Source organism: Podarcis muralis, chromosome 3, assembly GCF_964188315.1.
Source record: "Podarcis muralis chromosome 3, rPodMur119.hap1.1, whole genome shotgun sequence".
NCBI lineage: Eukaryota > Metazoa > Chordata > Lepidosauria > Squamata > Lacertidae > Podarcis > Podarcis muralis.
In genome coordinates, this window is record NC_135657.1 from 92,627,231 (window position 1) to 92,863,452 (window position 236,222).

Sequence of the window (236,222 nt, forward strand, 5' to 3'; positions counted from 1 at the left end):
ACAGAAGCAAAACCTTGCAATCCTCTTTTCACAGCTCGCCCAGAGAAAGAGAGGGGAGCAGGAATGCACAAGCCTAGACTGGCCTAGCTTCATTCATGTCATGATAAATTATAATTTATAGTTACGCCCAGATGCATCCCAAGAGTCACTGAAAGGAATGCCTTAAAGGAGTGATACCAGGATTCACTTGGCATCCCAAAGATCAGAAGGGAGCAACCCGATGGAAGCAGATTCCCTCTGGTTTCATTAGCTGATTCCTCAAGACCCGTAAAGACTACTTGAGTGATAGCCAACTAAGTCATACACAGAGTACACTTATTGACATCAATGGGCTTAAGTTTAATCTTTTGGTTTCAGCAGATCTTTTCCAAGGGTGACTAACATTGGTTATCACTACTTGTTCTGAAAGCTGGCTTCTTTTCAAAATCCCATTCCCTGACTGGATGACTACTGGTGTAGAAGGCAGTATCTCAATTTCCTGTCTTTAACCTCGCCATTTGCAAGAAGTACTGTTTCTTTTCGAAGACAAACAGCATTTCAGCCTTACAAGCATTCTTTTTGTATGTTATGCGCAATGATGTTTTGCTCATATATTGCTCCAAATTTTCTATCCAGACCGTCACAGTCAGTTCGAAACTGAAGGAAAACCTTCCCCTGAAATGTATACAGTGGCACCTTGGTTCTCAAACTTAATCCGTTCTGGGAGTCCATTCGACTCCCGAAACCATTCGAAAACCAAGATGTGGCTTACGATTGGCTGCAGGAGCTTCCTGCACTCAATTGGTAGCCGCAGAAGTCATGTCAGACATTCGGCTTCCGAAAAACGTTCGCAAACTGGAACACTTACTTCCGGGTTTGCGATGTTCAGGAGCCAATTTGTTCGACAACCAAGCCGTTCGGGAACCAAGGTACCACTGTATAGCCGGTGTTTTCTTTGGATGTCAGCAGTGTCATTAATTCTAGAAATGAAGCTATAGGAAGACCCTACAACAAGACTTCAGAGGAGTAGGCTTGATGAACCAAAGCTTATTGAATCAATGTTTTAAATTTTGTTCTTTTGTAGAAAACTATGGATTTGAAAATATTGCAACATCTGATGTCATTGGTCTATTATGTTTTTCCTTAAGTTTCTTGGGAGGTGATTTTGGTCTTTTCTAGGAAATCTATCGGTGTTCTCTTGCTACCTTCAACATCTTCTTTTTGTCACCCTGAGGACTGAGTTTCTTCTTACGCATAAACCATGTTACATACAAGCATGGCTGCATTTCAAAGCCATCCTATCAAAGAACAAGGCCTCCTCCTTCACAGTCTCTCCTGTATGGTGAGATTTCAACAGCCGTTTTTGCAGTTCTTCCATTGCTTCTGCGATGTCAAAAGCAGAGTTGTTTTCTTAGTGGCAGCAATTTGTGCAGATGGCGTGATGGATGAGAAGACCACACAACGGGATAATGTCAAACTGATATGAATATAAATATTGTGTAAACATATTGCATAAGAAAGCAATTGGTTGTTCCTAGCACACTTCCAAATGGAGGCCCTCTCACATTTCTCTGGGTATTCCTCCCACCCAGGAAAGCTGGAGGTGGGAAGAGAAAACAGATGTTAACTACAGATCAGAAAAGGTTTTCGAACTCTGACAATGTGAGTCTGGATCAGGAAGCTCCTGTGTATGATAGATCCCAGCCTCAAGTTTCAATCTGGACATTAAAATAAATTAATTAAAAAGCACTGCTGTAAGCTGAGGAAGACCTCTCTGCAGTACTGGGATATGGCCTCATTCAGAAAAGCAAAACGTCTTGCTGAACAATTTACTGGCTGTTATCCAAATCCTAAAAGAAGAAAAAGAAGAAAGAGACCATCACTCAAAAACATCATCATGACTAAAGTGGTTTGCAATAAATTTCCCTGCAGGCAAGCAAAACATAGCTTATTGTTCCTTAAGAACTACCTTAAGTTCCTTAAGGACTACCTTAGCTGGCCACAAAATTCAAGGTGCATGAAAAGTAATCTGCATTTGAGACATGAGGGTGGAGAGAGGTGAGCACATTTGCCTCCATGTCCCCACCCATTTAAAGTTGGCAAATTGTTAGAGAAGGAAGGAAGAAATCCAAGGAAATCAACCTGTAGGAATCCTGCTCACCATAACAACCTGGAAAACAGATGTTTTCCAGTGCAGGCTTGGTGCATAACAGAACATACCATTAACATTCAACTGCAGAAGCAATTTGGGCAGAAGATAATCACAGCAACAAGTTAAGGCAATTCCAGGGGAGGATTACTGCCATCAGACCAAGGAGAATGTCAAAGCATTCATAAGAGATGCAAAGACTCCTAAGAGATGCATCACTAATCTTGAGTCACTGTGGGTGTTTTATTCTAGGGATTAAGGTAGGATTTCAAAACCCCTTTCCCCCTGTCTTCTGCATTAGTCATCACCCTCCTGCTCCTTGAAGGAACTCTGCCCCTTCTCCCGGGCCTACTTACATCTGTATACTTGGGACTCCCTCTCAGAACACCGAAATCTCTTGTTCCTTTCAAATCTGGCACTATTTTCCGGTGGGATTCAAATTTAGGCTGCTCAGTTGAAGCTGATTGGGAGCTCTTGTGCAACAAATCCTAATCCCCGCAAAGAACTGACTTTTTGCAAGAAGGAAAGTGATTGGGGAATGGACAGCAAAACGTGGCGATAACAAGCAAATTGAGATGCGTGCTTAATACTACTGTCTAACAAACCAGGCTGCATGCTCGTTAAACAGGCTTTCTGTAAGTAACCTGAAACAAAGTTGGGGGGAGAGAACCTGTGGCCCTCCAGATGTTGTTGCACCCCACTGACATCATTCCTTACCACTGGCCATGCTAACTGGGGCTGGTGGGATCTACAGTTGATAACAACACACAGGCCTAAGCACACATCTTTGGCCTAAGCACACAAAACTCAATTTGCTCATGCTAATCCCTTGTCACCCTTGCCTCCCTGAATCTCCCCCTCCCTCAGTTATTGTCCACTCACCAACTCCCACACAATTTCAATTTAGATCGTACATGGTTTGGGGCAGAAATCTGGCTTTTGTTTATATATTGCTGTAAACACCCTATGTACATTGATAAAAGAGAAATAAGCTACCATCACAGGCACATTGAAACTTGTAACTTTTGCTCTTGGCACCCGTCTGTCTCATGAGACAATAGAGTGCACCTCGGGGGGTGAAGTCAAACCACTGTATTTAGCAGCAGCAAAGTGGCCTCCCCAGGGCGCAAGCCTGGACTGTATGTATGGAGGTCCTAGGCCATCTAGACAATAAGACCCCTCCTCAGCCTCACTGATGTGGTCTAAAGGAAAACAGAGCAATACCTTTGGCACCAGCTTGGCTGAAGGAGTTGCCAGAAAGAGGCATGCAAGGTGCCATCCAACCGCCTTAGGGTCTCCACTCTGGATTTGTGTAGGGTTTATGCTATAGCCTTTTCTTCTCCTAAAGAAAGGCAGCAGATGTTTAGAATCAGTTTTTCTTTTTCTAGATTGACTACCTTCCCAGGCTGACGAGCCCAATATGCTCCTCACTTCCCTCTAGCATCTGCAAAAACTGCCTTCTTGACTGTTGGATTAGCTCTTGGCTCAATCTGCTGGAGCCTGTCTTTGCATGCAGGGGACTTTCCTATTTCACATAGGGTTTGAGACCCATTGGCTACGCTCACCTAGTTTAGCCAGCCATTTTAAGTCATCCCTGGGGTGTGGCTGTTGTTGCATGCTGGCAGCCTCCAGGGGGCGCAGGTGAGACTGAGTGAGGAGTGGGGACCAAAGGTGGACAACCCCATCCCTTTTAACGCTATAAATATAAATCCCCCCCTTTTACTTTTAGCATTCCAGAAGCTGCTAGAGCAACTGCAGCCCAGGTTTTACTTGGGGTTCTTCTGCTTCTCCCTGGGTGGGTGTCTTCATTCACATATTATATGCTAGGAATGTGCAACCTATGTACCTGTATGCACAAATAAATAAGCTGTACATTTATAGTTGTTCACATGTAGTCTTCAACAAGCGTTTTAATAAGTTTAATAACTTCCCACTCCTGCTCTCCCAAAGCTGTTTTCAAAGCTATGTATTCAAAGAAGGGGGAAAGGTGCGGTTTTTATGATGAGCTAGCTGATACATTCCTGCCAAATGTCTTGCTGTAAAACAACAAAGCTTAGCAAGTGAAAGCAGATTGTTTTTATTATCCAAGTGAGCTTATCTATGCAACGGTTTTATTGATCTATTATCCCACCCTTCCTTCAAGGAGCACGGCAGGGTGGGGCTGGAGTTCATGGGGCTGCCCCCCATTTTATCACCACAACTGGTATGCTAGGCTGAGACACAGTGCCTTGCCCCCAAGTCATCCTGCAAACTTAATATCCGAGGAATAATTTGAAACCCAGTAATTTATTCATTTATTTCATTGATACTCCACCTTTCCTCCACGCAGCACATTTCTTGGCTTAGAGTTTGGAAAGAAATTGCCTTCATCCTCTCTGTTTGTTTCTAAGCAGATCTCACATATAGTTGTGGTGGGTTTTTTTTTTTTTTCTTTCTTCCATTTTACACCAGCCCCAGGTGCCAAAGAGCTGCTGCTGTTTACTCAACCATGTTCTCAGCTCCCAGCTACTGACCTCCTCCAACGACTTTCTCCCACTATTGCTGGAATCCTTTGCTTGTTGCCTGTTATTGTCTCTTACACCAGGAGACCTCAGGCCTCAAATGCAGCCCTCCAAGGCTATCTGTCAAGCACTCAGGACTCTCCCTAGCCCAGGGGTCTGCAACCTTTAAGACAAAAAGAGCCACTTGGACCCGTTTCCGAAGAAAAACAAAACTGGGAGCCGCAAAACTCGTCATTATAAAAATAACTTTTTTGTCACTTTTTTATTATTTCTTTGTTTGACCCCTCAGAATTACTCCTCCTCATAGAAATAAACGTTAAATTAACAAGTTATCTTTTTGTGTGTGTGTTCTTCACTCCCCTTTCAACGCAGTGACCAGCGTACATGCCCCTTACAATGTAGCAGGCGGGCGGGAAGGTGACGTCGGGACGGTGCGTGACTAACGAACACACCACCCCCATGCAACGTCACAGCCAGTACAGCGCCTGCCACAGTGGGGAGTGTCGGGGTGCACAATGCGCCTCCTCCCCTCACTAGTATCTGCCCCGGAGCCGCGGCAAAGATGTAAAAGAGCCACATGCGGCTCCGGAGCCGCGGGTTGCAGACCCCTGCCCTAGCCAAACCCTCTCTCACCTTAGGACATGCTCCTAACCAGTGCTTCTTCACAAGTGTTTTCCCTCCCCTGGCTGAAATGTGTATTTGAACCCTGATAATGCCTGGAAAGGTGTGTGAGTGTGTTTAGAAACTAGCCTGATGGACTGAGGTAAAATGTACCGGTATGTTCATTGCTTGGCCCACTTTCCCCTCAGGCCCTGCCCACCACTGCCATGCGCCCCCCCCCCCAAAAAAAAAGGGAGTCTGGCCCTTGGGGTGAAAATGCCCCTCCCCCACTCTATAGTGTCAGATGCTTCGACCTCTCATCACCTCTTGCACTTCTTGAGCAACAGCTCAGTCCGTAGAGGCATGAGACACTTACTTTCAGGGTCATGGGTTTGAACCCTACGTTGGGCAAAAAGATTCCTGCAGGACAGGGGGTTGGACTAGATGACCCTCGTGGTCCCTTCCAATTCTAACAGCAGAAGTGTGTCCACAAAGTGCTGCAGAGAAGGGGAAGTCACCCAAATCTGCTGCTGGCAGCAAACATGACATTGTGAAAACTTGAACATCCTCAGGAGAGGGCAGGCTCCTCAAAAGGGTACCTCTGTCACCAACCTTGATAAATTCTTAGGCTTTAAAATATTTCTGCCTTAAACCGTTTGCCCTTTCAGTGACACATCGACCATCACGGGGCAGTAGGAAAAGGCAAAAGCCTTTCGGCAGGAATAAAGGTTGTCTTGTTGCATAAAATATAGAACAAAGGCCTGTGAGATAACCCACACAATCAGCTGCAATAACTGTGAATCATTGTTTCTGTGGGAAATAGTGGCAGAGGAGACTGCAGTGTGTAGGAAACGCATTAGCTGTGTTACATCATCCCATTAGAATGAATACAGATAAAGTAATATACCAGCCCGGCATGCTGCACATATAAGGGCATCCGAAGCCCTGTGAGTAACAAGGGAGTGCTTGTAACCTGAGATGCTGTCAGGGCTGAGGTCTGTGCAAAGTTATAACATCTCTTCGAGGAAAAGGTGGGATTCGCTTCTAGATTAAAGTGAGCAAAGCGTTGCTTTGAATCAAAGTGTGAAAATATGCTTTGACAAATGTCAAAAGGCAACCTAGGGAAGATTCTGTTGCCACTCACATCAATGTTAAAAACCATTATCGATCTCAATAGGAGCTTGTACTAGATCTGGCTTTGCTTCCTTAAGGTGCCAGGAAGATCTTTTCTTGTTCTAAAGTGTACATCAGTTGTTTCGGGCTCATAAATGACACCTGGAAAAGTACTGGACATTCCTTTTGCTGGGATTTCTGACAGACCTGTATGTGTGCTAGCTCAGCATAGAATAGGGAGGGATAGAGTTGTAACATCAAGGACAGTCACCTCATTTCCAAATTGGGTGCGAGCTCCTTTGTTGAGATATTATCATGGACATTTGGGAGTGGTGTCTTGGGAATTACAGGCAGAATGTGCCTGTACTTGTCTCAATTTCTGTGGCCTCAGGAGTGAGAGGAAGCCCTATCGGAACAGGTGGCAAACCTATGCTGATGGTGCCATAGTTAGATATGTAATACTGTAAGTTAAGTTGAGCCAGAAGTTTTAATAGTTCTTAAACACACAATATGACCCTGTGATGTGTCACCACTATTAAATGGAAATACTTTTGAAGTAGTATCTTGGAATTCAATATGGCAGCAGCAACCCTTATCCTTCACTAAGGGTAACACATGTACCTCAACAGGAATCTCCTTTACCTAATGCCACAGTCTTGATCCGTACTGGGTCCCTACATGGGCGCTAGTTGTAGAAACTTTAAATGAATGTATACATCTCCTTCACAGTGCTTCGTCTGGCCCTAAGAGCAACAGCACAAAAGTTTTTTCCACTCCCTCAGCAATTCTCGCACTGAAAGTTGCGATGGATTGGGAAAAGCGGCGCCAGTTCCACCTCATGGGTCTGAAACTTAAAACCAATGAAGGTGTTGGGGTGCAGGCACTCTCGCCATAGCATGTCCTCCTCAGATGGGCATGATGAAATATGTTCTCACAAACAGGTGGGAAGGGGCCACAAGCAATGTATATTTAGAATCCCCTCCATGGGACTGCAAATAATTAGTGGCACTTTTGATCCATAGACCAAGTCAAAAAATCTAGGAGTTCCAGTTGCCATAGAGAACATTGAAGTTTGCTCCCAAGTAATTGGATAGGTAGTCATTCTCAGAAGGTGCAAGATCCTGCAACATTCACAATGAGTTTGTTCTGCCTCCATCCCTCCCTAGTGTGACTTGCAGGTGAACTACAGTACATAATTTCATTATTCCATTCTCTGTTCTCTGCCAAAACCCATGCTTTGTGAAGACCAACCTAACATAAAAGGGGGAAATGACTGATTTAATGGTGCCTGATTTCCCCACTCCAAAAAACCCCTGCTACTTGACAGAGTATAGTTCCAAAATATACAGATCTTTTCCTTGCAGCTAAAAGCAAGCTGACTTTTCATGATTGAAATTTTGTCATAGCTCTCAGAGATGAATGCTCAGTCAACTGAGCACAGCTCATTCTGTCTTGCTGCTATCAAGCTACTTTGAAAAGAGGCGAGTGGGACTCACACTCATATTTAAATGTGAAAAAATCAGCTGAGTAAAAGCTGTTGCCATCTTAGCCACATCTTTTATTTTGTGCCATCAACCAAAGAACAGACTATTTGCAATGGAACCTCTGCATTTCACTACTCATAGCAATGCCTAGTAGTACAGTGGTACCTCGGGTTACATATGCTTCAGGTTACATACGCTTCAGGTTACAGACTCTGCTAACCCAGAAATATTACCTCGGGTTAAGAACTTTGCTTCAGGATGAGAACAGAAATCGTGCTCCGGCGGCGCGGCAGCAGCGGGAAGCCCCATTAGCTAAAGTGGTGCTTCAGGTTAAGAACAGTTTCAGGTTAAGAACAGACCTCCGGAACGAATTAAGTACTTAACCCAAGGTACCACTGTAATTGTTAACCCTTTGGCTGTCTTTAGACATCCGCTCCTCCTGAATTGAAAAGTCAACAAGATTCTCCCTCTTGTTCCTGTTGGTACCTTTCTGATCTGCAGAATACACACAAGTGGAGCTTCTAATAATTGTGTTTTTAAACAACTCCCAAGTATTTTGGAGTGATTTGAACCCACGTGACTTTGGCTTTCAATTTCATTTTTTACCAGTTCCATCATTTGGGGAAACTTTCCCTTTTTACATGTATATTTAACAGCTCTATGGTCACTACACTCCCAGCTCATTCAACAACACATCTTGCACCAGATCCTAGGTGCAGCTCAAGATTTAGACCAGGGTCACCACCCCTCTAGTTGTTTCTGTGACCAACTATTCTAAAGCAGAATCATTTAGGATATCAAGAAATTTTACCTCTTTGTTGGGACTGTAACACATATGAAGCCAGTTTATTTGAAGGTAGCGGATGTTACCCATTACTATGACATTTCCTCTTTTAGGTGCTTCATTGATTTCGTTCTTCACCTCAAGATCTCACTGAGTATATTGATCAGGGGGACAGTAGCGCATCCTCTGTACTCAATTCCTTTTGGGACCTGGTTTCACCACCCATGAATCTGTGGAGAAGTCCACCCAATTTTTTTTAAGCTTGCTGGATTCAGTGCCCCCTCTGACATACAAAGCAACACCACCTCCCCAATGTTCTACCCTGTCCTTCCTGCAGAGTTTGGAAACCAGGGCAACGCCACTGAAAAATCCCTCTCCCTTGTGCCTTCTTCTTCTGATCATGAAGGCAATTGGGGGAAGGGCTTCAGTAGCAGATCTGAAGACCTGGGCAGGTTGTGTCAAGCTATTCCTTGAGAGGACCTTACTTTTTGGTGCTGAAAGCCAGTCTGAGGAAGAAGGACTGTGGCTCAGTGGAAACACCATCACAGATGGTCTCAGTTTCAATCCCTAACAGCTCCAAGCTGGGCTGGGAATGTCCCTGTCTGTCTTGGTTTACAGCAGCTTCCTATATTCCCTGTTTGCCCTCTGTTATTGACAGCCTTGTCTCCTGTCAATAATTAGCTGAAAGGCTCGTTCACCTTGAGACTCTTTAGCTTTCTTGGCAGGCACACTTCCTGTTTCTTCCTCTGCTGCACAAATTATAGCTGCTTTTGGGTCGGCAAATCAGGAAGTCTGACGAGTGCTATTTTTGCACACTTCAGTTCCTTGTTTCCGTTCTCCAGAGACTCTTAGCAGTGCCTCTTCCCATGGCGATGGCAGATTCATTGGTACTGTCTGCTGCTGCTGAACTGTAGCTCCAAGTCTGACCAGCAAGAGAACAATGAGCATTAGGCCTGTAGGCAACAAAATCCACTACACTGCAGCAAGTGCTGAGAATTACTGCATATTATCAACTGGAAGAGTGGGGATGGGGGAGAACTGGCCAGAGTAATCATATTGTGCTGCTACTAAGGGGTGTGCAAGGGAGGGGGGAAACAAAGTTTTGTTATTCCATTCATTTCAAAACTTCTTTAATTTTGCTATTCATTCATTAAAACCACATTCCTTTCATTATCGTTTTTATGGCATTGCATACAGACCATACATTTAAAGCACATATCTGCCTCCATTTAACAATAGCCCAGTACTACAAACAACGTATAGAAATCCCCATTGAAATCTGGTTAAATAATATTTGGAATGTAGCTCTATCGGAACACCTTACAGTGGTACCTTGGGTTAAGAACATAATTCGTTCTGGAGGTCCGTTCTTAACCTGAAACTGTTCTTAACCTGAAGCACCACTTTAGCTAATGGGGCTTGCCGTTGGCGCCGCAATTTCTGTTCTCATCCTGAAGCAAAGTTCTTAACCCGAGGTACTATTTCTGGGTTAGCGGAGTCTGTAGCATCTGTAACCTGAAGCGTCTGTAACCCAAGATACCACTGTCGTTGTTAAGGGTGCTGGGAACTGTAACTCTGAGATGGATATACTACAGTTCCTAGGATTGTTTAGGTGAAGCCATGTGCTTTACTGTATGTGGCGCATGCAGCCTGAACTACAAAGTACCTTGTTCAAAGCTTCCTCAACCACAATTCTGGGGGTGCCATAGGCAAACCCCTGGAATCTCACAGTGCTCAGAGATTGGGGTGCAGTGTAACAGTATCTATAGCATCATTGTGTTGTTGCTTTTAAAGCCTAGAGATAACAATTTCCCCAGGATTTGAAACATAAGAACATCTACCAATTGCACTATAAAACTAACTGTACCAGCTGGCAGGCCCTGTTAAATCCTGCAAGTGTTTATTATCAAAACTACTATACAAAGTACTCTCTGACAAGACTGTGGAGAGCAGAAGTTTATCTCCCCTTCAACCCCCAATGGAAACCTCCCAAGAGATACTGAATTACAATTCCATGCAATGCTGTATGTTTCATCCTTTTTAAATTAGCATGTAACAATATTAATCAAATGCAGAGAGCAAAGATGCACTTGTAGCATTAAAGCGAATCAATACTTTTGTCATCTCATTCATCATTTACAAGCTATAGCAACCCATTATACTTACCCAGGGCTACTTAGGGAGTTTATTGCTAATGTTAGATTTGACCCTAAATCCATAAGGCCCAAGTCCAACATAATGACTACTAAATTGCCATGAAACAGAGAGCTACTGCAATGCTATTCCTGCACATCCTTTTTGGTTTTATTGCAAAACCCACCTTAAAAAAGAAACGAGAGAGACCTCCTTGGCCACATACTGCTTCATACAAGGGACTGTGATTCCTGGACGATGTGCTACTTTGTGAAATTACTCCTTCCAGAATGACACTTTCTCCCTCCCATCTCTGCACCAGTATTTTCTTTAGGTAAATGAATGTTGAAAGCGCATGTCTCCTTATCAAAGCACATAAACGCTTATTTGCAAGTTTAACATTACTTACCAATGAAGATGGGACGCGGGTGGCGCTGTGGTCTAAACCACAGAGCCTAGGGCTTGCCGATCAGAAGGTCGGCGGTTCGAATCCCCACGACAGGGTGAGCTTCTGTTGCTCGGTCCCTGCTCCTGCCAACCTAGCAGTTCGAAAGCACATCAAAGTGCAAGTAGATAAATAGGTACCGCTCTGGCGGGAAGGTCAACGGCGTTTCCGTGCACTGCTCTGGTTTGCCAGAAGCGGCTTAGTCATGCTGACCACATGACCCGGAAGCTGTACGCCAGCTCCCTTGGCCAGTAAAGCGAGATGAGCACCGCAACCCCAGAGTCGGCCACGACTGGATCTAATGGTCAGGGGTCCCTTTACCTTTACCAGTGAAGATGGGTAAAAACTCCCCTCCACCCTGCACACAAACTGACAACTGATTGATTTGAAACTATATTTAAAATGACAGCACTACAGCCGACAAATATCCAACTTAGTCTGTCATCTATTTCTGCTAGTTTAGTAGATGCTGGGCAACACTGTCTATAAAGTGTACTAATGGCTATTTGGCACTAGCATGAGTCTGCTGAATTTTCATATCCGGATACTATTTTGACATGCTGCCAATATTTCCCCATGGAAAACAATTATGAGCTGTATTAGCATGGGACTTCATGGGACTATATAAAGCAATCTTCTCAGTACAAAAGGCTTCCTCTCTGTCAAAGTTTAACAGTTAAATACTTAAGCAGTTAAGAGTTTCTTTTTGAAATGTGGCAAAATGCCTAATATTTTCTATTTTAAGCAATCTATATATAATACAGTGACTCCCAAGGGCATTTGGTGATTGTGAATGAACAGCTGGCCAAAAAAACTTCAAAACACCATCCATATATACTTAATCTGCTCCCCTTTTTTTACAATACTAAGTTCAGTGCTAGTATTAACTCCTTACTGTTGAGAGTGTTTCCCAGACCAAGGCTGTGTACACACTGTAACTTTAAAGAACAGTTGAAGCACATTCCCCCCATCTCAAAGAATTCTGGGCACTGTAGTTTGTTAAGTGTTGCTGGCAATTGTAACTCTGTAGGGGGCAAACTACAGTGCCCAGAATACTTTGAGGGAAAGATTGTGCTTTTGATGAGCTTTCAAGTTACGGTGTGTACACAGCCCAAGAAACACACCATTTACTGGGGCACTATTTAGGAAAGGAAAGCGCTAACAGTTCCCATTTAGAAATGCCCTGGATTCAGGAATGACCTACACTGCAGCCAAGAAGTTTATTTACTCTGGTTGCCCCCAAAAGCAGCAGTAGTTCCAAAATGCTTTAATAAACCCAAGCATCTTTGAGAATCTATTCTGCTGCTTTGTCACAGAGGGATATAGTTCGATGCTGTGTGCCCTGTCATCTTACTGTACTATAACTGGATGCTGAGTTACACCATTATCCTCTGCTCTGTTGTGGTCATGGTGAGAGATTGTTGGGGGGGAAGCACTTTAAAATACTCCCCTTCATTGAAATCAATGGGGCAAAAATTGCTTACATCAAGTTTGGGACTTTTTAAGAAGTTGCACAGTTACAAATGGTCGCATTTGGAGGCCAAGTTTGACAGATGGACGGAGCCACCCACCTGAAGTCACAATTATGTCAAGGGGTTTTTTTTGCCCATAGGGATCCTCAAAAGCCCTATTTAAAGTGTTATCTTGCCCAGCACTTTTCACAGGACTTTATGGGCTCTGCCAACTATTGCTTCCTGCAAAGACCTCCATTGGCTCAGCCAGGCTTTTACCTGCTCCACACCTGATGTTGTGTGGTGGCTTGGCTGAAATGGCCTGGCAGGCCTAATTAGGTCTGTGAGCTGGAATATTCTGTACCCATGGTCTACAATGACTGGCAATGGCTCTCCAGGGTCTCTCCCAACCATACCTATCAATGGCTACTAGCTATGATAGCTATGTCCTAGCCCCATTTTTTGAGGCAGGATCCTTCTCAATACCAGCAGCTGGAAATCTTACATAGGGGAGAATGCTCTTGCGCTCAAGGTCCTGCTTGTGAGTTCCCCGCAGGCACCTGGTTGGGTGCTGTGAGAACAGCATGCTGGACTAGATTGGGCCATTGGCCTGACCCACAGCACTCTTCTTGCCTGGAACCACTTGCATGCAAGATGCATGCTCCACCCATGGGTCTTCTCATGTGCAAGTGCATTGCCTGACAGGTTGCTTCTGAAGGAGCATCTTCCAAGTGCCCATTTTTTAAAAACCGCCACGGGTAATTTTGCTCTGGGGTTGACAGTCCCTGCCACGTGGCCTGGACCATGAGTTCTTCAGCTTGCTGTGTGGAACCTCCCAACCGATTTCACTTTCAACCTGATCTTGAAAAAGGCTACAATCTCAGGAAGGAGCAGCAGATGTCCAAGCAGGTCTAAACGGGGCTTTCCTCCTCCAACAGCATCCTTTTATTTTACAACTGGACGTTTGCATGGCAGCACCGCTGCTGAAAAAGGAGGTCGGCGGAACCAGTAGCACGTCCCGCTCTGCACCACCGAAGCGCCTCTGCAGCCCTTATCTCACAGGCCCGCACTGCAAACCCCATGATACCCTTTACAGATGGGTAGCCGTGTTGGTCTGCCATAGTCAAAACAAAAAAAATTCCTTCCAGTAGCACCTTAAAGACCAACTAAGTTAGTTCTTGGTATGAGCTTTCGTGTGCATGCACACTTCTTCAGATACCTGGTATCTGAAGAAGTGTGCATGCACACGAAAGCTCATACCAAGAACTAACTTAGTTGGTCTTTAAGGTGCTACTGGAAGGAATTTTTTTTGTTTTGCCCATGATACCCTGACATTCTCCTTTCCTGCGATTGCAGCAGGACCAGAAACCCGCAGCCTTGCTCTCCCCTTTCCCGCCACTCTTTCCCTCCGCAGCAGCACGAGACGCCTTCGCCTCGCTTCCGCACCGTCTCGTGCCTCGCCCTGCCCAGGGAAGGAGAGAAGAACACGCGTGAGAGAGAGAAAAGGGACAGGCGGAGAAAGGGCGGGGAAGGGAAGGAGAGGAGAGGTGGTGGTGGGGCGGCCTTGTAGCAGCATCGCCATGGCGACAGTGACGTCAGCCCACCCTGGACCTAATTGGAGGAAACCCCGTGGCCCCAGCTGCAGAAGCAACAGTGCACGGGCCAACCGAACTTGCGAGCCCTCCCTCCCAGCCGCCCGCGACTTTTCTGCTCACCTTCGCGGCGGCGCGCAGGAGGGCGATTGGCCGCGCCGCGCTCAGGGGCGGGGCACGGGCTCGGGCAGCGCGCGCCGATTGGCTGAGCTGCAGGCGAGCGCGGGCCTAGCAGCGGGAGAGGTTCGCTTTGTGCCAACGCCCTTTTAGCAGCAGCAGCGGCGGGAGCAGCAGCAGCAGCGCTGGTTCTGTGGCTGGAGACGGGAGCGGTTTTCTCTCGCTCTTTCTCTCTCCCCCCCTCCCTCCTCTCCTCCTCCTCCACCTCCTCCTCCCCACCTTCTTGATCCAGCCCCGGAGCGGAGCGAGCGCAGTCGACCCAGCAGGCGCCCGCCGGCCCGGCCTAGCGCCTCAGCGGACCCAGGTGAGAGGGCGACGGCGGCGGCCTTCGCGGCTAGGCGAGGCGCGCTTCCCGCTTCTCCCCTCCCTCCCTCCCTCCCTGGCTGCGCCTTCCCTTGCCTAATCCCTGCCGCGTCGTCCATTTTGTGGAGGCGGCGCGGAGCTCCCGGAGTCGTCGTCCCCTCCGCCGCCGCCTCCGCCATTTCGTACCGGCCCTGCAGAGCCAACCCCGGCATTTCCTGAGGGACGGCGGGAAAGGAGACGGGCGGGAGCGCGGCTGAGGGCAGGGCAGGCGAGGCTGGGTGGCTGCCACCCGCGCCTCACTCGCTCCCTCCTCCGCCTGCGGGGACAAAGGCAGTGCGGAGCCGCCGCCGCCTTTTCCCTTTGCCTGAGGGGGAGGGGGGAATCAGTCCTTCTCTCGTTTCTCCCCCACCCCAGCACATTTTTATTATCCAGGAAAATCGGCCGCCTTTTATCTCCCCCCCCCCAAAAAAAAGGTTCGACACTCCTTTCTCCTTCCTTTTTGTTTTTTTGCACATCGTCCTCCTCCAACGCCAAGCGAATCGCCCCGGGCTTCTCCGCCTCTGCACTCTCTTTCTTCTCTCCCATTTTCCTTCCCACCCCAGTCCCGCCTGCCAGGCATTGCTTAGCGATCTGCTCCTGAGAAGAGTTGCTCGCCCTCTTCTTCTCCCCCTGCACCTTGTGCCTTTTCTCTCTCTCTCTGCTCTTTTTTTCCTCCCCTTACTCGCCATTCGCAAGTCCAGGTTGTAGGTCATCTATGGCGCCACTTCCATTCTCCTCTTCTTAGCCTGCTTTCTTACAAACACTGCATTGGGTTTGTGGGTGGGTGATTTTAGACTGGATTTTCCCGTTTGGATTTTCTCCCCCCCTCCCTTAAATGGAATCTTTTTTGTGTCTTGGGTCTTTAAAAAACACAAACCAGTCTCTAGTGCCCAACTCCAGCATCACACACCTTGGATCTGTATGCCACACTACTCCTGACCACCATTTCCAAAGGCCTGGCATCTCCTGTCCACTAGGTGCTGGAAATCTCTTAGGTGGGGAGGGCCTAATCACCTGTTCTGAACATGAGTGCTTCTTCCACTTATGTTATCTCGACAGGCCCTGTTAGTGTTCCCTGGTTGACAGAAATGTTTTGGGAATGGTACATCTTTTTGTCAGCTTGGTTTGAATTGAGGCTTTTATTGACTGTTTCTCAAATGGCCTTTGTTTAAGTTGCTCTGTCTCTTGTGGTTTGGATTTCCTAAATCTATAGGAGCTTTTTGTATGGCTGGTAACTCTGTTCTTTAGGAGTACTGTACAGGTTTCAGAATATTCGTCTCTTCCTGTTCCAGGTTTTGAGGTGCCTTCTGACTTTGTGAAAGGCCCTGCTGTTCCTTTCCCCCTACTAAATCAGTTGCCTTGCTGCTTATACCATTGCTGGCCAACATGGAAAAGACCGAGATGATTCAGAAAGCCAAGCTGGCTGAGCAGGCGGAGCGTTATGATGATATGGCTACCTGCATGAAGGCAGTAACAGAGCAAGGTGCTGAATTATCCAATGAAGAACGCAATCTTCTCTCTGTGGCATACAAGAATGTGGTTGGGGGAAGACGCTCTGCTTGGCGAGTGATCTCTAGCATTGAGCAGAAAACTGACGGAAATGACAAGAAGATGCAGCTTGTCAAGGACTACCGAGAGAAAGTGGAGTCTGAACTAAAGTCCATCTGCACTACAGTTCTGGTGAGTTTGTTAAGCATACTTCACCTTTTTATTTATAGCTGGCTTACTGAGTTGAAGCCTGAGGCCTAGGAGTGGGATGAATTGCATTTTGTGAGATGTAGATTTAAAATGTAAGATGTTGAATTTAAATATAATATTTTGCCATACCTTGCCAGGAACAGTGAATGTACGTAAACAAATGTTGACTAAAGTGAATTTACTGCAAAAGTGGGTTTCCACTGACAGTTACTTGGAAAATGTGAGAATGGGGATTGAACTGTAAAAGCTGTTTAATCAGTAGCAATGCACTCTCATAATGCCTTGTATTAAAAAGTCTGTATTTGATGAACTAAATAGGCTGAAAAAGCTACATATAGGTTCCCCTGGGGTTATATCTATTGCTTTGTTCATTGAAATATAGAAGCTAGTATATGCTAAATCCTAAGTTCTATATGCTAAATCCTAAATTCATTGTGTTTCCCAACCTTGTGCCTCCAGATGTTTTTGGCCTACAACTCCCATCATCCCTGACTAGCAAGACCAGTGGCAAGGGATGATGGGAATTGTAGGCCAAAAACAGCTGGAGGCACAAGGTTGGGAAACACTGGAGGATATTCATGGAACATAGTTGGAATTAATCTCTGCTTCTAATAGTTTCACTTGCATTGCTCTTGCCTGTTTCTTCTATGGGTTCTGGCAGTAGTTTCATATTACCTACTGCAAGTGATGGAGAGCTAGCACAAGGTTATGAAGAAGAAAACACAGGTTGTCTGTTTCATAAATATGTCCAAAGCAACAGGCAATACTCTTTAGGCATTCGTATTTGGTCTTGGATTCTTTAAGTAGCTATTTTGTTTTTAATAAATCATGGTAAATTGACATGCCAAAGCTAGAGTACGGTTTTTAATTGACCCACCAGAGTCTTCTGTGTTGCTGATAACTGTAGTAGTAATCCTTGCTTTCTCTAAATTCATATTTTTGTTGTTACAAATCTGCAGTCATTTGATACATTTATTTAAAGTAATTTTTATATCTGTTTCTGCAGGTAGGCTAGGATAATTAGAATTCGTTTGAAGCTTTTCTCCATTTACTTTATGCCACCTAAATTTTGATTTGGATTGGGTTAAGGAGGTTGGCAACCAGTGAAGAACAAATGTCCTCTGGTACTTTGTTTCTGTCTGCAAAAAAGTGTTTCTCTGATCCTTAGGGCACCACCTCAACTCCTAGTGCATATTTATTTTGTAGGAAACATTGTACATGTTTGCTTCTGACATTTAATTCCTTTCACCAAAGGGGGGCTTTTTGAGTCTGTAAAATAAAAGACAGCATTGTATACTATGCAGCAAAGCACTTTTGAAGTTATGGGGACTTTTAAAATGAGGGTCTGTTCAATGAAAAGTAAAAAAAATCTTATTAGGCAAGTCCAAGCTCTTGGGTGTGTCTAAAGTAGCTCTTTGGATCCTAGCCACTGTCCTTAGTCATCTCTATTGCATACCAGCAGTACAGAAATGCCTTTTGATTTCAAGCTTGAACTTTCTGGTCGAATATATGGCTATTTGGGGTTGGGTAAAGTGACAATGAATGATTCTAATCTTTCAAAAAAACCCCCACCGCACTATTTTTGGTTATTTTGAACACATTTCTTTTGCTACAAATGTAGACAGTTATATTGGTGTTTCCTTTTGAACCCTGCGCATCCTATTCCATATAAATTGTATACTTGAATTATCAATATTTTCCTAAATATGTAGTAGTGCAAGAAGTATTCTAAATTTTGTTGGCCCAAGGTCTAGCTCTACTCTAAACTTCTCTTGAGCAGTGAACTGTTGGAAAGCTGTGTAAACTAATGATATGTAACAAATAAATTTTGACAAATTGGTTGATACTTGGAAAACACAAGAAAAATCAGTACACAGTCATTTGTTACACATCTTAGAACTGAAGAGTGAAACTGATTATAATGGAACAGATTGTGTGTCAATAGCACTTGCTGATCGGAAGGTCGGCGGTTCGAATCCCTGCAATGGGGTGAGCTCTCGTTGCTTGGTCCCTGCTCCTGCCAACCTAGCAGTTTGAAAGCACATCAAAGTGCAAGTAGATAAATAGGTACCGCTCTGGTGGGAAGGTAAACGGCGTTTCTGTGCGCTGCTCTGGTTTTGCCAGAAGCAGCTTAGTCATGCTGGTCACATGACCCGGAAGTTGCATGCCGGCTCCCTTGGCCAGTAAAGCAAGATGAGCGCCGCAACCCCAGAGTTGTCCTTGACTGGACCCTTTACCTTTAACAGTTCATTAAATGCTTAGTCATGTTTAGGGACCTTCAAAAACTAGTTTAATACTGCCTTCAGTTTGCCAACAATATGTATAGTTGATGCTAGATTCATAAAAATGTATATATGTTTACCTGGCGGTACATAGAAGGCTTGCTAAGACATTGTCCAATCAGCATAGTGGAAGTAAAGGACTTTCCCTAGTGAGAAACTGAACATACTTTCAGCAGTTGAGGTGACTCATGCCCATTAAATGCTGTGTTAAAACTAATTACGCAGGTGTTTGTAGGCACAGTTGCATTTTCCGACGTTACTGGACATGATTAGTTGGTCCTTTGAGCACCATGAGGTGGTGGGGAACTTAAGGCCCCAGGCCTGAATGTGGTACTCCAGGACTCAGATTTGACCGTGGGAGCCCCCACCCCTTGGTCCAGGCCACACTCATCACTCTTTCCCTGTCTCTTCCTTGAGTACTTTTCTTTGGCTGGAGTGTGTCATTGAATTAATAATGTCTTGCTTGTCTTGATGAAGGCTGGGGAGAGGTGTGTGTCTGTCTAAAACTTTTAACTGACTGGTGTGTAGCTTACTGTACAAAGTGGCCCCACCCACCCCTGACATGTGGTCCTTAGAAGCTTCCCCATGAGGAAATGTGACCCTTTTGCTGAAAAAAAGGTTCTTTGCCCCTGCCCCAAAAACGATGTTCATGTTCTGAAAACTAAAGTTTAGTGCAAGGACATCTTTCCTGGGAGTCTTCTGCTCACGTGCACTTTTTCTCTCTGAGCTTTTAGATAAGGCTGCTTGCGGCAAACTATCTTAAAACATTTTTCCAAGCATGATGATAGGAAAGTACTCCATTTGCAGCAGTGAGCTGTGTATATGCCCCCTTTTCATGACTAGTAGCTGCAGACTGCAGTCCTCAGTTGGGCATGTACTGTGGAATTTAGGCAGGTAAGTAGAAATGGTCTGTTAAAGAGTAGACAGGAAAAGGAAAGCAGACAGCTGCTTCATATTTTAACTAGGTGGATTTTACAAAGTTAAGAAGATACTATGTCTTGGTAACTAAGGGAATTCATTCTAACCAAGGTTGGGCACTTTAAAGTGATTATTTTGAGGGAATGGAGCATGCCCATAGGTGAAATCTGTGCAGCTTAAAATGTTCTGCTTTATATTTCATATTTAACAATCACATTTTGTTGATCATTTCTAGTTTTGCTAGTCTTCTAAGTTCTGTGCTGAAATGTCAATAGCAAAACATTTTGACATTCTACCAGAAAACCAGAGATTCCAAACAAAGTCTTACTGGTGGGAGAAATGAGTTCATATATTTTGCAGAACAAAATGCTGTCAGTTTCCATTCAAATGAGCAATGCTAAAAAGGGTAGCAGCACTTGTGAATGGCTTGGATTCTTCTATCTTTTTTTTTTTTTTTACATAAAATCTGGGTACAGTAGAACTTCTAGTTATGTACGGGCCTCCTTATGAACGCTTCGGGTAACAAGCTCCATTAACCCAGAAGTAGATGCTCCTTGTTGCGAACTTCGCCCTGTGATGCAAGCGGAAGTCGTGCGGCAGTGGGAGGCCCCATCAGTGAAAGTGTGCCTCATGTTAAGAAAAGTTTCAGGTTAAGAACAGACCTCCAGAATGAATTTAGTTCATAACTGGAGGTACCACTGTACTTGAATATCATAAGCTTTTTAAGCCAGGTTCCGCAATGCATTCAACAAGCAGGAATGCCTAGTATCTATGTACCATTTTCAGATGTCAGAGACTAATGTAGTAACAGTTATTTTAATTGAATTAGGATGTTTATGGAATAAAAGGATGTTCCCAGGCCTGTTGGTTAAAACTGAACACTGATAAATTGTGTTTCTGAGAATCAGTGAGGGCTTAAATATACCAATGCTTTTTAATTTTTAATATGGTTACTTCATGAAGAAACCTTCAATATCTCACCTTTTCACTGTTGTAGCAGTCCTTATGATGTCATACAACAACATAAAATGACAGAATAAATGATTACTGAATAAACCAATTTAATATTTGTGTATGTTCATCTCCTCATAACATGAATTCTCTAGGTGATACGCAACAGAAATATATGTATGCAGAAATATAGTTTAATATAATAAAACACACAAGTATAGCAGGTAGAAACAGCTTAAAACGAGGGATCAGTATTGGGCCATTGCTACTAATGTATTGTTGGACTCGGTTAAAAATAGCTTAGAAATAAATCTATGCAGTGTGCGCACAGAGGTACTGATTAGGAAAGGAATTTTGATGTACGCTAGTATTGTAATGAACTGAAATGCTATGACAGATTTAAACAGCCTTATGCTAACCATTTTGTGATAGGTGGAAAAGGGAGAGAATGCCTTGCTGATTTTACTAAATAAAATTAGTTTTGTCTCATGACCTTCAACAGCTATTTGGAGGTTTAAGCCTTGGTGCATGAGTAGAACACTGCATGTGCCTTTTAAGACCATTGCCGTTATTGATAGGTTGGCTATCTCCATTTTTTTAAAAAAACACAACTGTATTAGTGTCCTAGTTAGAGCTTGGTGTTGCAGTTTAGTAATTAAGAAATGATCAATTTACATGCGTTAGTAGAAGGCACAAATCACTCCCTGGTAACAGAGAAGACTGTCAACCACTGGATAGATTACCACTGAGACTGAATGCAGGATTGTAACATACTTCAGTACTTTTTTTTTACTTACCATCCAGTTGTAGTCCACTGACTTCCTAATGCTTTCCAAATCAAGAAGCTTAGTGCTAAGAACCAGAGTACAATTCTGAATGCCAAAAGTATTCTTCATAGCTGAATTAAAGTGCAACATACTATTATTTCTTCTCCAACCTCTCCAAAGTGTTTTTTGTGGACTTCTGTAGTGGGGACCTATTAGTTCATTAAACAAACGCTTAAAATATGTATTTAAACACTGCTACACCAGAAAACATAGCAAAGTGGAAACCATACAATGGAAGCATTAAAACATATCTCACAATATCTTTCAACATGATAATAATTTATTATATAGGGTTGCATGTAGACATGCTGAGGTCACAAGTATCCAACAAGTTGGGAGTAGCAGTAGGAGTAAGTAATTGGCTTGGGGGGGGGGGGAATACTTCAAAATTCAATTGAAATATAATCGTATTAACAATTTTGAAATATATAGTATGGCAGTAGGAACATGTGTGCATCAGATCCACAGGTGAGCCAAAAATGCCACAGAATGCAGTAACAGGTGCAGAATTTGACTTCTTTCAAACAAAAGTAGTTTCTAGTTCTTATGGCTGAATATATGTTTAAGATATGATTGTGTAAGCTATGATTGCTGAAATTTCAGGTGCCGTAGAAATTACTTGATAAATCCCACATCAGCCATCATAACAAGTGATCTTGTTCTTCGCTTAGACAGTTGGCCAAGTGCAGAATATAAGTTGTGTTAAGAGTGCACATGTGGCCCTGATTAGTTAAACCTTAGGTGTGTTCCTAAGCATATTTGCTTGGAAACAAGTTCCATTGAAATGGACTTCTTTTCAAGTGAGAGTATTTGAGATTCAGCTTCGTATCTCTACTGCTGGAGCACTTAAATGTTTGAGGTTGGTTCAGTTTCGCAATCTGATTCATCTTTGCAATCTGATTCATCAGGGGCTTGAGAGTTTCTCACAAGGATGATTCATGTCATGTGTTTTTGGAGCAATTAAATATGTGCTGGTACTAATTTAGTATATTCTAGCTTACAATAGAGAAGGGAGTTGACTATGCACACCGCTCACATTACAGTATTAGTATTTTATTTTTATTATTAAATTTGTACACCATTTATCAGATCACAGGGCGGTTCACAACATAAAAATACAAAACGAAAGCACAAAAGACATAATAAAAACAAACCAATAGCACGCCCCCCAACAAGGACATTTAAAAGGCCATAGAATGTTAATCAACCGAAAAGGTATGCTTATAGAGAAACATTTTTGCAACAGAGAGCCACTGTAGAAAAGGCCCATTCTTGAGTTGCCATATGCTTCAGCTGAAATAAACTTTGCTACTTGTTGAGGATTCAAAGAGAAAGTGAGGAGTAGATTAGATCAGGAAGTATATTACAATAAACCATAGTCCATAAAATTGACTACAGTGGTACCCCGCAAGACGAACGCCTCGCAAGACGGAAAACCCGCTAGACGAAAGGGTTTTCCGTTTTGGAGGCGCTTCGCAAGACGAAGTTCCCTATGGGCTTGCTTCGCAAGACGAAAGCCCATAGGGAAATCTCCGGGACAGCGGGGAAGCGCCTCCGCTGTCGCCCGCCAGCATTTTAAAAAGCCCCGGGACAGCGGGGGACTTCTCCGCTGTCGGGGCGATCTTAAAATGCTGGCGGGCGGGAGCGAAGCCTCCGCTGTCGCCCGCCAGCATTTTAAAAAGCCCCGGGACAGCGGGGGACTTCTCCGCTGTCGGGGCGATCTTAAAATGCTGGCGGGCGGGAGCGAAGCCTCTGCTTTCGCCCGCCAGCATTTTAAAAAGCCCCGGGACAGCGGGGGACTTCTCCGCTGTTCCGGGGCAATTTAAAAGCCCCGGACCTGGTCTGAAGGCGGTTTCCCTAGGAACGCATTAATTGATTTTCAATGCATTCCTATGGGAAACCGTGCATCGCAAGACGAAAAACTCGCAAGATGAAGAGACTTGTGGAACGAATTAATTTCGTCTTGCGAGGCACCACTGTAGTTGATTTTACATGCAGAAAAGAGTTGACCCTAGCTATTAATTGCTACTATAGGCTTACTGTACTTGAGGTTAACATTTGGCTACTAGCTGTCTTTACCATCTCCTGCTGACATTGAGTCCTTGTTACCTGTCTGTGTCATGTATGTTTGATTAACCCACACTTTCCGCACAAAAGTGTTAGATGTTTAATCTGGTTAGACAACAACGAGACATTGATTATAAATCAGAGGGGTAAGTATGGAATTGGAATAACTATGCATATATCTTCTGTGGATGTACCTCCATCACCCAAAGCTGGAGCAAACAATTGGTATAGACTGAGTTGTCACTTCCCTTTTAGATTGAAGGGCTGAGTAGACTACTAGGCAGTGTAGGCCAGTCTGAACTCTTAACCTGTCTCCAGGTAGGGCTGGGCAAACTCTTGTCTGAAACCCCAGAGAGCTGTTGACAGTGTAGACAATACTGAGCCTGGTCTGATTCAGTGTAAGGCTGTGTTCTATGCTCTTAGCTCTGTGAGGGAGTGTAAATTACATTTCCCAGAATTCTTTTTTAAAGAGAATGGCAATAGCTCAGTGGCAGAGTGTCTGCTGTGTATGCAGTAAGCCCCAGGTTCAATTCTTGGCATCTCCATGTTGGGAAAGACTTCTGCCTGAAATCCTGAACGGTGGCTGCCAGTCAGTTTAGACAATGCTGAGCTAGATGGACCCAATGATCTGACTTGGTATAATGCAATTTCCTTTGCTCCTATGAAATGTGTTATTACAGGATATACAATATTAAATGGCATCTTCGTCATTTAAAAACAAAATGAGTTGAAAAACCACCTGCATTTCATTAGGTGACTTGGGGTGATAACCACGGAGCACAGTCTTTAGCAGAATGGCACTATTAGTCATTTTGCAAGTGCATAAATTTGACTATAAGTTATAATTGCTAAAATAACAATTATAGTAGCTCTGCATGTAGAACTTAGGTCTAACCTCTTTGCAAAAAGCCCCATCCATGTTGGTACAGCTGGGCTAAAATGGTAGTCTGTAGGCTATACTGAGAGTGACTCCTTCCTCTTTTGCCTGAACAAATGGTTTATGCTATATTATTACCAGACAACATCTTGCTGTGTGCTTTAGTCAAACCATTCAGATAAAGTAGTAAAGAATACATTCTGAAAGAAAGATATGGTATGTCTTTAATTCTAATAAATATATGAACTGTAGAACAGAAGATTTATTAACAGTAGATTGCATTTAATGATACTGGTACAATATATTTTCATAGAAAAGCAGGCATTGAATGCAAACAATATTTTCAAAACTTTAATCTAAACATCAAAGGGAAAGATGACTGTATTGAGAAATAAAATTGCTCTCTACTTTCTGAAGTTTAAAACATCTTTGTGCAGCTCTTCAGAAACTCAGAGCAGCTTAAAGAGTCCAAAGACATTACCTGTTCTTAGGCTTACTTTCTAAAAGGCATGAGACAAAATGAAGAGACGGGAGGGTGGAAAGCAAACTCAAGCCCCCTAGTTCTTTGTTCTTCCAGCTGGAATGGAAGCTGTTCATGGAGGGGAGGAGCTAAAAGTTACTAGTCTCAACAGAGCTGATAACAGTGTCTGCTTCCATTCTCCCTCTGCTGTAGCATGATAATAGTCTCTTGGCAGTTAACAGTGGAACTTAATGACATTTTAGAGCAATTCCATTTAAGAGGGGAAAGTTTATTCCCTGCTTTTGTTCGATTCCTTGAAAGCTTTGATACATATTCAAAATCAAAACATTTTGTACATAGGGTGTGAGTCATTTAATAATGAGTCCTGTCAGCCCAATACAAGGATTTCTGCTCTCCTCCCCTGTGCATCCCTGAAACTAACTCTGTGTGTGTCAGGAGCACACCTAGAACAGCATGTGGGGGCAAGAGAAGCAAGGATTGTTCATCTGGTAAGCTGAAATGCTTGTGCTGATCAGAAGAGTGCAACACTGAATTTCTCCCCTAGTGGCAAATTAAGCATGGTATGAAAATACCATGTTGCTAGCAAATGTTTGACATTGGTGTCCTGTAGGGAAAATAGGTCTTCTATTTCAAGTCTCTAGACTCTAGGACTATTTTGCTGGTCACACTTCTGGCTGGTAAAAATATAACTTTCAAGTTAGTTTCAAAATATGTCTCTGCCTCAAGTTCTTTTAACTTGCCTAGGTGTGTCTAGTTCTGACCATGCTGCTTCGTTACCCAGCATGTTGATTAGTCTAAAAATTGGCTGTCCAGTGACAGAAGTCTGATACCAAAGAAGGTTCACAAACTTTAGTATCTGCGGAGGATGTTAACCAGAACTCTAGCATGACTGTTTAAGACTTTCTCTTGTAGACATACAAGGCTAATAGCCAAAGGTTCCAATTGGCTATTCTTTCTCATAATTGGATATGGTGTGCATACAGTTGGACTGTGGGTGACTTGTCAGGGCTTCAGACATCAACTTACTATTTACTACTCAAAAGCAGAAGTGACTTTAAATCTACTAAAACAGCTGAATTAGATTATTCTCCACTGTGAGGAAATAGAAAGCTTAGTGGGAAGGGGCGAGCGGGGAGAGAGTGACTGTGATGTATCATAGTGGTCCTTTATGTAGGGGTGGCTTTAGCTAAAGTTTATGCTTCAGCTATACTTTAAATGCATATTGCTGGCAAAAAAATAGTTAATTGAATCTGTACATTCCAATTCAAAAAACCTTCATTAAACAGATCTGTGACTAAATCAGCACAATTTTTTTAGCATGGCACATAAGGCAATAATTTCTATTTGAAAAATAAACGTTTGAGCATTGAACTATTTGAACTATATTGAATGGCTTATGCAGTAAGATGATTGGCTGAAGCTGCTAAATACTTAAAAAGTAATCGTGGAGTGTCTGGATGGAATCATTACTTTGGGCAACTGTCACAGGTATAAGACAATCAAATGAACTGTGGCTGTGTTGTTGGCAGTGGTTTGCTGCAAAGGTGATGGGTGTAGCTTTTATATTCAGTGCAGCACTTAGTGTGCTTTAAAAAGCTATTGCTTCAATTTTTAATGCAATACTTGGGTATTTATTTTGAGAAGGAATTAATCAAAAGTGGAAACAGTGTAGAAATAACTAGGAATAGTACTATGGCCCCCCAAAAAAATCACACTCCCTATACTTTATTTGTAAAACCTGTTTTTCTTGCGAGCTGTTGATTATGAATTTTTCTTTGGTAAGCAGCCTCTTATGTCAGAAAGTGATGTATCTCATAGTGAAAGAATGGGGTATTGGGCATGTGACCACAATTCCTAAAGGTTTGCTTCATACCTGACTCAGTTTTTACTCCAAAAAGTAAATCTAATTTTGGTTACAACACTTCAATCCTTCATTTGTGTTTCCCATCTTGAAAGACAGTCTCAGGGGACAAACAGTGCCACTTCTTAAATTGAAACACCATTTCTCTTGCTACAGGGTCTTTATCTACTTAGTGCATAATATATAAAAATGGCATTTTAGCAATCATTCACATTGTGTCTGAACACACATCTGTGGTAGTATTTATGGCCTTACTATTGAAATTACTTGAAATTCTCCCCCCTCCTCTTTCGTTAGGAGTTGCTGGACAAGTACTTAATAGCTAATGCAACTAACCCAGAGAGCAAGGTGTTCTATCTGAAGATGAAGGGAGACTACTTTCGATACCTGGCGGAGGTTGCCAGCGGAGATGACAGAAAACGTGAGTACCATATTAATTTAAGCCTCTGCTTTACAGTAAAGGTATATCTAGTCTTATAAATAATAGTTACATGTTGTGTGTGAAGATAATGTTAAGAACCTGCTAGTTTGTCTCATAATCCCTTTTGCCTTGCTTTTTCTTAACAGAAACAATAGAAAATTCACAGGCGGCTTATCAGGAGGCATTTGACATCAGCAAGAAAGAGATGCAACCCACACATCCAATTCGTTTAGGCTTAGCGCTTAACTTTTCCGTATTTTACTATGAGATCCTCAACAACCCAGAGCTGGCTTGCACATTGGCAAAGACAGTAAGTTGACTTTGGGCGTGAGTGGGAAAGTTAGTTTGAATAAGGGAGCAGGACTCCTTAACCACATTTGCTTATCTTCTTGGATACTGAAGTTGTATATATGGGTGTGTTCACTTTACCTATTCTTCATTCAGGGGACTGCTAGTATGATCTTGCTTCTACTTCCTCCTTGTGGCATTCTGTCACCTGATAGAGCATGCAGAATAATTTTAACAGTGAAGGCTATGAACAGGCACACCATTGATGGCTGGTCTTAAAACATTTTTGTTTTGAGAGGCTAATGTTATTTTCTTAGAAGGGTTTCATTTCTAGGCCCACTTTGGGAAATAAGCACCTTTAGTCACAGTAGAACATGAGCTGAGTGAACATAATTTAGGTTTGATCAAAAGTGGCATCATTACAATATTCCCCCATATTGCATTATTGTTCTCCAAAGGAAAGCCTACATCCATGTATACTCCTCTGAAGAGTTGAATGTTTGAACACAACCACAGATGTATAACCCCAAGTTAAATACCAGCCCACAGAAAACCTAAACTTGTAGCAGGAAATGTTCACTGAGTACTAACTTCTCTTGCTTCTGAAATGTCTTCCAGAATAGGCTTTGTACAATGACTATGCTGATAATCAAATCTTGTTTATCCTATATCAAAGCAGTTTATGTAAAAAAGAAACAGCCTAAACTTCTGAAGGAATACCTTATCTGATGGCTTGTTTTTAAAGCATACCTACTTTTTTTGGGGGGGGGGGGTTCTTTTGCCTAAAGCGTAAGAATAATCTGAATGTCTTTCCTAGGCTTTTGATGAAGCCATTGCAGAACTTGATACGCTGAATGAAGACTCGTACAAAGACAGCACTCTCATCATGCAGTTGCTTAGAGACAACCTCACAGTAAGATGTGCCTGGTCTTTCTACAGTCATTGTGCTTAGACTTTGGGTTCCCAAATAGTGTCAGCTAGGTTTTTGGAGTACTACTCCTGCTGCATTTATTAAAAGGGAGTTGTGAGCTGGGGTTGTGATGGATGTAAAACTGAGAATATCTCACTTCTGATAATACTGCTTGCTTCTAAAAATATTGCTCATTACTAAATTGGAGATTGTACATCTAGGCTTGATAGACTTAACAGATATATTTAGAAATATAATAAGGTGCAAGTAAAACTACTGCTTTTCATGTAGTTTACCAGATGAGGCAGGTCACTGATTATACTTTTGTGCCAGGCTGCTATTGAGAATGGTGTTGCAAGTGAACCATACCTGATTATGGCTGTTCTTCTTTCCAGTTATGGACATCAGACAGCGCAGGAGAAGAATGTGATGCTGCAGAAGGTGCAGAAAACTAAACTGCATATGGAGTGTCATTCCCCTTCTCAAGAAACCTTTTTACACGTCTCATTCCTTATAGCTCCACTTGGATTTCCTATAGCAAAGAGAAGCCATCCATGTGTATGGAAATCAATTTATAGTCTTTTCACACTGCAGCTTTGGGAAAACTCCATTCCTTGATTTGTGTTTTGTCCTGGCCTTCCTGGTGTGCGTTTACTGCTGTAGAAAAGTATTAATACTGGCTTAATTTCCATATAAACATAAGTAACTTCCAAACACTTATGTAGCGGACTAAAGTTTCTGGTATTTAAAAAGAAATCTGAACCAGTTCCTGCAAGCAACTGTGGTGGTTTTTTTTTTGGTTTTTTTGTATTACAGTGATGAAATGAAAATGTAGTTAATGCAACTAAAGAGTGTTCAACACAGTTCAATTCTCCACATTCCCTTTTTATTCTGCAGGGGTTTCTTGGTGATTTGACTTTCCCGTGCTACTGTGTATTCGTTTCTGTAGGATCTGGGGTGTCTTGGGCCAAATGGGAAGCATGTCAGAGTGGCTTCCTATATGTGTGTACAGCAGGAGCTACTGAGTGTTTTAAATACAGGGATTCTTCTTACTCTTCAGTTGCTGCTGTTCAACTGCTATCCCCTCCCAATAAAATTTCACTTACACTCCTGCCTTTGTAGTTCTGGTATTCACTTGATTATGTACTAGAAGCAGCATGTTACTGCCAGAATACAGGGAGTGCCTTTTTGGCAGACTAAATTGCATGTCATTTCTTAACACTGGAATGGGGGTGGGGGGAAGAGGTCATATGTCCGAGTATAAAACTTTTCCATGCAGATTTGTGCACATGTATGAAGGTGTCAAGTTCGTCCAGTGATTGTTCCTTAGATAGATGGACCACTATTGTGTGTTGCTAATCATTGATTGTAGTCCCAAAAAAGCCTTGTGAAAATGTTAATGCCCTATGTAACAAAATAACATTAAATAAAATTACATTTTATAAACCACTAAACTGTTGCGCTTTGTAACATTTGCATGCAGCTTCGTCTAGGAATAAATCCTATCTAAACTGTTTTACTATGCTGTAACTGAACAGTTTTCAAACCTGTAATGCTTGCATTGTGTGTGTGTGTGTGTGTGTGTGTGTGTGTGTGCGCACTTCTGATGCATGGCATGAAGTGAGATGTTCTGCATTCACTAAAGTTTTTAACATACAGCATGCATTCTCTTACATATATATAGTGCATTGCAATTCTACTGTTACAATAGGTATTCATATGGTAAATTGAAGCATTCTGAAAATACCACCTGCTTTAACAGGGGCTTCCTACCTAGAGCCACATTTAATAAGCTTTAGGAATGCTCCAGCATCAGACCAATCACCTGGACCATAAATGGAAGCATTTCTAAAAGTAGCTTTTAACAGACAAACATACCGTGGTGTAAAACAGGCAGAACTCAGGTCATGGGGAAAATGCTTATCCCAAAACCGTTCCGCATGCACTTGCATTTGGTGTGCTGGACCATTGACCACATAGTTTTGCCATGCTGGCTGTGCAGCTGATTGGATCTTCTTGTTGCTAGGCACTCAATTTTATTGACTGCTAATTGGCCACCTTGCAAATACACTCAAGGTGGTGAACATATATAATTTAAACCTGTAAGAACAAAACTGCATTGAACCAAATAGCTGGGTGAGCCCAAAGCTAAAGCTACAAATATGTATTCCTTCTGCCTTTCAAAGGTAAAATGGGAGGACTGGGGGGAAGCTTATTCTGTTGAAGGAAAATACCCTGGTTTTCTATGCCTGCTCTTTTGTGAGCAAGGTAAGAAGTGGTGCTCTCCATGTTAATGTGGGATCAGGTTGTGAAAGGTTCTACATGCATGCAATACTTGCACAGGCAAATATCCTGTGTCCTGTATATTGTTTGTTTTGGGACCAAAACCTCACTGCAACTCTCTTCAGCTTTTGTTACCTATGTTCTTTAACACCCTTTGTCATCTCAGTCAGGTGCCAGTATTCTAAAGACAAGTATTTTCAGAAAAGGAATACTTGCAACATTCCCTTTCTTTCCCATACTGTATTGTGTCTAGTTGCTTCACTTGGGCTTCCAGTTGAGCAATTTTGCTTTGGTAGGCAGGCTACAAATAATAATTATTATTTTATTCTTTATACCCTGCCTATCTGGCTAGGTTTCCCCAGCCACTCTGGGTGGCCTACAGCATATATAAAAACATGGTAAAACATCAGACATTAAAACTTCCCAATGCAGGGTGCCGTCAGATGTTTTCTAAAAGTTATGTAGTTCTTTATCTCAACGCCTGAAGGCTGTTTCACAGGGAGGGTGCCACTACTGAGAAGGCCCTCTGCAGATTAATGGCAGATTAATCACAAGCGGAGTTCCCATGTTAAGGTATTACATTTGTAGGGTTGCTACAGTGTGGCAGAGCCAGTGTGGTGTAGTGGTTAAGAGCGATAGACTTGTAATCTGGGGAACCGGGTTCGCGTCTCCGCTCCTCCACATGCAGCTGCTGGGTGACCTTGGGCCAGTCACACTTCTCTGAAGTCTCTCAGCCCCACTCACCTCACAGAGTGTTTGTTGTGGGGGAGGAAGGGAAAGGAGAATGTTAGCCGCTTTGAGACTCCTTAGGGTAGTGATAAAGCGGGATATCAAATCCAAACTCTTCTTCTTCTTCTTCTTCTCTAAGGAGAGCCACAAATTAATGGAGCTTGGGAATGGTTAAACAAAGGTTTAGAAATTACATGCATGAAATGATAAACTTACTGAGAATCTATCATCGGTGACTTCACACCTCCATAGTGGGCCAAATGGCTATAGCATATACACCCTGGTGACTGCTACGGTGTAGAACAGCAGGTGAAGTTTAGCATATTGGTGGAATCCACATATTTGGTGTCATTGATGATGGCTATGACAAGTGTGGGGATGAGGAAGCTTTGACAAGTTTTGTGGCGTAAACACTCCCCTACTAAGTGGCATGTATTGTAGAAAATGGGAATAATGATGTGATCCTGTACATGCTTGCTTAATAAAGTAGGTGATGCTTGGGGGTTGGCTCCTGTTAACAGTATACACTGAATCTTCTCAGTAGTTAAACAAATGAGTCATTTGCTCATTTTCCGTCACCACTTCCTTTGAATACCTTTGAGCTGTCATTAATGGTGAAGCAAAACTGCTTCCAAAGAAAAGGTTGTTTTTCACTTCCCCATCTTCTGTGTAAGGTTTTCCAAATCTTGCCCCTCCAGGACTAGTAATCCAGACCTTACGAAACCACACTTGGCGGCTTACCCCTGTGCTGCGGCTTCTGAATTGGATGAGAACCTACAAGCAGCAACCTTGACCATGACCTGTGATTAGAATATTGAATTTATAAAAATAATTTAGGAGTAGAGTGCCCTCACTCTTGCCTCACCACATCCTTAAAAAAATTAGATGGCAGCAAGAATGTAAACTTGTGGCAGTTGTGAAGCTGTTATGCCTAAAAGGCTAGGAATGTTATGTGGTGATCAAGGTAGAAATCTCTAGAAGCTCCCAATTTATAACAGGAACAGTGAAGTGAACCTCTTTGATCATTCTGTGACAGCCAGCAGGTGGCACTGTTGATTTTTACCAAAACAGATTCGATGGAAATGCAAGTTTCTGTGCCAAAAGCCAAAGTGGAGAATAACCTTGAGGCCTCTGTTCTAGGTAAAAGGTAAAGGGACCCCTGACCATTAGCTCTAGTCGTGGCCGACTCTGGGGTTGCGGCACTCATCTTGCTTTATCGGCTGAGGGAGCTGGCGTACAGCTTCCGGGTCATGTGGCCAGCATGACTAAGCCGCTTCTGGCGAACCAGAGCAGCGCATGGAAACAACGTTTAGCTTCCCGCTAGAGCAGTACCTATTTACTTGCACTTTGACATGCTTTCGGGAGCTCACCCCGTCACGGGGATTCAAACCGCTGACCTTCTGTGTTTTTTTTTAAAATAAATTTTTATTAATTTTCCAAACAGATAATGAAAACAAACAATACACAAAACAAATACATACAAACATATAAACATGTATAATTTCATAATCTTATTTTCATGCACCTTACTTCTCGGACTTCCCCATACCTCCCCTTTTCTGCATCCTTGTTTTACATTTCTTCAGCAACTCCTCCAGTTAACTAATTGTCAAGTTCACTTTCATATAGGTTCTTTTTTAACTTATTGATTACAGCTGTAATTCTCTATTTCCCAGATCCTTAACATCTTAACACTCCTCAATTTTACAGTAATTTTTAAGATATACTTTAAATTTCTTCCAGTCCTCTTCCACTGTCTCTTTCCCCTGGTCGCGGATTCTGCCAGTCATCTCTGCCAGTCCCATATAGTCAATCACCTTCGTCTGCCATTCTTCCAGCGTGGGTAGTTCTTGTGTCTTCCAATACTTTGCTAAAAGAATTCTTGCTGCTGTCGTAGCATACATAAAAAACGTCCTGTCCTTCTTTGACACCAATTGGCCAACCATGCCCAGAAGAAAAGCCTCAGGTTTCTTAGGAAAAGTCCATTTAAGGACTTTCTTAATTTCATTATAGATCATTTCCCAAAAGGCTTTAATCTTCGGGCAGGTCCACCAAAGGTGATAAAAGGTACCTTCAGTCTCATTACATTTCCAGCATTTGTTATTGGGCGAATGGTAAATTTTTGCAAGCTTGACTGGAGTCATGTACCACCTGTAAACCATTTTCATTATGTTTTCTCTTAAGGCATTACATGCCGTAAACTTAACACCGGTGGTCCATAACTGCTCCCAGTCAGCAAACATGTCATGACCTATATCTTGCGCCCATTTAATCATAGCTGATTTCACCATTTCATCCTGTGTATTCCATTTCAACAGCAAGTTATACATTCTTGACAAGTTCTTAGTATTGGGTTCTAACAGTTCTATTTCTAGTTTTGACCTCTCCATCTGGAAGCCTATTTTCCTGTCTTGTTTAAATACCTCGTTTATCTGAAGGTAATGCAGCCAGTCTCTTACTTTGGACTTTAATTTCTCATAACTAAACCGCTGACCTTCTGATCAGCAAGTCCTAGGCTCTGTGGTTTAACCCACAGCGCCACCCGCATCCCGTGTTCTAGGTAGCCCATTCTAATTTAAAGGAAAGGGCAACCACTAGAGCTGAGTATCTAGTGCACTGTTAGTAATGAAGGCAAACAGCTGTTCAAAATGATTACACCAGTTTCACAAGGTGAAGTGTTCAACCTGGAATTTGAGGAACAGTCATAACTCCTGGCTCTTCCGAATGCTGAAATGTATCTGTGATTGGGCAGGGGAAGTTATCATTTCTATCAACAGCTGTAACTTAGTGACCCTTCTAAGAATAATTGACAACAGGAAAGTGCCGATGACTAATTGGAAGAGCTTCAATAATAATAATAATAATAATAATAATAATAATAATAATAATAATGGGCGGCTTCCATAGAAACCAAAAATACAGTAAAATACCACACGTTAAAAACTTCCCTGAACAGGGCTGCCTTAAGATGTCTTCTGAATGTCAGGTAGTTGTACTATTTTTTATGAGTGTGAGTTCTGTTAATAATGAAGTGGGGAAAGTTGTGGCATTGTCTATATATTTAGAATTAAAAGGGCAGAAAGAACACAGTTTTTAAGAAATTATGCCTCTGCCTGGTTACTCCCATCCCCAATATATTTATCACACTCCTTATCTTATTCCTACAGTAACAACTTTATTTGCTTGCTTCCAACCATATGTAATTACTTGCCATTTTATATTCATTCTGGCCTAGTAACTCTTCATGCTATGCATGAAAAGGTCTCTCATACCTTTCTTGCTGAGGAAGGAAATGTAACTTGGGAACATGTGTAAGCAAAATATCCTCTGTGCATAATTTTTCATTTAAGAAGGCATATGGAACAAAAAACGTGACAGAACAAAAATGTAACAAAGCTGTGGCAACTGCAGCTTTCCACGTTTCATAGATGCTGCTATAGGTCTCACACGTGGTCTGGAATGGGTAAGGGGTGCTCTTTTATCTGAATGACTTGGGTGGCTGCCTGTGCAGAAATGAGAAGAGTGGCAATGAGTAATGGGTAGAAAAGGAGGAGGTGCTAATTGGGAGAGGGAAGAAGGAAACGGTATTATCACTAGTCTCATCCTAGTTTCCCACACTCTGCTAGCCACATTGGGGGGGGGGGGATCTAAAATAGGACAGTATTTATCCACCCATTAGGAGGGGCTGCGCATGGACAAAACTGGATGGCATCTCTTTAAATGCTTGTTCCCAATCCTAAATTTGCCTGGATGAAGAAAACATTGGAAGATTTACACCTTCATAACAAAAGTATTTTTCCACCCACCCGTCCAGATGGGGGAGGAACTTGAAAAGTCCCTGGGATATGGAAAAAGTTACACCATCTCCTTGCAGACTGCCCTCTGGGGTTTTTTTTTCTGCCTCAACATCTTGTTTTTCAGTCATGGGGAAAAAACTCATGACTTAACCTAGCGTTCTTGAATAAGTCTACTTTCCTGGAGAGTCCCTGTCTCTTATTAATGGGAATAGCAATAATTCACACACAGAAAAGCATCCCTCTATTCCTCCCTTTTCTTTAGAAGAAAATGTCCAAGGTGGCTAAGAATATGAACATACAATAAATAAAGCATTATCACGAGTCCATTTAATTGCAGTGCACACAGGTGGTGTAGTGACAATAAAGGTTTATTATTATTATTATACATGTTTTCATTTATTTATTAAAAAGCAATAGACTCGCAGGAGGGGGGCGCAATGAGCACAGCTGACGAAAACAAAAACCACTGGCTTTGCTAACCGTGCAGTCAACAGTTAGCCCCTCGGAAATGCGCTTTAGATCCCGTTTAAAGCTGCACTCCTAAACACACAGAGTTACTAGAGAGCAGGCACTTGGGGGAGCGGGCCTTTCTCCAGAGTAAATGTGCAGGGGGTCGCGATCCGCTTCTCCTGGTAAGGCTGAGCTAGGCAGACGCAACACACACACCGGTCCCTGTCCTTGTAGATTTGCCACCTTTTCTCCGGCCTTAGTTTCTGTGTCTGCACGAAAATAAAAACCCAAGCAACCGGGAATAATAATAATAATAATATAATATTTCCCAGTCACTCTGGGCGGCCCCCAATCAAATGTTAAAAACAGTACAGCATTAAATATAAAAAAAACTTCCCTAAACAGTCCTTTCCTCTGCTTGGGAGGCACGCATCTGGCCGATTTTTCCCTGCCGCGCCACAGCTTTTAAAGAGGCTTTTCTCCCGCACCCCAAGGCCGGCGCGGAAAGGAAGAGCGCAAACGCCGCCGGCGCTTCAGGGCGTGACAAGGCCGCGTCTCGGCCTCCGAAGCGGAACAAAGATGGCGGCCGGCGTTCGCGCGCCCATAATGCTCCGCGGGAGGCCCAGGCGGCCGGGCGGTTCTTCCGGACTCGGGGCGGCGGCGGCGGCGGCCTCAGCTGGGCATCGCTGAGAGAGAAGAAAGAGGGCGAGAGGACCGAAACTTATGTGAGAGAAAGAGGGAACGGAAGGGCTTGTCCGTCGCGGTTCCCTTCTGCTAGAGGAGGAGGAGGAGAGCCATGAGGCGCCGGGCGCCGCCGACCTCCTTCCCGCTCCCCGCCCTGCTCCTTCTCCTGTTGGTCTTCGGGGCTCCCGAGTTGGGGGCGCTGAGGCACCCGGCCGCCCCTTCCCCTCGGCCCGCCCCACAGCACCGGGGCAGGCACCGGCCGCCGCGATACGGTGAGTTATTTGAGAGAGAAAGAGAGGCGGACTTCCATAGACCCTTCTTTCCCCCAGGCACTTTCAGGGTGCGGGGGGGAACTTGGGGGGGGGGGCGCCGCCAGCCAGACCTGCTCCCCCCCTCTCTTCAGGCTAATAGAAAATTTAAAATGAAGAATATGGGATATGTTGTGTTTGGCGGGGTTTGTGCTGGGAGAGTCTCAGGCTGCGCTTCGTGGCTGCTCCGAAAGCTGTGCTCTGGAGAAGGAAAGCCCAGCATCCGAGGTGTCTTTGGTGGGGCTTTGGGGTGGGCAGGTCGCATACTTCTGAACATGCCTACTCGGAAGTAAGCCCCAGTTCGTTCAGTGGGGACTTGCTCCCAGGTTTGGCGTGCCTAAGGTTTGCAGCCTGAGTCTTTTTTTCTCCCCACTCCCCCCACACCCCTTTGCTGAATTCATATAGTGGGTGTAGTGACTGGGTTTTGGAAACTCTGCAAACTGAGAAGCTGCCCAGTTCTTTCGGTTTGGTGGGGAGGGGGAAAACCCCAGCCAATCTTAAAGCTGATTGCACTAGAGCAGGGTTTCCCAAACGTGGGTCTCCAGCTGTTTTGGGGACTCCCATCATCCCTAGCTAGCAGGACCCAGCGGTCAGGGGATGATGGGAATTGCAGTTCCGAAACAGCTGGGCACCCAAGTTTGAGAAAGAGAGCAGGGCTGGGGAAACAAGTTGCTGCCTGGATGCCAGTTGGACTGCCAGTTTCCATCAACCCCCCCAGAGCCAGCGTGTCCAATGGCTAGGGGCAGTGGGAGTGGTAGTCCAGCCATGTCTCTCTAGGGCACATGTTCTTCTTCCCTGTTCTAGGAGCATGGAAGGAAAGATACACAGTGCTGATGTTGCATGAATGTTAATTAACTGTAGTGTTAAGCCTGTGAGGAAGTTCCTGGTTTGCCTCAGTGCTTTGTGGGAGGAAAAGGTTATTGTACAGAGGAAGGGGCTGCTCAGAAAGTGTTGTTGTATTTGACTACTATTACTAAGTCAAGAACTGTGGCTGCATATAGTACTGCCAAGCTCTCATTGTTATAGCTGTATTGGATTTGGTCATACAGGTCCTGAACCAGGTCCTGGAATGGGTGGTGGGCAGAATAAAGGCCCTTAAGCTTGAAACTGAATCCTTACAAGACCGAGCTCTTGTTGGAGGGGTGGCTGTGTATGGGAACTGAGCAGATTGCCTGTTCTGGATGGGGTTACACGCCCCCTGAAGGTTCAGCCACATGTGTCACTGGAGGTCCAAGTGGCCACAGTGGTTTTGACTGATATTCCAGCTATGATAGTTCTTCATCCAGGATAACCTCACTATTGGTAACTTTAATAAAGTGCTCTAATTGGGGCTTTTATTGAGGTTGTTCTGGTAGTTGTAACTGGCACAGTGTGTAGTTACTGACTAGATCAGCCAGCTGTGAGGATGTTACCCCTATTGCTTAAAGCAGGGACACCCAACTCCCAATAGACTGCAATCTACTCACAGTATAAAAAAACTGGCAGTGATCTACCCATTGTCGTTGGTTGGAACACAGTTGTGGAGCTTTTTTTAGGAAGCCAAAGTTGTGGAGCTTTTTTGGGAAAGCCAGAGATGTGGAGCTTTCATTTTTTTTGGGGGGGGGGTTGTGAAGGAGATCACTGAGGGGCCAAAGATCTACCAGGAATACCCCATGATCTACCTGTTGGACACGCCTGGCTTAAAGCATTACACTGGCTTCCAATTTGCTCCAGGGTCAGTTGAAACTGATGTTACTGTCATATAAAGCCCTGAACAACCTGGGACTGGGTTACCTAAGAGCATGCCTTTTCCTGTATAGGCCTGCCCGTTCTATGAGATCACTAGAGCAGGCCTTCCTGGTTGTCCTGCAGCCTGCATAACTTATCAGATGACAACCAGAGGAAGGGCTTTCTCTGCAGTGGTGTACAACCTTTGGGATCATTTCCCACTAGGTTTCAGGCAAGGTCCAGCCCTGCATGTAAAATTGGCATGTCTTGTTTTTATGGAAAACAGTGTAAACCATCCTAGAATTTTCAGTGAATAAATAATCACACTTTCATACACTGTAGAATTTCTTGTTGATAAATGACAATTGATGTTTTAAATAATGTACAATTCAGAATCATCACTTACATTTGTATCCCACATAGCAGATGGTGAGTGAATTGTGTGTAGAAATTGGGGCCTGTGATGAGTTGATTATTTATAACCTATGAGAAATTCAGGGATGTTGTAATAATCCTCTTCCCAAATGAATGAATGGATGAGTAATGGAGGCTACAACTGGTACTGTTCATGAAAGGTTTATGTGTGTATCTTTGCCTCTAACAGGAGTGCTCTTATTTGAACTCCCAGCATTCTCCTTCTCCAGGATGTTATCTTTCCTAAGGAGGAGAAGGAATTGTTAGGAGCAGGGGAAGGAGAATTTCCTTTGACTGGCAACTGGCTCCAGTGTGTGGCGACTTCCTAGCTCTAGGGTGATGATGTGGTAGCTGAGGGGTGGGGAGAGGGGGCAGCAGAGAGGGGGATAGTAAGGATTTGGGGTGGGGAGTGAGGGCAGCAGAAGTGTGGGGGGGGGAGGTGAACACAAAACAAAATGGATCAGTGAGGCTGAGGAAATAAGCAGACCAAGCTGCTTTGAAAGATGGAAAAGAGAAATAGGAATCTACCCCCTAATAGCTATTTCTGAACCCCTGGTGATTATCAGGGAGGCTAGAGGCTGCCAAGCCAAGGGGATCCCCAGCTAGGGGTAGCTCTGGAAGGAAAACTAGGTGCAGATTTCTGTATGGCTGCCAAGCAGGCAAGGTGCTAAAGACACTCTGCCCCAGATATGTACCTATGTGGCATGCAAATGCTCACTTCTGTCTCTAGCTTCCATCTCCGCTCCCCGCTTGGCTCCTGTTTCCTTTCTTGTCATTCCCCTCTTTATTCTGTTGCCGCTTCCTTTACTCTGCTTTCCTTTCCTCCGTGTTCCTATTATAACTATAACTATTATATTAAATATAGCACGGGATTTTTACATTTGTTGCATTTACAAAGAAGTTTGGAGATGCTACTGTATCAAAGCTGCATGCTGTTTGAAAGTGATGCAAAGCAGAATAAATCTGAACAATGTTGCAGAAAGAAGCCTATGCATATTCCAAGTTGTTCTTCCTTCCTTGCTTCTCCCCCACCTCTCACTGTCCTTTCCATTTCAGCTTTCCCTTCTTCACCACTCCTGCCTCTTGTTGCTGCTGCTTCCTCCTCCTCCCTGCACTCATAATCAAGAGCCAGGATGCTCATTTGGCTATAACAGTCAAAATGTGGCTCATACTGCATTTGCTCCCTGCTCTTTCGCTCCAGCACAAGTAGAACAGCTTTTTGGGTTGTTTTTCTTTTACTCCTCCCCTTTTCTTAAATATGTTTTGTACTTATCTGTATACCTTGGGAGTTCACTCTACTCTCTTGTTACCTTGCTTGTGTGTGTGTGTGTGTGTGTGTGTGTGTGTGTGTGTGTGTGTGGTGTCATTTGGGCTGTATAACAATGACACTCTTTTCTTCCCCTGAAGATTGGAAGCACTACTCTTTTCCTGTGGTAAGAGGCAAGTGGTGGCCATGTGATAAACAGCTGTCCCTCATCACCTAAGAGCTTCAATTTTGTATCTGCATGTGGGGAGTGGGGTGACACTGGATTGCAGCCTACAAAAAAAAAATGCTCATTCCGTTTTTGGGGCAGGGAAAGGAAGTTGCAGTCAATTTTTCTCTTTATTGTCAGTACTGTCTTTACACTTGTAGTTCCTAATTTCGCATGCAGCAATACACTGAAGCAATGTTGAAGTGCCACTAGCTCTGTGGAAGAGCATCTAACTTTGCATGCAGAAGTTCTCAGTTTGATACCGGTGGCGCTGTTTAGAACAGGCTTCCTCAAACTCAGCCCTCCAGATATTTTGAAACTACCATTCCCATCATCCCTGACCACTGCTCCTGCTAGCTAGGGATCATGGGAGTTGTAGGCCAAAAACATCTGGAGGGCCAAGTTTGAGGAAGCCTAGTCTAGTTTAGAAGAACATTGTCTCACAAGGCAGGGAAAGACTGACAAAGACTTGGGGGAGCTGCTGACAAACAATGCTGGGTTAAGTGGAAAAAATACCTGATTTGGCGTAAAGCAGCCACATATATTCATAGAACGATATCTTTTTAGTGCTCTTGAGTGTATTCTCATTTTGTGGGAAGGAATAGACAGGCAGTTGTAGGAGCAAATCCTGGTAGCTGATTACTTTTAAAAAATTCTCTGGAATGGGGTGTGGAGTGTCTGGTTTCATTTCCTGGTTTTGCCATAACTTCCAGTATAACAACTTGCGTTATGTGTACATCATGCTTCTTGGGCATGTGGTTTCCACACAACTCTCTTGAGAATAAAATCATTGACTTCTAAAGCACCTATTTCTGGGCTTGCTTGGAATAAAAAGACCTGTGAAAAATATTCCACACAAGAAAAACAGGCACTATTGCTTGAATGCAAGGGCATTCTCTAAATTATCTTTACCCTGGCCTTTGACAGTTAAAGTATTTTGTTTTGTTGGACCTACCTCTCTTGCTTGATTTATACTGCTCTGCTCCATTTGGAATGGTGTTGCTTGATTTATGGCTTCCCCTGATTTTAGATTTGTGTATTGTTGTAAACAACTCTGAGACCTTAAGTTGGAGGATGGGTAAGAAATCTTTAATAATAATAATAATAATAATAATAATAATAATATTTTTTTATTTATACCCCGCCCTTCCCGGTTCAAAAACTGGGCTCAGGGTAGCTAACAACAAATTTAAAACACTTTAAAACACTTAATTATAAAAGCAGCATAAAATACAGTATAAAAACATGAATACAATGAAATTCAAAAATCAATTAGATAATCCCCAGGGCTAGCTGGTGTCCTACTTGGGCCAGCGAGGAGGCCAGAGGAAAATCAGCTGTGAGGTCTCAGAGCGGGTGATCTTCATAAAAGGGGAGGGGGAGGGAAGAGAAGAGAAGGGAAGGGAAATAAAAGATCAGGCTGAATTCAAATTAAAGGCCAGGCGGAATAGCTCTGTCTTACAAGCCTGATGGAAGGAGGTTAAATCCTGAAGGGCTCTAGTCTCATGGGACAGAGCATTTCACCAGGTCGGAGCCATCACTGAAAAAGCCCTGGCCCTGGTGGAGGATAGTCTGACTTCCTTAGGGCCCAGGACCTCTAAACTATGGTTATTGGTGGACCTTAAGGTCCTCTGCGGGGCATACCAGGAGAGGCGGTCCTGTAGATATGAGTGCCCTAAGCCACAAATAAATAAAATAATGAGTGTTCAGACTATTTAGAGCTGAGCTATGCAATCTGCAAAACTCAGGTGGTGGTGCTTGACGGGACCACTTTTGATGGAGCTTGTAAGTGGCAGATTTGAATACTCTCAGTGTTAGCATGTTGGCCATAGGCTTTAGCATGACCTTCTCCCTGGGAGTGAAGTTTTGGACATTATTTTGTATAATCTAAACATTTAAAAATATTAAATGATATGAAGAAATGCTAACACAGAGGTCAATGTGTGTGTCAATAAAAGCATTCAATATGCTGCTAAATGTGTACATAGCTGTTAACTTTTCCCTTTTCTTGTAAGGAATCCTATTCGGAATAAGGGAATTTCCCTTTAAAAAAGGGAAAAGTTGACAGCTATGAAAGTATATCCTTCTCCTTTTGTCCAGTTGTTGAATTCTAAAAATAACTGCTTCCCTTGAAAATAATATTAAAATGTTATGCTTGCAGTAATAAATCAGCAGTTGTTATACCTGAAATGGACAGAAAATAAATGGAAACAAATTGATTTTAAATGTCACATTTTTAATTTATTTACGTAATGTGTTTGTTTGCCTTACGTATTAGTGGTTTAAACAAGCAAACATTTATAAAAGCCATTTGCAATTACTTTTGTAAATGCCAACTGTTATGGAAAGGTTAGAAATGGTTAGATTTTTCAGTTGAACTGATCTAAATACTGCTGCTCTTCGGAACAGATGTAAATAAGTCATTAACGTGTCTCAGTGTAGGTTATGATTAATAACAAGTAGTTTCTTGATCAGGTTTTCAGTCTTGGGCATATTATTGGTCTTGGGATACTATAGGCATGTGGAAGATGGATTTTGAAAGTGTGCACTACTTTAACTTGGGGTGGTTGCCTGGACTTAGATTCTTGACATAGATCAGCCTTTCTGGAGACTTCTAGATCCTAACTAGATACTATCTACCTTAGATACAAAGACGTGTGGTTGTGAGGTCTGATGATGGCTCTAAACTTGCCTTCTGTAGTACTTATGTACACTAATTGGAATAATGTGTAAATGGGATAACTCTGATGTTAATATTTGCCGCTTACATACAGAGATTGATGGCCAGTTAAGCAGTGGCAGGCTTAGTAACACATTTGGCAAAGGATGATTAATGATGTGGATGGCCAAAGTGGAATCTTTGAACGTGTAATTTGCATAAATACCTTTGGGGTTTAACAGAAGTTGAACATTTCTGCTAATAGGCTGATTCTAAGTTTCTTGCATATTTTTAACCCTCACGATGAAAATATCTATCCACAATGAACACCAGCAAAGTGTCAAGCGTTAGGTTTTATTGTTCTTGTTTATGATCAATTTGTTAGTACGGTAGGTTATATTCTTGCTTTGTGAAAAATGGAGAAGAAAGTGGGTTAGATGGCATAGACTAGAGAGAGATGAATTAGTACATCTTTATTGATAAAAGCTATGCATTAGAATGTGTTTCCTCAGCTCTTTGTGGAACTATATCTATCTATCTGCATTTTTTCAATGGATGTATTTTGTTTTATTTCTATGCTACAGTATAGTAATCCACACTCACCAGGATTTTTCTTGTCTATAGAATCAATTTGAATCTTATTAGAAACCTCTGGTTATATTTCTGAGTCACTGATTCAGACTAATGCTTTATCCAGGGGAACTTGATGACTGGAATGATGAAATGGTTCACTATTTAAGTAGTGGGAAAGGGGAATTCAAAAAATAACAAATTTTATGACTCTGTTTGGACATAAATGTAAACCATAGTTTCCTGCTATATGAACAAGCCATAGCAAATCTCAGGCTCAGGTTACATATTTCCACTTCCTCTTCCCCTCTCCTCTCTTATGGCTGCAAGGAGGTGCTTGTAAACTTCTACTTTGTTTTTCAACAAACCACAGTTCCCCACTGCATCTTAACTTGAGAAGCTGTGCATTACTTAAGCTCTAGGTAGTGAACCAGGATCAGAAGCCACAATTTGATCATTGTTGCTTCTCATGAAATAGAGTGAAAATCCCTCAAGTTTAGCTCCTCAAATTCAAACATAATGGAGAGCTGTGGTTCATTTAAAATTGGAAGCTAAAGTTCTGAGCGCCTACTTCATGTGTGCAAAAGCAGTAGAGCGACAGTGGAGTGTGTGAGCTTGAGGCATGCCATGGCTGATTGATGTGGTGGGAATTCTTGTCTTTTTATTACATCTAACAAGGACATTTTTCTAGCTGTTCTCTTGTTAAGCCTTCTATTTCTTCCCAACAGAGAATCTGGAATCTGTTCTCTCAGACTATGATATTCTTTCGGTGTCAAACATCCAACAGCACTCAGTAAGAAAAAGAGACCTGCAACCAGAATCCCATATAGAGAAACTCATAAGTTTTTCAGCATTGCATAGGTGAGGCATCTTTAGTGAGAAGTTTGACTTAATATTATCTTACTGATTCCCTTTAAATTGTTGATTTCTGTGTTTTTTTCTCTTTTTACGCATGCTTTTTTCTCAGTTCTGCTTTAATTTCAGTAATTGGCTTTTGTTTGCATTGTTGGGAGGCCTATAGATCAACAAATTTATTCAGATTATCATTAGAATTCTGTAGTGTACAGTTGCCCCAAGAAAGGTGTCCGTTCCCTTATTATTGAATGTTTACCAATTCTTATGCATTTGACTTTTTTGAGAAAGTAGAATAGCTATACACAGGAACAACTGTGGTAATTTGGGTTTCTGAACACCAAATCTTCAAAGAGGAAGAAAGAACTAAGAGTGTGGAATCATTACAATCAGCAGCTACTGCTCTCTTTTATAAATCTACTCTCCACTTCAGCACATACAATGTATTTAAGCAAAATTGTTCAATTTGTATTATGTATGAATTTTAGAGCATTAAGCACTCCCCTTGAACAAACACAGTAGGTAGAATCGACACACACATTAAAAAAAACCTTCTTTTTTAAAAAAGAGTGTTTTTAAAACTACATTGAATTTTCCATAAGGCTCACCATCACTATCTAGTGTCACATTGTATATTGTACTTAAAACACACTTAAAACGTATTATTTGCAGCTGTATGGCTGAGTCCAAAGACTCAAGGTGCCTCTGAGCTAGGAAAGGAGACAAGGGTTCGGCCTCACAGCTGTGCTGAGCCTCAGGGACTCAAAGCACCTCTCAAGCTCAACTTGATACCAAATGTAATATCCTAGTGTATTTGGATCCATTAAATGTATTTGGACACCAAATGTAATACCTCCGTGTGTTCGGATACATTAAAAATATATAGCTGATATAAATCTCAAAATGAAATGGAAGCAAATTCTTTTACAGGCATTTTAAATTATACTTAACTTCAACTGCGGACCATTTCCCCAAAAACTTTCAAGCACTTATAGTGAATGGCCAAGGCAAGGAAACTGAATATCAAGTACAGTGGCAGGAATTTTTCACAGGACATGTTGTAGGTGAGTATAATAAGTTGTTTTCGTTGGGGTGGGGCGAATATTACTGGATTTTTGTATTGTCATAAAGAAGTGTTGAATTAGATCTCGAACTGGCATTCTATATTATCATGAGAACTTCGGACATTGTTATTGGTTTTAAGGAAACTAACCAGACTATTTACAAATGGTGTCACATAGAAGTAAATGAGTTTATACCTATTTAAAATAATCCTTTGGGGGCTAGTTGGCAGATGATCTGTGTGAATCAGAACCTCAGAAGTTTAAATAATAATTCTTGAAAAATTGATCTGAAATGCTATCGTCTCTAGTATATATTTGTGCACGCACTGTTTTTCTTAAGGACAAAAAGATGTCGGAAGTCATTTGATCTATGGAATGAGTGTGGCTAGATGTGAAGTGATATGCTTGTGACTAGGAGGAAGTGGTTGTTAAATGTTACAGCTGATGCTCTGGGTTCGTACCCAAGTTTTCTTTCCTCCTCTCTCTTTTCCTCAGGTCAGAGCAACTCCAAAGTTACAGCACACATAGGTGAAGACGACTTCACAGTGAGGATCAACACTGATGAAGAAGAATATAATGTTGAGGTACACCTCTCTATTGGAATCTAGATGCAGACAATATGAACTTTCAGTCAGGTTGCTTCCCGTTGTTTAATATTTCTAGGGATGGAATTGCTGTTCGTTTTAACCCTATGTCAAATGTTTCTGCCAACTTTCTGTGGCTCTGTGGACTGATAGAAACAGCCATATTGACTGGGATGCTCATGTGAAATACTACATATGCAGGCAAAACTTACATTTGGTTTATGTCCTGACCGTGCTGTTCCTTGAGGCTGGTGAACTGAGGCCTTTTGGTCAACTAATCTATTTAGTCTGCAGTCCTATATACAAATATATATCTGGGGATAAGTCCCATTGAACTCAGGGGAGCTTCCTTCTAAGAAGACATGTATAGGATCACACTGTGAAAGACATACTTAGACATCTGTTTCTCTACCTGTAGCCCTTGTGGAGGTTTCTCAATAATACACAAGATGAAAGACTTTTGGTCTACAGATCAGAAGACATCAAGGATTTCTCACGATTGCAGTCCCCAAAAGTATGTGGCTATGTTAAAATGGAAGAGGAGGAGGAGCTTTTGGGTGGAGGGCTGAAGGAGAGTAAATTAAATAAAGGTGAGTGTTAAACTGCTTGCAATAATCTTTCGCAATCAAACTAGAATTTTTTACTGTACATTAATGCATGTAGTGAAGTGAGTCTTATGGACACCGAAGAGACAGAATGCATACTTCCTAGCACACTGAAAGAGACTTATATGTAATTTTTATTTAAGACAGGCATAAAAACGATTAGGGCCGAAGATTTATATGATCTGAAGAGAAACCAGAATATTCTGACTCTTTGATGTGGAGAGAGCTTTTTCCTTACACTTAAGCAAAGCAATTATTTCCGTATAAAAAAATGAATAAATAATGAGAATAATAATAAATGGACTTGCTGCCTTTGGCCTTCTTTATGATACAGTAAGAGAGAGATTTAAAAATTAGTACTTCTTTAGAAATATACTGGTGTGTATTAAGAACTGAGAGCTCTTTTCCAGGCTATGGTGTTATGTGATTGCTTTTTAAAAATACATCACAGTCCTTTAGTTTGTAAAAATAAAATAAAAATAATGTTGAACAACGTACCAGATTCAGCAAATAAAATCATTTTCTGAAAGCATAAGTTAAGGAGATCTTTCTCCTATTAAAATTTATTTAGTAATGTTATATGGTACATTGAAATTATCAAGGAAGTTGTTTTAATACAGTCATTTAGTTTCGCTAAAAAATAAAAATAAACATTCAGAGGTATGTATAATTGAAATTTATCCTCTTACATTTGGATATTTTCAACATGTTAAAAAAATGTAAATAATCTCAAAGACACAGTATGTCTCCTGAAAATCCTAACGGGGCCCTAGGTTCCACAGAAGTGCTTTGCGATGTTGCCCTATATTTGATTTACGTGTTTCCTTGTTTTCTACAACACTGAAGCTAAATAATTACTTTGTATACGGCACAGGTTTTAAAGATAATCTGTTAATGTAATACAGTGGTACCTCGGGTTACATACGCTTCAGGCTACAGACTCCGCTAACCCAGAAATAGTGCTTCAGGTTAAGAACTTTGCTTCAGGATGAGAACAGAAATCACTTGGGGTGGCGCGGCAGCAGCAGGAGGCCCCATTAGCTAAAGTGGTGCTTCAGGTTAAGAACAGTTTCAGGTTAAGTACGGACCTCCAGAATGAATTACGGTAAGTACTTAACCCGAGGCACCACTGTACTCAATTCAACATAAACAGGTCTTAAATGGTGACAGCAACTTGGTATCTCTTTAATTGTCACAATAGCAGATGTCCCTCGAAGAAAAAGAGCCACCCCAGACCCCTTGAAGAACACCTGCAGGATATTGGTGGTGGCAGATTATCGCTTCTTTAAGAACATGGGCCGTGGGGAGGAAAGTACTACAATTAACTATTTGGTAAGTGTTATTGTCTGCTCTTGATTCCTTGATGAAATATGTCAAAAAAACCTCTGTTGTAGTTAGAGAGCTAATAGAATGTCACTGTTAGACATAAGAAGAGTATGTTTAAGTATTATTTTATGGATATGGGTGTGTTTGTGTAAAGCCTGATTTGGGGTAGAGTGCAATAATTTCATTTCGCTTTTAATTTGTACACCGCCTTTCTATATTACTATGCACAAGGCGATTTGCAGCAACAAAATATGCAACAAGGAACACACACCGTATAATAATCTGATCCAATACAAAAAGTCACAATGAAGCATAACTTTAAAATGGAACAACTTAGTGGTACCTCGGGTTACAGACGCTTCAGGTTACAGACTCCGCTAACCCAGAAATAGTACCTCGGGTTAAGAACTTTGCTTCAGGATGAGAACAGAAATCACTTGGTGGTGGCACGGCAGCAGAGGGAGGCCCCATTAGCTAAAGTGGTACCTCAGGTTAAGAACAGTTTCAGGTTAAGAACAGACCTCCAGAACAAATTAAGTTAATAACCGGAGGCACCACTGTATATGGAATAAAAGTAATAATCAATAATCTGTTAGTACATAATAAAATTAAACTCTCAAAGCATCAGCAAATAATAATTAAATTGAAAATCGCTCTTAATAATTGCAATAAATAACTACTAAACTAAAAACACGAAAGCTCATACCAAGAACTAACTTAGTTGGTCTCTAAGGTGCTACTGGAAGGAATTTTTTTTGTTTTGTTACTTGGGGATACTGTTGATCCAATTTGATTTGCTGCTTCCTCCCACTATCTTGTATAATGTGTTTTAGCCTGAAGGGCTCTCCAAATGCTGAACAGCAGTTTAAAATATCATAACAATGTGTATTCTGAAAGGAAGCGATCATGGTGGTTGCACATGTTGCTTTAATTTTATCCTCTTCCACTCCCCCCCCCCCAAACCAACAACATTGGCAGTATTGCCTACTAAATCAGAGGTGGAGAACCTGGCTCGCTCCAGATATTGTTGGTCTCCGACTCCCATCAGCCCCCGCCAGCATAGCCAATGACCAGGAATGATGGGAATTGTATCAATCTGTGCCACAGATTCCCCACCCCTTGTACAGAACTTTGGAAACCTCTTTCAAAGCTCCTTGAAAGCTTCCCTTGGGTTTTTCTTTTCTTTTCAAGTGTTAAAATATGTTTCAGAATCTACTGACAAGAGACTGGATCTGAATAACTTCTCCCTTTTCTGTGCCTAGATTGAATTAATAGACAGAGTGGATGACATCTATCGAAATACATCATGGGATAATGCAGACTTCAAAGATTATGGCATACAGATAGATCAGGTATTTAGAAAATACTCTTCGGATAATGTTCAGATTTGATCACAGTGTATTTGTGTGTGTGTGTGTATACGTACGCACACCATTGAATGCAATGGACCTTATGAAAACATAGTCAATAGTAGTACAGAAGAGCAGGCTAGAGTGTCATTGATAAAATTCTTCATCAAGAGAAATCCAGTTCTGATGGTACACACGAACGATGTAAATCACAATTTTTTGCTTGATATGTTTAATTATACAAAGTTGCATCAACTTCTGGTTTACTGGAAATTCTGGGCAGCTTTCCATACACTCCCCCCCCCCCCATTTATAGTCAAAATTTTCTGCCTATAACTAGGATGTTCAACTTACAGTAAGTTTAAGGTGCATTCTGCACTGATTCCATTTAACGGCATGCTTATTAGGTGCACAGGGTAAGCAGAATTCTGAGCTAATTTTCTGAATCATCTGAATTATAAGGAGAAAGCAGTGTGTGTATCAAAAAAATTGCTTACTGAGGCATCTGAACTAAATTACTTAAATTATTTATATATCTTTTGAATCTAGATTATTGTTCACAATGAGTCACAACCTGTACGTTCCGGGGAAAGACACTACAACATGGCAAAAAGTCCTCTAGATGACCGTGAGGATGCTTGGGATGTGAAGGAGCTGCTGGAGGTAGGCTGCGTGGGTTCTATGATGGATACAATGTAAGGTAAAGGTAAAGATACCCCTGCCCGTACGGGCAAGTCTTGACAGACTCTAGGGTTGTGCGCTCATCTCACTCTAGAGGCCGGGAGCCAGCGCTGTCCGCAGACACTTCCGGGTCACGTGGCCAGCGTGACGAAGCTGCATCTGGCAAGCCAGCGCAGCACACGGAAACGCCGTTTACCTTCCTGCCAGTAAGCGGTCCCTATTTATCTACTTGTACCCGGGGGTGCTTTCGAACTGCTAGGTTGGCAGGCGCTGGGACCGAGCAACGGGAGCGCACCCCGCCGCGAGGATTCGAACCGCCGACCTTTCGATCGGCAAGCCCTAGGCGCTGAGGCTTTTACCCACAGCGCCACCCGCGTCCCGGATACAGTGTAAGCACCCCACTATTAGAAAGGCTTGTCTTTCTAATAAACTGAATGCTTACTACAAGTAATACCGCATGCTTGCTAAAAGTAATACTGTGCGTTAATTATTTTAATCCAAGAGGCTTATCTAGGAGACTCCAAGTACCCAAGTACTTTATTTCAGGAATTTTTTTAAACTACCTGTTAGTAACTACAATTTAAAAATGATTGAGGGCAAGTCACTGTTTTTAGACAAGGATGGTGGACCAGGTGATCGCTATTGAACGATGCTGCAATCTGCAAAGCTTGTTAACCGACAGTGTCTCATTTATGGAGTAAAAATTTTCTCTAAACTGTGTTTGGCACATTTCCCTCTTCACAGCAATTCAGTGCTGATATAGCAGACAGAGCTGCTCACGTGTGCCTTGCGCATCTCTTTACCTACCAAGACTTTGCTCTGGGTACTCTTGGACTGGCTTATGTCGGATCTCAAAGGCCAACCAGCCATGGAGGCATCTGCCCCAAAGGTAATGTTTTTTTTCCCATTTAACAAGTTTGCTTATTGTTTGTCAAAGTGCCTAAAGATAAGTGTACATCCAGGATATGTACTCTTTTAAAACGGGTTGGTGGTCTGTAGATTTACTCCTTATCCAGAGGCTGTTCTAGTGAGCAGGAGTTTTGCTCAGCATCCCTATTGCATTTGCAGTATAGCTTCTTCATTCATGGTACCCAAGTTAGTGGGACACATCATGGGTGGGCAAACTAAGGCCCGGGGGCCGGATCTGGCCCAAGCGCCTTCTAAATTTAGCCCGCGTGTTTTTACATGAGTAGAATGTGTCCTTTTATTTAGAATGTATCTCTGGGTTATTTGTGGGGCATAGGAATTCCTTCATCCCCCCCCCCCCAAAAAAAATATAGTTCGGCCTCCCACAAAGTTTGAGGGATAGTGAACCTGCCCCCTGCTGAAAAAGTTTGCTGACCCCAGTCCAACACTATGCGTTACTGATACTGTTAAGAGACAGATTATGCATTAATGAGGATACAGATGAGGGTTTTTTCCCCCGGGGGTCGTGGTGGTAAAGGGCTTGAACTGGAGAAAAACCTCAATTTCCCCAAAACGTCTGTCTTTCAGCTATCTAGCATATCGTAGCCACTGCTTATAAGAATGAAGTTCATGGTATGTGTCCACACACTCCAGTGTGCTTTAATAGACATGCAGTTCCTCCCCAGTGACTTGGTGGGGTTGTGCCTTGAGGCTACTAAGACAGGAAGCAATAATTTGCAAAAGAGGTGGTTTCAAATGTAGGCCTGTCTCTGCTTGTGAACATTTCACCTTCTGTCCAGTTCTTGCTCTGAATGCCACCCATGTCATAGGGTCGCCACCAGGGTTAGAGAATGTATTCATCTCAGCTGAATCTGATAAGCCACTGAGGACTGCAGATGTTCTCAATTTTAGGCAACAGGCAAGGTTATCAAGGCTGTGTAAATGAATCTTAAATGCTGTAACATGATTTTCTACCTTTTTTTTTAAAGCTTTTCCTAGTCCGAATGCTGGAAAGAATGTATACCTCAACAGTGGCTTAACCAGCACAAAGAACTATGGCAAAACTATCCTTACAAAGGTATTGTGGGAAGTGGTTTCTTAACATGCCTTACAATTCCCTTAGTAGCTTCTGAGTTGATGCCCTATTAGATCTATGTTTTATTTGTCCAGTTGGTTATTTTCAGTTGGTTTCAAAGCTTGTTTTCTGTAAGTCCTGCTTGATATTTTTGAGTACCATAGTTACCTCTGTGAGCAATTCTGTCCCTCTTTGGAAAGCTTTTGACCTTTTGGTGCCATTGTCAATCTGTCTCTTGGCCCTTCTCCAATTGTGCTGTGAGATGAAATTCTCTCTTACACTTCAAAGCAAGCTTTGGGCATCTTTCTTTAAAATGTTTATTTTCTCCATACATGTCCAGTATTAATTCAAAAAGGATTGTTTAATTAGCTCCAATTAGACACATCTTTTTGCTTTTATTAACATGGGTTAGTGAGGAGTTCTGGTGTTGCACTGCCGTTTTCAGTTGTGTCATCACTGCCCACCCCCTTCCACTTGAAGACATGATTATGAATTATATTCACCTTTTGCTGCACCAATAAAATTTGAAGAACTTTAACTACCACTAGTGAGCAATCTGGCCATTTCTTGTGTTAAAGTAAAATTATCTGGTAGTCTTACATTTATAATACAGGTATTTAGAGCACTACACACTTCATTAGCTTCTCAAAGGCAGCCTATAAAAGACTGTGTGATGTTAGCCCCAGCTACTCTGCGTGCCTCCCAACAGATTAAAAACAGAATAAAACATCAAACATTAAAAACTTCCCTAAATGAGCATGCTTCTTTTGTGTATATATTTTTATAAGGAAGCCGATTTGGTTACAACTCACGAGCTGGGACACAACTTTGGGGCAGAGCATGATCCTGATGGCTTGCCAGAATGTGCCCCTACCGAAGATCAGGGAGGAAAATATGTTATGTACCCAATTGCTGTGAGTGGTGATCATGAAAACAATAAGGTATTTTTTAAAATCATCTTTCTTTCTCTTTCTCTCTCTACCTGTGTGTGTGTGTGTGTGTGTGTGTGTGCGCGCGCGCACGCACGTATGAGTGTGTGCATGCATATATTACAAACCTATGTAGGCAACTTGGTTCCCTACATATGGTAGTGTTGAATGGAAAAGGGAAGGAACCTGGAGGTCATTATTTTACTTAATATTTGCATTGTCAAACTATTTAAAAAAAAATTATTTTGTAAGGAAGGACCAGTGTGGCAGAGGTTAAGAAAAGGAATGGACAGAGGAAAAGATGTCAAGCTGTAGATCAGGTTGTGGATGGAAGAGGAAGGCTAAGACCTAGTATACATGGGAGTTATATGCCAACCAAAGTGTCTACTCTGCTTTCTGAGTTTTCACCAGATACACTTGTTTCCTTTGAATTTGCAGGCAAGAAGGCTGCCGATGAGAAAGGAATAAAAAAAATTACCAGTTGAATTCCATACCATATTTTGCACTTGTGCGGCAAAACTAATAATTATGTATAGGTTCGCACAATCCTGAATTAGTAGCTCTCTCGCCACTAATTTGTTTCTTCCTCTTCTTATTGACACTTTCAGATGTTTTCAAGCTGCAGTAAAGAATCCATCCTTCGGACTATTGAAGCCAAGGCGCCAGAATGCTTCCAAGAGCGCAACAACAAAGTATGTGGCAACTCCAGAGTGGATGAAGACGAGGAATGTGACCCAGGCCTCTTGCGTCTGCATGTTGATCCTTGCTGCACATCTGAGTGCAAGCTGAAGCCAAATGCCAAATGCAGGTGAAAGATATTTCCTACAAAAGTGGGAAATGTGGGGCTGGCAAGAGAGTTTGTTTTCTTTTTTTTCATAGTTGAGGAAACACATGATTATGCTTGTTTACTTTTATGATGCTGTTTATTTTAATAACATACATTGTGTGACATGAGTTTAGTGAACAAGAGGCTAGTCCTTTGAATGAACTCTGATAGTTCATATGTCTGCATTATTGAATTGTTGGTTGTCAGCTACTTAACTCGTAGCAAAGATGTAATTAAGTATTATGCCTCCTTTTTATTACTGGTGGGGTAATTGGTGATTGCATGTCTAAATTAAGTGTATAGATAAATATTTTAGAACTGCAGTGTGTGTGTGTGTGTGTGTGTGTGTGTGTGTGTGAGAGAGAGAGAGAGAGAGAGAGAGAGAGAGAGAGATAAAGAGACATTTCTGACCCTTCTTTCTGCTACTACTTTGGGTTTGTAATCCTGAATATTCAGATGTCTAAGTTTATTCTTTCTCCCTTCTCATCCCCTAGTGATCGCAATAGCCCCTGTTGTAAAGGATGCCAGTTCGAAAGCGCACAGAAAAAGTGCCAGGAAGCCATCAATGCCACCTGTAAAGGAGAGTCCTATTGCACAGGTACATCACTGTAGTTGTTAGTTACTCATTCACTTTTTGTCTTACGCATGTTTAAAAAAGTGCGTGCCTGTGCATCTTTTGCTCTTTCCTAATTTCCATTTCCATCAGTACAGCGTGTTTACCTTGTTTTGGAATAATGGGAGTTACTTAACCTTAACGACACATTTTTAAGGCTGTCCGAAGAAAGGTGCATTCTAAGAGATGCATGTTTCTGACTTGGGAATCACCTGGCTGGGGGGGGGGAGTGTTTGCATTAATGTGTGGCATTGCAATAAAGCAAAAATGCTTTGGCAGGCTGCTGATTCTGGGATGTTAAACATAAACAGGCCTTTCCTATAGAACGTAAGAGTGGAGCCTTTTTGGCTCTGGGAACCAGATCTTTATCTGGATCCACTCCCATTGGCCAACTTTGACAGGTGCCATTGGAGTTGTTCATCCTGTACAATGGTATCTCGGGTTAAGTACTTAATTCGTTCCAGAGGTCCGTTCTTAACCTGAAACTGTTCTTAATCTGAAGCACCACTTTAGCTAATGGGGCCTCCCGCTGCTGCCGCGCCGCTGGAGCAGGATTTCTGTTCTCATCCTGAAGCAAAGTTCTTAACCCGAGGTACTATTTCTGGGTTAGCGGAGTCTGTAACCTGAAGTGTATGTAACCCGAGGTACCCCTGTATTTAGCTCTTTGGGCTGTGCTGATCATAGAATTGGCAAAGTCCTTTTTTCTTATGGCCATCAGCAGATGGGAAGCAGGGGCTGGGGGCGAGAAAGAAGCCTGCTTTTTGCAGGCATCAGCTGTGTGAGGGAGATGTCCTTCTTTCAGTGGATGCCTGCAAAATCTAGTGTTGCCTCTTGGCATCTGTAGTAGGAATCTTCTTGAGGGAAGTCCTTCAGAGAGACTTGCTGTGTGAAGGAACTTGTGAGGATCTCTTACCTGTCCTTAGCAAGCCATAGAAATCCTAAACATGTCTGCTCAGAAGTGTGTCCTGTTAAATATACTGGGACTTCATCCCAGGTAAATGGGGTTAGGATTGCAGCCTTACTTTGTTTATTTCCAGATATTCGTATCCTGATGCAAGGCTAATTCTCACTAAATCTCTTCATAGGCAATAGCAGTGAATGTCCTCCCCCAGGGAATGCCCCAGATGACACTGTCTGTGTGGATTTGGGCAAGTGCAAAGATGGCTCATGCATACCCTTCTGTGAGTGGGGGAAGAACCAGAGTTCATGCGCCTGTAATGGTAAGGAGGGGGTTCCCTTACACAATGAGCCAGGGCTTACTTGACATTGAAAACTGATTGCTCAAGCCATAGACATAGCAAAGTGAAGGAGAGCAGCATGCATTTTCCCTTTAGAGCGCTGTTTCATTAGCTAGAGATAGGTAAGGTCTCCTGTTAACAGGCACTAATATTGTCTGTGCTGGGGTCAGGTCAGGTAACAGCTTGAATGAACTGCCAGACTTTGTTTAACTCTCATCATCCCTAGCTAGCAGGACCAGTGGTCAGATTATGGGAATTGTAGTCCAAAAACAGCTGGAGGCCCAAGTTTGGGAAACACTGTTCTAGAGCTTTGGTCAGATGGTAATGGTAAGTATTTCTCTGCCAGTGCAACGAAGCTGTCTTATATCAAGTCAGACTATTGGTCAATCTAGCTCAGTATTATTGGTAGCAGCTCTCAGGTTTCAGGCAGGAATCTTTTCCAGTTGTACCTGGAGACACCAGATAGAATATTTGGCCTTTTGCATTCAAGGCATGTGCTCTATGCCCTTCCCCAGTTCCCTGCCTACTTGTTTACTTCTTGACCTTGTTTATGTGGCAGTGCTAGTACTTTCCAGTGCCACTCTTTGGAATAGTTGAAATAAAATGTTTTATTTGGTGGTGGTGTTACTTGGGACTGATTGGTAAGGAAGCTTTAAATATCTGTTGCAGGGGGACTAACCCTTTAATATCTCCATTTTACTCTGGGTTTAATGAAGTTCCTTTTTCCTTCTTACCAGAGTGGAGGGTGCTGCTTCTTATAAATTTTAAGTTGTTATCTGTGTTTGAGTACCATCAGGAACTTGTTCATAAAATAGTGCGGTCTTCAAGAGTAGACTAATGAATTGAAAAGCTGTATGATCAGCAAAGGGAAATTACTTTTTCGTAAAGGAGTAATGCATAAATATCCCAAAAGCTAACTATGAAGTTGCATGTTTAATTTCAGAAACGGATAACTCTTGCAAGGTCTGCTGTCGAGACAAGGATGGGAGATGCAGCCCAACCGTTGATGACAACCGGAATTTCCTGTATTTGAGGAAAGGAAAGCCATGCACTGTGGGATTCTGTGACATGAATGTGAGTGTATACAGGGTTAGGATAATATTTTTCACCTCCTCAAAGCATACTGGTGCAAAATCAGAAAATAGATCACTGTGAAATTTTGTTCTTGTGGCATCATGTCCTAAAATTGGTCCCAGAGTGAAACCAAAATGGTCAGCTTAACACTGTTGCTGTGGTTTTTGCATCATTTGCCTATTTTCTGGTTCTTCCCACTATCCCATCTACCTTTCCCCCCTTTCTCTTTATCAATATCCATAGAACCACTCAAGTAGTTTCATATACCATATGGGACTTTAGGCAGATTTTTGAGCAGTTTGTGTTTATTTAAACTGGCCACCTAGAGCAAAGTGTCCAGTTAACACCCATTGACACTACTTAATTTCCTAAACAACGGTGTGAATCTGCTCACTAAACAGTGTTAGTTTTACAGCTAAATAGAACATGATTTACTGTGTGTCATTTTTATTACCATGTTTTGCATCTATGTTGCACTGTGTACATTTTGCATTATTTTTTTTTAAGCTATGGAGGGAAATGTATTTAAAATATTCTCATATAGGATCTCTTGTGACCAGTACCCATGGCAGTTTGATAGATTAAGTACAGTGGTGCCCCGCAAGACGAATGCCTTGCAAGACGAAAAACTCGCTAGACGAAAGGGTTTTCCGTTTTTTGAGTCGTTCCGCAAGACAAATTTCCCTATGGGCTTGCTTCGCAAGACGAAACGTCTTGCGATTTCTTGCGAGTTTGTTTCCTTTTTCTTAAAGCCGCTAAGCCGTTAATGGCTGCTAATAGCCGCTAATAGCTGTGCTTCGCAAGACGAAAAAACCGCAAGACGAAGAGACTCGCGGAACGGATTAATTTCGTCTTGCGAGGCACCACTGTATTGGAATATAAGAAGCTGCGCACTGGGATATTCATCTTTTCTTCTCCCTGCCCACCATGTAAACTCCATCCTCACAAAAAAGAAATACTCAAATACTGATAGATATTGAGTAGACTATAATACTTGCTTTTCAACACCTATGCTTGGTTGGTAAACTATAAATATTCATATTTGGGAAATAATCAAATTGGTTCCTTGTTTGCTTAGAAAATCTTTCTCTTAACTCAGTATATCTGGCAGAGGCAAATACATTGGTAAAATTCAATTTAAATTTGAAAAACCACTGTTTTTTATGCATTATGATCTACTGTTCAAACAAAACAAAATTACTTTTGGTTATGCCTAAAGTAGGCCTTCAGATTCCAGCTGAAGTGTTCCACCTACACAATATTCCTTGCCCTTTCCTCACAGTGTGACATGTGGCTGATGCTCTTGGTCACACTTGTATTGAGCTCATAGTCATTTCATCCGGGGAAGAAAAGCCCCTTTTAAATAAAGTTCTGTATTTCTGCTCATGCCCAGCTGCAGTCTTAATTCACATCACATATTTTCCTTCCAGAAGCTTCTTCAGTGTAACAATAGCATTGCCAAAACAAATTGACTCTGTAAGTTCCTACCAATTCATGCTGTGGTTTGAGCCAAAATATTAGGTGATAATTGACACCCAAGCACATAAAGGGGCTTCCTCCCGATCTTTACATACCCTTAAACCATAACTCAGTCCCTCAAGATGGAATGACTGAAATTTACATTGCATAAAATGGCTTTCTATGAAACATTATGTCTTGCAGGGTAAATGTGAGAAGCGTGTGCAGGATGTGATCGAGCGGCTTTGGGTTTTCATTGAGCAGCTAAGCATCAATACGCTAGGTAAGCTTCCCTTGAAATCCATAAACCTGTTCTTAACCTTGCTGTTCTGCATTCAGTGCCTTTATCTTTTGATTTCAGAGTGTGAGCATTGAAAGCAGGTGTTTCGATCACTGATTTTGATGTCACCACAGGTAGTGGTACTTAATGTTGTTTTTTAAGTGGTAGCAGGAAAGTGCAAGACTGTACTTCAAGGTGTGTCTGAAGATCATACGTTGCCACGCTGAGAAGATGGTTCAGGCCTCATGATCAAATCTAATGAAAGTGGGTGCAATACAACTTGTATGGCAGTACAAAGCATATTGCTGAATACTTAAGTGACCTTGGTAACACAACACGAACACAGGTCATCTTTGCATATTGTAGTTGAACTGTAGCCCATTTTGCTTTAAGGTTTATTTTCTAAGCATTTATATGTTGAGAGTAGAAGAAATCAAACATTGCCTTGCTTGGTCAGGCTGGGATCTGTTTGGTGAGAGTTTGCTAGCAGAGCATGAAGGAGATGGCTGTCACACACACACACACACACACACACACAGAGAGAGAGAGAGAGAGAGAGAGAGAGAGAGAGAGAGAGAGAGAGAGAGAGAGAGAGAGAGTATCCTTCCATGGGAAATTTGGACACAAGAGTTCAAATTTGCCTATCTTGGCAAACAGTTGTTGATGGGCCTGAAATTGTCTTTAAAGAAATTAAAAGCTGCCTAAACTAATGGTAGCCACCACCACCACATCTTGTGACCACAAATGACTGACTTGATGTGTACATGCATGCACTTGTTCAGTGTAACAAACAACATTGCAGTGTGGAATACTCCACTCTTTTAGCAGCTGTGCTTTACACCCGAACACTCCCTTCCATTCCATTGGACTGTGTTTGAGGGGTGGTTCCCTCCTGTTTCTTTCTGTATTTTTTTATTTCTGAAAACCTTGGGGCTCCTCCAAGTCTTCTGATATCATCTCAGTAGCTCCATAAAGAAGCAGTTTGGAGACTGGGTTCACTATTAGCATAGAGGGAATCAAGAACTCCACCCCCTCCCCCATTTTGAACTTGATAGTAATCAATTTCATTGGGTGATGCTGGGTCCTGGTACTAGGGGAGGGACACTTTATTCCATGCTTTTATAATGCTCAGATTGAAAACAAATCTTCAGCTTATAAAAGAACAGAATAAAGAAAGAACTCCCTCCCATAGTATGAGGAACCCAGCATCACCCAATGAAATTGATTACTAGCAAGTTAAAGTATATTTTACATTTGTGGAGATAAAGCTCATCAATTGGCTTAGCTGAGTTATTTATTAAATGCTTATTTCGTGCCGGCAGCATGCTATGGCACTGTACAGATTAAAATACTTAGAATGTTAGATCCAATACTGATAAGGTGAAGACAATTTGGTCACACTTAATTGATTTCTGCATGTTTAGTTAAGAAAAGAATTCAGAGTAGTCTCTGAGAATGAAACTATCAGCTGGTTTAAGTCACAGAAAGGAAACACATTGTAGAATCTCTTTCAGTAAAGTTATGTAAAAACACTTTTTTAAGGCCAGTTAACTTGCTTGTGTATAACTTGTTTCCCCCTCAGCACAGATAAAGTAGATTTCCAGAGTTAAAATGGCAGTAAAAAAGATCAACTGTTGTAGGGCAGAATTGAAATAGTTTAATTAAAAACAACACCTACAGAAGTCTTGGAGAACTAAGAGAACACTCACTTGCAATTCCACAACATTGGGAAATACAGTAACATTTAAACATTTTGAAGATAAAGCATTATATCCAACTAAGTCATAATCAGTTGTACTCATGAACATTTTCTTGGGTTTTTAAATTCATTCTGATCAACTTTAGTCCATTTCAGTGGGTCTACTCTGATTTAAAAACAAGTCATTCAGAATTGTATCTACTGAACAAATTATATGATCCTGTGACAGCAGATGGACTAGCTACCGCTTGAAAAATATTTGTAGAATTCTTAACACTGGACCCAAATATATTTTGTCTGCCTCTGAAATTGGGTGTATCTCTTTTTTTACAGGAAAATTTTTAGCAGACAACATAGTAGGATCTGTGCTTGTATTCTCCTTAATATTTTGGATTCCTCTAAGCATTCTTGTACACTGTGTGGTAAGTTTCAATTACAAACCTCATGAAACAGATGCCTTTGATTTAAGTGTGGGCAGAAATTAAAGAGAGGTGTTTATATTTTGCTTCATTTATTAAACACAATGTCCTGGTGAATATACTTGAGCTTTACTCATGATAGTGGGTAGTTAAACATTTAGGGAAAGTTCTACCCTGAAGTTAATTGGAGTGGACAGGGGTGGGTGTCTTCCATAGCTGACTTGTTACATTTCCCTCTTTTTAATAGGACAAGAAGCTGGATAGGCAGTATGAAGAGAACACCAAATCTCTCTTTGGCCCCAGTGTAAGTTTGCTTTTTGCTGAATAATGTTTTCATTATCCTATTTGTTACAAAACAGATATAACAGAGGCTTGCAGAGACTTCTCAGTACTGAGAACTATTCATGATGTTTAGGATGAACAAATTTCCATGGAATAAATGTATCTTCCAGAAGTTGATACACTTTTAGTAAACCACACTGGAAGTTTTGTAGAATTGTGGTATATACATCTTTTCGTTTTAAAGTCATGAACTTGCTTTCTGTTCAGCTGAATGCTCTAATTTTGTAGTACAGTGGTGCCCCGCAAGACGAATGCCTCGCAAGACGGAAAACCCGCAAGACGAAAGGGTTTTCCGTTTGCGAGTTGCTTCGCAAGACGAATTTCCCTATGGGCTTGCTTCGCAAGAAGAAAGCCCATAGGGAAATCTCCGGGGACCTCTTTTAAATGCTAGCGGTGGGGAGCAAAGCCTTTCCCCCCCCTCCGGCCTTCAGAAGAGGTCCAGGAAGGCCGGCGGGGGCCGAAAGGCTTTGCTCCCCACCGCCAGCATTTTAAAAGCAGTCCGGGATAGCAGGGAAGCGCTTCCCGCTATCCCGGACGGCTTTTGAAGGCAGGCGGGGGGAGCAAAGACTTTTGCCCCCCCGCCGGCCTTCAGAAGAGGTCCTGGACCTCTTCTGAAGGCCGGCAGGGGCCGAAAGTCTTTGCTCCCCCCTGCCTGCCTTCCCGGGGGCTTTTAAATCGCCACGGACAGCGGAGAAGTCCTCCGCTGTCCCGGGGCGATTTTAAAATGCCGCCCGCCAGCATTTTAAGATCGCCCCGGACAGCGGAGAAGCCCTCCGCTGTCCCGGGTTTTTTAAAATGCTGGGGGTGGGAAGAAAAGCCCTTGTCCCCCCCCCCAGCCTTCAGAAGAGGTCGGGGGACAGACTGTCCCCGGACCTGGTCTGAAGGCGGTTTCCATAGGAACGCATTAATTGATTTTCAATGCATTCCTATGGAAAACCGTGCTTCGCAAGACGAAAAACTCGCAAGAAGAAAAAACTTGCGGAACGAATTAATTTCGTCTTGCGAGGCACCACTGTACTAGGAATTCCTGTTCCCAGGGCATTTACACTTGTTTACTCTCATTATTTGGATTCAACTTTATTTGAATCAGCTAGTGCTAGTGATAGACGGAAAGTTCTGAGCACCAAAACATCTATACCCCATACTCCTCCAACATGTCAAAAAGATATTGAAGAGATGAAACTGAAGTTACTTCAAGATCCTACAGTTCATAGTACATCATAATTATTAAAGTAACTTGCTCCTCTGCCACTATGGATGCCAGGATTTGTATCTCCCAGAATTCTGGGATTGGTAGTGCTAGTCAGTCCTCTGCCATCTGTGTTGAATCTTAGTACTGCTTGGTAGCCACCTTAGCTACAGAGCATTTGTGGACAGCTTGTCCAGAGATTGAAGAGATCTGGCACTGTGTTTTCGGCCACCAGTATTGTTCCATAACTGTGCAGCTTGTTTGTGTCCTTGCAGAATGTTGAGATGTTGAGCAGCATGGATTCGGCCTCTGTTCGAATTATCAAGCCGCCTCCTGCCGTGCCATCGACTAGCCGGCTCCAGCCCCTGCAGCCTATTGCACCAGTCTCTGTGGCAGCGGTGGTTCCGAAACTGGACCATCAAAGAATGGACACCATTCAAGAGGATCCTAGTACAGACTCTCACATGGAGGAGGATGATTGCTTTGATAAGGTTCCTTTCCCAAACAACAGCACAACTGCCAAGTCGTTTGAGGATCTTACAGATCATCCTGTCACAAGGAGTGAGAAAGCATCGTCCTTCAAACTGCAACGCCAACACAGAGTGGACAGCAAAGAAACGGAATGCTAGTCTCTAGCTGCCTTTGGAGCTGCTGGCTCTGATGTGCAAAAATCATGTTCAATTTGATGAACTAAAGCCATTTCATTATAGAAATATATTGTATGTGTATATATTGTATTGGAAAACAGAAACAAGGAAGTGACCTACTGCAGATGCTGGCCATGTGTATGATCTTCTTTAGTTTCAGTGTGAGTGCTATGTACACACAGACTCAAGTGTACTGAAACTTTTTGAATTTTTTTTCTCTTGTAGTCTTGATTTGAACATTTCCTTCAGCCTGTGGCATCGAGGCATAATCTGCCTAATACCAATTGTTTCTTAGTATTTTTATAATGTGCCTTTTTGTAGTTGAACAGCACTGCAAAGTTTTTAGAATACAGAAGCCCCAATATGTAGTGATTTACCTTCTTGTATTTCAGCATTCAGCAGTATTTTTCTTTTAAGATGGAAAAATGAGGTGAACATTTTAAATTAAGAAAGACTTATGAAGTGTTATGGGGGGGGGGTTAAGGTAACACAGCAAATCTGATAAATGTTTTCATGGTCGTTTGAAACAGGACTTTTAATTATGCAATTTTTGACCAGAAGCTAGTAGAGACCTAAGCAATGTTAAAAGTTCCATTTATTTCAGCAGGGCTTTAAGGGCACATGACAATGTCATGGATGATGGCCTTTTTCTACAAAACCAAGTGGGTAAAAATGTGCATTGAAACTTTACTCCTTCAGCTGTGTGGGGAGATGATTTTATTCTAGCAAATTGCTGCCTGCCAAAATTTGATTAAAAATAGTGCTGCTGATTGTGGCTTTCATGTGATACAAATCTAGAAAGGAGATGTCATGAAAGCATATAGATGTGTAATGAATAGAGTTTTTTGCTTGTTTGAAGGGGTGAGGTCCAAACAGAGTTCCTGTCCCCTTCCCCAAGCAGCCTGTCTTATATGGATGGTTTGGACACCTCCTGAGATCTGTAAGCAATAACACCACCATGTTGGTTGCTGAATTCATGTGGTCACTCCCTACCCTTTCTTATAGTTGGGGGTGGTGTTGAGACCCTGCAAAGTTTTTTCCCCTTATAAATTGGCAGGAGGAGAATGATTTCAATATTGGGGCCTGTGACTATAGAACTGCATGGACCGAAGAAAGTGGTGTTACTGCTTAAATAACTATTTTGCAACATAATCATGTCCTACATTAATTTGTGTAAAATGTACACATTTAATAGCTGCATCAAAAGCCAACAAAGTATATAAAAAAATCCTCAGTTATGAAAGACTTGTATTTTTTCATATCTGATCAACCAAGCCTGTGACAAATGTGTCTTTTTCATGGATATTTGTTACACTAATACTTGAACTTGTGCCCTTTTGGTATTTGTATCTATAGTCTGTTTTTAGATTTCTTACTTAGCAGTAAAAATTTGTGTGAGAAGTGAACTCCCAATACAATGTAATAAAGTGATTTTTATACCTCTCCTTAAAAGCGCTGTGTGCAAGCTGACTTCTCTTTGTAGTAAATGCACCTTCTGTAGAGGTGTGATCTAATCAAAGGTATATTACCATGATTGCCTGTAATAAACAAAGAATGGATTAGTTATGAATTCAGGTACTGTTCTTCCCTTTTTATTGCATTCTGAAGTTGATTAGGATGTAGTATTTCATTTTAGTAGTTGGGTTAACACCAGCATTTTGTATGCTAAAGATAAGCGACTGAAATAGGATTTTGGCACTGCCAGAACTTAATGTTATCTGCCATTTTCCAATAAAATCCCACTAAATTATTTCAGTCCCAAGATTTAAGTGATGGCTAATTGCTAAAGTTTTTTTTATGAAGTGGGATTAATGTTGGTTTGTACATTAGACTTTTAATTAGACTCTGGCCCAATTTCGCAGTCACATTAAATCATAAAGCATGATAGGAACAAGTCACAGCAGACACTGAGCTCTTATGCTCTCCCCTTGCCCCGACCCATATTCTCCAATATAGCTGCAAGGAGTTCAGAATTTAATTTTTTGCTCTACTACTTATGTCAACAGTAACCACAGTTTTGTTAGTTTTGACAATGTAAGTTGTGCTTAAGCAAAAATAGAAAGAAAAGCTTCTGAACTCCTCATGGCTGAACTAAAGCAGCAAGTGGAGACACTGTCAGGAAAACATGCTAAACTATGGTTTAGCATGATGTCTGAACACAGCCACTAGGAGGCTGTCAGCTCAGAGAGCCTCTCTAGTTACATTTAATTACAGCAACACCTTTCAACCCTCTTTTAGGCTGTATCTCACTTCCTTTATTTGTCTAGCAGAAAAGCAACACCACTGAAAACAGAAGTCTGTAACTACTACCATGCCTTGACCTCATTTCTCTGAATAAAATAGCCACGTGCAATCAGAAAATACATAAAGAATATAGATAGGGCAATGATATCCAACAGTATGCAACCAAAGAGCACAAAAGGAAGAGCTGAAGGCGGCAATCCAGGCTTTAAGTAAATATGTGGGTTTCTGGGAAATGGTCACTTGCCTTAAATAAACTGATACCTGATTTTATAACTAGAAATATTCACTAATCTTACATGCTGTGTAAAATATCTCAAAAGTTTTTTGAATAGCCAAAGGCAGTTAAGTTGAATATTTGCATAGGACAAAAACGTCAAAGAACACAGTGTGGCATGAGTGTTCCAGACAAACTCAAAACTTACTTTTTGTTTTCCAATTCAATTTTTATTGAAATATGACAAAATATAGGTAAAGGTAAAGGTACCCCTGCCCGTACGGGCCAGTCTTGACAGACTCTAGGGTTGTGCGCTCATCTCACTCTATAGGCCGGGAGCCAGCGCTGTCCGCAGACACTTCTGTGTCACGTGGCCAGCGTGACGAAGCTACTCTGGCGAGCCAGAGCCGCACACGGAAACGCCGTTTACCTTCCCGCTGGTAAGCGGTCCCTATTTATCTACTTGCACCCGGGGGTGCTTTCAAACTGCTAGGTTGGCAGGCACTGGGACTGAAAGACGGGAGCGCACCCCGCCGCGGGGATTCGAACCGCCGACCATGCGATCGGCAAGTCCTAGGCGCTGAGGTTTTACCCACAGCGCCACCCGCGTCCCTATGACAAAATATAAACTTCCCTTAATCTAAAGAATGTAAGAAATGAATTTGTTGAAAACTAGTAATATTAAGTAAACCTGGGAGGCAAGTTCTTAAGTTTATGTGCTGCCTGGAGATAGTAATCTGAAATTAATTACAACTTACGATTCAATTCTAGTCATCAACTTGACCAGGGGTTGGCAACCTAAGACACATGGGCCGGAAGTGGCCCACGGAGACTGTTTAACTGGCCCACGAGCCACCCCCAAACTGAGCCACCCGCTCAGCAAGTCTAAACTGTGCTAAACTGGCGCAGTGCGGGGACTGTCTTCCGCGGCTCCAGAAATTGCTTCTGCACATGCGCAGACGCCAAAAATCACTTCTGCGCAGGCACGGATTTCAGCATCTGGGCATGCACAGAAGCGATTTCCAGCACCACGGACATGTGCAGATGCGATTTCTGGTGCTGCACTGAATTTCCGCAGGAGTAATCTGTTTTTTCTGTATATATGTGCAAATATGAATAAAAATTTATATATATAAAAAAAGGAGTAATCTGGCCCACACCCGGTAAGCCTTGCCGACCCCTGAACTTGACATTCAACCTGCTCATCTGCTATGGGCATAGGTACAGTTCCACCAGCCTCCAGCTGTGGAGTGATGTTAGTGTTCCTCTCCCCATCCTACCCACTAAAGTCAGTGAACTTCCTGCTGGGAAGAAGCTGAGATGACCTATAATCCACAGCTGGTTCTACTGCTATGACTTAAGAGACATCAACTCCAATTGCTATGCCAGCTCCAGGCTTCTACCTGCCGGTGTGAACCTGGCCGGTGTAAACCTTGGGACTGAATATGGGAGTGGCTCTGCTGCCCAAAGTCTGGGTAAAAAACTGGTCACAATAAAAAGAGCATATAAACTACTTGTGTTATTTTTGTAGGGAAAATCGTGACAGTAAACACAAGTAGCTCAATGTTAATAGGAGTTCAAATAATATTAGCTAAAACACAAAATATTGTGTTAAGAAGCTTATAAATGATACAGTTACTATGGAATCACTCCGCTTCAAGTTCAGTTGGTCACTGCAATTACTGGATTGTTTAAATATGCCTTAAGTATTGCTTGAGGCACTGCTACAGCTTAATGCCACTGCTTAATTAGGAGGAAAAATTGAAATGATTCAGACAATCTAAAAATATAGGAAAAATTATTTTGTATTTGAAAAGATACCTGCTGTTTTCTCTCCAGCAGCCACTGTTTTATAACTTTTATAAATCATGAAGATTCCCCTGAAGGCTAGCTTCAGGGTTGAGATGATCTACATCACGCCAGTAGGGAAGCATTACAGGAAGTGCTGATGTTCTTTGTTGCAGGAGTGACCAAAGCTGGTTTGCTAGAAAATTGTTTCCTTCTGCTGATAAATGAAGTCCATCGGAGAGGTAGCAGCCAAAGTCCTAAAACGGATGTTTTCAAAAGATACAACAAACTAGTCTGGTGACTTTTTAGAAGGAAACCAAAGCCAAACACATTTAAGCAAGCTACTACTGTTCTACAGAACCACGGCATGGGCCCTTTGAATCAACCTTTGCTTCAGTTTAATGAGTGTCCCAAATTGACACATTGTTTCTAATGACATTCTAAAAACTCACTATTAAAATGTCTAGAGATTGGTTTGGTTGTAAGTTGCTTTGGGTTGTTTTGCCCAACATAAAGCAACCAACAAATCCAATAAATAAATAAAACGGGTCATACCTGGTTATTTTTTTGCATAAGTGTCCACAGATCAATGATGGAAGTGCCACAATCACTGGCTACTTTAACACATGCCTTGGCATATTCTCCTGTGGTAGAGTTGAGGCGGTTTAATTTTTCACCTGTTGAGAATTGGGGGTTGGCAGGGAGGGGGAAAGGTCAACAAAAGGAGGGCTTTGCTTTACATTTTTTGCTTCTTGCATTGATAGCACAATTATGATTCAAGCTCCACATCCAAATATAATTTGAATATGGCTTCAAGGATCCATATGCCTAATTGCATGTCAATATGAACACTTGCTAGGGTATGTCGGGTTGCTGAAGTAATATCTGAGCTTTTCATGTGGGCAACTTTGCTCCCATTTTGGTCTGACCTGTTTGCTTTTCATACATCTTCTGGAATTTTTATTTAGTTTTTTGTGATTTCTGCTGTGTAATGACTTGATGTTATATATTATAATTCAATGTACCTTGAACACTCCATGTATAATTAGAAAGTTGGAGTAGAAATAAACTCGAGTGTGGAAAGGAGCCACAACAGTTCCCCCTTACCTATGGGCACCAAAACCAGGCTGTTCTCAAGCCTTCCCTGCCTGCATTTCCCCTTGGAAAACACACTCTAGCTGCTTGAAAAAAGTCTCCAGTGGCTCCACAAGATGCTTTTAGCAAGCCTAAAACCTTCTTGGGAGAGGGCAAGGAAGGGACATGGTGGGCTGGGCAGCGAGGCCCCAAGGATTTTTAGTTTTCCACCCCTGGAAACTCAGTACACAGCAAAATATTTTTGTTCACATACCTACTGCTGGATGGTGGTTTTTTTCTTTAAATAATCGGATCTACATCCACAATGCTGCATGTTTTCATTCTTATTTTGAAGGTGTTGGATGCACAGACACGCACTTCAATTTAGTGAGGTGTGGATGACGGAACAAAGTTGGCAGAGACCATGTGAGCAGGCTAGTGAAAATTAACTTATAGCACTTCCCAAAACTACATTTGCCACAATACTAAAAATGTGTTAAGCCTATTTGCTTGCTGTACAGAAGCATTAGCTAATCAAGACATTTTGCTTTGCTTCTATAGCATTTAAATCATAGCATAGCAGTTCTATGATCACACAGCAATGGCCACCAGTTGTCACTTAAGACAGTTACTTCCTATAGAACATGTAACCACTAGAGTCTTCAGAGCTTAGGTACACTGTTTTCTTTTCTTAATCCAAAATGAGAGGAGATAAAAACTCTCTTACCTTTGGCAATGCACTCTTTTCCCCAAGCTGCTTCATGCAGGGGTGGTGGAGTCACCAAAATTACTTTATCCTCTGTAATGTCCACAGACTTTAGGTATTGTATCATACTTTTCAAATTGTCAGCGTACTCATCCAGTGGCACATGCTGTTTAGGGTTCACATCTGTTCAGGGAAGATAGTTTACATTTAGTTAAGATGGTTCACATTACCTTCTCACCTGCATTGCTCTACTGGGCCATGTGTGCATCCATGCCCATTGATAAACCAACTATATGTTTACATTACAACAAGCTGCAGAAGAGGAAGGGGAAGAAAGGAAGCAGGACCCACACCAGCTCTGCAGAGAAGCCAGGCTCCTTCCTCCAACAACTATTTCCTGCCAGCAGCCATTACATCGGGTTTCAATAGAGAAAGGGAAGGGAGGTGGGGTCACGCCATTGGTGTAGCTGAAACCAACAACTTTGGGCTCCTCCTGGCCAATCTGTGACTAAGACGTTATAACCTGAGGGTGCTTATCTTCTCCCTCTTAACCCATTTCCCTTTTATGTTGTGTCTTTTTTAACTTTGTAAGCCTGAGGGCAAGGACTGTATATTTGTCACTCTGGCAACTTCTTAATTTTTTTTAATATTTTTTTTTTTTTGCTATAGAGTGGAATAGAGGCAATTTGAATAAATATTGAGCCATGAGTTATTGAGACAAGACAAGAAATACGATAAATTATCATTTTAAGCAAATGTAATTCTACTTTTGCTTACAAATATTACACTATTAGTTAGAGAGAGATGAACTGAATAGGCACAAACTACGTGCAGAGACAGCACAGCCCTGTTCTCTTCCTACACACATGCACAAACACAGGCAGAATGTAGAGGGAGATTTGCAGTCATGAGTGCCTCTCATTGTTCTACCCAGCTCTCCCTCTCACCTTGGTACAAGCAATCCTAGAATCAACAGTGCCTGCAGAAGCGGGACAGGTGTGCACTCAGTAGATATCCAACACCTACAGTCCACAAATGTCTGTGGTTTTATCTTGTGCTCAATTCCCTTCTTGTCATCAAAGCATAAGAGCCCTGCTAGCTCAGGACAAGAGCTCATCTAGTTCAGCATTCTGTTCTTACAGTGGCCAACCAGATGCTTATGACAGGCCAAGCAGGACCTGAGTACAATGGCATTCTTGGGACACCCCCCCCCCAGTATTCAGAGGCATAATGCCTCTGACAGTGAGGGTAGAGCATAGTCACCATGGCTAGCAGCTGCTGATAAGTCAACATTGCCCACACTCCTGGCATCAGTAACTGCAAGCTGTGCAGTGCTCACATGGCATGGGTTGCACTTTTAAACTGTAATTAAAGGTGTCTGCTTAGTTCCACTTTTCAAACCTCTAGTTTACCACTCAAGCACCGAGCTAAGTGCATAGGAAGCTACCAGTGTTACAAGGCCTGGAATTTGCCGTATGTTTGGCCATAGAAACAAAGAAATGCAAAATTCATTGCTGCTTTACGTAGTATTTTGTTTTATTTCTACGCTGCTCAGAAAATACATTGTTTATTGAAAGGTAGCACATAAACCCTTAAAAATACATTTAAAAATAAATTGTTTGAAATGCTAACTCTCAGATATCTGAAATTACATGTCTACTGCAACCTGATGAACTATTCTGGGAAAAAAGAGTGGGAAGGGGAGAGTAAAACTATACTACACCTTTTAAAGCACCATCATTGGCTCCAAAGAAGACAGTTACAGCAACAGTGTTCTTAGCATCAGAATCCTTGCTGATCAATCTTGGCAGAGCAATTTTTGCCCACCTTGTGTTATAGCCAGAGAGTCCACGATTCAGAACATCACATTTTCTAAAAGGAGTATATATGGAAAGAAATGTCATCCTGTAATAATACCATGCTCTGAATGTGGAAGACTAGTCAGCTGCCTACACAAGTATCTACTTTCTTTTCCTCCACTCCTCACAGTAAACTACATTTCACAATGTTAAAACAGAATGCCCTATTTTCACAGCATGAGTGTGCACTTGTGTATCTACAGGCAGAATTCACTCACATTTCCTGATTTATGTGATTGCAGGCTTTGTTTGCATTATCTTCCTTTTAGTATTAAGCAATTGCTTCTTAAAAACCGAGGCTTTACATTTTCAGTAAATGTTTCCAATAAACTTCAGAATTAAGAAGTAAAAGAACAAAATTACCAGGGGTTTTGATGTTATGCATCAAACAAATGAAGGCTCTCAAAAGAATAATTATTTTCAGATTATCTTCCTAAACACCTGAGATATTTCATTTTTAAACCCAGCTGAAACACAACATTAACTATGTCTTACCTAGCCAAGCGGTGAGCAAGTGAGGCTCCCCATCCATTTTCTTGGAAGGAAAACTAAACGAGAGGAAAGTAATGAATATTTAACAAAATTAATTTAAGTCGCATGTCACTGGACCAAATAATGCATTCCTGCCTGCTCTCCCTAGCGTTCTGGTCTCTGTGGTACTGTTGCTCTATCATCACTCCACAGACAAGTTGGGCTTGCTGTTAAACAATATACCATATTTTTCTGTGTATAAGACTAGGTTGTTTTTTTTACCAAAAAATTAGGTTTAAAATTGGGGCTCATCTTATACACGGGTAGTGCTGAGGGGTATTTTCTTAATTTGGAGTCCCCAAAATGGGGGCGTCTTATACATGGGGGCATCTTATACACGGAAAAATACGGTACATCACCCAAGGCTATCTACTAGGACGCAGTACAACTTCTTACCTGGTAACTTGCTACTCTAGCATTGCTCCCAAGGCACTAAATAGATACATACATTAAAGAAAGAAAGGCCAATTAATGCAATCAACAGAACAGCAGCAAAACTTTTCTTGAACCTTCCCACGTGTGCAGCTTTGCATGTTTCAGTGCTTCAAAAAGCTTAAGCCCAGGCTTCACCCTACAGAGCTACCTTTCCTCCACCCTCCTATTCCTTTTTTCCTCATGTGTTACACAATTTTAAATTGTAAGCCTGGTGGTAGGGGCCCTTTTAACACCAATTTCTACAAACAGCTCAGTGGGGGGTGAGGCAAGAGAGGGGGGATTTAGGATGCAAATAAGTAAATAATGAATGAATGAATGAATGAATGAACTGTAGGATGAATGCAGAAAATGATTGCTTTCCTTTCCATGGAGGAACATTCGGAAAAATCTTTGTATTCGTATGCAGATTTTGTAAATTATGAGAGTAAAGACAGATTAAGGGCAGGGGGTCTGGCAACAGCAACCCCCCTGTTATTAACAACACCATGGTTGCTTTTGCACGGTGCCATTGCTTGGAGAAATTAGAGGACGCCCCACTTATCTTTACCTGCACTGCAGTGGCAAGAGAAGAGGCCTCTACCTTGAGCCAGCCCTAGGCAGTTGCCATTGTATTAAACCAGCATTTCGAAAACAGATGCCCCAGTCCACCAAGGCTGAATCCACATACAGTGGTACCTCGGCTTACAAACTTAATCCATTCCAGAAGTCCATTCTTAAACCGAAACTGTTCTTAAACCAAGGTGTGCTTTCCCTAATGAGGCCTCCCGCTGCCGGTGCCCTTCCACCGTTCAGATTCTGTTCTTAGACAGAGGTAAAGTTCTCAAACCGGGATACTATTTCCAGTTTTGTGGAGTTTGTAAACTGAATCATTCTTAAACCGGAATGTACAAGCAGCAGGCTTCACTGTGTCTGTCTTTTAAACTCCGTTTACTAAACCATTTCAGATGTGGCTCCCAGCCTCTCACACTCAGCTTGGCTTTCAACGGCACTTTGGGGCACCAGGTAAAAATGTACCTCCCCCCCCCCCCGCCATGTTTTATTGGATGAAGACCAGTAACATTGCTTGGTGTTAACTGCAGCTGCTGAAACTTTCTGCAGCTGCTATTGCATGTGTTAACACGCTGCATGCGCTCTTGCCAAATTTTGTGCAAAAATGCATACTTGTGATTTTAAATCTTGTTAAGTTGCTGGGCAACCTTTTTGCAGGACGAGCAACTAACAACAACAATGATGCTGAGATGATGATGATGATGATGATGATAATGATGTTATAAGAAAAAAAATCTGCTCCCTTTCCCTTATGGGGTATTCCGGAGCTCGTATAGAGTCCTTAAGTGGGTTCCCTATCCGTAGGAAAGTAAGCCTGACCCTTTATTAAAGGAACTATTGCAACAGGGTCACCACTCACCACACACAGGAGGGAGGAGAACCCCGAACAATAACGCACAAGCCCTTATATAGACTTTTGAAACTGCCTACCCTGTAGCCCAAAACCATCCCCCTAAAACATCATACATACATCACAGAAGGAAGGGGTCTACAGTAGAAATCATACCTGCCAGGATACCTGAGAGTGGTCACTGATGGCATTACCTGGGCAGTCTGGCCATTCTTTTGTGATGGTCAATACTTTAGTTCCCGAGTCCAGGCTTACTTTAAAAAGGTAAAGGACCCCTGACAGTTAAGTCCAGTCGCGAACGACTCTGGGGTTGCAACGCTCATCTTGCTTTATTGGCCGAGGCAGCAAGTGTTTGTCCACAGACAGTTTTTCCGGGTCATGTGGCCAGCATGACTAAGCCGCTTCTGGTGAACCAGAGCAGCGCACGGAAATGCCGTTTACCTTCCCGCCGGAGCGGTACCTATTTATGTACTTGCACTTTGAGGTGCTTTCGAACTGCTAGGTTGGCAGGAGCAGGGACTGAGCAACGGGAGCCGGTCGCGGGGATTCGAACTGCCGACCTTCTGATCGGCAAGCCCTAGGCTCAGTGGTTTAAACCACAGCACCACTCGTGTCCCTTTATTCATACACAAATGCGCCCTTAAGACAGGATTTGCAAGCCAAAAGACAATAGGAAGGCTCTCCCCATTTAATAATAATAATAATAATAAATTTTATTTATACTCCGCCCTTCCGAGTTCAGAAAACCGGGCTCAGGGCGGCTAACAACAAATTTAAAGCACTTAATTGTAATACAACATAGAAGCAGCATAAAATACAGTATAAAAACATGAATAACAATAAAATTCAAAGTTCAGAAATCAATCTGGGGGAAATCCATCTAATAAGCATTAGATAGTCACCAGGGCTAGCTAGCTGAATTGGTCCTACTTGGGCCAGTGAGGAGGCCAGGGAAGAATTAGCTGTGGGGTCTCAGAGCAGGTAATCTTCATAAAATGGAAGGGGGAGGGAAGAGAAGAGAAATAAAAGATCAGGCTGAATTCAAATTAAAGGCTAGGCAGAATAGCTCTGTCTTACAGGCCCTGCGGAAGGAAGTTAAATCCTGCAGGGCCCTAGTCTCATGGGACAGAGCATTCCACCAGGTCGGAGCCATCACTGAGAAGGCCCTGGGCCCTGGTGGAGGATAGTCTGACTTCCTTAAGGCCCGGGACCTCTAAACTATGATTATTCATGGACCTTAAGGTCCTCTGCGGGACAGACCAGGAGAGGCAGTCCCATAAATATGAGGGCCCTAAGCCACAAAAGGATTTAAAGGTCAAAACCTGTGATTCCTGCAGAGGGTTGGGCTAGATGACCCTTGGGGGTCTCTTCCAACACTACAGAGCTAGGATTCTATGCAGCTCTGCCTGCTGACAGTATCAGCATCACGAGAGCAAAGGCTGTGAGGCCACCCCACACTCCACTGAGGGACAAGGGCCTGTGTGTCCTTAGCCTCAGGTTACATTTGCCTTCCTTTACTGCAGAGGAGTATTTGAGTTCATTGGGAGTGTCAACATGCCTTCAGGATTGCTCTCCCATACTATTTCAGACACATGGTTCATATATATTTAGATATGTGTGCATTTATGAATACTTATTCTATATTTGAGACCTCAAAATTACTATAACAACAACAATGCTGATTTCCCCACTTCTGCGTCTGCAGCAAGACAAAAACCAAACCAGCTTCCCTGCCCGCTCTCCTCCTTCCTTACAATTCTGCTTCTCAGTGGCTCGTAAACGGGTGGCGGGTGGGAACAGGAGCCGTTGTTGTCGGTGGGGAAAGCAGAAGTGGGGTAGGAAAAGGCCCCACGGCGAGGCGTCAGGGGCGACGCTTTGAGAAAGAGCAGACGAAGGCCTTCGCCGTCGTGACCCGCCTTCCCAACTGCTGGCGGCGAGGAGGAGGAGAAGCCACCCCTCGGGAGAATTACCTCAGTGATGGAGTCTCCGAAGAGGATGACCCTCGGTGGGGACCACAGCAACAGCCGCCTCCCGCAGGCCTGGGCCTCAGAGAGGGCCATGGGAGTCGGTCGTCTGGGCGGCGGAGAGGCGGGCCGGTCTTGAGGCCGCTCTTTGCAGCGCTTGCCTTCCGCTCCGCTGAGCTGAGTAGGAGCCGCCGCCGGCGACAGAGGGGCTTTAGGCGAGGCTGCCGCTTTGCCCGCCGGCATTCAATGGGGAAAGTGGGGCGCGCGCGTGGAGGCCCCTCCCTCCGTCTCTCCTGGACGGGTTATAGCGAAGGTGGCGTAAAAAACCTGAAGGCCAACCCGACGCACCTGGGGAGCCCCACACCTGCAGCAGCAGCAGCAGCAGCACACGAACTGTTCAAAGTGTGGCTGATTTAAGCAGCTGGGTGATCAGGGTTCAAATTCCACCCCCTGAGCTCCATGGCCTAGTCAGAATTTGAACCCTGATTTCCCAGCTGCTTAATCACACACGCACAATTTTTATTGCATTTTATGTTTTACAATTTAGAATATTCATTTAACCAACCTTAAAATATCAATGACTTCCCTTCTCCTTCCATGGTTCTTATTGCATGACATAAATCCCTGCCTATTTTATATAAACCAAGCCATTCAGTATTACATCTTAACAAAACTTATTTACACTGTTGAATTTATCTTAACGTTTCCAAGTGTACACAATCCCCCCCCCCCCGTGTATTCCATAAACATTTTCCAATCTTCTTTAAACGTATGTTCTTGTTCTGTGTTAGATCTGCAAGCTGCACATATTCCATCAGTTTAAGTTGCCATTCCTCTTTAGTTGGGACTCACTCGTTTTCCATTTTTGGGTTAACAAAACACAGGCTGCAGTAGTGGCATACATAAACTTTTTTGACACCTCATAGTGCAAGTATCGTTTATTAAATTTCTATCCTACCTTTTTAATCTGAAGATCACAGGGCGTTTTACAACAGGAAAAAAGTGAAATATATATATGGGCATAGCCAAGGGGTGGGGGGGCAGCTGCCCTCCACCCTAGATCCACAAACATTATTGTAAAGCATTGAAAGCACTCTATTATTTGAGGTTATGACACTCCCCCTACAGCAGAAGCCTGCCGCCCTCTAATGTCCTCTTCACGTGGGTATTTTTATGTGATTTTACAACTTTGATCTCCTAAAAAAAGAAAAGTTGGCTGCCCACCCCAACCAAAAAGAATACTGGATACACCCATGAAAATATAGGATAATTAGATGAAGCGAGCCAGGTGTAGAATCATATGTGCCACCTTCAGCTTCTTGGAAGAAAGGTGGATATAAATTGTATTTATTTATAAAAGTATCTATACACCACCCCCTCCTCAAAGGACACAGTGGTGCATAGCAATATAGAAACATTACATTTAATGGCTACTGAAGAAAATTAAAAATGGCTGCATAGGCCTGCCTGGTTAAGTATTCCCAGGGCACCTGCCAAATTGGCTGGAAGTATTCCACAGCATGAGGTTTTATTCTACACCCTGTACAATCAAGCGGTGTATCATTTTTTAAATAGACTGGAGACACTGCATGCCCAACTTCTGGTTGAGGTCAGTCGGGCCTCTGTAAATGCAATAAAGAATGCTAACAACATTAATAGCAATAGCACTTTCCCACTCATGTTCCTAAGCAACTTTAGGGTGAAAGGTGGGTAATCAATCAAAATAACTGGTATTCAGTTGCATACTGTCTGATGCTGGAGGTTATGCTTAGCTAGACCTGCCCTCCATGAAGTTGTGTTATCATCTACCAGTCTCTGCCATTGCCACCCCCATATTGTGAGAGCAGGCAGTGTTGTGTGCAGAAGTACTTTCCTTTTTGTCCATCCTGAATCTTACTGCCAATGAATTTCATGGAGCAACCTCATTCTAAAATCCATCTCAAGTCTCTTCCACCTCCTCCTCGTGTACTCAGTTTGCAACTTGCCACACAGCAAAACCTAGCTGCTATGCTTTTAACAGCAACCTGATATGGACAAATCAAACAAGAAAACTTTTTGCAAAGGAGCTAAGTGCTAAAATGCCAGGGTGGGGAGGGGAGATGAACCAAGAGCAGAGCAGCTAAAATTTCTTAATTCACTTTGTCACTCTTGGAGTTAAGAAGCTAGCAGAGCCAGGAACGTTCTGGTGCATATATGTAATTTTAGGTGTGTGTGATAATTAATGTCTTGTAAGTCAATCCAGGACACAAAACAAACATGGTCTGAAAGAGGTGTGTACGTATGTATGTATATCTATGTATGCTCCCATACACATTCTAGGACTTTCCCGAAATCCAACTGTGACCCCTGGTGTCACATCAGAGATAGTTTCTAGTTTCTTGGAGCAGATTCCCAGGTGGTGTAGAGGGCTATAGTTAAAAGAGGGAGCTTTTGAAGCTGAAGTTTCCACAAGTTACTTGGGATTTTAGTCTTTGTAAGTTTTATAATCAGGCCATTAACAAGAGACATTTTTAAAATATATTTTAAAAAGATACACACAATTCCTTCGTTACAGAGGAGCTGTCCCTAACAATATATTATCTTACACATATAAGAGGTTGCATATTTCTGTTACTAGACCTAATTAAAAGGATCATTTTCTATAATACATTTCCATCTTATATCAATAAGTCTGCTATTGCCATCTGCCCACTTGGGGCTAAAACAGTTTTATGGCTAAGAAAAAGGTAAACGTACTTTGTTAAAGAACATTTATTTTTTAAAAAACCACATTGAGAATAAACGGATTTGTAACAATTTTTCTATAGGCCCCAAAATATACAATGGCCAATCAGTTTATTGCACAGGGGTGATGGCATCGTAGAGTCGCTGTGCAGCTAACTCCACCATTTCCCGAAGAGTTTCATCATCATCTTCACATCCTGGTTCATGGTCAACAGTCTAGAAGAGAAGAAAATAAGAATCAATTTGCAAGACCCTAATTTATTTCTTAGATCTTCTTGAGAAGACTCTTTGCATAGAAGCCAGACAATTTTTAAAAAATCTAAACACCCACCCACATAACTCATTCCATGAATCCAACGTAAATTTAGACTTAAATTCCCCTAACTGCTTTTGAAATGTAGTCGAAACTTTCAAAGGGCTACCACAAACCCCTACATCTGAGCCTAAATTGCTTTCTGGATCTCAGCCAAAGTCATACAATTATGTAGCCAGTTACTCTTGGTTAGTACCATTGGGTTTAACAGCCTTAAGCAAGCTTGACAAGGTACTTTAATTCTAGGTGTTATGCCAGCAATAATGTGCCCAATTCATTCTCAATTACTGCATTTTTTGCTCTATAAGACTCACTTTTTCCCTCCTAAAAAGTAAGGGGGAAATGTGTGCATCTTATGGAGCGAATGCAGGCTGCGCAGCTATCACAGAAACCAGAACAGCAAGAGGGATTGCTGCTTTCACTGCGCAGTGATCCCTCTTGCTGTTCTGGCTTCTGAGATTCAGAATATTTTTTTTCTTGTTTTCCTCCTTCAAAAACTAGGTGCGTCTTGTGGTCTGGTGCGTCTTATAGTGCAAAAAATACGGTAATTTAAGAGCACGCAGCCTCAAGAACTTCGACTGGGTAGGTGGATGTAAAGAATGCCATGAATGCTGAATTTACTGATGATTGGTTGACTATTTCATACCTATATAAAATGTCTATCAGGGAATATTGTTTGCCGTAAAGCAGCGGCATCCTGATGTAAGAAATGCCAGAGTTCTGCTGGGTTGTTCCTCTTATATTGAGAGAAGTAGAGAGGGACTGCAGGGGGAAGGAGGAATCAGCAAAAGTTGCCTCCCCTCCCCGCTTCTCCTAATATAAGAGGAACAACCCAGCAGATCTCCAGCATTCCTTACAAAACATAATTTACTGTAATCCTTCTGAGTATTTAATTCATACACAGTACTTTTTAAAATTAACAATAAATGCAAGTCCCTTTATGAGCTTTAGCTGGAAAGTGGGCAGAAATTTAAGAAACAATTCTACATCACTCTATCATTCTATTTCGCGCTATCTTCTAGCAAGTGTGATCAACCAAAAGGTTAAGTGTTGAAAGTGGAAATGCAATAATGAATTGGAAATCTTCTGAAAAGAACGATTTATTCTGACAATGGTCACCAAAATGCATGGTTAGCTGTTAGATTTCAGAAAGCCTACTGAGGTGCTGCATACATTCCTAAGCATAAATCTCATCGGCTACACAAGACACAATACGTCAGCATGAAATTTAGCTATAAATACCCGTGTATCCAATGAAAGATTTGCTGTTTTTCCATCCACAGTGATGCTCAGTACATTATCTTTCTTAGCACTTACACAGTCTTCTCCAAACATGTCCCTAGAAATGAAAGACTAATCATTAATAAACATAGAATGACACCAAATTATATAACTATTTAACTACAGTGTTTTCTGTTTAGCAGTGTGATCCTTTGTATCAATCAATCAATCAATCAATCAATCAATTTCTATACTGCTTTATATTTTTAAGAAAAATCTCAAAGTGGTTTACAGCATATTAAATCAATAAATCAATAAAACAATTTGAAAAAAGTCAAATATAGAGTATACAGTCAAAGCAACTTAACAGAAAACTAAAATATCATCTTAAAGAGTTCAAAATAAAACATTACAAAGGAGGTCAACTGCAGAATACATATTTAACATAGCTGGGCTGGGTGAGTGTGGGCCCTGCTCCCTAGGGCAGGTGGAAAGGGCCTTGCAGGGAGCGGCCTTCATGCCTCACAGCCGGGCGATGTTCCTCCGGCTTCTTTTGCAAAAATAAGCCCCACTGATTTCTATAGAACTGTAGCCTAAGAATCTAACTTTCTGTTTCAAACAAATTTCTAGAAAAGAACCAAATTCAAACCTTTTTAGAATGATTTCCATACTATTAGATGGATTTTAACACTTAAAAAACGTTGGGCCTTTCAGTATAACCTCTGGTCTAAATACAAGAATTTGAGAAAGCCCCCCAAATTAATTTTGTTCAATAACAAAGGTACTAAAATATATGATAGTCATCTTTTGTGGGAAAGAGAGGATAATGTGATGTTATAACTTACTGAAGCATAATCTCCATCTTCTTGTGATATGCCTCTATCTCTTCTTTTTTAGGAATTTTATGTACCACAGCTGGAAAAAACCCCATACATTTTACATTCCATTGTAATTGCCATTTGTTATAATGTAGCTGGGCTACATATATGTAGCTATAATGTAACAGGCATTAAACGACAAGGAAAATATTGGCACATACAGTACTACTGAGTTCCTACAAGTCTAAATGGTTTCTTGTACATTATTATGTAAATGAAGTTGTGCTTAGCTAATTCAGATCATGCTGGTGTGTGTGGAGGGGAATAGCTGGATCTGAACTTCATGCTGTAATTATTGGATTCATAGACATGCATTAGGTTATAGACAAGTAAGATCATTTTATAGGCTGAATCCAGAATTTGCTGTCTGTTGTCAATTGAAGGTCTCCCTCGGTCCCTGGAAGGCTTTTGATTCACTGGAGAGATCCTGCTCACCAGTGGGGCAGGGGAGGGCAGGTGGAGAGAGATGGATTTTGCAGATTCTCCCTTCTTTTTGAGGTCACCAGTGCCACCTCCCACACTTTTCCAGGGGCAAAGGGGAGGAAAGAGAACCAACAAGGTCTCACACACCTTCTCCCTGTGGGTGTGAAATCTGTATCCAAGCAAGACACCGAATGAGCTTTGTGATGTTACAGGCTTCTGTTTCTTAACATGAAATGTGTTTGCAGTCTATTGGCATTTACAGAAGAACTATTAACAGCTCAGCTTTTAATAATAATAGTTCTTCAACTGATACATTTAGGAACCAGGTTTATCTAGTACCATTTCATTGCAGATACCGTATTTTTCGCCCTATAGGACGCACTTTTTCCCCTCCAAAAATGAAGGGGAAATCTGTGTGCGTCCTATGGGGCGAATGCAGGCTTTCGCTGAAGCTTGGAGAGTGCACACCGACCCTTCTCGCTCTCCAGGCTTCAGGAAGCTATCAGCAAGCCTGGGGAGCCCGCGGGAGTTCCCGCAGGGCTACCCACGCTGCGGATAGCAGCCTGCTGCCTGGAGCGCGGGGCGCGCAGCAGCAGAACGCCTCACGCTTCGGGCAGACACCCGCAGACTAGGGAGTCCTGCTGGAGTTCCCACAGGGCTCCCTAGGCTGCGGATAGCAGCCTGCTTCCCGGAGCGCAGGGCGCGCTGAAGGTGTGCTACCTGGAGCGTGGGGCGCAGGGCTGGGGGGGGGGGGAATAATTTTTTTTCTTTATCCCCCCCCCCAAAAAAAACTAGGTGCGTCCTATGGGCCGGTGCGTCCTATAGGACGAAAAATACGGTAATACTGTGAGCCCACATTTTATGTGCATTAAGCTTGTGAGCATTCAGCTTTATGCGCACAGCAGAAGTTTTAAATTTTTTTTAAGGGGGCTGGGTTCTGGGGAAAATGACTTTGGTAATTCTACTCGCCACTGAACCCATTTTGGCTTTAGGTGTGATTTCCAGACCCCTGCGTAAGTTGTGGGCTTACTGTATGTTTCTGCTCTGAAGATTAATTTCCCAGAACGTTAGATTCTGAGCAGATTTGACAAATAGAATTCCGATTAATAACATGTTCTGTGATTGACATGATTTAATTTAGAAGAATGTTCCTGTGTTTTGATATATCTATTTGCACATGAAATTGACTTCAATAATGTTACATTACACATGCCTCAAAATCCAGTTTCATATTAAAGGGAGGAGTTTATATAATTCTGTTTATTTCAGCCCTGCTAAAAGTAACGAGAAGCCGGAGAGTGGATTGTGTCTCAGGACTCTGGGCTTGGCAGAACTGTATTCTCCAATATAAAATAAGTTCACATCTTTTCACAGAAACACACACTATTAAAAGTATACTATATATACAAATAAAAAGGGGGAATACCTTTATGAATTTTGGGATTGGACTGAACTTCCAGTATCACTGTTTTTACAGTGTCTGCATACATATCATTAGCAGGATTTGCTACCCACTGGGGGGACAAAAAGCAGAATGAGAGGAAAAAGCATAATTAAAGAGCACATTAATTGTTGGAATTCCATCTGAAGTAATTTTGTTTTCACCCTTCTACATTTATTTGGTTTTGTAGCTGGTTTGAAATTCTGGTTAAGAGGGAAACTATGTCGGCTTTAACTATAAAGTTCAAAGTGGTTGCGACTAGGCTATTAGAATGGCTATGTTATGAGTCCACCAATCTACTACATTCATCATTATCGGCCTTGCTCCCTTGTCCCACTGACTTCAAAGGCTTGGCTACCTGACATTCTATGTTGGGGTACCAAGATTATAGCACTCCCTCACCTCAGGAAGCCCAACTCTGTTTCAAAGCCACTTGCATGTTACCACAACAGTTATACAGAAACTTGTATTCTGTCCTTACCTCCAGCACCACCATACCTGGCTCTTGGACCACAGTAATGTTTTTAAAAACCTTCAAAGCTGGCTTATCCTGGACTTCTATTTCTTTTATGTCACCTTGAAAAATATAAAATACCACAATAAATGCATCACTGCTTAAATATTTCTTGGGCACACTCTGTACATACCACTTGGGTGCATCCATTGCAACTCATAAATTCAAAATGGTCCTAAAATGTGCCCAACAATCTCTTCCAGCTGCACAGTGGGTTATGCTGGATACTGTTTCAACAGTTTGTTGGCCATTACTGATCTTCTCATCAAGCAAGTTCCAATAATAATTTTGGAGAGACTTCAAGCGGCTTCCTCCAGTTACGCACCTGTTAGCTTTTGTAGCTGATAATAAAGCAGACCGAAAGAGCCTGTGTATGGAACAGCTTGTGTTTGTGTCACAGTGCTCATAGCCAGATCAGTGTAATCTGTAAAAAAAAAAGCAAAAAAGACAACATTAGACCCTAAGTTGTTCCTCTGTTCATGTAAATTTCTGCCTGAAATTTCCCTCCTCCTCACCAGCTGCACTGTCCCACACCAATTCCAGATTTTGGAGACCCACATTCACAGGAGTAGAAAGAAGAAAGATGCAAAAGCCCCTTCTGTGAACAGGAACTCTATACTGTTTACATAAAGAAAGTTAGGGATCCAAACCAATGGAACAAGGATAATAAATGTTTTCACTTTTACTTACTGGAGAGGTCACATGGAGCAAGTATGTGATAGTTAAAATTTCTCTTAACTAGTATCCCTGAAACGCGCTGCCCTTGTTCTGGTTTCTTATCTGCTAGTGAGCCCATAACCTAGAGAAATCACAAGAGAAAAATCAAGACTATGTGTAAGAAAGTGTATGGGAATTGCAAATAGGATAGATATTTTTAAATGGGTGGTGATGAAAAACAGTCCCCATTTGAACAACTGGATACGGCATCGCTTCTCATTCTGTGTACTAGACCATGTACCAAAATTTCAAGGTGAATTTATCAGCAAGCATGACTCAAATGTACCCATCAATTACAAAACTCCCTTTACAAGCTGCCATGTTCTTTCTCAACTTCAGAATGGACAGCCCACCAATAATCCCATGTGACAGTTCTCTATGTTATGATTGGCCTATTCTTGTCCTTTTCAGAATCACTAGTTCTCCCGACCTCTCTGAGTAGTGGCCCTGGGTGGGGTCATAGACAAAGAGCGTGCACATGCATGTTATTTGAAGCTGTTAATATATTTCAAAGGCTTCAAACAACTGCAACCCTGCAATATCCAACAGTAGATTATGTAGCATACTGAGCAGTGTATTTGTAATGGGCTGTGGATGAGAGCAAGAACAAGTTTCCTAAACAAAGGCAAGAGGATGTTATGCTTCCTGACATAAGAGCTGTGCGCTGTGTTCATCATCCAATATACTGACTTGTCCCTTCGCAAGAATTAGATATATTTTTGAAGAAATAACCTGATGACTAGGTAAATGTGCTTATTGTGATGAAGAAAACATTAGCCTTTTACCTTGGCAAGCTTTTCTCCTCTGAAGTTTAGTGTTACGGCTTCAGTATTTCTAGGATTGTGGACTTCTATGTGAACTTCATCATTATCCTCATATTCACGTATTACTGCCGCTTTCAGCCTGGCCATTTCATTCTGCTCACCATGAACCAATATCTGCATGAAAAAGTCATTGTTAGTTGTCAAAATATAGGCACTCCTGATGCGTTGCCAGGAAGGTGGCAGCTTAGGGAAGAGGAGGAGAAACAGCCCTTCTTTACAAAAGGAGTGGTGGTGTCATCAATATGCGCCTGTATCCTACACCTGTATATGACTGAGAGCGCCTCACAAACCAGAGCAGCTTTTTTGAGTGGATGCTATGGGCTGCAGAGAGGGTGAAGTGAGACAATCCCTGAAGTCCACACAGCTCTTTGGAACTCAGCTCTCTTTGGATTGTTATTTGACCCTTTCCCACATCATCTCCTCTCCATTTTTCAACCACTTTATTTTCCTGCTTCTTCTTCTATCTTCTTTCATTTCATGTTCGCTTGATTTACCTCCAAATCATTTTAGACATGTAAGTCACATATTTTCTTCCGGAAGCTACAAGCTTTACACACTGTTTACAGCAGCACTCTCAAGAAAAATCACTTTTGTTTCAAACGTGGAAGAAAACCTAAAGCATAGTTTATCATGGAAGAGGAGTGGTGCTGCAACTTTGAATTACTGTTCACCTCTGGCTAGTTAAAATGGAATTTGTTGAACTGGCATTGGTATTTGACAAAAACTGTACTTCTTGAAAATAACAAAAATAAACACTAACCACATGGGGAGGTTTTAGTGCCCGGATGAACTCGCTGGTTTGTTGGTAATCTGTGTGTGCAGAGAAAGAGATGTAATCCACAGACATCTTCAGTGGGAGTTTCTGTCCTGACATAGTTGTAATTTCTTCAGGTTCAGACATGATGTGCTGCAACAATAAACAAAATGCACATTACATTACACATTAAATATAAAGGTAAAAGCAGTAAAGGATCCCTAGACGGTTAAGTCCAGTTGAATTCAACTATGGGTGTGGCGCTCATCTCAACTTTCAGGCCGAGGGAGCCAGCGTTTGTCCACAGACAGCTTTCCAGGTCATGTGGCCAGCATGACCAAACCGCTTCTGGCACAACAGGACACCGTGACGGAAGCCAGAGTGCACGGAAACACAATTTACATTCCCACCGCAGCAGTACCTATTTATCTGCTCACACCGGTGTGCTTTCAAACTGCTAGGTTGGCAGGAGCCGAGACAGAGCAACGGGAGCTCACCCCGCCATGCAGTTTTGAACTGCAGACCTTATGATCGGCAAGCCCAAGAGGCTCAGTGGTTTAGACCACAGTGCCACTGCATCCCTACACTAAATATATACATGTATAAAAAACAGTCAATACAGAATTCCTTCCCAGCACAAACACACAACATTTCTATCTAGCAAAATATTGCAATTATCTATTCTAATGCAATTCACCGTGACATATCTAGTCTCCTCTGAATATATTCCATCACTGGATTCCAGCTTTGAGATTTTTCATACCAGTGTTTCTTGGTATTCTTTCATTCACAATAAAAAAGGTACAAACTGAAGTATGCATCAGACTGTAAATACAGGGGCACCAAAACAGTAGCCCAATTCACTCCAGATTTCCTGATAAAATAATTAAGTCTTTTAAGCTGCCTGCCCTGCATATTAACATATACCACTAGTCAAAATATACCTCACCTTAGCAAGTGTTCCTTCCACACAGTATCCTGCTATGATGACTCCATTCCTCTTGTCAGTACACCAGCTCTCAAATAACTCTCTGGATAATCCACTCTGCATCATACCGGGGGAAGCCATTACAACACTTGGGCCTATGTCATCAAAATGATCCATGCTCTAGGTAAACAAAGAATAATTATTATTCCATTTTATGAAAGTCAGAGAAAAGTGTTCCACCTTAACTGTTACCCTTGCTCTCAGGGACAAAAAGTCTTTTAGTGCTTTTAGTGATGTATTTTTATAAAGAACTCTATGGGATCCTCAGTGAGCTCAAAGTATTTCTGCAGGGTTCTGGCAATGATGCATGATACATGAATCCCAGAAGGATGCTTATCAGAGGCATGTTTAGTGCTAGGTAAGAGTTGCTGGTAGACTGAATTCTTCTGAAAAGGGTTTGATGCCCAATTTTAAGTCAGAATTATAGTTCTTCATAACCTTTCTATACATTCACGTTATTAAAATTTCATTTATTCACACTGACCTTCAGATTACTAATGTGCTTGAATACAAATGGGTTGTTGATGTTGATTTGCTTGCGGATTTTATCATTCATGGCATTGACATAGGTCTGATACACGGCCATGCATTTCTTTGCCAGAGAGGAAGCATAGTATATAGGTATCTCATGAAGCTCAGGATGATTTTGCCAGTATTCATCTAGGTTTTTTAAAAAACAACAACACACAACTTTAACAAATTATGAAAACTAAGAACAGTAAATATAATTTAGATGAACATGTAGTTTTTTTCAGACACAATGAACATGTAAAGTTGGAAAGAGGTGATGTGCAGGTACATACCTAAAATCAAAAGCAATTCTTGTGCTCTTCCCAAAGCAAACACAGGAATAAGACCTCTGCCTCCCCTGTTTACAATATCATGTACAGTGTTGCAGAATCTCGCCTCCCTCTCCTCACGTTTTTCATGGATGTGCGTACCATAGGTAGATTCCTAAGGCCAAAAGACACACCATTAAAAATAATGATGAGACACATGACCAGAATGGCAGTGTGACTATGCCACAATCTAGTCACAGCCTCACTATTCCTATTTGGGATTACTAAAAACTGCCACGGGATCTGCCACCCACACTCCAGAACATATGTAGACCAACTGCTCACAAAAATAGGAATTGCTTCTTCAAACCATCAAAAATGTAATGAGTTGTGTCGATCAGCATGGCTGTGGCACTATACCTGATCTCAAACATGTCTAGCATGAGAATTTGATAAACCAGAGCTAAATTTTGATGTACTGTTGTAATTTTCTAAGACAAGAGTGTGCAACTTGAATGTTATTTGAGTTTTCACTTCAAATTATTATAGGAGAAGAAACTTACAATTATAAGAATATCTGGTTTAATATTGGGAATCTCAGCTGCCATCAAGTGCCTATCTTCCTGTCTTGAGAAGTCACCTGTGTATAAAAGCTTTGACAAAGAAACAATGTACATTGTAATTAGACAGAGAAACTAATATAAACCATGGTAAAAAAAATTAACAGTTAAGTCAATGTCTATTGGTTCATCCATAGTCCGTCAAGGACCAAGCAGTAAGTGCTTAAGGGGAAGCCTGTATCACAAAATATGATGGGAAGTTGGAATTTCATGCATACTACTTGAGCACTACAGATGGATAACCCTTAACTTCCAATAACAATAGCTTATACCAGGGGTGAAGAACCTTTTTTAGCCAAGGGCTGCAATTCCCTTGTGAGCAAACTTCAACGGGCCACACTCCAGTGGTGGGCAGAGGCAGAGGCAAAAGGTGGGTGGAACAACCATAGAAATCTAGGATATGCTCACTGGAATTAAAGGAATCCCTAAGGATTGACTTCACATTGGCCTGGTAGTATCTACTTTGCTTAAGCAGGGTGACGTAAGTTGGATGTAATGTTTCTATAGGTTGTAAAGGAATGAGATGCGAAAGCGGAACTTATTCTGCTGCTATCACTACTTCTGATGCTAAAATTACTTCTGCTGAGCGCCTGAGTATGTGCTAATCTTTCTATCCTGCAATAATAAAAGCTAGCAGTGTTTAAACCTGCTATTGTGTGGATTAATAGGTCCTTGGGAAGAACTGAAAATACCCGTTTCCAAAAACTAAGTCCTTCATAATGGATCTGACGTAGACTACATTCCAGTTGTACAAAATTCAGGTGCACACACATTTAGAATAAACACACATGAACACATGAAAGCTTCTTCACCCTCTATCCAGGCAAGCAAGGGGCATTATCAAAGTTTCAGCCAGCAAGAGGTATTATCACACATTCCCCCCAAGCTAAAGCACTCAATGAGGCCATGGAAAAGGGCCAGTGAGGGCTGGGTGTGTGGCCAAAGGAGTCTCAAGGGCCAGGCAGAGAGGAGTGGAGCGGCCCACTTCCAAGGTTCCCTACCTCTGGCTTACACCATGTATCTTTAATGTGACAGGTTTAATAGAAATGTGATGGTGAATAAATCCTATACCCACAAAACACACTGAAGAGGTAAATTAATATAAATAAAGGCCCACTGATAACAAGCCTACTTGGATTATCTAGTGAGCTAAGGAAATACCTTCACTCCAGCTATTTCAATCATAAACATGGCTGCTCCCAGAACGTGGCCTGCGTGGTAACACCAGAACTTGATTCCCGCCACCTCTTTCACTTCATGGAAGTTGATCGTTTCTATTTTGTCCATGCTTTCTTCCAAGTCTGTCTCCGTATACAGCATGTCATCTGCTGATATATTGCTGTATAAAATAGTAAGGCAAAATGTCATCCTGTTCCCCCGTTTTTGAAGATAAGATTGTGCCGGACTCAGAAGACGGTCGCCACAAAGTGCCCTTGAGATTACAGGGCAACAATGCAACAGGCAAAAATATTACACATCCATTGTTCAAATTACGGTATCATTTCACAAAAGTTTTATCCCACAAGTATGAGGATGAACTCACCTAACTTTGACGTAATCTGACAGAAGCCACCTATAAATTGCTTTTGTAGCATGGGTCATGAAGGTCCTCCCTTTAAAACTTGTCTTCTGTAGAAACCATGGCAATGCCCCACAGTGATCCAAATGGAAACTGAAAGAGGCAAGATCAGATTTCAGAATCAAGCCCTATAATACCATGGCATGCAGCTAGATCATTTTTGTTTCAACAAAAGATCAAGTAACAAAACAGCTAACACTTAACACTTCAACATCAGCAAAGCTTAACAAATCTGTTACAGAGTCTCAGCATTTTAAAATAAAAACACAAAATCCCCCTCAGCCTTCAGCACTGAGCAACACATCACTTACTGACTAATCAAGAGGAGATCAATCTCAGCTGGGTCTATCAGATCGATATATGGAAGTGCATCCATTCCTTCTAGGCCAGGGTGGATTCCACAATCAAGCTAAAAAAAAAGATGACCAATAATTGTATTTCTACAAACAACTAGTATATGGTATTAACACATACTTATACACTGATGATTGCTCTTTTACATCAAAACAGTAAAGTTTATGTTGCATCTTGATATTTATACTAGTTTATGTTGCATCTTGATATTTCAAATATTTAAAAGCATGTGATCTTAGGTGTAACCCAAATGTTTCTCCTCTCATTTGAAGGAAATGGGTGGGGGAGTGACCAGCACTGTTGGCAATGCTCCATAAAAGGAACACAACTCTGGAAAGTTTCCATGTCAGCTCAATGCATCCCTGCACTGTCACTCGGACAGTGGCGGCAGTGAGGGCTAGCTTGGCAACCGCCGCCCGGCACATGCCTGCCCCAGGTGTTGGCAACCAATGTTATGCCACTGCTGAAAAGTGAGCAATGTGGTAGCCCTACAAAACTTCTGGGGAGGGCTTTCCTCAGTCTGGACACTGAAAATGAAAATGTCCCATGTCCATTCCAACTCATCAAAGTTCAGATAGTGTTTGTGTGGGCTGTGTGTGTGAAACAATACAAGGAGAGAGCCAGAAGAGGCTCATATATCCTTAAGAGGTTTGCAGTGGTAGAATGCTTTGAATATTTACTGTCAAAGATGTGTCTACTGTGACAAAACGTTAATAAATAACTTAGATCGATGATTACCATTATCTTCCTTCCTTTAAATTCCAGAATAATGCATGATCTTCCTACTTCCTGCCCTGCACCTCTGTGAAAAGAAAGTTGTGACAAATTACAAAAAACAATCAACAACCCACTGATATAAAACAACTATATGTAACTGACCAAGCAAAGTGATGTCTTTGGTTTAATTCCATGGCCTGATTTGGATGTAATGCCAAACTATGGTTTAACATTATGTGAACAGCCCTGGGCAAGCCTCGGGCTCATGTGCTCCCCAAGGAGAATGGAAGCTTTCATATTCGTTTTTAGCAATACATCTGAACCCTAAACTGCAGCTAATTTTGAACTATTGTTCCTTCAATCAAGCCTACTATTTAGCCCACATTTTGAAATAACTTCTGAGTAAAATGTATACAAGACTAATCAGAGTTTATACATGAATGGGCATAACATTAAAAACAGTTAACAATTGAAGCAAAAGATTATAATTACCTCCTCACAACTAAGATGAGAGAGTATGCAAGTCCAAGGCTTGCCCAGGTTCATTCATATTGTGAATTTCAACTAGGAACCTAGTTCAACATCTGTACCCATTTTCAAAGAGAGGAACCAAAATTGGCAATAATGTGACATGTGAACTGAAACCTCTTGAAAGTTGTGCTTTACAACAGCACAGTCTTAACCAGAATAAGTCCTATTGAACTCAGTGGAGGTAACTACGAGATAAGTGAAGATTGTACCCCTAGTTATGCAAGTGAACATTTGGATATAAAGGCATACCACATTCTGTAATGAACTCAATTATAGTAAGAGACGTAGTTGGTCATTTAAATCATCTCAACAATTATTCCTTCTATAGCTCATCAGATTCAAGACAATTTGGGAGAAATGACTTGCATTTCCTGCTCCTCAGATTTCTAGAGATTTTGCAGAATGTAATACGGAACAAAACAGAGTTGCAAATATGGCTACAGGGGTCAGCTAGTCTAAAACAAATTTCACGAGGACACCTGTCCATACACACTAAGCCTAGTCATTTTTTGCTTCTGCTGAGTCCTAAAGCAAAAGAACCAACACACCTCCAATTTACAATAGGTTTCCTGCCTGGTTGCCTGCAGCATATCCAGGCAACTAGGAAAAAGGTTACTTAGAAGCCAGCTACAGAATGTGGTATTTAAAGTAAACAAGTCACAATTTTTATTCTAGCTTCATGCATGTCTATGGTGTAAGTAAAGTAGCAGAGATGATTAAACAAATCCAGGATCACAGTGAAACAGGCTCATTCAGACATTAAATTATTACAGTTGAATGAAAGGTCATATGTCTAGAAACAAGGATTGTAGGTCACTTTTAAAAGATAAAGGGCTCCTTGTTGGAAAACAGTGAAAGAGAAATGATTAAGGGAGATGATGGATTAAAAATTAAGCATGAGCTTCGCTTCCTATGAGCTGTTGAAGCTAAGGCCTTGTCTAGACAAAAGATGATAAGGTAATCCTGTCATGAAATCAGTGATGCTTCATCCATTTCGCTTAGCCAGCTAGAATGAAAGTTTCTACGATAATGGCCAAAAATTGTACAAGCTGCTGAGGCGTATAAGGATAAATCAGAAAGTTAGTGAGAAAAGAAAGGCTGCTTGACTTCTTAGAGTAAATGCGAGCCTTGCAGGGTAAGGCCGAGAATAGATTCCATGTTATAATGTATAAACTAGTTCTATCAACAAAGTGCTTTGAAAACATTTCAGGCTGTTTCAAACTGAGGACCAACAGTTATTGTAGCAACTTACCAATAAAAGTATACTAGCCTACTTCCTAACAACTTAGAGAAGAAGGATCTACTGGGAAATGAATCACTAGATATACCAAACCCACAAAATGGTGGTGACTCAGCAATTAATAAGATGAGAGATACACATAGCCCTGCAGTAGGGGGGACTGGACCTGTGGGGGCATGTCTCATGTCCAAACATAACAGTAAAACATAGCAGCAGCATGTGACTCAGCATTTTGCTCTGCCATCTCCACAACATTTCTGACGACAGGCTTCCAAAATAATACCTGACAGCCTGAAAGGATTCTCATTGCTAGGAATGAAAGAAAACACAAATTCCTATTGACACCTTGTCTCATGAAGCATTTGCCAGAAGACACAAATGCAGAATCTATGAATGGGGGAGAAATTCTAGTAGCACTGAGTTTACTTCCTCTAAGAGACCACTGGAAGCTGACGGACTTTGTATTATTGTCTTTATTTACAAACATGCAAACTGACAACAACTGCAGGCACAAGGCAGGCAACTGCTACTAGGGAGAAGGCCAGTTACCCCACATCAGATCCCCATAGAGTTCCTGCACTCTCAATCCAACTCATAGCTCTCTGCCATCTCTAAAAGTGCTCCCTCATCCACTTAACACATCTGTCCCCTATCCAAAGCTTGACAGAGTATCTCATTCAACACCACAGAGAGAATCCAAACAATCAAGGGACCATCTCCTGACTCTAACCATGATCCCCCCATAAAGCTTGAACCCTGGACTGTGAACCAATAATTGCTTAACAACATCATGTTTGGGATAAATAAAACCCCTGTGTGTGTGTATATATAGATAGATAGGATTAAGTATGTACAGTGGTACCTCGGGTTAAGAACTTAATTCGTTCTGGAGGTCCGTTCTTAACCTGAAACTGTTCTTAATCTGAGGTACCACTTTAGCTAATGGGGCCTCCCTCTGCTGCCGCACGATTTCTGTTCTCATCCTGAAGCAAAGTTCTTAACCCAAGGTACTACTTCTGGGTTAGCAGAGTCTATGACCTGAAGCATCTGTAACCTGAAGTACCACTGTATATGTTTGTATATGTTTGTATATGTTTGTCTGTCTTGAGAGGCAATGGAGGAGTGTGCCTTTGAGAGTGAAGTCAAACCATTGGAGAGTTACAGAGCCTGTTGTGGCTGTAGAGACCAATACACTAAATAGGACAGACATGTTTTGCTGCAGCTGGGGCAGATATAAGCATTTGGTTATGCTGCTGTAGATGCACCATGGTGTTTCTTCTCTCTGTATGTCTGCCTTCCTCCTCTGGTTGCTACTGTAGACACACAACTTGTCTGTCTTGTCTCCAGGGACTGCAGTCATCTGCAAGGGTTGATGTTGCCAGCCTTCCTCATGTCTCCCTTGCAGACATCTTTGTAATGAAGAGTTGGTCTGGTGCCTGAAGCCAGCTCCCTGTAGAGCACTGTCCTTGGAGATCCTGCCATCTTCCATTCTGTGGACACGACCAAGCCAATGTCGCTGAGACAGGAGTGCAAACATGCTGGTTTTTTTGTTTGTTTGAGATCTGTCCCGCCATGTGATGCCCCAAATCTTCCTGATTTGCATACAGATATATAGATAGGGACGCGGGTGATGCTGTGGGTTAAACCACAGAGCCTAGGACTTGCCGATCAGAAGGTCGGCGGTTCAAATCCCTGCAACGGGATGAGCTCCTGTTGCTCGGTCCCTGCTCCTGCCAACCTAGCAGTTCAAAAGCACGTCAAAGTGCAAGTAGATAAACAGGTACCGCTCTGGCGGGAAGGTAAACGGCATTTCCGTGTGCTGCTCTGGTTCACCAGAAGCGGCTTAGTCATGCTGGCCACATGACCCGAAAGCTGTATGCCGGCTCCCTTGGCCAATAAAGCGAGATGAGCGCCGCAACCCCAGAGTCGGCGACGACTGGACCTAATGGTCAGGGGTCCCTTTACCTTTATAAATATAGATACTCTCAGAGATTTTATTTATCCAGAACATGATAATGTTAGGCACTTATTGGTTCACAGCCCAGAATTGAAGATATCCTTCTCCTCCCTCCCTCCCCCTCTATATATATGAGAGAAATGCTTTCGTGAGGTTTTGCAACGGCAGACATGGGAGCCCTTTAAGCTCTGCGCGCGAGGGGGCAGAGCGAAAGAGTGCGCACGCGCGCAGCAAGGGCGGCTGGTCAGCCGAAGGCCGCGGCGGCGCGAGACCGTCCCAGCCACTCACAGGGGCCGAATCAACAGCTGGTCGCTCTCCTCGGCGGGAATGAACGCCTCGGTCCTTCTCCTCGTCGCCATCTCCGCGAGGAAGAGGCACGGCGCGCCCTCTTGGCTTGGCCCTCGCCGGCACCTGTACTTCGTCCACAGCCTCGCTCGCGCAGCCGGAAAGTGAGCGTTCCCTCTCCATCACTTCCGCACCACCATAGAGTCTCTGCGCTAAAAAAGTCCTTCGAAAAGTCCTAGAGCGGAAGAGGCAGACGGAGCGTAAGTTCTCCGACGCGACGGTTGCTACCCGGAAGCAGAACGGGGAGGGGCTTCCTTGTGCTCAGTATTTCATTGAGGTGGGAATGAAAGGTAGGGGTCATTTTTGGGTCAGGTAGGGGGTGATGCTGCTGGTGCCCTTTCAGTTCTGCTAAGAGCAGGGTAACTGGGCCAACAAAGTGTCTTGTGGCTCCTGAAAAGGCTGGCCGACTTATTTAGGCAATATAAAGTTTCATGGAATGGAATCCTCGTTGCCGGATCTACGAAGTACAGTGGTACCTCGGGTTGCAGACGCTTCAGGTTACAGACTCCGCTAACCCAGAAATAGTACCTCGGGTTAAGAACTTTGCTTCAGGATGAGAACAGAAACCGTGCAGTGGCAGCGCAGTGGCAGCAGGAGGCCCCATTAACTAAAGTGGTACCTCAGATTAAGAACAGTTTCAGGTTAAGAACGGTTAAGTTCTTCACCCGAGGTACCACTGTATATTCGAAGGTGGCGAGTGAAAGAGGATTGTAAGGAGCGAGGTTGGAGAGAAACGAAATGCAGAAAACTCCAGGCAGTGGAAATGATGTTAACAGTGACCAAGCTGTTGGTTTTTGTTTTCTTTCCTTTTGGCAGGATTTGCGGCGACTGCAGCAGTGGCAGCTTTTTTTGCTGTGGTAATGTAGTGAGGCGGAGAATCTTCATTTGCTGTATTTCTGCCTGCGATGTCCGCTGTTGACGGCATAAAGAAAAAGAGAAGGGGGAAAGGGGAGGCACCCCTCTTCTGAAATCATGTGGAGAAAATGTCAGTTCTGAAACGAGCCAGGCTCATTCCTTCCACGCTGCAGGTAACGTCAAGACAAGTACAGATAGCACTGTAGTTTTTCGGAACACCTTCCTCCATTAATTGTACTTTTAGTGGAGAAATGGGTTTCAACAAAAAAAATCTGTGTAAACCTGCATGTTAAATATTACGTGCTTGGAATATTTACAAACTGTTAAACCATAGAAAATGTCATGGTGATGTACAATAGCAATAAAATGACGACAAATAAAACAGATAAAGAGATATCAAGTATTGCTTGTGTGTCAGCTTGTCCTTCTAGGAAAGTCTGTAGAAATTTGTTAGCATCCAATGAAATGTACACAATTTTAAAGGAAAGCATGGTTCTACAAGCATTCATACTGTTGACGGAGTAGTGACAGTAAGCATCTGCTTTTAGAATATTTTGAAGAACCTTTGTTTGAGTTTCGAGATATTTATATTCATTACTAATAAGCAGAGATCACAACCATGAAACATATATTTTGTTTTTCAGTTTTAAACTTGGCACTGTGGAAACCACAGCTTGACAGTCATTTAATGGCAGTTGCTTGACTCTGCCTTTTAACTGGCAGATTTGAACCTCCATAACAAATGTAAATATATATCTATGAGGTGTTTATGTGTATGTAGAATTGGAGTTATATTGGGTTGGCAAACAGGACTCTCTTTTCATTCTTTACAGTATTCTCACTGATTCTATGTCAATTTAAAAATGTTCAGAAAAGGAAAAAAGCGGCATAGTAGCAGCAGTTCACAAAGCAGTGAAATTAGTACCAAAAGTAAGGTAAGCAAATTTGGGTATGCCTCCTTGAAAAATGACAAATTTTAAAATATATTCATATCAGTCAGTGGAATGTCTTAACTAAATTCAGAATATTTCCCCCTTCTGTTATCCCCTGTATGACATTGTGGAAGTTTGGCATCTGCTAGATGGTGCATTCAGATGTACATCCTGAAGATATCTAGAGTTAGGGATGAATCTACATTTACAAAAATGTTCACATCCTTTTTGTTATACTTGCTATTTCTTCATGCAGACTTGGCATTCAAATTGAGAATAATTGATGTAACTAAAGTCAACCAGCTAAATTAAAAATTGTATATATTTTGTACCATCATGACAAAGAAAAATAACTCCTACAGTTACCTTAAGTCCTATAAGCATAGATGCAGCCACTGAAAGTGAATTGTAAATGATGAAATACTTCTTAGCTTGTGGAATAGAGAGAAAGAAGGAATTTAATGTGTTCTTATTGTTGAAGGATGTTGTACTGCAATGTGATGTGTTATTCCGTGGCTGCATTTGGATGTAACAAACTATGGTTTATTGTTATAGGAATAAGCCTTCATTAATCATGCTTCTGGTTTAATTCATGCCTTTAATTCATGAGTTTATAAGAAAGCACACTTTTAAATATTATTTGACTTGCATAACTTCATAATGCTTTCATATGTATTCTTCCTTATCTAGTCAGTGGATTCCAGTCTTGGTGGGCTTTCACGATCTAGTACTGTGGCTAGTCTAGATACAGACTCCACAAAAAGTTCAGGTAGGAAATTGATGATGGCCTAAAGACATTCTGTTATTTGTCAGAATGCATAGATGAGTTTCATAACTAATTGAAGCTGTATCTAGAAATGTGAACATGCTGACACAGAACTTTACTAATTTTTTAAAGCAGAAAACAACACTGAGTCTGCTGTTACTTACAAATTATTACATCATCTGTGCATATACAAATAAAATTATGTAATATACACCTTTGCAGTATATGCATCACATTTTTATATTATGATGTCAATCTGTGTGATTTGTTGTCTTTTTGTATAGATCTGCTGCCTTTACTAATTTGTATAATTTCCTCTGTATCTGGTATTTCTATGGGTAGGCAAAAAGCTAGACAGGACTTCAGAATCCTGTTTTGTTCATGATGGAAACTTTGCTGGGCAGCTCCTCTGCCTTTTGAAATTTCACTAGAAAGTGTCCCTATTTTCAAGCTTATATTTGGTGTAATGTTGTGGTCGTACCATGTTCTGAGGTTTCCTTATGCTTCCATGTATCCAAAGCAACACACTTGGTTTTATGCTCTGTATTTGCAGAAACCTCTGGTACCCCAATATAAGAAATTTAAGTCATCCCCCAATTCAGTTCTGCTTTCTTGCAAGATAAATATTTTAATGTGGTTGGAATAAGCCCGGGGAAAACAATAAATCACTTTTAGGTGACACTTTTATTTCTTTTTTTTTTTAAGAAAAGGGACACAATTCAACATTTTGTCCTCACGTTCTGTCCCCATCCTCCCCCCATATGCTCTCCAAATCCGTCCTGGGGCTTTCTCCAAACCTGTGGAACAGATCTGGGGACAGTGCAAGGGGGGAGGTATGGAGACCACTGTTGCACAACAGAAGTAATTCCAGTTGCAGTTATTTAGATAAATACTACACTGAGTCAATTTCAATGGTTAAATGCCCAATAAGTTTGCCAACTGATAAAACGATGGAGTAATGGTTTAAATGTCTGCTTCGTTATAGGCCAGAGCAATAGCAACTCAGATACTTGTGCAGAATTTAGAGTAAAATATGTCGGTGCCATTGAAAAACTGAAGCTTGATGAAAGCAAGACTTTGGAGGGACCATTGGACTTGATAAACTACATAGATGTGGCACAGGTAAAGACTGACTTTGGCTATATGTCCCCTTGGGTCTTTTTATGGGGAAACTGTGGCCCTGGGAAACTATCTTAGTCCAAGCCATCTTTGTTTTTAAGAATTGGCTTCCAGTTCTGCTGAGTTCCAGATGACTGTTCCTCACTGGTATTGAAAGCGGGGCTGGGAGGCTGGGAAGTTGGCTGTTTTCAATAACCTTTTTCTTGGTACATTGTAATGTCTAAACATTTGCTGTGGCTGATGGTCTCAAGATAGAATAGCTGAGCAAGGGAGTTAAAAAAAGGATCATGCTCCAGGAAACTTTGGCTTGTTTTTGAATCACTAGAAAGCATTTATTTCTGTTCTGCTTCAGAAACTTAGCGTGTGTGCAGTACCTTGGCTTCTGCAGTGTAAAATGAAGTAGCAAAGTACCGTATCTATTAGTGTCAATAAACTTTCACAGAGCTATTGTCACTCTTTTGACTTATTTTGAAGGCTGTTGCTGCTTATTTATTTACATGAGAACATACAAGTTGTATCAGACTTGTTTTGTCATCAAACTGTCTCTGCCTACAATAATTCCTTTTTGGTTTTTTTCCAAAGCAAGATGGAAAGCTACCCTTTGTTCCAGGGGAAGAAGAATTCGTTATGGGAGTTTCCAAGTATGGTATTAAAGTCACAACTTTGGACCAGTATGTAAGTTGCTCCTGGTTTTAAATATGCCTTATTCAATTTATCCAGTAATACCATCTCAGAATATTTCTGACGATAATTGTGATATGATTTTTTTTTCTCCTGAAGATACCAAAATGGACTTTGATTATACGAAGAATTCCAAGTTCTGAGTTTGGTGTATTGAAATTTAAATCCAACTATTACAGTTCTGTTTCTTTGCAGTAATAACCTTTTCCCTGTTAGACACACATTACCATCTTTTTGTAGACATTCTTGACTATAGCCTTTATTACCTTTTGCACAGTTCACTTAATAACAGATTTCTGTATTCACTCCAGATTTTTTTAAAGTCAATCAGTTCAAAAGCAGATGGTTTCTGGCTGATGTAGACAATTTTGCTACCTACAGAATAGCTTTGTATGTGCTAGGAGGTAGAGGAAGTTATGGGTGACTGCCAAGGGAATTTCTAGATTTGGGAAACTTCATAATGTTAAGTTTTGGCAATTTGCAGTTCTGAAAATTGATGTTTTAATTTGCTCTTAGGTTGTCTTTTTTGTTTTTGTGATTTATATTGTAATGCCCATTGGCTGCAAGCAATGAAACTGACAAATTAACACATGGCATTTTCAGGATGTTTTGCATAGACACGCACTCTACCTAATTGTTCGGATGGTCTGCTATGATGATGGCCTTGGGGCAGGGAAGAGTTTACTGGCTTTAAAGACAACTGATACAAACTATGAAGAGTACAACCTTTGGATATACCAGTGTAATAGTATGGTAAGGTTCATGCTTAATATTACTTTAAAAAACACTTGCTGGATAATTCTAGGTTGACAATAAGTCATAAAATATGCAAAGTGCTATCATATGCTTGTGCCTTATGTCTAGCTACATGTACTGGACCAAAACATGACAAAATAGGTTTGTACCACTGCGGCCTATATAAGGAAATGTTGTGCAGCCATCTTGTGGCACAGGCAGATTTCATGGCTTGGTCTGCCCTCCCATATTTTGCTGCCTGTTTCCCAGATCGCTAGAATAGAGACAGAATTAAGATAGGAGCAATTACATGCATATACTAGAGTAATACTACCTCCTACTTAAGACATGATTTGTGGCACACCGGCCAGATTGGCCAGGCACCGCTATATGTGCAAGTGTCAGAGCGACTCTAAATTTCATGTGCATTTGTTCCTGCCACAGCCCTTATCTTCTGTAGCAGCAGCTGTGCAAGTAGCAAAAGAGCAGGAGCCCATGTGAAAATAAGATAGTGGCAGTTCTGTAATTTCAAATTAATTGCATATGCTTCTTTGGTACATTTATTTTCTCCCTGTCAATCACTCCACCTTACAGATTTGTGGGATAAAGTACCCCCTTAATTAAATCTGTAGCTTTATTAATTAAAGGTGGGTGGCATCACCAGTTCACAGGGCTTCAAGTGGAAATTTGAACCACTAGGAGAGCATAACACTAACCTTTATTCTCATAGCTTTGTCGCTGCCATATATTTGAACTTTAAATGCACCAGCCTGGCTTTCCAAGTGCCATATGTATGCTAGCAAATACTGCACTAATATCACTTGGTGATAGGCTTTGAGTTTAAATGCCCTGGAGCCCTATACTGGCAACTGCTTGGTAAACAAGGGAAACCCAGCATACATGCAGGAACTGTCCCTCTGTTAACAAATAGCCTATCTGGAATATCACACTCTGATGATACGTTTCTGCTGGCAATTTCTAAAATAGCAACTCTTGTTTGCAAGTCACATTTCTGGACCGACCCCACTGCTCTACATAGAATGCTTTAGATCAGGGATAGGCAACATGGTGCCCTCCAGATGCTGTGGGCTGGAACTCTAATTACCACTGGTCATGCTGGCTGGGGCTATTGGGAGTTGCAGTTCCAAGTACCTGGATGGCACCACATTGGCAGCCTAGCTAAAGATAGGAAATGTCATCAAAGCAAAGCATGCTATAAGGGAAATGCTGAAACTTCGAGATGGGCTCGAGGCTGAATACGTCTTCATGTTCATGAAAACAAGTATGAGCAACTCTTTCTGTTTATAAAATGCAGGAACAAGCACAAGCTATTTGTAAGGTGCTGTCAACAGCCTTTGACTCTGTTTTAACATCCGAGAAGTCCTGAATTTCTACAGCTGCACTTCATGCTGAGAGGAAGTACTGCTTGCTGTGACTGCAGCAAATGGAGAAGAATGAAAACAAGTATTTTGGAGTAGATGTGAATTTTTTTTGTTAACTGCTTGAGCATACTGTTCAAAGGAATGAAGGTTTTTTTGTGGGGTTTTTTTTGTAAAATACCATTTGTTTGTTTCCCAAACTGTCACTCAGAGCTCAACTGACCGTGCTTGAGTTTCTGTGCTAAATATCAAATCTTGTGTTTAAAAGATTTATACCATTTTGTAAATGAATAAAAAAAATGAATAGAAGACGTGTCTTTCTAAATATGTTCTAATCTGACTACCCCCAGATGCCATTGCTTTTAGCAGTGGCAGCAAAAAAGGAAAATAAATAAATAAATAAATAAATAAATAAAGTCAGATATAGTAGGACTCCCTTTCTGCTGGTGGAGGGGGAGGCCTGCTCCTTGCAAGCTGCCTTGCTGCAGGTATGGAAACTTCCTGCTACCCTGCTGGTAGTAATGACAAAAAGGGATGTAAAAGAAGGTGTATCAAGGGAGTCTTTGAATCAGCTGGATCCAAAGCCCTCTTTTTCCCATGTCTCCAGCACAGGGAGGAAAGTATACTGGCCCTAAAGGTAAAGGTACCCCTGCCCGTACGGGTCAGTCTTGACAGACTCTAGGGTTGTGCACCCATCTCAATCAAGAGGCCAGGGGCCAGCGCTGTCCGGAGACATTTCCGGGTCACGTGGCCAGCGTGACATCGCTGCTCTGGCGAGCCAGAGCCGCACACGGAAACGCCGTTTACCTTCCCGCTAGTAAGCGGTCCCTATTTATCTACTTGCACCCGGGGGTGCTTTCGAACTGCTAGGTTGGCAGGCGCTGGGACCGAACAATGGGAGCGCACCCTGCCGCGGGGATTCGAACCGCCGACCTTTCGATTGGCAAGCCCTAGGCGCTGAGGCTTTTACCCACAGCGCCACCCGCGTCCTAGCATATCTGTTTGCCTTTCAGTAGAATGGCTGTGCCCTCCCATTAAAGAAGAAAAACCCCCAGAAAAAAATCATCTTCCATTTTCCATCAAGGATGAGCACAGCAGGCTTTGGGTTGGGCAGTTTCTATACTTTGCATTCTCCTGCTCCCCATACAATTCAATTGAATTGAATTCAATTGAACTGTAAATCATTTAAAGTCCAAAATAAGAGAGAACTCACATTTAAGGCAGGAGTTTGTCAGCAGTCTTCTGATTTGTCTTTAATACATCAAGGCTGAATAGCGGCAATCACTCAAGTTTATTCTAGTGTGGCTCATCTATAAGTGCTTTCACATTCAATTAATAAAAAAAGTCAAGGTGAGGCTTCAAAGCTGTTTATTTTTCCAGTCAAGTGACTGGCTTAACGTAAGTGAAATTAATCATGCTCCAATTATAAATCACTGCATCCAGACACTAAAAATAAGAATTGATTTAGGTTATACAATATATACAGTTGCTCTGCAACTAAACAATCAAAACCATCACGTTGAAAATTATACATCTCAAGTAGCATTCTGAACTGCATTTTAGGTATCTTATGCTCCTTTTTTAAACATTTAAACAAAAGTAATCTTACATGCTCACTAACAGTTTGTTGAACACCATCATCCCCTGTTGTCAGCTGTGAAAGAAGACCTGAACATTTTAGCATCTGTCATTCCTAAAAATCCAAAATGTCTCCTATTTAATTGGGTGAAATAGTGCCACGGAAACAAAAAAGAACTCTTGAAACAGTCTTACGTTACAAGCCTAGTGTCTGCACACTGTAGTGTGAAAAAATACTCTTACTCAAAATCTTTTAGTGGCCACTATTTAAGATTTTTCCAAAACAGCTGAAAGCTCACACACTATGGCTGGGCTCTAAACATCTAAGGCCTTGGGAATATTCAAGTCAGAGTTGAAAATCCCCTGGGTTTCACAAGATGTTTGCCAGAAGGCGCAACTTTCATCCGGGTGCACACAGTTATTTGTGCATTTCCTTGGATTCCGGCCAGTGTGAAATTTAAGGGCCACATAAGCTTCCAAAGCATATGGTATTAACTAAAATTCTGTGTCAAAAAATACTGTACATAAGTGAATTGTGCAAAATAATGTGCCAATTTATTTGCTAGTTTACTAGGAATACAAACATAACCAATAGTGTCAGTAGCCAAACTGAATTCATCAGCAGCCAGATAAACTTGTAGTGGCAAAGTATTTTGTTTCCTAATATACATATATATTTAGTGGGAACTTTGAATATGCAGACTTAGCTTTAAAACTTGCAATAAAAGCATCTCAAAGCATTCCAGTTTGTCCCCATATACAATGCAACAGCTTGTACGAAAGTGAGTTTTAATATAAGCCCACTGGTTTGCATCCGCAGATCTGACAAGTTGCTTCAAATGTACCACTTTAGCAAGGCAGTTTGAGATACAGCATCCCATCCCAAATATAAATATACCAATTGGCTTGTCCCCCCATCTGTTTCAACCTATGCTAGCCAATATGTACATAATTTCTGTGTCAGAAATTCAAAGTTCTCTTGATAAATCTAGAGATACAATAGTCACAAAACTTGTGATGAAAGCCAATGTGACCTGGACGTTGATATTCTAATCCTATGCTACCAGTGCACAGTTTCGGTAGCATATGCAAAGTAAAAACCGTTAACAATTATCACAATATACAAACATTAAAAGGACATTTTTTTTAATATTCTGCAATAGTCTACCAATTTGGAATTATGAAATCTATTCACAATTATTAACAGTGTTAACTACCATGTTCAGGAACAGAAGTACACAGTGTGCATCTGCAAAGAAATAAGGAATTGCTTGCAAGACAGAAGTGTGTACCTTAATACAGAGGGTGTTTGGATGAATACCCTACTACATTGTCCTACGACAATAGTCTTAGGTGTGAACATAGCCACCGTGGTTGTTTTTTTTAAATAAAAATAATTATAGACAACACATTTTTTTGTGTGTTCAAAGAAAAGAACTGCAACAAAAATTTCAGCAAATGTGTAATCCACATTTATTTACCAATAATATTGTCTTGGGTTTTGTTACCTCAACGATGACTTAAGAATAGAATAAAATATACATTAAATGTATATTTTGTATAGAAAAGTATGACCTCGTATTCCTCATATTTACAAATTTGAGGTAAACAGGTTCAGGGTTTAAAGTAAATATCTACATCCAATTATTAAAATATCTCTTTAATGGGCCTTTCTAGACAAACTGTTTCATATGATCTAAGTATGGAAATACTCGTTCCTTTTGGGTAAGTGCGAGCATGTTGCATTTCTCCCCATTCGAACAGCTTGAAAAACAACATTTCCTTCTAGAGTTTATGCTCACAGATCACAGGAGGCAGCCCTGTTACCCTTTCCCTTGAAGTCAATCCACCAGCATGGGAAAATGGCAGAAACTGGATATATGACAGGTTCTGTTTCTGCTCGTGTTATTTCATGATAGTTCCCTGGAAAGAAGGGAACGCCACCGTCGCCTTGGGCTCAGGGGCTTTCCCCAGCTGGCCTAACAAGTCAGGGGAAAGAGACTTTACAATAACTTTTCCCTTGAGGGGATAAACAGAGCTGTAGCATGTACTTCTGATTGGAACCGCGTCCTCTTATTGAGTCTTCCTTATCATAGATATAGGAGAAGTAGGCAGGGGACACACAAGCATACTCTTCTTTCCTGGCTGCATAAATTGATGATTCTTTCCCATCCCTTCATCTATGGGACAGGATATTCGATCCTATTAGCACCTACATTAGGAGTTTGGGCCCCATTAGTGCTGTCACAGGAAAATGCACTGGGGCTTATTGAGAAATATTTGCTAGGGTTTGGTTGTTAGATCTGAATCGCTTTAATCGCTGCTCGGGCAACAGATTTTGGTCCCTGGTTGGACTCCAGCTTTGCAAAACATTTTAAAGCATTCTGCTCAGCTAAGGGTGGTTGGCAGGTATATCATTATCACTCATATGGAGTGCCTACAGCAAATCCCAATGCAATCAAAATGAATGAGGCTTCAGTAGGAGAATTATTGCGCTGGAAGAAAGAGCCCAGTCCTTTGTGGATGGTGCTTATGTCTTGCCTGAAAACATAAGCCACTAAGCACCAGAGACAAGCAATCTGAAAAACTATTGTGTTCTGCCCTTTGTTATTACTTAGTGCTCTTTTAGGAGTTCTTTGTACTTTTGCAATGTAGTCAAGGACTCCACCCTCAAGTCCGCCAACCTCTTCAACTTAGCCAATCAATGGATGTGGACAAGGAATCAGTGATGGGTAGATTTTCTAGCCTCATGTTTTTGTAGTGTACTAAGTAAAGTGGAAGTAACTGCCACTCTTAAAACTGAGTTTTCACTGCAGCTACATTGTCCTGAGACAGCTCTCAAAGACACTGAGTGCAAACAAAGATCAGATATGCATTAGAGGCACCTGAAATTGGCACTGAAATGTAATATATTAGTGCAGTCAGGCCATTAATCTCTCTGCTAGTCTGCCCACTTTTAAAATTCTGAACCCTGTGGTGTGCATCAGAAATTCCCTTATTTGCTGAAGAGAGAAACTCTGGTGCATAGGTTAGTGAGAAAGTCTAAAAGGGAGATTTGAAATCAGTTTCACATATTTTTTTGGCGTTAATGGTTTTATGGTCTTCCAGAATTCACAATGAAAATAGTTCAAGTGGATCTGCCTACTACAAAGTAAATCTTCCTTGGACGATTCAAAAACCTTAAGTTGCCACAACAAAGAGTCCACAGTGGTGTAACATTCATGAAGTATCCTGGTGAAGCATCTAATTCCGGGCAGAGAGCTCCAGTGATACCTGGAAATGCAGTCTCTCCACCTGCAACGAGCAGTTTAATCAACAATAAAGTGCACAAATGATACAGGGAAAGCTCCTTTGTGGTTGGGATCTCCATCAATATGCCCAATCTGGAAAAGACAGAACATTTTTAAGAATTAAAAGGGTGAAGCTTGTCTCTATCCAATTAGGGGTCACTGAAAGTTGCCCTCCACTGTACAAGTCTTTAGTAATAAAGGAAAAAAGCTATACAGTCAAACACCTTGGGAGTCAAACCTTTCGGGTCCCGAACGATCAAAAACCGGAAGTGAGTGTTCCAGTTTTTGAACGTTCTTTCGGAAGCCTAACGTCCGATGGGGCTTCTGATTGGGTGCAGGAGTTTCCGGCAGCCAATCAGAAGCCACGCTTTGGAAGTCAAATGTTTCGGAAGTCAAATGGACTTCCGGAACGGATTCTGTTCGACTTCCAAGGTACAACTGTAGTTTCTTTACTATTAAACAATAAAAACCAGGCAATGCTGCTTTTATGTGCAAACTAGTTATTCAGAGGATAGGCTGAAACAAAATAAAGAATAGACGGTAAGAACACATGCAATCTTTCATTTAAAAACAAAGGTTTATTATTATTATTTCCTTCAAATTTTCACCAAAAGCATGCAAATTCAAAGTTCCAGTGGAATGATATTTCTTAAGAACTACTGGTCCTGACTGTAATAAACAGATTGATTCCTTAAGAGGCCCAAGTGGTATATGACACAGGACAATAATAAGGGGAAGACATATATATTTATTCTCTGTTTTGAAGTTCGCTTCAAAAAAAATTGACACAGGGAGCAAGGAGCTCCTATTTGAGAAGAAACAAACCTTTAAAATGCAAAACTAGTTGTGCGATTCTTTGGATCCTGGCTTAAGAGGAAGGGACTGTATACATTATAGATAACAAACTGGGTTTTCTGAAACAATGGTGTTTTGCAATATTATTTTTTAACCATATGTGTTTCTGCAGAAAGGATGAGTTTCAAAAATCTGTATGGTTCAAATTCAACTGAAATAATGCTGCTCCTCAATATTGCGTTCAGTGGATACCTCTGAAAATAACTGAATAGTACTTCAGTCAGGGATTCAGTTCTGCTGGTTGTTAAGAGATCAGTTCCCACCAGCATACATAGTATGTATGTAATTACGTACGTGTGTGTGTGTGTGTACACACACGACATACACACTACAGCCCTTGGCATGATTTAACTAATAAATACTTACCCACCACTCCTGATCTTCCTCACCATCAACTATGATGATATCGCCCTCTGAAAATGTAAGCTCATCTGGATTATCAGCTACGCAGTTATAAATGGCTTTTACTCTCTTGGGCTTTGTTTTTGACTGCAATACAGAGAAGAGCAACGTGTTGGAAACATAAACCAGGTAAAACAGAAAATACCATTAGCTGCAGTGAGAGGACAGCAGTTCACCACTTTTCATCTACAAGAAGCTCAGGTAGCAGAAAATAGGAAGTCAGATAATTGATCCATTTAGCTTAGTACACTGACAGACAGCAGTTCTCCAGGGTTTCAGACTGAGGTGTCTCCTGGCCCTACCTGAAGATTGTGCCTATCACCTGCTGCATGCAAAGCATGTCTGAACAACAACCTGCCCCCTACAAAAATTTCCGTACAAATATGCACACATGTTTAAAATCATCACAATATACGTGTCTGATCTAAAATACTTATCATGCTTTGCTATTCACAAATTACAAAGGGGCTCCCTTGTGCACCACCACTTAATTAATATATGCAGCAAAATAACCTACGAAGCTGCACTCGGTGCTTTTGACTTTCAGAACAATTAATTTGGAGGTCCCGCTTTGGGTTTTAATACACATTAAGAGCATCCAGCAAGGGCATACTATCGCAAACAGGCATTTCATTACATGTACAAACAGCTCCCTGAACATCGGTGCACAGCGGAGCAGACATGTAGGACCTTTCCAACAAGGCAGAGTGCGCTCTCAATTCATTCGGCGCTCGAACTTTTCAAAGCAGTGACAAAATGTTGAGGCCAAGACTCGTTATATTAACCCCTGAGGTGCCAGTTTGGGAAATAAGAATGACACCAGGAAGCTAGCACGAGGTATCTGGGAGAACATCCACCTAGAATATTCTTTAATGGCGCCATTCAATCTTCTTGAAATAATGCAACCCCCATGGAATAATAACCAGAAATTCATGGAATTTTCAGCCTGCAGTATTTGTTTTATTACCTACCATATTTATGTCCAGTTAAATTTTCTGGTCAGCTTACAATGGCAATAAAAAATTAACTCACATTAATTTTGTGATCTGGCAAATGCCTCTGCCAGCAGGAGGAGGAGGAGGGAGGTGATTTTTGCAGATTCCCCTGGAGCCAATTTTTAAAGGGGCAGTGGATCCTGCAGGGGACAGCAGGAATTCGCAAAAAAACAACAACCCCTGCCTCTCCTTTTATTCCACTGGTTACTGGATCAAAAGCTCTCCTGTGAGAACAAGGCAGCCTTCCCTAACCTGGTACCTTCCAGAAGTTTTTGGCCTCCAAATCATCATCATCCCTTAGTATTGGCCACACTTTTAGCCAGGGCTAACGGAAGTTGCAGTCCAAAATATCTGGAGGGCAACTGTTTGAAGATGGCTGGTACCAAGAGCACCAGCTGGATTCTGCCTTCTAACTTGTGGCTTGTTTCCATGGTAACTTTGGAAACCTTAGCAAAAAGCGGAATGGGTTACTTAGGCTGCAATCTTATACACACACTTGTTATTCTGAAGTCAATGGCGCTTAAGTATGAGTAGACATGCACAGGATCGTACTGCTCGTAGGTTATTTAGCGGACTTGGTTTAAAGCTGAATTCATCTAGCTAATGTCCTTTAGCTGAGGCCTGTACTAAAGCTTCAGCTAAGATGATTTACAGAGATCTTTTTAGCTAAAGCTCTTTAGCTCATTCTATATTCTCTCCCCCACCCCCCACCCCATTCTCTCTTTCACACATACGCAAACAAATATTATGGACTGACCTTTGAAGTTAGGAATCAAATGAAACTAGGTTCCCTGAAAGGGCCCAGTGTACAAGGGACCCCTAAGTGAACAGTATCTGCAGCTCACCCAACAAAAGTTGTTGGTTGTTTACAGCTACGCCACACTAACTAGTTTCTAAGAAGTTTCTAAGAAGGACTATAAAAGGACCCATGTAATCTGAAGAAGTTGCTCACCCCTTTTGGAACCGTCAGATTCCACACAGTGCCTTTATTCCCAACGCGAAGAGCTGCCAAACACAAAAGAGATTGACCTAGATTCTTGACGACTTACTATTTGAGACTTCCTTGGCATTGGAGCTGGAGGTTGAATGTTTGCAGAAGGGACAACTTGGGATCCAGAAATCTCAGATGCAGATGAAGATGAAGATTCTCCTGTTATTAAAAAATAAAGCAAATATTTTCAGTTAAAAGTGGCTCTTAGAAAGCTCTGTTTTTAGATAACATACTGTGCTACTTCTCTCTAGTGTACCAAGCCATTGTTTGTGGTTTCCCAAAAACGATCACTTTTTGCACTAAGTCCCATCAGCTGTAGGTTAGTTGTGTCAGAACCAAGGGTACAATCTACACATACAGAAGTTGCCAGGTTCAATCCCAGGTATAGGACTGGCAATGTCCCCTGTCTGATATCCTGGACAGCTGCTGCCAATCAGTGTAGACAGCACTGACCTAGATGGACCAATGGTCTGACTTAGTATTAAACAAGGAGAAGGGGACGACAGAGGACGAGATGGTTGGACAGTGTTCTCGAAGCTACCAACATGAGTTTGACCATGCGGGAGGCAGTGGAAGTCAGGAGTGCCTGGTGTGCTCTGGTCCATGGGGTCACGAAGAGTCAGACACGACTAAACGACTAAACAACATGTTCCCAAATAAATTTTAAAAAATAAAATACAGCAAAGTCATTGTGGTTAGGTTTTACTACCTCCCAAATAAACCTGTCAACAGTGCCAAGTTGCTACTAAAGCAGGTAAATTAAAATCAGGATATAATAATAATAATAATAATAATAATAATAATAATAATAATAATCACCAGAAGATTGCTGCAGAGATCCAGGTCCTTTACTTTTGGCCGACCTGTCAGTCCTGTTCAGGAGAAAACCAAACATAACTGCTCATCATCACGTCTGCAATTTGCTGTGTCTAATTTACTTTTTGAAACAATAATCAGAATGGGATTCAGTTAATGAGTCCCGTGCAAGGACTTCTACTTGTGCAACAGGGCTTGCACACAAATACACACCCTGCACACACCCCGCCCTCCCTCCCCCCCCCCCCCGCAAATGAATTGTGAAGAAGATCAGAAGAATGCCTAGAAGAGTGCAGAGGGGGCAGGGAGGAAAGGGACAATTATTCTATCTGGCAAACCGAAATTCTTGCCCCGACAGCAAGATCACCAATTGCTATGTTACTTCAGGTTATCAAAGTAACACTCTTAAATGGCATTTGCTGTTGGTAAGTAATTATCTGTTGGCTGTCCGTATGGAACCTGCCCAACACCTGAACAGAACAAAACACAAGGTGAAATCTTCAATAAGGATGAAATAACTTCAATTCTCTATTAAATAGGGAAGCGCAAATGACATTTCTGCACAAGTGCAACAAAGCATGGACTGCCATAATCAGGCAACAAGGTGAGCACACTATCTTTCAGCAACCTGCAGATCTTTTAGGAAGAAAAGGCGACACATTACCCAGAAGCAGGCTTTTTCTGAGAAATTCTACTTGGAGGCTGGGGAGGAAGTGGCGGCGGCGTAGGCTTGGACTGTGGCACCACTGGCTGTTTTGACTGCTGGCTCAAAGCTTCAAGAACACTGGCTGTCTTTGCAACGGGAGGTGGTGCTGAAGAGAGTATATCTATATATATAAAAATGCATGTACAATAATACGATGATGGTGAATGCTGGAATGTTGGATACGATTCCTACAAACAATACTATTGCTACCTAACTTTGTAATTTCTAAAATGTAAGCCAGTCCTTCAAAAACTAAGGCTCAAGACACAAGGAAGCTGCAATCCTATACACGTTTCTGGGAGTAAGCCCCACACTGAACTGAACAGGACTTATTTCTGCCTGGACACATGCTATATTGCATTGTGAGAGCCTGGACAAACTGGGTTAGTTTTAACTATGGTTTAATTAAATGAGCAAACTTATGAAGTTGGTTTGATTCATTAAACCACAGTTAAGACCTAACCACAGTTTGTCTGGGCTCAGACTGTCAAACTGTGGTTAGTCAAAAACCGAAGCAAAAGCTTCTACTTTTCTTCTCCCACAAGATGGGAGAGTGCAGAAGTTTGAGGCTCACTGGCTTAATGATAAACCAGAGTTTATAATTATGTCTGAACATAAACAATGCAGTGGGAGGCTCTGGCTAACTCATAGATTAAAACTGGAGCCAACAGTAGCCTACCTGCTATGAGGTACTTGTACTGGCGGTGAGGCTAATCTTCATGAGAGGTGGTTTAACATGAGTAGGTAATTTTAAGTCACACTTTTACTCGTGCATCTGTAATATGCCTTCAGAAGTAACCATTAATAGAGGAACAAGGAACATTAAAACCACAATCTTCTCATCTTTTTAAAGAAACTTCCTAAAAGTTCAGGGAACAACCTGAATTCCTTGCAAAACTAATCTGAAATATCCATTCCTCAACAGTGTGTCGCAGGAAGTCGTAACAAACAGCATGTTGAAGAAGCCAGATGGAAAAGCAGCAGGCTCAAAACTACATCCACCAGTGAGGAAGAAACATGAGTTGTGGAATGGGAAGTTGAGGCCAACCGTGATTAGATGCAGCAAAAACAAAGGAAGCAGTGGAAAAGGGCAAACATACTTGTAGATGTTACACGCAATGGCGGAACAGGGGGATGGACAGTTGGTGGATCGGATGAAGACCTTTGCCTGCTTATGCTTTCCATTCCTAAAGAATTTGTCTTCCACAGTGTGTTCGATGAAGGAGTTGTCTGAACAGCACTGCCAAGAAATGAAGACTGAACTAAAAAGAAAGGAAAACACTGTGTCATTATCATAATCACTGCTGGCTGAGAAGCGATGAGAAAACAGCACCTTTTTCTTAAGTGGACTGACTGGCTGTGAGCCAGAGGCACACATACTTCTGCATAAGGACTGGGTCATTTCTAAGGACTTGTTAACACCTGAGTGTTTCATCACTTCTCTTTTGCCTGCGGTAGCAAGTGGCTTTCCAGGTATGCCATGCAGCAGTTGAGGCAAGGGGTATGTTGGCAGGGGAAGCAAAATGGGCAGAGACGGCCACTGCTATTTTTGTCCAGGAGGTCTTTATCCACATAAGGTTTAACAACGGTGTGTGTGGGGGGGAGTCCTAATAAAGAATATGGCAATACATAAATCTCTTTGAACAGTAGTAAATCGTAGTTTGCTGATGTACAGTGGCAGATTTTTATTTTTTTTAGCAACTGTAATAGGAAAGAAGATTGCAAAGTTTTTGTTAGTTAATGAAGAAGCAAGGCCTGCAGCCACATTTGCTGAAAGGAAGCGTTTAGCCAGACAGCACATTATTTATGAAAGCCACCAGGGCCTTATTTGGGTACAGCCGACCACACCACTGTTAGCTGTGTGAAGGGAGACAGTGGGGTCACCTCACCCCCTCCTGGCTGCTTCATCCCACAACAGAGCCCCCCCAAGCTGCCCACAAATTGGGGGCATGTCTACAGTGGAGCTGCCTGACAAACATGTGCAGGCCGTCACCCTGAACATTCAGGGCCCATTCAGCTCTGCCTACTCACATTCACCTGCTCCACAGCATACATGCTATGCATGTGGACAGCTTTAGGGGCAGGGGATGGGCGATGGGATGCACACATGGCAAATGTACCTGGCTCCACTCTCGCAACTCAGACAGTCATATAATCCTAGAATCCTAGAATCATAGAGTTGGAAGAGACCACAAGGGCCATCGAGTCCAACCCCCTGCCAAGCAGGAAACACCATCAGAGCACTCCTGACACTCCCTATTGAATCCTGAATGCTTCAATAGGGCTTCAGGAGAATAAAAACAATAATCTGTTTGCGACACGTGCTGTGTGACTTCATCTTTTTAAGCCATTCATCCTGAACAAAGGAATATTTAATACATATTTTTGCCTCCAATAGCTATAGGACCATGAACGGTAAGTGCCCTCTCTTGCAGGACCTATGATGCCAAGACCAATAGGGGAAGGGGGGGGGGAATTTACCGACGTGTATACTAATCATGGATTTAAAGCGTGTCTACACACCTGTGTGTTTTTAGACGCCAATTTCAATCACAGCTGTCATCTGTGAAAGGAAATTCAGCTCTGGCGGTGTTTCTTATAGGACTCCTATCTTCATCTCTAGATAGGCACAGCAATCCTATACTGACAATGGGACAGGAGCGGAGATATGCCACCGCCATTACACTGACAGAATGGCTGCCCTATGCAATGCATGTTCTCGCTGGATTTGGAATGATTGCCCTAGTAGCAATCATTCATGAGACTATGCCGCTGCTGACACCCACACAAAGAGAGCCAAGGAACATATGATGATCAGGACATGCCCCTGTGCCCCAAATTGCACAAAACACGCAAGGCAATGCCCCAGCCCATAAGTTCCAGAGGCACAGCTAGCAATGCTATAGCTAGTCCCCAAGCAACCCTTAAGACAGAGGGCTGTATCCAACACTGCAGCTCCACTGGTGCAATCAACTTTCACGAGCACAAGAAGAGTTACTGCTTTCTCTCCTGTCCCCTCCACCCTCACAATCATCACAGGAGGGTTGGGGGAACCTGGACCTGATCTGGGATGGGGTGGTGTGGTGGACATGGAGGTCCCATTGCACCGACAAAGCACATCCACACATGGCACAGCGCTGGATGAATCCCCTTAAGCACGATTTTGGAGAAAAGCGCACAAAGGGGGAAGCAGACAGTTGGGAGTCCATGGAGCATATACATTCCTCTTGGGACAAGGGTTCAAGACCCACCCAGGGAAAATCTCCCCAGCCAAGCGGGGAACCAGGGCATGCCACTAGGGCAGCTGCAGACACACACCGGCAGCGGAAGTCACCAGGACTAGTTGGGAAGCAGGAAACCCACCCTGCAACCACCACACAGCAGTTCCCTGACTACTTAGCTGCTGCAGGAAACGGGAAACAGACACATCATGGGGCAATCACCAGGAACAAGCCCTAGTTGGGTGCAACAGCTCAGGTTTTACCTGCTGGTTTCAATCCAGGGTATAACTCCACACTAAGAAATGATAAATGGTTCTATCCTCAGCACGCCATGAGCCAATCAGGGGGAGCAACGAACGGGCCAAAAGAATTGTAGAACCGGGAGGGATCTCGAGAGTCATCTAGTCCAACCTCCTGCCTGAGAAAACTTGCCGTTCTGGCGTCTACCCACTCCCGTGGGGCAACCCACACGACCTTCTCCCCAGCAGCAATAGGACAGCTGTGCCAGGAGTTTCCCAGCAGGCTTGTGGGGTGCACTGCCTAGGTACCCCCTAACTGTTGGGAGTGGAGTTCAGTGCTGGGTGTTTGTGCCTGGAATGAGGGACTTGCAAAGGTTTTAGGTGGAGAAGTGTTAACAGCGGGCTCAAATTCTCACGAGTGTCAAGAGGGCAGGCAGTCTTCTGCCGAGCGCTTGCGTTGCACACAAAGTGCCCTGGTGCTCTGCGTCTGCTCACCAGAGTTCTATAGGGGCCCAGTTCCACGTGACCCATCAGCTCAGTGATGGAAGTCCCGTTTATAAACTGGCAGCGGTGTGCTGTGACTGGACCATACCCTACGGCAGAGAAACTATGCTCTGTCATAGCAGCATGAGTGAGCCAGTTGTCTGCAAAGGGGCAGCTATTTTTGCCCCCACCTCCATTTTAAGTCAAGAAGGGCAGTCAAGGCTGTGCTTTTGACAGGGGCATGGATCAAAGCAATCGAGGGCATCGTTGCAAATGTGCTGCCCACAACTTGGCCACATTCCAGTCATTCTGCCAGTATATCTGAGGTACTCCACCAGCATCTTTTATCGCAGTAGCAGCATATCTGGCATAGTGGGGTTTCTGCTAAAGCTGCTACTCAGCTGGTGTAACTTCAGCATAGGATTGCACCCAGAGACATTGTGTCCCCGAGAACCAGTCATTTGGTTATGTGATTCTTTTCCTTTCTTTTTCCTCCCACCTCTGCACTGTGACTGTCCAAAATAGAAAGTGCAGATTCATCCCAATTTGAAAGAAAAGGAGGAAGAGGAGGAGGAACCCTCCGCCCTCCCATCACGCAGCAATTTATAGTTTCAATATACCTACCTGCAGAAAAAACTGCCAAGCTAAAATCTCCAAGAGAGAAAGAAAACTGTTGAACTCCACCTCTTGCAAAATGTTAGTTACCTTTCCCAATATTCCTGGGAGGCAAAGGAGGTGCACTTGTGACTGGTGCAGCAGGCTGCGAAGGAGGTGGGCTGCTACTGAGTATGGCTCCATAGGTCTCGTTCTGCAAGAGGCTCGGCATAAACCCTCTTTGCTTGTCCTTGGCTATATTGGCAGCATCTCTAGCCAAAGATGCCACGTTAGGCTGAAGCTGGCTCGATCCCAGCTGATAGAAACTCACAGGCCTGTCCTCTCTTCGGTTAGGGCTTGGTTGCTTAAAAAGGAAGGAAGAATACAAGAGAGAGTGATGTGGGCAAGTGTTTCAAGACCGGATATTTAAAAAATGCAACACACACTAGGGAGCTAATATTCATTTTGCTTTAACTGAGGCTGAAATCCTAAGCACACTTACAGTTGCCCTGGGCTAGTTCAGGAGGAAGGGCAGGATAAACAATAGGTAAAGGGACCCCTGACCATTAGGCCCAGTCGTGGCCGACTCTGGGGTTGCGGCGCTCATCTCGCTTTATTGGCTGAGGGAGCCGGCGTACAGCTTCCGGGTCATGTGGCCAGTATGATTAAGCCGCTTCTGGCGAACCAGAGCAGCGCATGGAAACGCCATTTACCTTCCTGCTGGAGCGGTACCTATTTATCTACTTGCACTCTGACGTGCTTTCGAACTGCTAGGTTGGCAGGAGCAGGGATCGAGCAACGGGAGCTCACCCTGTTGCGGGGATTCGAACCGCCGATCTTCTGATTGGCAAGTCCTAGGCTCTGTGGTTTAACCCACAGCGCCACCCACGTCCCAATAGGACATACAATAAAACAGAGTAAAAATAAGTAACAATCGGGCGCAGGTGGTTAGCTTGTGGCGTCTCCAGTTGTGGGATTCCAGTTCCCATCAGGCCCAGTAAGCACAGCCATTGGTCAAGGATGATGGGAGTTGTAGTCCAACAACTTCTGGAAGATCACAGGTGGCCCATTAAATCCAGTGTTACTGAGTAAACACACACAGGTCCATACTGTTAAGGCCATGTGTACTCACTGTGCTTAAAATTAACAGCCATTTCTAACAACAAAATGACACTGTTCAAAATTTCCATTGGATATACATTTAAAACTAGAATCGAAGAAAACATTCATTAAAAAAACAACCAACAACCTCCCAATGATTAATAAAAGCAAAACCATCTCTCTCTCTCTCTCTCTGGAGGAAAGGGACATGTTTTAAATTAATCACTTGCCATTTTTGACCCTTAGCATGCTAACTTTGGTAAGAACTTTGCTAACTTTCTACCTGATTTTGTTGTTGAAGGTTTTGTTATTTCAGAGAGACATGTGTCCCTATTAACATCTGACTGAATCAAGGCAAATGGCTGGTGACTTTCTAACATTTCCCGATAAAAAGATCAGAGGAGCTGACCTCCATTTTTCTTCCCCACGAAGGCAATACTAGCCCAACTCAAAGGCAAATGAACACACATGCAGCGGACACATTCAGCCATGCCATCAAGCACAGAAAAGACATTAGTTGTGTCATTAATAGCCCTTAATCTTCTTTTCAAGAGTCCCTGGGGCCTGAAAGCCTATTAATAGTGAGTGAGCAGCAAAATGCTTCCTAATTCCCACCTTCACCACTGAGTTGGAGAGCAGCAGAGTTGAGGTTGAACAAAATGGCTGAGCAAAAACCTTGAAAGGCAGGCACAGGGTTTTGCAATACAAATACCACTTCCTACTTAAAAGGGGAACCTTCTGTTATGTTCCCAGGTACAAGTTGCAGCATGACAGGTGGGAATGGGAACATCCCCTGTCTGACAACCTGGAGAGATGCAGCCAATCACTGTGGACCATACTGAACTAGATGGACCAATGGTCTGACCAGTTATGTTGGCTTCCCATGTCCCTAATTGTTCTATAATCTCTTCCTTCTAAGGAACCCTTACATCCATCATTTAATTCTATCTTCATCAGGAACACAATGGTAAATGAGTTTCGTTTATATATTGCCTTAAATTAAGCTGACTTCAAGCCAGTGCAAGCGGAGTGCAGCACCATTAAAATTCTCAGTAATTTTTTTTTTACAAAGAACACAGTGATGATAATATTACTCTTGTTCCAGGCAGGAACATTTCCATTTTTAATTTTTTTTTTAAACGTTGGGTTTCTGATCTTCTAAATGCATACCTGTAAATTTCCATCCACATCATCATCACTTTCGTCCAGGTCTTCATGAAGTAATCGCCACTCGTATTCTACATGAACATGAGAATTAAGTCTTCCAGCCAGAGCTTGGGTGAGCTAAGGTACCAAGATGAGACACTATTCAGCACAGTCAACTACTACAAACTGCCCTGTGCCCTTTGGGTGAAGGGCAGCATATAAATTTAATTAATTAATGACGTAAATTCCCTTTCTTTCCCATTATGTGAAATCTTGATTCGTTTCTTTCTTTCTTTAGAAAAAGCAATAATTTAAGCACTCAATGGATGCAAGGCACATGCCTGTTGTTTTCAGGTATCTTAAGAGGTCAACTCAAACAAATATTTATTTACAAATTTTCCACCATTCTTGACTACCACAGAAACCTCATGGCAAGCTGCTAAATAATCCAGAAACAGTTCAGCTTCGGTGAACACACAGAAGAAGAAAAAAAAATCTTACCAGCTCTTCACAGCGTGTGTGTTTTAAGCGTTTAGCTATATCGAGCGGCGTCTCTCCAGCTTCATTGGCTAAAAAGCAATGGGAAGAAAACGTCACATTCTTGTCTGCAATCTTATGTTGCTAAAAATGAATGTGACTTTCGAATCTGAAGGCAGAACTTGGGAATTGGAAGGGCAGAACCGCTCATTCCAACAGGAGACAGAAAAGTGCTTAACTCCCCAATGAGACTTTAAAAATAGTTAACTGTAGAATGGGACATGAATTAAATCAAATACGTATGTAAATAACAAAGAATGATGCCTCACAGGCAATATGAAAACTCCATAAAAGCAGTGGTAACATAGTAAGCAAACATTTGACTTAAAATACAAATTTCAACACGGTCTCAATAATCTTCATTTCAAGTACAGTGGTACCTTGGCTCTCGAACTTAATCCGTTCCAGGAGTCCATTTGACTCCCAAAACCGTTCGAAAACAAAGGTGTGGCTTCTGATTGGCTGCAGGAGCTTCCTGCACTCAAGCGGAAGCCGCGTCAGACGTTCGGCTTCCGAAAAACGTTCACAAACTGGAACTCTTACTTCCGTGTTTGCAGCGTTCGGGAGCCGATTTGTTCGACAACTAAGCCATTCGAGAGCCAAGGTACCACTGTATCGCCTTCTAAAGAACTCTACGTTAAACATGTAAAGAAACTGGCCAAAGTCATTGCAAGAGTCTATGTGCCCCTATCACCAATTGTCTGTGTGTGGCAGGGTTGCGGGGTTGATTTAAAGAATAGAGGAGTCACTCTTTACCCTTTTACCTATTTCGATGGAAGCCTTCCCTCTCAGGAGCAGTTTGAGGCACTCAACATTATCTGTCAAGCAACAATAATGAAGAGCAGTGCTACCTTTGCTTGTCTGCTTGTCCAGGTTGCCACTATGCAGAAGGAAAAGGGTAAAAGTTTAGTTCACACAGACAGAGTAGTCTAACTCTCAAAAAGCTTGCTTTCATGCTATCAACAAATATTACAGCAGGCTTGTTTTTGTTTTCAAATATGAAAATGAAAAGTGTTTAAATAGCGTTAGAATCGCTCACCTGTTCTGCACCAAGAAGTCAACTATGTGGAGTGAGGTCCGATCAACAGATCTCACAGCGAGATGAAGGGCAGTTTCGTCTTGTTCCTGAAATCATATGGTGTTTTGACCAATAGCAAGCAAGGAAGGGTTGTTTTTTGGGGAGATACCTCCCTATTTTTTGTTACACTATGCTAAACAAAAATTTAAAAATCTTTACTATAGCTGGCTTTGGTCATCACTATCAAAATATGGCTTTGATTTAAGACAATTCATCCCTAAGTGATGATAATGTTAATTGTTCCAGGTCATCTAAACGGGGAAATGGTAGAAATATTATAATGACCATAACAATAATATTGATACCCTTGCTCATCTGCCTGGGTTGCCCCAGCCACTCTTGAAATAAACCTATCTCAAGAAACCAAAGGAACATATAGGAAAATGTACATGCATAGGACATTTAGAGAAGATAACATGTACAGCAAAGCTTCCCAAACTTTTCATGTTGGTGACACACTTTTTAGACATGCATCATTTTGTGGCACAGTAATTCAGTTTTACTAGCAAACTGGAGGTTAAGCTAACCCCTTTCCAGCACTTGGAGGAGCACGGGGTGTATGTGTTCGTGCAACACACCTACACACTGCAGCCGACACACTAATGCATTGCAACACACAGTTTGGAAAGCTCTGACGTACAGTAAGGTAAAGGTAAAGGTACCCCTGTCCGTACGGGCCAGTCTTGACAGACTCTAGGGTTGTGCGCCCATCTCACTCAAGAGGCCGGGGGCCAGCGCTGTCCGCAGACACTTCCGGGTCACGTGGCCAGCGTGACATCGCTGCTCTGGCGAGCCAGAGCCGCACACGGAAACGCCGTTTACCTTCCCGCTAGTAAGCGGTCCCTATTTATCTACTTGCACCCGGGGGTGCTTTCGAACTGCTAGGTTGGCAGGCGCTGGGACCGAACAACGGGAGCGCACCCCGCCGCGGGGATTCGAACCGCCGACCTTTCGATCGGCAAGCCCTAGGCGCTGAGGCTTTTACCCACAGCGCCACCCGCGTCCCCACTCTGACGTACAGTATAGGTATTTATAAACCAATGCTACAAGCCTCCAAACTCAGAGGGAACTGTTTGAGTGCTTTGTGCTAAACAAGAAGATGGACAGGGCAGGCATGTCAAAGCACAGAGAACTGGTGGGATCTGGCTGTCCCTTGATACAAATAACACAGAAAGCTCAAAGCTTAAGAGTTGGGATGGTGCTGTTCTTTATTGTCAAAGAAGGCATGTAGGGTCCAGCAAGTAAGTTAATTAGAAAAACAGCGAGCTGGATTATTTTATGCTAATTTATCAGTCAACTCATTAGTTTTACAGAACTAATTGAACAGTATTAAAATGTATAGAAGCAAATATCATAGCACTTCTAAGGATTAAACCACTCTGGGGATTTAGCACTTGGCTAATAATGGTTATTTAATTTTCGACTGGTACCAGGCTAGTAGGATGTTAAGCCATGCTTCGTTAATAATGGCTAAACAGAATTTGTAATTGTACTATCAGCCACATAGCAGTAGCTGTGCGTGAATATTCTGTGTGCTCGCTTGCCAAAGAGAAGAAGAATGAGGGCGGAGAGTGGAGGATAAGAGCAGATTTGGCAGGAGACCCAAGTTCAAAAAATTTGAGAAACAGAGATGCAGAAGTTAAACTCATCCCATAAAACTGCATTTTCAAAATTGCAAATGTAAAAACAATAGACCTGAGATGGATCCAAACATAGCCGTGTTTTGAACAGATCATGATTAATGCATGGCCCATTGATTTCAACAGGTCTACTTTAAGCATGGCCATCCGTGCTCCAATGTGGCCTGTGCACAAGCAGAATGGATTTCTCTTGCGCAATGGGATTTCACATTCTTCTCTTCCTCTCTACATGCCCTGAAAATCTGCTCTGGAGTATTGGGAAGCCCCCAAGTCAGTTCGGAGGGGGAGGGGTGCACAGTGGGGAAGAGGCCAAGACCCCTTATGTAAACCAAAATCTGCTCATGGGATGTTGGATTTCACTCAATGTCTGGATCTATCCCCCTTTGTTTGGATTTTTGTATGCTCCCACCCATATCCAGTGGATGGTACAAGATCTTTTCACATTTATGTTTTAGATTTTCTATTCTTAATAACGCGGTTTGATAACAGATGGATGAGCCATTTAGATAAGATGCCATTTTTCTGACTTCTTTTGCAAACAGTCATCCTTTTAACATTTCAAGTGAATGACTGAGTTACGATCTCATTTCCACAAAAACAGCAGATAACATGTTAACATGCCGATAATAGAAGTAATTCTACACTTACATGCCCATTTGCCAGTGGAATTTTCTCTGTGAGATCCACATTCTCAGCATACACTTGAACCAATCCAAAAATGTCTCTGGTTCTGACCGCTTCACAGAGGCTCTGCAGTTTAGCCACGTTGTCCGAGTGTTTCTTCCTTGCATATTTTCTTTCAATATATTTGGCATTAATATAATCTTTTCTTGCATTCCTGAAATGAGTTGTAATTTTATTTTATGCAAACTTGAAATGAAACTCGCTTCACAAACAATATCACGCAGGCTGCAATTCTTCAAATTACAAAAAAAGGCTGGTTTGGTTTTCACTTTGAATGGCCTTGGTTGCATATCACAGTAAAGGGTTTACTAAGAATGCACCAATCTCATCCACTTTGTTTCTCTTCCCTGGCCCATAGGAGAAACAAACCACAATCCCTGTCTTAGCATAGCATCAGAACTACTGATCATGATTTATTTTGATCCAAACAAACCATGAAGCCACAAACAAACCTTGGTTGCAGATCATGGTTCGCTTGGAGCAAATAAAATAATAGTCCCCGGTTTGCACATAATGCAAGGCCAGGAATCATGATATGGTTTTCCCATGTGCTAACAGGGAGGAAGAAAGCAGGCGAAATTGGTGTGTTCACAGTAAACCGCTAACTATGGCTAACCACAACATGCAAACAGGGCCACTATGATCACTTCCCTCCTTCTCTGTAACATATGTGAAAGTTTTGTAGTTATGACTGTTTACTTGAAGAAACAACAAACTGATTGATTGGGGTGAACGAATAAACTCTACTCGCTGCCATAAAAATCTGTTTTCTTTAGGTCTTTTTCAGGAAATGCATAAAATTACTTTGCAAATTGAATTAAAACTAATTGCAGGGTCTTTCGATGGATGTGCTCTTCCAACAATTCAAGGGAAACCCCCTGCACTGAACTTAAAAGTCAGACTGTTCTGTTACCATTTTACATTATTTATCTTGAGGTCAGTTGCTTAAGTTTGCTGTCATGTGTGATTTAACATGGAATCTGTTACAGATTACAGAGGATAACCGGATCTCGTATGTTCCATTCAAACACCAGCTTTTTAGGCTTTAGTCTGCCTTTGTCTAAAAAACTGGAAAATCTGCAAGGTAATTTTAAGTCCCAACTTTTCTTCTTTGCTATCATCAGAGGCAGGGAGGAGTGTGTATCTATCAATTCTTCCTTTCTTGTTGCGCTACTTGATCTTTTCAAGCTGTTCACTAGGTTACTTTTAATATAAATGAGGAAAAGTGTGGTGTAATGTTGGACGAGGACCTGGGAAGCCAGAGTACAAATCCCAAGTCAGCCATGAAGTTCACTGGGTGATCTTGGGCCAAGTCACAGTCTCTCAGGCTAACCTATCTCACGGGGTTGTTCTGAGGATACAAGCATGCCTGCCCCCTTTAGCTCCTTAGGGGAAAGTTGTGAGATATTTTTTTTAAAAAAATAAATAAATTATTTGCTACTACAGTGGTACCTCGGAAGTCGAACGGAATCCGTTCCAGAAGTCCGTCCGACTTCCAAAACATTTGGAACCCAAAGCGTGGCTTCCGATTGGCTGCAGGAAGCTCCTGCAGCCAATCAGAAGCCGCAGAAGCCCCGTCGGATGTTCAGGTTCCAAAGAATGTTCACAATCCGGAACACTCACTTCCCGGTTTGCAGTGTTCAGGAGCCAAAACGTTCGACTCACAAAGAGTTCGGGATCCAAGGTATGACTGTATGCTGAAATTTTATTCAGAATGCACCTCAGCAGACCACGGCACCTTTCCCTGCCATTTCTTAAGAAGCGCAGAAACCAAGAAACTCTTACGTTTATACAAATGGCACCAAACTGGATAGAAAAAAAGATATTTGATCCAGAGAGTTCCTGTGAAACGCCACTTGCAGGATGATCCCACAAAAATAAAGAGATGTGTGATTTTTTTGCTGATTCCTCCTGTCTCCTGAAAAGCTGCTCCAGAGGGCTGGGGAAGTAGGGCAAATCAGGAAAAAACCCACCTACCTTCCCCTCTGCCCTGCTTCTTCTAAGTCCCTTTTGTGCACAGAAGCAGCTCTTATGTTTGTGGAAGGGAAATAACTATCAACTTTATTTATTTGTTGATACAATTCTGATCTGTTTTCAGTCCCCTGTTATTTTAGCTTTTTGAAAGTTTTACATTGTTATTCATTCTTCTGACTGATAATTTTATAGTTTTAACTTTCTCGTAAATAGCTTTGGATTCTTTCTTTCTTTTTTTACAATCGTGCAGCGTATAAATTTCATGAAATAAACAAAATAGGAATTTGTGTTCCAGCAGAAAGCCATCCTTGAAGTTTACGCTCACACTGTTAATGCTGCTGAAGTTCCCTGACGAGCAACTTGCTTAATTTATTGGGCTATGCCCAAATTTCTTTCCCCTCCAATTGCTCCTTTAAATGAAGCGAAGGAATTTTATGAGAAGGCTTTGAGAGTCACTTACATCTGTGTGAGAATGTGATCTGTACACATGTGGAGGTTGACGTTTTCAATTTGATTCCTAAAAATAGCAATTTAAGCTTATTTTAGTCATTAAACAAAGGTTATATATTGTGCATGACTTCAATGATTATAGTTGACTTTAATGACTATGGTTGCCAGATGTCCATTTACCTAAGCGTGGCATCATCATAAAACATAGCTGTTTACACACAAGGAGATCTTAAGCTTTAATTTGCTGTCTGTTTTAAACCAGAATTAGTTGTTCCGACAGAGTCATGATTGATTGATTTAAAAAAAATTAATTTAGCCTTGACACATGGATTGGTGGGATCCTTTTGCTAATTTAGGGTTGCCGTATTTCAAGAAGTAAAAATCCAGACACAAAAAGTTGAGGGTTTGTTTTGTTTTTTTTGGAAAATTTCAAAAATCCGGACATTTGGCCAAAACTGTCCCCAGAAGCTAAGTCCGGCATTGGAATCCCAGACAATCTAGACCTATGGCAACCCTAACCAATTAATGGGATCCTCTTTCCAGTCAGAGAGTTTATGAACTCAGTACTTTCTTGTTCTCCAATACTCTCCTTTTTCTGAGACTATTCTCTTTTTCCATCCTCTCTCTGTCAAACACGAGCAAATGGAACTATTGCTAGTAAACGTTCACATATATCCTCTTAGCAATCCTTAGAACAGTTCTATAAGTTCATATTCCTGCAGCCCTGCTTAAATTTCATGTTGATTGTTGCCTATTTAGAAAGTGCTGACTATTGTGGGTTTTTCTGTTTCTATAAACTGGTCAACGGCTGCAATAAATTCACCCAAATTGCAAGTGGGGGGGCGGGCTTGGAGGCAGAGAGAGCAGTGATTTGCTTTAGGTCAACTCGCAAGTTCATAATGAGGGCAGTATTTGAACAAGGGACTGTCCAACTCACATTCTTAATCACTACACTGTAAAAGCTTCCCATACTTTCAATGTTTCATACTTACATATCACTGCTTGGGTTGGGTTTGACCATTTCATCTGCCGGCAAACAAAATTCCATAATTTCGTTAAATCCCGCATTCCCAATATTTTTGGCAAGCTATAAAGGGAAATAATAAACACACCGGGCAAAGATTAACATAATCACGTCAAGCAACTGATTTCAGCAGCAACCCATTTTCTTGATTTTCCAGTAGAGTAAGAACTTAAGGTTAAAAAGTTAAATCTTAGAGAATTCGGGGGGTTGTATCCAATGCTAGTTCTACTCAAGGGTAGACCCATTGAAATTAATTTCCACAACAAATTTAGGAACATTACTTTCAATAGGTCTATGTTCCAAGTAGAACGTAGTTGGATACAACACTGAATCTGTAGTTCCCTGTCCTGCCCAGATGGGTCCTTTTAACACATGAAACCAACAAGCTTTATTAAACAAAGCTCCAATAGCGTGACCGCAGTTCCTATAGAAACAGTTTAGTCCTGATATATATATTTAATTGCAATACAGGAGAGATTTTCTTCCAAGAAATTTAAAAGAGATTCTATTGTTGGATGATCTCCAATATTAGCCATACTTAGATTTTGAGTATGACTTACGTAGCTGTATACCACTTATAGAATTACAGTAACACTGTACACACACAGACTCAGTTTGCACATCGTGGTAAGCTGTTAAGTGCTGATCTGAGGTGTTTCGTTCCTCCTAACTGGTGTGCAGAGGATATAAATGACATGGTTTAGTGTTACAACCAACCAGATATCATGGTTTGTTTTCTCCAAACAGACTTATCAACTGTGGTTTTTTGGGGACACAATTGTGGTTTCGTTGGGGAAAAACAAAATCTTTGTGTCATGAGAATTATAAGGTCTAAGATATAAATTTACTGTACCAGGCAAACACATATATAAATATATAAACCACATGTTTGAAACAGTACAGGAAAAAAGTCCTGAAACTATTTTGTCTCTCCCAAATTGACCTCAAATATTTCTCTGCAAGGACAAAGGAAATGGGGAAACCTCCCCATCGTCTCTTTGCTCACAAATCTTGTCTTAAGGGCCTATCTGTGTATGAATAGGGTGAGTCTGTGACCTGGATTCAGGAACTGAGTATTTACAATCACAAAGGAATGGCCAGACTGCCCAAGTAATGCAATCAGTGATCATTATCAGGTGCCCTGGCAGACAGGGTTTCTGCCGTATACCGCCTCTTCTGTGATGTATGTATGATGTTGTGGGGGGTGGCCTTAAGCTTACAAGGTGTCAATTTCAAAAAGTCTATCTATAAGGGCTTGCACACCATTGTTCTGGGTTCCTCCTCCCTCGTGCATGTATATAAAGATAAAGATCAGGCTTACTAGCTGCTTTGCTTCTCAATATTCTCTGGTTGGCCTCTGTTATTTTCTCCTACTGATAGAGAACCTACAAAAGGACTCTATATAGGCTCTTGGGTACCCCATAAGGGAAAAGGAGCAGTTTTTATTTCTTATAACACTTTGATTCAGACATAACACTCTCCCAGGAATCATGGCTTGTTTCTCCCCGGTGCAAACAGAGAGGAGTAAAATGGGTATGGTCTGTTTCTATGTGGTCAACCATTAACTGTGTGTTACCATAATGAGCAAATACTGCCACCAGCTACACACCAACTCAGCTTTGGAATGACAGAAACATTTTTTACTTTACCAGCAACTCAGATGTTCCCAGCACATCTAACGTGAGTGACTGCATTCTGGAATAGTGGACGCCAAGTTCCCGATGGATTCCTGAACACTCAATGCAAGTTAAAATGCCCAGGTTTGTTGAAAGCCATGTAGGATCTGAAAATGATAGAACAGAGGGGGAAAAGAACATAAGCCACACAGGGTAATGAAATAACAGAATCCCTTCATGGGATATAAACCCAGCAACTAGATTTTGCATCCATACAAAGCAAAAAAATGTATAAAACACATGATTAGTTGAAGTTGGTTTTCACTGTATGGTTTTATGTATTATTGTAAACTGATATTTTTTCTAAGAAACAGTGGTATATAAGTATTTTCATAGACAGATAAATAAACCACAACTGCTGACTTTAATGGATGGGGCAAGATTCTGGGACAATGTGGTGGAAGTGAGTTCTGGTGGGGGAAGAAAGTGCACCTCTGAATGGCCCTCTCCTGGGATTATCTGTAGGACTCCGCTACACAGATAATTGCAAAACTGAAAATGGAAAAAGCAGCATCCATAATAGTGTGAAAGCATTAAGGCACATAAGCTGTTCTAACAGTAATCGATTATCCTTTTGGAGGAGGGTTGGTAGATAGGTTTCTGCTTTTTATGTAAAGATAAAGGTAAAGGGACCCCTGACCATTAGGTCCAGTCATGGCCGACTCTGGGGTTGCGGCGCTCATCTCGCTTTATTGGCCGAGGGAGCTGGTGCACAGCTTCCGGGTCATGTGGCCAGCATGACTAAGCCACATCTGGCAAACCAGAGCAGCGCACGGAAACACCGTTTACCTTCCCGCCAGAGCGGTACCTATTTATCTACTTGCACCTTGACATGCTTTCAAACTGCTAGGTTGGCAGGAGCAGGGACCGAGCAATGGGAGCTCACCCCGTCACGGGGATTCAAACTGCCGACCTTCTGACCGGCAAGTCCTAGGCTCTGTGGTTTAACCCACAGCGCTAACCGCGTCCCTGCTTTTTATGTAGGATTGTCTTAAATTGCAGTAATTGTCCTATATGCTTATGATTTGTTATTAGCTGTTTTGAGCAACTAGGAAAAACAGGTGGTGAGAAGGACCCAAAACTTTAAACGGGAAACAGCACATCGTCACTTTAAAAAAAGTCACCTTGTGCCCCACAGTCACAGCACGTGTCATTCCCAGGCATCCTCTGTACATCAGAGATGATTTCCTTTGTCAGTTCTTGGACAATGTTGTTTTCTCCTGTGTTGTCATCGCCTTTGAATGCATTATTTAAAGCTTCTTCTTTACTGTTCTGCAGCACCGATATCCAGCTTGAAAAACAAAACACAACAAATCCCATTTCTCTGTTCAACTGGTAAAAATGCACTACTGTCCTCCAGAGAAAAAAGTTTAAAGGAAGGCAGACAAGGCTTACAATGCTGAGCTTAGCTCTCACTTACAGTCACAGGGAGGAGGCAAACGAGAGTCGACTCAAAACTTCAGGGCGGGCTACATGACCCCACTGTCACAGAGGAGGCTAAAAGAAAAACTCCCACTGGAGTTTAAGGGCCGTGATAGGTGTGTGGTTTTTAATGCTAAGGAAAGGAATTCTGGCTAGGGTTGAAAATCTCCACAATCGGAAATTTGGTGGCGCTGGTGGAAGGCATTTGTTTCCTAAACATTAAAATTCCATGGTTCCACATTTATTTGCATTGCTGCCTGTAGAGCCAATATGGTACCCGTCAGATGTTGTTGGACCAACAAAGCCAAGGGTCAGGGATGATGAGAATAGTAATCCAATGACATCTGGATGGGACCACATTGACTATCTCTGCTGTAGATGGAAAGTTTAGTCTTCCTAGCCTGTCTAAATAATGGCTAGAATTAAGGATTATCTTTCTCCACAGTAGAGAAGCAGTTGTTTTAACTGTAGTTGTTTAGACTGTAGACACCACTATCATGAGCAAGTGAAACCACAAAGAAAACAACAAAAACCACTATTGATGCAACTTACATTTGACAGTCCTGTTCATCCTCTGCTTGGAAATGATACGTTCGGTCATCTACAGGAAGATAAAATGTTTCTAGTGTCGACTCCCAGAAATGTTTGGATAGTTCATCTCATCATAACAGTCATGACCATTTCTGAAACTCATGTACTAGATACTGGTGGTTGTTACTGGAGTTAAATTAACCGGGCAATACATTACCCGGGGTTAAAATCACCCATATATGCAGATGATGCAAGTAGGATTAAGCGGCAGGCTCACGTATAACTTCCCTGCTGATATGGTTGCTTATTTGATCAGACCAAAGACCACCAACAGAAAAGTTATTGCAAATGTTTGCTCAGAGCTAGTGTAGCAATGCAGGGGTTAATACAATGACACCATCAGCAACTGTTGGTTGTGTAACTATTTTCCATCCATCCTATTTCCCTAATGTACCTGGAATGTGAGTGCTCTTGCCCAGATGGGGGAAGTCTTCCTACATTTTTTTAAAAAAAATGCTCAAAATAATGACATGCATTATTGTGGGCTTTCTGAAAGCATTTTGCTGTCCACTGTTGGAAACAGGATGCTGGGACTGATGAACCTGATCTAGTAAGGACTTTATGTTCATTTTACATTTTTACAGCGCAAGTTCCTCCTGACTCACTTCCACCAGTTTCTTTCCTCCACCTTCCAACCATGGCAATACAAGGAGATGTTTTATTTTTCTTTCTAGAACCCTGATAGTGCCCTTGCCTGCTTTTCACTTGGGCGTTTTTTTCCTTTGCCACTTTGCTTTGTAACATTTGCTCTCTATTTCCATGGTGTTGTTTGGAGAGGAGGGGGTGGAAACACCCACCGATTTAAATATTTCAAGCCAAACATGATGGTAAAAAATGCCTCAATTTAGTGCAACCACAAGTCCACAGCATGTGAAATCGGAAATAATTTTCAAACGTTTTCCCAAGGTTTCTCTCTCACGTTAAAGCAGACCTTTGAAACAACTAAGCAGACCTCTGAAAGCTATTATAAAAGACTTGTACAGTCTTACGGCTACATCTCACAGGATTGCATCATAGTGTACGTCACACCTGCTGGCTCAAGCTGAGCCTCTACTGGCTGGAAGTGCCTACATATTTCCACTTCTCCAGAAACCTCAAGTCCATGCAGTTGCGTATGTCTCTGCGTGTAGAGTGCTGGATTAAAAACAGTGTGTTTGCCATGGACCTGACTCATACATTACCAGAACAGCACAGAAGCCATTGCTTTGTGGTTGTGTGTCACGCCTTTCTAGTAACAACTGAAGAGAAGCAATCACACAGACAAGCTGATGGGCATGACCAAACAGCCGTGATTCCCATGTTGTATCCAGTTAAAATTTCTGGAATTCTACGTTGGCAGCAAAGTTGTATTTGCAAACTAATTTGTTTAGAAAGTTTGCCTTTGTAAAGAGAGAGAGATGACTTGGATCTAAAGACCCTGCTGTAGCCACTCATGCAGGTTCTTCCCCACCCAACTGGCTGGCAGCCCTCTGAGATGTGGTTCGAGAAGGTCAGGAGACTCTCAAGAGCAGCTTGTGGGGAGACGCAGGGAGACTGGAGAAACAGGAAACTCCAGTAGCCACATTTGAGTGGGAGCATCTCCCCCTCTCCCTCTTGGACATATGGATCCAAGCCCCAGTTATGAACTATATAATTTGGCACAGCTATCAACATGAGAAGCTTAGGATGGCGTAATTGTAAAAAAATATGTAGAGAAAGGATGCCTTAGGAAATCTTTGGCCTTCCATATGTTGTTGGACCATATCAACCTCATCCAGCATGGCTAACAGGGCTGATGGGAGTTGTAGTCCAACATCTGGAGGTCCCCCACCCATTGCCTTGGGAGATACGAAGTATAGAAAGGTTGCCCAGAATGTATGTAATAAGATTGGCTGCAACATAACAATTTGGTGGTCAGTGAGCAAATCAGGAAACCCCCTAGAACCAAATGAAGGACGAGGAATGTCAGAAGTATGACAGTGTTAGAAGTATGGGATTTATCGTGCACATGATCAAGTTCAGAAAGATTCCTCAAGAGAAAGGTAGCCATTTTGATCTGAATCCCAAAATCTTAAATGGGCAGAAGGTGTAGTATGACCTGTGGATATTAGCCATGTGGGGAGCTGCAAGGATCAGAGCATGTTCCTAACTAGAAAGCCAGATTTGGTGAACCTACAGAAAAAGGGGGAGACCGTGAACAGAAGAATGAATGGCTAAATGTTGTAGCCAGTTCAAGGAACAAGTGGCCTATACTGAAAGAACAGTACTAATTTTGCATCTAGAAGAAAACGAAAGAAAAGAACATCTGTATCAAAGAAAGTGGAGGCAGAATGTTGGCATATTCAAGAGAGGAAGGTGTGAGGAAGAGAATGGCACACACATACCCCAGTTTGCACAGTATGATCTTGACTTATATATCTTTTTTTCTTTCAATAAAAAATATAAAAAACCTATTATATGTATAAGATGCTACAAAACTCCCGGTTCTGAAAGAAGAAACCCCCATGATCAAGAAAAGGAATTGTTGTTAAATATTAGTTATTTATAATTACATGACCCTTCTGATAATATTTCAACAATATATTCTATAATGGCTTCATGTATGATTTTGAGATTTGGTTCTGCAGAGAAATCAGGAAAGCATACCTAAAATAACCTGAATAGGGCACCCAATGATGGCTAATACAGCAACAAAAACTGAGACATATAAACGAATAGTTTATACTGACAAACATATAAGAATGATATGTGAAATATATGAAAGGCAAAAATGTTCAAACAAATCAAGCTCTGATAGCAACATATTCCAAATGTATCAGACTGATTTTTGGAATCTCACCTTTAACTTGTTTCCCCCCCTGAAACAATATGGAGATTTTTAGAACTAACTAATAGAAAGTACCTACAACAAACCTACGTGATATGAGGTCAAAACATTTTTTCTCTTCTGGGTTTGTTTTCACTTGGCAAGTTAACAGATTGAGCTTTGCAGGAGGCCGGTTTGCCTGATTAGAGAAGAAAACAAAACAAAAAGGAATATCCCTTAGTAAAAATGCATAAAGTATAAAGACTTTCCTGTTATCATGGATTTCAAAAGGGAGAATCCTCCTGCATACAAGACACCCAAGATATGCCCATGGAAATTACCAAAATAGGCAGATATCCAGTTCTTTTGAATAAACTACAGGAAGTGGAAATGATTAGATCTAGGGCAAATTCACAGCAATCTGAACTGTAAGGAACGAGGCAAATTGCTACTTCCTGTATTACAATGGTACCTTGGTTTGCAACCGCTTTGGATTACAGCCATTTTGGATTACAACCACGTCAAACCCGTAAGTGCGTGTCCCTTCTTTTGGATTACAACCAATTTTTTTTGGGAGGTCCCAATGGCGAAAGCACATCTTGGGTTACAACCTGTTTTGCTTTACAACTGGACCTCCGGAACAGATTATGGTTGTAAGCCAAAGTACCACTGTACAATATTAAGATGTGTCTACACCTCAGAAAGATGTGAGCCTTGGGAAGCAGGTCAAGAATGGCTGGATAAATTTACTTTTGTTCTAAAGTTCCATTCAGAAATATAGTCAATGGGTACAACTCACACCACTGCCATTTATGCTTTATAAAATAATTGTGTGAGCGCTATAATTTACTCGTGAGCACATCCTCCTGCTGCAACACTTGGCCGATACAGGAAGCATCTACTTTAGTAATAAAGGTGCATTAGACTAAGTTAAAATGATTTGAACTCTTGTAAAGGATCCAAAGGACAAGGTAACATTTGGCTCTCCGACTTGTTATAGTAGGCACTAAAGACAAATAAACCATTAAGAGTTATTGACACAATTAACATTACATGCAAATATTTACCATAAAAACATAAGACAAAGCAGTTTCAAGAGATGCAGCGTGAAGAAAAACTCCTATTGACTATTGCAGTCGGACATTACACAAGAATATTAGTGGCACGTTTCATAAACAGTAAAGGCAAACAGAGATTTTTTTTCCTCATGTGTTCAACTCTTGACAACTATGGTGCGAGTAAATATTTGCAAAAACAAGGCTATGGTGGATTCCTCTTCCTAAGAATACATCTTTTCATCATGACTGGTGTCAGAACTGCCCTAGGTCCCAGCTCACAAAGGACCAACGCCAGTTCGTTGTTATATAAAACAGTCTTTATTGAAGCTCAGTTTCGCTTTCACAGCCGCGGCGCGCAGCTCTACGTCTCAAACTCTAGACCGCCGAAGCTCCGTCTGAGTCTCCTCCCCCCAGACACCAGTTTAAGACTCTAGCCTTGCTCCACCTCTTCCTTTGCTCTTTCCTTCTCTGGGTCCTCCTGTCCGCTGGGGTCTTCCCCTTCCTAGACTCTTCTGACGCTGAGTCCCCTGAGTCTTCCCCCTGCCTCCGGCGGGCTTTAGGACCTGGTTCCCAATCCGGGTTTTCTGCTGTCCCGCGCGCCTGTACATTCGAACTTGGCGCGCACGCCCAGCCGGTCACCTTCCTCCTGACCGTTACACTGCTCCTGTCACTGCTTCCCCCTTTGGGGAGGCTAGCTGGATCTGACCTCCCCTCCGTTCCCCCACTCTCCGATAGAGGCGTGGTCAGCCCTGACTCATCTTCTCTCCCTGCTGGAGGAGACGCTGGCCCTGACACATGGGACTCTTCCCCCCCGCTACGCTCTGGTGGGGAAGCTGGTCCTGATCTCCCGCTGCTGCTTTGGGAGTCCCCGCTGGCCCCTTGCTTCTGGTGCGTCCCCCCTGGGACCCCCCTTGCCCTGACCATCGGCGCCCCCTTCTGGGAATCTTCTGATTCGCTGGAGAGGCTCATGGAATCTCTCGGGTCACTATCATTCTCCCCTCCGCTGCCCTCAGATTCTTCCCCTTCGCTCTCCATTTCCTCTCTCCCCTTTGCCTCTGCTCCTGAGCCCCTGACAACTGGTTTATGAGAACATTATGGGCTGGTTTACACCAAACGATTGCATTCAGATTTTACACATGGTTAAGGCATGGGAGCAAAAACATTTAGGGCTCATCAACACTGGAGTGTAACATGGATTTGAAGCTGCTTGCGTCTCGATTTTTTGCAGCAACTGGTACTTCCCTAGGCCACAGATAAAAGAAGAATATGCAAGATAAAAATGGTATGTTATCCAACTGCAGATGGACTGGATTGCATTGTGTGGGTGGACTTCTTTTTTAAGTGTGACAATGTTTCAATGTTTCAATGTTTCTGTCGCCACATCCCGTTTCCATTTTGTTTCTATCAGTGTAAAGCAAAGGCCTGTCTGTTATCACCAGTTGTTCCTGAAGGCACATTTGCATTATTATTGTTTTTAAAACAACTCTTCTGCCTGGAATTACTCTTGCATAACCAGCTGTATTAAAAATAAAAATGACATTTGCCCTGGCAGGTACAGGAGACAGGAAAGAAAACGAGGAGGAAAAGAAGGAAAGAGGAAGAAGAAGAAGATACAGCATATATAAATGCACAGCAAAACATCAAGCATTAAAAACTTCCCAATACAGGGGCTTTAAAGAAAGTGATTCCCAATCTTTCTTTGCCTGGCTTGGAGCGACACATGTTTTTTTACATCTCTCTTGAGCAAATTTAGTATATTAGAAAACCTGTATTTTTTTTTACAAAAAAGCATTTTAAAGGTGTATGGCACAGGTAAACAGCTGTTTTCATGCCTACAGGGGAACCGTCAGATTTTCTTGCTTAGAACAACATACCTATACAGTGGTGCCTCGCAAGACGAAAAGAATCCGTTCCGCGATTCTCTTCGTCTAGCGTTTTTTTCGTCTTGCGAAGCAACCCCATTAGCGGCTAAGCAGATTAGCGCTATTAGCGATTTAGTGGCTTAGCGGCTATTAAAGGCTTAGCGGCTAAGCTGTTAAAAGGCTATTAACGGCTTAGCGGCTTTGAAGAAGGGGGGGGGAAGCGGGGGGGGAATGGCGAGACTCGCAAGACGTTTTCGTCTTGCGAAGCAAGCCCATAGGGAAATTCGTCTTGCGAAGCGCCTCCGAAACGGAAAACCCTTTCGTCTAGCGGGTTTTTCGTCTTGCGAGGCATTCGTCTTGCGGGGCACCACTGTATTTTAAATTTATTTTTTAATGACTGATTTGCACAAACCTGGCATACTGGAAAACTTGTATTACAAAAATAAAAATTGGACGGTGGGCACCTGCAGCTAAGCAAATAGCATGCATATTCACAATAGACCTCAGGTTTCGTGAACTTACAGTGAGTGAGGAAGCACTAATTGAAGGAAGTGGGCAGCAACACAGAGAGGGAAGACATCCCATTCAACACCAGCTACAAGTGCAGACAGGACATCAAGCTACATTTCGGAGGCATAAAATTGAAAGCGCTTGCGTGTGGGTGGAGATGCACAAATGCACGCACGGAAACAGCAGCCCAAGTACCCATGAATGCTGGTGAACAGAGCCTAGCCTACACCAAGGCCAGTGTGAATATATTTACACCGACAAAACACAACAAAGTGAAAATTAGCCCCATGTCTCTTTGTGAAGCGAAAAAGATAATTGAATGTTTCTCTAGAGAAATAAAAGAAGAAACTAATTAAAACAGGGCAGGCGTAACCGAGAAGAAAACAAACAATCACTGTTTTATTTTCCATTTTTAACCACAACAACAACAACAACAAAGGACAATTTAAATGACTAGGAAACGCATTTGGCCAGGGTTTCCATTGCATTTAATTAGAAACTTGACCTGAAGGGTTTTACTGAAAACAGCAGGTCAACAGACTAGGACTGTGCAGACTAACTGCTGAATTCAGCGCAGCACCATAACATTACACTACAATGACATTATAATGTTGGCACAGCAAACAGGGAAGTTGGTGCATGTAAAACATTCTTTGGCCTGGCATTTCTTCCTTTAGATTCTGGAGAATGGAAAGTTCCTATCTGATCCACTGGAACAACCTTACTCTCTTTTTAGAAACAAAGGTAATCTTCAGAATCCATCTACAGCTTTGGTATTTGAAAAGGAAGATGTGTAGCAATAATTGACAGAGACAAGAAAAAATACCAGAATCTGTTTGTATGTTAGAAGTAGCCGGGGTGAAGTGGTATGTGAGTGAGGGGTAAGGTGGGTGGCATTTATAGCACAAAATTGCTTAAGTTTTGAAAGACAACGTGATTTGGGGTGGAAGGATGACCCAAGTTAAGGATAGCAAAAACAAGGCTATCCCACATAACTAGATCAACATAATTGCACCAGAGCTAAAGTGCACATGAATAGAGGAATGCTCATCTAATGTTCTTGCAGGAGGAAGAAAAAGGACAATCTTCCTTTCTACAACATGGGAACTGGGAGGCACAATGCACACCTTAGAGAATGTGAAAGGTCAGAAAAAAATGGAACTGCCCCAGACCAAGATCAGTTCAAGAGCCAGTGTAACTCAGAACAGGAGCTAATTTGATGACCTAGAGCACAATCTCAGACCAACTATGGTCATACTAATGGAGTGGTTCTCCGCATGTGTGTTCCTTTTTACCCACTACACAGTAGCCACGCATGTACTGATACATATCTGGCATTAAAGGCAAGGCCTACCAGACGTGGGGAATAACATTTGGAAGGCCTTAACACAGCAACAATGGCAGGTGACCCAACAAAACACAGCAGAAAACAAGGAATGATGCCTTTAGTGTGAATGACCACTCCAAAATGCCAAAAGAGTAAGAGTAAGTTTAAACAGTTCTGCGAGCCACAGCAAAAGGTAGATCGGAGCTGAAAACCATAAGAAGAGCCAATCTAGTCAGTCTGTCAGAGGCCTATCCTGAAAGGGCAAGGAGCCACAGGCACATGTCCAAGGAAGAAATTCAGGGCATGCAGCCATTCTGATGATTCTTAATATGCATTAAGGCAAAGTAACCTCAATCCCTGAAATGCATCAAGCATGTAGTATCTGAGAAAAGTGCAGATTTTGCAAGTACCAGAATTTCTGCATCTGGTTAGCTGTCCTGACTGGATACTGGAGAAAAGGGCTTTTTTAAACTTGAGAGCCACACAGCTGACAAATGTGTGCTAGAATGTTCCAAGTGACAACAGGGTGGATTGCAAAGATGAAAATATGTTGAATTGTTACCCATGAACTGCTAAATTTTTCTTACTGATAGAGAACAATAAATTTCAATCGTGTTGATCTTCATTCCTGCTTGCTAGAAGGCACCAGCCAATATTTATCAGCTGGTAAAAACACAAGAGATGACAAGTGTTGCTCCTTTAGTACCTATGTGTATTGTAAGCCAACTACACGAAGTCTGTATTTTGAGACTATCTATTTCACCAGACAGAAAAAAGTCTGCACAAACTCGGGGCCATAACCAACAAAGAAGTCACTTCTAGCAGTGTCCAAGGAGAATTATCAACTATGTGCACAGCATATAAATTATTCCCATTCCTGCTGTAAAGATGGTATTCCCAGAAAAGTATAGAAGGCCCTAATACAATTAAATTTACAGTGAAAGAAAGAAGAATTAATTTAGATCTTGGGAGAAGAGTACTTACAATCAGATCAAAAGACAGTCCATCTATCAACCCTGTCTATGTTTGAACGAACTGTATCCACTCTGGCACATGAGATTTTCAAAAAACCAACCCTGAATTCGAAAGGAATTTGGACTGCAACCCCAAACTTTTAGTTTTTACTTTGCAAAACATATTTAAAATCCATCTAGTGCTGGAAATTGGGGGCCACTTCACCTGCAACAACTATTTTATACAGAAAATGTTATTGTGTAAAAAGAATATGAAAAAACCATATCCATATTTAGTTTCCTACACATAAGTTGTACAAGGCTGCAACTTAAACTCAGTGAGACTTTTTCAGGGTTGACATGCATAGGGTTGTGCTGTAAGTATTGGAAATAAGTCCTAGGTAAAGCAGTTTTGAAAAGTCAGTGGCTCAATCAAGATAAACCTTCACACTCACACCATGGTTTGGAAACCAAACTGCAGTTTCACATACTCTCCCCCTCCCCTTTTTACGTGTGGCGCTCTCTACAGTTTCCTGTGAAACACAAACCTCAGCTTGTTGGTACACCCAAATTAGCAAGCTAACACATGCTTCAAAAACAGAATTAGAAACCATCATTTGAAGCGGCAGAGTTGATTCTGGCTGGGAGAACAAGTGCTAATTATAGTTGGCCAATTTGGAATTTACGGCAAGCAATGGTTAGTGATAAACAGGAAACCGATGTCAGCAAAGCCATGTGCAAGGGAAAGGAAATGAGAATGTGTTAAGAAAAAAGTTTGTTCATAACCCCCCCCCCCCAAAAAAAAAGATATGGTTTTGAAGCTCATCAGAAATAAGCCAGTATGAAATGAGAACAAAGGGGGGAAGTATAGAGAGGTAACTGTCTTGGAAAAGGTAGAAAGCAGGGTTGCCATAATTTGAAGAGCAAAAAAAGGAAAATTTCTACTTTTAACTATGGATCGCTATGGTGACTCTAACCATTAAAAAGAGGACATATGGCAAAGTACAGCTGTGCAGAAATGTTAAAGGCAAAGAGAAAACAGTAAAATAATCGTCTTTCACTGCTTCTTTCCCATTTTAGGTATCAGGCAGAGTTGTGAAAAATAGTTTAGTTTAAAAATAATTTTAGTTATTTTTAAGAAATAAGAATAGTTTAAAAATAAATAAGTATTTTTTAAAAATTAAACAAAAGTTTTAAATATATATCTCTCATTCTGTTTTTTTGAAAAACAGCTGTTCTTTAAACAACATTGTCTAAATGATAACTGAACATAATAATACAAACATCATAAAATCTAATTCCATGACCTTCTGTCTCACACACTGTTGGTTGCATTTCTACATGGAAGAAGAAACTGAGGCTAAAACGTATATCTTTTGAGGCCAAGCATTACAAATATTACACAGTAGGTCACGCGATGAATCTATTATTATACAGACTATGAATATTTAGACAGTCACACAGCGCAGCTATTAGCTTTCCATGCCACGCTGAGGAATGGGCAGCTTCAAAATGACATTAGATAAATGAATGAAGAATAATATTTCTTAATGGCTGCTATTCACAGTGGATATTTATTATCACCAGCATTAGGAGGAAGAATGCCTCTGAATATCAGTGGCTGGAAGGCAAACAGAGGAGAGGGCTGTTGTATGCGTGTCCTGTTTGTGGGCTCCCCAGAGGTATCTGGCTTGCCATGGTGAGAACAAGATTCAAGCCCCATGTTAGGACAAAAAAATTCATGCATTGCAGAGGGTTGGACTAGATGACCGTCATGGTCCCATCCAACTCTACAATTCTCTGATTCTAAGATGCTAGACCAGATGGGGCCATTGGTCTGATCCAACAAGGCCCTTCTTGTGTTCTTATGTAACCTGTCTGCCCAGCAAATACCAGTCCTTGCTTATGACACGTTTTCAGACTTAAATGACCTTCTTAACATCCTTAGAGGTGTACAGAAAAAGCCAAACAGGTTTTTTGTTTTATTTAAAACTGGTACCTTAAGGAGATACAAATTCTATAGTACAAAAGGCATATTATTTATTTAATTTTTTCAATTTCTATACCGCTTTATATTTTTATTTTGTTTCCTCAACTAATTTAAAGATTACATGGCAAAATAATAATAATAATAATAATAATAATAATAATAATAATAATAATAATAATAAACCATCCCATCCTAACACCGGCCTAAAAAGTTCGAATTAACAGCTTTCATTCTAGCTGAGATGGGTAAGGGCCACAGGTCAGTAGGAGAGAATCTGCTTTGCACGCAAAAGGTCCCAAGGTTCAATCGCCAAATAGGGCTGGGAGAGATCCTGCCCCAAACCCCAGAAAGCCACTGTCAGTCTGGGTAGAAAATATGGCCCAACGGTCTGACTCAGTATTAAGCAGCTCCCTGTGTCTCTAGACCCAATCACTTACTTTAAAAACAGCAAGAACGCTACACTTAAAAGGATTCCTCTTAGAAGAAGAAGAAGAAGAGTTTGGATTTGATATCCCACCTTTCACTCCCCTTCAGGAGTCTCAAAGCGGCTAACATTCTCCTTTCCCTTCCTCCCCCACAACAAACCCTCTGTGAGGTGAGTGGGGCTGAGAGACTTCAAGAAGTGTGACTGGCCCAAGGTCACCCAGCAGCTGCATGTGGAGGAGCGGTGAAGCGAACCGGGTTCACCAGATTACGAGACTACCGCTCTTAACCACTACACCACACTGGCTCCCAAACTGGCTTACACACTGACTTACAAACATGATGCCATAATAGCAGATTATTTTCCAGAGCATGTCACTTATACTTTCCTCATCCATCTGCCCAGAACAAGAGCTCATTATTTTTAACAACATAGTAAAACATTTGGTTGTTTTCATAACCCAGCATCAGGCACGGTAACAAATGAGTGGGCATGTATTTAATTCTCATAGCAATTTGGCCAAGTTGTTGCTTTTTCAAAAAGTTAAATGATCTCAATGAACATGCTCAGTTAAGGAATCTGGCTGATACTGTAACTATAAATACAGAGGCAGCCTAATTTGGCTTTCCCCCCCTATTAGCAACAGGCTGTGTGCATAGAGTACTATAAACAAATACTTACTGTACCATGGGAAATTGTAAGGAAACCATTTTTAACCGTGCACTTCCTCTTCTGCCACACTTTTCTGATTCTGTTTATTTTTTAAAGAAAAGAGAGAGAGAAGGAGATCTAAATTTTGGTATGACTCGTATTGTTGCAAAAGACTGCCAAGCTCTTTTTCTAACTTTTCTTTCAAAGCTACATACAGTGGTACCTCGGGTTAAGTACTTCATTCGTTCCGGAGGTCTGTTCTTAACCTGAAACTGTTCTTAACCTGAAGCACCACTTTAGCTAATGGGGCCTCCCACTGCCACCGTGCCGCCGGAGCACGATTTCTGTTCTCATTCTGAAGCAAAGTTCTTAACCCAAGGTACTATGTCTGGGTTAGCGGAGTCGGTAACCTGAAGCGTATGTAACCTGAAGCGTATGTAACCTGAGGTACCACTGTACTTATCACTTAAAAAAAGAAAGGAAAGAAAAAGCATACACACCCATCACTTTTCTTATAGAGGCTGCCATCTCTTTCAGTGCCGTGTTCCTTATTTCCCTGAGGTTGATGTAAACTATAAGTCGTACTCTGACGGAGCTGAGAATCCTAAAGGCAAAGAATAATAGATTGGTTACCAAAAAAACCCCACTGTTTCAATCCCAGCTCGAAACTCCATCACATTCCCATTATTCATAGCCCAACCAGCTCAGATGATGACAAAAGATCCATAAGCAACTTTCACTTTTTCTTTTTTTCACTCTGCAGCAAAATGGGCCACTTAAAATCCAGGCATCGCCACCATCAAAAAGACCTGGTTGTCTAGGCCCTTACTGGTGGACACAGTACTCAAGACTCGCAGCTCAAGTTTTTGGCAAATGCTTTAATGCACATACAATACACAAGTCAGGTTACAAAGCATTCACAATTTGTTTTCAACTGCAAGCACGATGCTGGGGCGATCCTGTGGATCTGACAGTCCCATCGTGACTACCCTGCAAAAGCTAACTTCTTTAAATACCCCTCTAGACTTCTCAGTAGCACATACAATCGGTAGCGACTCAAGCGTTGCTGCAACAGTTAATTTAGCTCAATACAGTGTCTCATTGCACTAAAGCACAATCGTTCAGCAATTTGATTAAGCAGAAATTCGTAGGTTTTTATGTTGCGATCTCGCTGCATACACTTTGCAAAAACTGGCTCCTAATAATTCAGTTTTGAATTTGATGCGAATGTATGTTCTGATAAGCCAGCTTTTGCTTAAAAGAGAAAAGAATGGACTCTCAAAGAGTAATTAAGTATACATCTGAATATTTAAAACAATGAATACTCAACAGGGACAACATACATGTCAATTAATCTATGTGCAAACAGATCTCTCACACATCCTTCACAACACGAAATACAAGAGAGCCCAAGGGACTCGCAGACGGACAAAAGCCAAGCAACTGGATTTCAGCAAAGGAAATAATTTTCAAACTAGCCTGACCTGCAACTAAACATTGCAGTGTGAAGTGCTCCAGCTAAGGATTTGAGACACTGCGTTCCATTCCCCCCTCCTCCTGTTTTGTTTTGTTTTTCAAATTTCCACCCAACAGTCATTCGGCATTCCACTGAGCATGCTCAGTTTCCATTAGGCTGTTTTTGCCACAAGGATTTTCGTTGCAAGATCTTATTCTATTTTATTTTATTCCAAACTTTGGTGTTCCCCCAGTGCCTGCTAATATTTTCCTCTTGCGAGTGGATGATGCCATTTTGGCTATAGAAGGATCAGCACTCAAATAATTAAGATCGGTATCAGTGTATGTGCCTTGCCTTGATTTAATTTATCCACCTTTAAATGGCTAAAATATGTTCACACAATTTGCAAAATATTAGGCCAACAGATTATGTTTCAGAAAAGAAGACCAGTTACTTGAAATGCACATGACAATCATGCAATGTACCATTTACGAAAACATTCAAAGGACTTACTCTCCTAGACTTCGGTCACAAAAGGCAAATGCATTTTAGGAAGAAAAAAAGATCAGTTGCAGTGCAAAAAAACAAAACAGTAATGGATAGTACACCAGAGGGATTCTGACTTGGTTTAAGACACATTAAGGCCCTAATAGCAGAGATCTGAAGGTATCTTTTTTGTGCATGTACCCAAAACAAGGCATCCAAATTATCTATGCACACACAAAAAATCATTTTCCATTCATTTTAGGGGTAGCGACTTTCCATGACCTTGCTTCATACATACCACTGGTGTACCCTGGGGATGTGCAGCCAAGTGCACTTGAAAGCCACTCAGCATACACTTTTAAATCTAACAGCATCAGATACGACAGAATCTAATTAGACATATAGTTTTAAATGCTTTACTCCATGCTTCTGAAGCATAAGGTGGTTCATCCTAATCAGAAATGGAAACTGTCCCCCTAGGGACATTTTAGATGACATTCAACTAAGTTTTACTTAGTATAGATCCCCTGAAATTAATGGACCTAACTTAATCAAGTCCATTAATTTCAATCGGGCTACTCTGGATAACACTTAGCTGAATACCACCCTTTGTCTCAACCAAAACTCCTGCTCAGGATTGAAAACCATAAGCCCAAAAAACAATATGGCCATATATATAAAGGTAAAGGGATCCCTGACCATTAGGGGCTGCGGCGTTCATCTCGCTTTATTGGCCAAGGAAGCCGGCGTACAGCTTCCGGGTCATGTGGCCATATACATACAGCTGCATAAACAGCTACAGATTTCTTTGCAGCTCCACTACTGAAGAGGCCAAATGTTCTTCATTCCAGTTGAGTAATCTTGCCTCTTTAGCAGGCTATGCCCAGAAGTCAACCCAATCACTGGTGTGACTTACAGCCACCCTAAACACTTTCAAAGAGGGAGACAGGCCAACTAAATTGGGAGAACTAGTGGTGAAAGCCTATGGACGCACTGGACTCGAGCCCCGTTGACTTGAACTTAATGGTTATGAAGGTGCTGAACCGGAGACCTCTGGGCCACAACCCCCGGAAACACTCAGCCTCTAGCCACCAAGGGTTTTCATGCTCCCCAGGGCCCAATTGCAGGCAACAGGAAATAGCAGAGTCACTGGTATGTTAAACTCAAAGCTGGAGAATTGCTGCTTTAAAGCTCTCCAACCCACAGGAATGTGATGGAGCCCAGGAGAGGGAATTCAAGCCCATGGGCTCACAATCTTTCCTGAAGAATGGAAGGCTCTAAGGCAGCATGTGGACTGCATTGCTAAGTGCACCCCAGAAGAAGAAAACCCATGGTGACTAAGGGGTTGGCTGCGTCTAGAGATGTTGCTCAGTGGTTATGGTCATTCTGGTTATACACATGTGGGAGCTGAAGGCCCTTAATTTGAGTAAGGAATGATCCTCTGCCTTAGCAACAGAATCTTCTCGTTCTCATCTGCCCTTTGTGAGTTTTCATTAGTCAACAATTCTACACATAACTGTCCGGTCTCCTCCGCAAATGGACTTGAAAGTCAAGACAGAATTCAATCCATCATATGTAACATTCTAAGAAAGCTCCACAGGTTACAGCTTTGGGGAGGGGATGGTATCTCATAATAAATAAAATGCTCTCTTAATAGAGGCAAAGGTGGGTGAAAGAGGTTTTTCAATTTTGAAGGCATTATGCATAATCTTATTGATGATATAATTTCTTTTAAAACAAAGAAGGAGGCTCTACAAAAGACACAGAACCCTTAGGAGGAACTCAATAGAGACCATGAAGAAGTGTGATTTTTGTCTGAAAATCCACATAGTTTATTCAAGTGTGATACAGGACCCACCACATAGTATAGGGATGGAGAAGCTGTAGCCCTCCAGATCATAGCTGTCAACGTTTCCCTTTTTTAAAGGGAAATTCCCTTATTCCGAATAGGATTCCTCGCAAGAAAAGGGAGAAGTTGACAGCTATGCTCCAGATGTTGGACTACAACTCCCAACATTCTTGAGCACTGGCCATGCTGGCTGGGGCTGAGGCAAGTTGGGGGTCTAACAACAGCTGAAGAGTCCCAAGTTCCCTCATCCCTGTATAGCACTGGTCTTTGAACAAATTGCATAGATTTGACACGTTCAGGCAAAATCTGTTTTTCACTTTTATTCCTCTCTGGGAGCCATTCCAAAAGCCATCACATAGACACAAAACATGAACGCTCCCAGATTATTTTTTCTTTAAAAACAAAAAACCCAGTCTACATTTCCAGATTCTCTACCATAACACCCAAGCGCAAGGCAAGCAATTAAGCCTTTGTGCAAGAAATAGGGAGTGGGTGGGGAAGAGAAGCTTTGCAGAAACCTTAACAAGATCACCTTGAACCCAGAACAAATTCATACAACCACTAAAACTATAAACGTTCCCATTAAATTAGTAAAAAAAAAAAAGTGTGTTAAATCACCTTACATGCTCACCTCTTTCTGCTCAACCTGAAGTGCGGTTTTTAAAATGTCCCTAAGTTGAATTAATTGCTTTCTTTCTTCATCCTGCACTTGCTTAATCTGCAGCGAAGACACAACAAAAGCTTGAAATAAACTGGGAGGGCTTCTACTTGTCAGTACAAACCTTGATGCAGAGGTGATGCTCCTGTACCCTTAAGAAGCACATCCACTGACACTTGGGAGTGAGGAATGACAGTAAGGCCCTGCTCTCCCCTTCACATGTTCAGGCACCATCACACAGATGCTTCTGGTTCCAATGGACAATCTCCTCCCCGCCCCCCACAACAGCTGTACAATAAGACCAAATGCCCTACAAGACAGAACTAGGAGAGGGAGGGAGCCAGGCTAGCTGGCTGGCTAAAATACCATCACATGGCTGCTGTGAGGTGAGAAATTGCCCTTTCTACTGGTCCTCCTCAAGGTTTGCTAAACCTTGTCCATTTGCAAGATAGTCGTTTTGAGCTCATAATTTAAAAGTTGTGTTTCTTTTCTCTCTCTTTCATTCTATTCTCCACTCTCCCCTGAATACTGTTCCTTTATGGGTCCATCTCTTTCCCCGCTGAAATTTTTAAAAGTTGTGAAGGTGTGTGCTGCTTTTTGTGGCTTTATTTTGTTTTTTAGATGGAATTTATTATTAATTTTATGAGACTCTCTGGAGTCTCCAGTTGGAAAGCAAAGTATGCAAATGTAATAAGTAATATGAGGGAGATATGGTTACTTACTGTGTGGAGATCTGTGGAGAGCTTCTCTATTGATGGTTTTAAACTTTCAACTGCTTTCAGGCCATCCTGAAAGAAGCTTTGGAAGAAAAATAAAATAAAAAAGAGTATAAAATGAATTTAAGATGCATGAAATTTCCTGAACCGAAAAGACAAAGCATTGATCAGTGTGTGTGCACGTGCACGCAACACACTAATTAAATGTGAAAATCTGTAAAGAAACTTGATCACAAAACACATTTCCTTTAGGCGCCTCTGCAATATGGAATCTACACCCTTTTTGTGAACAAAAGGAACAGGCAAGATTCAATAGTCTTAGGGAAGAGGACAGTTGACCTATATCTCTTGGGCTCCTGTGGGATTTTTGAGATTCTCATGACAAGAGCAGAATTCAAATGAGGAAATGGAAAAATGCTATTTGATGTTTTGAGAAAAGGGGCTGATTAAAATATCCCCATCGCAATATTTAATAAAACACTATTTCACCATCACTATTTTACCAACTAACCCAAACTTAACAAAAAGCAAGAAGACTGAAATGGTACAAAGGGGTTTCAAAATAAAAGGGGACAAGTATTCTCTCTTATGTAAAATAAAAATACGCTCTTCATGACTTCATTCTGGAGTTTCTGGCTGTCATCCATAGTAGTCATTGAAATTCAGGTAAAGGAACAGCGCCCATACAGATGTATTGGGGATTTTCACTGCTGTTCTGCCCAATAAGGCAAGCTTGCCTTTCAGTTGTTGCTGCCCGAGAGAGCTGCAGCAATTGAAACCACAAAGAAATCTCTGTTTTGTGTGTAATTTTCTGAAAAGCATTCAAACTCCTGCTTTGGATCATGGCCACACAACAGTTGTTTACATCCAATATTATATTCTCCTGGGTTTCTATGGGTTCATTAACATGCAAGTCAGTATATGACCCAAGCCTGTTTTTGTGCCTCTATATGAGATGTGAGAACAGTGCCAATAGTTCACACCGTATGCACTGAATCTGGTAGATAACTAAGGATGCAATCCTAACCCCTTTCCCCCTTCCTGGTGTGACTCTGCGGAGTGGCACTGCCACTGCCACCAACTGCACTTGGCAATTATGGTGAAAACATTGGGGGAGAGGCAATAGTGTCTGATCCCTGCACCAGCTCCAGGTGGCCCACAATCCAGGGTTAGCTCAGTCCCGTTTTGCTCTGTTTCAGGTCTTTCTATGAGCCTCTACTGATGGGGATACTACTAGCAGACCTCCCTCCCACCTGCCCATTTGGTGGTCAGCAGGAGGCTGATTCAGCTGGCAAAACTGAACAAAGGGGACCTCCATACAGTTCAACTCTCTCTCTCTCTCTCTCACACACACACACACACACACCCCAAATCCCCCAGAATAAAGGAGGTTTGGATTGCTCTGTCTGCCATCAAAGTGAGCCATGTTTAGATTAGACTTGGCAGTTGCTTGTGCTTCCAAGAACTTCCATAGCTATGCAGAAAAAGAAAGGCCTTTCCTTCCCATTTTTTGTTAGGGTCATCTCTGAATGACAGCAAATAAACATGGAGTGCGTTATTCATGTCGGAGCACCATGTGCATAAGGGAGCCCCTTATGGAGCTCTTGACTGGGAGGGTTATATTTATTGCTACTGGTAGACACAAAGGCTTTGCCTTTGAAATATTGACATTTGGAGTCCACAGACATCTGTGATTTGGGAGTTTTATACAGAACCAAAGCTCTATCGCTCTCCCTGTCTCTGTATTACCTTAGCTAAGGAAGGTCTGGAGAAGAAACCTTTGGTTCCATGCTCATTCACCTGACTAATCGTTCAACACACTGGGCTAGAATTCCTTTCTCTTTTTGAAGGCAGCAATACAAATATTGCGTTTAAATAATGCATGGTTTTTTTAATCGGTTGTTGCATGATTGTCCATTACAGAACTTAAAGCTTTTGCTTTGGAATAAAAACGTCTGGGACATCTCACCGGGGGAGCGGATCACATTTCATCTTCAAGCTCTGCAGGGCAATGCTAAGTCTGAAACTTTCCATATTGTTTGGTGGAACATTATTTTGCCTGTTAATACCAGGCACTTAACAACCATCAGCGGCCTCTTTTTGAAATGCTCGAAAAATACTATGCATTTGGAATACATTTTTATGGTTGTCCCTTTCCCATTGTTTGATCTTTATCCCGTATGCCATTTCATTTCTTTTGCTGGGCTTTTGGTTTTATTGCGTCTGTATATTTGAAAAAAATGCTTTATAAAAATGATTCCACTCTAAAAAGACAATACTGTACAGAACGGAACAAATCACAGAATGTGTATTTCGATAAAGGGGCATGGTTCAGAGGGACTGCATATGTTCTGCAAGCAGAAAGTTCCAGGTTCTAGGGAAACCCAGCCAGATGGGCTGGGTATAAATAATAAATTATTATTATTATTACAATTTCCAGCACCTCCTGGCAGGGGTGGAGAGACCCCTGTCTGAAACCCCAGACAGCCACTGAACATCAATGTGTAGACAATACTGAGAGAGAGAGAGAGAGAGAGAGAGAGAGAGAGAGAGAGAGAGAGAGATGCTCTGACCCAGAATAAGGCAACTTCCTACATAAAGTGTATTGGTGACTTGACTGGCTGTTAAGTGCTCTACTCCCACTTTTAAAACATCCACCCTTTGGGAAGCAGGTGCTAAAAACGAGTGAAAAGCCAGGGCTCTTGGCGCACTGTTCCCAACGGTGTGCTTTTCCCATCCCTGTGAAACAGAACTCCTGTCAGTCGCTAGACACATTCTGCAAAATACGAGGGGTGGTATAGCTGACATGCCTCATTCCTTTTCGCAGATTACTAATCATGCCAAATGGCCATGTGGAAATTACGAATGAAAGACAACTGCGTGGCTTGGTATTATCTGAGCCCAACGCCTCATTTCATTTGAAATAATACACCCGGCCGACCATAATTGACCTTTTAAACCATTCAGTCTGACGGAAGAACAGTAGTGAAATATATGTACAGCTGAGCTTGACAGATTTGTACATGTCACCTCCAAAAAAGCATTAGTGCTACTATTCTGTCAGAGAAAGTAGGAAGAACAACGTTTCCAGAGAGCATACAGTTACCAAGAGACAGAGAACGTACTTGCACTGTGCGTGGAAATACTTGATCAGGTTTTGAAGCAAGTCAACTCCTTTTTTAATCTTGATCTCATTGACTTTCAGGAGGTACTGTTAAAATAAATAAATAAATAATGCACACAAAAACAGTTATTAATTACTGTTTCAGAATGAGGGTCATAGAGCTAGTGACAATTAAACCATTTTAATTTTGAAAAGAAACAGCATTTTTTGGTGGGTGGGGTGGGAGGAATCCACCACAGCTGGAGCAAATGCTGAAAAGGTTTTCTTCAGCTATCTAGTGTAAGCAAGTGGAACGATAGGCCATGGTCCAAGGAACTAGTTCTGCACATCCAAAGCTTTATTATACAGTGGTACCTCGGGTTACAGACACTTAAGGTTACAGACTCCGCTAACCCAGAAATAGTACCTCGGGTTAAGAACTTTGCTTCAGGATGAGAACAGAAATTGTGCTCCGGTGGAGCGGCGGCAGCAGGAGGCCCCTGAAGTGGTGCTTCAGGTTAAGAACAGACCTCCAGAACGAATTAAGTTCATAACCAGAGGCACCACTGTACAGCAGCTCCCTCTGCCACACGGCAAACTACTTTTTGTCTTTTGTGAACTGCTTTGTGAGGTCCCCCTGAAAAGCGGTATATAATGAATAACTTAAATAAAACAAACTACGGTACTTTTGAAAGCAGGGAGCATTTCTAAACAATTTGTGGCACAACACTAAGGATTTCTCAGATGATTGTATCCATAATTCTCTGGAGTACTGGGGAAATTTTTAATATATGAATAAGACCTGGTATTTAATTTAACATGACATGAAGGCTAACTAAGTCTTCAACTTCAGCCCTAACATCTAAAGCATACAGTGGTACCTCGGGTTAAGTACTTAATTCATTCCGGAGGTCCGTTCTTAACCTGAAACTGTGCTTAACCTGAAGCACCACTTTAGCTAATGGGGCCTCCTGCTGCTGCCGCGCCGCCGGAGCACGATTTCTGTTCTCATCCTGAAGCAAAGTTCTTAACCCGAGGTATTACTTCTGGGTTAGCGGAGTCTGTAACCTGAAGCGTATGTAACTTAAAGCGTATGCAACCCGAGGTACCACTGTACTTGCTTGGAAATTAGCTTAGTTGAAATGTATGAGAGTCACACCGAACAGAGTGGATTTACGATTGCATTGTTGATCATGGTATCTCACCCACCATGAATGTGGGCACCTGGTAAAAGGAAAAGGAACCCTGACAGACACCCAGCTCACGTAAGCAAGGCACTGCATTGGTGCTGCTATTCCCTCTTCCTTTAATTAATTTACTACATGTAAGGTCTCCAGCACAGCAGATTCAAGTTTAATTTACTGCGCAAACAAATCTTCTTTAGTAGCTCCTCGCAAATTAAGACCAAGTATATTGATCCTAAGCATCTAGCACTAATCAGCTTTGTTCATGTGAACACAGTATCATTTACTCTTCATTTTGGAAGCCCTACTAAAAAATAGAGTCAAACCATGGATCCTGAACGCCTCCGTTTCGGAGTGTTTCAGCTTCCAAATGCCAAAAACATGGAAGTAAATGCTCTAGTTTTCAAACGTTTTTTGGAAACCGAACATCCGATGCGGCTTCTGCTGAGTGCAGGAAGCTCCTGCAACCAATCGGAAGCCGCGCCTCAGTTGTCAAACATATTGGAAGCCAAACGGGCTTCCAGGACGGATTATGTTTGACAACCGAGGTTTGACTGTACCACAGAAACTATATATGACTTGCAATAAGCTTTTATGCACACATCAATTGCTTTTTCTTACTTTTCTACCTTACAATACCACATCAGGAGCTGCTATATTTCTAGTGGATATTTTAGGACTGAAGAGTTATTTGTACTTTTATATGGTGGCAGATAAGATACCAGAGAAGGAAAACCAGAACAAACCCAAATCCACACATTAAAATTGTCCCCCTAGGTCACAGAGCTCCTAACACATCTTTTTATATTATTTATGGTGTCTAAAACTCCCCAACTTTCTGCCTTAATTTTCTCCATGCGAGTGTTTTCTGCTTCTAAACTCCTATAGGTGTCTGTCATCCTACTAGTGTGCTCTATGTGGGGCTACCTTTGAAGGTGACCCAGAAACTACAACTAATCCAGAATGCGGCAGCTACACTGGTGACTGGGAGCGGCCGCCGAGACTACATAACACCAGTCTTTAAAGACCTACATTGGCTCCCAGTACGTTTCCGAGCACAATTCAAAGTGTTGGTGTTGACCTTTAAAGCCCTAAATGGCCTCGGTCCAGTATATCTGAAGGAGCGTCTCCACCATCGTTCAACCCGGACACTGAGGTCCAGTGCCAAGGGCCTTCTGGAGGTTCCCTCACTGCGAGAAGCCAAGTTACAGGGAACCAGGCAGAAGGCCTTCTTGGTAGTGGTGCCCACCCTGTGGAACGCCCTCCCACCAGATGTCAAAGAGAACAACAACTACCAGACTTTTAGAAGACATCTGAAGGCAGCCCTGTTTAGGGAAGCTTTTAATGTTTGATAGATTACTGTATTTTAATAATTTGTTGGAAGCTGCCCAGAGTGGCTGGGGAAGCCCAGCCAGATGGGCAGGGTATAAATAAATTATTATTATTATTATTATTATTATTATTATTATTATTATTATTATTATTATTATCATCCACTTGGTCAAATTCTTTCAAGCTGAAGAAACAACACTGTCAAATCTGAAGATATTCTGCTATACCAGTTTGACTCAGACAATCCTCAGATCATGGTCTGGAGGGACAGACATAGACTAAGAAGCTCAGTGCTGTATACCTTTCATCAGTGCCTATTAGCCACAACGCCTATGTTCCGCTGTTGGAGGCACTGTGCCTCTGAATACCACTTGCTGGGAATCACAAATGGGGAGAATGCAGGCCCACTCAGCTCCCTTCTGTGAGCTTCCCATGGGCATCTAGCTGGCAATTAAGAGGCCAGGATGCTGAACTAGATGGGTCATTGGCCTGATCCAGCAGGGCTCTTCTTACGTTTATTTTCTCTCCTCCATTTCTGTTTATTCTACATATACAGTTTGCCGCAACAACCAAATAGGTAAACTGTGTAGCCCCCAAACTACAAGTTATAAGCCAACTCCAACCCATTATTTCAAACAATAGTTTGCAGGTTACTGTCAACCGTAGTTTGCAAACTATGATCAGAGCTGCCCAGAAATGTGAGGAGAGAATTGGCACATGAGAAGCGAGAAGAGAAACTACATTGAGGCGAGGGGAACTCAAAGGTAGCACATTCCCAGTCCTACTAACGGTGGATTCAAGGACAATCCACACAGGGCTACTGCCACACAAAACCAAAGAGCAACCAAGTTTGAAACTGAACCATTACAGAACAATCCCCAGGCAGCAAATTCATTGCAGCCCTTCAGGGCATGAACAGCTCTTTCCCAACAGCTGTTAAATTTCCCTACTTAACCAAATAAAATGAGATTTTATTTTTCCCCATCTCTCAACAATGCTGCAGCAGATGGCAACTTGAATGGGCGCAGGAGACAATCCCCTAAGCCTAGAATGGGAATGGTTGCATAAAGGATTTGCCTATTTGGTTTGTTTATAATCTGCGCGCACGCGCGCGCACACACACACACACACACACACACACAGGCTTCACGGGATGCCAGTTTATCATTAATAAAATAACTGCGTAAAAAGCAATAAATTCTTTCCTAAAACTGGAACCATCCAGGTTAGCTTCAAAATTCCCTTTACTTCAGCACTTGCCACAGAAAATAAAAATAAAATAAAATGTTCACTCTTACCTCACACATTTGTAATTGGAAGAACCTCCTCTCTTTCTCCATCTCTTCTGCTATTTCAGCCCCACTTATTTCTGTACGTATCATCCCGTGTAATTTAGCGTGCTCCTTTTTCTCTTTCTCTATTTTTGTCCTGTGTGGAAGAGAACCAACAAAAGGGCCATCAGCCTGAAACCTCCTTCTTTTACTTGTTTCAGTTTTGTTTCAGGATTGTGCTCGACACTCTAAATTAAAACTGCAACCCACCCAGTATATAGTGGAGCCGTCCTGCTGAGCTCAATAGTACTAAGCTCCAGATCAACAAAGTTTTACGCTCAAACTAAAATGCTCCTCACTAAAATCAGGCCAACCTGCACAGGAATTGCTAAATTCTGTATTGTGCTGCAGGTGTGTAATCAGTTTCCCTTTTTTACAGCTATGGAGCCCTTGGATAGTATGACGCCATCATCAACTAGGTGTAGGCTCTAGGGAACAAAATGGGTTTTTGAAATACTCTCTGAAGAGTGGGACTGGTAATAGCCTTTTAAAAACGTGCATGAGATACCAGTACAATAAAGTATCTACAAAAGAGACACACAGACACTCATTCTTGTCCTTGCGAACGAAACAATGAGCTAAAAAACAACAACCCCAAATCACTTATTAACGAAAAGTTGGGCCACTGAAAGGTGGATGGAGTCCACTGCGAATTAAGATATCTCTGAAGCCAAACCCAGTTGACCACCTCTGTGTGTTAAGATTATAATATTTCTTCACTAAGTTGTCTCATAATCCTCAAGAACTAGTTAATGGAACATTTTACAACCAAGTGGCAAACAATCCTCACAACACGGCCCACATATTACACACTCTTTTTCAGCTGCTACACTTCCTTAGCCAGTTCTGTGAGCCAGCTTTACACAGCACTCCCTTGTCGGCCGAGTTTACTTTCTTTGAATGAAGCCAACCCTTCCCCCATCAAGCCAGAGCACAGCTGTCTTCCTTTCCTGTTCCTGAGCCAACTTGACATTGCAAATGCAAGCCAGAAGGGCTGGGTTGGAGGCTTCCGAGTCTTAGTAAGCAAGCTGCCCTGATTACCCAAAGGTCACTGTCGACCAACATGGGCAGCAGCAGTGCAGCAGAGAACAAAACAGCAACACCAAAACCTACAACACATAACTAGGTTACTGGGATTAGGGGGCAGGAGTCTTCATTTTGCACTGACATTTGTGTTTACTGGTTCCCGCTGAAGCCACTGAACCACATGCGATAAAAATCAAAGGCACGTTGTATTTGTTAAAATTATTTGCACCCATGAATTGCGGAGGGGCAGATTCTTAAAGAGGGAATGAGGCTCAGTATAAAAAGGATGCATATGGACACAGGGCACAAGGTATGATTCACACTTATGTGGTTCAGGAAGGGACTTGTTGCGCTAGGATGCTCTAGGCACAAGGCTGTGTCTGGTATTTCAACATTTTCATACATATCTATAATTTCAGACATATGCAAAACCGTGCAGCGTAGAGAAGTGCTGAGAAAGGCCTTCTTATTCAGAAAATGTAGGCAGTGCAGATTCCTTTGTTTGCATCTGTTATACACTTGCATAAGAACTGACATAATGGGCGACATCCGTACTGTCATCATTTCCTCAAATGTGGATGCTTCAGACCATTTTAACAGCACAAGGCACTAAGGAAGTAAAATACTCCATTCCCAGTCTTGCATTCTTAGTTCTGGCAACGTTATCAGAGAATACAATAGGCAATCATTTCCCTCTACGCTTGCGTTTTCAATAACCGTAGTTGGATTAGAAGTGGGTCCGCCAACTGTGGTTTGGGCTACCTGCAAATAGCATTAACACCGGAGCACATGTAATGCTAACCATAGTTAGCTCTGAAATGGAATAAGGAATGGCTAAGCAAGTGGAGGGGTGGAACAAGGTTGCCAGGGGCTATCCTGACTGCTAACCCATAGACAGGAGATTAGGCATTATAGTTCTGCACCAGGCCATTGTGAAAGGGTCAACAGTTTGTCTCTTGAAAACAAGATGCCAAGGAATCAAAGGAAGGTTCGCGTACAAGGGCAGAGGAAACACTATTTACCGTTTTAGTTACTATCCGCTGTCATCTAAGGCTACTGAACCAAAGCAGTGGATGCATTTAATTAAACCTCCATTGCTTACAAGGATTAAAGAATACACAGAATCTCCAGGGTTGTAATTCAACCCCTTGGGCAAACTAATCATCAATTTATATAATTTCTGTTAAAGAGGATGTCTGGAGCCAATCTTACACAGGCAGCACAGAAACCCAAGTATTATCTTTCTCCTTCTCTCTTCTTGGAAGGAGTACACAGCAGCTATGTTAAAAAAAACAACAACCAGCTCCTTACGGAATAATTTATTGTTCAAATGATGTTCGTTATATGTTTAACATGGGCACATTTACTATAGTCCTCTAGCACAAGGTACTTTCCAAGAGTTGCCTCTGAGCACAGCAATTTTTTTCTTTCTGGCAACATAACTCAGATCCATGAAAAAGGAAGTGACGGTACCCTTGCTGCAGGCAGGAGAGGGGCTTTTTTGCCTGTGTGTTTTAAAGGCTTTTGTGCTGCAAAAGTTCCACAAAAGAGCTGGGATATTGCTGGAGGGAGAAAGAGTCATTTCACTTAAAGGCCTTGGTCAGCCTAAAAGGCTTTCTGATTCGGATTTACAGAACATGGTGAAAGGAAGCAGGGAAACGACTTCAAAAGGAAAGATCATAACTCCATACAGTCATCCCTTGGTTCTCGAACGGCTTAGTTGTTGAACAAATCGGCTCCCGAATGCCAAAAACCCGGACGTAAGTGTTCCGTTTTTTGAACGTTTTTCGGAAGCTGGACATCCGACACAGCTTCCGCTTGAGTACAGGAAGCACCTGCAGCCAATCGGAAGCCGCACCTTGGTTTTCGAATGGTTTTGGGAGTCATACGGACTTCCAGAACGAATGAAGTTCGAGAATCAAGATTCTACTGTATTCTGAAAGCCTATTGTAGTGTCTTCTATAATGCTTAAGCAGCAGACGTCATAGCAAACCAGGGTCTTCTTCAAGAATTCTGGTACATAATTGGCATCTGAAGCACGGAAGAGGCAGTTTGTCACAATATCAAGTTTTAGTGAGAAGGCACACTCGAGCTTGGGAAGCCATAGAAATGTAGGAGGCTGCCCTCTACAGAATCAGCCAGCTGGTCCAGTTAGCTCACTTGTTGTCTATACTGACTAGGAGGCTCTCTAGAGCTACAGACGAGGGCATTTCTCAGTCCTTCCAGAAGATGCCAAAGACTGGGCATGGCATTTTTGCATGCAAAACACGTGCTCAGAGTTTACAGCTCCCTCCTGTCTGCTGAGAGTGCAAATTATTTTCTTCTACTGTATATGCTTTGTTTGCATACCATGCTGTTAATGTTCAGTCTTATAAAGGACAGTCTAGCAGAACAAAGGCAAAGCGAGCACTCAGATTTTAAACCCAGCCAGACCTACTCACAGGTCCACAGTTAATTACTGGCACTTTTATCATAAAGTATTGAATAGTACTGTTGCAACAACCACTTCGAGGCATTGTCAGAAGTAGCTTTTCCTTTAGTGCGATCACAAACGCATCACCAAGAGGCTGGTATTTCATCCGCGTATAATAAAAAGTGATGGCAGCCTTGCTGCAGGCAGAAGGGGAGCTTTTTGTTTGTGAGCTTTCAAGGAAACATGCACTGCAGTACTGCATGGAGAGTGGGAAGCACACCAGGCTTTTAAATAAAAAACCCACATCAGACGTTGCGCAAAATGGTGTGAATATTGCTGGAGGGAGACAGGGCCATCTCATCCAAAGGCCTCCTGTAGCCTAAAAAGCTTTTTTGCTTAGGACTTCTGATTCACAGAACATGGTGGAAGGGAAGCTCTCTCAAGAGAAAACATTATAGAAGAGTGTATTAAAGTATTCCATGGATTTGCAATAATAACACCGTCCAAATGAAAGAGCTGGTACTGGGCACGTCATCTTTCAGCCCCAAAACCTCAACTTTCATTTTTTTGGGGGGATGGGGGGAAGGGATACTAATGTGCTGCTGGTTTGCTTTCATGCTGAAATAGTTGTTGACCATTTTTACTGATGTTATTGCTATTCTGCTAGGCGTTGTGTTATCAACACAGCTATTCTACTGTCAATTTCACCATTGTTCTATGGTCTCATTTATGCGATCATTTATGCATTTTTGTATGTTGGAAGCTACCTAAAAGGCAGCCTCAAATATATGTTAAATAAATAAACAGATTTCACTTCCTTGAACACAGAGGTAAATTTGGCAACAAGCAGACAAACTCTGGAGAAGCCTTGGACATGGTAGAAAATTTAACAATGGCTTCCAGTGGCCAAAGGATGGAGCTTTCATGCCCTGCATGGCTGTGTATTCCTCCTGCCCCTCTTGTCTACAGTGACTACTGGTCTGCTAGACCCTTTTCCATCCTTTGACTGTCCCCTTAAAACTCTACTTCTCTTATTTTTACAAAAGGAGTATTAAATACAAAATTGGTTTTCTGTGCCAGGGGCAGATGGGGCTCGTCAACCTGGGAAGGTAGCCCATGCAGCTCTGATCCTAAACCTCCGTTGCCTTGCAGGATATCTTTGGGAGAAGAAAGGCTGAGGAGTAAACCCTACACAAATCCAGAGTGGAGTGCCTACGATGGGTCGATGGTGCCTTGCACGCCTCCTTCGGGCAACTCCTGCAGCCAAACGTATTGCTCTGATTTCCTTTGAACCACATCAGCAAGGCCGAGAGGGGTTTGTGGGGTTTTTTGTCTGGGCAGCTCAGGACCTCCAAACACACTGCCCAGGCTTGTGCCCCAGGGAGGTCAACTCAGTGCTGCCAACACAGTGGTTTCACTTCACCCCTGGAGGTGCAATGCATTGTCTCTCAAGAAAGATGGATGCCAACAAAAGTGTTGCAGCAACATGAAGCTAAACCAGCAGGATTTCTCTCCCTTCACCTGCTACACACGTTGAAGGAAACTAATCTTTCCTGGCACAATCGATTTATCACTGAAAGGCCCACTACACTGCACAGTAATAAGATTCCGAGTTGCAAAGCAAATTTTCAGCATTGTGCACCAACAGGTTCATACAATGAGAAGGATTCCCAGTGCTTGCTCCACTCTTATTTCATCTCAGTACCTATTCAGGGGTTTTTTAAAGCTAGAATCATGCAGCATTGGGTGACTTTACCTTGATGTATTTTACTGTTCCTGTGCTAAAGACTTAGCCAGATTACATATTCTTTTGAAACAGTCATGCACAATTGTTAAAAAGCAAAATAACGCGTCCATATGTTAAAAGACAGGGACGCGGGTGGCGCTGTGGGTAAAAGCCTCAGCGCCTAGGGCTTGCCGATCGAAAGGTCGGCGGTTCAAATCCCCGCGGCGGGGTGCGCTCCCGTTGTTTGGTCCCAGCGCCTGCCAACCTAGCAGTTCGAAAGCACTCCCGGGTGCAAGTAGATAAATAGGGACCGCTTACTAGCGGGAAGGTAAACGGCGTTTCCGTGTGCGGCTCTGGCTCGCCAGAGCAGTGATGTCACACTGGCCACGTGACCCGGAAGTGTCTCCGGACAGCGCTGGCCCCCGGCCTCTTGAGTGAGATGGGCGCACAACCCTAGAGTCTGTCAAGACTGGCCCCTATGGGCAGGGGTACCTTTACCTTTATGTTAAAAGACACAGGCACATTTAAAATGGTTTTTACATGAGATAGTATTTGTTTCTTAATTGCTCCTGAGGAGGTTCTTTGACTCAAAATGCCCTGGGCCTTAATAAACAAAGAGATTCCTGTGCACCTTTGAGATTTCCTCATTTTCTATACTGGTGCCGTCCCGTTTCTCAGCCAGTGCTAACCTCTCAAAATAGAAGTTTAGGAATCTGGTATTGAGAGCTCATGAACAGGAAACTAGTATAAATCATACAAAACCAATGCAAGCACATATAAAGAGCATACAAAGTACTTCTGGTAAGGTATTAGCACACATATGTTTTCAACTAATTAATTTGTTTTAAAAAAATACCCTTACAAAGAAGTTATACCAAGTGATAATCAACAATTAGAAAGTATATAAAGTCCCACTGATTTCAAGGGGACTGAGATATGTTTGCCACTCAAATACTGCATCATCAAATGATGGTTTGCAGATGTCAGGCGCTGCAACTCAAACACTGACGTAATTTTTTTTAATCAGCTTGCCTCACTTCCTGCACAACACACCTTTCAACTAAACCACCTAACCAATTCAGCTTCAAGCCATTAAGTAATAAACACACATATGACTGGATCAGCCTCAGGTAGCTAAACTGGAACTGCACTGACCTAAATCCTTCATGAATTAAAAACTTGGGTTGCAACTCTACGCACTCCTGAGTGCGGTGAACGAAGTGGCTCTTCCTTCTGAACAAATGTACATTGTGGAGGAGGGAGCTATTTAGCAACAAATCCAAATTACTGGCTATTTGACAGAAAGAAAATACATACACTTTTGTTTCATAGTCCTTCCACGCTTTATCAAATGGTTTCTTCAGATCCTGCAAAAAACAAACATTTTTAAAAGGTTCATTCTGAAGCATCCTTCAAATCACCCAAACCAGTATTTATTTACTTTTGCAGTCAGAACACCTTTGTCACCCTTTGAACACCCATGGGTTTTGATTCATTCTCTAAGCTTCTAATGACGTCCATTCTGTGGGAGATTAAACAATAGGAAGTCCAACAAACACCCTCCATTGATTTCTGTGGGAGCAAAGATCAGCACACTGACCCAAGCACCTGCTCAACACCAACGTGAACTTTGGGTAACTCAAAGTATCTGAGAGATAGCCGGGTCTGAAGGAGCAAAGCAGCTGTGAATCTCCACTCCATTTATATGCTATTTCCTATCTTGCAGACACTCTCTGGAGTCTTTTCACTCCATCTCGTCTGTTGGCCAATCACAAAAGTAGCTCAAGCAGAAAAAATAATTGAGAAAGATAGAGAGAGAGAGACTTGAATATTTGGCTCTATCTTCCTTGCCCCACTCTTTTGATCCCCTTCCTTCCTTCCTTCCCTCCCCACATGGAAATGCCTTTCTTGCCTAAAGCCACAGTGTTCAGGCTCCTTGCCCCCCCCCCCCCAAAGATGGTACTTTTATATATGTAGCAGAACGACTCATTCTTATTTCAGTGGTACACAAAACCTTTGTATGTTCCATATCCTGTTTGCCACTTAAATAGCAATGCAGACTATATTACCTCCTCACCTCCAGCTTACCTGTAATCACATCCACTTTCTATGGCCCCTCAGATTCCACTTACCTGAGTCAAACTCAGACCCTGCTGCAGCCTACTGCGCAGCTAAGCTAAGCCACCAGTCTGTCAACGTTTTGTTTTCGTTTGTTTTTTGCTTCCAGGATTCTCCCTGAGGAGAACATTGGAGGCAGACCTTAAGCTGACAAGCATTCCACACTGTTCTCCTTTCCGTTTACTGAGGAAGGGAAATAAACAACCAAACTGGGAAATTGTGAGGTTATTTAAACATGGATACTTTGATAACTGTGAAAGGTTAAGTTCTGTTTAAAGTGTCTGAGAGGTGCATGGGACAGAGTGAACAAGTCCAACCCTGCCCCTCACAATATCTCCCAAAGGAGAATTCTGGGTGGGAAAGAGCATCGAAACAGGCCCTGGGTGCCTGTTAACTCATGCTAGCCAAAACATAAATAAAATTTCCCTGTCACAGCAGAGAGGGGATCTTTGCTAAGTAGTGTGCATGTTTTTAAATGGGTAATAAATCTTTAAAATGACATAATCATTGTTTTATGGTCACTTGCAAGCATCTCCAGCACTGTTTTCTTTCAATGCCCTATAATATATGATGTATTTTCAAGCATTTTGCAAAAGTCAATAAGCGAATTCTTCATTTGTGTTTGAATGTGATTATGGTGTTTATTATGGATATTAAATAAGAAATTGTCAGGGCTCCCATCTGCCTGGGAGTCATACTTCTTAACACCAGGGAAACAGAATACTCATTGTTTTAGATACTCAACACTTAGAAGTACTAGCTCAAAAAAACAAAAACAAAGCAAAGCAAATTTAAATAAGATACTATAATACTATGGATATGACGGGTTGTAATGGGTGGTTCTCCAGCTGAAATGTGCTTATGCTGACAAGGGCAACAACATAAACCATATACAGTGGTACCTTGGTTTGCAAACAGTCTGGTTTGCATACGTTTTGGATTACAAACACGTCAAACCCGGAAGTGTGTGTCCCGGTTTGCAAACTTTTTTTGGATTACAACCCAATTTGTTTGGATTATGAACAAATTTCTTTTGGAGGCCCCATTGGCGAAAGCGTGTCTTGGGTTACAACCTGTTTTGGTTTACAAACGGACCTCCGGAATGGATTATGGTTGTAAACCAAGGTACCACTGTATTGGAAAAATATATAGATATATGCAACATACCCCTTTCACTCCTTTTAAATCTCCTTTCAGCAAACTGTCCAGTGGAAAAGTGATGATGTTGTTCATGTTCTGGATCTACAACGAGAATTGCAATAGTTTTAAAACATGTTCGCTCTTAGGCTCAGTAGCCTTACTTTCCCAGACAGAAATAGGAGCGTCCAAACCTTGGGGAGCAGCAAGTCAAAAACAGGACAGTGTGAGTGCACATAACATATCATTATGAAAACATAGCAGAGATAGCTTTCTTGAGCAGGCCCCGATTTCTTGGGGAGACCTCATGGTGCCTCTTCCTGTGCTTTGGTCCCTAAGAGGTGCAAGACTCTAGTTTCCACATTTGAGGAAAGGGAAAAGATAATGGCAGATTCCCTTCTTAGAAGTTTGCAGACAGCCTTATTTCATTATTACTAACTCACAGTGCACAAGGTGTGGCTGTATTCTCTTGCTATTGCGTTAAATTTTAACTTCATCCAAATAACAGGGCAGACTTGCTGGCAACAGATGGAGCATTATACTGTATATGTATGTGATCAAAATTACAGATCCATACCTAGAAGTGTGGCTTTCTGTATTTTTTTTAATCACTAATTCACCTGATGCACTCTGTAGTGGTCTGTGATCATTCTCTATTTAACAAACTGCTTTCCCTATAATGATAAAAGCAGAGGAAATAAAGGTTTTGAAACAGGTGTCTAAGCAACTGTAGACTACAGAATAAAGTGAATCAACATATGCCAGGAATATATAACAATTCAATCTGATGCTAGCATCAAGAAGTGAAGCTCAAACCTAAAAAGACCATTAGAATACAAAAATAATTGGTGTTGGCTTTAGCAAGAAACAATCCAAAAGAAAAACAGGCCTTCCCAACAGGCCTTTTTTCTATCGCCACATAATCAAGGAGCCATTTCAGGTGCAGCACAAGGCCATGGGTCAGTTCATGTGTAACACTAAACCAAACCATGGTCAATGTTTAAACCAAACCATGGTTTAGTGTGAATGCCTAAGCGTATGAGCTCCCAAAGAGGAGCAAAACTAACCACCAACTCAGGTTCAGAGCGAAGCAGCCATGATCTCTTCTTTAGAAGCCAGCAGAATTGCACGTTCCTGCTAAGCCAAGGTTAGCATTACATGCCAACTAGGTCAATGGCTGCATTAACATGTAACACTAAACTGGGGTTTAACAATATATAGATGAGCTCCAGTGAGTTGGCTGCAGTATTCCAACACATACTGCTACACTGAAAGTCCCTTCATATGGTGCGCATATGAATAGATCTTTAACCACAATGGATGTAAGTACGACAAGATGGTTGAGGGGTATGCTATCAGCATTGAATAAACTTGTCCATACAATCTTCCAAAGACAAACTAACCAAAGTTACCTGAGACTGTCACCATACAACTGTCCTAAAGAAAGTTGGAGGGAGTTTACACAAGTGTATTCAGTGATCAGTGCCAAATGAATGACAGAAGCTTTGGCAAGGAATAATACTGTGCTCTGCCAAGGAAAGTGTTTAATTACTTTTTTCTGGAAAGTGCTCCACGTACTGATATCAAGGCAAACAATAAAAGGGGTTTCACAAAGCGCTTGGAAATATTATACACACAACACAGAAGTGAGCTCTCATGAAAAAAAGGAAGAAAGACACAATGTATTAATTTTCAAATTGATTAAACACACACAATGACTCTATTTGAAATTTCATTTTCATGAGTGGAAACTAAAACGAGTGTTTTTGAGAACAAGAGTTTAGCAAGAAGGCTTGTAAAAACAGTAAAAGCTAGGAGCTCTATTATATGGTTTTAAATTGTGGAATTTCAAAACTAAGGTGTTAGGGTTTTTTTGTAATCTAACCAACCCAATGCTCAACAGAGCTTATTCCACTACTCATTTCATAGAGGACTGCAGGCTAATTACTACAAAAGATCAACAAAAGGAATCAATCACAAAGGTGATGGAGGGAAAGGTGCATTTGGAGAAAATAAGTGTCTGGGGGAAAGGGATATTGACATTTGTCCTTATATACCGTATTTTTCGCACCATAGGACGCACTTTTTCCCCTCCAAAAATGAAGGGGAAATGTGTGTGCGTCCTATGGTGCGAATGCAGGCTTTCGCTGAAGCCTGGAGAGTGAGAGGGGTCGGTGCGCACCGACCCCTCACGCTCTCCAGGCTTCGCGTTCCCGCTGCTTGCAGAGACTTGCCTGCATGCTGAAGCCTGCGCGCGCTGAGCTCAGCACGTCCAGGCTTCGCGGACCTCTCCGCAAGCAGCGGGAGCGTTCCCGCTGCTTGCAGAGACTTGCCTGCATGCTGAAGCCTGCGCGCGCTGAGCTCAGCACGTCCAGGCTTCGCGGACCTCTCCGCAAGCAGCGGGAGCGTTCCCGCTGCTTGCAGAGACTTGCCTGCATGCTGAAGCCTGCGCGCGCTGAGCTCAGCACGTCCAGGCTTCGCGGACCTCTCCGCAAGCAGCGGGAGCGTTTCCGCTGCTTGCAGAGACTTGCCTGCATGCTGAAGCCTGCGCGCGCTGAGCTCAGCACATCCAGGCTTCGCGGACCTCTCCGCAAGCAGCGGGAGCGTTCCCGCTGCTTGCAGAGACTTGCCTGCATGCTGAAGCCTGCGCGCGCTGAGCTCAGCACGTCCAGGCTTCGCGGACCTCTCCGCAAGCAGCGGGAGCGTTCCCGCTGCTTGCGGAGACTTGCCTGCATGCTGAAGCCTGCGCACGCTCAGCTCAGCACGTCCAGGCTTCGCGGACCTCTCCGCAAGCAGCGGGAGCGCTCCCGCTGCTTGCGGAGACTTGCCTGCATGCTGAAGCCTGCGCACGCTCAGCTCAGCACGTCCAGGCTTCGCGCACCTCTCAGCAAGCAGCGGGAGCGCTCCCACCACTTGCAGAGAGCTGCCTGTTTGGGGGCTGGGGTCGGCAGAAGCTCGAGCTTCCCCCAGCCCCGCGCCTGGGGGGGAAATAATTTTTTTCCCTTTATTTCCCCCCCAAAAAACTGGGTGCGCCCTATGGTCCGGTGCGCCCTATGGTGCGAAAAATACGGTACCTAGTCCCTGTGATGTTTTGTAGTAAGCTTTAAAAAAACCACAACCCACTGGTTTTATTGGCTTTATTTCAACCCACACACTCCTAAATCTGTCCACACGCTGTGTACCCCTTGCCACATGTCTGCTAATATTTGACATCTGCAGCACAACACGTTAACTGTTTCCATCTGATATGAACTTCATTTAAGGTTAGCGAAGCTGCACTCAGTCCTACTGCCTTACCCTTCTTGGTTACTGTTTTAGGATTATGCTCAATCGCTCAGTGATTAGGTATCGTTAATGGCCCTTCAATGCATACACTTTTTCTCTGGATGCTGCCATCATCTGGCATCTTATGTGAGTCTAGGAAACAAGTACCATATTTTTCCATGTATAACACGCCCCCATGTATATGATGACCCCCTATTTTTTGGAAATGGGGGAAATTGCCCAGAGTTGTTGAGCTTTTATGGGGGGGGTTGCTCACTTGCCCAATCACCCATCCCCCCTCTACACTATCCGTGTATAAGATGACCCCCATTTTTTTACTTTTATTTATAATGAAAAAACATTGTCTTATACAGTTGTACCTCCAGTTACGTACCCTCCGGCTACATAAACTTCCGGATACGTAAGCGGCAAACCTGGAAGTATATTTCCGGGTTTTTGCCATGCACGCATGCACAGAAGTAGTAGACAGCTTCTGCACATGCGCAGAAGCACTCTACCACCATGTGTGCGTGCACAGAAGCGGTCTCTCTGGTTGCAGAAACCTTGGGATCTGACTGGAGCTCCAGAACAGATCCCGTCCGCAACCGGAGATACTACTGTACACGGAAAACTACGGTACTTAGGATAGGATATACTTGCCAGTGCATTGCCACACTACTCCCAGCTGTGCAGGGATACCACACTAGCATCAAAGATAGGTGTGCTGCTTATATGTAGAGTGGGATGTTACTGAGAAAGTAATTTTTTCAACCATTGGACAACTGAGAAGATGACAGAGCAACTCACACAAAAACACCTTGCTGCTCACTCTTGAGGCACTAAATATTACGTAAGTGCTGTAATACTGGAAAGGGCTTGTGAGTGGCACAGCTGTCTTTTTTTAAAGTATCTTCTTCCAACATCCGAACAAACACTATCAGTGCCGTTCAACACAATCATACTGCGATGCAATGTGGAGACCAGGTGAAAATAACTCATCCTCTTCCCCCATTTTTCATTCCCAGCCCCCAGGAGAGGGTTCGGTTCAGTCAGAGGATAGCAATTAATGTTATTAAGAGTTTAAAAAGAAACCAATTATAAAAGAGGCTGGAAGTCTCTCCTTGAGACGGCTAGATAACAAAGTTGTCTTTACAACCATTTACAATATCCACTGCATGCACACATGAAACATTTCCCCACAGTAATCAGATTTCAGTTCTATAGACATTCACATTTCCAAATTAAAGCTCTGTTAGCTAAGCTTCAGAAACAGCTATTCGGTTTTCTTTTTTGAAAAAAACACCACTAAGTCAAAGTATATTCTACTGCCCTTCCTCAGATGCCACTGGAAGGTTACTGCAAAATTTGAAGGGTAGCTAAGCTTAATGTCTATCAAAGCTTTGGACTTTGTATGAGATCAAGTATTAAAGATTAATTTATTCTGGTTAAAAGCTAAAGCTACAACGTTCAGTTCCAAGTCTACATATAATAATAGTTTTAGGGAGGGCCAAATTATTTCATACCAAGTTTTTGAAGAGCGCCGTCAACTCCTTTGTAAATACTGCAAATTTTAGAAATGCTGTTCCTAAATCTGGATCATCCCTGCAGACACAGTTTCCTCCAAATTTCTCCAGTGCTTGAGTGTACTGTTCTTCATTTTCCACATGAGCTTCAAAGAGAACAAAGATTATGTTAATTTCAATAGCTGCAATAGGGTCTCCACTGATGTAAAATAGCCCCTGCAGTTGGGAAATAGTTGCATTTGAACACTTTCAATTTCGTATTTATATTTTAAACATTTGTTAAGATTCAAAGCAACCCACTAGATAAGTCAACAATGCATAACAGATAAAAAAAGATCTCCAAAATGGAGGTAAAGGTTGTCGAGGTGTCATAACAAGCTAACAAAAACCCCTCTATTCCTTAGATCCTGGCAAATCAAACAGCTTAATAATTTAATAACAATCACTTATGTCCTATACATAAAATTCTAACAAAACTGGCTAATTAATTAACAATTACTTAGTTGCATGTTTCTGAAAACCTATGTCCTGCCAGGAAAAGCATCCCATTTCATTTCAATGGGGAAGTATCACTCTGCAGCAAAATGAACAACGCTGCATGTATAGGTATATACAAAGTGCACATACAAAGTGTATGAATCAGGGTCCAAAGTATCAAAACAGCTCTTACAAAGGTAAACAGATGCAGAACATAGTAAACAGATAACATACAGGAAGAGTGAACAGAAAATTCCAAACACTCAAAGATATAAAAGTAAGCCAGCCTAGAGAGGCAACTGTCCTTTCCAACACTGTCCCTCTAACCTAAGTGTGCACAATGTTTTACCCACATTTGCAAAGGTTAGGAAGGAGCTGCTGCGGCCAAAGCTCCCTTGACTGGTATAGCACTTTAGGGGGGCTGCAAGGTATAGCACTTTAGGGTTTGCTGCAAGGTATTCCCACCTCTGAAACATTGCAGTCTCCTTTGCCAGCAAGCATGCCCCACAGTTTGAGAACTACTCTAGTAATGTGCAGTTCTGGTGTCGGATGCAAAAGACCGAACCTGGGATCTTCTGAATGCAAGCATGTGCTCTACCACGAGCTACAAATATTTTACTCTCTATTTTAGGGTTTCACACTGGTCAACTGACCGGTCAAATTTGAGTTATATTATTTGCCAATGGTCAATTGGATTGTCACTTATTGGATTGTCACTTATTGGATATGCTGTAACAGTGGATTTCCTTTAAGGAGTAGGGCTATCTGACTTTTGAGATCCCTTTCAACTTTATGGCCTTGTTCACACATCATAGTAAGCAAAACTATAGCTTGTGAGCTTGCAAGGCCCCTGGAGAGGAGCTCAGAGCTGCTTTGTTCATTGTCAAGTCTTTTTTCCCTTCCACTGAGCTAGGCCAAGGTTTGGCTCAGCATGTCATCCAAACCAGATCTTGTGGTTAAACTCCCTCCTCGCTAACCGCAAGCTGTATCCATGAACAAACCTTGGCATGGAAGTAAAGAAGAGAGGGAGGAGCAAAGGATCTGTGAGCTCCTCTCCAGGAACCTGCATGACTGAGCAGTCCTGATAACCCATAATTTGGGTCACCATGATGTACAAACCAGGCCTATAATTCTGTAACTCAATGAGGCCAAGGCTGCCACTGTCTTGGAAGCAGCTTACCTTTCAAATTTTGTTGTGGTTTCATTTGCTAGCAATGAGGACTTGCTAACCCAACACTACCCAGGGACAATCTAGCTACATAGCTGTGAATCTCCTACAGGCCGCTTGGTCTAAGCTGCAAAGATCTCCAAAAGAGAAACACAAGCCTTGCAGAAATCTTTACCTCAACACTCCGAAGGAAAATGAATTGATATTGAGTGTGCTTTCGAACTGCTAGGTTGGCAGGAGCTGGGACAGAGCAATGGGAGCTCATTCTGTCGCGGGGATTCAAACTGCTGAGCTTCCGATCGGCAAGCGCAAGAGGCTCAGTGGTTTAGACCACAGTGCCACCCTTGTCCCTCATATATATTAGTAACTTTGTATCAAGTGATCAATCAATCAATACCTAACTTATAGCAATTGTTTACATTTGTTGTTATAGATGTCTAAAGTCTCTTTTTTGTTTTAACAAAGTTAATATTTTTTAAATACTTGGCCATAATTTGGTGGCATTTGACTGGCCAAATAGCCAACTACATGGCAGTTACAGCTAGTGTAGGAATTACCATAAGCACCACTTGAAACCTGCATACAGATCACCAGGCTGCAGTATTGCACTTAGATGGCCTAGCACATTACAGTGGAACCTCTACCTGTGACCATAATCCATTCCGGAGGTCCGTCCGGAGGTCAAAACGGGTTGCTGGGAGAGGCACCGTTGTGCACAGGTGCGGGAGGCAATTGCCCATTTCTGCGCATGTGCAAACAGCGATCACCACTTCTGTGCATGCGCGAACAGCAGCAAACCCGCCGGTTACTTCTGGGTTTGCCATGGATGTTGGGCAAAATGGACGCAAGCGGAGGCGGACGTAGGAAGACGTTTGACTGTTTATGGAAAGTTACTTTCAAGTCAGGAGAAATGCAATGCTCTGTTAGTGAAACCCATAAAACTAAGTTTGAGGTCTTTGCAAAACCATGACTAAATTTGTTGGCTGTGGTTCAGAATTATTGTCTACAAATGTCTCCACAATAGCCCCACACTTGCTCCTGGCAAACTGTTATCTGCAAAATGGAACCCAACTTTATGAACACACATTATCACGGTTTGGACATTATGCTAATCTATGATAATTGATATACCCAACCACAGTTAAGACTAGAACAGTTTCTCCAACTGTGGGCACAGATTTGTGGTTAATTAGAAAAACAGGATAAAGCATCCCATCATCAGTAGAGGAGCGGGGAGTATTCAAGCCCAAGGCTCATTCATCTAACTTTAAATCACAGTTTAGAGTTACATTCTAACAAGGCCACTCCCTCTCCCCTCCTCTTTCAGAACCATTTCACTCTTACTTCCCAGTATCTACTATGATTCTAAATTACTTGCGTACCAATTCAATTTTTTCATTTTCAACCCCATGCCAAACCATGTTTTCAATCTTTGATTTGTGGGGAACCTATGGATTTTATCAACCATAACTTGCATCAGTGCGTACGTAAACAAAGAACCATGGTTAACTCTAGGAATGGAAAGCACTCAAGAAAGAGGCAACATAAAGTGCTTATTCATGAGCTTCCGGTTGGCAAACCAGGGTTCATGGGGAATCAGCATTATGTCTGCACCAAGCACATCTATAACACTTTCACAGATATTCACAGCAAATGCTTAAGTAGGGCAAGTTTTCAAATACTTAGTTTTTAGCAATGTAGTTAGTCTGTACATACCAAGCCCAGAAATATTTATGGCTTTTACGGATTTCTTCATTTTATAAAGAACAGTTCGGTCAACATCCAGTGCCTATAAATGAAGGAAAATAAGAAGAAGCTTTAATATTTATAAGAAATCAGCTCATTTAAATGGCTACCAGAAAAAACACGAAAACCCTTACATAATGCAGTAACATACTAACCAGCTATTGTTATAATTTAAATATATTTATGTAGAATGTTCATTAGAGGATCTGGTTAGCACACTCCATTATCCTCAGGAAAAAAGGAGGGGAGTGTTCTCCAGCATGCAAAGCAGATTAATTTGTACTATTAATATTGCCTTAATAGTCCCAACATGAGCCATATTGTTAGCATTCCTACAATTTTGATCTAATATGGAAATTTCCAATAGAAATCTGGACTTCTATGTAGCTCACGTAGCAAACAGACCAGTATATTAATAGCAACATTAACAACAGACTTCCATTGGGTTTTATATGATTTATTTTATTAGAACACCTGACCATATTAACTTGCTGCCTGCTGTGATCCAACGAAGCAGACACAGCTTTCAATAATGCAATGTTTTCAACCAAGGCAACATATTCATGAGCTTCCAAGAGCATCATGAACGCCCTATCAAAGAAATTAAAAGATGCTCTAATGATCTTGCCTCTAAGCATGAATAGTAAAATAATGCAAGGCTACTAAAAGCCAGTGTAAGTGAAGCAGAGCAGGCAAATCAGTACTTTAATTCTCAGAAGAGTGACAAATCTTCATTTGGTCTAGAACACCACCAACCCATTTCCACAATACACTGCAAACAATGCCAGTGTTGTGTCCACGAAGCTTATTTTGTGCCTCAGGGAAGTCCCTAAAGGTTAGATGAAGTGTCCTTTAAACAATCTCTACTATCTACAAGCTCTGTTTTCATCCATCTGATGAAAGTAATAGCTGACTGAGAGTTGCTCAGTGAACTATATTAGTGAAATATATCTTGCATGATTTCCATTCCTTAAATATGTTAGGTGTACCTCAAAAACTAAAATACTTCCAAGAATAAGGCAGACTTTTCATAAGAAACCTTCTGCACACAAACACATACATATAAACTTGTATTACTGTCACCAAACTCAAAATATAGAGAAAATATATAATTTGGCATGTGTTCAGTTGTTTAAATGATTTGTGAATTCAAAGGATTTAGGATTCAAAAAAACAACAACCCAGCAATGACATTCTATGTATATGTACTTTCATATGTTCTTAATATAAAACATCACTGTAACCAGCAAAATTCATGTCAAACTGTCAAAGATGACAGCAGTATACATGCTTTGTTTTGTTCTTCACAGGATACATTAAGCATTTAAATCACGCTGAAACCCTGCTGGGTTATGTATTTCTGTACAGTACACTGAATAATTAACTTTACTACAAAACAAAAGGAAACACACACACAAAAACTGGAGTTTCCAACCAAAGCTACCCAGACAGCCTTGTAAAATATGCCCTGCTCTTTCCTTTGTCTGTTTTCACTTTTTAAAATAATAATTTTAAAAACGAGCATTTCCTCCAGTGATTTCAGTGGAATTGTTCCTTTGCGGCAGCGGGGTAATTGAGTGGTGACTAAGTAAAGCTTTTAAATGTCTTAATGGGGCTTGGTTTTTGTGTTTCACTCCTCTTGTGTGAAGAGCATTTCCCTTTAGTCCTTTCAGTGCCTTCGTCTCTTTCCCAGCACCTGCAAATAATTTTCAAGGAAGCTCACGCTATGCATTTCATCTTCTGCTTTAATTCTAGAAGCATATGGATGCTTCCTTTTTAACTCTAATAAAAAGCATGGCAAGATGTTTTCGTTTCCCATTCAGTTCCTATGTGTCTTTTGTTCTCCAAGTGTCAGAAACAATGATTCTTAAAATGGCTTCTGGTGATGCCTTGTAGGACAGCCATGTTCACTGAGGTACCGCACTCCTCCATTTTCTTTTAAACTGGAAGGAATACGTCTTTAGAACATTCAAATATCAAGTCAAACCTGATGTTAGTTATAACATCTGGAATATATATATATATTAGCACAGCACAGTCCCTTCACCTGCTGCAAACAGATCTATCACACTTCCCAGCCAGGGATCTTTAGGATAGCATATTATTTATTACATAATAATAATGCGATTAACAGTGATAATAAGGTGATTAACATTGGTTTTAAAAAACAATGTTAACTTCCTTAGCTTGGCTTTGGTCTCAGCAAACAACACACATTCCCAAAATTCCAAAATGTGGACCCTGTGGAATACCTGACGACAGCAATCGGAACATGACAGATTCTGAAGGATTCATCTCATCCATTGGAAGCTCACAAGCCCCTGCACCCTTCTTCAACTCACTTCCATTACCATTTCCTCAGAGATGTGGAAATGGAAGTATCACCAGAGGCCTCTCTGAGAAATGTCCATTCCCCCCGCCCCCACAAACTGTGATTCCTTGAGAGCTGTAAAGTCAATACAGTGGTACCTCAGGTTAAGAACTTAATTCGTTCTGCAGGTCTGTTCTTAACCTGAAAGTGTTCTTAACCTGAGGTACCACTTTAGCTAATGGGGCCTCCCGCTGCTGCTACGTGATTTCTGTTCTCATCCTGAAGCAAAGTTATTAACCCGAGGTACTATTTCTGGGTTAGCGGAGTCTGTAACCTGAAGCGTCTGTAACCCGAGGTACCACTGTATTCCAAAGAAATGGGCGCTGGAAACTGGCACTTTTTGGAGCACCTGACTCCTTAGTATGAATATCAAGTACTCCAGAAACTGTATGTTCCAGGGTTCTGTGCACCTGGGATGCTACTGAGCATGCTCATAACAGCATCCTCGGCACAAATTTCCTGAGGAAATGTAATGCAATATAGTGAAGTACTATGATCTGGACTAGGCATAGGCAAACTCAGCCCTCCAGATGCTTTGGGACTACAACTTCCATCATCCCTAGCTAACAGGACCAGTGGTCAGGGATGATGGGAATTGTAGTCCCAAAACATCTGGAGGGCCGAGTTTACCTAAGCCTGATCTGGACATATTCCTATTCTAAGCTACTGCATTTGAATGTTACAACAACTCTATTTGCAGTGGAGAAAAAGAAATATTATTTAACTCACAGTGCCCTACATTTATTATAGATGTGAAGTTTAAAGTTTCATTTAACACCTGATTAACATTAATAAGGGACGCGGGTGGAGCTGTGGTATAAACCCCTGAGCCTTGGGCTTGCCGATCAGAAGATCAGCGGCTTGAAGCCCCGTGACGGGGTGAGCTCCCGTTGTTCGGTCCCAGCTGCTGCCAACCTAGCAGTTCGAAAGCACATCAAAGTGCAAGTAGATAAATAGGTACCGCTCCAGTGGGAAGGTAAACAGTGTTTCCGTGCGCTGCTCTGATTTCACCAGAAGTGGCTTAGTCATGCTGGCCACATGACCCGGAAAAACTGTCTGTAGACAAACGTCGGCTCCCTCGGCCAGTAAAGTGAGATGAGCGCCACAACCCCAGAGTTGTTCATGACTGGACTTAACTGTCAGGAGTCCTTTACGTTCCCTTTTTAAGATTAATAAAGATATGGCAGCGGAGAGTGTCCATTCATATCAAAAATGCATTGCTCAATTTCTTCCTATTTCAGTTGGTGAGTAAACCTTTTAATACTGCCCAACATTTCAATTACCCAGGTTTTATTTTATAAGAAATATAGAAATGTATCAGATCTTAAGAATGTCCCTTTTAGAAACACATTCAACCAGCTTTTATTCAGAGCAGCACCCACTAAAGTTAACGAGCCTAAAGTAGTCACGTTCACCAATTTCAATAAGTCTACTTTGAATACAACTTACTTGAATCCCACTCCTAGGGAGGAATTCACCATAGTGCACGTCAATCATTCTGTTGGTGCAAGCTTTTCACCTTGCCAAGCAAGACAACCCCCACTCTCCTCCCACTGGGTGCTATTCTGTGCGCTCTCCCGCCACCCCCCCAAGCCAATTTTGGGGGTCCACAGGGGAGAAGGAAGGAAACTTCATTGCATTAGTGGAAGTCCTTGTACAGGCTTCTGTTAGCAGGTCTAATTAATTGAATCCTACCCCCAGGGTTGTATTCAACTCAGTCCTACTCAGAGTAGACACAATGAAAATAACAAAGCTACATTACTAGGACAAGCATTGAGCACCACCCTTACTCAGAAGGAAAATTGCCCTGAGCCTTTCCTCCCCTGCTAACACTCACTCTACACCCAGACATATCTAAGTTACATGCCAGACAGACAGACCATTACAATGAGTCACAATATTGTTCCATTTCTTTACAGGGTTCATTTGACACTATTTTTACAACCACCAACATAACCCACTTGCGTTGTGCATCCTGATTTTTATATCTGTGAGGCACTTCAAACAAACCCAGAAAATAACCATTAGTTATACAGATTGGCACAAGCAGGTGTAGTGATTTATTTTTAGCTGCCAATTAAGTGACTAGATTTCAGGTTGAGGGTGCTCCTGTAAGCAGTTCTGGTTAATTAGCCATAATTAGAAGTTATAGTCTCCACAGCAACCTCAGCTCCGGCACACATCGAGAAGATATTTTAAGTGATCCATTGAGCCGGGTATTCCAAGTGCAAAGACTCTGAAACTCGAACTCAGAAGTAGTAAGCATAAAACTAAGAGCACTGGTAAAACTAAGCATAAAACTATGCCCAGCCACTGAAGAGAGGCTTTCATCCAGTGGAGGCTCTGACAATAGATAATTTGTGCCAATACCCTCTTCCTCTCAGCAGTTCTCCATGCCACCTTCCACACCAGGTCACAAAGCTCTCATGTAGGGTCAAAGCAGACAACAGACCAGACCTTGGACAGCTCCTGAAGCTCTCCCCTTCTAAGGTAGCTACAAGAAGTTGCAGCGGGGAGCTACAGAGCCAACTGGGGCCTCATATGGGCAGATAAGGATGAGTGCTGTAGGCTGCACTTCATTGAAGGAACTGGTTGGGTGGCTAAATTTGCTGTATTTGTGCTTGGTTCTCCAGTTGTACAGCTAGGGAGAGGAAGGTGCTCCAGAAGGTCATAACCACAGCCCAAAGGATTATTGGTCATCCTCTCCCATCTTTGGAAGAACTGTACGGTTCCCGTTGTCTTAGGAAAGCAAACAACATCCTGCAGGATTCATCTCACCCGGGACACAGTCTGTTTGCACTACTGCCTTCTGGCAGGAGATATAGAAACATCAAGTCAAGGACAAATAGACTGAAAAACAGTTTCTATCCAAGAGCTGTGGCCTTTTTGAATGCTGTAACTCGATAGTGTGACCTGGGAGTTTGATGGGTGTTGGTGTGGGTGTGGCTGGAATGTGGTTTGTTTGGTTGTTGTTGTTTTTTTGCTTTTGTTGTTTTTAAGGGATGGCATCCAATTTCGTTGCACTTGTGCAATGTTGCACTTGTGTAATGACAATAAAGAATCTATTCTATTCTATTCTATTCTATTCTATTCTAAAGGGCCCTTGCCTTATTTAGCAGTCTTCTAACTTCTGCAAGCATAGACATTACCTTGCCAACGAAGGCCCGACTAGTTAAAGCCATGGTTCTCCCAGTAGTGATGTATGGAAGTGAGAGCTGGACCATAAAGAAGGCTGATCGCTGAAGAATTGATGCTTTTGAATTATGGTGCTGGAGGAAACTCTTGAGAGTCCCCTGGACTGCAAGAAGATCAAACCTCTCCATTCTGAAGGAAATCAGCCCTGAGTGCTCACTGGAAGGACAGATCCTGAAGCTGAGGCTCCAATACTTTGGCCACCTCATGAGAAGAGAAGACTCCCTGGAAAAGACCCTGATGTTGGGAAAGATGGAGGGCACAAGGAGAAGGGGACAACAGAGGACGAGATGGTTGGACAGTGTTCTCGAAGCTACAAACATGAGTTTGACCAAACCGTAGGAGGCAGTGGAAGACAGGAGTGCCTGGCATGCTCTGGACCATGGGGTCACGAAGAGTCAGACACAACTAAACGACTAAACAACAACAACAACTTCTGCAAGGCTGGGGAAATAAGACTACTGTAGGAGACAGATCTCTGAGTCGGAGGATGGAGGCAGGATTGAGTCCTCCTTCTTGGCTTCTGCCCAGTGAAGCTACCTTTACCTCTTCTGAGTCCTCCACCATGCACAGCAAGGCCCCCAGCTTGTGAGTCATCACGACAGGCATTTGAAATTCATATTTTATCTCAATGTACATACAACATTTATAACTATACTTTACCCGTAAATAAGCAATTTTAAAAACATGCTTGGGGTTTTTTTAACGGAGAACTACATTGAAAAATTCAGAGAACTGCAAAACCCTGCGGATTATGAATTGCATTCCAATGTACACAACAGCCGGGGAGGTGGGTGGATCAGGCCCATTTGCATAGGAATACATGGAAATTAAGTTCCTCAAAGGTCCCCAGTGCACAGATAAGCAGCGCAGAAACATGCTAGAGTTTAATGTTCAGCAAATAAAGCATTTCTCTCTAAGAACAATGTTAACAACACTTGCGGGCCCTATAAAACATTTGCTGCACCCAGGTTGACAATTACCTAGTGTGCATCAGTCAAGCATATCATCACGTGGTTTCACTGCACAAAGAATCTTCCTTGTCCTCTTCAAGAACCATATCCAGGTACTTTAAAAAATCCAACAAAGGATTTTAGCACACTGAAAGCTATATAGAAGAAGAGGGACAGAAGCACAGAAGAGGGAACAGAGGAAAGTTAATTTTTTACAGTATTTAAAATTATAACTTGAATTCATCCTAGCAGAGCAGAAACATGAGAGGTTTCACTGAACTGCCATAAATAGTAAGGATAACGAGGCATTGAGAAAATCCATATGTTGATAAGCTAAAGATACCAAACTCTGGATAGGAGATTCCTTATATGGCCACTGTCATGTACTCCCACGCTGCTCCCCAAGATGTACCGTTGACATACACGAAACAACATCAGTAAAACCAATACAGTGGTACCTTGGTTCTCAAACACCTTGGTACCCAAACACTGCAAACCCAGAAGTAAGTGTTCCGGTTAGCTAACTTTTTTCGGAAGCCGTACCTGCTCCGTTTTGAGTGCTATGCTTCCGATTTGAGTGCCACACTTCCATTTTGAGTGTTACGCTGAGGTCTGTCTGTTTTAGCTATTTATCTTGCGTTTTTGTTTTTGTGGCTCTTTTTGTTTTGTTTTTGTGACTGTGTGGAACCCAGTTCTGGTACTGATTGACTGATCGTGTGACTGCAGTACATTGTTTATTGCTCTCATTTTATGGATCAATGGTCTCGTTAGATAGGAAAATTCATGTTAAATTGCTGTTTTAGGAGTTGTTTTTTAAAGTCTGGAACGGATTAATCCATTTTGCATTACTTTCTATGGGAAAGTGTGCCTTGGTTTTGGAACGCTTTGGTTTTGGAACAGACTTCCAGAACGGATTAAGTTTGAGAACCAAGGTACCACTGTACTAGATTTGCATTGTTACTTGACCTATCCATTGATTTTGATTTTGATTTTTTTTAACCAAACCCAGTCAAGGTATGCTGGTCCCGGGGGGGGGGGGGGGGGAAGGTTACTGTTATCGTAGTCAAAGTTCAGTCCTGAGTCACTAGCCTGCAAATAGTTCACAAGGTGCGAGGCGAGGTCCGAAGCAGGAAGCCGGGCGGGGACAGGAACACTCAAAGATCAGAAGCAGGAAGCCGGGCGGGGAACAGGAACGCTGGAAGGTCAGAAGCAGGAAGCCGGGCGGGGAACAGGAACACTGGAAGGTCAGAAGCAGGTACTCAACAACGACGTTGCTCCCGCAACCTGGGACCGGGCTGACTGACCTTTATCTTCTTCTAAGGCCAGGGGCGGTCCCGGCCCCCAGGAGCCCCGCCTCTCCTGGCCTTAAGGCGAGCACTTCTCCTGGGAGAAACCAGTTCCCTTCGCCTCTCTGCCCTAAGCCTCTGCAGTTCAGGAGAGGCCGAAGGGTTACTGGGCCCCGGGGGAGGCTCACCTGTAGACACTGAGTCCTCAAGCACGTCTGGGGCCAGAATGGTTTCACCTGGTGCCTGCTCCTGAGGATCTGGCACAGGTGCAGGCTCCTCAGAATCTAGGCCTTGCCCCAGTTCAGCCGGCCCTGGAGGCGGGGACTCCTGTGCCGGCTGGGATTCCTCCGGTTCACTCTCAGAATCGGAATCCCAGGCCATCACACAAGGTTCAAATTGTTCATTTTATGTTTTTTGTCAATACTAATTACTGAGTAACACTGAAATCCTAGCTATACTCAGAGGTAAGTTTTGCTGAATTCCATATGGTTTATTCCCAGGTAAGTGGGGTTAGGGTTGCAACCTAAAACTCTTTACAGCCCAAAAGGACAACTCAACATGCATCTTGGAAAATTTGCCCCATTATTTGCTTTCAAATGGGAAATCTGGCCATTGCTAGACGTAATGCCATTTCACTGATATTAGGCCTTGCCCCTCACAATAAACTTCTCGAACAGCAGGCAGAGTCTAAGCTCCACCTGCGCCATGCAAGATGCCATCATACTAGACAAAATTCTCTGAATCTGGCAAGAATCTCTCTGGGGAATTATAGCAGACCATTCTTCTACATTAAAATTTTATTTTGTCACTTTGCTAAATGCACATTTTACAAAACAACTTTGCCATTGACAGATAAATAAAAATACTATTGAAATAGCGTTGATCCATTCCACCAATCTAGTTAATTTTGTCTATACATGACAAGTCACATACACAGAAAGTGAGAAAATTGATTAAAAATGGGTTTTCCTGCATTTATTATGTTCCTCTCATCTACCAGGTGTCTTCCCCTCCCATACACCAATACTTTCCTTCATTTTCCTGGGCCTGTCCTTTCTCCTACAAAATATTTTTTTGCTAGGTAATTGAAACATACTAGCTGGAAAGTCATAGCCATGTCAGCAAACTGCCTTTGAAGTCTGTGTCTAGCCACACAGAAGATGCTAAGTAGTTGGAGGGGATGAATTAAAAGCAAGGCGAAGCCACCAAACAGAAGCCCTGGCTTAACAGACCTCAATGAAAAAAGTAAGGCAACATAACAGCACGTCCACATGAGCTAACAGATCCCAGGAAGACAAAAGACCATTCCATCATTTAAAAAATGCTCCCTTATCCATTTGCCTTCCCAACTTGATGTTGGAAGCAGAACAGCAAGGATCAAGTCATTTAATAATAATAATTTTTTATTTATACCCTGCCCTTCCCGGTTCAGAAACCCGTGCTCAGGGCGGCTAACAACAAATTTAAAACACTTAATTGTAATACAACATAAAAGCAGCATAAAATACAGTATAAAAGCATGAATAACAATTCAAACTCAAAGTTCAAAAGTCAATTTGAGGGAAATCCGTCCAATAAACATTAGATAGTCACCAGGGCTAGCTGGCTAAATTAGACCCACTTGGGCCAGCTAGGAGGCCAGGGGAGAATTAGCTGTGGGGTCCCAGAGCGGGTAATCTTCATAAAAGGGGAGGAAGGGGGAAGAGAAGGGAAATAAAAGATCAGGCGGAGTTCAAATTAAAGGCCAGGTGGAATAGCTCTGTCTTACACGCCCGGCAGAAGGAGGTTAAATCCTGAAGGGCCCTAGTCTCATGGGACAGAGCATTCCACCAGGTGAGAGCCATCACTGAAAAGGCCCTGGGGGAGGATAGTCTGACTTCCTTAGGGCCCGGGACCTCTAAACTATGGTTATTCGTGGACCTTAAGGTCCTCTGCGGAGCATACCAGGAGAGGCGGTCCCGTAAATACGAGGGCCATTACATTTGTAATGTAATGCCTGATGCCTTATCCTCTGGGGTCCATCATGCCAACAACAGCCTGGGCATGAGAGCTACTACGTAGATATTCCAAGAAAATTGAGTTTCTCATAGTGGTAGAACTTCAAGGGCCTCTTTCACGGTATCAATGGTTACACCACTCTATCATTATGGTTATCACAATTATTTTTATTTATCTATCTCGTTTATAAATCACTTCCCATAAGGCATACCAAAGCCTTTTTCCAATATAATAAAAACATATCTAAAACAGTTACATGTTATAAAAACATTTTTTTAAAAAAATAGAGTTTAAAATAGCAACAGCACATACCCGTATTTTTCTCTCTATAACACGCACCCGACCATAACACGCACATAGTTTTTAGAGGAGGAAAATCCGTAGGCCTGCCACCCGTAGGCATTGCCTCCATAACACGCACAGACATTTCCCCTTACTTTTTAGGAGGAAAAAAGTGAGTGTTATGGTGCAAAAAATACGGTACATAAAATCAATTCAAACCCAATACCAAATGCGATAAATATCTCCTTTCAGAATCCACTTAGAATTTTTAAAAATCCATTTAGGATGTAGGGTCTGGATCAGGGGTGAGGGGAACCTTGTTGGCCTCTCATCAGCCCTGACAAGCAAGGCCAGCGGTAAGCAGTGGTGGAGGCTGTTGTCCCACAGCATCGGAAGGCCACAGGTTCCCTATCTCTAGCCTAGATGAACACTGTGGCACCTAGCACTAAAAATCTAAGTCAAAATGAATTAATCAATTAAGTAACTTGTATCAGACCTATTTAGGCTTTTGTTGTTTTACAATGAGTCACAATGCCCTCCCCAATACACCCTTAGCTTCCCCTTCCCTTAAAATTCCAGCCCTAGGCCCTGCTATGCTGCCGCAAAAATGAAGGCCACAGTAACCAAGCTGAGAAAATTCTGTGAAATGGTGACAATTTATACTGTTATGGAATATATTGCACATGATGTGCCATCATGTGAACAGTACAGAGGTACCTCAGGTTACATACGCTTCAGGTTACATATGCTTCAGGTTACAGACTCCGCTAACCCAGAAACAGTACCTCAGGTTAAGAACTTTGCTTCAGGATGAGAACAGAAATCATGCTCCGGCGGCACAGCAGAAGCAGGAGGCCCCATTAGCTAAAGTGGTGCTTCAGGTTAAGAACAGTTTCAGATTAAGAACAGACCTCCAGAACGAATTAAGTACTTAACCTGAGGTACCACTGTACCATGTACTGAGGTTGCAGGAAGCCATTGTTATCAGTCTTACCCTCCCTAAACCTTTCCCCTACCCTTATCATTAAAGCAGCAGCTTGCTAGTTAAAAGCAATTAGGTGATTCACTCCCCCCCCCAAGTGTTACTTGATCAGCGACAACAATAAGAGTCATTCTCCTTGTCTGATAAGAAGAGCTGAGGCTCAAACCAGAGCACCATTTCAAATTTAGATAAGAGATAGTATCATTTAGCCATTTAGTGTGCAAACCAAAGATACAGGCAACTCCAGAGGCATGATCACATGTGGTCTGAAACCATGGCCCAGTTCACACATCACGTTAAACCGTAATTCCAAAAACTATGTATTTTTTAATGCCTACAAGCAGCATGGTGGCGCATGCTGCCATTCCTTCCTGTTGCCCTGCCAGGAAACAAGTAAAAGTCTGGCACGCCATGAGAGGCTCATGTCTTGTTTTCCCCAAACTATCCACAAGCAGTAAGCCAGGAACAAACTTATTGGGGGGCAGCGGGCGGTGTTCCTTGAAGAGAAACAAACCATGAGCACAGGTTTAGATCTCGTGGCAAGCCAGACTTGGCCTTGTTTCCTGAGGGTGCAGCAACAGAAGGAGAGGAGGGAGAGCTTTTCACCAGTACGCACCACCATGATGCATTTTTACGTTGTTTCTAACTATCTTTTAATGCGGTATGTGAACCTAGGATTGCCCTGTTTTTGTGTGTGTAAAGCAAATTCCGGACCCACAGCAACCCTAAGAACCAGGCTAATGTGTGTGGGGGCAAAGAAGGAGCTCAACCACCTAATCAAAACGGTTAAAGGCCTCAAATGTAGGACGGGGGAAAGGCCGTTGAGTTAAAGTCACCAATCTGTGGACAGCTTCTCACCAATCAGTGTTGACGTTCTCTATACAAACAAATATAAATCAACCGCAGCATGCTTCTGACTACACACTGGTGGCTTTGTGAGCAAAGTTTTAATGAAAACAGCCTTAAGCACCTGAGACAAATTCATCAATAGCTTGTCCACATAGATTCTTTCTAGTCATCAATCTACCGCCTTCATATTTCCCTGGCTTCCTGTTCTCTTCTGCCCTGCTAGCAATGACCTCTGAAACCTGGTACGGTTCTAAGATTAAGATATGAAAGTCTCACCCCACTTCACTGCTACTCTGAGATAAGCAAGGTTAACAGGCTTACTCACTTTTGACTGCTACAACATTGTATTTATTGCTTGCGAACGTATAAATTGTGACAGACCAAAGAAGCAGAAAACAGGAGGCTTACTGTGATTGGGGGTGGAATATAACACACGTGCAAGACACTTTTCTTATTTAGTGTATGACTCAGTGTTTGGGTTTGGAATTACTGGTGATTGATTGCATGCTCATAGCAGCATTGGCGCTAGGCACTTCTCAAGTCAAGAGTACTTACATCAATGGCATAAGCCTTATTAGAAGAGACTAAGAGGAGCTGCGCTGGCTCGCCAGATGCAGCTTTGTCACGCTGGCCACGTGACCCGGAAGTGTCTCCGGACAGCGCTGGCCCTCGGCCTCTTAAGTGAGATGGGCGCACAACCCTAGAGTCTGTCAAGACTGGCCCGTATGGGCAGGGGTACCTTTACCTTTTTTTAAGAGGAGATACGATAGACGTTTTCAAATATCTAAACAATTATCACATGGGAAATAAGAGCAAGCTTGCTTTCTCCTGCTCTGGAACGTAGAACCCAAATCTATGGATCCAAGATAAAATGAAGGAGTTTCCAACTAAACATCAGGAAGAGTTTTCTGACAGCAAGAGCTGTTCAACCGTGGAGCAGAATCCCACCAGAGGTGGTGGACTCTCCTTCCTTGGAGGCTTTTAAAGCAGAATTTGGATGGCCATCTGTCGTGTATGATCTAGTTGAGATTCCTGCATTTCAGGGGATTGCACTTGATGACCCTCAGAGTCCCTTCCAACTCAACAATTTTATGATTCTATGAATTAATGTACTACAGTCCTAAGGAAAAAAATGATACAAGTGTACTGCAGAACAAGCAGCATTAAGCCGTCCATATTCATAATTTGTGTCTGACCAAGTTCTGTATTCTATTTCATAATCTAAATGAGTAGATGCATCTCACAGAATGCTACCGAATCTGCAGGGCCAGAAAAGATTTACAAGGAGTCCTGGTGGCAGCATGCTTTATGACGTATCTCAGACGTGAGCAAAGTCTACAAAGGTAGCGTGGACTGGCCCTACTGCTCTTTATTCTTTAGCTAGACTACAGGTAGACTCCCTTCTGGTCCAGAATCAATGAGAAAGGCTATGGCCTCAACTCCACATTTGAAGCAGTATCATGCCACTTTAAACAGTCATGGCTTCCTTCAATGAATTCTGGGAGCTGGAGTTTGTTAAGGGTGCTGAGAGTTGCTAAGAGGCTCCTATTCACCTTAGAGAGCTGCAATTCTCGGAGTGGTCTAAGAGTCAATCCCACTCTCCCAGCAAACTTTGCAAATTTAAAGCACACGGCTTTCTCCAAAGAATCATTGCTGGAGAGGAGATATGAGCTGGCAACTTTTGTGACCAGATCATTCTCTTCAATTATGCAGAAAGTCAATTCTAATTGTACAAAAAAGGGAGTAAATGCAGTGTTCGCTATAGAACACAATTCAAAACTGCATTCAAAAAACCATGGTAAAGTCTTTGCTTGTTTGATTCCTTGTTTATTTACAAGTGTGGAGTGCATTACTTCATGACTTCCCCTTGCTCCATGACGAGTTTCCTAGGCTTGTAACTTGTTTCAAACCCACGGGAAGACTTTCTTGCATCAGTGAGCAACACAGATCAATGGCCACCCTGGCTGGGGCTGATGGGGCTTCTGGTTCAAAACATCTGGCAACCCACATTGGCTACCCATGTAGTAGAGGCGTACCCCTTGCCTTGCACATGTTCCCAAAGAGGACCAGAAGCCACCACGTCATACCAATCCATCCTCAGTGGCAGCACCTATCAGTCATCTTGCTTCCTTTGGGAACCATTTCCTTTGCTTCCTCTCAAGGAATAACAGCCTCTGAATGCACCAAAATCAGGAACAATGCTGAAAGCAAACTTTCGGGTTTTGAAAATCCACAGGAGAAAACAGGAGATGATACTTTAAACAAGACAGCCACACACACCACTGATTCTACCAACATTTATAGCCACAAGAATGTTCGCTGTATCAGATTTATTTGAGCTTCCATAAAATAAATGCCAGTCTCCAGCGTAAGACGTAAACTCAAACACAGCAACAGTTCCGCCCTTCCTGCAACAGTTGGCAAGCATGTTAAGTGGAATCAAACGAGACAGCAAAGGAAGGTTCCTTGTGCCAAGTTAGGCCACTGGCCCTTCTGTCTAAGTATTTATATTGGCAGAAGCTCTTCAGGGCTTCAGGCGGGAGCTGTTTTCTCAGCTCTACCTGAAGATGACAGGGATTAAACATGGGAATTTAGCAGACCCACCTGTGCATATTATAAACTGATTCTTAAATAACTAATTCATAAGGTGTTTTTAAAAAAGTGATACAGAAATATAAACCAGACATTGGTCTAAGCACACCTGTCATAGACTAATACCTTTCCATCTAACTTTCTCTTACAAATGATCCAACTATGCTGAATGCTCTGAGGCCGGCTCACTTTGCCCGATATAAGAAGCAAACAGTATACAAAGCAATGGCCTGATTCAATGCCATCTGGGCCAAAAAGGACTAACACACATTCCTATATGGTTTTGGTTCAGTGTAAACCATTGGCTACAGTGTACGCAGAAGTCACTATGAATTTCTGTCCCATCATACCTTCAGAATTTGGGAGGGATTGTGCATATATTTTCTAATTGTGGAGCTAGTCTCATACTTCATGAGGTGGCTGGCAATGTTTAAACTTTGCAGGTTAAAGAGTCTTATGCAAAAGAACTCCACGTGTTCTCCCAAAACCTGTGATGTCCAATGATCCCTTCTAGCTCTTGACTGTCTACTGAGGCTCTTTCTACTCCAACTGGGCATGGCTCTCTTCTGGGTCTTAGTCGGAAATCATCCCCACACGTGTTACATGAGACCCTTTTAATTTTAACTAAAAGTGCCACTGGCTTAAAACCGGGACCAATAACTGAGAGAGATGGCAATGATGCAGCACAAGTGAGTACAGGTATGTGCATAATTCAGGGCCCTGGGCAAATACATAGGACTTGCTTCTTCTATGTGGAAGTGTTTGAAGACTGGAGGGCAGGGGGCAGTACCCTACAAAATTTTCTCTTAATTTTCTACTTCTGTGTCAGATCAAATGAATACTTTTTTAACATGAAAAACAGATGGAAGAGCAGGGATTATGGACTTGTGAAACAAGGCTGAGTATTGCACTAAACCGACTAAAACAAATTACTCTTGCTGGAGAGGAGATATGAGCCGACTACCTTAGCTGCCAGATCATTCTCTTCCATTATGGGGGAAGCTTTGTATTTGTAGTATATTTGTATTCTACACAAATACAAAGAGAGGGGAAATTCTACTTTTAGTTGTATTAGGTACAACAGGCACCTTCTGTACCCCATGGAACGAAATGAAGTAAAATAAGAACCCAGCAAAATTCTGAATCTAAATTAGGGAACAGGGGTCAAGAAAATGGATATATGCATGGCAATGAAATTTCCACTCTTCTGCCTTTGTTCAAATAGTAATCCTGTCTGATTGATAGGGATTAAAATGATTAGTGAATGTATGCTGCTTCCTAAATGGCTTTCCTCAAAATAGATTTCACTAGGGCTGTTTCCCCCCCCCCTTTTTTTTGTAAATTAAGTTTTCACTGAAAATGAACCAGAGCAAATAATGCATGCTTCATGTCCACATTGCTTTCATGCTCCCTTATTTCCCCTCTGCGTCTTTTAAAATACATAACAAAAGCTTTTCAGGAATGCACAACTAATTTGTTCCACTACAATCTCTTCAGCTGTTTTAAGGTAGTCACATACATACTTAACATAATGCCTAGACAAAATTATAGACTTCCAGCTGGAAAAAAAACGCACCACAGTGATAATCTAGTCTTTGGTGCAAAAAAAGGGGGGGCATCTGCACAGCAGGTGGTTTTATACAGCACACTACAATTCCTAGACAATGCTAAGGATTAGGAAACCAAGTCACAGCCTACGCTCTAATTTCTGGCTTTTGTTGGTTTAAAGTCAGATGCTAACATTGAGGATGCAGCTGTAGGAACAGACATTAAAGAAACATGACTGCCAAGAGTAACAGCTGTAACATTTGCACAAATGAACTAGACTAGACATGTGCAGGAAAAGTTCAAAACTGATAAACCAATCATTACAAACCCTTGAGGAAAAAGCATTCACTGGACTGGAGGACCAAACCTACCAGAACATCAAAGAAGACCCACTCTCTGTTCTACTGCTACCTTTCGATATTTGCATCTTCTCTGCACTTGTAAATCATGGGCTTTTCAAGGCTATTATGAATGGTTAACAAAGCTTCGCAGACAAAAAGCAACAACGAATTCTGCTGATTAATAATGACATCATAACCAACAGATGTGCATCCTCTTATCCATATTGCCTTACTGTCATCCAAGAGCCAGCCTACTGAATCCCTTCGGATTAGGTCTTGGATCATTATCATCACACACGGCCTCACCAACAATGTGTTTCACTGGAGCATTCGTTTCAGACAGCTTGCAATGGTGCACAGGATAAAATCAGCTGGAAGGAGGCTACAACCCATTTACTGAGTTTGTTATACAAGAGTTAGATATTCATGCACCTCTGCAAGTCAAAAGCAGTTGGCAAAGACCCACAAATCATTACAGAAGGGGAACGGCAAACCTGCATAAATTCCACACGCACACCCATTGTTAAACTTAGCTGGGTTGTGGTTCAGAAACCTTTTTTAGCGCAACAGCATCTTGATCACATATCTCATCAATGACTTGTTTTCCATTAAGTAATATATTCCAAAACATTTATGAATAAGGTCATGGTTGGTAGTAGCAGCCGGCAGCATTGCTATCCTGGCTTCCCAGTACAATCTGTGTATTCGTTTACATCCCAACTCTTTCTCTAAGAAGCTCAAGGTGCCATACATGGTTCTCCCCCTCTTCATTCCTAGAACGACCCGATAAACTCAGTAAGTTAGGCTGAGAGACAGTGACAGGACCAAGGTTACCGGGTGGGCTTCATGGACAAATGGGGATTTGAACCCTGGTCTCCTGGGTCCTAGCCTAGCACGGGGTGACATAACTGAGCCCCATAGGTGTACTGCAGAAAGAAGGTAGTTGGTCAAGGGACCCCTGACTCAAAAAGGTTGAAAACCTCTGGGTTAGTCCATGCAACTACACATACATAATCTACCTAACACTTCTGAACTTGCAACAGAGGTAAGCAACTGTAATATAGCTGACATCAGAAAACTGCTCCTTTACAGACCAATGCTGAACTTGCACTCGGCACTACAAAAGGCAGAATTAATTAGAAAGGATTGAGAAGAAAATGCCAACCCTACCACAGAACTAATTTCTTTGTGTTATCCTCCAAGGCACCAAATCTAAACACATGCTTGAATCTCTGCAGAATCAGCAGGAACCCAAGTCATCCTGAACGTTGAGGTGAAAACTGTCCCTAAGAAGCACCCCACATATGGCTAAAGTAACCCCTCAAAAATCAAAAGGAAAAACCACTGCAAATGATCTGCAGTAGGTATGCACCAGAATAGAATTAAATTCTTCTAACAATCCAATCCTATGCAGAGAAGTGAAGTCTTCTTTGTTCAGTGGGTTTTATTCTAGGAAGCAGCAGATCAGTAATTCAAGAGCAAAGGACCCAGGGAATAACAGGTGTTGGAAATCCAGCAGTAGCTACAAGAGAACTGAGTTTTCAAAGGAATGGGGCTGGGCTGGGGGACTGGAAGAAGAACAGTTCAAGGGGAAATGACAGTAATTTCCCCCAAGTTTCCTTTTAAAGAATTGTGGTATCACTCCTTTTCACTTCTCTGGAGATTGGATATATGTGCAAAGCGTTTGGATGGTACCTTTTGAGAACATCTTCTATCCAGAGATTAGTTAACTGTCAATAATTAAGTATTCATTGGCCTGTGTTTTAATAGTTTGTCTTGCTTAGGCTGCAATTCAACACGTTTGTCTGGGAATTAATCTAACCATATTGCCTGCTTGTCCAACAACTCTCCATTTCCTTGATTTCTTCAAACTATAAACCACTAGAAGCATTTGCACACGCAATGTGAGCTCCCTGCACCATATGGTTGGCCACAATGGGAAGAGAGTTGCAGACTAGATGGGACTTTGGCCTCATCCAACAGAGCTCTCTTCTTATGTTCTTATGTTAAAGCACTTTTGCAATATGTATTTTTACATTCAGTTGTGACACATTGACTGTTGCTAGTCTAAACAGAAACCATCTCCTCTTTTTATGGCTACTTCAACACATGTGGGTAAAACCTCAGTGCCTAGGACTTGCTGATCGCAAGGTCAGCGGTTCGAATCCCTGCGGCGGGGTGAGCTCCCTTTGTTCGGTCCCAGCTCCTGCCCACCTAGCAGTTCGAAAGCACCCCTAAGTGCAAGTAGATAAATAGCTTTATAACGGGAAGGTAAACGGCGTTTCCGTGTGCGGCGCTGGTGCTGGCTCGCCAGATGCCGCTTAGTCACGCTGGCCACGTGACCCGGAAGTGTCTCCGGACAGCGCTGGCTCCCGGCCTCTTGAGCAAGATGAGTGCGCAACGCTAGAGTTGGACACGACTGGCCCGTACGGGCAGGGGTACCTTTACCTTTACCTCAACACATGAGGAAAGCTGAGGCTAGCCTTCCCAAACCAGGTGCCTTCCATATGTTGTTGGACCATCACTGACCATTAGCCATGCTTGCACTCATGGAAGTTGTAGTCCAAAACATTTGCAGTGCACCAGTTTGAGGAAAGGGCTGGCCTATGCTGTGCTACCCTCCAGCTGCTCTATTCTATGCACAAAGCTCACACCAAATTGTTCCAGGGTGTGAACTCTCTTACCTGAGAGTTGCTTGCTCACCTGCATCACCCTCACAAGTGACAAGCAGGGCGTTTGCCATATATCACATTCTGGTGTAAAATACTGTAGCAGAATCTGTGGTGAAATAGTACGGCTCATGGTGAATTAATAAATACAAGCTGCCATACATACCCTGGATTTGGCATTGTGGCACACCACTACTAATGCCCATTCAGAGTTGTTCATGCTTGGGCCCCAGTATTTGAATCCACTGAGCAACAGTGCACAAGCTAAAACAAGCCAGAACACAGTCAACTTTCTTCTGTGGCAACCATGCGCCTCAAGAGTCGTGAGGCAATGCCTTTGTAGGCCAACAGCTAAGTTTTGCCATTGTTCCACCAAGAAATAGGGATGGGCCGAGAGAAGAATAGCTGCTCCATCTTCTATCATTTCTTCCACTGCTAGCACTATTTGGAGATAACGCCACAGCTTCTTCGATTTCCAATCCTTTCAGCTTTTAGGTCCTGTGCTAAGTATTGTTGTCCACTCCCTACATTCATCACCACTACGAAAAACAAACACTGACCTAAGATTATTCACATTACTGTTGTTGTACCCATCAGAATTCCTAACTAAAGCAAGCTGCATGCATTGGACGCTGCCTTATGCCAGTTCAAAGCTCTGGACCATCCAGTTTAGTATTACCTACACTGACTAGCAGCAGCTCTCCAGGGTTTGGGGCAGGCAGCATGCCCAATCCTACCTAGAGAACCCAAGAACTGAACCTGGGATCTTTTGATCTATCATTGAGCCGCAACCCCTTCCAATCATTATGATAACATGTGGGTCCACATCATAATCATTTTCACAGAAGCTATGTAGGAAGACTGTGTAAGAGATTATGACTCTTAAGTGGAAGCAGGAATAAAACCATGCAATTACATTATTTTCTAGCAAAGGATACTGCTTTGTTATTGATGCCATTCTGTTTTTGAAGGCAAACTGCTTTTTTTGCAATTCGTAAGGAACATAGCAAGCTAGTTGCCTTAAACTGAGTCCAATCCATTTGCCCCTCTAGGTCAGTCCTGCCTACAGTCCAGTTTCTCAAACTTGTGTCTCTAGCTGTTGCTGGACTACAAATCCCATCATCCCTAGCTAGCAGGGCTAGTAGTCAGGTATGGTGGGAGTTGTAGTCCAACAACTACACTGGGGGCTTGCTAAGGTTTCAGGCAGGGAGCATTCCCAGTCCTACCTAGGGATTGAACCAGGATCCTTCTGTAGAAAACGCTTAATACAAACGAAGTTTTAATAACAGCAACGAAGTTTTCAAGAGTTCAGAAAACTCCATCACTGGCACTGAAGGCAGCCACAACACTGTTAGTTATGCCTCATAGCTCTTTGTACATAGTAGTTCTGTTTAATAATTTAAAAATGTGGTTTTACTTAAAGCTTGTGCAGATGTATCTAGGATTTAGGCCAAACTTTAACAGGAAATGCAAGCGGGGAGAGGGCAGAAAAGTGAGAGAAAATAGCAACCCATTCACAACTTCAGATCTTAATTACAGAGATCTTTTAGGAAGAAGAAATGTCTATGAAAAGGAAATTCCACCTCCTCCAGCTCCTAGTTTGTTTGTTGTTATTTGTAAGGACTAGGCATCAGTGGCGAGGTTAACGGATTAAATTTGATGTTTAATCTGTTAACCTCAACCCATTGCCCCCCCCCCCACTTCCGAGATTGCCTTTCAGAATGATTTTGTGACATGTTTCAGGACCAGAACTAGCTTACAGAATTTTTTCCATACATGCCTCTGGACAGCAGAACAAGACAGCTATTTAGCGACTTTAAAAGTCAAGGGTTGAAAAATAAATGAATTCAGATTTCTAAGTGCCTACCTTGTACACATGGGAAGAGAAATACTCTTGCAAACTGAACTAGATATTTTACAGATATGCCACATTTACATGCATCCCACACGTTACACGCAATGCAGGCTTCAGGAGATGCACTTTCTAAAAATGGAGCACTGGGATGTCTGACAGGATTGACCAGGGCTAGAATGCTAAGAATTTCTCCTTTGTTGGGAAACTTGATCAACAGGTTTTTCTTTTTCATTGGGATAACTGATTACCACATCTAGGACCAGAAAGGCATTTCCTCCAGGTCAAATTCATTACACCCTGTTAAACAAGCTTGCTTTAATTATCTGGGTTTCTTTTACTAAGCTTGTTCCTTGAACGGCAGGCAACTGTCCCGTGGAACACCTCGATCTGTCCTGTACAGTGGTACCTCAGGATGCAAACGGGATCCGTTCCAGAGCCCCGTTCGCATCCAGAAGCAAACGTAACTAGCAATGGCACGTCTGCACACGCGCGTGTCGCTTTTCGCTGCTTCTGCGCATGCACGTGACATCATTTTGAGCGTCTGCGCATGCGCGAACGGCAAAACCCAGAAGTAACGCGCTCCGTTACTTCCGGGTTGCTGCGGAGCGCAACTCGAACACGCTCAACATGAAGCATATTCAACCCGAGGTATGACTGTACTCTGCTGTACACAATAATATGAACAGAAAGTCAATCATTGGGGAGTGCCCAGTATGGAGAACCTTGCTTTGATTTATCAGATCCAGACATCTTGTATATGCCTATTTAACTCAGGATGCATACTCTGGAACAGTGTCTGAAATTCAATACAGTCCCAGAAATAAAAAATATTATTTGTTATATTTGTTTATTTATTGCTTACCAAAAACACACACACACAAAGCAACGTACAATTAAAAAATAAAATACCAAATAAAGAGATTTAGAACATTAACTAAAAGCGCTCATCCTGCAATGACATGAAAAGGAAACATCTGACTCCACCCAACGAAAAGGCAAACACCAATTAAGAGCAAAATAGTTATTATCAGACACCCTGTAGTAATGTTAACAGTAGTGTCTATTGCTGCAATAGGTTTGCAGTGATTCCCTGAACGCTTTAGTAAGACAGGAAAGCCACACAAAAATACTTCTTTTAGTTTAAAGACTTCTCTGTGTGAGTGCACCACAACAGAAAGAGAGGCTCAGGCAATCATTCCAAGACTTTTTTAAAGGAAGCAAGTCAGTATCAGCAGAAAAGAAAAGAACTCACTCTGAAACTCACTTATAGATGGTACCTAACATCAAGGAAACTAGCGCTGATACACCCAGGAACCTCACCAAAATGCTGGAGAGGATGCACCTCCACAGGCACATACCTCCACATGTGGTGGGAATATCCCAAAATCCAACTCTTCTGGACATCAATCATACAAGATATATGCAAAATAACTAAGCAAGTATTAGAAGTCACCCCAGAACTGGCCCTACTAAACATATTCCAAGCTAATAATGTCCACTTACATTATAGAGAGTTCATATCCACCTGCTCTCAGCAGCCAGAAGCATCATAGCCAGACACTGGAGAGACCTGCCAGCAGTGAGCCTGGACCAATGGTATCAAACAGTATGGGAAACAGCCTTGTTAGAAAAACTAACCAATAAACTGAAAATGACACGGAGACAAATAGAAGACGCCTTCACCCCGGTATGGTTCCGCTTTATCATATACATAGCCCAACAAGACAACAACAAGAATCTGCCAACAGCATACAAATCAATCTGGCTAACCTGATCCAAAACACACACACACCACTTACACACACAAAAAAACAAATCTCACTACAGCCAACCAGAGACAACCAACCACACCCTAGGCCACCCCCAATCTCTCTCACCACCAAGGAACTACAACAAGTGAATAGTAAAAAAAACAGCGCATACAAGTGACAATGACACAAAACCCCACACATACACTAAATCAGTGGTGTCCAAACTTTTTTCAAAGAGGGCCAGATTTGATGAAGTTAAGGGCCATGAGGGCCAACCAAAGGGTCAACCAGAGTTGCTTTTTTAAGGATTGAAGTTGTTGAGGTTCTTTAAGGATTTTACCCCAGGAAAAAAAACTGCCACGGGGACCGGATTAAGCCAACTAGTGGGTTGGATTAGGCCCCCGAAATGGACTTTGGACATGTCTGCACTAAGTAGAAGAATAGAAGCATAACCACCCAACCCAACCCAACCCCACCCCACTCACCACTCCCCCTTTTTTCTTCCTAACCTAACACTGTATGCAACACTAACATCTCACAACAAATGAAACTGATCTGTAGAAATACAAAACTCATCCCAAAATGAGATTAAATCTCCTTCATGAGGTTCTTCATTATTAAGAAAAACCCACTGATCCCACCTCCGACCTATGGGACACAATGGACAAACGTAGATTCATCAATGCTTTAATGTGTCACAATGGAAGTGTGAACTGAAAGAGGAAATTGGGTAATGTGAGAAGATCATCAGCATGCCAACGTTTGTTGGAGTTGCTGTGGTTTATTGCTGCAAGAGAAAATAACAATACTTTTTTTAAAAAAGAAAAATCCACTAAAACCTGCAGGCTGAATTCTCCTTCCCCATCCCCCACTTGGAAAAAGAGACCTTCAGCCGGCAGGTAAAGTACCTAAACAGGTTTTCAGTATTTCAATGACTCATCATTTGCTGTAGCTTAGTCTTTCCAGCCTAGTTACTGTTTTACCTGGCACAAGCAGTCATGTAATATCATGTATATAAACAATACAAGGCACAGATATACTTTATGAAATATGTTTGGGAAGCATTATACAGGATCAGGCCAAGAGCGCAAGTTCTTTCAAACTACTGTCTCCCCTTTTTTTTTGCCATTAGAAATTGGATGGCCTAATTCTAATCATAGCATCATCTCTACAGGCTTGAAAAACCTGCTAAATGGCATTAATACTGTAAAGGGTGTGACCTGTACTGCTGCAGCAGAAAAGGCTGCAGAGATTTACACTTTGAAAGCCACAGCTATTTAGGCACTTGATTCTAGGATAAAATGTACTCAGTTTAATTAAGCCATTTCAGAATCTCAGTGTGACCAATTCAGAACTGCTGATGTTTTGCCAACTTTTACTGAAGAAATTAATACTAGTAGATGGGCAGAGACACTTTGCCAACACAAGCCTCAATTAATGCAGCTACGCGTAATTCTACTCACCCGTAGTGAGCAGTTCTTGACAGGGCAGTAAATGTTTAGTTTTATTAGCATTTTCCTCCACCGCACAGCATGATGTAAGATATTGTCTTGATATACATGACAATTAACTATTTCATACTACTGTCCCCTGGAAATTTCTATCTTAGCATTCAAAACCAAGAGAACAGTTGAGATAAGGCATACTGACTGCACTGCTTTGGAAACTAGCTTTCAACTCAATATGTGACCTGCACCAAACATCTGTCAGACAGATTGTGTAGAATCAAGCATGCTTTAGGATTGCTTGCTTATTTGTTTGTTTAAACAGCCTGTTTTCCCATTTATAAGGGAAACAAGCTTTCGGCATGTTTTTTAGAGAGATCCCTTCACACTCAAAAACTCAAATTTATCACCACTCCAGAACTGTGAATGACACTCATTCACAAATCAGGATGCTCTGACTTCTGACTCATGAGATTAAAAAAAGAAATCTCATGATTCTAAGCTACAAAGTGACAATTTGAATGAACTCTTTCTTTTCTTCTTAAGTCATTCCAGGCTTTATAACTCAAATGATGCTGCTGTTCCTGGAATAGGAATTAATAGTTTCTGGGAGTATTTTCAATTCTGGACATCATTTCTTAACGCGCACCCTGAATTGTGGTACCATAGACAAAAGCATCTCTCTGAAAGAGAGTTTAATCTCACGTGGTATATATGAATGCGGTATATATGTTCTTCAAAATCGTAAGCACTACAAGTCTTTTTAAAGTAAAAATAAAGACCTGTCACTCTCACAAAGCCCCAAGACACAGGAAGTGTTGGCTAACCATTTGAGTTATTTATAAGGCCAGTGTCTGCAGAACTGTGTCTAAAGGTAGAAAGGAGGATGGAATTAATATTATCTTTTATTCCTTCAAGCTCTGTGATCCAAGAGTTATGAGAAAAATCCTGGAAACGGAATCATTTCTTCATTGTTTTAGACTGGGATTAGGCAATACACGGACAGCAGGCCACATTAGCCCTTCCAAGGCATTTCTCCATCACATGGTAACTCACCTGCAGGCCAGTAAACCTGGTGAAAAGAAATGGGGGGAACTTGTGTACTTAGCAAGCTGTATGTTGCTATTAACCTATGCTTTTGCTTCTGAGCTCCCATGCATGTTTGCTCAGAAGCAAATCCCACTGTGTTCAATGGGACTTACTCCCCAGCGCATGTGTTCTGGATTGCAATTCAAAAACTCTCAAAAAGTTTTCAAATCGCAGATTGTTTTAATAAATTATATCTCTCCCCCCCCCCCCCCCCGGACTGCTTGGTGTTTTTCAAGATTCAAAAAACCATATATTTTGAAAATATAAAGGTTAAGAGCAGATTTGTAGGGAGGTGGGGATTTCTTCGCAACAGCAAAATAATACTTCCTCCAATCTGGACGAGCTAACTTGAATTCAGTAGTTTTTCATCTTTTGAAGAAGAATACAGAACCCTATGAGTCTACCATAACAAAGTAGTGAAAAAGACAGACTGGACACATTGCTTTTTACAAGTTAAATGAACACTTTTATGAAGCAGCTCAGAAAGGCTGTGTCATTCAAATAAAAATGCAAAGTAACGTCAGAGTTTATTATGTGTCAGTGAGATACATTCACACCATATCTGGATGTGCCTCAAAATTTGTTTGCATGTCACTGGCAGTGAGTGAGGGAGACCAGGATAGTATTGATCCTAGAAATAGTCCAGTTTTTATTTGGGAAGGAGGATTCTGCAAGAGATGTTGAATATTTAGACAGATCACATCTCAGACATTGTTTCTTTTCTGTAGGGTAAATCCCAATGAAGGTACACAAAGAAGCCTAAAACTATGATTTATTTATTTTATGTTTAAAAAAAACATTACGCCAAAGCAAACTGGCTACACTCTTCACAGGGGTAAACAAAAGCTAATCCAGTGCTAAATCCCTTTGCCTTTAAACAGTACTGTGCATAGTGAGAAAGTGCACCTTTCACTTCTTTTGTGTGAAGGGAAGAGTGCTTTAAATCCCATGTGCCAGGGTCTGATACAACTTAATAAAGAGAAGAGGGAGGAAATGCTGTGGTGTTAGTAAAGGAGGAGTCCCAAGGGGACAGAGGCTTTAGTAAAGCAAGTTTATGATCTTGTCTTAGTAGTGGTCAAAGACCTAACCCTTTTGTTTTGGTGACATTGGCATTTTAATTCCTATAAGGAATACGAGGGATGGAATACTCCATGGGTCTCCAACATAATAGGCCTTGAAAGGGGAGAAAAGATGAACACTTTTTTAAAAATAGGCGTTACTTATATGGATCTGCAGCATTTATTTAACCCCCTCAGTCCCCCAGATGGGAGAGAGAAAAATATCCAGAGTAAAGCTTACGGTCTGATCCTATGCATCTTTCTTTACTCAGTAAGCACTACTAGGTCCAACGGGACTTACATCTTAATAAGTAAAGCATAGGAGGATAGACAGCTTTGGGATCAAGCCCCAGTGAACACAGTGGAATATAATTTCTAAGTAAATATGCTTAGGGTCAGGTTGCACATCTCCCAGATCCCATCTTTCGGAATAAGCCACATTGGAGACCGCAAAGATTGCGTGTGTGTGTGTGTGTGTGTGTGTGTGTACACACACACACACACACACACACACACACACACACCTATATCTATATCTATAGATATATACACACACACACCACACCATATATATGGTTAAATATATATATTTGGAGAGGTCCTCTCCCCACTGAGACGGGTTAGAAAATGCCATCAATAAGTCTTTTGGGAGGGTGGGGGCAGGTTTCCAAAATCTTTGTGTCAGGAAAGCTCATTTGTAGTGTGCAGCTCGTTTAGAGAGGGAGAGAAATGGTTGAAGATAGCCTTGCCCAATACAGTACAGGTGGATATATGGTGGGCCCCCTCCTCGGGGAAGGCTGAGGGAATTCAAGCCCTTTGTGGCAGAAAGGCAAAAAACAAAATATAATCATAATACCCCACCCACCAGTCCCAATATAGAAAGCAAAGAGTTGCTAGAGAGGTGTATTCTGAGGAAAAACGATTTAGGGGGGAAAAAAGGCGGGCAAAAGGGGAAACAGGAGAAAAGAAGGGGCTGCCGTGATTGTCGCCTTTCTTCCCCCCTCCCAAAAAAAAGCGGGGCATAATCCTCTCAAGGAAGGCACCAAAGGGGTGCTGAGTCGGGCACGGAGCCCCCTTTGTGCCAGAAGGCGGCAAGAGCGACGGAGGAGAGGGGAGGAGAGCGAGCCTGGGCATGGCTGGCGGCTCCTCCATGCTTCCCTCTGGCAGCCTCCCCACTTCCCCAGAGAAGCCCCATAGCCAGGCGCGCAGGGGGCTAGGGAGGCACACGGAGCCCGGGGGCTATGGGGGCTGGGGCGGGCTCGGTGCGGCGGTCGAGCCGCCTCCTCCTTCCCGCAGGCCAGGCGGAGGGGCTGGTCTGGGTCTGGCTCTGGGCTCTGCCCCCTTTCGGCGCCGCCGCCGCCGCCCGCTCGCTCGCTCACCTCCTCGATGGCGGCCACGGTGTTCCGGCACTGCACCATCCGGGTGGTGAAGTTGGAAGCGGTGGGCGACTTGTAATCCTCATTGGTCTCGGACACGAATTCCGACACGGAGATCTGGTCCGGCATGGCGGGGAAAAGGGAGGGAAGGAAGGAAGGAAGGCAGGGAAAGAGAGAGAGGAGGAGAGCGGCGGGGCGGGCGAGCGGGCAGGCAGGAGGCTCCTGCAAGAGGAGGGAACGGGGTGGGGGGAAAGCGCTGGAAGGAGGAGAGAGGCAGAGAGGCAAGGCAAAGGCAGGCGAAGCTGGAGCCTCCCCGCCTCACATCGCTCGGCAACCGGCTGCGGCGCGATCTCCTTTGCAAGAAGCGAAGCGTCAGTGGGCGGGTGGGAGGTGATTATTGTGAGAGAGGCAAGCGCGCACAGACACACACCCGCGCGCGCGCCCAGACGCACGCGAGGAAATGCCCTAGTTTTGTGTGTGTGTGTTCCCCCCCCCCACCCCAGGAAGGGGGAGAAGCAGACATACAAGCCCTCCCCTTCTAATCACGCACAAGGAGGGCGGAGATGGGGGGCGCAGACCAGACAAACACTCCTCCCACTGTAACGCGCGCGCGGAGGGAGAATCCAGTGCCGCCGCCGCCGCACACGCCCCTCGTCATGCCGAAGGAGAAACACCTCCCTGACCGCGGAGGAGGAAGGCAGGCGCTCACCTCTCCGTGGTCACGTACAGGGAGGGGATAATAGTCTGTGTATAAACACACACACTCTCTTTTTCATGTACATGACAAGGAAAGACTCTCCCACATCTCTCCCCCCCCCCGCCCGCAGAGCTGCTTTTACGCAGCGTTTTCATTCACGCCTTTCCATCTTCGCATCCCCTCATTCTTTCAAAAGAGCTCCCGGTGAAATGTTTCTCAGTGGAGTCGCTATTCACTAACCGGTAACCCTTTGAAATCAAGCATGGAACGTGAACGTGTGGATGTTACCACATCTACTGTGGGTTGCCTGGAGGTTGTAACGTTTGAGTTAACACCCGGCTCTTAATGCAGTGGTCTTGAGAACATCAAGAAACCCAAGTCTGGATGAAGGTGTGAATGGGCTCAAAAGGAGAGAGAAAGAGAAAGAGAGATAGCCTGGATGAAGATGTGAATGAGCTCAAAAGGAGAGAAAGAAAGAAAGAAAGAAAGAAAGAGAATTGGCTTTGAGGTCATGCGAGGAAACTCGCTTATATTTGGGTTGGCTTATTCACACATGCAAGTTCACACAGTCATCAAGTTATGAATCACACATATTTTACGTGGCAAATATTTGTTTCTCGCTGTATGCACCGTGTACTTCAGTGTCCTGGCAACGTGATTCACCTTGAGTTCTCATTAAGGTGTCAATCCTTGGAAGTAGTTTTGAGAAAGTCAAAGATTATTGATCTAAGTATGCTCAAAATATATTGGGAGAGCAGTCCCCAGAAGGTATCTCCCCGAGTGTGAGGGGGAAATAAATAGCAGGTGTGTATTCAATAGACTGAAAGCTGCCATACTGAGTTAGACTATTAGTCCATCTAGCCCCGTATTGTCCACACTGACAGGCATCAGCTCCCCAGAGTTGCCTGAAAACACCAGGAATTGATTCTGGGATTTTTTTGCATCCAAAGCAGCTTCTCGAAATCTTGGCTCAGTCTGTAGAGCAGGAGACTCTTAATCGAAGGGTTGTGGGTTCGAACTCCACGTTGGGCAAAATATTCCTGCATTGCAGGGGGTTGGACTAGATGATGCCCTTCTATAAGTCTTCCCTTGAGTCCACTCTACTTTCTTATTTAATGGATATGTGCTCAGAGCTTCCAGAAGATTAAAGTAAGATTAAAATACGTAAATATAACAAATTACTGTACATCATACTAAAGAAAATGAAGTGGGGAAAGAAAAAACGACTTTGCCCGGCACCAAACGGTAAACAATGTTGGTGCCATGTGAGGGCTACCGTGGGGAGGGAATTCCATAAGTGGGGTGCCACCACCGAAAAGACTCTCCAGCCACCACCTGCCTTACATCAGTTGGCAGGAACACCTGGAGAAGAGCCTCCCGAGATAACCTTGATATATGGTCCAGTTTATAGGGAAAATGTGTGCCCAGTATGGGATCACATAAGCATAGCTAAAGGCTGAGCTGCATTGAGGTACATGTGCACATGCATCTAACATGAGAGCTGCTTCCTTGATGATGCAACCCCACCACAATAGTATTTTTTTTAATTTTATTAGAAATTTAAACAAAACATATTATCCAAAAATACCACATCCTTAATTTTCCCCATTTTCCTCCCTCCCCCCACCCACCCACCCATAAAGGACCCCGCCCCCAACTCTCCTCAGTTCCAGTCTTTGGTTTCTCTGTGAATACTGTTCTCTGCATGTTACAAAATTGTATAAATCCTTAAATTGTCTAACTGATTATTGTCAATAAAGAGTTTGTGAGTGTTTATTCAAAACCTGCCAAGGAGTCCAATTCATTTTGTTGCGACATCAAGTACTTTGTAAAGGGTTCCCATTCATCTTTAAAGTCACAGTTGTCCTTGTCCCGTAGCTTATGTGTCAATTTTGCCAGTTCTGCATAATCCATCAATTTCTCTTGCCATAATTCTTTAGTTGGGATTTCTTCGTTCTTCCAACCTTGTGCTATTAAAACTCTCACGGCCGTTGTCGCATACATGAAGATATTTTTCACCATTTTTGGCAGGTCTTTTCCTACAATCCCTAACAAAAATGCTTCAAGTTTTTTTACAAATGTTAGATGGAACATTTTCTTCAATTCATTGTATATCATTTCCCAAAATTTTTTGATTACATTACAATCCCACCACATATGATAAAATGTCTCCTCCTTTTCCTTACACTTCCAACATATATTTGAACTAGTTTTGTACATTTTCCCTAACTGCACTGGTGTCAAATACCATCTATACATCATCTTCATATAATTCTCCTTCAACAGGGAACAATCTGTAAATTTTAAACCAGTTTTCCATAACTTTTCCCAATCTTCCATCATAATGTTGCCCACCACAATAGTATTAACTGGCATCAAATCATGTAGGGTTTGGGATTTCCCCCCCACCCACCCATTGCTGATCACGTAAGTGATTGGAGGAAACCTACAAAAATTGTCCAGGCTTGCAGTTTCCTTAGTCATACTCAGAAGCAGCATGAAATCATACCACAAGGAAGCAGCTCCCGCTGGCCACAATGAATGGGCCAGTTAATAAGTCTGTCTGCCCCCATAGCCTGGATTCAGCCCTGAAAATCAGTAGGGCACCTGGACGAGAGGATGGACAACATACAGATTCTTGCTCAGAGTGTTAAGTTGTGGGTGAACCTATCCGACGACACAGCGATTCTTCAAACAGCTCTTGTTTATTCACAGGCCAGGACAGAACTGAACTGAAGGGTTCAGTCAGCCTGCTTATATAGAGCTCCAGTACAACGTAACTGTAACAATTTTCTAAAACTATCCAATCACTGAACGTCACTTTCGATCCCTTATTTGCATAACTATCTACAGTATCCCCCTGCTGGCCCAGGGTGAGAAATTCAGTACATAACACAGAGCACAGTCATTGTGAAGGTATGTAAGCCAGAAGTGGCACATACTGCCTGTCACAAACAAAAACTCCAGTGAAGGTAAGGAGGAGAGTGTGGTATAGTTGTTAAAAGTATTTGACCAGGAAGGGGAGACCCAGGTTCACGTCCCAACATACGGTAGCTACAAAATTCCCTGGGTAACCTTAGACAAGTCACTCTCTCAGCATCCTGCCTCACAGGGTTGCTGTGAGGATAAAATGTGTTGTGAGTGGAGCCACGCACATTGCCTTGACCTCCTTGGTGGTAACACATTAAAGTTTTAAAGCCATTTTTCACTGGGCATTGGCAAAGGCCTCTTTACAGCTGGCTTTGCCCTACTTCCCCTGTAAATATCAGTGCAGGCAGCTCACCTGTGTACAGGAAGATTTACTTGAAAACCACAGAGCCTAGGACTTGCCAATCAGAAGGTCAGTGGTTCGAATCCCCGCAACGGGGTGAGCTCCCGTTGCTCGGTCCCTGCTCCTGCCCACCTAGCAGTTCGAAAGCACAACAAAGTGCAAGTAGATAAATAGGTACCACTCCGGCGGGAAGGTAAACGGCGTTTCCGTGCGCTGCTCTGGTTCGGCAGAAGCGGCTTAGTCATGCTGGCCACATGACCCGGAAGCTGTACGCCGGCTCCCTCGGCCAATAAAGCGAGATGAGCAACCCCAGAGTCGGCCACGACTGGACCTAATGGTCAGGGGTCCCTTTACCTTTACCATTAGCAGAGGCACAGTACAGAAAGGAATGCACTGATTCCTTGCTTCGGTTCAAGGAAACAAATGTGCATTTTTAAAGTTGGCGTCTGCCCAACGGTGGTAGTTAACACTTTTTTTTATTGCTAGGCCTTAGCCATGGAAAAATGGAAGTCATAATAAACAAAAGGGTGGCTCTAAATGTGTGCAAGATGTTTTCCCTTCTACAGTAACTATCCCCGATGCCTGCAATTTCTAAAAAGCTCAACAACTTTCGGGGTGTCCTGGTTTTTACTTTTTGAAATATGTCAACCCTAGTCCAGAGGGTACAGAATTCCACAAACTGTTCTGTCAAAAACTATAACGTATATATAAGTATATATACAGTGGTACCTCAGGTTACATACGCTTCAGGTTACAGACTCCGCTAACCCAGAAATAGTACCTCAGGTTAAGAACTTTGCTTCAGGATGAGAACAGAAATTGTGCTCCGGCGGCGCGGCGGCAGCAGGAGGCCCCATTAGCTAAAGTGATGCTTCAGGTTAAGAACAGTTTCAGGTTAAGAACAGACCTCCGGAATGAATTAGGTACTTAACTAGAGGATATATATACATACATACTAAGGCTGTGTACACACAGAACATTTTATATGTTTCAAATGTGTATCAAGTAACCACACTCACCATTGTAAACAGCAGGATCTAGAATAAATCTAAATTGAAAGCAAGGTGTTGAGGACGAGCATTAATGATTCCAAATTGAGGAAAAACTACATTTTTGTGCCACAAATGTGTTTGTGTGTATGCAGCCTGTAAAGACATCAAAACGCACACACAATATAATGTGCAGGGGTTTATGTTTCATTTTGTTTCCCCAAACAGTTATGATCAGAGGTCGGCAACCTAAGGCCCAAGGGCCAGAAACGGCCCATGAGAGTTGCTTAACTGGCCCATGAGCCTCCCCTGAACCAAGGCACCCGCTCGCTGAGTCCCCGCACACTGCGCTAAACAGGCACAGCACAGCACAGGGACTCTCTTCCGCGGCGCTGAAAATTGCTTCTGCGCATGCCCAGACGCCGAAAATCGCTTCTGTGCAGGCACGGTTTTTGGTGTCTGGGTGTGCACAGAAGCAATTTTCAGCACCACAGACATGCACAGACATAATTTCCGGTGTCGCGCTGCGCCAGTCCAGCCCACGGAGGATCTCCGCGGGAGTCATCTGGCCCACGCCCGGTAAGCCTTGCCAACCCCTGGTTATGATATTTAAGCTTAAACAGTTGCATCACTTTTCAGATAGGTAAAGACAATGGTCACAATCAAACACAGAGTTAAGTGCAATGAAAAATGGTTGAATTAAAAGTAAAGTGATTAAAAATTGCCTAGACTTCCAATGCAAAAGGAACTTAGTTTGGTTCATCTGGAAATTATAGGAACTACCTTCAGGTGTAATTCAAAGGTGTTTTTAATTAATTCATCGAATTGATTATCAGAATTATTTAAATCCAAGCACTGCCCATGCTCTGCCTGAAGTGGTAGTGACTCTCTGTGGTATCAGGTGTGTCTTAACTAAAAATGTCAGCCTTACCTCATGTGGTAACAGATCCACCTGTGACTTGCAGCAAGGGATAAGCTGTGTTCAAAACTGCCATACCCTGAAAAATAATCAAGCGGCAAAAGAGGCTGCGTCCAATGCTAGTCAAAGCACACCCACTAAAATTAATAAACAAGGGTATCTTAGGTTCATTAATTTGAATGGATGTACTCTTAATAAGAGTAGATCTTAATAAACGGACCACAGAGCCTAGGGCTTGCCGATCAGAAGGTCGGCAGTTCGAATCCCCGCAACAGGGTGAGCTCCCGTTGTTTGATCCCTGCTCCTGCCAACCTAGCAGTTTGAAAGCACATCAAAGTGCAAGTAGATAAATAGGTACTGCTCTGGCAGGAAGGTAAACCGCGTTTCCATGCGCTGCTCTGGTTCGCCAGAAGCGGCTTAGTCATGCTGGCCACATGACCCAGAAGCCGTACACCGGCTCCCTCAGCCAATAAAGCGAGATGAGCGCCGCAACCCCAGAGTCGGCCACGACTGGACCTAATGGTCAGGGGTCCCTTTACCTTTACCTTACCCTTAATAAAAGTTAGTTGGATACAAGTCAAGGTCCCTTTCTTTGGGGGCACGTATAGAGCTTTTCTAGGGACGCAGGTGGCGCTGTGGGTAAAACCTCAGTGCCTAGGACTTGCCGATCGCATGGTTGGCGGTTCGAATCCCCATGGCGGGGTGCGCTCCCGTTGCTCGATCCCAGCGCCTGCCAACCTAGCAGTTCGAAAGCACCCCTGGGTGCAAGTAGATAAATAGGGACCGCTTACTAGCGGGAAGGTAAACGGCATTCCGTGTGCTGCGCTGGCTCGCCAGATGCAGCTTGTCACGCTGGCCACGGGACCCGGAAGTGTCTGCGGACAGCGCTGGCTCCCGGCCTATAGAGTGAGATGAGCGCACAACCCTAGAGTCTGGCAAGACTGGCCCGTACGGGCAGGGGTACCTTTACCTTTTTATAGAGCTTTTCTACTAGAAAAGTGGGCTTTAAAAAGTGTTCACCTCTGGGCCACTAGCTGCCTCCACTCATGCCACGCTTCAGGATCCCAAGCATGGCATGAGTGGAGCAACTTCCCAGCAACTTCCCAAGGTGATGACTGGCTCTTTTTGTGTTGAGAGATGCCGACTCATACACCACGCCCTGTGCGTGCATTGAGAAGAAGCGAGAAGACACAGGAAAAGCTTCCAGCGGTCCTCTATTTAAAAATAAAATCAGCCCTGATTTTAGATAATGAGGGCAGGCCAAGTGGGTGCAGGGCAGCATCTTGGGGCCCTGGAGTGTGGTGAAACAGTCTGCTTGAGCGGTAGGAATATGTGAATGAGTCCCTGAATGGTGCAGCAATTCTTTTTAAAGTGTTGACTCAAAGACTGTCTCGCTTGGACTACTGCAATGCGCTCTACGTGGGGCTACCTTTGAAGGTGCCCGGAAACTACAACTAATCCAGAATGCGGCAGCTAGACTGGTGACTGGGAGCAGCTGCTGAGACCATATAACACCAGTCTTGAAAGACCTACATTGGCTCCCAGTACATTTCCGAGCACAATTCAAAGTGCTGGTGTTGACCTTTAAAGCCCTAAACAGCCTCGGTCCAGTATACCTGAAGGAGCGTCTCCACCCCCATCGTTCTGCCCAGACACTGAGGTCCAGTGACAAGGGCCTTCTGGCGGTTTCCTCACTGCGAGAAGCCAAGTTACAGGGAACCAGGCAGAGGGCCTTCTCGGTAGTGGCACCCGCCCTGTGGAACGCCCTCCCACCAGATGTCAAAGAGAAAAACAACTACCAGATTTTTAGAAGACATCTGAAGGCAGCCCTGTTCAGGGAAGCTTTTACTGTTTGATGCATTACTGTATTTTAATATTCTGTTGGAAGCCGCCCAGAGTGGCTGGGGAAACCCAGCCAGATGGGTGGGGTATAAATAATAAATTGTTATTATTATATTATTATTATTTTGCACGGGTGTGGCACCTGTGGTCCCTCCAAAACCAAACTTGGGTTTTCCCAAGCTTGGGTTTCTAGCTGGGGTTTTTTTGGAGTAAATCCCCATCATCCCTGAATCCTGGTAGCTACAGATGATGGGCATCTGCCTCATCATACCTGATGTTACCTATGATAGCAAGTGTGGGGTGGGCGGGTGTGATTTTAGGAAAACAGCCTCATGGACCAAATATTAACTTCCGGCAGGCCAAGTATTGGTCTGCAGGCCAAAATTTCCCCATTCTTGCTCTATTGGATCATGGGATATTTTCTTTCTTTCTGTGTCCCAGTGCTTTCAGACACGACTACTACTTATCTGTGTTTTATTTCAAGTTAGCAACCTGAACTGTCTCTCCCATTTGGGTATTTATGGGAATATTGTTCTGCACCTAATTAAAGGTTCTTCCTACCTCCATCAAAGCCATTTGATCCAAGGGAATGCAACCAGCAGGTGGTTCTCATAAAATCTCATTAGCCTCATTGATTGCCTTCGGCATTTTTGAGAGAGATAATGTTTTGCTCATGCAAATAGGGTTGGCCTCTTTCACAGCTAATTATTACATGGCATAATATGCCGACTAGTAAATGTTAAACTCAGAGATTAATATAGCATGCCTGGTATAATTCAGGTCAGGCAGCATTTCCATTAATTATGCTAAATAATATTTTTTTTTTACAGTAGCAGTTGTGTATATTATTTTGGTTCATCGTTATTTTACAGAGAGATTTCACGGTTTGATCACCGCGCTTCCCCTGCTGGTGTGCTTTGCTCTAAATTTGCACATATGTTTTTCTACAAAGGAATCAAGGGATAGGTTCGCTTTTCAAATTACCCTTTGTATTTTGCTAGTTTGCAAATGGAGATTCACCCTGTTGCTTAAGCAGCTCTTGCTCTTCATGCACATTCCCTCGCTGATCACGGAACAGGGGAAGCTACCTTACACCAGCTCAGACCATAGGTCAACATCATTCAGTATTGTCTATGCTGCCTGGCATTGCTTCACACAGTGAACCTTCCCAGCTTTACCTGAAGATACTGAAGACAGATCCTTGGGACCATCTCCATACAAAGCAGAAGCTTTACTACTGAATTGTGGCCCTAGCTTGTGCAGTGCTTTCATAGAGACGTAGAATCTTCGAGTTGGAAGGGAGACAGAAGTCAAGATAGCTGGGGTCTTGACTAACTAAGACCTTCCTTTTTTTTTTTTTTATAAATTTTTTATTGCGTTTCTTTCCATAATTTTATAGGTTACAAACAAATAACATAATTGCAAGAAACAAATTTTCCCTTTTTTTAACAACAAAAACAAACAAAAACAACTTGGACTTCCCCACCCCTTCCGATTCTGCGTTGTTTACATTAACAATGTCAGCATTTTGTTACCTTATTTCATGCCTTATTGTAACTTTCCAATGTTATGTACCCAAATTCGATATATTGTATCTCATATTCGATGCCTTTAAAATAAACATAACATGTTCGATTCAAATTGTCTCCTTTTCTCTTTTATCACTTATTTTACAATTTACTTAATCATAATTGCAGAAGCATAACTTTTCCTAATCATGCACTATCTTAAGATTCATACAGCTTGTAGTATTTTTGCATATAGTCTTTAAATTTTTTCCAGTCCTCCTCAATTGTTTCTTTATCCAAATCTCGGATTCTGCCGGTCAGTTCAGCTAATTCCATGTAGTCCATCAACTGCGTCTGCCATTCTTCCAGCGTGGGTAAATCTTGTGTCTTCCAGTTCTTTGCAATGAGAATTCTTGCTGCTGTAGTAGCATACATAAACAACGTTCTGTCTTTCTTTAACACTTTCTGGTCCACCATGCCCAGCAGGAAGGCCTCTGGTTTCTTAGGGAAGGTATACCTAAATACCTTTTTCAATTCATTATAAATCATTTCCCAGAAAGCCTTCACTTTTGGGCAGGTCCACCAGAGATGATAAAATGTACCTTCTGCCTCCTTACATTTCCAACATTTATTGTCAGACAGGTGATGTATCTTAGCTAACTTGACTGGGGTCATGTACCACCGGTATATCATTTTCATAATGTTTTCCTTCAAGGCACTGCATGCCGTGAATTTCATTCCGGTGTTCCATAACCTCTCCCAGTCTTCAAACATAATATTATGCCCAACATCCTGTGCCCATTTTATCATAGCAGATTTAACCAACTCGTCCTGTGTGTTCCACATAAGCAGCAAGTTATACATTCTAGACAAAATCTTGGTCTTTGGTTCTAGCAATTCTGTCTCTAGTTTCGATTTCTCCTCCTGGAAACCAACTTTTTTATCCATTTTAAAAACCTCTTGCATTTGAGCATAATGTAACCAATCTCGCACCTTGTTTTTTAGTTTTTCCTGGCTCTGCAACTTCCAACTGTCTCCAATTTTTTCAATTAATTCCCAATATTTCGGCCAATAAGCCTCCATATTGGGTCTTTTTCCAGCCTTGGCCTCCACCGGTGACACCCACCTCGGTGTTTTACTCTCTAATAAGTCTTTGTATTTCGTCCAGACTGCAAAAATTGCTTTTCTGACAATATGGCTTTTAAACAATTTGTGAACTTTAACCTTGTCATACCATAGGTATGCGTGCCAACCAAAAGCATTATCAAAACCTTCCAGATCTAGGACATCAGTGTTTTCTAGCAAAAACCAATCTTTCAGCCAGCAGAAGGCTGCAGCTTCATAATACAATCTCATGTCCGGCAGGGCAAACCCCCCTCTTTCTTTTGAATCTGTTAATATTTTATACTTTATTCGGGGCTTTTTGCCCTGCCAGACAAACCTAGATATATCCTTCTGCCATTTTCCAAAACATTCCGCTCTGTCCACGATCTGTAGGGTTTGAAACAAAAATAACATTTTCGGCAACACATTCATTTTTATTGCTGCAATCCTTCCCAACAAGGAAAGTTTCAATCTTGACCAAATTTCTAAATCCTTTTTAACTTCCGACCAACATTTTTCATAGTTGTCCTTAAATAAATTCAAATTTTTGGAAGACAAATAGATCCCTAGGTATTTCACTTTTTTTACCACATTCAGTTCTGTTTCTCTCTGAAACCCCTCTGTTTCTGTAAGTGTCAAATTCTTGGTCAAAACCTTGGTTTTTTGCTTGTTCAACTTAAATCCCGCCACCCGACCAAACTCAGATATAAGTTCAAGAGCTCTTTTTGTACTGGATTCTGGCTCCTGCAGTGTCAAAACTAGATCATCTGCAAAGGCTTTCAATTTGTATTGTTTCACTCCGACCTCTATCCCTTGTACCAACCGGTCCTTCCTTATCATATTCAATAGCACCTCCAGGACTGAGATGAATAAAAGAGGGGATAGAGGGCACCCTTGTCGTGTCCCTTTTTCAATTTTAAACTCCTCCGTCACCACATTGTTCACTATTAATTTAGCCTTTTGCTCTGAATAAATTGCTCGTAACCCATTTTCAAACCCCCGCCCCACTCCCATCCCTTCCAAGTTTTTCTTCATGAACCTCCAAGATATGTTGTCAAATGCTTTCTCCGCATCAATAAAAATTAACACCGCCCTTGTGTTCATGTTGGTTTGTAAAAGTTCCAAGATATCAATGATGTTTCTGGTATTCTCATATAAATGTCTACCAGGGAGAAAGCCTGCTTGGTCTTTGTGAATTACTTCATTTAAGACTTTTTTAAGTCTGCTTGCCAAAATGTCTGCAAATATTTTGTAATCCACATTCAGGAGTGAGATGGGGCGATAGTTCTTGAGCTGAGTCTTTTCAGATTCTGTCTTAGGTATCAATGTGATGAAGGCTTCTTTCCACGTTTCTGGTGCCCTCTTCCCATCCAAAATCTGGTTGCATACCTCCAACAAAGGTTGTATCAAATAATCCTTCAAAGTCTTGTAGTATTTGGAGGTAAGCCCATCCGGGCCTGGAGATTTGCCTAGTTGCATGTTCTGAATGGCACCTTCAATTTCCTGAGTAGTTATTATAGAGTTCAAGATTGATCTTTTATCTTGAGTTATTCTTGATAATCCATTTATCTTTAAAAATTGGTCTATCTCAGATTCTTTCTGAGGCCCCTGTGTGTAGAGTTCTTTGAAATATCTGTGGAAGCACTTCCTAATTTCTTCTGGTTTCTGTACCATCCTTCCTTCAATCTCTAGATTTGTTATCGTATTTAGCTTTTGTCTTTTTTTCAGCTGCCAGGCTAGCAGCTTTCCGCATTTGTTTGCTGATTCAAAAGATCTTTGCTTCATCTGTTTTATTTTCCATTCAATCTCCTGGTTAGTCAATTTTGAATATTCTGCTTGATGGAATTTAATTTCTCTCAGCAGTTCCTTTGACTTTGGTTTGGTTCTCAATTTTTCCTCTCCCTGGCGTATTTTCTCCAATATTTTATCTTTCTTTCCATTCCAGAGCTTCTTCTTAATTGTATTCTGTTGTATCAGAAACCCTCTCATAACAGCTTTGCTTGCGTCCCAGATTGTTCTTTTTTCTACTGTAGTGTTCAGATTTATCTCAAAGTAATCCTTTAGTGTTTTTTGGGCCTTCTTCACCATCTCTTGATCTCTTAATAGTGTGTCATTCATTCTCCATCTGAAGGAACCGGGTTGAGTTAGTCTGAGTTCTATTTTCAGGGCGTTGTGGTCGGAGCATGTTTTTGGGCAGATTTCCACCTTTTTGGTCTTGGGTGCCAGCCCCCTGGAGGTCCAAATTTGGTCGATCCTTGACCAGGACAGGTGGGCCTCAGAGAAGAAAGTGCCTTCTTTACCTAGGGGGTTCTTTGTCCTCCAAATATCAATCAAATCCAGATTGTCAGTCATTTCAAAAAAAGTTTTAGGCAGTCTGCCGTCTGATGTTAAATTTTGGTTGTAAGACTTATCCATATGTGTAGACACCACTCCATTCATGTCTCCCATCATTATGATGTTAGCATAGTCCAGATAGTCCAACAAAGTCTCATGCAGCTTCTTGAAAAATTCCGATTTCCCGTCATTTGGAGCATAAATTCCTAATAACAATATTTTTTCTCCTTGAGTCTGAATTTCAATTGCCAAAATTCTTCCATGTTCATCTTTAAATAGAAATTTAGGTGACAGGCTCTCCTTAGCGTAGATCACCACTCCTCTTTTCTTCACCTTATCTGAAGAGATAAACTCTTGGCCTAGTCTTTTGTTAACCAAAACTTTCCTGTGGAGCCTGGTTACATGGTTGACTAACTAAGACCTTCCGAGCGTCCCTATTCTCCAGCGACAGTTCCAGATTTACAGAAGCCATCCTGGTTTCTGATTTGATCCCAGAATGTTCCGCTTTTCCTTGGGACATCCCTATTTTTGTCAAGAAGAAGAGGAAGAGTTTGGATTTGATATCCAGCTTGATCACTACCCTAAGGAGTCTCAAAGCGGCTAACATTCTCCTCTTCCCTTCCTGCCCCACAACAAACACCCTGTGAGGTGAGTGTGGCTGAGAGACTTCAGAGAAGTGTGACTAGCCCAAGGTCACCCAGCAGCTGCATGTGGAGGAGCAGGGAAGCAAACCCGGTTCACCAGATTACAAGGCCACCACTCTTAACCACTACACCATGCTGGCTCCTGAGAAGAGAAATGTTGGAAGGTATGGGGTTATGTGACCACCCCCACCCCCCACCAAGGAGATAAGTAACAATACAACCTTCAGGGGACACTGGAAGACAGCCCTCTATATGGAAGTTTTTTAATGTTTAATGATTTATTATGTTTTTATAAGTAAGGGACACGGGTTTTTATAAGTAAGGGACACGGGTGGTGCTGTGGGTTAAACCACAGAGCCTAGGACTTGCCGATCAAAAGGTCAGCGGTTCAAATCCCCGCGACGGGGTGAGCTCCCATTTCTCGGTCCCTGCTCCTGCCTTCGAAAGCATGTCAAAGTGCAAGTAGATTAATAGGTACCGCTCCGGTGGGAAGGTAAACGGCGTTTCCGTGCGCTGCTCTGATTCACCAGTGTGGCTTAGTCATGCTGGCCACATGACCCGGAAGCTGTACGCCGGCTCCCTTGGCCAGTAAAGCGAGATGAGCGCCGCAACCCCAGAGTCGGTCACGACTGGACCTAATGGTCAGGGGTCCCTTTACCTTTACCTATGTTTTTATATATATTGGAAACCACCCAGAGTGGCTGGGTCAAACCAGTCAGATGGGCAGGGTGTAATAATAATAATAATAATAATAATAATAATAATAATAATAATAATTGAATAGGACATCCCTATCTTCATCGGAGAAATGTTGGAGGGTACAAGTCAAATGTCTCGGGACAAACCTGCTTGCTAGCCATTTCTTCTGTTTGGGCTTTTTGTTTTTGCTCTTATTACAGCTCCAGTTATTATATGTAATGTATTTCATTGGCTTGGTGTGATGTTCAGTACGCCAAGTTGGATAGAGTTCACAATTCACTGCAAGCTCTTTGGGGATCTATGGAGGACACCCAGGCAACACGCTTGAGTTGAGAGAGTGGGCAGGAAGGTTGATCAATGCCCCTCCCCTGCAACTCTGGGCTCTTGGTTCATTCAACCTTTGTATCAACCCTGGATATTCCAGATTACGAAAACAAACTCCCTCTGAAACATCTTGGAAATGTGCCATATGCAATTTGAAGAGCGGGGAGGCAGCTGGATTCTAAGGAGACAACTAAACAACAACAAAAAGCAACAAAAAAAACACACACATCAAATAGGCCACCGGAAAGCAGTAATAAAAACAGGAACTCCTGCAATAGATTGTGGCAGCTCTGGGGCTAATTAGCAGTGATGCTGAAACACTTGGCAAAATGGATTAGACTTAGATGTGGTCCTGCAAATGAGACTTACAGAAGTGATCAAAAAGTTTCTGAACAAAAGTAACCCTGAGCACATATCATTACTGCATATCCCTTTTCTATGACCTAACTGCATGACTATCATAAGACACAACAGCCCGCTAGCTCTGGTGAGTAACCAGTGTCTGCTGTCTACTGACACCACAAACAGTTCCTTACGTTATCAGGAGCTGCAAATGTTGATTATTGGATCTTACGTCCAGCACTGTGTGCACACAGCATTGCTGTTTGGTGCATATCCTCTCAAATGAGCTTCAGCCTGAGAGGTAAAATGTAAGCCACATTCGCTTTGCAGTGAAGCTGAGGTGTGTACATTGGAAGCAGCTATTGCACACACGTAGGTGACAGTTTAAAGCAGGCATAGGCAAATTCCGGCCATCCAGATGTTTTGGGACTACAATTCCCATCATCCCTAGCTTACAGGACTAGTGGTCAGGGATGATGGGAGTTATAGTCCCAAAACATCTGGAGGGCTGGAGTTTGCCTATGCCTGGTTTAAAGAATAGGATTTCAGGGGGGCTTGAAGGAGCAGGGAAACCAAACAGGCAATGTGCATCTGATGAAGACATCTGGTGTGTACAGTGATGTGCAAATGTGACTTGAAAGGACCTCACTGTGCTTTAAGCCACTAGTGCAGTGGTTCTCAAGCTTTTTTTCTCTGGGATGATTTTGTTTTTAATTGATAAGAAATACATGGGGGGGGGGCAGCAACTCCCAGCAGTGCTTGACTTATAACATAGAACACAGCTACTTTACAATGCGATCAGGGGACATCCAGAAACTATAAAGCAATGCAGCTGCATACAAAACATGAACTATTCCCCAAATACAATATAGCTAGCCCTTGAATTGTCACACCATAACTTGCCATCCTCTCTCACCCTTTGAGGACCACTGCTCTATTGTGTACGCGGACCATGTTCGCATGTTACTAAGGAACTGAGCTGAGCCAGTTGCCGAACTTGTGGATTCCTGGAGACAAATGAGCAAATGCCATTTCCAAGCCAAAATTACATTTCTCGCTGCTGTGCGAGAGGAACGGAGGGCATACACTGCTGCTTCAGGGTTGCAAGGAAGGAAGTCCCCGTTTTCATCCTTTACCCCTTGCAGGAAGGAACTGGGTGGCTGGCATCGTTCTCTGGCTAGCTGCGCGAAATTCCACAGCGCCATTGTTTCCCCTGTCTGCTTCTTTAGCAGTGGTAGTAGCAATTAATAATGCAAGTGGATGTCTGTATGTAGGCCAGTGGTGGAGAATATGCCTTGCATTCAGAAGGTTCAATCGCTGGCATCTGCAGGCAGGGCTGGAAAAGATCCCTGTCTGGAGAAACGCAACTAGTCAGCATGGGCAATGCTGGGCTAGATGAACCAGACTGTTGCTGTTTTGGTGGGTGGGATTCAATCACACAGCAGCAAATTCAGGTTGTTCAGCTAAAACTGGTTGGATGTTCTTGCACACAAAAAATGCTCCCAATGAGACTACATCAATAAGAAAAAAGTGAAGGGGAACTGCTGGAACATGTGATGTTATCTATGTTGGACTCCCATCAGCCCTAGCCAGTAATGACCAATGATTAGAGATGATAGGAGTTGTAGTTTAGGGAAATTTTTAATGTTTGATGTTTTATCGTATTTTTAATATTCTGTTGGAAGCCGCCCAGAGTGGCTGGGGAAACCCAGCCAGATGGGCGGGGTATAAATAAATAATAATAATAATAATAATTATTAGTCTAGCAACATATGGAAAGTCATAGGTTTTCCCTACCCCTCATCTAACGCTTCATTCTACCATGCCTCTGCATCAGGTTCCTATATACAGTTGCTCTCATTGAAGAGAAAAGGAGGTTTGTTGAAGATTAACCCTGTGTGTGTGTGTGTGTGTGCGCGCGCGCGCGCGCGCATATTTTAGTCGTTTAGTCATTCAATCGTGTCTGACTGTTCGTGACCCCATGGACCAGAGCACGCCAGGCACTCCTGTCTTCCACTGCCTCCTACGGTTTGGTCAAAGTCATGTTAGTAGCTTCGAGAACACTGTCCAATCATCTTGTCTTCTGTCGTCCCCTTCTCCTTGTGCCCTCCATCTTTCCCAACATCAGGGTCTTTTCCAGGGAGTCTTCTCTTCTCATGAGGTGGCCAAAGTATTGGAGCCTCAGCTTCAGGATCTGTCATTCCAGTGAGCACTCAGGGCTGATTTCCTTAAGAATGGATTTAAGTTTGATCTTCTTGCAGTCCATGGGACTCTCAAGAGTCTCCTCCAGCATCATAATTCAAAAGCATCAATTCTTAGGTGGTCAGCCTTCTTTATGGTCCAGCTCTCACTTCCATACATCACTACTCTCTCTCTCTCTCTCTCTCTCTCTCTCTCTCTCTCTCTCTCTCTCTATATATATATATATATATAGTTACCGATAAATTGTAAAACCAAAGTGGAGATTCTACAACATGCTTTGCATGCCCAAGGTGGTTTACACATTGTACATATAAAACCTTTAGAACGCCCATCCGAATTCCAGGGAGTTAATAGGTTAAATGTTTTGAAAGGGGCAAGTTAGAGCAAGACGGTGACTGGCTCAAGCACATCCCAAAGGAAAACCTTTACCTTATACTTTCTCTGGATATTTTCTTTCTTTGTGTTTTTAATATTATGCAACAGCAGATGTATTAGAGCTTACATGACTGGGCTTGAAGCAAGGATAAGCTATATCTGCAACTATATCTTTTGAATCTGGAGCTCAAATTCTTTGAGGATTAAGGGATGGTGTGTGTGTGTGGCGGGAAATAATAACGAGACACAGCTATAAATGTTATTAAAATTTATTACATACTAACCCCTATTTGGTTGTAACCAGCCTTATGCTCAGAGTAGACTCACTGAAATCACAAACCCTCCAAGTGTCCCTATTTTCCAGGGACAGCCCTGATTTAGAGAAGCCATCCCCATTTCTGACTCAATCCCAGAATGTCCCACTTTTCCTTAGGCTGTCTCTATTTTCATTGGATAAATGTTGGAGGGTATGGAGTTATCCAACCCCCAAGCCATCTGAAGTATAGGGAAGGTTTTTTTTAATGTTTAAGGTATTATTATGTTTTATATATATTGGAAGCTGCCCAGAATGGCTGGGGCAACCCAGCAAGATGTGTGGGCAATAAATAGTAAAATGATCATTATGGAATGGGACGTCCCTATTTTCATTGGAGAAACGTTGGAGGGTATGAAATCAATGGGACTTTAAGTTAGACATTGCATCTCTAAGCATGATTAAGTCTGGATACAACTCTATGGTATGGATGTGCATCCAGCTGTGCATCTAGATCAGGTTTCCTCAAACTTGGCCCTCCAGATGTTTTGAGACTACAGTTCCCATCACCCCTGACCACTGGTCCTGCTAGGTAGGGATCATGGGAGTTGTAGGCCAAAAACATCTGGAGGGCTGAGTTTGAGGAAGCCTGTTCTAGATGCATGGCCCAGTCCATATTGTTGCAAAAGCTTGGTGCCTGTCCCTGTCTCCGCCAAGCAGTGGCAAGAGCGCATGGGGCCAAAGGCCCACACACAGGGTCTGTGTCTCTTTGGAAAACAGAAGACACGGTGGGGACTGTCGTGCATTAAGAAATAGGGTTTATTCACCCATTTATACCTTCCGTCTGCCTGGAGGGGGTCAACAACTTTCCAAAATATATAGCAGATCTACTCATTTGCACCATGACTACATCATGGCACAAATCTACACTGGCCCTGGATCTAGAATTTCCTTCCCATTGAGGAGGGGGAAATAAATGTAAAAATAGCTCCCCTTTGCATCAATGATCACCCCATCCATTTTGCCACAAAGAAGTATGGGATATGGTGCAAGCCAGCACCCCCTCACAGCACCACCAAAATAGCTGCTGGAGTGACCAGTTGGTAACCCCTCTGACTGTGAATGTTGGTAACCAACCTGACTGTGTTGGTTATGCAGCCTGGAACTGTAGAACATATGGAGAACCTGGCTGCCTATGGAAAGACTGCGTGCCGGATATGAGTGCAACAGCTGGAGTCCAGTAACATCAAGAGGGCCACAGGTTCCTCACCATTGCTTTAGTACAGACCTATTATGGAATGCAGTCCAGGTTTCTCAAGCTATACACAGCTAGTGGGTTGTGTTTCAGAGCCCTGGCCATCAACCCCAGCCAGCCTGGCCAATGGTTAAGGATAAAGAGAGTTCTGTTCCAGCAACATCTGGAGGGTGCTGGGTTCATCATTCCTTATGTAGAGGGAAGCTGACAATGCATCTGGAAATGAGATGTAATGAAAGAGACAAATGTGTGCAAAGTTTCTGGTTAAAAACAGGCAGGGTAAATAATCTCCACGTCCAAGTCAAGACAGCAATTTCCAGAAAGGCATCCAGTTCCCCAAGGGATTCTGGTTTATTTATCATTCAGCTCCATCTCTTGAATTAAGTCAGTTTATGCTCCGTGACATTTTGCAGTGGAAAATGAACAATATGAACATCCCCAATCTTTCTTGGCTCTGGGGACGAAGCTAGTTGCAGCTGCAGGAACTTTCGCAGATTTGTCTTGAGAACTAGCCCTGGCTCTCCAAGTCAAAGGAGGCCATGCATTTTACAGAGGAAAACACCAGCTAAATGGCAGGAGGTCAACAGAGCATTACATGGGCATGGGAAGGGGAGGAAGAGGGAGTTAAGGGGGAAGGAGTTAAATTTAAAAGGGGGTTTCCAAAATAAATGACCCCAAGTGTGCGGCATGTGGCAGGGGAAGGGTGCAGTGTTTTGATGTGCATGAGAAGCTGGAGTTTCCAACCAATTGACATCATCAGTGGACATGATCCAGCCAATGTTTAAATCCTATTGGCTTCAGTGAGAGAGAGAGAGAGAGAGAGAGAGAGAGAGAGAGAGAGAGAGAGAGAAGCGCAAGTTGTACTTGCCACTTTGCAAGGGAGGGATATCTCATGCTACATATCATTAGAGTTAAGAGTGTTAAGTAAGCTCTTAGGTCTAACTCTTTCATGAACTGGCAAGGCATCTATGATCGGACCTCAAGGCCAGCTGCAACTGCAGAGACCCCTCTTTGGATCATGGCCACAGTGCTGGCAGAGGGGGCTCTTTGCCCTGGTTCCAATCCTGCCCCTACTACACAAACCAAATAATACCTTTTGGGAGAAAATGGCATATTCTTACACTTGAAGACCATCCTCTTCCAAAGTTGCTCCTGGTAGCAATTTATACTTAAACCTACCTTACAGATTATAGGACAAGAGAAAAGTCGCTTAATTCACAGGAAGGCATCCCAAGAAGCCTAGGTAAATGTGCAAGTTGTCTAACCGTCAGTTCCGTCAGAGCAATTTTCACCCTGAACATTAACAGGGTATGGATCCTGTATACAGATCATATGCACGTATAGCTTTTGTGTGCTATGTACAGGTTTAATTCAATGCACATGGGTAGTAGAGCCAGTGGGAACAACCCCATCCATCCCACAATATGTGCTGAGCATACACAGCTACAGTAGCTTGGTTTTTCATTCACCTTGCCACTCCCGTCCTGCCATGGCTGTTTCCCAACAGTTCTAGTAATTAAAATTGTGTTGGTAAAAAACAACAACACCCAACCATGACATCTGATGGAGAACACTACATGGAAGCATATGAAAAGCCCCCTTTTAATACTGTCTCTGCCACACATAGTTATTCAGCCCCACCCTGGCACCTTAGGAAAAGCTGTTTGGCCTCTTTGCCCCTGCAACTTCATCTCTTAAATTGGATTAATCATCCTGACGCTTCTCACCCCAAGTGATGTGAGATTAGTTGGCTTGCAAAAGACCTAGCTAATTGCTTGCTCCATATTTAGCTATACTGCTGCTATTCCCTCTAACATGCTGGCCAGCAACTGCAACATATTTTGGCTTTGTTAACTGATGCTGTAAGCCCAGTATCCAGCCAGAGACTTTGATCAACACTCTAAGAAACTCACTTTTAACACACGTGTCCTAGACATTTGGTATTGATAGAAGCCCTTTCCTGATCTTCTTGAAGCAGGGAGAGCAAAGCATCAAGGAAGAATGTTGGGTCCTGAGTTGTGTGTGCAGGGTACCTGGTATTTTGTCCATCTGCAGCATTCTAGTTCGACTTCTGACAATGTGAAATGCAGCAATATGTGATTGTCTGACTATAGATACTCAGTGACCTATATGAATGAGCTTCTCTACAAAAAACATTGCTTACTGGAAGACACCGTTCAGAGGTAGAAGACCTAGTAGGAACACAAAGCATCAGGGATGCTTCAGGGTAGTTAACCTTTTAAGGGGGATTTTTTCTGCTTCTGTTTTTGTTTGCTCTTAATACCGTGATCACATGCATCCTTACTTGGAAGCAAGCTCCACACAACAGGCCTTGGTCCCATATAATTATGCAGAGAATTGCAAGCTTGATCTGCAGCTATTATGGCCCTGGGCTCTCCATTGCAAGAAAAAAAAATCTGCTTTGTTTACTAAAGGGCTGTCAGGTCATGTACAGAAATGGCTCGCTGCGTGGGGCGCAGTGACTACGCTAGCTTCCTGGCAGCTGGGTCAGTGTTACCTATCAGCAGAGCAAGAAGTGAGGGAACGGGGAGCTGTTCTGTGCAGTGCAAGAGCACCAGCAGGAGTGCTGGATTGGTTCTGCTGATGCAGTTGCACCACGCTGACCACCCCATCACCTTGCCCCTCTCCCTCCTGGTAAGCGAAAGTGAGCCATCTGCCTTATTAGGTGGTGGGGCATTTCTGAAAAAATAATCCCCCCCCCCCGTTGAGTCATCATTTTTTACCGGAAAAGAAATTTGTACAAGCAAACCAAATTCAGCATTTATGCATCAGATATATTGGGCAGCAGCCTAGAAAGAATGTGCTGAGAATTTACAATTGCTTTTATTTCTTTTCCACTGGGTTAGTAAGGCTGCAACAGGAGATTAGCCTTATATATCTATATTGGGGGTGGGGTAGGTTGATCCCTCAAACCTGCAGAAAAATGCACACGCAAATTTACAATTGCCTGACGGTCTGCTTTTGCACATTCATTGGGCAGGCAGGGAAGCTATCTTAGTACATGCCCTGTTAGCAGAACTGGTCCACCCATGAGGCAGGGTGAAGTACCTGCCTCAGGCAGCAGAAGTGCAAGAGGCAAAATTCCACCCGCTCCACCTCTCCACCACGAACAGAATGCTCGCCCTCTCACTGTCTATTCAAGATGGGTAGAAAGAGAAGAGTGCCGTTTGTGAGTGGAAATGGGATAAGGTCTAAAAACCTATATTCCTTTTTTAAAAAACTCAATTTTATTAAAGGTTCTCAATGTATACAACAAAAACCCAACAAATCTGATATGTAAAGAGAACAAAATAACAAAAAAAGAAAAGGGAAAGAAAAGGCGAAGAAGGAAAAAGAAACACACCCACAGAAACACAAAATTTTATATTCTATCTACCTTCTATCTTAATATTCATTTCGCACACATCCACATCTTCCGACCTGGGACAGCTCCCATCTTTCTCAGCCTCACACGCTGAGAAAAATCACACAGATGTTTTCTATCAATCTTCTCTCCGTATGTATCTTCATATATCATTTATAATCATACTTATAGGTAATGTTATTTAACATTAATAAAAAAAACTATAAACAACTAAATAAGAATAAAAAGAAACAAAGAAGAAAGAGAAAAATAGGCACTTCCACTCTTCTATCTGCCAATTACTGTTATTTTCAATATTTAGCATATACACTTCAGAATAACTCCTAGCTGTAGTTGGTATACAGCTTTTTGGCATCTGCTAATGGTATTTCTTCAGGTTTCCTGTATTCCTAATGCTATGCTGCTGCTTGACTTGTTGTCAAGTTTAAACTTTACTGCTGGGGGCTCCGTCCTGCTGGAGATTGAGCGTAGCCCCATGTTTTGAATCCAGGCACCCAACTGATTCTTTTGTTATTTACCCCACACATGTGGGCTACAGGGATTCATATTTTCCTCCCACTGAGTGCATGTGGGCCACATACAGAAAACAAGTACTCAGTCTCCATGGATTCTGATAAAATGCCATGTGAATGCAACCTTAGAGTTATTCCATCTTCAATGGCCCAAAGGCTGAGTGGCTTTTTCTTAAATGCTGTCACTGACGTACTCCTTTCAAATACTGCTGAGTTGTGTTTTTAGCATTTCCATGCTTCATTATTTACGGCTTCATTATTTGTGTGGGAACGAGCAAAGATTACCCAGAATACTGGAAAAACTTGTTCTGTGTGAGAAAGCCGCACGGTTAGAAACCACAGCAAAAAATATTTCAGGAGGGAACTTCAGCTTAGGTGCAGAAATGTTCTATTTGAAGATAGTTCAGATATTCCTGTGGAAATAAAATACAGGAAGAGCTGTTTATTATTTCTGCTCTTTGGACAGAACTCTTCAGTTCTAACATCACATCTGCCTGGAAAATGGGGGAGAATGGTGGTTTCATTGAACAATGTATCAAAAGATATACTTGATTTATTTTACAGCTGGGTGAGGTGGTTTTAGCGAGAGCCCTTGGGAAATCCAAGTGGTTTCACAAATACAGCCTTCAGACCATCATTTAATTATTATTGAAAACTCTTTAGACCAAACCCTTGGTATTGACAAATGCATAAATCCTTAAACTAGCCAATATGAAGACGTACAGTGGTGAGTTTTGTGTTTAGAAGACTCCCACATTGTGAGGAATAAGGTTGGGAAAAGGAATTAAATTCAGTTCACATTTAAAGCCAAATTGATCCAATTCGCAGCATGAGTACTGAAACGCATCCACCATTCGAATTTTGTGATGCAGTTTTCCAACCAACTAATATTTACGAAAATGCATCTATTGGGTAAAAGTGTGCATAAACATAAACATATTAGTTTAAAAATGCATTATATTAGGATAAATTGCTTTGCAAATACATGTACATTTGTCAAAAACTGCATGTAAAAATGTGTTTATTAGGAGAAATTTGCACTAAAAATCTGAAGAATTTTCATGAGGATTTTTCGAAAGAAAACTTGCCTCCATTTGGGTACATGCTTTGCAAATCACCACTCGTAATCAATGTACATCTGCACTTATGAGGACCAGCAAGAATATGAAAAAGGGCGGGGGGGCGGAGATGGACAGTGTTAAACTGTACACACTTCAATTCTGAAAGTAATTTAAGAAATTCTTCAAGTCAAAACAGAAAGCAAGAAGAGCTGGATGCACAATGCAGCAATGTTGGAATTCGATCTGCCCATCTCTGACTTCCATAGATTTGATGCCGTTGGGTATATAGATAGATTTTCATGAGTCACTTACCCATTACTATGCACTCTTACTGAATGAAAAATAGTAACAGACTGTGCAGAAGTTATACACCAGTCCCTCCTGGTGGTAGAAGCAAATTCTGCACCTTTTATTCTTGCAGTTCGGATGCCTGGGCAGGCGTCTCTCCTTCCATGGTTCTAAAAAGGACTGCACAAAAGATAGACTGTATAGCAATGCATAATTCAGACTAAAACAGTAGCAGTTCTTCCAATGTACGTATTACATATTATCTGTCAGCAAGGACCTTCTGCATTTTGCACAGGACAAAAGGGTAGTCTCTATCAGCGCCATTTCTAGGGACACAAAATCTGACATCAGAAATAGCAATATTCAAAATCAAGCGGGGGAACTTTCTGACCTTCCAGGGTGCACTGTAAACAACATTAAACTAGCCATTCCACAGCAAAGGAAATTCAAGGAGAGACTGCTTCTAGTTACCGTAACTTCTGAACCTTGTTAATGTCATCTAGCAAGACATTTTTAAATGTACATTCCATTCATTGTGGCTCTTTCATTTGATTTACAGGTGCACAAACCAATTTATCCCTTTAGAATCTGTGACTTGGCATTCTCAGCTTGAGTTTATAGTATGGAATAATGGAATAAAGTTTGTTAAAAAAATTGTGTGTGTGTGTTTTTGGTCAGTGTCTTGCAGTTGGAAACATAATCCTGAGCCCAGATGGGAAATCAGTAAGTGTTATCTCTCTCTCTCAGCAGGCTTAGGTGTTCAGAACAATGTTAGGAAGATGAATGAAGCTTGGCCTCATTCATAAAATGGCTGAGGATGTCTTTGGTAGTTACAAGGAAGTGGAGAAACAGGGTTGAAATTTACGGCTTGCTATGCTTTGAATGAAAATTATGTGAAAATGATCTATAGATGGTACCTGACACCAAGTAAATTAGCAAAAATGTGTAAGTCTGAGTCAGGTAATTGTTGGAAATGTAATTATATGAAAGGAACTTTCTATCCCATATGGTGGACCAGTAGAGTAGCTAAGGAATACTGGGAAATGAGTCATAATGAGTTGGGGGGGGATGTTTTAAAAAGACTAGTCTCAAGAAGCCAGAGGCTTTTATTCTAGGTATAATAGGTTCAGATGTTTTTATTTCCTTTTCTTTTCTATGTCTGTATTTTGAAATAAATAAATATAGAGACTTTGGCAAAACCATTTGTGAGTGTTCATGGAACCCATCTATTATTACGTGGATAAATGTTTTCGATTAAAATGATTTATATAAGTGTAGCATTTGCTTGGGGCCCTGAATTAAGGGTTTATTTCCATGGAGATGTTTCTGACAAAAAAACAAGCACAGCAACAGGGTCTCCCTCAAACCTTTCCTTTTCAGTACTGTACATTGTAACTGTGGTCTGCCAGGACCTTGTCTTCCTGGGCCAGATGGAAGTGGCCTGCCTGCCAGGCAGGGGGCAGGTCTGGTGAGACTCACAGCCACTGGTTTCAGGCCAGAACAAAGTGGGCTCTGAGACATAGGGAGCAGTGGGAGGTACGCTCTAGGAGGCAAAGGCAGACAAGGACCCACAGCCTAGATGGGGCCCACTAGCTTGGGAAGGAGGTGAGGGTCACATGCCTCATCAAGCCAAGATGCTGGGGAAACCCAGCCAAACAGGCAGGGTATTAATAATAATAATAATAATAATAATAATAATAATGCTGCAATCAACAGACAAAGCCTAGGCCAGCTGCTAAAGTTAAAACATGTGGTAAAATGAAAACACATATGAAGTGCTACAAATTGTGGGGGTTTTGCTACAAAACGGTGCAAAACGATTACAAAACTTTGGCAGCAGTTTTGAGGGGATTGGAGAACCTTAGTTTTTTGGGATGACTCTATGAACCCAGGGTTTAAGTGCCTATTGCTCCATTCGTGGAGTGCTACAAATTGTGGGGGTTTTGCTACAAAATGGTACAAAACGATTACAAAACTCCGAGACCGGTTTTGAGTGGATCGGACAATGTTGGGTTTTGGGGTGTTAACTAGGAACCCCCGGGTTTGACACATCAATTACTCCATTTGTGGCACACTACAAAATGTGGTTTTTGCAACAAAACACTTACAAAACTTTGGCACCAGTTTCAAGGGGATCCCAGATTTGAGGGTTCGTGGTTAATGAAGGTACAGAGGTACAGAGTTGTGTACCTCTGTACACAACTTCCCAGGCCTTTTGGGAAGACCACTTAGGTGTTTCTAACACAGCAGTTTGACTTCACCCCTGGAGCTGCACTCCATTGTCTCTCAAGACAGATGGATGCCAACGAGAGTGGCAGGACTATCATCTCCCTCTGCCCTTCTGTCTGGCAGAGAAACAAGCTCAGCCTGTCAGCTCATCTTAACAATGAAAGCTCTGATTATACCTCAGCACCCAAGAGTCTAGTGGGGGAATCTGGCACCCAGGGATCAAGAGGATCCCTGTTCCCCCACTAACCCATAACAATATTTTGAGATTGCTGAATACTGATATGGTTCGTTATGAGTGAGTGAAAAGCAAGGTATATATCCTGATAATTTAGCACATAAAGCAGAATTAGTGTGTGGCCAGTGGACTGGTTCTTAATACTAATGTTTTCTTCCAGGCTTTTTGTATTCTTAAAAATAATAATTAATCAGAGTCAGGGGATAAAAAGCATGTCAATTCAAATTCATAGTTTTGGCTGATGAGTTAATTTTAGCAATGTGAAGATACAATTATCATATTAAGACAGTTAAGCTGGAAAGAAGTTAACGTATCTGAATGCCCAAATGATCTCTCTTTAGGGGACTATGCACCCGTCTCTCTTCGTTATGCCACCAATATCCTCTGGTTATTTTTTGTGATTCACACATTAAATGTTTCAACTGCCAGGACTGGAATAAATTGAATAAATGTACTGGAAACAAGGAAGTCTTTCCTTTTCCCTTTCTGAGTATGAACTGACCAAGCTTGAGAGGCGATGCCATCCAAAAAAATTGTTTCTTCTATTATAAATATTTTCAAGATCACAACTTCTAAGGATGTGGTTCATGTTCTCATTGATCTCTATAAAATGATGTTACAGCCTTAAAGACACAGAAATACAAGCAATTATACAAAAAAAACACTAGAGGCAGCTGAGCTAGCCCAGAAGAAAAATTCAAAAATAACTGTTATGTACTGAAGTTCTCACCCTGGGCCAGCATGGGGATACTGTAGATAGTTTTCATTCAGGTCCACGTCAGTTATTTTAGGCGGGAAACCCTGGGTTGTTGTTGCTACAATGTTGACAGCCGGCTGCCTATAAAAGCAGGCCGGCTGAGCTGTTTGCCGTTCAGTTCTGTCCAGCTTACAAATAAAGAGCTGCTCTGGAGAAATTGCTGTGTCGTCTGCTATGTTAGCCCACAACTTAACAATAACATATAAGCAGAATACTTTTATTAGGCCAACCAAAATGTTACAAAATAGCATCCAAGCTTTCACGTTTTCCATATATCTTCACCAGGCTAGGTGGTAAATAAAACATTTGGGGTGGGATGTGAGGTGTGGGGGTTGGGTGGCGGGGAAGCCATGCACTGAGCATCTAGTCACAGCCTAAAAATGGAATGTGGGAGAAGGTAGCAGATGTTCAAATTAGGCTCCACCACATGAAGGTTTCAGGCTGCACAGAAAGCTTCTGGGAAGAAGAAACACACAGGTAGTTACACCTTCCATACTCCTCTTCCATGTTCATACTTACGGTAACTGAGGACAATTCAGTTTTTCTGGACTCTGTGCTGGATAAATCGCTCCCTGGGGATGTCCTTGGCTCTCCTCAATCATAGTGTAAGATCCAGAGTCCATGGTTAGGACCTTTCTAGTCTCTCTCCCTCTCCTTTTATTTTTAGAGTTGTTTGTATGCCTCCTTTCTGATTTAAATCACAAAGTACTTTACGATTTTAAAAAAAAAGGAGAAAGAAATAATATGTACAACAACAACAAAACCAGCAGCATTTCAAATCAAGCAACAGATTGCCCGGTGTTCTCAAAGTCTGGATGAAACAGGTAAGGTGCTTATTTTCCAGAAGGTAGTCAATGCTGGGGCTATCTTCCAGAAAACGGGCTAAACCCTACTCATCTTTCTCTTCTCTTTTCCTTCTGCATGAAACCCATGTGCATTGGGTAAGGATAACCAATTCCCATGAGCCGCAAGCCACCATGGTCAATTGTCCCTGTCTGTGACGTTATCTTTCAGATATCTGGAAGAAACTATTGTTTTGTTTTTATATAAGTCATTAAACTTTTGAAAAATACAGGCATCGTGGAATCTTGATCATGAATGGAACCTAATTTCAGAGTAAGGAGAGTGACGATCAGTAGTGTGTCGTCACTGATGCATGGAGACTAGGCGGGCTCTGCAACTAGGCCTCTAAAACCCACAACATTTAGTAATAAAAGGTTATCAGGCTGTGAGGTGATGTGTACGGAATGCAGTCTTTTGTTCATCCAACAACTTTCCTTGCTATTAACTTGCTTTCTTATTATTTATTTACAACATTTATTTAATGGTTCAGAATCTAAAACATCATCAAGTTTCTATCTTAGCGTAAAGTGTTGCGCTTGCACAAAACGATTTGCTTACATCGTTTATTTATTTCTGCAAGCTCCCGAAGACCTGAGGAGACAACTCCACCATACACATAAGGTAAAGGTAAAGGGACCCCTGACCGTTAGGTCCAGTACCAGACGACTCTGGGGTTGTGGTGCTCATCTCGCTTTACTGGCTGAGGGAGCCGGTGTACAGCTTCCAGGTCATGTGGCCAGCATGACTAAGCCGCTTCTGGCAAACCAGAGCAGCGCACGGAAACACCATTTACCTTCCCGCTGGAGTGGTACCTATTTATCTACTTGCACTTTGACGTGCTTTCGAACTACAAGGTTGGCAGGAGCAGGGACCAAGCAACGGGAGCTCACCCCATTGTGGGGATTTGAACCGCCGATCTTCTGATCAGCAAGTCCTAGGCTCTGTGGTTTAACCCACAGCGCCACCTGCGTGGTCTAAATACACATACACATACACATACACATACACATACACATACACATACACATACGGTCTACAAATAGAATTATGGGTTGTATGTAAGCCTGCCTTCCTCAACTGGGTATTCACCAGATGTTTTGGATTACAATTCCCATTAGCCCTCTGGCCAGCAAGCCCAATGGTCAGGGACAATGGGAGTTGTAGGTAAAAACATCTGGGAAGCACTGACATACCCTCCGATATGCCCCAGGAGAAAACCAGGAGGCACATATTTCAGGGCCCCAATCTTGCAGGAGCCAGGTGACTTACATAAGTGCACGGCCCCCCAAAATGGGATGTCCTGATTAAATAGGGACCGCTGAGGGGTATGCACTGGGTTAGAGGTGGCTGGCTTATGCAGACTCACTGCTGAGGAATAAGCCTGTAAAGGCTTGTGAGAAACTCTTTTTATCACCAGACTAGAACCACACTGTTTGCCAAGGGCAAAATTGCTTCTCCTGCTACTCTGCAGCAGCAAAGAGATAAGCTGCTAATGAGACATTCCTCTCAGGAAAAAAAAAGTGAATCACTTTTTTTCTCTTCTAGTCTAGCTAACATTTGTTTTGAAGGGACAAAGGCATATCCCATGAGCAGAGTAAATAATTCTTTGTTGCATGTGAAGGGATCTGCACGAAGTCTCAGCTCATCACTTTGAAGGACGAAGGTGACTTGGGAAAGGTAATGGAGGAGGCCAGGCCCTGGATTAAGGTGGAGGGCTGCTATTATGCACCACCCGCCCACTGCCTGGCTTCTTCTAGAAACTGACCACAAAGCCATTAGGTGGCTCTAAACACAGGAAAACACACACACTATAAATAAGTCAGAAATTAGATCATTTTAACAAAACAAAACAAAAAAAACCCCTATGGAAAACTGTGTTTTAAAATGTTGTGCTCTCTGGCGCCATCTGGTGTTGCATATTTATAGCGCATTCAAATTGGTGTCTCTTTACTAGTGTAGCTGAGTCCATTGTCTCTGAAGTCCTTGAAGAAATTCACACACTTGTGAAACTGCCCCATCCTCTTCAAAAACCAGGGTCAATGGGAAGCCTGCTCCCCCACCTTCCTTTGCAGAAATGAAAATAACATGAAGCATCACCCTCAACTCACCTCATTTTCTGGAAGGTGATGGCTGTGTGCTCATGAGTGTGGCTGCTGGCTATGATGAGCCATTAGTATCGGCGGCGGCAGCAGATACATTCTATGTTTAAAATAATATTCGGTTTCTTTGCTAATTATGCTATTTTAAATGTGCATTCTATACACACGGCCTTCCTTTGTAATGTCTTGTTTTGAAATCTTTTAAGATAACTTTAGTATCCTGTGAATTACGTTGCTTTCAATGTATGTTTTGCATTTGAGCTTCATTGCGTTGTTTTGTTCTGGAACTTTTTATTCGATGTTTTAATGTGGGTTGCAAAGGGCTTTCGGATTCCCCCCTCCCCCCCAAAAAATAAAGCGGTATAGAAATTAAACAAATGAATGAACGCCTGGATAAAACATCAGGTGCAAGGGAGGTGGCCTGGCGGCCCTCCAGACATAGGTGCCAACTCCTAGGGACTGAGTTTCCCTCCCCCCACCGGCAATAAAATATTTGAGGTGTGCATGTATCGTATCATGTAATCAATTATACGGGATGGGGCTTAAAACTTTATTCAAGTTGGCACCCCTGCCTCCTGGGCTACAACCAAGAACATAGTAGGAAAGGTTGGTTGTTGAAATTAAAGGTCACCTTCTAGCATCGCCCATTTGAGTGGCATTTCAGTTTAATCATTCATTTCAGAACTGAAGGCAGACCACTCCCCCTGCCAAAAAACACACACCCTTACAGCGTTAGCTGTGAACACACATTCTTCAACCTGTGCAAACACAGTCCATCCCTTTCTTGAATTTGCAGAAAACAAGTGAGATGGAAGAGGTCAGCACAATCTTTCTGCCACACCTTGGATCGTGCCCTAACAACGGCTTTGGCCTCACCCGGATTTATTTACTTTCAACCGACAGGCTCCACGTTCATATCTCTGACACTATAGGGCATATGGTTCCTAAATCAACACCCAGATGGAAATGAGTAAGAAGGCGGGAAGAATATCCCACAGCCAATCTCACCAGGGGAAAGGTAACGAGAGGGTGTTGGCTTTATTACCTTGTTGGTTTTCTACACACCGTATTTTTCGCTCTATGAGACGCACCAGACCACAAGACGCACCTAGTTTTTGGAGGAGGAAAACAAGAAAAAAATTATTCTGAATCTCAGAAGCCAGAACAACAAGAGGGATCGCTGCGCAGTGAAAACAGCAATCCCTCTTGCTGTTCTGGCTTCTGTGATAGCTGCGCAGCCTGCATTTGCTCCATAAGACGCACACACATTTCCCCTTACTTTTTAGGAGGGAAAAAGTGAGTCTTATAGAGCAAAAAATACGGTACTTAACAGCATGGTTGGATGGTCTGTCACAATTAAGTTCTCTACAGTTTTGTAAAAAAAATTTTTTTTTAATGAAGCATTCAAATTTTTAAATTTTGTATTTTTTAAATGGCAAGTCACTTTGGATGGATGCTTTTGCCTACAAAAGCAGCCTGGAAATATTTTAAATAAATAAATGAAACTTGAGTGGTTTAATAAGAGTATATATTTAAAGCAGACAATTAAGGGAAGAAATTAAATGAATTTGGATATGCAGAAGATACTAAAAAATAAATTTAAGGAACCACACAAAGAGGGGGAAGGAAGTCAAACTAGGAAATGTTAAATTGATTGTAAAACTAATGAAATGTATAAACCTGAAAAGTTTAAATAATTTTTTGAGCAGTACACATCAGATACTGTGGAAAGCACTAAGTGTTGTTATATAGGTGCCTATTCCCAATATTAAAATGCTAATCAGTGGGATGTACTTCTGAGTAGACGTGCAGGATTGCACCAGTAAACCATTTATTTATTGATTTATTTATTATTGACTTCTAGGCCAGAATATGACACTTGAAGCAGTAGACTTGCATGCCTACTGTGAACAGTTTTACAAATAACTAAGCATTCCCCAGCCTGCTGTTTCAAGCATTCAGATGACTGAGAAACTGTGCTGTTCTTACTATCTCTGCCTACACATTGCAGAATAACAGCACAATCCTATACATGCCCACTCAGAAGAATGTCTCACTATGATCAATGGGACTTACACCCTAGTAAGTGTGTTCAGGACTCCAGTCAAAAGTAGTAGTCCGTTCGACTCCCAAAAGCATTCAAAAATCAAAGTGCGGCTTCCAATTGGCTACAGGAGCTTCTTGCTCTCCAGTGGAAGCCACATCGGATGTTCGGCTTACGGAAAACATACTCAAACTGGAACACTTCTGGGTTTGCGGTGCTCAGGAGCCAATTTGTTTGACAACTAAGCTGTTTTAGAACCAAGGTACCACTGTACTGTACATCTTTGATAACACTCACCACATAGGCAGGAGATAGATGTCTTGCTAATTGACAGTGGAATTCTCTGCCTCCTTTAGATCAGCCTTCCTTAACATAGCACCTTCCAGATCCTTTGGACTACATTTCCCATCAGCCCCAGCTAGCATGGGCAATGTTCAGGGATGATAGGAGTTGCAATCCAACATCTGGAGGGAACCAGGTGGAGAAAGGTCGGCTTAGATCAGGATTTCCCAAACTTGGGTCTCTGGCTGTTATTCGACTATAACTCCCAGCATCCATAGTTAGCAGGACCAGTGGTCAGGGATGATGGGAATTGTAGTCCCCCAAAACAGCTGGAGACCCAAGTTTGGGAAACCCTGCTTTAGATACTGCTCTTTTTATTTATTTTTTAAAATGTGATACAGTTTTATGATCACTAAGTAGCTACACCAGTCTTTTAATATTATGTTGTTGTTGTTTAGTCGTGTCTGACTCTTCATGACCCCATGGACCAGAGCACGCCAGGCACTCCTGTCTTCCACTGCCTCCCACAGTTTGGTCAAACTCATGCTGGTAGCTTCAAGAACCTTCTCATCCTCTGTTGTCCCCTTCTCCTTGTGCCCTCCTTCTTTCCCAACATCAGGGTCTTTTCCAGGGAGTCTTCTCTTCTCATGAGGTGGCCAAAGTATTGGAGCCTCAGCTTCAGGATCTGTCCTTCCAGTGAGCACTCAGGGCTGATTTCCTTCAGAATGGATAGGTTTGATCTTCTTGCAGTCCATGGGACTCTCAAGAGTCTCCTCCAGCACCATAATTCAAAAGCATCAATTCTTCGGCGATCAGCCTTCTTTATGGTCCAGCTCTCACTTCTATACATCACTACATTTTAATATAGCCCAAGCAAAGAGTCTTGTGGAATCTTAAAGGCTAACCATTTTTAATGGCATAAGGTTTTGTGGATTAGAGTTCACCAGATGCACGGAGTAGGGTCAGAAAAAATCAAGTGAATGAAAATGAACTATGATAATTTCATTAAAGCTTATCAGTGTATGTAAAATAACGACAGTGGTCATTCACAAAGCAGAGCTGATAATGCAGACAATTCGCATTAATGAGCTAACTATCACCTATAGAAGGATAAACAATATTGATCTTCATTCAAGCGAATTTGCTGGTTGTAACTGAGCTAGAAAAATGCCTAAATGATCAGGTTATTTCAAACAGCAAAGAGAGAACGGGGAAAGCAGAGAAGTAATATTATATATAATAAACTGTGTGTCTGAATTATTAACTCTTCTCAAAATCACCAGAACTGGAGACTTTCCCTCACCCCCAATTGGATTGTACATCCAGCGGAGAAGTCTTTATGGAAATGACAAAATAATGAATTGTGAGCAACAGATCGACACCTTCTTCATCGTGATATGAAGACAATATGAGACTGGGGGAACAATAACAACCTCAACAAAGCTTTGAAGGGGTGGGAAAATCAATGCTCACGGCTCTAAAAGCAACTCACATTCTTCCTTGTGGGGAGAAAAGGGGGGAGCATTCTGAATTTTTATTATCTTTCCATGCAAGTCCTAGCGGTGGAAACCCATAGTAGAGCATCTCCTGTAGCAACCCATTCCTTTGCTAAGCAGATTGCCAGAATGGCCAGCTGAGCAGCTCACTGTCAAAAGATAGTTCCTTGATATTTAGAGACCTTTGTTCAGTGCCTTGAAGAAGATAGCCCTTGAAGGCTGAGAGCTTAGGGAAGGTCATCCCTGCTTTAGCTAAGAGGAGGGAGAAGATGTATATTGATCATGTGAAGAAATAAGCTTTTACAGTTTGGAGCAAAGCCAGGCTGAAGAGACTGTGTTAGATGTGGGACATCTCTGTCCGGGTGTCTTGTTGAGGAGGAGATCTGCTGCCTCACGAGAGTGCCTCTGTGCTTCCAGTTATGCTCTGCTTGCACATTTGTATATAAAGCAAATATTTCAAAGGTGCATGCCTTGCATGAAAAAGGCTCAAAGTTCAATCCTGGCATGCCTAGGTGGAACCAGAAAACATTCCTGCCTGAAAACCTGCTGTCATGTCAGGCAGTGTTGACAATACCCAGCCAGATGGGTGGGGTATAAATATTTATAATCATCCTCATCATCATGGGCTAGATGGATCAGTGGTCTGACAGCATGTGGCACCTTCCTCTGTTCCTCATTCAAAGCAAACAAAAACATTTGAGAACAGTGCCACTGGAACTCCTCAACGCACAGAATGATTGGAAGCAGCCAACAATGTTATGTTGAGCCACGGGATAAGGAATCATCTAGCTCTTGTTAGAAGACCAATGGTTTTACTTTCAGTTGTCAGGAGAGGAAGGAAATCCCCTGAAATGCAGAAATTTAAGGTAGTATGATGAGATAACCTTCCTTATAAGTGTAATGATTACGGACGGAAGTAGTAAACCACAGGTAGAGAAGGTGAGTAGAATTAAAAATTATCACAATTGTGGTGATATTTGCAAATGAATTATTCTTTAATTTGGCACTGTTAAGATGCATGCAGCTGCCAGGAAATATGTGTAGCAAATGTGATAGAATGAACAAACATATGACCAATCTATGATCTCCTTTCAATTTATGTTTAATATTTGGTTTATCATTGTGCAATCTCAATATGCCAGAGAAGCCGTAGAGCTCCAGGGGCTATGGAATCTATCTATCTATCTATCTATCTATCTATCTATCTATCTATCTATCTAATCTACAGTGGTACTTCGGGTTAAGTACTTAATTCGTTCCGGAGGTCTGTACTTAACCTGAAACTGTTCTTAACCTGAAGCACCACTTTAGCTAGTGGGGCCTCCTGCTGCTGCCACGCCGCCAGAGCACAATTTCTGTTCTCATCCTGAAGCAAAGTTCTTAACCTGAAGCAATATTTCTGGGTTGGCGGAGTCTGTAACCTGAAACGTATGTAACCTGAAGCGTATGTAACCCAAGGTACCACTGTATCTATCTATCTTGATGTATATATCTATATCTAAAAGCTGCTATCACCCATTTCAACTGGAAGCCCAAAACTCATTCAGTCACAAATGAATCTACTGTCAAGAATGCTCATTATAACATAATGTGAACAGAAAAATCGCTCTCCCGGATGAGACCAAAGGTCTAGCAGGAAGACTGCTCAGAAGCCAGTGCAGCCCTGGGATCTATGTTACACATACACTCATGGATATTGTCTTAGGGCCACAGCACTGCCTTCCACCACAACTCAAAACCACCAGATGGTTTCTATGAATAACTGCAGAGAACACCCTGCCCCTGTGGGAAGAGACTTGGCCTGTGTGGTATTTAAATAAGCCACCTATGGCTGAAGTGACATAATTTATCACCGTCATAGATTCCATTTCACTTCCTCTGTCTGCAGTAGGATTCCTATTTGGGGAAGACTTCTTGGTAGTGGCTGGTTGTGGTGAGGTCAGCTGTGGGCGACCAAAGTCTGCGGTGGACATCTCCCTCGAGAGGGCTTCTCTCTTCCCCTTATCAGGGCATGAAAGAGGCCAGAAACTGGGCCGGGAGCCAGATAGCAGTGGGGAAGGCCTGGAGCTTGCAGTGACATGCCTTTCATGGCTGCCACCCTTATTAGAATCCCTCGTATTATTTAGCACAACAACATTTGGTGCTATGGGCTGTTTGCAAAAGAAGGAACAGAAAAGGCACTATATTAAGCATGCTGTCTGTCTCTGCAAACAGTAATTGCTTGAGTGGCATCACATTTGGCTGCGTTCAATGACTTCTTGTCATGAAAGTATGACTTACTTCCCACTCAGCCTCATTCGAAATGCTTTCATCAAATAATAATCCTAATAATCCCAACAATTTGACTGTGAGCTTTAAAATCTATGCCTATGGCTGCTTCATAGTTGAGAGAGAAAAGAAAGCATTTCCTAGAGATTGTTTTTGTGTTGACTTGCCATATTTTGAAGAGCAAAAAAGAGGACACAATGGGCAACTTCTACTTTTAACTATGGATCGCTATGGTGACTCTACCTATGAAAAAGAGGACGTGCCCAGGAGAAAGAGGACATATGGCAACCCATGTCAGTGCTTGGCCTCTCTTCCTGGATTGGCCTTGTCCATCTGTAAGAGCAGCTTAGGCCACTTCCAGATGTTCTGTTTATTGAAGATACTTCCTGAATTGTTTTCACAACATTTGTAGGGAGGTTCGACTGCATTGCTTCAAGCAATGTTTATCCCATTCTTTCCAGCGCATTTCCCCATCACTTTTCTTGTTGCAAAAAGTCTTGATTTGGGGGCTAAGCAGGTTTGTGGTGCAAGAGTGCCAAATGAGCTTTAATTTTGGTGCTGTGTGATTGGATCCCACCCCAAAACAGAGTCTGGAAGCTCCTTTAGGCTCCTGAGCAAGGACTGTGGTAATTCTGCACTGTATCCATGGTCCATTCCGGATCAAGCAGCAGCATTATCCATTCCTTCACATATCATGGTCGTATGAACAAGCCTGTTGTATCTTCCTGCTAGTTCTTTAAGCTTAATCCAGGCATAGGCAACCTCAGACCTCCAGATGTTTTGGGACTACAACTCCCATGATCCCTAGCTAACAGGACCAGTGGTCAGGGATGATGGGAATTGTAGTCCCAAAAAACATCTGGAGGGCTGAGGTTGACTATGCCTGGCTTAATCCTACCACTTGCTGTGCCCATAAAAATCTCAGGGAGAGGCCAAGAACACTCCAAGTCGCAGCCAATCGACTTTTAAGTACTATATTTTCTCAAATATTTTTGCTTTGAAGAACATAGCTCTCTTGGTGCTTTAAATGGCATGTATCCTGCAAGAGTCTCATAATGAAGGACACCAACCCTCCACATGCACCAACATTTTCACCATATGGACTCCCCCTCATCTAGGTAGTCTGTGGTGCTATGGAAATTTTGTCCTCCTATGTTTTTAAACAAAGAAAAACAATTTGTTGAATGAAAAGTAACTGCACTTGAGACAGGACAAATCTTCAGAGGTGTTCAAATTGGCGCAGTTTGGAATGGTTTAGTCTGCCATCTTGATTCAAAATGGTGTCCAACAAGTTCCAGTTACGGACAAACCCGTCTCCACAATCTCCAGATGAGTGATGGTATCTTCACAGGTATCCAAATTGGCCCAGTCACACCAAACTGGGTGACAGTAACTTCAAGAAGTGCCGCCTGAAAAATCCTGGTTCCATATAGACCTCATCCAATTTCTGTTCTTGTGCTGATTTTAGTGTGATTTCATTTTGACAGTGTCTTGGAGCTATAAAGTGGGATATAAATATTAAATAAATAAGAGATTTTGCCTGAAGACCAGGGAGCAGAACTTGCGTCAAGCTTATATCAAGCTCAGAGACAAACCACTGCTGAGGTGCAGTGCTGGCATAGGCAGGTGGAAGCCCACAAGTAAATAATGTAGTTGAAGACAGACCAGAGGCTATGCTTTGGATCAGGCAAAAGAAAAAGAAAAAAGCAAGGGGCAGAGGCAAGGATCATGGTCAAACAGCGCCAGTCCAATATTTCATTGCCTGAAGTGCAGCATCAAATGCCCCTTTGGTCTTACTCCCCATCCCCTGGTAGGGTGAAGACTTTAAAGTCTCTCAGATATCAATTCCTGGCTTTAGCTATCTACCTAAATTACACAGCCTGAAGCTGTGTGTTTCACCTTCCTGAATGAAAGAGCTAAATGGCCCTGTCGGGTGAGACCCGATGTTTGCTATATGTGGAGAAATAGCACTTCTGTTTCTACAGAAAAGGGCAAAAGTACAGAGTACAGATAGAGTCATCATCTTAACTTCCTGCGCAATATAATTTCCGCAACTTCCCCAAGGACAATGGCAGTTTTTATTTTCTCTTCCTTTTGTTAATTAGGTAATGCTTATTTGCCTCCAGTTTCATAGAAGCAAAAGCTAGGCTTGTGCATCCTGTTCGTTTTTAATTATGCCCTCGAGGTAGAATTCTTTCTCTTAGGATTTGGATTTAAAGAAATAAAAATAAAACTAAATCCTTAAAAAATGACATCTGCAAATGACCAAGGTGTGGAAAGTGGGTTTTAAAACTCACTTAGATGTGTGTGTATTTAAGCAAGTGAATGGTACCTCTGGGATAGCCCAAACTCTGAATACACAATCAAACATAGGAAGGCCAAATTGTTGAGCAAGGCTTTGCATATGCATATGCTGGTTTTAACCTTTAAAGCCCTATACGGCCTAGGACCCTCGTACCTACGGGACCGCCTCTCCTGGTATGCCCCACAGAGGAACTTACGGTCTTCAAATAAAAACATCTTGAAGGTCCCAGGCCACAGAGAGGTTAGGCTGGCCTCAACTAGAGCCAGAGCTTTTTCGACTGCGGCTCCAACCTGGTGGAATGCCCTGTCGCAAGAGACAAGGGCCCTGCAGGACTTGACATCTTTTCGCAGGGCCTGTAAGACAGAGCTGTTCCACCAGGCCTTTGGTCAGGGCGCAGCCTGACTCCCTCCTTTGGCAATCTCTACAAAGCTTTAGTCTATGGTTGCCATCAATTTGTATTTTAATTAATTTTTAGAATGTATTTATAATGTTGTACTGTTTTAGTGTTGTTAGCCGCCCTGAGCCCGGCTTCGGCTGGGGAGGGCGGGATATAAATAAAATTTATTATTATTATTATTATTATTGTAACCTGAAGCATCTGTAACCCGAGGTACTATGGTATTGCAAAGTGCTTTGAATATAAAACACAATGAAGATTACTGAAAAGCACAACCATTATTTCCCTAGCTGTAGCAGAGGCTCTGCTGTGAAATAATTGTGGGCTGATTCAGCATTCTGAGTATTGATATTCAGAAATCAACACTTGAAGAGGAACTATGGAAAACGTATACTGATACATAGCCAGATCTATTATCCTAATGCTTGTACATGGGCTTCCTGCCAAGTGAGGTGAGGTAATTCAACACATGACTTGGAACATATTTCTGGAAATGCCTTCTTGAAGACTCAGAGAGAGATTCTAAAGTAGAGGTGAGGAACCTCAGCCTGGGGGCCAAAAGTGGCCTTCCAGGCCTATCTATCTGACCCTTGGGGTTCTCCACAGGATACAACCCTCTCTTCAAATGCTTTTGCCTGGCTGGAATGTGATAATGCCCCTTACTTGTCTAGATGAAGGATGGGAGTATGACTTTTGCATGGTTGGAATGCAGCCTACTGGACCAGGAGTACTCACCTGTGGCCCCACCCACTTTTCCTCACTAGCAATTTGTATGCAATTAATTATATAAATTACATTGTCATTGCATTAATCCGTCTCATTCACTGAAATGCAATGCAAATGTAGGGGGCATGCGTAATCAGTTAAACATACTGTTTGTGGACTGCAAGCAACAACAGTGAATCACTAGATTGATTTACTTTCTGACTACAGGACAAATAAGCAAAGACTGGCAATTTCCGGTCCCATTTCCATCAGAATTCTCTGACACTTAGTCCTCAACACCATGTGTGTGTGTGTGTGTGTGTGTGTCTTTGATAAGGAACTCCAAGGAAATGGTCGAATGTGTGACTGTGTGCACCATTCCGCACAAGACCTTGAGATGGGGGCTACCCATGGCACTCGCAGAGCCAGGACAGGATAGTGACCCACGAGTCACTGGGGAGGCAGCATCACACCAAGGCCAGAACCGCTTGGCACCGTGGCCTAGGAACACATCACCTAGGACTTTTGGGGGCCTACAGTAACTGAATACAGTAATTGCTTATCTTAGTTTTCCTTGAAAACGTTCACAAAAGGAAAAGTCACTGCAAGGTTCCAGATGCATTTAGAACTCTTTGAAGCGAGAAAATGGTGAACGTAGCTTGAGAACAGGGTTGGGTAAATATTAAGGCAGGTTGTTCCATTGTTCAACTCTCCTTCCAGATTTTGAGTCAGAATCTATGACATTGGTTCTTGTACAGGACTAAAGACATGCTTCAAGTTATTCTGAGCAATGTCCTCCCCTCCTGCTTTTTGCATCTTTCCTGTGAAAATACTGGTAACTGATGGGTTTTGAGATGTGGAGGCACAATTTAAAAGCTCACATAGTGCATTTTGAGCAACAGAGGGAAATTTCTTTCTTTCTTTTGAGGGCTCTTAGATGCTAGTGGGCTTACAAGCATGTAAGAACAACACAGGATGGGGTGATGAGCTTTTTT

General features: G+C 42.4%; 6 protein-coding genes and 1 long non-coding RNA gene across 17 annotated transcripts in view; 3 read left to right on the top strand and 4 right to left on the bottom strand.

Annotated features, from left to right (window-relative positions):
* Nucleotides 1–3,604, bottom strand: part of LOC144327302 (uncharacterized) — a 4,264-nt gene extending 660 nt beyond the window's left edge. The window contains exons 1-2 of the long non-coding RNA XR_013392356.1: nt 3,353–3,604; nt 1–1,829 (exon numbers count right to left, since the gene is read on the bottom strand). The exon at nt 1–1,829 is cut by the window's left edge and continues 660 nt beyond it. This is a non-coding gene — a long non-coding RNA (uncharacterized LOC144327302). The remainder of the gene's footprint in view (nt 1,830–3,352) is intronic.
* A 10,892-nt stretch (nt 3,605–14,496) lies between these two features.
* YWHAQ (tyrosine 3-monooxygenase/tryptophan 5-monooxygenase activation protein theta) lies at nt 14,497–29,785 on the top strand. The gene is made up of 6 exons (XM_028722515.2): nt 14,497–14,712; nt 16,043–16,430; nt 27,010–27,133; nt 27,280–27,443; nt 28,239–28,334; nt 28,727–29,785. Exons 2-6 carry the CDS (start codon nt 16,137–16,139, stop codon nt 28,784–28,786), a joined length of 738 nt encoding a protein of 245 aa, XP_028578348.1. The 5' UTR covers nt 14,497–14,712; nt 16,043–16,136; the 3' UTR covers nt 28,787–29,785.
* Nucleotides 29,786–36,153: 6,368 nt separating this feature from the next.
* Nucleotides 36,154–64,130, top strand: ADAM17 (ADAM metallopeptidase domain 17). Of its 2 annotated transcripts, none has more exons than XM_028722511.2 (19): nt 36,154–36,546; nt 44,133–44,265; nt 45,187–45,320; nt 45,816–45,904; nt 46,323–46,494; nt 47,711–47,841; nt 49,098–49,187; nt 49,734–49,847; nt 50,610–50,754; nt 51,761–51,849; nt 52,635–52,787; nt 53,384–53,583; nt 54,096–54,199; nt 55,300–55,434; nt 56,396–56,526; nt 58,189–58,267; nt 60,297–60,385; nt 60,630–60,686; nt 62,189–64,130. In XM_028722511.2, exons 1-19 carry the CDS (start codon nt 36,387–36,389, stop codon nt 62,540–62,542), a joined length of 2,559 nt encoding a protein of 852 aa, XP_028578344.1. In that variant the 5' UTR covers nt 36,154–36,386; the 3' UTR covers nt 62,543–64,130. The 2 variants fall into 2 exon arrangements, with proteins under 2 accessions (XP_028578344.1, XP_028578345.1); XM_028722512.2 differs by having other exon boundaries at nt 47,714–47,841.
* Nucleotides 59,899–75,142, bottom strand: IAH1 (isoamyl acetate hydrolyzing esterase 1 (putative)). 2 transcript variants are annotated; one of them, XM_028722513.2, is made up of 8 exons: nt 74,781–75,142; nt 71,373–71,408; nt 70,941–70,993; nt 70,310–70,458; nt 68,608–68,769; nt 67,362–67,483; nt 66,840–67,063; nt 59,899–64,098 (listed from the first exon to the last, which is right to left on the bottom strand). In XM_028722513.2, exons 1-7 carry the CDS (start codon nt 75,015–75,017, stop codon nt 66,878–66,880), a joined length of 945 nt encoding a protein of 314 aa, XP_028578346.2. In that variant the 5' UTR covers nt 75,018–75,142; the 3' UTR covers nt 59,899–64,098; nt 66,840–66,877. The 2 variants fall into 2 exon arrangements, with proteins under 2 accessions (XP_028578346.2, XP_028578347.2); XM_028722514.2 differs by lacking the exon at nt 71,373–71,408 and having other exon boundaries at nt 74,781–75,138.
* Nucleotides 75,143–77,277: 2,135 nt separating this feature from the next.
* Nucleotides 77,278–93,770, bottom strand: CPSF3 (cleavage and polyadenylation specific factor 3). Its single transcript, XM_028722503.2, has 18 exons — nt 93,637–93,770; nt 89,642–89,705; nt 88,861–88,958; nt 88,514–88,642; nt 88,132–88,309; nt 86,914–87,003; nt 86,375–86,525; nt 86,056–86,231; nt 85,533–85,691; nt 84,590–84,736; nt 83,791–83,943; nt 82,979–83,087; nt 82,614–82,712; nt 82,256–82,350; nt 81,760–81,847; nt 79,878–79,947; nt 79,054–79,150; nt 77,278–77,714 (listed from the first exon to the last, which is right to left on the bottom strand). Exons 1-18 carry the CDS (start codon nt 93,705–93,707, stop codon nt 77,610–77,612), a joined length of 2,079 nt encoding a protein of 692 aa, XP_028578336.1. The 5' UTR covers nt 93,708–93,770; the 3' UTR covers nt 77,278–77,609.
* A 26-nt stretch (nt 93,771–93,796) lies between these two features.
* ITGB1BP1 (integrin subunit beta 1 binding protein 1) lies at nt 93,797–100,469 on the top strand. 4 transcript variants are annotated; one of them, XM_028722507.2, is made up of 8 exons: nt 93,797–93,893; nt 94,510–94,721; nt 95,382–95,483; nt 96,171–96,249; nt 97,232–97,368; nt 97,948–98,040; nt 98,650–98,799; nt 100,097–100,469. In XM_028722507.2, the coding sequence occupies exons 3-8, from the start codon at nt 95,412–95,414 to the stop codon at nt 100,166–100,168; spliced, it is 603 nt and encodes a 200-aa protein (XP_028578340.1). In that variant the 5' UTR covers nt 93,797–93,893; nt 94,510–94,721; nt 95,382–95,411; the 3' UTR covers nt 100,169–100,469. The 4 variants fall into 4 exon arrangements, with proteins under 4 accessions (XP_028578340.1, XP_028578339.1, XP_028578342.1 ...); XM_028722506.2 differs by having other exon boundaries at nt 93,877–93,983; XM_028722509.2 differs by lacking the exon at nt 97,232–97,368 and having other exon boundaries at nt 93,877–93,983; nt 97,952–98,040.
* A 1,042-nt stretch (nt 100,470–101,511) lies between these two features.
* ASAP2 (ArfGAP with SH3 domain, ankyrin repeat and PH domain 2) lies at nt 101,512–195,987 on the bottom strand. 6 transcript variants are annotated; one of them, XM_028722502.2, is made up of 30 exons: nt 195,567–195,697; nt 174,473–174,597; nt 167,897–167,969; nt 164,536–164,681; nt 159,779–159,853; nt 157,811–157,860; nt 151,296–151,425; nt 147,504–147,589; nt 144,385–144,460; nt 143,636–143,722; nt 139,714–139,817; nt 139,244–139,313; nt 130,550–130,637; nt 127,615–127,663; nt 126,765–126,931; nt 125,614–125,747; nt 123,933–124,027; nt 122,951–123,007; nt 120,481–120,670; nt 118,154–118,239; nt 117,879–117,994; nt 117,079–117,146; nt 116,602–116,715; nt 114,442–114,694; nt 110,894–111,055; nt 109,752–109,914; nt 109,091–109,143; nt 108,330–108,430; nt 106,250–106,372; nt 101,512–105,121 (listed from the first exon to the last, which is right to left on the bottom strand). In XM_028722502.2, exons 3-30 carry the CDS (start codon nt 167,934–167,936, stop codon nt 105,047–105,049), a joined length of 2,958 nt encoding a protein of 985 aa, XP_028578335.1. In that variant the 5' UTR covers nt 167,937–167,969; nt 174,473–174,597; nt 195,567–195,697; the 3' UTR covers nt 101,512–105,046. The 6 variants fall into 6 exon arrangements, with proteins under 6 accessions (XP_028578335.1, XP_028578331.1, XP_077782479.1 ...); XM_028722498.2 differs by lacking the exon at nt 174,473–174,597 and having other exon boundaries at nt 195,567–195,985; XM_077926353.1 differs by lacking the exons at nt 110,894–111,055; nt 174,473–174,597 and having other exon boundaries at nt 195,567–195,987.
* Nucleotides 195,988–236,222: the final 40,235 nt, after the last annotated feature.

What these genes read in the sequence shown, in the direction of transcription:
- ITGB1BP1 (XM_028722507.2), top strand. Translation starts at nt 95,412, where the DNA reads ATGTTCAGAAAAGGAAAAAAGCGGCATAGTAGCAGCAGTTCACAAAGC. An exon ending in AAATTAGTACCAAAAGTAAG is followed by an intron (nt 95,484 to 96,170) that starts GTAAGCAAATTT and finishes TTCCTTATCTAG; the next exon opens with TCAGTGGATTCCAGTCTTGG. An exon ending in TCACAACTTTGGACCAGTAT is followed by an intron (nt 98,041 to 98,649) that starts GTAAGTTGCTCC and finishes TGGCATTTTCAG; the next exon opens with GATGTTTTGCATAGACACGC.
- ASAP2 (XM_028722498.2), bottom strand. Translation starts at nt 195,692, where the DNA reads ATGCCGGACCAGATCTCCGTGTCGGAATTCGTGTCCGAGACCAATGAG. An exon ending in CCCAACCCAAGCAGTGATAT is followed by an intron (nt 123,008 to 123,932) that starts GTAAGTATGAAA and finishes TGCTATTTTTAG; the next exon opens with GAATCAAATTGAAAACGTCA. An exon ending in CAGAAAAAGCCTGCTTCTGG is followed by an intron (nt 109,144 to 109,751) that starts GTAATGTGTCGC and finishes TCTCCTGAACAG; the next exon opens with GACTGACAGGTCGGCCAAAA.
- CPSF3 (XM_028722503.2), bottom strand. Translation starts at nt 93,707, where the DNA reads ATGGCGACGAGGAGAAGGACCGAGGCGTTCATTCCCGCCGAGGAGAGC. An exon ending in TCAGATTACGTCAAAGTTAG is followed by an intron (nt 88,310 to 88,513) that starts GTGAGTTCATCC and finishes TATTTTATACAG; the next exon opens with CAATATATCAGCAGATGACA. An exon ending in AACCAGATATTCTTATAATT is followed by an intron (nt 86,526 to 86,913) that starts GTAAGTTTCTTC and finishes TTTTGGCCTTAG; the next exon opens with GAATCTACCTATGGTACGCA.
- ADAM17 (XM_028722511.2), top strand. Translation starts at nt 36,387, where the DNA reads ATGAGGCGCCGGGCGCCGCCGACCTCCTTCCCGCTCCCCGCCCTGCTC. An exon ending in GTGATCATGAAAACAATAAG is followed by an intron (nt 52,788 to 53,383) that starts GTATTTTTTAAA and finishes TGACACTTTCAG; the next exon opens with ATGTTTTCAAGCTGCAGTAA. An exon ending in GAGTTCATGCGCCTGTAATG is followed by an intron (nt 55,435 to 56,395) that starts GTAAGGAGGGGG and finishes GTTTAATTTCAG; the next exon opens with AAACGGATAACTCTTGCAAG.
- IAH1 (XM_028722513.2), bottom strand. Translation starts at nt 75,017, where the DNA reads ATGCCGGCGGGCAAAGCGGCAGCCTCGCCTAAAGCCCCTCTGTCGCCG. An exon ending in TCGGAGACTCCATCACTGAG is followed by an intron (nt 71,409 to 74,780) that starts GTAATTCTCCCG and finishes GTATCTATTTAG; the next exon opens with TGCCTTGGGAGCAATGCTAG. An exon ending in TTATGCAAAAAAATAACCAG is followed by an intron (nt 67,064 to 67,361) that starts GTATGACCCGTT and finishes CATCCGTTTTAG; the next exon opens with GACTTTGGCTGCTACCTCTC.
- YWHAQ (XM_028722515.2), top strand. Translation starts at nt 16,137, where the DNA reads ATGGAAAAGACCGAGATGATTCAGAAAGCCAAGCTGGCTGAGCAGGCG. An exon ending in CTTGCACATTGGCAAAGACA is followed by an intron (nt 27,444 to 28,238) that starts GTAAGTTGACTT and finishes TGTCTTTCCTAG; the next exon opens with GCTTTTGATGAAGCCATTGC. An exon ending in TGCTTAGAGACAACCTCACA is followed by an intron (nt 28,335 to 28,726) that starts GTAAGATGTGCC and finishes TCTTCTTTCCAG; the next exon opens with TTATGGACATCAGACAGCGC.